This window comes from Drosophila erecta, unplaced genomic scaffold (assembly GCF_003286155.1).
Source record: "Drosophila erecta strain 14021-0224.00,06,07 unplaced genomic scaffold, DereRS2 tig00000092-arrow-pilon, whole genome shotgun sequence".
Taxonomy (NCBI): Eukaryota; Metazoa; Arthropoda; class Insecta; order Diptera; family Drosophilidae; genus Drosophila; species Drosophila erecta.
The window spans coordinates 18,776,238-19,019,733 of NW_020825207.1; the positions used below are offsets into that span (position 1 = coordinate 18,776,238).

The window sequence follows — 243,496 nt, forward strand, 5'->3', positions numbered from 1 at the left end:
ATTGTTGTGCTCCACATCTGCAGCGGCTGCAGCTTGACCGGCTATATCCTTCCCCTTTCGTCCTTCGCCAATGTTTCTGCACTAAATTCAGTTGTGCCTCAAAGCGTGTGTGCTCAAACCCTCCACGCCGAACTTTTTCTTAGTCATTTTCATAGTGGTAATTGTCCGAGTTACGCACATTAATGTCCTCGGCAAAGGATATGCCGTGACTTACGTTGGCACAGACGCAGTCAAGATAGTAGGAGAGATTCCCCCTCCGATGGCAATTAATAATTAATTATTAATTATATTATGTTATTTGACATAGCTCACAGCTTACCAACGCGTTTGCTGTTTACTTGAGCTCGGATCTGACATTAAAAGTAATCATCATCCGCCAATAATAACTTAGCCTCAGCTGTAGGGCGCGCCCCGCCCCAAGATATTGCTTCCCTGTTCCGGTGGCGCCTCGTTGTTGTCCTGGTTGTTCGGGGCGAGTCAGCAGTCAAGTGGTTGTCTGTCTCCGCTCAAGTGTCACCAGGACTCGGGCTGTCCTCTGCTCATCACACACACACACACACACACACACACACACTAACAACGCCAGGCTGGCCCACTCACACACACGCGGACACAAGCTGGCAGCGATCCAAGTGGCTGAAAAGGGAGACTTAGTTGGAGGACACTGCGTGTGCCATTTTCACTTCCACTTCCGCCGCACACACACAGGCGCACTACAGGATGTGCCTGCATATACCACATACATATGCATGAGTCCTTCACAATGTTGTCTGAATGCGAGTCCTGCGTCTAATCGTAAATATTCTTAGGCCCTGTTTTGCTGCTTGATCCCTGGCCTTAGCGCCCTCCCCTCCCCTCCCCACCCCGCCCTCTCCCCGACTAAGTTGTGTAATTTTCCGGCTTGAAAACTTATCTCGCTTTATACTTTCCCTCTGTTCCAGATTTCTTTGTTATTGGGTGTAGTTTTCGCTCCACTTTGCCCTGCCAGTTCAAGTTTAGGGGCTGGAGAGCGGAAATATATAGGAAAACGCATAATTCTTGTAAGTTATTGCTCGTGGCCTGGTCTTTCCAGCTATAAATACTAAGTAATTACTAATTACTGTTATAACATTTAAACGAAAGAAGCAGAAGGAATAGGCAAGCTAAATTTAATCCTATTATTCCTCAAAATGTGTCCATTTCGGATCGAGATAACCTTGTAAAAGATCATTTTCTTTTACTACACAATGAGAGAGTTTTTCTCTATATTCTCATATAAATAGATGGTTTAAAATATCATATCATCATATCATATATTCGCTATAGAGCCATCCCTACCATACTTTATGAACCCAACATTAATCTTATTTCCACGAAATCGCACACTCAAATGGAAATTTTCCTGGGAAGGAACTTTCCCACGAACACCTAGCTTTCCCCTTAAATCTTTAAGGCGAAACTCTCGCACGAAATTCGCTTAAAACTTGCACTCCAAACTTCATCTGCCGCACAAAGAGCAAACACATCACCGAAAAGAAGATCTGGCCCCAACATGCGGGGAAATGGGGGATGTGGGTGGAAGTGGGTGGAATTCGGGGAAACCTGGGGGGAGTGGGCGGTGGTGGGCTGTGGGTAGTGGGTGGTGGGTGGTGGGTGGCGGGTGAAACGGCCACTTGTAAGCAAACTCAAAGCGGGACAGGTCCCAGTTTCAAATATCAACGACGGCTTCGGTGAGTGCTTAAGCTCATCTATCAAAATATTTGTCGTAGCTTAAGTGACGAAAAGTATGTTAAAAGAAACTTGAAAAATATTGTCAAAGCAACAGCAAAAAAACCAACAAAGGAAATAAGAAAATGAACCCCAAAGTGTACTACCAAAGGCCGCGGGTGCAATTCTAAAAGGATATCAAATTATTCGGATCCACGGTGCAAAGGGTTAATTGAAGAGCTATGTCGTTAGGATTCATCTAGAGAAATTAAATTCGCAAATAAATGCACTTATAAATTCTGACGTTGATATGTTCATCTTCCTTAACTTAAGCTGTTGTAAATAGCTAACATTGAACATAAACTAAGGCCTGTGAAGTGTGAATACATTATTAAATAGTACTGTTACTAAAATCCTCTTAAATACTCCTGTTTTAGTCACTGGATTTATATCGCAAAATTTTGTTATCACTTCAGGGTTCTCGAGCACAGCAATATATATTTTTTTAGGAAGTACAAGCCTTGATTTCGGCACACAACAGTAACTTCTTCGTTAACAAATGAGGTTTTCAAATGTTCATTTCTGGGGCGCCACCCAATCAAGTCTTTTTGTGCGGCCATTCCTTGTACTAGGGTTGAATGCGAAGCAAAGACAGGAACCGCATATTTTCCCGGTTCGTGTCCGTGGTAACACAGATAAATTTCAAAAAGAGTTGAGCCGCGCAAACGGCAATTTAAATTTGCATTTGAGTTAAGTATTAGGTAATAATTTCACTACATACCTCTTTAAATGAAGTTTTTGACAATCTGGAGAGTTAATATACAACTATGCAGCCTTATACTTGCATTAGGACGTCGGACAGCATTGTTCATGCATTTTAAAATCTGCGATCGTACGCATATTTGAATAAATTGAAAGCATTCCAAATACTTCCACTAATCCGCGGGCACTCGCAGTTCATCGCACACTTTTTGTAATAATCCCATCCATCTTGACAATTGCCTACTCACGGAATTCCAAATTAAGATTTCATATTTTCCCTCAAGTGCTGTGTCTGCGAGTTGAATTGGAATCAGGCCTTCGGGCTCATATCTTTCATTAGCATTTTTAATGCCTGTTTAACCTTTGTGTTTGAACCTCATCTCTCGATTGTTTCCTGCTGAGTTTTTCTCCCATCTTCCAGTAGGCTGTGGGTCTTCCGTGTTTGGGCTGAATTGTCTTATAAATCTTTCTTTATATTATGTCATTTTCGTTTGATCCACACGGGCGTTAACATCTTCGGTCAGTTGAACAGCCTAGTTAATTTACACAAAAATATACATCCTTTGAAAATTGGTTTTACATTTCATAAACATTTTCATTTCAGAAAGCAACATGAGTATTTCTTTAGTGCGCAAGCATCTGCACGAGATGGGGATCCTTAAGCGCCTACCATCCACGGGTCGGAACTATATACCCATGGCCGGTCCTCCTCGATTTCCGATGAGTCCTGCCCAGCGTTTGATCATTGGCTGCGGTTCCTTGGTCGTCATGATGATCATTCCGTTCTACTGCCTCCTCAGTCTTCCTCGATGGTCGAGGATGCACTTGGGACTTCCGCCTGAGGAGGAGGAGCAGGTGGAGGAGCCTCCACCGCAAGAGGCCGGCGAGGAAAAGGACCAGGCGAAGAACAAGGACAAAAAGGAAGAGAAGAAGAAATAGATGCCTGACCTTATGACACGCTTTCTCTTAAACGGTGACTTCTGAATAACACTTTTCTGGGGCTTCCATAAGGAGAATTTATCAACAGCACAGCATATTAAAATCGCCAGATCGATCGGTTAAATAAACTAGTTCGTGTGATTATCACATTACTTTAATCACATGTGACACATCACATTATTTGAATGTCATATTTAGTGTCTGTGGGTAAAAGGCTATCGAAATCCCATTTTCCTTCCACTTGTGGCCATCACAAAACGTCGCCATCGTCGATAGTGAAAGTGGGGAGGCCATACTAAATCATACTAAATCAGCCGCCTTGATTTACTTTACACCCCACAAATAGATCCGTTTGAAGCCTACCCGCCAATTGGGGATCCACAGTAGCACCGCAGACAATAAACCATCCATTGTCCGCGTCCAATTAGTTGGCTCAAACACCTCTTGCTAGAGCCAAGCGAAGAGCTCCTGTGGAAATGCTCCTCGAAAGCCGCAGACCATTTTCCACGGCCGCCTGCCACAAATCAAATTGCTGGAAAACTAAACAAACCAAAATAAACTAAAAAACAAAGCGACGAGAAATCCTAAAAACCCAAACCAGCCGAGGAAACCCAAAAGCCAAGTGCCTACTTTCATTAAAAGTATTTTCGCGCTCATTGCCAATGCATTCGATTGTGGACTTTCTGGGTCTCTGGGAGTCGGGAGTCGGGAGTCGGGAGTCCCATGCCTAGTAAGGCCTCCGACTTGACTTTGACCACCTCCTGCTGGCTGTGGGCCTCGTATCGCATCCAATCCTCGTGATCTACAACACAGCGTGACCTTCTTCGCCTTGGCTACACAGCAAGAAATTACAGGACTTACTGTCCTTTGTACTTCAAATAGTAATCGAATCAAACTAGTAATAGAGGAATGAAGAGCATCTGCTTGTGGCGGGCAAATTAATAGCACAGGGCATCCTTACCATTATCGCTAAATTGTGAATATTATTTTCCGTGCAGAGATACTCGTCTCCAGTCGAACCGAAAGAAAATCCAGAAACGGCCAGCCAGCACTCGCACACGAAATTTGAAAAAGTAAAACCGTCGAAGGAAAGTGAATTTCTTTTTAAGCAAATCAACTTGCCACGCCCCCGGCCAGCCCCCGCCCCGCCCCTCCTTAGCTAGGCCTGGAGATTCACAGATTTTTGGTGAAATTTCAAGTGCCATTAAACTGGTTCTGTCAGCCGTTGCACTGTCGATCGGATTTTCGTTTGGCTTCGGCTTTTTGCTTTGGGCCACGTTTTGCGTGTTTGTTGGGTTCGCAACTGCAACACTCCTTGGGCAAAATGAGCCCTGCAAAATAATATCCAATCAACTACATTGAGTAGTTCAAATTAATTCAATTCAAAACAAATTATTCGCTTCACTATTCACTGTAGTAACATTGACCTGATAGGAATCTCTGATGCAGGGTATGATATAAGTTGGACTGCTTGTTAGGTGTTCGGTGTGAGAGTGATACCCAGCAAAAGGGTATTCCGGACATCTGCTCCGTGGGAAATTGGCATGTGCCCCCGGTTTCCCCCGCCAGCGCCCACACTGCGCGCTAAAAACTTGCTTAATTTTCGCTGTAATGCCGCGGCATTCAAGTGGCAGGGAGCTGGCTCCATGGACTTTTCGTGGGCGTTGCGAGTCGAGCTCTTTTGGGGCAGGTGTGGGGAGCGGGGCATCAGCACTTGCTGCACTTGCCACACGCTGCGTTGCCTGGCGTTGCGTTGCGTTGCGTTGCGTCAGTTTAGTGTGTCAGAAGCCGCAAGAAGAAAGTTGCTCCGGGTATGAAAAGCCAGGCGCTTTGATCCGGTTTGGTGGTCGCTACAGGTTCGATGTTCCTTCGATTGGGTACCGGGGTGCTATTTTACTTTCTGCCGCCACGAAAAACCGTCGTCCACTTTCGGTCGCAATTAATTATGCGGCGGGCAGCTGAAAATGAAAGTGCGCACTGGTTGCAAGTCCAGATCCAGATCCAGATCTTGGGTTCTCACTCTCTCTTTTCCGGCCTCTGTGGATCGGCGGCTGTGTGGTCGCCGTGTATTTCGAAATCACTGAAAATGCCACTTTTTTCCAGCCATTAAGCAGCAGGCGGCTTTCAGGACACAGGAAAAAAAGGAACTTGGTTGAGCGGACTTACGAACACAACACTGCAGCATTGCTAGATATAACCAGATATATAGTAAGTCCAGGACCCTGACCCCACTCACGACTCTTGCTTTTCTCTTAGTGCTCCTCGGAAAGTGAGACTATTCTGGCGGAGATCTTCATTATCATCAAACGAGCACGCCGGTCCGCAGCTCCCAGTGCCCCTCCACCGATGGCGATGTCGTTGTCATCGTCATCGTCGAACATAGCGGCCCATAAAGAGTTCGCTTTATGCCCGCCGACCAGCTCGCAGGTGGTCACTTAGTTTATGGCCGGGCAACCGCAAGATCGCACACCGATCGGAGCTGATTTGTTGTCGCCATTCCGCGACCAAGATTACCAGCTCCAGCCAAAGGGGTCCAAGTGTTCTCTGCCCGCTGCTGAAACCAATGGGACAAGTAGGGACTCGAGCTGCGATTACTCAGGCAGATACGGAATCTAGAAATGCCAACTGGAGACTCATGTTCGATTTGGGCACAAACAGCGAAGTTAAATGGTTTACTCGAGACTCTCCGGACAGAAGGTTATTGTGTCTTTGGCACGCCATCCACAATAGGCCTTAAACACAATTAACAGCGTTTATTACCCCAATTGTGTCCGCCCACGCCTTGGTGACCATTTCCGAGCATCCCACCCAGCAGACGCGGACGAACGCACTCCTAACTCAAGTTTATCGGACTGTCAACACGCCAGACCCTCCGGGACCACCGATCGATTTGTGCCCATGGAAATCTCATTTCGGTTGCGCGCAAATAAAAATAAAGCGCCGCCCATAAAAGTTGTGCGAAATTCTGTACAATAAACAAGGGGAAAGACAATCGATCGACGGCGGCAACGCGATCGGCGGTTTTATTTGATCTATTTGGGAGTATCAGCGTAGTACTAAAAGTAGGGAAAAGCTCAATGCGGCTTGGGAAAACTGTGGCATGTTTTCCCAACATCAACTCGCCCCGAGTTGGAGCTAATAATCGTTTAGGACGGAGCTCGAAATCAAAAGCGCGGACAGCGAAATATTCCTCTAACTCCAGACACCAATTATATTAATGGGCTTTTGTTGTGCTCCACTGGAGATCGGGTATTGGTGGATCGCCCAGATGGGGGAGTGCAGTGTGGAGCGTGGCACTTTGTCCCTGCACGAATCACGTTTTGGAAATTGCATTGCACATAGGAGGCAGCCGCATGGCGCAACTGCGAGCTCTGCCCCAGGTGGAGTTGAACTTAGGCACTGACAAAACAGAAACCAATTGAATGGAAGGACAACCTAGCATGTTCGGACATTTCAGAAGATCTACTTCAATTACTCGAGTCCCTTTTATGCATAGTTGTATATGAATATTTCCCTATTGTACCCCTATTTCTCGGCGTGTATATACATTAGCTTGACTTAGAGGCTTAGCGGGTTAGAGAGACAATCTGACGGGCTGTCAGGGGTTTTGCGCAAGTTCTGGATGGGTATTAAGTGGCACTTAGTTTTAATGCGCTGCCCTACCGTTTAAATGGGCCTCGCAGGCTCGCAGGCAAATCGGAGTTACCTGAAATAATTGCATGAACACAAATTGGAGCGCGCCGCGTAGGAATCGTTCTGTGATTTCGGTGATCTTGGTGATTCCGCTGATTGCGACTCTTCCGCCGATTCCCAGCTTTCTCCGAAGGTCTTCTGTCTTTTGTCACGTCTACTTGAGCACGGCCCCCGATTCCTCCGCGATCATGGTTCTCCGATAGTTTGCCCTAAGCCCCTGAAGAATGCTTTATAGCCGGCGAAAATAATGCGTATTGTGATCACTGGAGCTGGCCCAAAGAAAATAGAAAATACTTATTGCTGACTTCCCCGCGGAGGGAGACGTTCTTCTTGTCATTGGCGCTTTCTGGGTTAGCTGGTGTGGTATTTGGCACTTGGGTCAATGTGCCACATGTGGCACTAATGGGCGTAAGGGGCGGCAAGTTCCCAAGCTCTTAGTTGCCAGTGGTTGGGGAGTGGGAAGGGTGAAGTGGCCATATAACTAGCAGTCTACAGCCGATGGAAAGCTGGAAAATCACTTGATTTGCATTTGCAAATTAGCTCGCATCTGTGGCGGCAATTAAGAATGTGCAGGCCTAGAATGCCTGGACCCCCATGAACATGTACCCCATTTGAGCCCGCACAAAATTCCCACATTCGAAAACACAGATCGTAATGAAGACGTGAAAAAATTGATTACCTGAGAAGAACACGTACGATAATCATAGCTCCGCCGCCCTTTTCACAAAGTTTTCCCCTCTTCTTTCATATTTTCCTCCATTCTTCTTGGCCAACAGCAGCCTTTCAAAGGCCTAATTGCATCACGTTTTTAGAGCAACTCCACCACTGCAGGCCGGGGCTTGAACATGCCGACAGAATATTACACAATTGTTAAGGGCCAGGAGACATCGCAGCCAGCAGAGCCTCACAAAAGTAAGGCCCATTAGTTGCCCAGCCGAGATCCCCGCCCCAAGCCAAACCCCCCCTCCGACACTCTACGGCCACATGCATCCGTATCTGACGGGTTGACTGACTGGCAGGTTTTGTCAGTGACAATAATAACCATTTTCGAACAAGCCACCAAATAGCAGACGCTCCAGTTTCCTCACCTAGACGATCACTAATGAAAGTTGTTTACTATGACAATTTAGTGACAACGTAAGTTCTAATACTTAATTTTAAGAAATCCATTTAAAATCTTTTCGAGCTAATACAATGTTTTCACGGTGTTTGTGCTCCTAATTTATTAAGAATCCATTCCAAGCCTGACTTCCTTTTCAAAGGGCCCGAAGTCTGCCGAACTCTACCGAATTTATGCAATTTCTGAGCAAAGTGTCAAGCGCATCGGAGCGTTGCATCCTCTGCTGCAATGCAATGCTGCAACATGTGGCAACCAAAGTACGCAATAAGCAGCAACCAAGTTTGGCCAAAAGCGACTCTACTTACCTGCGTTTGACACACATTCAGAAACTCCCATTTTCGTTGGGCAGAATCAAACTAAAAGCTGGCCTTTAGCCGCTGGAGTGCATGCAGCTCTGCCCAAAACGGATGCACCTTTCCGGTTCGAAGGTTCGTGGCACGACAAACAATGCCCCTTCTCATACTCAGTCCACGCCCACCTACTGACCAGGCGAGTTGAAAGTCCAAAGCTATATATAGTCAGACATATAGCCAAAGCTGAGGCTGCAGCTTGCAGCTTGGCCAAGTGCCACCCGCGCGACAAACGTAATTGACCAAAAATGCAACGCTTGGCTGAACCTTCCCAATAGAACGGCAGTCGACGGAGGCAATGGAGTCAGTGGAAACATGTGTGTATGTACCGACTGAATGGTGCCCTGTAAGTTGCAAGTAACAAGTGTTACAGGTTACAAGTGGTTTATTCTGCCCTAGGTTGTACTTTAAATATATTTCGATATCATTTTTTCTCTTTATGGAGCGCTGTCTTTGCCTTTCAATAAAACGCTTTTGTGAAAAAAACAATTAGAGGTAATCAACACTTAAAGCTCATAAAAAACGAGGCAAGTAAAAGGGTACTTAAGAAATTTTTACATGCGCCTTCGATCTTTATATGCTAATAAGGCCCAAAGATGCTTTCTTTAACGAGGGAGATAAAGCCGAATTATCGTATTAATTTCATATCTCGGCACAAACACTTGTTATTTTCGGAAGGTTTTCAGCGCCGCCGGCACGAATATGCCCCAATTAGGCGGCACCATAACTACATAACTATTCACATTTGTTTCTGGCGCTGGCCGTTGAGTTCTTTGAGTTTTGTGAGTGATTCATATGAGTCAGGTTCGTTGCTGAATGGAGAACAAAGACCAATCCAGCTGCGTGCCCAAACTGTGCCTGTACTCGTACATTGCATTTGGAGTGGGTTGAAGTTCGCCGCCGGCTGTTGAACCCGCCATCTAAGCCAGCAGATCTGTGTGCCCAATTTGGCCAATAATTATCATTTTTATTGGGTGTAAGCCAACGCAGTTGGCTAATTAATTCATTAGCGATTGGCCCATAAAATTGTGGCAACTGCAGCGACGGGCTTCTGCGACTTTAATGACATTCTGCGCTCCGAGGTGTCGTCATTTTCCTGGCCAGCTGGTGACCATCGGCTTCCCTAGCGGAGGACACTCTTTTATGGCTGTTCGATGATTACGTGGGCAGGTTCCTCAGCCAATTAATAAGGCTGTTTTGTCTTTTACTTACACGTATTTACCTTTTGCTTTCATTTTCATTTCTGCCAGCGCACAAAAACACGTCGTTTAAGCCCGCCGCAGATGCCGATGCTGTAATAATACTGCATGTATGCAAATCTCTCCCACCAGCGAGTCGGCATTGATATAAAGTTTCAATTTACGGCTCATATATCATAACTTGGTCGGTGGGCGGGGCCGTACTTATGGGGCTTATTAACTCGTAAAATGCGCCTGTCGCTGATCTTTTAGTTGCAATTGTTGTCGGATGCACGCGGTTTTCCAGAGACCTTGAATCGGCGAACTGGCGAAATTCCATATAGATAGGAGGTATCTTCCTGCGGTGGCTTCGAGTTCGATATGGAAACTTTATAACTGATTAATGTTTGTTTAATTGAAAATGTGTGACTGTATAAACAAATATAAAAAGACATTTTTGTTTCGCCCTGCAACATGTTTTTCTCTGTTATTTTATTTTTGCCACTCAACTATACTCGTACATTAAAATTCCCTTACCTGGCAGCGTTTCTGCCCCTGATTACATCATTGATTAATCGCTGGGCTGTTGGACAAGATTAAGCCACATCGCAATGCGTGACCCCGCAAAATAACTCAAGTGCAATGAATAGCCTCAATTAAACTAATCTATAATTTGCTTTGTTAACCCTTTTACCTTTATTTTTAAGATCTAACCATTTCCGCCTGCACGAAGTACCACTTTGGCCTCCGCACAAATTGCAGTCCAAAATTAAAACAAATATAATAAAATATTCCAACCAGAGCCAAACCAAAAGCAAAACCAAAAGTTTTGTATCAACAGAAAAAGTCAAAGAGTGAATTAACACCTGTTACTTTTTTTTTTTTTTTTGTGGGAGGGGGTCACAAAATCGGCAATAATTCTAAACAGAATAAAAATACTGTTAAGCCTGCAAATTACCACGTGACATTAAAAGAGCCAAAACAATTTTAAACAACAATTTGTTGAAAAAATTTCTTATTCGAGGACTGCAACTCTCGAGTGACAACTCTTCTTTGCTACTACTTACTAGATACACCGGACCAGACCAGTTTTGATCTTGTACCCATTTGATACCCATATGATATCTATCTTCATCTGCCCCGCAATCGGACACCAGTGGTTCGCAAGGTTAGCCTTTACCTGCTATTTCAACAATTTATATTTCTTATTAAAATTCAAATTAAATGGTTATTAAATATTTAGCCACATAGTCAAAGAATTTGTAATTGTAGCTCTTCGCAACATCCGAATAGGGATTATTGCAGCTGGATCGATTGCATCAAGGACTTTTGAAGGATACAAAAAAAGGTGGGATAGAATGGTTTTTGGGGGGTCAAAGCCCCCACTTATAAAGGTAGTTCCTGACAAAAGCGAAATAATGACCGGAACTGAGATCATTTGTGCAGCGCAAGAATATTCCCGGGCGCCTTCTTCATCTCCGCCAGCGATTAAGATCTGCAAAGGTATAGTGTTTCGATAGACATCGTTCAAAGAAATAAAAACCAAGTGCAAATACTTCCTGTTTAATTTAAAGGAATCACTTTAAAGTCATCCCTTTAGAGGAGACCTTTTTCTCAATGTCGAATTGAAATCTTTTGAAAACCAGCACCAAGGCTTCCGGGTGCTGGCTGGACTCCACGATATTGTGGGTCAGCTGTCCTAGGCACAAAGGACAGTGCAGGAGACGCTCCCCAACAGCAATGGCGACCATCAAGTTCTGGACAGACAAAGACGGGCAAGTGGTCTTATCCTTCGGGTTCTTGAAGAAGAGTACCTCGCAAAGATGTCTTCATTTTGACAATTTAAGCTCCTCTTCTTCGTGGCCATTGATCATTTAAATGGCTTTCCGACAGGCTTGTGCTAGTATCTGAAGGTCCTCTCGAGGTCTGTCATCAAGCCGAGGAGAAATGCCAGGAATCCGGAGTCATCCTTCTGCGAGTCTGTCTCGAAAAGACCTCCAGCTCCCACTTTCAACTGGCCACTTCTCTGCCGTCACAGGCGTTCGTGAAAACTGAATTATAAAGATTATTCCCTGAAGATACCTGACCATGTCCTTGTCGTTGTCGCTGCTAGAAAAGGCATACGTCCCGGTTGTGACCCAGTCCTCGACTTCGACTGGTAATCACCGCCAGCTTCTCCTCCTTCACCAGCCGAACTTTTGTTGGGCACTTTGCGTGTGACCCACGCTGCGAAACTTGGATCCCCAGTCTTGCCACTGATGATTTGCCTCGGATCATTGTATTGAAGCATGTGCATGTTGGCCATGTTGATGGACCGAAGCGCCAAGTCGCACTTTTTACTCTGCTGCCTGCTGTTCCCAAACTCCCGCTGCTGGCGGACTGGTCGGCCTCTTGCCCGACGCTAACCAATTACCGAGAGGATGCTCGACGTCACCAGTGCCGCTGCATCGGTTTCAGGACCAGGACCAAGTCCAGGACCAAGCATCTTGGATTGTTGGTCGGTGTTTGGGGCACAGAATCCGGAATTTCGACCACGAACTTCTTGATCATTAGTATCATCTACCCGCTTTGGGAACGACTCTTCGAACTGACCAGCCTCTATCAATTCCGCTGAAATGCGTACATATATTAGGAACTATAGACACTGACATGTTGGACTTGCACTTCAATTCGCGGAAATATAAATTCCGAAAAAGCGAAAACAAATCTTTCGGACGAACTCTTGTTGTTGTTTTAATCTATATCTATATAGTTGTATTTTTATTGATATCATCTTTTTACATTTTGGATAATACTACATTATGGTACATTATTACAAATTTAATTAATTACCAGGAAGCTTAATGTGTAATTATGTGATTTTGTACAGAACACAACTAGAAGTACATTACAATACCCCTATTTTTTTAAGAATTTATTTATATTTAAAAAAAGTTTATTTTCATTTCCCATAATATTAAATTATGTGTCACAATTATAATATATGCTTGTAATCAAGGTTTAATGTACATGATGCCATTATTATGTATTTAGATAAAAAAAAATCATTAAGAGAATTAAATTAAATCAATTAAAAAAAATGTTCTTAATTTCAATTTGAATTCCAAAAATGCAAGGCAAATTCCGTTCCGTTCCGGCAACATTTTAGTCCGCAACATTTTAGTCGGCAACATTTTAGTCGGCAACATTTGGGAATGTTGCATCATCTTGTTGCTATTGCTATGAATGGTTGAGCTTCCAAGCAGAAGTAAAACTTAACTCGCGGCGAACGGACGTGTTTGAAAGATAGCCGGCGAAAAACAAAACGAAATAGTGCGATTGCCGAAGAATAAACGGATTGAATACAATAAATAAATGCAAATAAAACAGAAGAAAATGAAAATAATGAAGAGTGCGTGATTTCCAGATTCTCAGTGTTGTGAAATTCCCAGAAGAGTCTAACGGCGATTTGCGAAAGCCGACTTAAAAAGTGAGAAAACAAAAACGTGACGCAAGTTTTCAATATTCTCAAGCGTAAATCATGTGTTTTTTGTTATACCCCGTGCTTTGTGTTTAATGTAGCTGACGACAAACAAAATATTAATATTGTGTGCGGCGGAATCGCAGCCCGTGTGTTGTGTTATTATTGTATTAAAGTTTCCTTTGCGTTCACCACACACATCAACACAAAAAGAGAAAAGTGAGAAAAATAGGAAAATAGGAAGAACGCGAACGCAAACGCGAACGCGTCCACCAAAACTAAACCAAAAACAAACGGCGAAATTTGCAGGTTAGCCCACCGAGAGGCACAAAAATCAATTATATGTTGGCCAGTGCCGGATTTGCAGTGGAATCGGGTTGACAGCCATCGATAGCCACACACACAATGACGGAGCACCAGGCGGAGGAGCAGGCGGACACGCCGTCCACCAAGGTCAAGGCCGTGCCCACGCCCACACCCACGCCGAGTGGAAAGTTCAAGGACGCCAAGGAAGAGGCCTTCCTGTCCACCTCGCCGGACAGCGCCAACGGCGATGCCCAGCACAAGCTGCCAGCGGACCAGCTGGCCATGTCCTCCAGTGTGCATCCCGAGAAGCGGGGCCAAGCCCGCCCCCTCATCCTGCAGGCCTTCCACCGCTGCTCCTCGCCGGAACAGTGCGTCACGCTGCACGACATCCTGGACTCCTTCAAGGCCCCGCTGTCCGAGGACCAGGCCTGGGCCCTAATCCACCAGTTCGCCGGGCTCTACCACCAGGTGGCCGTCCAAGCGCACTCCTGTGCCTCGGACTACGAGGCCGCGCTGCCCACCGGATTCGAGCTGCACTTCCACCGCGACGGCAGCGTCCACTTCTCCGGCCCGGATCAGCTGCCCCCCAAGGAGCAGCTGCACCAGGAGCAGGAGCAGGATCAGCCGGACCACAGCGCCAGCAGCAGCGGCGACAGCAGCGTCATCAACAGAGGTAAGTTCCCAACCTACAGGAAAATCAATACACATATTTCACACGGCTACAGTTAGCGGAATTTAGTGCAATTTATTTTAATTTAATCGTCAGAAATTGTGCAAGTAACAAACTCCTATTCTTTGAATCAGTGGGTCCGATAATACATATTTTACTTCTTATCGACATTTTATTTTAGAAATAATGTTGGAAATATCTCAATTAAAACTGTTCTAAATTCATAGTTATAAATGGTGCAACTATTGGTTTTATACTGTAAAGCTGGTAATCTTTAGCATCTTATGGAAGTGGAAAAGTTTAATACAACATTGATCAACCAACAATTTGAAGTGATAAGCTAATGAACCTGGCAACCCCAAATGGCATTTTAATGTCGTTTTTCATACAGCTATAGTTACTTGTTTTAATAACAAATAATTTACACTGCGAGCAATTGCACTTTGTGTTAAGTTCTTTGTCTTTTGACCAGACCCACATATGTATGTATATGTAGTTCATTTCGTGTATTGTTTCAAAGGTCAGTTGGGTGTTGACTTCAGATGCGGAACTGTAACAGTGATGAAAACTGGGGCTGTGATTAGCTGGGCCGGAAAACCGGTTGAGCCGATGCCTCTCCGAGGTCTAAGGGGTCTTTGTCTTTTCGGCAAACGCTTTCATTTTCAGTTAATAAGCCACAGTTAACTTCTTTCTCTCAGTCTTTTATTGTCGGACATTTGCCGTGATGTGGGTTTCCGTGTGCCATCCATCTGAGTATTGGCATCGCCCGGCCATCGCCAGCGGAATCCCAGCGCTTTCCAAACAAACAACCCACACTATCCGCCATCCGATGATGACCTCTGCATTTAAGTTATGCAGCCAGCTTTGATTGGGGTTTTCCCCGCTTCTGCCTTCTGTCTGATTGCGTGCTGGCTTGGGAAAGTGTAAACGGCGACTCCCATGAAGAAGGTCCCATCCCAGTACACTATCAGCAGTGTTTTTCACTTTCTTTTGTAGAGAAATATCACTGGAAGAAATGCAGGTCATGTTCGGATGAACAGAAAACTGAAACCCTTTCCCTACAGAAATACAATCAGAGTACATACTACCAAAGTTTTTTCCCAGTGTAACGATCACAAGCTCTCCTTTCTCCCCCCGCATTCTCTGTAATTGATGAGGGATACCTTCTCGCCTCCCGATCTCTGAATCTACAGAACGTGTCTGAGTCTGTCTCGCAGCTAATTGTTTGATCATTCGTCTGCGGGGACTGTCAAAATACAGTTCGGTAATCTATCCGCTTTTAGATAAGCCACGTTAATTGGAAAATGCGTTTGTACGTGGGTAGAGATGAGAATCTTGGTGTTCGTTCTCCTAGGTGGCCCTTGATGTGACTCACACAGCTTTGGGCCTGCGGCATTAACTGCATTCCATTGCATCTTTCTTCGTATGGGCCGCTCTATTTGGCCAGGCCAAGTCTGCTTATAGCCGGCTTTTCTATCAGCGAGGCCAATTAGTTAGCTCTTACAAGCAATTAGCCAGGTACATGGGTAATCTTAAGGGCACGCAGATACAGGAAGTTACAGTATTAATTGAACTGTGTATCTCGGAGGTGAAGGAACTGTAGAAAAATGGCTGATAATGCTATAGGATGTTCTTAAATTCCCTATGGGATTTTAAAACCCGTTTCCATATACTATTTAAAATGCCGAAACTAAATTTTATAAACAACTTAAAAATGTTCTTGGCTCTTAAGACTCTGTAATTAAAGGTCTGAAATCCCAATTTCTTATCTAAGTTCACCTTGTAACACCTTAATTGCCGCTAATTCAGCCGCTAAAATCCCAGCCATTAGGTGAGATATTGAAAGGTTTTGGCCCGGGAACCTCGAGAACCGCCAGCGGGGGCAATTAGTCTGCTCAAACAAGTTATTACAGGTGGTAGACGGACGGGTGGATGCCATCAGATTCAGCACCTTCTAATGGCTTTCGGTCGGCTGCTTCTGTGTTATCCGAAGCAAATACATCAAATCGGTGGAACCTTTTCGCAGGTTACATTGCTTCGGTGGGGGCTTTGAACTTGCCGCATCGATTTCGATTTCGGTCTCGATTTCCGTTGTTCTCTGGCTGAAAATCGCGCTCCATCGCCTCCTGACAACCGCATCCACGGGCGCAGCGAATCATTGATTGTGTCGAATTCGGCTCCAGACCCTCGGAGACCATCGGAACCCTCGGGAGCACCCGCGACCATGGAAACCGGGGCGTGGGAGACGGAGCTTTTGATGGGAAAACGTCGGCGGCGCCGTCGGGTCGCCGCGCCCTCTGGCGCCTCGATTAGGCGCGCAGCAATTTGCACAGGGTTTTCCACATTTTCACGGGCGCACCGATAAAATTGGCGCTTGAATCTGTCAACACACAAACTCGCCATTACGCTTTTTAGCAGGTTCGCAGAAAATGGGAAACGGCTTGTGCTAGCAGGTGTTTGGCTATTGAGAATTTTCCACTGGAAAATTTTGTGAAGCCTTCTCCCCAAGGTCATAGGTCATGCGCAGTTCGGGAAAATCGGAAAACCGGAAAACAGGAAAATGAAAAGGCAACATTTGTTGCGGTAGGTCCTCTCTTTCCAAGCCAGCTGTTGATTGTGTTTTACTCTGTGTATTTTATTTTCGCTGAGTTTCATTTAATTCATCTCACTTAATTTGGTTCTTCCGTTTCCAAACACATTTCACCCGAAGTAATCAAAGAGATCTGAAAGAAAGCTAAAAAAGCTAAAAATCCCTTTTGGGCCTCGAATCATCCGCTTGGGTGATGATATGTTATTTTCACGTCTATGACTTTCTTGTTTTCACCGACAATACAAACAACTGGCCGCTCAACTGGTTTAATGTTTAAATAATTACACTAAAAATTACCCAAACAACGGGCAGCGAAAAATGGCCCGAAACTAAAAAAACCCAAACAAAATTATAACGAAACTCAGGCTCAGCAGCAAATTGGTGCACTTTTTGTTGTCTGTTGTTTGGAGGAAAATGAAAAAAGACTCTGGAAGTATCTTTAAATGGTCGAAGGGGAAATTGTGGCTAATCTTGGGCTTATCTTTTTATCTAGCTGAGCTTTGGGTGGAGTCGAAATGAAGAGTTACCAAATGATAATTGCAATGGGCTACCTATTTATTAGGCACTTCGATGGGCTTAATTGGTCATTAGAGTGGGGCATTTTCACATGGAGGAGTTTCGAAATGGCTTCAATTTAAGATAAGGTCAAAGATTTCTTCTCTCAATTTGGTGAGTAGTGGCAGGTAATTTATAACTTCATAGTTTCCAGAAAAGCCGTCATATTGACTTTAGGAAAATGTTTTAGCTAACCGTCATGAGTTATTTCACAACCACCAAACATTTCGATTTTGCAACCTCGTAACCCACTCAAAGTTTCTTGGAATTTATGTTTATTTCGGATTAGGTAGCTGTCTGAAATGCATTTATTATAAACCGGCAGTAATAGTTTATGTTTTTCAGGGGACCACACTACGTGCTTTTAGCTTTCCGCGTTGGCTTATATTTTTTTTGACACATCATAGACCCAAATTTAATTGCCAGCTATTGTTGACGCTCCAGTTTTGGGACACAATTAATATAATAATTTTTTCATAATGACAACAAATGACATAAGCACGACGACGAACCTGAACCAAATTTCAGAGACCCACATTTGTTGGGCCTCTCCTAAACTTGTCCACCTGTGCAGTTTGCATTCGAGTTACGAAATCCGCTGACCATTGGCTGCATTTTGAAATGGAAATACTTTGTGTCGCCTTTGGACACAGACAGAAAGACTCAATGGAACTCCCCCCGAGACCAAGACTTGGGTTTTGAAAGTGCGTCCCAGACCCAATAAATCAGACGATAATCCGAATTGTGGCTCGCTTTTCCCTCCGTTGTTTGGATGACACTTGTGGGGTCCATTGAGCAGACACATCTGGGGCCTAACCGATCCGCTTGACCCTGACTCGCTTGTTTACGCTCCAAATTATAAATAAATTTTGATGCAATTAAACGCAATCGAAAGCGGCAAAGTCGTTGAGTAAATGCTGCTCGATATAGCTATTGTTCGTGTTCCTATCTTATCGTTTTTGTAAGTAAATAAAACACATATATGTCGTCGCTTAATGTAGGTGCTAAAGTACATTATATTCCAAATGTGTGTCGAGTTGCAGCCACATAAACTGCTTTGAGTCGTAGGTAGACAAGAAAACTTGCTAAAAGGTTTGTTAACCCGTGTTGCCAGCGAATGTGAACTGTAGAAAGCTTCTCCATGGGAACCTGACTCTCGGATATGGGACAGAACAAGCCAACTGAAAGGAAAGTATTGCTATTTGATAAGCTATTTTGTGTATTGTGATGTATCTGATAAGGTTCTATTTATGGGAATTTATTTAAGCCAGGGTCCGTCTACGAAGGTATTTAATGGATTTGTAGTGATATTTTAGTGGAATTGCAACATTTGTGATAAGCATGGAAAATGAGAAGTTAGAAGCGAAATTCTCTCGATACTTGGTTACAGCAATGAGTCGCCATAGTACAGCAATAGTATTTCGAAGATTAGATTATTTTATTAGGACTAGAGTCATAGATTCAAACGACCTTGTAGGAACTAATCAACTTAACCTTAAAATAGGTGCCATGGCCTTGTTCAGTTCCGAAAAAAACTTTTTTGGAATTACGTTCTCAAACTGATTCCTGCTTCCATAACCTCCGTATCGCTTAAAGTTTTATCAAACACATACCGCCAAGGTCAGCATTTAATATCCCAGTCGATGGCAACTAAACAAAAATAATTTAGGTAAATCCTATTCGGTATTCGGAAACCCACATGCATCTCATTTTTTGCACCGTCTATCGCAATCGCCTAGCCATTTAATTTATTTATTCGTGAGATACATCCATCTTCAGCCGCCGATCCAATTTCGCTTGACACATTTACTGGGGGCGTGGGCGTCTCCGGTTGGGGTAATTCACCTTGATGGCGATTTTCCACGGGCCGCGATGACTGCGCAGGCGCAACTAAACTGTAATCGAGACTCTCGCTTTCTACGCGGCTTGATACCGCGCCTTGATGACTGTGAAATTAGACGGCGGACTGCAGATTGGCTCTGAAGACTAAAGACTGAAGACTGAAGACTGTAGACTGAAGAGACTGAAGGCTGTGGAGCGGGTGGTGCCGTATCGCTGTTATCATTGCCGACTAACCGACCGACTGATTGACTGACTCCGGCTCGGTGAAAAACTCGAATCTCTTTCACTTTGCATATCGCCGGCACTGAAATTACAATATAAATTTATGTACACGGCATACGTATGGAAGAAACAATCTTTAATCAGCATTTACGCTTTCATCTTTCACATTTCTCAAAGAGTGGAAGCAACACCAGCAACACTGCCATAAACAACAATTGTTGTTGGTCCGCAGCAGCAACCTGTTGACGAGTCTGAAACTTTTTTTTTTTTTTTTGAGATACAGATACACGGATAGCCGGCAATCTTCAGTGGGTATTTGGCCTGTCTTTGGCTTCAGCTGCAAATTATTTTAATTTGGTGGCGAATTTACATAGTCTGCATATCTTATGAATTTGTTCGTCTATTTGTCGACGTTAATTTGGTATCGGGGCCATAAATATTCACAATTTTGCTCTTTCTCCCGAGATCACAAAAGATGAAAGCAAGAGTGACATTTAAATCGATTCAGACCCAAAATTGGAAATCTTTTGTCCCCGCCCTTTGTAGGGAATTATATTCCAGGCCTTATGCAATATTGAATATACACACACGATAATTGAAGAATGGGGATCATGGATATTGTGGTTTTCGGGACTGAGTTCGGAATGCCATTCACTTGATTCGGAATATCTCTGGCAGGAATGGTTACTTCACAGCGGTTACAATGGGATTGTGTTAGGTTTTTGTGGGCAATGTGCGTTTGCATTGTCAATTTCCTTATGATGTAAAAAAGCTGCCATCAATGAACGTCCAAAAAATAGCCAAAGCCTGGGAATTTTGTTGGCAATATGGTTTTTGAGTTAATGATCTTTGGGGTAATCTTAATGCTTGTGTTATGGGAAAATCGGAAACTTCTTCTAAAGTGTAAGCTTTACTTAACGATGAAATTTGAAATAAAAACTTTACCCTTGAAGCTCTTTGGATTTATGAAATAGACCAAAACATATTAACTTATAAGAAAGCCCCATCTGATTCTGTTTAAAATTACAAAGTTTTGTTCCGCCCGATTATTGAGTAACCACTCCGAAAACCAATGCCCGTAATTACATTAATTGGCAACTATCTATCATTTCCTGATCCATTATTCATCCGCGCTTATTAATTAATTTATAATTTGAATGCAGAGACGCGGCAGGCACTTAGGTGTAACCAAAACAAAGCCGAAATGAATCAGAGGAGGAGGAAACTCATCAACAGCTAATTGCCCGCATTTGATTGATAAATACTTTAAATATGCCTATAGTTCATGTAAATAACCATCGCCACGTGAAACGCATGCCAAAAGCATTCGGCGTTTTTAAATTATGGGTTATAAACGAAGTTGAAAGGGCAGTGGCACATATGGTCTTTAAAATGCCGACGATTTTTGCGTTTCTAACGCCTCAACAAATTTCACTGCGTCTAATTAATTTTGCTCACAAATCTGCATAGATTTCGTAGTTTTTGCCCAGATTATTTGTCAATTTCTATAAGATATATTCAAACGAAAAAAACCCAGTCAGCGTGCGGTTGCCGTTGACTTGCACATGACTTTCCTGACATTAGAAAGTAAATTGCCATGAGGCCACTTGGTCAACCAACAGAGCCATGCACTCCACCATCACCTCCACCACAAAATCCTACAGCAACATTTATAAAACTTTATTATATAGTTTCCATTGAACCTGATGAAATGCAAGTGGGATGATGAGATTGCCGAGACTGTGGCTGCCAAACAATTGGGAGCCAGGCTAGCAAAGTGCTGGGCTTTATTATTATTAATTGGATTCGACGGGAGGAAAGTCCATTGTCTGACCCTGAGACTGGTCGCCGTGTACTTCGATGTTTTTTGCAATTTTCCAATCGGAAATGCAATTTTCCCATTCAATTTCGAATGTCCACGCTTTAGAGCGGTTCGCCAGCAATCTAATCTTATCGAAATGGGCTCGTTAATTTCTTTTTTTTCCAGCGAGCAAAGTGCACAACACCATGTGTATAGGAAAGTAGAATCCCACTCTCTTTGGCGACCAATATCGTATCGCCAATTAACCGACTCCAAATTGACGCATTGACCGACCGGTGATTCACTCCAAGATAAGGGTTTTATACATTTTGCCAACTGACAATATAAACGAATTGAGACTAATATTAACTATTAGCTTATATTTGGAAATGTAATCAACAGAAATAGTAATGACTAAAGATTGGAAAAGCAATTACCCTTTCTTTATACTTACCATTTACTTCTCAACATATTGTTGATATTTACGTAATTAAGGTAATGAATTAGATGGTAATGAACCAACTGATGATCGCGCATCTCAACATATGGCAAATAAAGTTCAGCACTTATATGTACATTTTAATTACTCACATGTGCTTCTGATCTGAAGGATTCTCTGTGAACTTTCAAATTGTAACGCTCGCCAGCTTATTCAATAACGCTCAATCAAATGCACATGTTGCCAGTGAAAAAGCGTTACGGCTGTCTCATAAATCAAGCATTAATAAAGCCCAAATTTGCGCAAATTTCGACAGCATTCGCAGATGGCAGGGCATTCTTTTCATTTGAAATTCTTTGCTAAATGTCAATTAATTATTAGCTGGAACCGACTGCCTGCCTCGAAGCTTTATTTTTGTTATTTAATTATTAAGTCGCGGCATGTCGTGTCTGCGTCGGAATTTTGGGATGAATTTGCCTAAAACCCCAACTCCTGTCCGTCTTCCCCCGAAAAGTTACCTCTTTTTGACTCATTTCCTGCGAAAGTGATGGACAACCCAGCTTGGTACCATAATGATATCATGCTGGGCACTCGAGCTCATCTCTTATTTTCGTGTTCAGCCTTTTTGTACTATTTTTTCGGTTTATTTCCGAAAACTGTGTTCTGGTTGTTTGACCCGCTAACTTCGTTAACCTGTAGTTAGGTCGGGAGTTTAATGCGGAACCAACACAATGGAGGGTCAACAGAGCTAAGATCAAATGGCCGTAATTCATGGGACGTATGAATCACTTCGGGATTGTATAACTTTTTATTGCGGTAGAAGTAAATCAGGTAGGAAACTCTAATTAAAAAGCTTAAGACCAGAAAATTAGTATTTTTTGTCATTTTGAAACACGTGTAAATTATATACATACATATATGATTTTCTTGCAAAAAAGGGAGTGCCATTATTTCGATAAACCAAAAATGCATAAAGCTGTACATTACTTACAATCCGTCAATACATTCATGAATATTCCATAAAATTAACATACTCCACTGGCTTATCTCAGCGAAAAATTAAGTTGATTGCAATAATATCTGCCTATGTGGGTATTTAAAGTTTGGGTGTACCAACCGGTTGGTCAGTCAGTCACGCTTAATAAACTGCAAAGTGGAATTGCTGGGCCATGATATGGGGGTACTGACTGGCCACCCCACCCCCTGTTAGACCCCTGTCCACTCCACCCCCTTCTCCATGGCTTTAATGTCGCAGCTTGTAATGAAAAGCCGGCCGGTCAGCCAATCAAACCGAAAAAAACCAACACGAGCACCTTGGAATGAGCGGCGAGTAGCGGCGCTGCTGAGTCAACTATTTTTAGTTGAAAATTGCATTTAATTGTTCAACAAAATGCCAGGCGCGTTATGTGGTTTATAGAGTTATGAGTTATAATACAATTGCTCGGCTTGTCCATTGACAATTTTCCGGACCGCACCGCCGCCCCACCCCACCCAGTCGCCAGTCACCAGTCAGCAGTCGCACCACCTGTCCCAGTCCCGCTCCCAGTACCGCTCCCGATACCGCCCCCTGTACCGCCGCTGCTCCCCGGTATCTGGCTGTCTGCACAACAAGTTTATGATTGCTGAACCCGTTTCCAAGCACTGGTATTTGTTATTTCTGTTACAATTTCTGCCCGCTTTTCCCCTTTTTTTATGCGCTGGGCTTGGCCATCAAGTGCGGAAGTTGCAGAGCTAAGAAAACAAAATTGAGACTCGAAATGTTTGCATATTTTTAAAATGCAATTGGAAAGGTGAACAATGTCTGGCGTTGTTTGGCTTTCTGCTTAATTGCAATTGACTCGTTTATGATTTCCCGCTAACTGTAACCAAATTTATTGATTGCACTCGCTCTGAGTCTTATTAATTTACAATATTTAATCTCCCATTTGTTTACTCAACAGCCTTCGACAACAGCAATCACCACCATCATCATCACCATCACACGCCGCTCGTCGTTTCGCATAGAAAGGTGAGTTGAACATCGATTGATTGGTCCACGAGTATTTCCCGGTATTCCAATCTTGTTCCCGGGGCTTTAATGGGTCGTAAAGCCTTTGGATATCGTTCACGTGTCGGCCAGTTGGCGACTATTAAGTGCCCTCAGATTACGGATTAGAACTACGGGGCCTGTAAACTGAGCTCGAATGAGTTCATTTGCTGTCTTGTTACGGTTCCGGTTTGGCCTTAAATTAAGCTCTAATGATTTATGATAAAAGAAATGGTTTCTTAACCCCGCAGCGCCGATTTCGAATCAAAGGGGCGGAAGAGTTGAAACAAGAACGGATAAATGACGGGTTGTAAGACGCGTTGAGTGTCGCTTAAATGGATTAGATTTTGACTGCACTGCACTAATTAACGCTTAGATCTTAATCATCTGGTTATATTAGGTGTTCTCATGGAATGATTGCTGTCATTTTACAAAGAGAGAGAGAACGCAATTAAAATCAAAATTTGAATCGGATTGGAAAGAATGCATTTGTTATTCCCCATAACGATGTACGGAGTGCATCATAGTTTTCCAATGGGTTCGAGATATGAAGGTGCTGAATCAAATGATTGCTTATCTGGGCTCCTCAATCAGCGCTTTTCCTCTTTTCAATCGGACCCCAAGAAGTCCCCCACACGAACTCCTCTCTCGAAAGGCCCAGAGCTGACATCAAATTGAACAGGCCATAAAACAAAATGAGCTACAACCAGTAAGACAAGCTCCCTAGCATAATGTGTGAAAGTGTTGGCGGCGCAACTGCACCATCAACGATTTTATGGCAATTTTAGCAGATGTTCAACACATAGCCACTCATGCGAAAGTGTTGCCCAAAGGAAAGGAGTACTTTGAAGAAGGCACTGTAAGGTTTCAGTTCCCATAGGCCAAAAACTCGAGAGCTACAGAAATCTCAAAACGAGCCAAAGAGCTGAGGAAATGCGCAGGCGCAACGCTGGAGAATTCACATAGTGATCGTTAGCAACCCTGTTTGGGGGCAGGCTCGGATCTCAGCGAGGTAATTAAATCAGTGAGCAACTGCAGCCACAACAGGGCCAACTGCATTTTGGGCTCTAGAAGATCGTAACATGGAAGCGGCAAGTTTCTCCACGCCTGGAAACTTTAATGTATCTTTTAGTTTGCCCCTCGTTGTTTTCTTTTCCCCGGCCACATGCTGCAAACCATATAGATGCCGTTTTCAATTAAGTGTGCTGGCCGTAATGGGTGTGTGTGAGAAATATGCATGTTTCGCCGCTCTATGGAGGTCGTTTCTTGGGTATACTCGCTATATATTCATTCTAGCCAACTCGCACAAGGCTGCTCCATTGTCTCCGGGGTTCATGAGAAATTTCCGAATGCATTCTTACCGCCGCGCTGGAGTTACCTTAAAATTCCTATATTTTACGGTCTTTGAAGACCCTATTTAAGTCGGATAGCGCACATTCCTTCATAAATATGAAAAGACGCGGGAATTGTTTTGTAAATATGATTCGGTTCCAGTTGCTTACAATTAACTTATAATAATTTGTATGCAATCTTGTGGCTTAAACAAAAGTGTAAGGAATATGTGGTCTGAACCACGAAAATTCGTATATTGCAGCTTTGAGGAAATAAAGTACTTTTTTCCAATCGATGGCGTTTAAGATATCTTATGTAAAAAGTACACTCGGGATCACAAAAATCGCAGTCAACGTAGGAAGTATATACCAATTAGCTTGGCCACCCCATCGTGAGCCCCCTAAATTGCGATCCACTAAATCAAGAGACCCGTCAGGGGCCGAAACAAGCTGAAATTGGACAATATTATACAACAATTGCAAAAATTACCCAGGGGATGGTTGTCGCTGGTAAGGTTAGCCCGCCCCCCTGAAAGCGAAAAGGGGCGTTAAAAGTGCGACTGCAATGCGCAAAAATGTTCATTTGTTTGTTTAAAGCCCCGACAACAATTGAAATTGAGTGGAAAAACAATTGCCGGAGACCAAAGACTTCAGCGTTAAGAGTGACAGCGCGTGCAGTGACATTTTCCGCTCGAAAATGCACTTTAGGCCTGTTTGACCTTTGTTTTGGGTCCCCCAGTCATTCCCATCGCCAAGTTGGGCTTATGCAATTGTCCAAAGGACAGACCGAAGCGATGAGATGCGATGCGATGCGGAACTTGTGGCGCCTATCATATGACAAGCCAGACATCCCCATCATCATCATTGCATATTATGCAAAGTACAAAAATCGATGATCACATACATGTGATCACAGCGCCCGAGAGATAGAAAAGAGATATGTTATGGGTGCAGATACAAATTGCAGCTGAAAGGCAGCCCACTAACCGCAGAAGACTGATCTCGAACTCGTGATCCGCAACTAGCTGCCTGGCTAGTTGGAACGACTAACAAGCGGACTAGCTGACAAAATGGCTGACTGACTAAATGACTGAATAGCTGAATGGCTAAATGGTTGAATGACAAGCCGCCTGCCTTTCGGGGATGCGGACTAGGAAGTCCATTGGCGAATTTCTGCGGTCTGCCCAGCCCACTAAGGTCGCCTGGAAATCTGTAATCCGTACCCCAGAAAGTGAGTCAATCGGTGATGCGCTTCGCCACACTCCACCGCTCACTGGGCAAACAGCCGAATAAAACCTTCGCAAGTACATAGTTGTACACCCCCAGACTATCCAATTTCTTCCATAAGTTTGAACAGGGCTTGGTCGGCTCCATTTGTTGCGCTTGCATTGCCATAAATAGCGTTTCGTAGAGTTGAACTTTGCAGTGCATAGGGGCACTTTTGTAATTGGTTTATGGATTTCCGATATTGTTTGGGTGCGCCACCTACCCGAGGGAATCGAAGTTGGAAATCGGTGACTTTGGCGGCTTTTCGGGGCCGCCAAATAGGATTACTTCGCTTGACAGGCGGCTTTAACAATTTCTGGGCTCTCCAATTGCCTTTTATTGGGCTATACGGGCGAATTGCCAAATATTCCAAATAGGGCAGGGCACAATTAAGCTGGGTGAGTTTAATGTGGCCGGAAGACGATTCCGGATTAAAGTGCTTACGTTTCGTAGAGGTCGTATTATGTAACTAGCAGCAATATTTTCCCAAACCCCCGATCTTTCTAAAATATGAACTCATATGCAACATGAAATTACCAAACTTAATTGACATCATTATACAACACAGTTCGAAACTATAATTCTTACCTTACGTGATACAATTAAAAGCAGTTCTGGTCAAATAACAAATTACTGTATTTCATTGTGCCACCCAAGGCTGTTGCTATCTGGCCACTAAGCATCCCACAATCTAAATCCCTTTAATGGCGCAAGGTTGAGTAATAACTTAATATGTATGTGCTTTAAAACCTTTGCTTTTCATCTACGTAACTCGTATTCTCCCGCCTCAAGTCTAAATTCATTACACCAAACAAACAATTATTTGGTTATGAAACCGCCTTCGGCTGTCAGGGCTAAGAGTCTCGTGCAAAGAGTTTTCGTATCTCCAAAATAGATAACCCACGATGTGCAGAAGCCGTGGCCCAAATATCATAGATATCGGGTGACACACCGTAGGCCAGTGTAATTTAATGCGCAGCTGACTTCAATTTCATTCTAAATTGGTCGGAAAGCGAGTTACCGCCTGGACATCGATTGGGATAAATATTTTCGCAGTGAAGTCAGCCGAACGGCGGTTAGCAATTACCAATGCAAACTGCGGCTCGAGATGAAGGTTTGATGATTACTCCGAGCTAATATTAACTCCCAAAAGCGTGCAAATTATTCACAGTAAATATTATGCATAAAATAAGGCTCTCGGGTTTCGTTCCTTTCCGCCTCGAAACTCTTTCTCGTATTGCTTTGAAAAATTAAACGAAATAAGTCATCGCTTTTTCAGAGCGTGAACAGCTGGCCTACCTGTTCCATTTAACTGGCCCGCCCGTACTTTTATGGGTTCAGTTCGTCCCGGTACATTCGTGTGCCTTATGCTCCAGTGGCAGCCACATTGGAGGCAACATAGCACCAGCCACACCAGCAACACCAGCGACGAGCAACAGTTGCTGCCACTTCCACTTGCAACTTTGGTTGCTGCTGCTGCTGCTGCTGCTGCTGCTGCTTCTGCTGCCGTTGGCCAGCTCCAAAAACAATGAGTCGCCTCTGGATGGCGACTTGGTTGAGTGCCTCGCCGTTTGCTTTATGCTTCGTCTGGTTCTCTGGTTTTTGCTCTGGTTCTCTGACTCCGTCTACCACTACGACTCTGGATATGACTAGCTGCTAAGGCTACGCATTTGTAATAGGCGAAACACGGCACGGTGGGGCGAGAGTGGCTGAAACCTTTTAGTGTTCAATGCTAATGGAAATACAGTTCATACAGGAAATGATTGTATCAATTCAACAAGCAATATTTTTGATATAGGTAGTACACCTTCACTTGTGCACTTGCAATCCATTTGCATACTTTGTTTCGCTTACATTTACACCTATTTTGAGTTCTCGCCAAATTTCGCCAGCAAACCGCTTGGTCCCACTGTGCCACTCGACTCCTGCTGCCTGTTCGCCTTGGTGACGGCGCAGACGCATCGCTCCATGGCCCATTGTTCTAGGGAATCAATCAATGGAGCAGGCACAGCACCAGAACTGCCAAGAGAACGGGTACGGGCATGGGTATGGGTATCGTATGGGATGGGATGATGACCATGTTGATGACGATGACAACGCGCGCACGACGTCAACATAAAAGTGTCGATCAACTAAACGTTCTCGGGCCTGCGGATGAAGATGATGGCCGAAAAGGGAGTGGGATTGGAAATGGTATATATGGGATATGGGGGATATGGGATACGGAGGAAAAGCTGGAGAGGCAGCCAAGAGGCAAAACTTCATGGCTCGGCGGAGCTGGGGCTACGGGATTGTCTTTGGAGCTGATTCTTTGGAGCAATTGTATTCACGACCGTCTGTAATTGCATGCACCGCCGTGCTTTTCCCCATACCTTTAACATAAATACACTGAGCTAAATTAGAAGTTCAAGTGTGATTAATTTTGGGATTTAAATTTGTTGGATATGAAAACATTTGTTTACTTACGCAGTTTTAATAATGAATATATACAGTATATTAGGTATTTTAAATTTAGCAGCGTTGATTTAACTTAAAAAAAGAGAATTTCTGCCAGTACAATTAATATTCCTTTGTATACGCATATTATTTCCTGATCCAGAGTATACCAGATTCGTTGTAAAGTGTGTATCAAAAATATATATATTCTGGATCAGGTTCACTATCTGAATCGATCTAGCCATGTTCGTTTCTCTGTCTGTCTTACTGTTGGCTATCCATCCCAATTTTATAACTTGGATTTACCTTATGTTGAAGAAAAACTGTTAGAATCCGTTGCTCCGTTCAAAATTTGTTTAAAAAATCAATCGTCAAATAGTTTTTCGTCACAAAAGTTGATATCGGAACTTTAGTTTGTTGTGATCGTCACTAGTATATTAGACCTCGTCAAGCGGCAGGTTCTTAAAGAATTAAAATTTTCAGAAATTTTATACCAGCACCTACAACATTTCAACGCTTGTATTACATTTTATTTCACAATATTTTTAAGACTGCATTTTCTACGGACTTCAACCTTTTGGGCGCCTAAATAAACACTAAGCATTTGAATTGAATGCATGTCAATATTTGACGCCTGAGGACGCTCCCCCTCCTCCTCCTCGATGACCGTTAGGCAAACAATGAACAACTCAAGAACCGAAAATCCACAAGGAGGCCCTCAAGAAGCGGCCACACTCGAAATTAGAATAAATGCAAACGACTTGGACTAGCACTTGGGATTTCTTTGTGGGAATGAAGCTATAATTCGTGGCTCTCGCTGGACGAAACCCAACCCATTGAAACCCATTTCTGGGGCTGCCAGTTCGTGGCACATGGACGTGATAAAGGACTCATTAAAACATCACTTCAATGGGCCGGCCCAGCAGCCTCCAAAGACGAGATGCAGTTGGTGTCCAGGCCACGGGCACAGATACACACCAATGCCAGGCACTCACTTGTTCAATTGCTCTGCCACTTTGAGACCCCCAAAACAACACTCCAAAAGCGAACCAGTCTTTATTTGATACCCTTTGTTTTTGGGTGTTTGGAATGGGTGGGCTACTTTAAACGTGAAGCGCTCTTAGCTTTCTTTAGTTTTCAATCCCAATCTCTTAGCGATATTTAAAGCTAAGTTGCCCGTTACGGTTTCTTTGATAGAAGTATAAAATATATTTGAGAAAATAAAGCAGATCATATTCATAGCAATGACAATGTACATGGTTACATAAATAACTCATAAGTTAAGACTAGGATCTGCTCTTCGATAGTCTTATTGATAGATACATTTCATCTTATTGATGAGTATCAGGAATTCGCCAACATCTTTTTCACTTTGTGCAAAGTGGAAAGAAGACGCCGAACAAGTTGCTGGTTCGCTTGGGAGAGTAACAGTTACTTTTCCAGCATATATACACGGATATGTACGTGGGGCCTATACGTATATATATGTATCTATCTAATTTTTTGGGACCTGCCTGCACATAGAGGACTGGCTGCTGGCGTCCAGTTTGGAGCCCGTCATGGGAAACCTCTGCAACTGGTTGCCAGTCACGAGTTGGTCCCGGCACTGGCCATTCTATTCTATTTGCCAGCCCGACTCCGAGTTCTCTTGGCCAGGCTCGATTCATAGGCACACTTGCAATTTAGTGGCATTAGGGGTGTAGTGGTTGCCGTAACCGCTACACTGGGAGAAATAAATGCAGCTTAAGAGCAGATGTGTTGTAAATATTGAAACTAAAATGCCTACCATTGATTGCACTTGATTTCACTTCGAAAATTTAATTGGAGTATTCATACCTACTTCTTTTCTATCCTAGCCCTATTCACCCTCAATCTGTATATATGTAAGTTTCTATAAGTTGCTTTTGTGGCTCGTGGCTTCGTTGTTACCATTTTTCATGTCTCATGTCGCAGATAATAGCAATATTATAAAGATGTTAGGCCCGTTTTCATGACCGATTGTGGCCGTAAATTTTTTGCGACGTGTTCGTGGTCTTTTGATATCGAGGGGCAGTTCAGTTCAGAGCGGTTCGGCTGAGTTCTGCAGTCATGTGCGAGTATTTCAATTTCTGTTTTGGTCCGGTGGCCGGTGGTAATACGTACGGTACTTGAGCCAATTACCCAATTAAACGCCAGCGTTTTGTGCTATCTCATCGTCGCCATCGGTACCAGTATGATCACCACCCCCTCCGAATTCCCCTACGGATCCTCATACCGACCCGATCCCGATCCGCAGATGCCCAAATATTGATATATGGCGTTTTGTAGGCTATGGCCCCTTGGCAGTTCTTTGATTCGAGTCATGTTCTAGAGGCGAGTACAATTAGCGTTTTGTTTCGCGTTCCGTTATAATGCTGTTAGGGATTACGCCCCACCTCGCTCCCCAAAATCCGAAAACTCGTTTATCGATTGTTATCGATGAGTTGTCTGTCGGTCTGTCGTTCTGTCGGTCTGTTGTGACGCTGGGATCTTGGGTCTCAGTTTTTGATATTGACGGCCGATCTGCTGGTTATTGCTGCTCATTGATTGCTGTAGGGCTTTGATCGCAATCTCCGATCTCTCCTTCTAAGCCTGTCTTCAAAAGGGGCTCTGTCTGCCTGTCTGTGTGCTCGAGAAGGCTTTTCTAGGTGGCCTGGTCCGATGTTGGGGCCAGAGAACTTACCGGAACTGCATTAAGCGTTTTGATTGAGGCCTTCGATATTGATGGATGGGTTGGTAAACTGGGGAATTGGCGAAATAGGTTCCCATGGATACATGAGCACTCGAAGGCGATGAGCAAATGTTTCTAATCTCCAAGATTGCCCTCAGACTTATGACTGCGACCGAATGAATATAACTAAATCCCACTGGTATTAATGTTGAGTAGAATTTATTCGTTCGCCTTCAATGAGTCATATATGCCAGTTGCTCTATGGGCTTCCCGGAATCTCTCGCTGTGCCCTACATTCTCAACTTCATAATTGCCTTATCAGTTCTCAACAGATCGCGGACTTGCCGCTTTCGTACGATTTTCAGGCCAAAAGCCAGTGGTATATGTATTTATGGTATCAACAGAGAAAGAAAATAATGCGAAATTATTGTTATTTACAATTTCAGACGTTGCGAATCGTGTGAATTGCCGTTTTCTACATGAACATAAACAATAATTGTAGCACCAGCATAGTTATATATTGTACATAGATTTGTATTTATGTATGTATGTATAGGTATATATAGAAAATTAACCCAGTTCGCACGTCTATGCCGAAACAAACAAAAGTTTGCGAGGCAAACGGCTCGCTGGCAACAAAAGACAAGAAAACGACAAAAGCAGACTCACCTGAAATCCACAAGGCAACATGCACCTCAAAAATGGGGCAGGCGAAAGGGGAAAGGTGAGTGGGTGGGGAACCACCTGCCTGATAATCATTTCCACTGCTAATTGCAGGCGGTCTTGGTAAAATGTGCAAATATTATTTCAAGACAGTTACAAATACCGAGCCGCACTCGGCTCGCACTTGCACTCGCACTTAAGTCCCCGCTCACATTCACATTCACATTCACGCTACACTCGCATTCACATTCATTCAGATTCAGATTCTCATTCCCATTCACTTTCCCCTGTTTTTTTAAGTGTGGGGACGACACCTTGCTGATAAGCTGAGAACGCAATTATTAGATGACATGCGGCTTGTGTGGTGCACTGTGAAAACTAGTATATTATCTATATTCAGTTAATGGAACCAAACGAATAGCAGAATATTGCTTTGCAAAATGAAATAAAGTCATATATGGCTATTACAATATGTTTCCAGTGACCAGAAACCACAACCTTTCCCCGCGTGTACCGCTCATATTCATAATTCTCTCTTGGCTGTGCGACTCTTGTCCTGAATTTGGGTCAAACATGCATACTCATTGGCCTCCCCTGCCATCTCCTTATCACAAATGATCCCCCATGCCCCGTGCCCACCTGTCGCCCCTGTCATCCATCTCGGATGCCTGGCAGAGAAACTGGAAAATCTAAAATTGTATAACCTGCTCCCAGCCGGCCGAGATGTGGTTTGGTTTCCTTCAACCCACTGGCCTGTGGGCCATAGTGGGTCTTGGTCGAGAGCGGGCAGTTGGTCCCGTGTATCTCAGTATCTGCGGCCATAAATTTTAGCCACTTTGATCTTGCCACATCGAATGTAAAGTGCTTAATGGGCCCGAAACAGTTGAGCGGGCTTAGCAAACAAAAATAGGAGAACGAGCAGCAAAAACCGAGCCTTTTGTGTGCGTGGCACAAAATTGCATTGTAATTTACAAAAATATTTCCAGTTCTCATTGTCTCCCTGCGCTTTTTTATTTATTTTACTTATTCTTGTTTTTGTGTGAGCTCTGTTCCCTAGAGATTTTAATCGTTGTCGCCAGCGTCGCCTTGTCAACGTTGTTCAGCCCCCTCCTATCCCATTCCCTCCTAGAAAAACGAAAAAAGAGTTCCGACCGTTTTATGCTGCTTTACATTGGCGTCGCATTTTTTGCCGCTGTTGCTGCTGCAATGTTGGAGTGGCTGCTGCAGTTGCTGCTGCCAACATTGATCACGACTGACCAGATAGCCTGGAGAAGTGGCCAAGTCGAGAGCTGCTTGTGCCCGGCTGCCGATTGTCGTTTGCCTATATATACTATATCCATATCCCTCTATATATATACGTATTTATACACGGCATTCTTTCTATGGAAACAATTGCATAAAATGTGAATCCTGATAGCGACAGAAAAAAGTCGAAGCCAGCCTCTCGGAAATGGCCAAGTCAAGTGGGTAGATCACAGAAAACAGTAGGAGATCGTAGACGCGAGACCGGAGAGAACTGGCCGCGAGCAAGGAGTGGGGGCAGATGGCCAGACAAGGAGTTTATGATGCCCCCAGATGCTTAGCAGACAATGGGTAGTCATAATGGAGGACTCGAAGCAAAAGTTTATTCTCTGAGAAAAGTGGTCATGGCTCCAGAAATGTTAGAACTATTAGAAAGCCAATAACTATTTCCCTGCTCAAAAAATAACTCAAAAATGTATCTATAAGAACGGCTGTTGTTGTTGTTGAGGTATTGGTTGTTGAGTTTTTGCACATTAATTTTAATGTCACTTGCAAAAGTGTCTACTCTTTTATAGACTTTGATGATTTGTTTCCCCTTTTCTTAATTAGTTTTCATGAGAAAAAGCTCGAGTATTTTGCACTTGAGTGGACAGTCGGCAACTACAGCTGCGCCCCAAAGTGCATTCAAATATTCACACCTCACCAGACAGCCCCACTTCCCCTCCTGCGATTTGTGTCGCCTGACTCAGCAGCTCCTGCTTACAAAACAGTGTCCAAACTGCCCCAAAAAAAGGAAATGCCAGGCAGTAGCCGATGAGAACCCACAGCCAGTATAGTAAATCCTCGGCGCGGAGGTCAGGCTAAAGGTTAAACTGACTAGATTGACAACGATGGGAGGTGGAGTGGGTGTTCGCCGAAAACCGAAATGGAACTTTGGCAACTGGCTTACTATATAATTGCCGCATTGCATGTCCGTGGTTTCAACTTTGATATTAGCCCGAGTTGGGGGAGCAGTTTCTTGTAGCTTTTGTTTTTCGCTGAGAATTGGCGGATTGGGAACAGGCGCACCCTCCACAAAGACAGTCTCGCTTATTTAGACTGGAAGTACAGGTATATGCAAAGTGGGGTAAAGAAATAGCCACGAAGGCAGTTGCCTTTGGCATATTACACTTTGCCTCACTACGGTTCACCATCCACAATGCACATTCCGAAGATACATATCCAAAGATATTCCCAGTTCTGTTCTCTCTGCTAATTGCATGGGAAAATTCACAAGCCCATGGTTCCTGCTTAAAAGTCGCCTGATTTGTAGCTATATAGGTTGTCATTACACTCTTAATTGCTGGGTATGATCATTAGTGAAGACCTCGCCTTTTGTCAGCCTGACAGGCTTTCTTTTCTAAGTAACTACTTTGAATATACACATTTTCCCATAGTCTTAAAGAACTCAGTAAAATGAGTCATTTATGTGATCAGCCGTTGGAGTTTATTGCATTTCACACATTTATGCCTTCCAATATTGATATGACAGTATAGCATTTGCTATTTTACATTCCGATTATTTGTTCAGTCTTTGGACGTGTTTTTCCACCACTGCACTTTATAGTATTACCATCTCCCACTTGCGCTCACTTGACTGCCACCTCTTCCATAATTTTCCCATTAATTATGTCTCTCAACCTTCAGCGCCTGCAACTGCAACTGCAACTGCGACTGCTGCGGTGCAACAACTGCAGATGCAATTCTTCGGCAAATGATGTAAGGGTCTCGTACTCCACGGAGGTGCAAAAACGCTGGAAGCGTTTAGCTGACATTTGTTGTCAACCTCTTCAGCGGTGCAGAGCCCCGGGAGGAAATGCCACTCGGCAATGCATCCACTGCACAGCTGTCACAATGTTTTATCATTTAATTTCCACGATAAAAACAAATTCATGTGAACGTGTCTCAGAAAATGTGTGCCATAATGTGCATAAAGTGTGTGGGCGGCGCCGGCAACCCACGTGCAGATTCGGATGCGGATCGAGATTGAGATTGAGATTGAGATTGGGCTGAAGATGAAGACGGGTTCACTGGCTGGGCCTAAAATAGCGCCACCGAATTATTATTTAACGGCTTTGGCTTCTTCGGTTCGGATGTTTGGATGCTTGGATGCTTGGATGTTTTAACACCTTGTCGCTTTTTCGGCAAGTGATTTCGCCAACGCCAAAGTGAAAGTGAAACAACAGCTGACACTGCACTTGGCTGTTTGAAGTTGGCGCTGCTTGTTGCTGCACCTGAACTCCACAACTTCCCGAACACCAATTACATATAAATATATATATGTATATATGTTTTCTGCTTTCCAACGAAGCGCCGTCAACTTCAAACTCCAATTAGAGTGCCAGTTTAATGAACTGCTGTCTGAACAAGGCACACGGAGTCCCCGACTTCAGTCGCAGACTTCAGGGCTTTGGGGGGTTAACTCATTACACGCTGCACAATTTTTTATGGCTCATCGGCCTTAACCTGCGGCCCCCACTTCAACTGCATGCCATTTTTTCACAGCCCTGTAATTATTATATTTAATATTTGTCCGTTTAATGTTATTGCAGATTATCAGCGAACTGGCGGAAATCGTCTACACCGCTTTGGATTACAATCTGCCGGAGGACGAAGAGTGCCAAGTGTCACAGGAGCTGGAGAATCTCTTCAACTTCATGACGGCTGATGGTGAGTATGGATTCTAAGGAAAGATAGGCTGGTCTTTAAAAACCTAGCTCCATGGCTAATCTGCCAAATGTGTTAAAGTCCAGCGTAAAGTACTTTGAGATAAACGAACGTGCAGTATTGAAATGATTATTTTCCTCAAATGGTGAAATCGCGCTGTGCTCGTTTCAAATAAAAACCATGTAGCTGGGCACAGTAATAGAATCTCGCATTAAAGTTCCCCAATCGGAGCTCAGTTAATCATATTTTAGCAGGGACCTTCTTCCACGAAAAGCCCCGTTTATCGGGCTCCACGAACGAAAACAAGATGAAGGTTGAGTGAGGCGGCGTGCCATGAATCACGTATTCTCTGTGATAAATTTAACGAAAATAATTATAATACAATAAACTTCGAGCCTCATAGAGCTGATTGGATCTTGTTCATTGCAGAGACAGACGATGATTGCATTGACGAGGGCATCGACGAGGGCGACAAGCGCTGGGACGACGAATCCGAGGAGGAGCGCAACGATACCAAAGAACTAGAGCACATAATCGAGGTGGGTTTCCAATTCGAGTCGATCGTATCTGACATTTGCAATCGGGTCGTGGCATGATGTGCCAAAACAAGCCACCCAATCCAAGTCAAACCAATGCAAATCGAACTCCGATCCAAGGGTGAGTCAGAGTCTTTTGGGGGTGCGCCAAGATCTGACCTTTTGACCAGGCGCTCAGTCGCTCTATTTTCCGGCTCTGGCATAAATATAAATAGGAGTATATATGGAGCCAATGCATCGATATTCGTTGGGGGGAAAACTCGTTTGGCTCACGTTACAGTTAGCCAAAGCTTAGCAAAATGCACAATCCAAACTCGGTTAACTATTGTGCCAAGTCTAGAAAATAATAAAATAAGTATATTATTATTTCTTAGGGATCCCTATACGTTTACATTTCCATCGGGCTATGTTTTATTTATATTTCCAATTCTCAATACCAATCCGACCATTTTTCTTTCTGTGCAGAAATCAAAGTAACTGGCAGATACTTGTTGTGCGCGTATCTGTATCGCGGCTAACCGCAAACATGCCGATTTAGTCCGGGTTCTAGTCAGATACCTAGCCTGCGATGCCCGGTCGAGCGACCGACTGGAAAACAATTTCAATTGCGGCTCGATTGCATCGATATTAAATAACCGAAATAACCATAAAACCAAACGCTTTCGTAATCGTAGGAAATCAGCCGCAGATCTGTAAATCAGAAATCTGAATCTGTATCTGAATCCGAATCTGAAACCGCCTACCTGCCGCAGTTGATTGCGCTTGGGGAATGCTTCCGCGTTCTCCGGCAGCCAGCAGCGCATCGTCGGCCGTCCCATTCGGTCCGCCGGAGATCCACTGGAGACCCACTCGCGGATGAGGATCCCCGATTTGGCAGTGGGGCGTGTGATGAACCTCACACCGCTGCTGATTGAGCCGGTGTCTTGGGTTCTTCGGGTCTTCGGTTCTGTTTGAGTGCTCTGCGAAGGGGCGGGGCTGGGCGGTTCTTCTCTAATGAGCCACTTTATGGAATTGACACATTGCTGTCAGGCAACGGTGAGCAGTGAGTGGATCCCTGATCTTTTTCCACCTGCCTGACTTTTCTAGCACACCATTGTAAAGTGGAAAAGTATCCGCAACTGATACAGATAAATTTGCATTCTCCAATGTCTGTGCTTCTCGTTTCAGATAAGATTTGTTTGGGGGAATAAATTGAGTTGGCCTATACTCGCGATATGATTATCGTAATAAGTGAAAGGAAATTGCCGAAGGCGTGAAACGTAATTTGGTACGCAGAACTTGTGTATGCGGGAAATTCGCAGATAATAGTATTCTTTCGGGTTATTCCCAGAATTTATTATTTAAATCAAATCAAAACACATATACTGCGGCAAAGTGACACATAGGCTATAGTCTTGGGGCGCGCGGATAAGTTGGAAAACCTGACTATCACCCAAAAAGGGGTTCTTGAATTGGTTTGATACTCCTCACCTCATTTAAAGTTGTTACCAGTGCCTTTAATTAATTAATTAATGTTTTTAACCCCTAATAGACTTGCAGAAATCACATAAAAACCACCCTGCCAGAGAACCACTACAGAGCTGTCTGCAGAGCCCTCGTGACGGAGACCATAGAGCTCCGAGTATTTCTGCAGCAGGTCCTGAACAATGGTAAGTGCTACTGCTGCCGGACTGCGAAAGCAAACTACTAACTAACTAATTAATAATCTTGAGAAGCAGGTGCCGAGAAGCTGATCAAGGCCTCGGAATCATCGGCCACCACGCAACAAGAACTGGCGAAGCTGGGCTTCAACGACTGGGTAAGATTCTTCAAGAGCCGTCACCTCAAACACAAGATTCCATAGCAGACCGTACCATAGCATACCATAGTTATGTAATGGTGCTCCACTAATGGCCTACAGTGGCCGACTGAGTATAGCGACTCACGATTTGTTTGGCGCACCTCTTCGAACGAAAACATATGCCATGAACCATCATCATCATAATCATTATCGCAGAGATCACGAGCATTTGTGGCGGGCTTTTCCGCTCTGGGCTGGAATAAAAAGTGAACTATTTCATGCATTGCCAAATGAAACTCACTTTTAATTTCAATAATTGGCCCGCGGTGGTCGCCTCCATTTTGGCCATCATCCTAATGAGTTCAACGCCGCTCCATTTGTGTATGTACTATGTGATTTCGTGCGCTATTTTAATGGACGCATATATCATCTATATATTTTGGCGCTCGGCGTGACCTTTGCTGAATATGTCGAGGCCGTCCCAGGAGTTTGCCATCATCACATCGGTCCGCTACCGCTATATCGCCGTCATCCAACCTCCGAAACTCATTGAGACACACACGCAAATTGGCCAGGCACGCAAGCCAAATTCGCTCTTGTTTTGTTTCTGCTTCTCGTTGACTTTTTGTGGCGTGAAAAGTTATACTATAGACGGCTTTACCGTTCGAGGTGTGTTTGATTTTTTCAATCAAATGGAAGCCCAAGCCTGTCAGACAAGAGTTGGCAAAGTTTGTCCCCGAAAGTTGATAAGGCGAGAAATGCTGAGTGTGGGGTTCTTTGGGTTCCAAATGTTGCAGCTGGTAAATGAAAAGCTGCGATCGGTCGGAAAATATCGCGAGTGACTAATTATTTCAGCTGCTAATTTGTTTGCACAAATTATTGGCACCAACAAATTCTGAAATGACTTTATTTATATGAACGGCTAATTGCTCAAATTTAAAAATTGTCTTTCTTTGTTCTGCGGCGTCAAGAAAGCCACATTAAAGCTAACATAAATACTTTATTGTATCAAAAAAACAACCATTTTGAGGCTCACCAAGAAAGTGAATTTAGGCTACATTCAATTTGCGAAATGTTGGGCTCGTCCGAGGAATAAAAAGCGCAAAAAAAGAAACCCTTGCGTGCGAAACAGACGACACATCATTATTTACCTTTACTGAAGTACAGAAGAAACACAACCAGATAGTGAAATAGACCATAAATATCTTTGCACCGTGAATTTGCATGTGCCGAAAGGCCGAAAGGCGGGATTAAAAAAGAGGGTGTAGCCGTGGAATTGGCCAATTAATTGGCCAGACATACTCCATATATCATATGCGCGATGAAGACCTGGCAACGAATTCAGTCGAGTGTGTTTACTTTGTGTCTTCTGTTTTGTTGGCATTGCGAAACGTAATTTGAGTCCATTGTAGAGCGTTGATTAAACGCCATCTTATCATTTTCTACTGCTCCGATAAGAGTTCTCCACCTGTGCCTGGTCTATTGTTTATAGGGGTGTTTTTCTTCTTTTTGCACTCATTTCAGCTACTGCCAAAAGAAGTGCAAGAAGTGTGTCTGTAGTCAGCGTTTTATCATGTTTTCTGGGAAGACAACAGCCTTCAGAATGTCACACAGTCAACCGATTGTTAAAACACTTTTTGACTGAATTTACATTGTTTTTGTTTGGCCATTATAATGCTGGAATTGCGGAAATTTCGCTGGTTCTGTTTTATTGCCATTTTTCTCGTTGGTTTTGAACGTGTTTCGCTGGCAGGGAAAAAAGGTTTTCCGAGGAAATCTCTCTTCTTTTGGCAGACATCGAGTCTGTGTCTCGCCTAGCTGCCTTCGATGATGATGATGATTTGGTATGCTAATTTTCGATCCAGACGATACCAATGTTGTACGCACATGGGCCAAAGTATTTCAAAAGCAACAGCAGATGCATCCCAACTTTTGCGGAAGCTGCTGCCACTCAAAGGTGGCCTGATGTTGCTGCTGCAAGTTTATGTTGCTGCAGCTGCTGCGTCTAATGCTGCTGCGGCGAGCGCAGTTGTAGCGTGGCGCGGCATCTTAAGCGTACATACATACATACATACAAGTATATGTATGTGCAACATGGTGTCAAAACATGTGCTGCCATTGATGCCTTCGGCTGAAATCGGACCCTAGATGCGCTCCACCTTCCTCGGCCGTTTTGCATGTTTAATGAGGTGTCTCAAGATGCATGGCCACCAATTGGCGGCGTACAGGAAGGCGATGGCGAATGGAAAGTGAAATTGCGGATCACTGTTACATATCAGGCCCCATTGTGTGCTAAATAGTCTTCCTGCCACCGCGCAGCGTTCAACGCTCATTACTCATACGCACAGTTAACTTGTCATGCCGATGGATTGGATCGGTCCCCTCGCAGCGGGAGTCTAAATTATTGGCTAATTAAATGAAAATAATTGCAAAAGTGAAATGCACCTCTCACCACTCGTCTGCTTGTTTTTCTTCCTGTCTCAAGCACGAACTGCAGCTGTGGAGGGCACTGCAAGTAGGTCCCTGGTTCCATTGCATGTTCTCCATTTTGTTTGTTTGTTTGTTTGCTGGTTTGTTGACTGCTTCTTTCTGTGTGTTTGCCGTGTGCCACATCTCCAGCGATCCGTCGCTGCTATCTAGTATCGGATCTCTATTGATTAACCACACCTTCCCGAATCCACAGGCACGCTTCTGGGTGCAGGTGATCGACGAACTGCGACGGGGAGTGCGGCTGAAGAAGAGCAACCACGAACGCACTCCCATCGAATACGAGCTGACGCCCTACGAAATACTCATGGGCGACATTCGAGCCAAGTGAGTACAAACTAGATTAACAGATACCTCTTAATTTAGTTCGTTATACCCGTTACTCGTAGAGTAGGGGGTTATACTGATTAGTTGAAATGTATAAGGAAACGTTTATATAAGGCATATCTAAAGTATATATATTCCTGATCAGGATTAGTAGCAGAGTCGGTCTGGCCATGTCCGTCTGTCCGTCCGTATGAACGTCCAGATCTCAGGAACTATAAAAGTTACAAACATACAGAACCCATAATTTTACATTATAATTTGCTTTCCATCTTCTATCGAAATGCAGAAAAATGTGAAATTACTATAGCGTTATCTCTTGTTTTACTTAATTATTATCAGAGTAAATCACAAGATATGAGGCCGTAACTCATTTCAATTGTGTGTCACTGCAATAATAAAATAATTAGCACCGCTCAGAGTGAAGAGAATATCCTAAAAACACTTTTTGTAGCCAACAAGAGAATGAAAGCAATACCCAATTTAGAAATCGCATCTAAGCCCGAATTTCTCTTTACAGAAAGTATCAGTTGCGCAAGGTGATGGTGAACGGCGATATACCGCCGCGCGTCAAGAAAGATGCCCACGCCATGATCTTGGAGTTCATCAGGTCACGGCCGCCGCTGAAGAAGGTGTGTAAAGCCCCCAGTCCCAGTGCCCCAACCCATTCCCAAATCATCCGCACGGCCAGTACCCAAATCAAAAGCAATTCCCCATCATCAAAATCCCCATTCGCCGCTTGCAGAGTGTGATGAAGTATTGATCTTGAGGCTTTCCCTTCCAACTTCATTTCATTGGCCTTGATTCCCCTCCCCACTGACATTTTTTGTAGCAAATGCATCAAATTGTTGTTCTCCTTTGAAATAAAAATTATTAGTTCACTGTCCGTTTTCATTTCTGTATTTCCCGGACCCACCAGGCCAGCGATCGCCAACTGGGCCCGCCGCGCATGTGCGAGCCTTCTCCGCGGGAGCAGCTCATGGAGTCCATACGGCGAGGAAAGGAGCTCAAGCAGATCACTCCGCCGGAAGCACCGACCCTCAGGGAAAGGGGTGAGTAATCAGTGTGCAACTTAACTAGTGAAACATCCGCTTCTTGCGAAAACCACATTCCTGCATGTGCAGGAAGAGTACTGTGGGGTCTTATTAGAAATCCGTAGGCCAACTAATGGATTCCACTCTCACTGACCTATCCTTCAAAGGCCAAGCCCATTGTCAAGGGGAAACCTGTGGATTTTGCACAGCGTCTGCCACAAATGGTTGCCGCCTCTAATCTTTTGCGGCATCCTGGCCTCAAGTTCGTTGCACGCGGACTCCAAAATTTTACCGCCAACGGCCCATAAATTGTTGTCGCCTATATAGACAACCGATGTCTCCTGCCGCCGAGAAATATAGGAGTGCTGAGGGATGGAGAAAACCAGTTACTGGCAAGACTTTTCCACTGCACTTGTTGCGGGGGGAGCCCCATAGTCCGTCCGTCCGTCCGTCCTCCTATTTCTCTGTCATGTTTGTTTGTTTGCTGTTTGCCGTTCGCCTGTTTGTGTGTGTTTGCCGGCCAAAGAGCGCATGCCAGCATAGATCAAAAACGGCAACATTTTCCAATCACAACACTGAAAGGAATTTTCGCTCAGCGACCAAACGAAAGTGTTCAATCGAGATCTGATAAAACTTATAAGTACTGTCATTACTTAGTTTGTTAAGAACATTGCAAACTATTTCTTGTCTGCAAAGTGTAGGTGGGCCTTGCAAATTTTTTCCCTCTGTAATCCCCACCTCGAATCCAACACTGAAATCCCCAATCCTCTCTGTTGGAGGAAGCGTGCAAAATTGTGACACACAAAGATAGCGACAACGCGACGACAAGACAACAACGGCAACTGCAACATTTCAGCCAAGAAAATCGAAGAAAACCAAGCACGACAACCTCACCTGAGTCGAAGTTGGCTATTGTTGGCTGTTGGGTTTTCTTTTCGGCTGGGAATCTTCTCCGACTTTTAAGTCGGCAGCTGACCGAATATAATTTGTATTACTATATAAAATCTCATCGACTCTCAAGTCATTCGAGAGGGATATTAAGCCGTTGAGGTAAATTTTTAGTTGTCAGTAGTTAAAAATTTTGTTGGCTCTAATTTTTTTTTTAAATTTTTATTAGGAATCAGCAAACATTAATGACTATAACCTAATATGAATCTTATGTTGGTGATTCTCCTAGACTATATTTACCTATACCTTATTATAGTTCTTATATCTATTAATCTGATGATTATAATAAGCTAAAACATATTTTTTACATGCACTATACATGGTTTAAATTGTTTAGCCTAACCTTTGGGGGAAAACTGAAGCTGGCTTTAAATTTCAAAGTATACTTATGGGAGCTCATAAGTTTATGGTTTCAGAGAGCTGTAGATACGCTCTTTGGGGAATAGCAGGTTTATAGTGTACACTAATTAGGGAATGGTAGGCATAGTAATTCAACTAAAAGTGCAAAAAGCTTGAGCTAGCTCTATTATCCTTCCTGCCACGTCCTCGCAGGACATTACGCGCTTACTCATCACATGTGGCGAGTCCTTGTTGCCGCTGTCTACGTCTACGTCATCACCTCAACGGTGACGTATAAATCACCCACGCAGCAACAACACCACCGACGGCCAAACCACTTTTAGGCCGTTAAATGTCAAAACAAAACATTGACGCTCTCGCCGCGAGCGACGCATGCGCAAACCGGGCTGAAAAGTGGGGAAACTCGAGTTGACAGCTGCCACATTTCTCAGTTCCGTGTTGAGCTTCGCTGAGGACGCCTCGTCGTTGTCGGCTCTTCAGCTTCCAATTATTCTGTGGGCTAAGTGAAAATGAAAACGAAAGCGGTGGCTATCTAGTGAATCAGGCAAAGTACAACAAAGTGGCGTATAGATGTCGGGAAAAGGGCAACCAAAGTGAATGGAGCTGCCGGATAAACCCCATTGATGCCCATCAACCCTCCCTGAAAAGAGAGAACAGCGCGGCCCAGAGGGTGGCTTCCCTTTTTCGGACTCGGATCGATAGCCTCCATGCAACCGTGTGAGAAAACCGAAAAGTGAAAAGCCATAGGGAAATGTGCCAGGCCTAACCCATGGAAGCTCGGCCAGCGAAACGCTCCACGGCGGCCTCCGTCTTCCGGTCGCACCACATGCCGCGGGAGTCGGACCTGGTGGACATCGGCAGCGATGCCTCCCTGTACTGCAGCTCCGACGGCGAGTCCAGTCAGGCCCCGTCCACTTCCAGTCCGAACCCGAAGGCGAGTTCTGGCCAGGATCTGGACCAGCCGCAACCAACACCTCGGGCGGCGCCGAGAGCATCGGCCTCCAATAATCCGCCAACACCCAAGCCACGACAGGCCCTCAGGTCATCAAAAGGTAGACATCAGCATCTCCAGACCCTCAAAAAACACAATAGCGTTTCCCCATTGTTGAATGTGCTCCGCTTTGACCTGGTTTCGATTTCAGGCCTGCCCCAAAGTGCAAGTGGGTGGGATGGGGGCAGGGATTCGGCGCTCGTACACTTCCCCGAGGCAGTGTTTTTTGCTTTTGTGCTCAAGGAGCTACTCCAAGGCAACTGCAGTGCTCCGGTAATTGCCTTCATATTATGACTTCGATTTTAAGCCCCAGTCATTAGGGGCGTAAAGAAATAGGCTCCAAAGCAGAGCTAGTGTTCATAAGCCGAAGGCCGAATACCCTTTGTTGCCAAATAACATTGAGAAATTGTTTGCTTTATTTGTTCATTGCTTTGGTCATTAGCGCCACGGAGAAATAACACCAAACATAAATAAACAGCAGTAGTACCAAATGGGCTGTGATGAATTGACTGAGATTTATTTTGCGTTTCAAAACGCTTGTCTTTCTATCCACAAATAAGCAGATCGATGAAAACGCTAGAGCTTGCCCCCAGCCAAAAGGTTAAAGCCAGTGGAGGTAAACCCTAGCCCCCGGTGGTCCGTGGTCAATGGTCAGTAGCGAGCCGGATCACGTAGCAGTTATTACAGAGCCCCGAACCCATAAAGTATCTTTGAGTTGCACACAGGCGAAGCGAACTCTTCCGCTGCAGATTCGAGTTCCCAGGCGTTGCACAAGCGGAGTGGGTTTCACAAGTAGAACCATTAAGTGCGAGGGGCTTAACGGCTTCTACGGAGTAGCTAACTAAAAATAAAAAAAAGAGAAACTATGACTACTTTTGATGTCGGCGAAGTGAGAACCTAGACATGTCACCTCTAATTGCGCAATGAGCGAGCAAAAAGGGCTGGAAAATCCAGTTTCATTGCGAGTTATCCAGAGATGTCTGCTCCATTGCCCAATGATATTCATTAGATAATCCAATCAAGCCTAAGACTTTCCCACCACTTTCGCCTGAGAAACGAGGACTTATTGTTACTCCGATCTGTTTTTCTTGCAGTGCTTCCAAGTGCAAACTCCACGCTGTCACGATCCAGACAGCGGCTCATCAAAGTGGACTTCTCCAAGTTTCAGGTGGGTTTCGTGGAATTCATTATGCCTGCAGGGGGTCTGACCTATTTCCTGATTTTCCAGGACGATGATCTCTTCTACGATGAGAACAGCATTAGCAGCTCCCACTCCACAGCGGCCACCCACCAGCATCATCCGCATCTCGCCGAGATGCACCGCTGCTCCCAGCCCAAGATGCCGCCGTATCCATTCGGTGGCTATATGGTGCCCAGTCAGGCACGACAAGATTGCCGGGAGACGGCGTCGCTGATGCGGCCCCGACGCACAAGTGAGTATCAGATTCTTCCACGGATTATGCAACGTATGTCCGTGTATCTATAACTTACTTGGGTGCTTTGGGAGCACATGCCCCTAGAGCACAAAGTGCAAGGGCGGTTTGGATTTGATTGGAATTCGAGATGAATTGCGCCGAAGAACTAACATTTCTTGGTTTCGAATTTAAGTTTACGGGCTTGGCTTGGTTATTTAGTAAGGCTTTTATGCAGAAAAGATGTTTCCAGACCAATGTTAAATATTTACAAATATATAAATGAACCAAATAATGTTTGGTTCTCGAAATCTTAACAATCTTAACTGTCGCAATATCTCAACATATTTTCTGAAGCTTTCTCCAACTTATGAAGTAAGAAACTCTAGCGCTTATTAATTGGCCACTTGCCACAACTGAATTCCATTGTATAAAACAAATAATTTTATATTTAAAAACCGGTTTACTTTATGCTCTAGCTTGAATTCCGTGGCCAAGCCATTGCTTTACGTATTTCACTATGTATTTTGTATGTATTATGGGTTTCAATTGCAGACGGAAAGTTACAAAACCGCAAGACAAATAGAATAACATATTAAAAATTGCTTTTTATTTGTTTTTTAATGGTAAAGCAACTGACTGTCTGTGATGTGGTTTATGTTTTTATAATTTTAATTTACACTATTTTTATTTTTACTTTTCTCCTTTCCTCACACAACAAACCAAAAAACAAACACAAACTTATTTTGCCCAGGTATTTGATCGTTTTTCTGTGAGCACACTGCTAACCCTTCGATTAAATCGATTAATTAATTTTTATGATTTTGTATGACGCAAGCAAAGGCCTAGCAAAATCGAGTGAAAACTTACCAAAAATCGCACTAAGATCAAAAAATGAAGTAGAAATTTTGGTGTGGTGTGGGCCGAAGTAGCAAATAACAATTCAAAATTGACGATCGGTTGAGGAGGCACTCAAGCACACAAAAAAAAACCACACAAATATACAACAAAAAATCTCGAAATATTTTGTAAAAACAAATGTGAATGTAGAAATAAAGAAAGTCTACTGCAATTCACCCTTAGTATTATTTATTTTGGCACCCAGTAGTGGCTTTTCTTTTGGTACTAACTTAACTGTCCCGGCTGCCAATAATCGTATCAAAATAACGTATTTTTAACTTGCCAAAAAATGACGCCTGCAAACTAAATACACATGTGAAAAACGAACAAAATTAACTGATGCCCAAAATGAAATGAAACCCGATCAGTGGAGCCAGCAAAGCAGGCGGCGCCTCCAGAAGAGCCATCCTTCACGAAGGACGAGTACCACAAGTTCTACGACACGGCCCTAGAATGTAAATATTTGCTAAGAAGCAGCACGTAAACCCGTAATGCATTGCCATCTTGCATGATTGTACCCCTATCGGATATCGAAATTGCATTTAGACGCTTCACAAGTATAGATCACGCTACTAAACAGACAGCTTGCCTTTGAAATACACATCTGACATTTAACATTTGTCGCTTTAGCCTCCTCCTTCACTGTCCTTCATGTATGAAAATAACTCAGACGCCCCGTTGACCCTGACTGAATGCGCCCTATTCTCTTTAATTGACAGCCTACGACCTGGCCACTCAGTGCGAGTCGAGGAGAGCTTCCCTGCGCCGCCACACCATCGTTGGATGCCAGAGCAACCTGGACGAGACGCACTCCATGCCGCCCACGCGGCCCGAGTCGCGTCAATCGGACGACGTCAGCAAGGAGGTGAGTCCGCCAGCACAGTGGCAATGAGGATAGCAAGGGTGTGTGTGCTCCCTACTTTTGTATTATCCTTTCGAGGACGTACAACCATCTGGGGTGGGACTTCCATATGCTAGATCTTTCCTTTCACTTGGAGCACATGAAACCAGTAAAGTTTGAAGCTCATTCAAACTGTATTTCAATAGCTGAGCTTTTTTAAGTAATTCGCTTACTAATCCTTTGCAGACGCCCAGAAGGAGTCCTGCGGAGCAGACCCAACCCTCAGACGAGGGCAGTTCAACATCCTCGCTTGGGCCATGGAACAAGTCCTTCATGGACAAACAGACGTGGATGGAACGGGGGGACGATCGCCTGTCCGTCACGCTGGCGGAGATCGTTCACATCCGTTCCGTCATGACCAAGGCGGAGCTGGAGGGCCTGCCGATGGACGTGCGCGTCAAGGAGGATGTTGAAAAGCGTCGCGTCTGCTTCCTGTGCCTGCGCACTCGGTTCTCCTTCTTCGGTCCCTGGGGCATCCAGTGCAAGCTGTGCCAGCGCACGGTCTGCGCCAAGTGCTATACCAAGGTGGGTTTTTGGGTAATGGTTAACCCTAGGCCTGCATATTTACAATTTGTCTTTTTCCCAGATGCGAATTCCCTCGGAGCATTTCCGCAACGTGCCCCTCGTGCTGATCTCGCCATCGCTGCTGTCCAGTCCGGCCAGCTCGAGCACCCCATCACCCTCCCATCATGCCCAGCAGGCGCACTCGTCCTCGACGGGGAACATCATGGACGACCAGTTCCCCAAGTCGCTGATAGAGCGTCTTTTGCGCTCCGAGTCCGAGCGAAAGGTAGGCTTCCCAACAGTCTGACTAGTAAACATGCAATTATTAATTTGGATTCCTTTCCTCCAGACTCGCAGCACCGTGGGCAGTGCCCCATCATCACCCAAGCACCAAAGATCAAACATGAGCACGCCGGGGATCAGCGTTGGACCCGGTGCATCTTCCTCATCAGCGGCCGCCACTGGTCAGGCCGTGGAGGCTCTGCACGACCAGGCGACCATGTCGTCCTCGTATTCCGCGGCCATGCGACCCTCGGGCGTCCATCAGCAGCAGAAGCAGCACTACAACAACGCCATGTCGAGGAGCATGGAGGGACCCCGAAGTCTGCCCGTGCACAGTCCAGCATATCGACCGCTGTCCAACAACAGCACCCTGGAGAGGAAGTGAGTTTTTCGTTTGGCTTGTGATGCAATGCGTATTTTAACCTTAATTTATTCTCAGATCCCGCTTCTCGAGGGGATTCAACCTGTTCTCATCGGGCAGCCATCTTGCCCAGACGCAGGAGCAAAAGGAGAACCTACGAGGCGAGCAGGTGACCGTGTGCAACGACTGCCAGGGACTGGTCAACGAGATCACCAGCTCCGTGAAGCAGAAGCGCAGCTCTGCCAGGAACCGCACCATTCAGAATCTCACCCTGGATCTAACGCCCGTCTGGAAGTAGGCGTGAATCAGATCAATAATAGGATAACTCCGCAATGCGTTTGAAGACCGTAGGATGGTGGCAATGGAGTTCTAACGACTGACTTGGCTATACATCGCAATACTACCATTGACTACAGACATTGATGATGACTCATTGACAGACAACAGACAACAGACACTATTTGATTACTGACCACATACCTTACCTGTGAGAATTTTCAGTTTCAGCGTTGCTGTTTTAGGGCCTTCAGAACGCACTTGCGTGTTTAGCTATTTACATACAAACATAGATATGAATTAGATCGACTGTTGTACACTTAAAGGATAGAGCCTCGAGGAGCCTCGTTTGTAAATCGTGTTAGTCTAGTGAATAAGCAGAGGAGAATACCGAGAATTCCTGGCTGAAGCTTTGTACATTTTCTGCCGGCTACAGAGAGATCTGCTTGAGCGCACCCCACCACTTACTATTTATAGAGGAGCTATCTTACACGTCGCTACACATTATATTATCGCAGATTGCAATACGATGTCGTTGTTTATAACTGTTTAAAGTATGCGTAAAAGTTGGTTAAGAACATGTAATCATAACTCTTGTATCCGCGTATAGCAAGTGCACATATATTCGACCTTACTTGTATCCCGGCTCCTGCTTTCGATTCAGCATGAGCGACAGATTAATCATTCAGAATACACCAATGTTCGCATACGATTCCCAGTTCAGAGAAAAAATTTCGTTTGTTGAAATAGTTATCCAAAAATGTTGTAAAACTTTTGTGCTTGCGCAGATCTTTGTTTACCTTGTGAAGTTATCGTTTTGTTCCCCTATTAACTACAATGTCAATGTATAACGCAAGAACTACTTGATAGCCTAATTTAATTTTAGTCGGCGTTGCTATGCAGCCCAAACTATTTAGTTAATTCGCTTAGTTTTAATTCTACCTAAGTGCGTCTAAGTTGTAAGCGACGTCTATATAATTGTACAAGCTGATGATGCAAAGCAAACCCCTAACAAACATTATATTACCTAATTGTAACTGCTATTATAATTTTTCTAACAGTTTTGAACAATTTTGTTTCATTTATCCATAATTGTAAATGCATTTAAGTACTTGTAATATTAAATTTTATGCTTTTAAGTTAAATTCATTTACCATAATTTAATACACACACGAACACACAAAGAGATCGAAAATACACAAAACAGCAATAATAAATGAAAATACAAACTAATGAAGAAGATTGGGGTTTTACACACTGGTCTTTATTTGTAACTTTCTGCTGAGGGAAACAAATGGATTCGTAGTCTTCTATGTAAAATAAATTAGAGTCCATATCGTTATTTATGTAACAGACTATACATACATTTTTGAAGAATATTCCGTACGTCCTACGATTACTTCGCAAGCTAAGAGAAAGCGTGTGGTTTATATGTAAGGCCTTAAAGCTAGGTCAACTAGATCTACCGAGTAACAATTAAGCTTGGTCTACTGCCGTCAAAAGACTCGGGTGGCGGAATATAAATGGATGAGTTAATCCCCACGCGCCTTCTTACCACCACCGTGTTTGTGGTCGTTTCCGCCGTGGCGCTTGCGGTTGAAGCGCTTGCCCTTGTTCCTGGTGAAATCGCGTCGCTTCTTCATGAACTCGATGGCCTTGTCGATGAACTCCTTCTCCTCCTCCTCGGTGGCCTTTCGCAGAGACAAAGATACCTCATCGTTGAACTTGAGCTGTGGATAGGCAAGTACGGTCACGGATCAGCTGATGAGGTAAAAGTTATAACTCCATTTCTGATTCTTACCTTGCCTTCCTCCACCTTGGCAATGTACTTTTCGGCTGCATCGGCCTCGGTCAGCCGCACAGAGCCCTTTGTATCGCCCTTGGCGAACTCAATGTACGCCACCTCGAAGTCCTTTATCTTCTCAAAGGCTTCACGGATCTCCTCGCGGCTAGAGGTCTCCGGAGCACCTTCGAAGACAACAATGGCGTTCTTGGGTAGCTCGAAGGCTGGCTCAGGCTTGGCCTCCTTCTTGTTTTTGCGCTTCTCGTTCTTCTGGGCATATTCCTCCTGCTTCTCCTTAAGATAGTCCACCTGCCACTTGCGCAGCAGTTCGCGCTCCTTATAAGCGATCTTCTCCTGTTCGAGGAAGGCCTTTGCCTGCTCTTTGGTCTCGAAGGTAAGGAAGATGCTGCCCTTAAACTTATACGACTTGGTGGGCTTGTCGTAGTGCTTGCGCATGGTCAGGTTGACCACTTTATCGTAGTTGGCGGCAAAGTCGAGCAGTTCGCTAATCTGCGAATCTAGTGGGAAGCCCTTCGCGTAGGCCGTTCGTTCCTGGATCTCCTTGCGCCGCTCTTCGTTGTGCTCCGGAATGGGACGCTCCGGATGGCGACGCAGACTGAGTTTGTCTTCGCTGATCTCCACGAGGCCCTCCTCGGATTTGTTCAGGGCAGCCACGATTTCGGTCAAGTCCGTGGACAGGGAGGCCAATCTCTTGAAGGTAACGAGCACCGACAGAGGCACCCAGCCGTCCTCGTTCTTGCCGATCTGCTCGCGCAGAAATTTGTCCCGATTCAGATTGGCATCGCCAAAGTAGTACTCTACCTGCCGGATTATGGCGCGCTCCTGTTTGGAGAAGTCGCCAGCGGATTCCTCTGCCGCGGGAGCCGGCCCCTCTTTGGCGTCCCCGTTCTTCGCATCCAGCACCTGCGCCTCAGCGGGCTGTGCCACCTCCTCCTGGGTCTCCACACTCGGGGTTTCAGCAACTTCAGCCATTTTTGCTGTGAGAATTTCGCGAAGAAATGAAAACTAAACGTGCGCTCACTAAAACACGTGTGAAATCGGTAAAATGAGTTACGGCGTTGTGCAACACTAATCGCGAAATGCCGTGATAGAGGTGCACAGGCCAAAAACCCGTGACTAGCGGCAACCAGCATTAACTTGAAAATGTGCGCGCATCTTGACTTTGCATTACTCAAAGGCAGTGAAAATATTATTCTATTATATTATTATATATTTTAATATTATATAAATTCCTTCATTTAAAATTTGTTCTAGTAATTCTCACATTCGTAATATATTAAGAAAAAAACACGTTTAGTTATTAAAATGCATCAATATGTTCAAAAATAAGGCTATAACAGTAAACTATAACTGCAACAGACTAGCGTACTTAAAGTAATAATAAAAAATATATAGGACGAAACACGGCCTATATTATTTTTGAATGCGCACACTTAATTCTAGTTAAGGAGGCTCGTTAACATAAATAGAACTACCATTTCAAGCTATTAAACTATCGATGCAAAGTCACGGAATGCTCCTCCATAGCACTATCGATGCCGAGGACCTGTTGGCACGCACACATCCCTAATTTAGCTGCGGGCGATTGCAGCCCTGGTTTTCTAGGTTTCTATTTTGGTCGTGCGCTGTGTTTTATTTATGTTTGCCATGGGAAAAGAGAGTTGCTAAAAGTGCCTAAATAAGTGCACCTGGTTCACGAAAGGGCACTCCACGCGGTTAACGCCAGCAACACGGAATCGGCACTAGAGTAAACAAGTATTTCGAAAAATAAGTGAGCGCAGTTCAGATCGCGTCCGCCTAGAAAAGAAACCAGAAAATCGGGCAATAAATAGTAAAAAGTGTGCTGCTTTTAACCTTAACTATATAACTAATTGTGTATATTATAATAAGGGCGAATAAGTCGTGCAACCAACGAAATTGGGAAAATTCCACTATTAGTCACTATTCTATTTTTGCTCAACGAACGACAGGCAGCAACAAATGTTTGTTAAAACGAAACGCAGCTGAAGGTGAGCTAAAATCTAGTGGTGAAGAAAACCCTTCAGACAGCTTGGCTGGAAAATGAGTCAGGTTTTCCAATAACTATTCGTCTGGCAAAGGTACAGTGACATCAGAAAATACACCCCACTATGCGTCATCCAAGTAGAGGCATCATAGACATCCCCACAACGGCAGACACAATCAAGCCTTCCTAAAAGGAACGCCATGGGTCTTTTATATTGCATATATAAGAATGGGTTTTCTGCCGTCTTTAAGAACCACATTTCTCCTAAAAAATTAAAAATATTGTTTCTGGAATCTTCCCTCCTCATCTCTTAAGAAATCTTTCATAAAATTAGTATTTGGTGGACTAATATGTTGTCTTTATTAAATTACTCTATAAACCCACCCTTCTTTTAGCCATCACATCAATATAAAAAATATGAAACAGCGTTTTTAAAAACCATTTAGTTGGGCTTATAACTCAAAAGAAAAGCATACTTTTTATAGAATGACTCCTGTACTGTCGGCACAATTGTTGTTCAACTTGCTGCTGCTCGTGTAATAGTAATTTGTTGCCGGTTTCTGGAGTTCAGAGGCCCGCCTGCATAATCCATTGGGTCAATAGCAGGGCTCCTCGTGGGACTTCCGTTCCTGCTCTTCCCGAAGAGCGTTTGTTTGCTAGCACTCGTTGCGAGAATAAAATGCACAGCCGGACGACGACGGAGGCACGTTTCGGTGCCTGCCACTTGCTCATTGGATCCCCAGAACCAAGAAGCATCATTACCCGAACAATTTTGAACCGCTGCCAAGAGAATTTGCTATGAAAGGCGGTGGCAAGCTGAATGCAAATTCATTTTTTTCTTTGCTCACAAATGGTCTTGGTTTCGGCTTAAAGAAAACCACCAGTTCAATACCACTTTAAAAATATGTATATATTTCATATAGTTACATCAGAAATAATCTTTGAATCAAAAATAATTACTTATTCAAACGAAAGAACACAATATATTACATTTTAAGGCTTGAAAAGTTACATTGTTGATATATTTTAGGCAACTTTGCATATGTCTAGGGTAAATCCCAGTCGAATCACTTTCGTCTTTACGCCTTATGGTTGTTATTATTACGCTTTAATGCAAGCATTTTGGGAAAATCTGTACGTGGGCCTGCGATTTCCCAAAACAAACCATTGGCCGTCAAATCATGCGCCTGATTTTCATTCATGGCTGCTGAAAAACAGCATTTCTTCATATTTCCGCTGGTGACCTCGTTATTGGTGTGTTGGCGTGTTGGTGTCGAGAACATTGGATCCCCACAAGTTATAGGAACTCCCACCTCTCGTTCACCTCTTCGGCGTGCCCACACCCACCAATGACTTCCTCCGCCAAGTATCTATAAATACGGCGAGAAAAGCAATCAAACCATATTACGTTCATATATCTGAGGAAATGCATCTCAAGTGGCTGCGGTGCAGCCTGTAAATCTCGGTATTGACACATTGAAGAGGCCTTATTGAGTGCAGTTCGGCTGAGGTAGTAGGGATGGCGATTCGGATCCGGTCCCGACAAGGCAGAACTGCATAAATTTGGTTTGTCTTTGGCTGACTTTGTTTGTCTTTGCCGCTGTCTTTGCCAAGCAAAACAAAGCAAGCAACGCGAAAAGTCCACTCGCTTTTCTTACATCTCTCGTCATTGTTGTTTACGTTCCCAGCGTCCCACGAAAATAAACATTCGGTGATTTGATTTGGGGTGCTCCCCTCGGATGGATGCGACGTTTTTCTCGCCAAATTGCGCATTTCCGGAAGCCGTAGGACATTCATTTGAATTTCGCGTTCAGCGACGGATCGTTAATAACCAAAAGAGTTGTCTCTTATACTCGGAGAGCGTGGGCCGGGTGTATCTGTATCTGAAACTTGCATCTGTATCTGCCTCTGGGGCTGCACTGCCGATCTGCGCGGCGCCATGTGCAAGTTTAATGAATTAATTAAAATTTGGTTCCGAGAGCTTCAATGGAATATGTATGTACATATGTGTGTGCCCACATATCTGCGTGTGTGCCACTCGGTAGCTGCATTTATGCATCTGCTCATCTGACCTCCGATGCATCGTTTGGAGCACCACCACCTACGGAAATTCGATTGTGCCCGGCCATGGACTTAAAGTGTTTTCAGGGTTGAACGAAGTGGAGGAAAGTGACATACATTTGGCTTGGGTTTGGCGTTGCATCTATAACGAATATTTTTGCCCACATCTGACCACGGCAGATTTGAAGATGAGACCTAAAATTGTAGCATTGCATCGAAAGAATATTGTCTGGCTGGGATATAAGCTTAAACATCTTTGTTCAATATAGTTTAACGTTCCAGCTTCCTTGTTTGTCCTGGAATGGAATTTGAAAAATGTATATCCTATAAGAAATTCTAAATTTAATGCGAATTTGACGTTTCCAGAGGCCATTATCCCACTAAAGCCACAATGTGTGTCGCGCGATTTAAAATTTTTAATTCTAAAAGACCTATGCATATTGTATAGCTATGTTCAAACCAACAGGAAACTGAGCGGAACAGGTGAAATTTTCTGAAATAATTCTAAATGTTTCCAACCCAGACCTGCTTGAAATGCAGAATTTTTCGATTGATGACTGAATCCGCAAACATGGAAGATCTCACATCGCATAGGCATGCCACATATATTTAAGCACAAATATTTTTATGGGTTTTTTCAAAACACAATGCGAAATCACATCGAGGAATGCCGCTGGTGTCGCTTGTTTCTCAATGAAATACATTAAGATACAGCACAATCCCCCGAACCCCCATTTTGGAAACGCAGATGAAAAGGTTGTCCCCGGATTTATATTTTTTGTCATATCTCTGTTGATTTTCCGTGAAAATATGCGATGTGTCCGGTCGAAAGCGCTCGCGTACATGTGAAAATATATTCGATTCGCCTACGATCCGATGGGACTCTCAGAAAATGGCTGGGAGAGTGGCACTTTCGGTTGCCGTGGAAAATTCGGCTGCCATATGTCGCCAGCTTTTCGGTATTTTCCGCTTTTCTCGGCAGTTTCGCTGAAGCAATGAACGCGTGCGGTGCAACGTCTGAGAGCAGCAAAAACGGCGAAAAACGGCAAATTTTCGTACCACAATTTATTGTCAAAAAAGTATATATCAACATCTATACAACAGACTAGCGGGTATACATATGTATTCGAGTGCCAAGTGGCGAAAAAGCGACATTTTAAGACACTTTCATGCGTGTGTGCATCCAAAACGTGACCTTGCCTTAGGGAAACGTTCTCGGTCAGAATTCCCATATCATCAGAATTCATCATATAAATCTTGACAATCTCTTAGAGCTGTAATAATACGCAAAAAACTAAACGTTTCAGTTGGCCATATAGGACTTGCGATCCGCCAATATGTACATTTTCCTCGGTTTTTTATTTTTAGCATTCAGAAAAAATATTTGGGCAAAATAAACCAAGTTATTCATATTTTTGCGTTTACTCATTGCGGCAATAGCGCAACAATGTGATACATCTATTTATATATACGGGGTCTAGAAACTAGATCAGTTCTTTTGACTTCTTCAGTCCAGAATTTAAAAACAAACTGAAATTCTTACAATAATAGTAGCGAAGTGTGCTGCCAATTTTAAATAATAGCAAATGTGGTTTTATATCCCATTTTTATAACATTCCATTTACAAGGAGTCACTCATACACAAGATTTGGATTTTGCTTTGGAATATTTAGGTTTGATTGTGGGTAGCAATGTCGCAATATAACTCTCGAGTTTTTCGAAAATATTTTTGCAATTTTGCTTTTTACGTGCAATGTTGGATCTAGTGCACTTGCTTTCAGAATCCAAAGTGCCCATCCCATTTCCGTCAACGAATGTGTTCAACAATTAAATCAAATGTTGACCTCTTAAAGAGTTGTTCGAACAAACCAAATAAAAACGGTCGTAAATATTTATAATCGCGACGTGGCCGTTGGTTATGATTTATATGTTCGCCTGTCCGGCTATTCAAATTGTTTTTATGGCCCGAAAAGTTTTTCTTTCACAATACGCGAGTGATTTTTCCCCAATTTTTTAATGGATCCTCGCAGCTTGTGTGACCTTGGCCATCGAGTAGCGCACGAGTTTTCCAGACACTTCAAGTAAACAAGGAAAGAAATCCGGAGGGGAGTCGCCGGAAAAGTGTCAAGAAACTTGCGCACGCGTTTCTCGACAGATGTTTTCAAAATGTTTTCTTCTTTGGGGCCATAATTATTGCTTGGCTAATGCCAAAAAGCTGAGGAATTCCGAGCGATCGACGATGATGTAGCTCATCGCTGCCATAATGCGTAGGTGCTGTATATAACGAGAGATATGCTCACATATGTTATTTCATTGAGCAAATTGCCTAGCTGGTGTTTCAAGTTCAATACTCATCGCCTCGTTTCAGTTAAATCACTCTAGTGCGGACTCGGATCAGCCCTGAACAATCCGACAATGGATCAGCCACTGGTTGTGCAGGCGGAGTACTCCTTCATGGGCAGCAACAACGACGAGTTGTGCTTCCAGAAGGGCGATGTCATCACGGTAACCCAGCGAGAGGATGGTGGCTGGTGGGAGGGAACGCTGAACGATAAGACTGGCTGGTTTCCCAGCAACTACGTCAATGAGTGCAAGGTGCAGCTGCCTCTGACGGAGACCATAAGGCCGCCGGAGGAGATCCAGGAGTATCGGTCTGTGGTGCTCAAGGATCTGCTTGACTCGGAGCGAGCCCATGTGGCCGAGCTGCAGGGTCTGCTCGAGAATTTCCTGGAGCCCATGCAACAGACGCAGATGTATGTTTCCTATTTTCTGATATAATTTTAAATATTTTAAAATTCCACCTCCAACAGACTCAGTCAGGATGAGTACGCCCAGCTGATGTGTAACTTCGTGGAAATTGTCCGAACGCATGAGGATTTGCTCATCCAGATCGAGGAGTGCAACGATCGAGTGGGAAAACTATTTCTCACCAGCGCCCCCTTGATGAAGAAAGTCCACCAGGCCTACTGTGCTGCCCATCCGAAGGCCATAGTCATACTGGATAAGTACAAGTATGCTTTCCCATCCCATATTGTGTTAATTTGTTATTAAATATGAATGGTATTTATTTTGAAAGGGACGATCTGGAAAAGTATATGGAACGACAGGGTGCAGCCACTCCTGGTTTACTTGTGCTCACGACAGGGCTATCAAAGCCCTTTCGGCGACTGGACAAATACTCGGCCATGCTGCAGGAGCTGGAGCGACATATGGAGAGCAGTCATCCGGACCGCGGCGACACCCAGCGCAGTGTGGCCGTGTACAAAGACATAGCTGCCACCTGCTCGGCCACCCGTCGCCAGAAAGAGCTGGAGCTGCAAGTGCTCACGGGGCCAGTGCGTGGATGGCAGGGCCAAGAGTTGAGCACCCTTGGAGACATCATCCACATGGGCAGTGTAGCAGTTGGAGCTGATCATCGCGACCGCTACTTTGTGCTCTTCCCACAAACATTGCTTTTCCTTAGCGTTAGTCAGCGGATGAGTGCATTCATATATGAGGTGGGAAAAATTAGCACAAAATGGTGAATCGGTTTGTAATCTGTTTTTACACGCAGGGCAAGCTACCCTTAACTGGGATCATAGTGAATCGACTGGAGGACACGGATGCCCTCAAGAACGCATTTGAGATAAACAGTCCCCTGATTGATCGCATTGTAGCAGTTTGCCAGGGTCCGAATGAGGCCAACAAGTGGGTGGAGCTGCTTAGTGCCAACAATCCCAGCTTGCCCATGGGCATCAAACGGCAATTGGGCAACTTGAGCAACTCTTCGCTAGGACACCTAAATGCCGCTCATGTAAGTAGAGTAATTTTTCTATATTCACCTTTATTATCGTTTCGTTTTGGTGACACTTTAAACCGTGAGCAGCTGAGTCAACATTTGGATTCACGGGGCTACTGCACGCGATTCTCGCTATGTGCCTATTACACCAGCCCCCCGTGCCATGTGCGACCCCTCCGTGTGACTCTCCCCCCAAGCAACTACCCAGCGACAGCTCCGTACGCCAATCTTAGTGCTCACTTTGCCAGGCTTGTCAAAGGCGGAGGACTGAGGAGTGCTATCGTAAAGATGCTTCTGTATCCGCAGGCTCGCCAGAGCATCGATCTCAAGAGGATTGCGTTGCGCAAAAAACGTTGTCATAAGGCATCTGCAAAGTTAAAAGATCTCAATGCCAACCAGGATTCGGGGCAGTCCGAGTTGGAACGACAGGATGCAATTGAACTCCCAACGGACTCGGAGAGCTATGACGATGACTTTGAAGATGATTTTTTGCATTCCTGCGACTCGGATCCGTTTGAATATGTGCAGTTTTACCAAAACAAGCGCAATGATTCCCTGTGCAATTCCACAGGCACTTTTGTAGACCACGGCACGGGTGCCAGGAGGCACTGTTCCTCTATTAACCTTATTAGATTGGATTCCGCAGACACGGACAAAGTTCTAGCGCTCAACGAGTTAAAAAAGGAGTCTCTTGTTATAGGATCCAGGGCATTAAGAGCTTTGGTTCGGAACTCCACGACTCGAAATTCCAGTGTGCACACATCCACGGCAACTTTGGAGCTAGGTGTCGGCGGCAGCATCACAAACTGTGTTGAGGAGGAGCCAATTCTAAAGGTCAAACCATCGTTCTCCCTGCAACAACAAAGTTCCGATGCCAGTTCCATTTTTGCAGCTAGATTGGGCGGTGCATTCACCGCCTGCGAGAATCTGGCCAGTATGCCTGATGATCTCAGCAGGGAGTCAAGAGTCCAAGAGCCACCCACTCCCCTGCCAGCTTCACCGACAGAACGGCACAGCATGCCAACCATATTTGTGGGCAATCGATTTAATCACAGCAAGAATACAGAGGTATATGTTCCAACGTGGCGAGATCGCCAGGAAATGCAGAATCAGAGTGTGGATGCGCAGCAGGATAAGGAGTTGCACTCCAGTTCCATTGACCTACCCGCCGCCTGTCTATCCGCTCCTGATAAACTGCAAGCAGAACTGCTTTACAACTACGACGAGATCTTGGAAAATCCTATGCAGCTCCATCGGGATCTTACGCCTTTTCCAGGCCACAATCTTAACTCGGATAAGCGGGTTTCCCACAAAAGCGACAGTCCATCGACAGGAAATCCAAGGACAGATCCAAATCTTGCCACAAGAAGTAGTTCCACCACCGAGCTCTGCATCGACACCTCCTCAAAAAAGCGCAACACCCCGCCCGAGAGAAGCAGGGATTCCATTAGACGCTGCATCAGCTATCAGTTCCTGCAGATGTCCAATCGACCGCCCCCTCCACCACCGCCACGCAGAGATCCGGATCTACACTTAGATACCAAATGCCGCTGCTGCGAAAACTCCCAGTGTCCCAGTCCACGATCGAGTGACAGCGGATTGGCTGGCAGTTGCACAATTACTTCACCGGATCCGCCCAACCCGGAATCATATTTTCCCATGGAGGCCGCAGGCCACGATATGTTGGATAATGTGGAGCCAGAGAGGTTCAATGTGTGCGGAATGTTCAGGGAGAAGTTTCTCACTCCGGAGGCTACTCAGGATGTCGTTGATCAATCAGAGGAGCAGCCTCAACTATCCGATGAGCCCACTACCCCTACCAACCGTAAAGAGGAACCTACTTGCATTAGCTCTGCTCAAGTGCAAGTGAACACGAGGAGTATTTTTCTGCCCTCCAGCTCGAGCATGGATGAGACTAACAGAAATATCCCACCCAACAATATCTTATTTAGTTCGAGTTCCGCGGATCAGTTGGAGCCGCAGGCCACCTTTCGCTCGGGCATGTATGCGCACTGGTGGAAGAAAGAGCGCCTGCCACCGGAGGTGGTGCGTGGCATAGCCCATGCCTACAATAAGAGCTTGCCCTCCAAGGACTCCAAAGATTCGGGATCAGTGTGCTCGAGCTGCTTCTGTTCCTTGGGAGCCAGCGGTTACAGCGAGGGCGCACTGTACTGCTCGGTATGCCAAAACTGTGCGGATTATTACAACGGCAGTGTCACCAGCACCACCAACACGACGACCACCACTTCATCCTCCAGTTGTCCACTGTGCAGTGAGGACGAGGGCATGATTGCCCCCACCCACGACTCTTCCTCGCTCGACTGTCCCATATGTACTGGCCACATTGCTTCCGGCGCCGAAGAAGGCAAGCAATCCGAAATGGATCGCCAGCCAGGTAATTTTCGGATGCCTGTCGAATGGTATCCGGTTTTCCTGGCTGGCGGCGTTTGTTTCGTGCACGTGTTCCGTTTGATTGTTTTGTAAATTCGTTTTGCTCTCAAGTTCACCAAATTCAAAAATCCCTAATGCTCTACCAGCAACCATTTGGCCAAATGCAGCACGTCCAAAAAAGTTATCACACATTGCTTCCTCATCAGCACATCCTTTGACTAACCCAGTGCGAGTTCTTTGTTTGCCCAAATTTCAAAAGACTTGGTAATAAACAACAAATTAGCTTTTAAGTATCTTTCTTTGGATACATGTTTCATTCTTAAGCATTGCTACTCGACTCAAATGTACATTTAAAAGGTTATTAGGTTCAAATCTACCTAATTATTGAGTATGGATAGAAAACAATACCAAAGCATAGGGTGTTTGATAGCAAGTAATAATTAATAATGATTTCTGAATTTGATCAAATGGCATTCAATGAACATTAGTTCTAGTTTCTCTAGTTCTCCCTTCACTCTGGGTTGAAATTTCATTCGTCGTAAAGCTAAACGAATTACAAAACATCTATCTAACGCTCGACAACACAAAAATTCGAAATGAGAATGAAAATCAAATCAAATCAAAAACCAATCAAACGCATTCGATTCGATTTGCTTGCTGCGCTTAGCTGGCTGCAGTATTTGCCTGAAGGATTCACCTGCTGTTGTACGTTTTCTTGTTGCTATTGCACCGCTGATCCTGTTGACGGCGGTTCCCATAGATACTCTTTGACTTAAACTAACTTACAATATTTGATGCGCTAAGATTAAACTAGAAATACATAAACACTGTTAACCAGGGCGCATCACCTCTTGCATTGCAGATGTCGCCGCCATCAAGCCACATCCTCCTACCAGCCGGCGGCCGTCCGCCAGCCACACCCAGCAGCATCCCGCCCGGCAGCAGCAGCGGAGGGAGCAACAGCCACCAGGGCTCGCCGGCCACCAACTCGATGTCGCATCACAAACGGAGCCAGTCGTTCAACCACCACCTCAGCTACAATCAGTACACGCCCACTCAGCCTCCACCACATCATCTGCATCCACCACAACCACCAAGTCTGCCAAGTCATCTGGGGGCAGCCGGCCCCAGATCAAGTTCAGCCCAGACACCAAACAGCAAGACAGTAGCTCCAATCCAGGCGTCATCCATGGACGCCAGTCCAGCAATTCAGGCAGCGGCAGCAGCAGCGGCGGCAGCGGTGGGAATGGGGGTGCCAAGCGCAAGGAAAGGAAGCACAAAGGGTGAGAAATTGAGAACTTACTCCTAGGACTTGTATGTTTTCTACTTGCCAAGTCCCTGCATGGTTTTCTTTCCTCCCTTTTAATATTCAAACTAAGCATCAATCTTTTGCATCCCCAGCTAACTGGACCATCAGCTGCCTGCGACCCACGCCGCCGTTGCGCCCCAGTTTGTTGAATGCCACCAGCGGATCGGGAAGTGGCAGCGGTGGCGGCGGCGGTGGAGGCGGCAGCAGCTCCAGCAATGCCCTGGCCAGCTACTGCAGCGGTAGGAAGAACCAGCCCACCTACGAGGAGGACGCTCTGGTGCTTCGGGTGTTCGAGGCCTACTGTGCCGCCTACCAGAACAATGCCAGGAACACCATCCACTCGGGTAAGTGGCGCAGGCCATCCCAGATGTGCTTCATCTAGCTGTAAGGACTTCCAAGTGCTCCCGAACCAAGTTTGTTTATCATTTGCTGAAGAACAAAAGTTACAACCTGTTAGTTAAGTTGCTTATTTACACACTCACACAAATCACAGCTGTAAAATCCTCACACAAAACACAGACTCACTTAAGAGTTCGGCAACCACTTATCATTTTGTTGGTTTGGTTGCTATATAATTTTATGGTTTTATTCACTTTTCACAAGGCGTTGCACTAAAGCAAGAAGAATTTTCCAAATTTAACCAAGAATATTGTAATAGGCTTAATTGAACCAGTAACTTTAAGCTACAAATTGTTAACCAGTTACCAAATTATGTGTAAGAGAAACGATTGATTTTTGGTTGTACCATTGGCAGCTGATTTCGTCTTAAGATCAACAAACTCTGCAATTGGTGCTAAGCAGCGAGCAAAGGCATCCAAAGTTTATTGCTTTAAAAGAAGTCAATTATTCTGTATCTCTTTAGCTATTATTTGTATTGACGACCATTGAATTCGAATTACTTTGTTTCTTACTTTAAATAAACATTGTTTTTGTTATCCCATTACCCATGTAAACCTTAGTTTAATTTATTCTTACCGCCGTCTGTTCCAACTCCCATTCCTAGGCTCGATTTATCCCATTTCATCCCAACTTGTTACCATTAACATTAAGCTGCACATTCTGTATATATGTTGGATTTTTGGTTTAGGTTTTGGCTAACCATTTTGCACCCTCATCCCACAGTCCTGAATTAACTGCAACTGGTATTATTGTGGTTCCCTGCTAATGGTACTGGTACTATTCGCTTTATCCTGTGGGCGCTTCTCCCCTTGGTGTCGTACTCATCCTTGTAGGAAAACTTTATCAGTCCCTCCATATTCCTGCTTGATTCACCCTCTTCACATTTGGTTATTGTGGTTGTTTCCTTTTGGCGGTGTGATCCTTCTGCTTTTTTGTTTGGGTTTTCGGTTCTTGGTCTCACCTGTTGTCGTTGTCATTATCGTTGTCGTTGTTGGTATTTCGTTTTTCCGTTTCTTCAAATCTCTTCATTTTCTCTCTCTCTTTATTCCAATCCGACCTGATCCAAACCGATCTGTAGCCTTGCAACCCTGGACTCCGTGTCTGCCCATCCGCGGTGGCAAGCTGAAAACGAGCAAAACCTTCTCGACCTCCAATCCACAGCTGCCTTTCATAGCCCATGTCGGCAACTCAGCCTACCTCAATCAGCAGCACCACCAGCAGCAGCAGCATCTGCAGCAGCAGCACCTGCAGCAGCAACATCATGCCCAGCAGCAACCAGGTCGTCAGCACTCCGCCGGCAGTTTGAACTCCTCCTTTATTTGGCGCGAGGCCAGTCCCAACAACTTTAACCTGTACTCCAGTTCGGTGTCTTCCTCGCTGAATGCGACACCTGCTCAACGATACTCCTTATCCGGAGCTGCAGGAGGATCGCCCTCCATCAAGGACTACCAGAGAGCCCTATCCGAGGAGAGGGCTACCAGGAAATCCCTGAATCGCCTTAAAAGTGGGTTTGGTTCTGGCTACGACAATGTGTGCACGTCACCGCTGCTGCCGAGGAAAAACAAGCCAGCACCCAAGCTGGTGGCCCAGCAGTCGTATCAGAGATCGCCGGGAAACGCCACAGCCACCACTATAGTGAAGCCGAATACGTCTGGACACCCAGGACTCTACGATCGCCGGCTGAACCGCTCCTTTGAGACCTCCACTTCGCACCGCTATGCCGGCTACGGAGCGGGCTATTTGATGAACTGCGGCGGAGCCTTGCGGACCAGCACGCTCCAGAGGAGCACTCCCCAACTGGCCGGTGGAGAAAGATCCGATGACAGCGATGTGGAGCGGGAACTGCTGCGGGGCAATGGAGCTGGGCCCACGGCGAACTTGGAACTTAATGTCGATGGCAGCAAACGGCAGTCGGGCAGCTGGTGTTGCGGTAATTTTGTGATGAAGCAGTGGCGCAAGATCAACCATGTTTGAGTCTGGGCTGGGGCATCCTCATGCCTTCATCAGTCATCCGCATCCGCACCGCATCCGCATATCGCATTCCGCGCTCCAACTCCAGATACAGATGCTTTGCTTTGAATGCGCTCCGTGTGCGAATCTTTATTGATTTTTAGTTCATTTACTGGCTGCGCAAAGCTTCCGATGCCACAAGCCTTAGATTCTAGACCAGCGAACTGTATGAAGCTGTAAGCGAATGACGATTAACTTGAGCTCGCTTTGATTGTCTTAGCCTTAAGCTGCGCCTTGATGTGTCTGCGGTGAAATTCGTCCAACTGCCTGAAGTGACATTCAATGGATTTCAGGCGGCCAAGCTAATTTCACGGCACCTAGACTGTAACTAGAGTTTGTGCTTAGCTTATATTGATTTACACCTAACTTAGCATATTATCAATGTGTAATCTGTGAAGAGACTTGGCGAAAAAGAGACTACTTTAGAAGATGATGCTTGCCACTGAGTGCCACTCCTGGTTCGTTTTGAATTTTTATAGAATTTAGTTCATCTTAAATTTAAGGCAGTCCTTAAATTTCCGTCCACGCCCTAACAAGCTATATTTTTACGTGGCCACAATTTTGCCATAGGAATTGCTAATTGCCATAGTCCAAACTATCTACTAGATATACTCGTACTTTCTAACGCATCCGTCTTCTCGGAGGACATTGCCCTAGTGAGTTTTGTATTAAATGTCCGTTACCTGCCTAGCAAGCAATTAAATCAAAGAGTGTGCAATGTGTAATCAAAGAGTGCGCTTTAAGTGTTAGTCATAGCTAGAATCGGCAACTAAATCAAGTAACCAACTGTTGTGCATTATTGATCGATGGATAAACGAACTTATTTTGTAAGTGTTTTGTGAAACAACCAAATTAACTAATATATACTCTACTATTAACCAGTTTATACGTTTGTACTGTAATTGAGTTGATATTTGTCGACGCGAAAGAGGGATAACTCAACGAATCCAATCGAACCATGAATAAAATTCTTTACAAGACGAATCCCCTTTGTTTGTCTATGTGGTTGTGAGCTTTTTTGTTAATGAACATAGCGATATCTTAAATATACCCACAAACTTGTAGATTAGTCCATAGATTGATGTCCCGTAGTTGGAGGACCTGTGTGATGGCTCCCTAGACATATGACGCTTAAGTTATGTACTTCATATATTATCCTAGCATTAGCTTATAGTTCTCACTTGCGCCTAAACATATTTCTACCCCCACACAGTCATATTTTCTACATTACCATTATCCCACACCCGAACTCTCGCACACAACACTAACATATTCTGTTCTCTGTTCGATTTTCTTTTCTCCACCGAAACACACACCGCAAAGCAGGCCTTGAAAACGAGGACATGACCCCCACCTTGCGCCAACTGTGGACCGCCATTCGCCAGATGCAGCAGGACATGTCCCAGATCAAGCTGCAGATCAACGAGGAGCGGGCCCTGCGAGCCGATCTCCAGCAGCTGCTCATGCAGCACTTGGAGACCAGCAGCGTGAGCAGCGGGGCCAACACCCCCAAGTGTTGACTATGCAAGTGACCGGGAGGGGGATTCCGTTCTGGAGAGGATCCCTGATCGATACATCGAAACAATACCCGCCGCTGCTTTTAGCTTTAATTCACTTTTAGACACTTTTACTTTGCATCTTCGGGGCCAGTGGGTCAGTTACCAAAAAATTAACTACATATGGACTTTGTAATCGTATATGGATTGTATTTACCGAGCACTATTTATGTGTATGTATATTTGTGAGTGGACAATATGCCAATTGTATGTAATATTACCAAGCATCTGCTTCTATCTTTTATCCATCTATCTACCCATCTATCTATCTATCGTGCGGTCTATCAAAGAGGTTTCGGTATGTCTGAAAAATGTAAAGCCCAAGTGTTGGTGGCAACAATCAAAATATGAATGAAAATTATTTTTTGATCCCCGCAAAAATACCTCACATATTTGATTGATCGCATGCGTAATTTCTTTAATTTCGCACAACTTCAGCGATCATCTGCTTATAACCCCTTATCTCGTTAAATGCCTAGATTTAACCTTCATTGTAAAAGCCTAGACAACATGCGTATTTTACTGGCATAGATTATACACACTTTAGTTTAAAACTTATTTAACGAGGTTGCCGCCGTGCAACTTTTCAGAGCTGCTTGTGTAAGTTATAGACCCAGTTTTGATCTTTGTTTGGATGAGGACTTCAAATGGATTATGCTAAATTTTTAAAAATGTGCCAATACTTTAGTAAGCTGCAACAAAGTACGAAAAACCGCTCAAAATGTTGTATTTACTGATTATACGTAGAACATTTATTGAATAATATACACGCTCAGAAAATGTAAACGAATTAGAGGCTTTCATTGAGTTGCTACATTCCCAAGTGGCTGCATCTGCAGATTGCCATCGGAACCCACATAAGCAGAACAGCACCACTCCGGATCCCAAGAATGCCTAACGATTTAACGAGTCCAAGAATCTAAAACAATGTATAACCGCTACCGCTTGTCTGACAATTTTTGCTGAATAATTCGGAGTGCCAGGCGCCTTTTCTGCTCTGCTTGCTGCGACTTGGGAAGAGGAAACCCGTGTCCGACTGCAGGGGAGCATAATGAGATTGCAATCAGTCAGCGGGAACATGCAAAGGCAGTGGCAGTGGCAGCGGCAGCGGCAGATGGCGACAAATGAGCAACAAACCACGTCAAGACCGAGCGACATTGTTGGCAAAACAATTTCAGTGTGTCAGTAAGGATTTGAGAACAATGCAGACTGGCTGGCTGGCTGGCTGGCTGGCAGACTTGGCCGGAATGTGTCACTTCCACTTCCTGGCCCCCATGGGGCCGTGGAACATGGGTGCGAAGCAGCTTTGGACTTGCGGATGCGAAGGCTTGCGGAAGTTTTCGTAGCAATCTGAGAGGTTGCTGCTCCCCCTGCTTGCTGGCCAAAATGTATTGCAGCTGCTTAACTAAACGGTTGGATGTTGTGGCACCTCGGCCCTGTGGCTGCACTCCAGCTTTAATGACAATCATTAGTGGCCGCTCTCTGGCTGGCTGCCTCTCTTATTTTCCAGCTATTAAATTATTAATAATTAGCAATTACCGCCTGGTTAGCAATTTATCAAGGCCTACACGTGGAGAAAGAAGCTCGCTGATTTGACGGGGGAAGTTGCATAAAATTAAAACCAGTAATGTTGGGAATATATTCCACCGCGCTGGTATTCAATTTTGTTAGTTAGAAGAAGTAAGCCTAATCTAACTAGGCTAGAAGTAATAGCTTGTACGCCAAATGAGTTACTTTACTTGCTTGAATATATTTAGATTTTTATGATAAACCACTGATAGACAACCAAAATGTACAGCATTACAATAAGCTAGGTCTCATTCACTGTGGAAAATCGTAATGCTCTGAGCTAGGAATTTCATTTTAAACAACATTTTTTCCAAGTTCTCTAGGCTGCGTCTCCGTCCGCAGTTGACTAACAAAATAATGGGTTTGATGGAACCGCCAGGTGGGGATAATGAAACTGGCGCTGCACTGGAATTAACTCTCTTAACTGGGCCTCCTAAAGTATAAATAATCCGCCTGGTGCGCGCAGAGCTAACCCATTTTCAACGCTAACCCATGGATGTCAGCATCCAGATTCATCTGCTGGCAACTCGGCCTGAAACTGAAATTACAATGTAAACCACAATATCTGCATTGCACATGTAGCAGTTGTGTTGTATGGCTTGTCTCATTTGGTTAACCATGGTTGTTGGTGGCTGAGTACATATTATTACATATTAATAGATCCACTGATATATTATATTAAGTGTGGAGAAATTCACAGTTTCCAGTTCTCATTTGCCTTTAGCTTTTACTTTTGTTTTACTTGTTTAGGGGAATGTGCTGTGGCTTTCCTCAGGCTTGTCCACGGAGGAGGTTAACTATTACAAATGGCTCTTAATTATGGTTTGCAGCCACTCCGATTTAAGCATACTTCCCTAACTGGACTAAGCCATTTACTTTGAGGCGGAGACTGTAACTGACAGCTAAATCATTTATCATGCTTAATTGCCCGATTGAAACAATTCTGTAATCAGGTATACCACTAATTATTTCCCATTGTAATCGGATCTTTCTTTCCTAAACCTGAGTTCTTAGAACTCAAATTAGACCGAAGCATGAAATATTGCTTTTAATTAATATTAGCAATGCATTACCCTTAACTAGTCTAGTACATAGACTTCTTTAATGATTTTGCCTAGGCTTAAACGATTTCCTCGACTATCAGATACCCGTTACTTAATGCGGGTGGAGTGCGAGGGCGAAATTTTGTAATTAACAAGTTCAATAAGTTTGAAATTGGAATTCAATAAAAATGGGCAAAAAAATAGTCGAATCACAAACCTTTTTTTTTTAATTGTGGACAATTGTAAAATTTGTATCCTGTTATTCAGCTTATAAGTTTATTGTGGAATGCCCTCTTATATTTAGAAATTTATTTTGAGTCTATCGTTTGACGCCTTCTGGTCGTAATTACTCTGTGCACGAGACTTGAGGCAGAAATTGAATTTGAGTATTTGAGTACACGCTCTCACAAGCTCATACTTCAAATGGTAAATCGCCAGATTTATTTGCTAAGAGCAGCCTAGAAACACTTTTCCATGGCCGAGCATCAAGCCAGGTGACCCACATTGGCCACCACATCCATCGTCAGCAGCTCATCATCCACGGCAATCGTGATTAGCGGCATAAGCCAGGAGAGGACAGAACGTCATCGATATGGATACTCTCGTTTGCATCGGCATACGTATACGCAGCGTTGGCTGGCATAGATTCGCGATGGCTCAATTCGATCGGTGTCAATGTAAGGCGATGCTTCTAACCCAATTCACGGTCCACGCTGAGTTTTCAAATTTCTTGATGGCTGAAGTACAAGCATACACGGGAAAAGAAATAAAGCTTTTCCTTAAGATTTTAAACAAAATTGTTGATTCACAATGCTTTCATTAAAGCTGCTCATTCATAAGGAGTTCTTCTTATGCGAGACACAATATTTCTCAGTATTTCTTTCAGTGTTCTGCTTTACATGGCAAAACTATTAGGAAAGGTTTTCCACTGTGCTCTGGCATTTGTCAGCAACCATTTGGCGTCGCTTTTTGGCCCAAAGTCGATCCACCAGAGTGGCGCGGTGGCTGAGCACTAATGGTTGGTGGCTCATCTCCGGCTCGATCTCCATCTCCATCACTTGTGACCCTAATTACATTCAAAGCGAGCGTGCCAGCTTCGGGACACCTCGAGTATATTTATTATTGACTGCTGTTATTAATGCCCAACGAAAGCGCGTCTGACACCGACTTTCAGCACTTTCCGCACACGAAAATTGACAAGTGTACACTATGCAGCGGAGAAATGTCTGGAATTTAAAATATTCAAAGGCTGTGTAGGAACGATAGTGGTTTTGTATCTAAATGCGTCTACGATATTGGGAAAAAGCAAAAACTGAAAAGCCGAAAAGCCGTTCGATTGAATTGTGCTTGGCAGCACAGTGCTGGCCATAAGTCAGCCTCCATGCGTCTACATGAAGGCCTTTCGATCCGCTAGATGAGCGATGAGCGATCCGATTCGCAGCGCCAGTAATAAGTGCACCTGTCTGCGCTCGCACGTCGGAGATTAAAAGCAAACAATGGGTACGTTGGAGGTGGCCATATCGCCCATATACCATACTACTGTACTACAAGATACATAGTAACGGAGCCCGCGGACCGGTGCGAAATCGAAAAGTGCAACGGAAAATTGCACTGCCATCTCTGCGGAGCAGTCCCCCCTGCACACATAGTTCTCCAACCATCCATCGACAGCACTTTCATTTTCACGCTCATCCAACCAACTCACGGCGCACAATGGGGCTTATTAATCATATAATTATGTCGGGTGGAGCTGGGGCCTGATTAATGCGAGCTGTAGAATTAAGTTAGTAAAACGTTGGCATTGTCTGCTGTCTCTGACGTCTCTGTTCCGTTCCCCCGCCCCTATATCACTCATTTTTATAGATCTCAGTGCTTTCTGGGGTCATAGCTCCCGAAAATCGGACGACGCGGGATACGGCTTAAAGATTTGATAGTGAAATGTGCCTTCTTTATGGAGCAATCGTAGTGGGAGATTTGGGTTGGGTATTCGGAAATGCAAAGTGAAAATTCTGGGAAGAGCTCGGCCTGGGAAAAGTTCGAATTAGTTTGCTCACATAGCAGTTGTAAATGGTGTTCTCAAGTTCGTGCTGGTGCTAAAAAGAGTACTTCCTTGGTGGGAAACACCAAATGGTCTTCGCTGGGAAGAGTCAGAATTGGAATAAATTATTTGATCGTTTAAAGAGCTTTAAACCGGTGGGGAGAATCATTAGCACGATTTAAGTGCCTTCAGAAGGCTTTTAAAAAGGTATGAGCGCATCCATATATAATATATATTAAAGTTTGAACATCTATAGCAATTAACTAAATAGATTATTTGGATACAGATTATTTAATCTTTAAGAACTCTGCTTAAGTAGATATTCGGTTGTCTGTTTAAATATCTGTCAAAAGTATCGCATTAATTTAGTTATTAAAATGTAGTTATGTTGGCAATTATGATAAAGATTATTTAATCTTTAAGAACTCTGCTTAAGTAGATATTTGGTTGTCTGTTTAAATATCTATCAAAAGTATCGCAATATTCAGTTATTAAAATGTAGTTATGTTGGCAATTATGATCTTCAGGCACTTAAGCCTTAAAAGAGAAATTCCTAAGTGGGGTTGGCGTAAGCGCTTTTTATTAGAAATTCACTCGAGTTGTAAGTGCTGAATTTCCTTCCCGTCACATCTTGGTAAATCGGAATCAGCCCTCTTGGATCTGATCTACCCAAGCCCAGGCAATGTTAATTGTGCAGCTTTCGGCGATTATCTGCGGATGGCTCTCACAGAGACCATTGGGCTATATGTATAGCCTGGCTTACAGAAATCCAACGAGTGAGGAAAGCAGCAAGGCGGCCCAAATGAGTTTCATCGGGCCGCAGATTTAATGGCCCGAACCCATTTAAGGTGGCTTACTACACTTTCGCCCTGCGCCCAATTCCGTTTATTTTCTTAGCAGCTTTTTCGCAATTATTTCGAGAAAGAGTTGGAAATTGCAAGCAAATAAAAATTAGCAAAGCCCGGCAAAATACATAAATCAGGGAGAGGAGTGCGCGGTAGAGGCCCAAGTGGCGGAGCAATTGTGTGCGAATCTGGAGCAGATTCAATGGGAAAATTACCTAACGCGGAGTGGAGTCTGCTGGGTTCAGGGAATACAGCCACGAAATGGCACGCAGATCTCCCACCATCTGCACAGCTCTCTTGTCCGGAGGCCCTGGATCCGCAGAACCTACATTACAGAGTGCGACTATAACATAATATGCCAAACTAACGGGTGTCGCATAAAAATCGCAATCAACCTAAGTCCCCCCGAAGATAACTTCTTGTTAGAGTCACTCGCTTAGTCACTGGCCGCCTCCACAGCACTGCCAAAAAAGTATCTGCATTGTGCGGCTCCGATTGATAAATATAATATATAAAATACCAGCAAAGAGGCACAAAGTCAGAATTAAAGCATGCTATATAAAGATAAATAGTACCATTCCATGGCTTATTCTGAATTTCCCCCAGTGCCCCACGTCTGCTCCTCTCCGCTCAGTGTATTGTTTTTGACTTTTGGCAACGGTAAATTGAAATACGCAGTTGATTAGCAGGGGGCGGGCGCAGGGGGCGTGGCTGGTTGGTTTCTGCTGGCCGTGACCGCCACCGTTGTCACTCAGAATGGGCCAAAACGCACGCTGGAATTGGCCAGGCCAGCTAATTTCAAAGGTAAGCGCGTCAAGAACAGTTATGAGCTCCGAGCCGAAATGGAATGGCCATTCTGGGGAACGGCAAATGGGTATTGGGATTGAGCTTGCTTGGCCATGGCGTGGCCGCGAATGGGCCAAGATGGGTTGTGGTGAACTGGGATGGCCCGCTGGACCGCCTTGGGATGCCGCCAGCCACTCGCGCCGGCCAAAACGAGACGAGCCGAAGGAAGAGACCTAAAAATGTGCTTAAAAATGCGCGATGGCCAAGGAGAAGAACACGACTTGAAACTGGTATTTAAACTAATGGCCTCAAGTGCACAATTGTAGCGGTGCGACTGTCGCATTTCAACATACTACTCTTAAATTATACAATTTGTGATACTGCTATGTTCAGCAGTTCAAAGTAGACAACTATATCTACAAGCTTCAAATCATTTTCAGTACTTTCTCATTCGGTAACAATCTGTAGGGTGCCTATGACGTCTATAAAAAGAGGCAAAGTTACGCGTGCAACGCATTGCGACACCGAGAATGTTATTCGGGCTGGGATTGGGCTGGGAATGGGCTGCTACGGTTGCAACAGTCGCTGCCAAAGTGGTTTCCGCATGTGGCACGTTGCAGGCTGCCGTTGCAGATGTACTTGTACTTGCACTTGCAGTTGCTGCGGCAACCGTTGCGCTTCAACTGCGTCCATGCATCAAGTTGGCTGCGAATTCTGCACGCCGCGGCGTCAGATACAAATACTAAACCTGATAGAGACATAACTTGCATGCAGCGGTGCAGCAAATCAGCGGAAGGCAAAAACAGCAGGTGCATATGTCCAAGTGCACGGGAAGATCTTGGCTAATATTCTACTAAAATTATGCTATGAACCTGCAACTTTTATAGAAATGTGGTCTATACTTTCCGCAATACGTGTTTCCTTGCCTATTTTTTTCGTATTATTACTCTTATTGTACATTGGACTTAATGCTCTTAATTCTCGCAGTGCAAGGCTATAACCAGGCTGTAGTCCAGGCCTTTGGATCTGGGCAAGGCACTTCCACTTGTCATTCTACTTCGGTTCTGCCGCGTGGTGCGTGAGGGGAATCCCGGCGGGAAATGGAAAAGAAAATTAACCAAACATCAGGTTTTTATTTACGCTAACTTGTGCTCGAAGCATCTGTAGTTACACTTTATATAGTCAATGAGTACTGTTTATGGCCATGACGATTCACTGCCACTTGGTCGGGTCCTGTCATTCTCGAATTAAAAGGGCATTTCGATGCTGATGTAATTAGGTATCACAGAGTTAAAGACCCGATTTGGTGGAGTAGTTTCCGCGCAATCCCATATCCATTCCGAGTTTATTCGCTTGAACTCGTTTGAACTTTTGGGAGAGGCACGATATTCCAGGATTGTAAATTCTCGTCATTCATTTATTTGTGGCCGCATAGATAAATCTTGAAATATTACTATATTATAAGATATTAGATTAATCATCATTATAATAATCATTGCTTCCTAACCTTATTTAACTTGTTGTGAGCCTTTTGCCTATGCTTAGAACAACTCTCTTTATCATTAATAACAGACCAACTAAAAAGGCGCCATTAAGGCATGTATATCCAGGTTATTAGTGGCTATAAAATCGATGTGCACGAAGGGAGTCTGGAGTTGCTCCCCCTTGGTGCCGAGTAACCTACTATATCCGGAAGATCAAAGAATCCCGGACACTCGCTGGGCGATTTTGATAGAGCGAAGATAACTCTGTGGCTGCTTGGGATTCGGGAGAACGCTCCGTATCTTGTTCCCTACATCCGGCTCGATGTGGATTCCCTGAACATTGGAACCCATCCTCAGTAGAATGGACCCCTGGGTAGCATTGCTAAGGAACTTCTCCAGGTTCTTAGGGAGGTTATTCAACTTTTCCTTGATCTGAATGCCTCCAATCTCAATGGCAGCTGGCACTCTAGGTCGAATGGGTCTCTCGTTTGCGGCGGTACAGAAGTGTATTCCGGCATGGTCATCCCCGAAAATCCCCCTGGAATGGAAATCATTGGGGCTCCAAACTATTATACTTACTTGTACCATTTGCGATTTCGGTCGATTTGGCACACAAATATTCCGTACAAGAGGCTGTCCGAATGTGGAGATGGAGAACTATCTACATCTACACTTTATCGTGGGGATTGCCAATCAGAGGGTTTAGCACCTGGCTGGGTGGACTGGGGGCAAGAACAACGACCGGAGCATTAACCTTTCTAGCGAATCAACCGACTACCAAGTTCATAGAATAGCTCGAAATCAAATCGAAATGATGGTCTTTGTTTAAATACAGCTCCTTTACTCGTTGGTCCATTTGACCTGACATATTAAAAATGCAAATCAACCGTTTGTATTCTTTTGTTGGGCTTTGGTTTATATTCTTATTTATTTATTTATTAAAAATTAATAAATTTATCTATTTATTTATTTATCTTGGCAACTGACATCGAAATGATCAGATGCGAGAAAGGAGACCTAGAATGTTTGCACCTTGAGCTCCGAAAATCAATGAAGCAACTTCGTTTCAAAACAACTAATTGTGTTCCCAAACATTTTGATCACCGATTTATATTTGACTGCCTGTGAAATCTATATATTACAAAATTTAAATGTCACTCAACTTGAGGAGAAGTTCTTTGTAATAAAATATTATCCATGGGAGTTCCTAAAACCTTTAATTATACATGTATTGATAGCACTTTCACTGCATTGTTAATCTTCGCCGCATTTAGAAGTACAAATAGAATTCTTATACCTAACTCAGCAACACAATTTAACAAACTTATCAAAAATATACGTAATTTATCAAAAGATTGCTGAGGTATCAATGAATGGCAATACGCATTTGATGTATAACTTGCCAAAGTTTTCCAAATGCCAGATGAAATTAAAATTAAATTAAAGCTGTCGACGAACTCCGGCCAAAACTGTATTTAACCTCATAACCGAAAAGTTGAATCTCACCCATTTTGAGCTGCCAACAATTCCCCAATTTGACACCAATTTCTACCCCCTCTTCAGCCAGATCCCCTCGGAAAACCACACATAATTCATAATAACAATCATTAAAAAGTGCGACTGTCATTAGCCCAGAATCTGGGTTCGGAAACAAAACAGAAACCCCAACACAAATGATGGCTAAAAACAATGAGCCGCTCGGCGACTGTTCCATTTTGTGGTTCTGCCAGATCACGATTGCCCAAAAGATAACCCAGATGCTGGCTAGTTGTTTTGGGCCAAAAAGGGGGGGCACTAGCATTTGGGTGCAATTTGCCGGCAGAATGCAGATCTGGGGATCTGACACGAATATCGGGTTCAGATCGCAGATAATTACACGTAAGCTGGAGAAGGAGGTGGCCCAGTAATTACCCCTAGAGAACAATCCCCTGCTGCGTTCGAACGTTAATAATCCCGGCCAGAAAAATAAAAGAAGAAAAATGATTTCTATATTTGGCGATAAATGGAAACTTTCTCGGGGCAGTTTTACTTTCGTCTTCGTCAGCTGCTCGCATTCTAATCCAAGACAGCGGCGACTCATTAACTGGTTCGGCTGGCTTCTTGGCCAAGATCGTTGGCCTCATTATGCACGGCTCCACAACTCCACAACTCCACTCGACTCCCCGGCGGCTCCTCAATTGGTGAATGCACCACCACGTCATGCTCGGCCGCCATCAGAGATCTCGAGATCTGGAGAGTGCGTTCGAAAAGGGAAACGGAAGCCCAATCCCACAGATTTATGTGTGCCACATGCTAATCAACGTCAAAACGCCAGGCCCCACTGTGGGTGAAATTTGAGCAGCCGCTGGTGGTTGCGGTGGTGCAGCTCCGGCACCACAGGCCCATTGAAATGGGTGAAGGTGAAGGCAAACGCTGGGACTTATCGCAGATTCTTTCAGCTTCAACCAGCACTTAAAAAAATTTATAACTTATAAATGTATACACAACATTGTGCCTACAGAGTACCTACACTATCAGATACCCCTTAGTCAATGGGTGTCAGTTTGGGCGTGGCGATCTTCTGAGCTTTCTAGCTTCTATAGTTCCCTAGTCAAGAATATAAATATTTTAGAGGCTACTAAAATCCACCATACTATACCCCACTCTACCCAGCTACCAAAACTAAATAACTTAAATAAATTAATTAATAAAGAACTATAAATACAAAAGAAGCTCCATTTACTCAGTAAAAATATGTACCTAAAGTGTGTAAGATTAGAATAGCTACTAAATAAAAACAAATAGATTTAATTTCCAGGTGTTTTTATAATCATTTTAGTCGCTTGAACTATTTTCCCAGTGCATTCTGGCTTGCAGATGAGAAAGTTTGTTTATCTAGTATTTTGTAGTTTTCCATTTTGTTGCTTCGGCTTTTGCGCGCTTTTGAGCGATCTTAACGCTCACTTGGTTTTGTGTTCTAATAATGCAAACAAAAGGCCAGACAAACCTTTTGTATCTGATGGCGATGATGATGAAAAGCCGAGCCTAATGGCTTTTCTATGCAAAATCCAGCGATCCCCAAGTCCAGGCACTTCAATCAGAAAGTTAGCAGAACGCCTTTCGCCGCAGTCTCTGCTTTCTGGACTCGGCTTCCACTTGGCATTGGTGGCACTGAGCTGGAGTCGCCCCTCCGAGTTGGGCAACCGGCAACAATAACGAGACGGGCTCACGACTGCAGTTAATGTCTTTTGTCGGCCGCCTCGTTACATGTTTTATATTTGCCGGCTTCCGTTTGAGCCGGGCAAGCCGATGAAGACCAAGTGGAGAACTAAGAACGTGCGGAGTTGACAACTTTGTGCGCCCCTTTCATGCAAATCGCCGACTGACGAGCCAACATCTTAACATAATTTCGTAATTTTGTTTTACGACCAGAAGCCCAGACACCACACACTCGTAACCCTTGATGAAATCGGTAAGAACGTACTTCCGAAACGACAGTCTGATGATGATGGCAGTGGGAACCTAGATTTCGGCAAGCTGCTTGGGCAGAAGTGGGCACTTCGTGGAGGAGTGCTACTTTATCGGGAGGCGACCTATTGACTGACTTTCAGTTCCGCAGACTCTGAATCCAATGCTTGGGAAAGATTCGTTAACGGAAATCATTGTGGGCTACATATTTTTATTTATTTCGCTTAACTGCAATTTTCTCTTAACTATCGGTCTGGTTGGATTCTGGTTTCTAGATCTAGTTGAAATTTTAGGCCAGGTTTCCCTTTTGAAGTAGCGGAGTACATGCATTGAGTTGGCTGCTAGTCCGGTACAAATATAATAAAATACTTTATTAAGTAGCTACAGTACATATATTCTCTCTGCGCATAAATAATTTACATAATCTTACGTCTACGCGTCTACAGACTAATCTCGCTCTATGAGAAGTGCCCTGCCCGCTTCCTCCTGTCCTTCCCGCAATCGCAGTTAAAGCTTGGCCAGAGTCGAAGTCGAGCTTACAACTATGTAAATCGGAGGATGCTTAACCCACTGGTGCCGATGGGGCTTGAGTTGGAAACCGTTTTCCCGGGTCGGGGCTGAGGGCGTGGCTATGCGCAGTCATCTTCAGCCAAATGTAGTTTCTTCCGCTCAAAACTTTGACATTCAGCAAGACAAGTGGGCATAGCTAAGCAGTTGCAAGTCGGGGCGGTGGGGCGGTGGGGCAGGGGCACCTACAAGGTGCACTGGTACTGCTGCTGCAGAGCACGCGGCAGCGTCTTGTGCGGCAGGTGGGCGGCCAGGCAGGGGGAGGGGCTGCGGGGCGGCGAGCGGATCCGCTGGCGCTGCAGCAGAACGATGCAAATGCTGATGATTATCACAGATAGCGAGACGGTTACCAGCACGCTGCTCAGATGGGAGCCAATATAACGCAGAACGGCTGCATAGGAAGAAAAAGGATGTGGAAATATTTACTTTACCTATGTGTTGGTAATATAAAATATATATCATTCCCATAGAAGAAACAATTCATTTGAACAAGAAATGTATTGAATCAAATCAAAAATATTTGTTGTATTTTTTCCTTAGCTTTTGGGAATCACGATTGTCGCTGGAACGGCCACTTACCTTCATTCTCGTCGCTGCCACCTGGTGGCGAACCCTCCTCCAACGGCATCCAGGAGCTGTGGGTCTGGTCGACAACCAGTTTGGCGTACTTGGTGCCCACCACAGGCTCCAAGTGCTGCTGCTCCGCCGGCTCATCCGCCAAGCCGTTGACCTCGTTGAGGTTCAGAGCTCTGCCCTGACCTCTGGCTTGAGCAGCCTGCTCTGTGGTGGGCGACGGGGACTGCTCCACCACGGCAGCCTGTTCCTCGGACTCCGAATCGGATTGGGACTCCCGCTGGGAGTCGGGCTCGCGCAGCACCAGCTCCGTCTTGTTGACGTAGCGCATCTGACGGAGTTCCCTGCCCAGGCGCTGATCCTCATCTGGCTCAAATGCGTCGTTCGGCTCGTAGGCGGCGGCCACGCCGTTCTTTCCGGGTACAGTGAAGCTTGCGCGGACCGTCTGCATGCCCGAGTGGTAGCTGCAGACCACTACAAAGCTAGGATTTGGAAGGGGGGTGTTGAAAATTGCGCTATAGTTATAAGTGGTCTATATGTGCTTTACCGTCTTGTGCTGTGGGTAAATATGCCAAGGTTTTCCTGCACCGTGATGAAGGTCTCCACCGTGCTGGTCTCCGGCTTCACCAAGCTCCCGCACTCCTTGTGATCGATCCTCATGGTGTACTTGTCCGCCGCATCACTGGCATCGCCCTTGATCCCACAGTTTCCTCCATCCACGACGATGCGTCCTCCGAAGTACGGACCCGTTTCAACCTCGATCTCCGAGGCGTGCGGCAAGCACTGGGTGGCATGTGCGGTGACTGGTAAGTTTCGGAAAGTATATTCAATTTAAATAAGTACTGAATTTTACCCGAACACAATTTGCGTCCCAGCGATGTGTTCAGTTCGTTCAGTAAGTTGGTCAATACTTAGATAATACTTGGAAACCACTTACAGCCCTTGGTGGGTATGACGATGCTCTGGCCCGCCAGATGTCCGGATCCACTCTCGATCTCGTTCTCATCGTGGAAGTCGGCCCGGGCATTGGAGCTGCGAGTTCCGCCCGCCTGGAGGCGCTTTTGAGCCGCCGGGCGAACGTGGAAACTGTATTTGGTGGCCATGCGCAAGTTGTCCACAGCCGCAGCAAAGTGGTGCACCTGGGAACTACGTAAGTATTGAGCAGATGGTATTAAACTGTTAAATATTACAGTGAATATTACTTGTGCATATAAGTTAGGAATATTGCTTGTATTTCATTAAGTTTATGCGAAAGTATTTGATTTTATTTCAAATATTTTCCTAAATGAAGTTAAAAAGTGGATAAATTTTCATTTCCTACTCTTAAAGGTAAATCCAATTAAATTTCCAATTCTGCATTCCCTAAATGGCAGAACCACTTACCCTGCGGGTTCGTGCTCCTCCTGCTGGTCCGTCGCCTTCTCAATCTCCTCCTGGGACACCTCGGCGGTGGTGCCATTCACCAATTTGACGCGACAGCGCTGTGGGCCGTAGTTCTGCATCTCGCAGTAGAATATCTGGAATGCCAGATCCCGGGGCGGTTCCACATCACCGCTCATATTTGTCGCGTTCACCTGGTCCGCTCTGGAGTTGGAGTTTGAATGGGAGTCGGGGCTCGAATCTGTGTCATGGGCCGACGGCACGAATTCAACTTCCCAGGTCAGATTCACCGATTTGTAATTTGGTTCACCGGCAACGCCGCGTATCTCTATCGAAGGTTACAAAAGCATGAGCATGGGCAGCAACGGGAAAACGGGGTTATAGCCAAGATTCGTGGCAGTGGCAGTGGCAGTGGCAATGGCAGTTGGTAGTTGGTAGTTGTTGGTCTTGCATGCAAATCAGCCACCATGGTTACTTTGCTGCAAGAGCATAGGTTTGGGGCAAGGAACTCGTTTTCCGCCGCCTGAGTTTCAGACACGCTTTTGGATTAGTTCTGTTTCATTCGGTTGGTTTTTTGTGGACCACTAAGTGCTTGTTCCCACTGGCAGATCTGCAGAAGAAGATCTGAAGTGTGCTGCCAGCTGGAGTTCTGCACTTCCACTTCAACTGCGAGTGATGGAGGATCTGGCCCGAAGTGTGACGTGAATTAGCCAAGGGGGGCAGGCAGTTAAGGCGGAATAAAAACTAGATCTGACTATGATGACGATGATGCTGGGCTAAAGGAATGGGGCAACATGGTACTTGGGCTGCAAATGGCAGTGAGGATTGCCTCCAAGAGCTTTGGTTAAGCAGGCTAGAATGTAGTATTAAATTCCTAATTGTATTGGTGCTGCACATTCTAATTCGAATGGAAATTTTACCCCAGCATAACAGCTGGGAAAATAATGCATTTTACGCATCTAGAAAACTGAGAGATTTATTTCGCTGTTACAAAGCGCTACCTCGAGATTTGTAGCAATAAGTCCCTGATCAATTATCCATTAATCACAACGTCGAGTCCTGGTAAATTTTCAATTCTCCGTGCCCACTTAGCCCCGATTTCCAGGCGATTTCCCAGCCCGCCAGCTTGGTGACTTCTTCTGAGCCAGAACCTTGCATAATCTGCAATTAGAAATGCCAGTTGCCGAAGCTAGCTTGTTTGTGTTTGCCATGTTGCTGTGTTGCCAATGTTGCAGTTGTTGCGTTGTTGCAGCTTGGGGTGGCTGGCTTTTCCATGCTTTTCCCATGTTGAAATCATTGACACCGATTTTGTGTGTGGCTGTGCATGGTAGCGGCAGCATTTTTAGGCGAATTTCGCACAGAGAACTTGGAAAAGTGAAAAGTCTTCGATGGCACAAATTCTGAAATCGGGGCTATGGCTAGATGCCATTGCTGAGCCAAAATCCAGCAGAGAATTAATAAAAATGCCACGAAGAAATGACAGACACTTCAATTGCAGCATCGCAATGATTAATGGTACTCTCCGATCTTGGGAATTCTATCTATGACGGTGCACAAATTTTCGGTTAGGCCATATTTTCGTAAGTTGTCGCTGCAGTGTTATGCAAGCCAGGAAGTGGAAGTGTCGAAGAGAACAGACCTCAGATTCATTAACTTGCCATTGGCCACAGCCAGCGGGAAGTTCTGTAATAAAAGATCGTCGGGCAAATTGCCTTCTATCATCTGGCCAGATCAATCTTGATCTGTCACCGTATGGTGGGGTAATTGCAGCGCTTTAGCTAATTCGATTAGAGACAGAACGGCCGAAACGTGTGTTTTGTGGCCAACAATTACTGGCATGTCCCAGCCTAATGACACTTTTGCTCTCCATTGAAAATCTCTTTGCAATTTCCGCTCTGCGGTTCTGGGCGTGCTGGCCGCCCTCATTTAGCGGCCAAAAGGAAATGTCGACACATTTCCCGCGTGCCCACATGATTGGCACACGGTGAAGAAAAAGCTGGCCGCCGGGCAAGTTCGTTGTCTGAGTCTTTCGTTCGCCACCAAGGGCAGGCGTAGGGAAAATACCACAAGGAACCTAACTAGGTTCAGGGAAAAAGCGCTTGATCGTGACCAAGTGCAATTAGCCAACATTCGACAAGAATAGGCAAACAGAAAATATGCACGCTAAACAATATTCGTTCCAGTTACAACTTAAAAGAGTACTTGGAAAAAGGTCTATGTTTCTATATATCTTTTCACCTCAGACGCAGTTCGCAAGCAATATTAGTGAGGGATTTGAGAAACCAACCAACCTTATTTGCCTGCGGCTACATATCCAAACTAGTATTTTACAAGAATGAAGAAGGGTTGCTTAGGTTTTTTTCTGTGTGCCTGACATGCCTGCAACCACTTTTAGAAGCTGCAACTTCAACTGGCCCTGCGATTGTCTGAATGTATTCCTCGGCTCATAGGACTCACCATATTTGCTACCAGCCTTGGCATTGGCATTGGCATTGCGGATTGCTGCAGTTGCTGCTGTTGCGGTTGATGCGGTTGCTGCTGTGGTTGCTGCTGTTGCATTGTTGCTGCTGCTTTTGGGCAAGCGGACGGGGGAGACGGACGGCAGCAGGAGCAGAAGACACAGCAGCAACATGTTGCAGCTGCCGTGGGCTGCCATTGATTTCGTTGACATTATTTTCGGTTGATTTTTCTAAGTTTGCTGTTTGTTCTCATCAAATGTGTGTCAGCCGGGAGTTATTGGGTGGTTGGTCGTGAGGGAAAATGCAAGTGTTGCCAGGGCACCCAAATGTTTGAGTTTAGATACTTTATTTATTTTTCTTTTTTATTTTTATCCCTCAGAACAATACCAGCTGATTTCAAGAAACCACTTTTGTCCGCAAATAAATCGCTTTTGTCACAGCACAAAAAATCATAAATAGTCCGATAGCCGCAGCGTTTGCAGTTGTGGTTTCCGAACGTTACGACACACGAACCGCTCGCTTGAACCTGTGCGGCACAACTGAATCAGCGGGCCAAGACAGCTTAGCATCTGGCCAACTCGGATCAGCTGTTGGCCGTAAACGAAGCCGAAGCGAACCAATGCCAAGGCCGAAAAGAAAAGCTTTCGCCAGAGCTTTTCGCTCAATGGCGCTCTCTCCTCTGAGAGATGGAAAATGTGGAAATGGCTTTTTCCTTATCAGCGGCCGCTTATCAGTTGACAAACAGCCAGTTTTGCTGCTGTGCTTTCCTTTGTTACCAAAAGGCTAAATCTAAAATCCATATATTGGGCCAAGCTTTTTCTATAATTAAGGCGGCCGGGTTCCATAAATTTCATTGAACCGAGATCATCACTTTCCCTTTTCTCCGACTTCCAAAGTGGCCCATTGTCTCGTGGCTTTAGTTTGGCATCGTTGTTGTTGCTTTGCCCAGCTGCCGACTTTGATTAATGCTTAATCAGCAATATTATTGTTATTAGGTTTCTATAGCGGACCAGGCAGCATTTTCATAAATAATTTGCCAGATACTTTGTGCCGAGCGCAGTCAATTATAAGCTTGAACAAAAAGTTTCTCTGCCACAAAAGATGCGACAAAATAAATGAAAACCGTGGTACGCAACGAGTGGCATAATGAAAATATATAATTAATTGTTGGCACTCGTTGCATAATTGAGGTCTTTTGTTGAATTGAACGGAGCACCAACCTTTAAAGCTCTCTATTTGGGACTATCTAGGTCGGTATTTAGTAAGGTTGAGATTGATTCTGTAAATAAATCTATATATGCCCTAAAAGCAGTAGTTTACTACTCAATAAAGTGGCTGAAACGCCATTCAAGTGTTACTGTTATGGTAACTTTTACGTAAAATTGAAGTATTGAAGTATTGAAGTATTTTATCTTACTTTCCTTTGTCCTCCGAATAAATCAACATCTTTATTAGAGGTAATTTGCTGCTTATCGCTTAAGCTCTAGCCCATGATAAGCTCAACCATTTTATATGGCATAATTTCCATCGGCTCCGCTTCGTAAAAGGTTCTAACCCCGTGACACGCATGATAATTTCCTGTAATATATGTAGGACCTTTGATCCCTGTCCACCCATTAGCATGATAATTATCATGAATTATAATTAGAGAGGTTAATATATGCGCTGTGACATAAAACCAGTACGTCTATTTTTGGGATGTCAAGGCCAGGGTTTCGAGTAGAGCTTGGTCCTATATAACGAGGTCCTAGGCACCTGTAACGTCATGCTTCCCTAGGGAACACGAAGAGGTATTCCAGGAGTATACTTACCGGACATTAATAATAAAACGGAACGCCCCAAAACCACAGGAATGCCTCGAGTCCATCTCAGGAGCCGGAGTCGGAATCTCTCGACATTCGTGCGCACTTGGCAACACACATTCCACTAATTCCGTTAATTAAAAATTTAATGAGGCTCTGCGATCTAAATATACCACCGACACGAAGCCCAGCAATTGGAACACCTGTTGGCCACGTTAAATCCCTTGACGTGTTTCCCATGGGCAAAGGGTTTCACAGAGGCACCAGAAAAGGGATTTTGGGGCCCAAATTGAAATGTGTTTCGCATAAAATAAGTTAATCTGCAGCCCCCTGGGGAAAATGGGTATCCGAAAATCGAAAGCGTTTTCCTCACACGTTTTTCGTCTTCCGTTTTTTATCGTGCGCCTGAAAGTAGGCAGCGAAAGTCGTTCCTGCGCGGCGCATAATTGAGTGGCGGCCATCATTGTCATTGTCGTCGCCGCAGTAAACTGATTTGCATACCGCCGCCGAGTCCAAGACCCGTTCTCAGATCCATTCTGGCTTTTGCTTGGCATGGGGCTCATGTCATTAGGAGTCTTCAGCTGGCAGGACGGGAAGCGCGCAGGCCGCTGAATTTTACATGCCAGCGCGTGACACACGCGGCGTATGCGCAACGCCATTCGGGCTGCCCTTTTGACCTTATTCGGGTATATTTGCACTTCCTGAAAGGCACATTTTATCCGGAAACCGTTTCTCGTGCTGCTTATCAGTTAATTCATAGCAATGTGCTACGAAAGCTGTTTGGTATATATACCTAAAAGTAAGGTAGTACTGACAGTTCTGGTTTTATTGGGGGAGTGCGTCGTAACGGGCACCTTTATACGCCTGTAAAGCCAATCTCAAATATATTTGGCATTTAAGTTGGCCACTCTTCTGATTTCCTCGCAATGTTGTGGACTGCCCTTTTTGGCAGCACTGGTGTCGCCCGATTTCCGATTTCTGTCCGACTTCGTTTGTTTGCCCCGCTGCCCGGATTACATGTCTGGGTCACATCAAACAAGCTTACTTACCAATGACCTCGTTAATGACGAGCACACACTGCCACACACGCACAAAAGGACTCGCACTCACACCATCGTCAGGAGCTAAAACGCAACTTTGTGTGCGCTCGCCATGCTGTTGAGTTTGCTTTGTAATTTCCGCTTATCAGATTTATTTTATTTGTACTTTTGATTTTTTGTCAGCTGTCGCGCAACCCAATTCGGGTCGTTTCCTTGGGTCGGATCGACTTCAGGCTGCCCTGTAACAGTAGTTATTAGGTACTCTAATTACATTTTAGCTGCTATTTATCCGAGACTATTCTGCCTTCCGCTCAGGCTGTGAATTCACCCCTTTCCATCGGTAACATTACGCCATTGCGCCTCTTTGCTGACGCGGTCTCCTAGTTTCTGGACCCCTACACAGTTCCAGTAATTGCCTAGCTACTGTCGCAATCGCAATAAAAAAGCGCCTGATTGCCGCCTCGATCCCAACCCACATCGGCGTTTTAATGAGCAGCTAGCTCATAACTCGGACAATATGTTTGCGCATGACGTTTGCCATTGACATCACTGCTCTGCGCCATCGCCAGGCCCTTTCGAGGCAGTAAAACAGGGCGCATATGTGGCATTTCGATACTGTATTTATCTCATCATCATCATATAACCATTAGCACATGCTCTAGGTAATTACAGTACACTAAGTTTAGTTAACTATTAATTAATTGGTCGAGCGCTGCTGCTTTGTGTGCGGCTTCCGGGAAACCCGTGTTCCGTTTTCCGTTTTCCTTTTTCCTTTTTCAGTTGGGGAGCTCTCTGCCCTTCTACGAAAGCAGCCGAAAAGTATGCTATTCAGCGTACACGTTAAATTTAAATAATACTTGTGTGTGTGTGTGGGTGTGGGTGGTGGGTGGAGGGCGTGTAACGCACATAGAGGTAACTACATATACATAACGAGGAGTATTTGTAAAAAAAACGTTACAAACTTGTGGAATAAGCGGAAATCAAATTAACATATCAAAGGAATTTTTTGTTACAGTTACACAACTTAACAGTGAACTACGAGCTAAAGGTGATCACTAGACTGGTGCTTTAAAGCGGTGAATATGTAGCATTGCATTCAAACTCACTTTGAGTATTTTAGATATGGTTGCAGAAGTCCCAAGAGGACTTTCAAACGAACAAGGGACTCGCAAGCCCCTCGCGGGCGAAAACATATTTCAGTAATTAAGAATTATTCATTTTACGTTGATTAATTTACTTTACTTTCGCAAACACAAATTAAAATGGAAAACCAACTGAATATCATAACATTTGAGTGTCCACCGAGTTCTACGTGAAGGTAATTGTGTTCATTTAACCGTATATATTCATAATTTTCCATACTTTTTCCGTGGGCTTCTAGCACCAGTCTAACGAGTTTGACTTGCTACATTTAATTCAGTGTGGGAGGAATTTCTTGTTGTCCTTTGAGAGCAGCGGGCTAATTTCCACCCCGCTGTGGGCCTCTTCTTTGTTTAAGGTGTAAACTGGAATTTGCTTTTTATCAACTAAAACATTGACTAAGTTTAATTGCACCTACTGCAGCCAAGTGGCTGCCCATTAAGTCCTAGCCCCTTCGCTTTTCTCCTAGCTGTGGCTCTTGCACAGCCGCAGGAGCAAAGGGTAGTGGAGGTCCTCGTCGTAGAGGGCGGAGTCGGCCTTCAGCTGGAGGTGCCGCTGCCAGATGGTCTCGTTATAGCGGGTGGCCAACTCCACGCGGAAGCCCCTGGCCACACACTCGTCCTGGAAAACGCTCAGAGTGCGCCCGCGACGAGGAGCCATGATCAGGGCCGATCCCTCGGGCGCCAGGTAGTACCAGATGGTGTCCACTAGGGCGGATCGGGCCTCGTCGAAGAACAGGCAGTCGGCGCAGAGGATGAAGTCGAACTTGGCCTGCTCTGCCTGGGAGCGGGCGCACTTCTCCTGCCACTTCAGAACCGAGCACTTGGTGTAGCAGCTCAGCTCATTGAGGCAAACGGTTTTCCTCACGTTCTCCACCGATATCTCATTGCCGTCGGTCAGGTGAACGGCATACGGAGTGGCATATTTGGCCAGCATGAGGCCAGCCAGCGAGGTGAATCCGCCGCCCAGTTCCAGGATCCACTTGCCTCGATATGAAGCCACCTCCGAGAGAACCAGCGCGGTCAAGGCCTCCTCCGAGGGCCAAACGCATATGTTGCCCGTGTTATTGAAGCCCATCAGATCAGTGGCGGTCAGCTGGCGCTCCATGTGGTGGATGTTCACCGAGTACTCCGACTCGTTCTCCAGCTGCATGCGGTACTTGTACCAGTTCTCCGTCTTGCCCAGGCACTTCAGACTCACGTGGTCCTCGAAGCTGTCCTGACGCAGCAGGTCGAAGCTCTTGAAGCGCCGCACGGATGCAGTTTGCTCCTCGGCGAACTCGTCGCTGGAGGAGGACACCGTCTCCTCGGAGTCCTTGCGCAGCACCTTGGCCAGGATCTTCCAGCGCTTCTGGGCAGTGCTCTGCAGGTTGGGCGTGGCCGGCGGAGTGGGAGGCATAAAGGCGGTCTCTCTGCCCTTCAGGCCCAGGTCCTCCTCCAGTTCGGTCTGCCCCGACAGATTCCGGTTGACATCCTTGTCCTGGTTATTGTTGACTGCGGCGGGCAGCTCGCCGCCCAATCGAGCGTCCAGCGTCATCTTCTTGTGCTCCTTGAGCGCATTCAGTGTGTTGTCTATGTCGTATTGCAGTAGCAGCGATATGGTTGCCAACTGTGCCACGCCCACTTCCGGCGGCTGATCGAGCTGAGTTTCCGTCGCCTTGTGTACTAACGCTGCTGACATCTTACTCCAGGCCCAGTTTGATTCACAATCGCTTCCACTTCTCAGTTTCCCATTTTCCGCCCGCCCTGCAATAGGCAAAGATAAAAGAGACAGAGTAACGAAATTAGTGCAAGTTTTCAAAAAGTTTTCCCCCACGTCTTTCGATTTTCCCCGCTCTTTGGCCCGGCCTCTTCAGGCCCATTATTTTCCAATTATGAGTTTTTAATGGCATTAAAAATGCAAATTATCCGACCATAAAAATAAAACAAATTATGCCCAGCGCAAAAATCCCAAGCAAAATCTTTGGCAAGAAGTCTGTCAGTATATGAACACTTTGCTGGCACATATATAGTTGATGAACAATATTTTTCGAAACAGCAAGGTTTCGACTTTGTTTCACTGTGTTATTATTGGATAATTTGCAGATATAGTCCAAGAGTATTTGAGCAGAAACGAGCTGCCGGTATTTGTATAAAATCCACCCGCAATTTGTTTCATTTAAATCAAGGTTGTTTGAACATTCAGATATTATTCGATTACCCAAAGTTTCGGAGAATACCCAGTAAATTTACGTATGGCTGTTCTGATTGCTGCACATTTTCCCTCTGTGTATTTGTAGCTCGCAATCTTACAGCCCGTAAAATATTGTTAATTATGCTGACGTGCAGTGCAGAAATGACCAGCTGGGTGTTTTTCCAGCAAAAGTGGCCAGCGCATAGCCCATTTTCCATTTTCCACTTCCCATTTCCCACTTCCCACTGGCATATGGTGTTTATCGGTGATAAGAGAGGGCGTTCAGCTCCTATTTTCCCACACCTGGCCATTTGGTTATGGGTGGGAGGTTCGCGCCTGACCAATGACACCTGCCCGGAATTTCTGGACCCCGTAATCTCTGGCTGAGCAATAAGAATTCAAAGAATCTTTGTGTTTGTCTATGCGATTTGAAAAAGTCTGGGGTTAAGATCCAGATATGCGTAAATAAACACAATTTATATGAGTAGGTCGTTCAGAGGAATGGATTGGTAAACAGCTTAAACACACACATGAGTATGACAGATTCCTCGCTGTTTGTGTTTTTACTTATGCATCCGATTGAATGGCTAATAATTATTAATACGCACTGTGCGCCGTGTCTGGCTTTGCTTTGAGCTGTTTCAGAGTTTCATTTATTCTGTTGCCACCGCAAAATGCGTTAATAATTGCGTATCCAAATATTGACAGCTTGACAAGTTGATGCGCCGCTTGCAGGTGGACAAATGCTCGGCGAAAATGTTGAAATTTTAATCAAAATGCTCTTGCAGCGGCTTATGCGTCTTTGTGTATGTAAATCTAATTTGGAAAATGTTTGCTTTATCAATATATATTAATGCCAGGTAATTGCTTTTTTCGCAAGGTTATGAATAAATGATTAAGTAATGTCGCAAACAAATATAATATGGTGTAATGCAAGCCCATAATGAGTGAAGCATTGTTTAAGTATTTGAGCAAAAATTATGCTCCGCAATGCATCAAATAATGCATAATAAAGAAATCGAGACAAACTGAAACTGCCATTGAAATTCCCCATTCCTTTCCATTTCACTCAGTGTTATTCATTAATTTCTTATCAAACCTTGCCAACTTGGAAGCAGCCGCCCTAAACTACTGAGAACCCTACCGCCACAGACCTGATTACTGGCCCAATAAAACTTTTCCGGGCTTAGGAAGTATTGATTTGCATTTGCCGAAAGCGCGGAACATGAATATTGAACAGCATCCATTACAGACGTAAGCCCGCATCCTCGCCTGCGGCCAAAGTTTTCCGCTAAAACTCCCAGCGAACTTTGAAGTCCGACAATGTTTACATAATGCCCTGGGAAGTCCTATTTCAATCTGTCTGGAAAACTTCACACAAGGCTCGCCCAGCGATTAGCTCCAGAAATGTTGGAAATGGGGAAAAATCACTTTTCCGTTCTTCATTTGCAAGTACAATGTCGACAACGGCGGTTTCTTCAATCGTTGTAAACTTAAAGTTTTTGCCCGGGCGCATTTATCCAATCCAATTCAATTCAATCACTTAAGAACTGGCAAAAAGTTGCGAACAACGAGAGAAGAAAAGGTTTTTCACCTACCACTCGCAGGGGGGAAAAACTCGGAACAACTCACAAGTAAGCGGCACGACTGACGTGCGTGCAACCAGCGAAGGAGCTGCCCCTTTTCACGACTGCTGTGCGCTTTTCCTCCGAATTTTCAACAATGTGGCGGATCACGCGAAACCTTATTGGACACACTTCCGTGGTATATAGCCACATCCATGTGATGAATACCCGTCGCCCGACGCCCGTCGCGCTCATTGCTCGCATTAACTCCTACAATTTATTATTTATTGCAATCTACTGTCACCGGAATTTGCTCAGCGTTTCCTTTTATGTTCTTGTGCGGGTATTTTTTATGATTATTATTTCGGCTCTGACCTTGGCAAGAAGTGTCAACAGACACATGACTTCTGGGCAAACGACAAAGAGCCCGGCTGTGAGAAAAGAGTTAACAGACAGCACAGTCAAATCTGATTATGACTGACACGCCGGGAATTCAGAACACCAATTAAGAAAGGATAAATATTTTGAGAGCAGGTGATAACGTATGCTTTGTTATTTATTAATACGGAACTGAGCATTTGTGTTGCACTAACCATTAAAAGGGGTTGTGCAACACATTGGCCTTTCTGGCCAACAAAAGTCACAAAGCAGAACTGCCTTCAGCGGCTAGTTCAACTATTAATCATCATCATTACTCCGCCCTGTACGCAGTAATTGCCCTCGGCGCACAGGGCGTATGCGTAATCTGCGAAAGATTTCAAACGCCTGCACGTATACATATTTCTCGAGCGTCTTAAACTTTTATTAGCGCACATAATCCCCACCGATTTACGAGCAACTAACTGTCTGAGCTATCTCTGCTGATATATATGCCCCGATTTGTTTACTGTTTACTGTTTACAAGCGTAAGTTGATTGCGCCTGAGCTTTTTTCGATATTTTCTCAGTTTTGACTGCAGGCCAATGCCAACGCATCCGTCTGAATGCATGTATGCATGTACGTACATATATGCGAAGAGGTTGGGATTTAATTTACGTTCGCATCTGGTTTTATTGTGCACTTCTTCCCCCATTCAATGCCTTTGCCCATTCAGAATCCCCGGCGGGTTCAAGTAAGTGCAAAAATGTAAATAAAAATCCAATTTTCTTCCGCCCGACCGGGTGTCCGAATAAAATATTAATTAAATTATTTGCATAGCACACGGCTTCGGCCTTCGGTCCACCCGACCACCACCCACTCACCACCCATTCGCCGCCCCCAAATCCCCCTCTCGGTGTCCAGAAACATTTCCGGCTCGGCCGGAAGTGGCCTGGCCGAGTGTCGCCTCCCATTTTTTATTGCCTGTCAGTCACTCGCTTGCCGCTTTCTGGGGTTTGGCTAAAATAATATTTGACGCGGGGGAATGGTTGTCACTGTTCAGTGGGTGGTAATGGCACTATGAGGGGCTTGGGAAACTGGGAATGGGGAAACTGGCTGTCGAGGTGAGCGAACCGCACCGCCAGCTCGTGACATTCACGAAAAGTTCAAGGGGAATTCCCCCAAAATGCTGCACTACACTGCACAAATAATGTGATTACGCTGGACAGTAATGACTGGCTAACACTATTGAGTGCTTTGGGCGGCAAATTCTATTCAAGTTTATTGATTGGATTTACTGGGGGAATTCATTTTACTTTCCCCAGTACCTAGCACAAAAACTGTCTCGATAAGCTAATTTATGCGACCTTAAAGCATGTATCCTTTTAGAGAGTTAGCCCTCTTTCCATCTTAGCATCTGGGATTGCCTTCCCGACATTTTTGGTGTTTTATTCTAACATTTGGCATTTAGCAAGTTATTCGGAAATTGTGATAAAAATTTAAGCCACGTACAACTGCAAAATTTACATATTATGCCAAGAACGTATGCTAGCTCCCCAAAACCCTTCCCTCCTTCGTATGACAACACAATTTTATTGTGTGCACATGCAAGAAGCGCAAATATGTAAAACATTTTGTAGAAGCAACCGAAAGGAAAGTCGCCAACTTGCCAAATGGGCAAAAGGAAGTTCGCAGGGTTCGACTTTCCCGGAGGAGGAAGCAGCCAGGCTGGGATCTGGTGAAAACTATATTATCTACTACAGAAATTGACCCCCATTGGAAGTCTTCTTAGGGGGGTCAAGTCGATATAATGTGCTTCTCCTTTGTTTTCGGAGGTTGGGCCATAGATGGCATATTTCCCAGTACCACGGCCTGGCTCTTAATCATCACAGTCGACGACAGACATTTTTGGCAGGCGCCACATTTAAAAGAAGAATCAACCAACGCCTTGACAACTATACCCAGAGAGGAACAACACTGTTATCAAGGACCAAGCAGCTAACATTAACATAACAAATCCCTGGAAAAACGGAAAAGAAAACTAACTGAAATTCCAGTTAACCCAGTTGGCCATCCTCCCCCAAAAAGGATATCCAGATGGAGAGCAATTAGGGAATGCCATTTAATAACGAAAGACAGCAAATCATATTTAGCAAAAGCCCAAAACTGAAAATTGAATTCCGCCAACGTCTTGTTTCATTCACAAACAAAAATAAATAGACGCATCAATAAATAAACAGACAAATAGTTTGCGCCATAAACATGCACACAAACATGGCTCACATAAGTTGGCCAACACACCGAGCACAAATAGACCGTGTGCTCCATATGTGTATGTTTGTAGGTCTGGCGATATCTGCATGTACAGTGTGCACACATGGATGTGGCAAACGTACACACATTGTCATGGAGACAACTCTCGCTTCAACTGGCAACTCAGTCACATGTCTGGAGTTCCCCTCCTGCCACAGGACGAGGCACGGAGATGGCTGTTTGGACTGCAGCTGGACTTAATAAGGATCAATGCATCATTAGGAAAATTGTATTTTTAACTGGAAACAACTCGGACTAAGAATTATAATTATTACGAATGCTGGATGGGTATATATGAACAATATTTGAATTTTCAAGGTGTCAATATTTCACATTTTGATATGACCACCACATTTAAATACTTTAAGCTTGGGTTTTCACTCATACATAATTAGATTGTTCTACTTTTCACGACATTAATGGTCGATGGTTGTTGAAACAAACTACCAAAGCAAAGAAAATTGTAGGTAACTGAACATTTCATCAAAGTTTCTCTGGCGAGCTTTAGCCTGGCTATAAATCAGCTAAACAAACAACTGCCACGAGGACGGGACATGGACGTGGCACATGCTAACATGGCCCAGGACACTCTGCCCGCTCTATAAATAGTGCCCAGAGGGGCGTGGCAAGGCCAGGGCGGTGTAAGTGGGAGTGGCAGGGTGTCCGCCAGGTATCTGCCTCAGGTGCATCATATGCCGGCAGCCAGCAAAAATGTGACGTGTGTCTATGCTCGACTGGGCTGGGATTCTGGTTAAAGTTCCGCACATATGGGGGCTGTTCCGAGGCACGGAGAGTGTGCTTGGTTCCTGCTGGAAGTGGTGTCTTCCCTTAATGGGTCAAAGGTAAATACTCCACTCATGGTGCACGGCAGTCCACATAATGGCGATTTGCTAGCAGTCGCAGACCAGCTCTTTGGGGGCTCAATGAATGAGAAATTTTGGCTTGACCAAAGGCCACAATGGCTAATAGTTGAAGGTCTTAGATTTACAACGAAATTTGCAGTTCAATTGTAAGCGAAATTTAGTAATGAGTGCACTTGAAGGAAACTTGCAAGCTGAATAATAAGAAAATATATGTGATTGATTCTGCATTTTTAACCACTGCTAGGTATCTGGCATTCGGTACCCCGATTCCTGAGCCCGCTTAATGCTATACTGTCGCACTTGGGGAGGCCAAAGCATGCCAATGCTGGAGCGGGTACTTCCTCTGCGTGCCTCATAAGTGGTCCTTTGCCGAATAAAGCTGTGTTTCGAGCACCAGGAGCGGCTGGAGCGGCAGGATGTGTCTGGCGGGGAACGGGAACATGGGCAGGGAGCAGTGGGTTAGCAAGGCAGCCGGAGTCGGAACCTAAATGCTTTCATCACTCAGCTGGAAAGGCACGCACGCTCCACTGGAACGCCACCGCACGCACAGCCTCCACAGTGGAGTGGATTGGAGTCCGGGGAATTGGCCCAAGTGAACGTGAGATGAGGGGTCGCATTCAGATACCAATTGACCACCGGAGTGGCATAAACTGTTACTTTAACTGAAAATATGTTTGCTAGGCCAACCTACCGCTGCTCCGGTTTATTGACAAATGATTGACTGCTCGGGCTTATCTTAACTGTGAGTGACAGTTCAGTTGGTTAACTCATATGTTATGGAAGAGTCTTCAACTCGGCTGATTCCGACTGCCGTGCTGACACTGTAATTCACTTGCTGGTGCAAATAAATATTCGAGAAATGGTCTATTAATAGAAAATCACTTCAGCGATAAGCGATAATTTGAAGGTAATCGGTTGGCTTAATCGTGATATTAACCATAAATTATTTCCTTCAGCTTCACACTTGCAGGCAGTAAATTCACCCAAAGCCCGCAAAAAGGCAACTGCTTTCATAGACTGGAATACAAGAATTTTGTATGGTGGTGCAAGGTGCTATCAAACATAAAAAGCATTTTAAATAGTTCCTTTTAAATTGTTCGATTTAAAGCAACTCTTTTAAAGAGAAAAACAAGAGCTTTAGTTTGTTGAATTTAGCCTTTTAATTAAAAGTGAGAGGCGAAATCAATCATGGTAGACAATCATCTTTGACATCCGTAATAGTTTAAATAGTCATCCATCTATGCAGCTACCTATTACGTATTCCATCAGACAAACAGCCAACATTGACCTCGTGGCCATAAATCTCTCAATTGGAAAAACATGTAGGTTTATGATATGTGCGGGTATGTATGTGCAGCTGAAAAACAAAAGTAAGTGCCTTTTTCATAAATCAAATCACAATTCAGAAATCTTTGCCCATTGAGCTTTGCCGCTGAGCCCTTTCATTGCGCAATTTCAATTCAATTTATATTCTGCCGCCTTGTTTTTTGTTGTGCAAAATCGAATGAAAAATATGAAAATGCATATAAGCGCAGGATGTTTTCTAATGAACTTTGACACATGAAAGTCGGCAGACCGTGCGAGCCCCTGAATCGCGTGTCCATGTCAAAAGTCGAGGGGAAGGCAGCTGGAAAACACAATGCCCCTAGCTGCAATGAATGAAAAATCAGCTTGACGCATGCAACTTTTTTTGAATTTGTTTTTCTCTGTTTTTGCCAAGTGCCCTGAGGGCAAAACTTAACTGACTGATGGGTTGACTAACTGAGGGACAAACTGAAGGACTGAAGGACTGATGGACTGTTGCATACCCCAGTCACTACAAAAGCTGACTTCGGACTGGATCGAAGCCTGAATGCCATCGAAATCGCTTTCATCTCAGCCTCTCGGGCACAAGAAATTATTTACTCTGCGATTTTCGCCAGATATGTTGATGGCACTCTCTTGAGTATGCAAACTCAAGTGGCTGCTCATCGAAAATTGAAAAATATGCATAAGTTCGAGTGGCGTGGCATCAGAGATTCTGTTTTCCCAAAATGGAGGAATATTTATCCTTGTTGAGCTCTTCACCTTCTTTGATACGTAAACACAAGCTTAATGTATTCATGAACAATCTACGCCCCTACAAATCACACAATATTAGCCAACAAGCAATATGGTTAGGTAAATTCCTAAAGTGAAACTAAAATTCCAAAATTTCACAATGAGACGAACAGTTTGCTGGGTTTGTGCCCAATATGCCCACTTCGGGGGAAGCAAAGGGTAGCCGCAGAACGGCGAGCTTATCGCCAAATCACGGCCAACTGCAGCGAAAATAGTTGGTTAGTTCGTTAGTTGATTATTACACGTACTGCCACCGTTGCCTCATATTTTTTGTTTTGCGGTCGCCACTGCAGTTGCAGTTGCAGCTGCAGCTGCAGTTGCTGTTGTGGCAGTTGCTTATCACAGCTTAATGGGTCACTGCATTGGGGAAAATTCGTGCTGACGCGGCGTGTGCGTAATTCCGCAGGATTACGTATCCACGAGATCCTCCGGACGTCGCAGCCCTCACGCAGAGAGGCTCACATTATGCAAACTTGGCAATAAAAATTCAATTAAGCTGCAAGGACGCGCTGTCAAGTGGGGCATGCGGAGGAGGCTTTTCCAACTTTGCCGATAAATCACAAAATTTTCTAAAAGCCCGGCGGCTGCAACAATAACACACTGTGACATGCTGTGCTGCCGCTCACGACTTTGATGCACGTTTTAATTATAATTTTGACGCCAACTGTTTAAACACAGTAACTCACACACGCAACGATAACAGAGCAACAACAATCCGCACTAATTGTTTGCCTTCAAATCGGTGGGAGGGGTTTTGGGGCTAGGAAAAGCCAGGGGTACGTAAAGCCCCACATGTGTGGTGCGGCACCAAGGAGGTGGGGGCAGCCACACAAAGGACTCGCAGGCAGGACCACCAGGACAATGGCCAGCTCACATGCACAGACGCTCTCACTCCGCTCAGAAGCGGAACATGGTCAGCCCGAGTCACGAAACCATCTGCCCCAGGCACTGAGCCAAGAAAATACACTGAGAAGTTCCGGGAGTTTCAAGGATTTCAGATTGTGTTCCAATAACGAGGGTCGAGTATGATCATAAGCATTGTGAGCTCACCATTTACTCTTGTAAGGTCTTATGAGTTAGTTACTGAAATATAGGTATCGAATATTTAATATATGCATATAGATAAATGTTTAATAGCTCAGCAATTATTCCAATGTTTTCATCATAAGTAATGGAAGCAATATAAACCATGTTTTGGAATACCTGACGCACCAAAATCATTGAATATCATCAAACGAAGATAACCATTTACACGAATACGATAAAGATTTCGGTTCAGCAAAAACAATAAAGCATTGCCCATGAGCCATGTAAAAACAAATATACAATCTCCTTAATCAGAAATGGCATGAGAATGACCGCATTGATGATAAACCCTTTTTGAATTGCTCACCTAACTGATTATGAGCAATTGAACACGTCAGGTCGATAATGCCTAATTAAAAAGGCGAACGATTTTAATGTAGATAAAATTATAAAGTCCACAAGAGTCCAAAGATAAATCGTATAAGTATGCCCCTGGAAATCAGGGAATGAAAATACGTTGAGGCAAAAGTAGTTTTATGTTGCGTGTGCTTGGTTCAAATAAATCCTTCTAGATACGGCTTTTCGCTCAGTGCACTTTGGCGAAAGGCGCAACTTTCGACATGTGACCGTGTGCCATCTGTGAATAAATGAGAGTGTTTTTGGCGACTGCGGCGCCTCCGCCATGTGCCTGAGTCCACGGATGGGAATGATGCAGGGGCATCGGGTGTGTGTTAGATTTATGGCCCGAGGCTATGGATACTGGCAACTGTGCCACAAGCTGGGTGTGTGAGTGTGTATAAGCGCTACTCAATTAATACTCATCAGCGTGACATTAGTGCCGTTTGCAGACGAGTGGCAGGATGCAGGAGGGCCCAGATACAAGGAGGAGGTATGAACACGTGCACGTGGATCGGGGCAATTGTTTGGGAATCTGGCAGGACCCTGTCCACGTCCACGTCCACGTCCTCCTCCCCATCAGTCGATTCGGCTCTCAATCACGGCTCATTTGCCAGACGTCTTATTCAGCTCATCAATAAATCGAGGCCATAAATCTACTTCAAGTGTGCGCCTCATCATCAACAGACATTTTTTATGGCGCTACCGAACTTTAAAGCGAATAAATATCAAACGCTGTCGCATCCTAGCTGCGTTTTTATGGCAGAAAGAAAATTTAATGCGACTTTGACTTTAATTAGGCCATAAAGTGGGGAACTACAGACGCAAAGCGTGGCCGAACTCAAGTTCAAGGAGTAAATAAAGCAAGTAACCCAGTAAGCAACGGAAAAGGGAAAAGCCGAGTTGTTCCAGGGGAAAACTTGACCAAATGGAAAATGCCTGCAAATCACTGGGCGTGAATTAAATGTAATTGAAAGCGATTGACAAATAGAACTGCGGATTGGCAGGGCGCGAGGGAATTGCAATTGGGATTGACCTAAGCTCAATTAAACGCTGAACCCTCTTCGAGATATTTTCGAGTACTGGAGACGAATAAGATACAAACGAAGCAGTTGAGCAGAAAAAATAAAAAGACAGTCTCGTCATTTTAATACACCTACAAGTGACGGATTTCAGCCGTTTACTCTTTTAATTTGTACTCTTTTAATTAAATAAGGGATTATATGAATTTAATAATATTTAGGGCTGCGATAGAACTATCGACCTTTATGCCTACGGCATTAAGGTATTGCAAAACTATCCCTTCCGCTCTGCTGCCTTTCAATAGCCCCAGAGATCCCTCTCGAAATTCATTTGCCTGACAAGCTCTGACAAAGCGAACTTTCGGATGCAACTTTTGGCAAGTATTAACCCTAGAGTTGACCTTTCCGAGGACTCGGCTAGCAGTCAGCAAAACAAAGGCGGTCTAGTTTCCACTTCCGGCAGCTGGAAACTTTGCAGAGAAATAATATTTACTTTTAGCACAGCGACCTTCTGTTCAGCTTAGTCAAAAATCAACGGGCGTTAGATAAGTTATACTATGTTTGGCTTGCGATTGATAGCAGAGCGGCATTTGTGCGATTGAGATAAGATCCAACTTATCTTTGGAAATATTCAAAAATCAAAATGTATTTTATTGGTTGCCAGGCAGGGCGATGTTTGCCCTTTTTGGTTGTGTACACGCATCAAGCCAAATCAACTTTCAGTTCGTACAATTTCTAAAGCCATATGAACAGCAAAGCGCACTGAAATTTACATTGGCGTTGAAAAATGTTTACAAAAATATTTCAAAAGTCATTTACCAGTCAAAACGCCCTTGGCGAGACAGTTAAGTCGACGAAAACTTCCAAGTGCCTCAGATATATGTTCTCTTGATAAATGTATTTAATACTCGTCACTTAACACATATTTAATCATTTTCTGTGTACCTTTTCATTCACAAATGCTTGGCATTTAAGCTATTTTCCTTTGATGACTTTTTCCAACAATATTAAAAACCACACACAAGTATTTTCCGGCAGCACTCGCGGCAAAAGTAGCACCGAACTCAACGAAATTTAATGAAAATCCGTGTTTTCCGCCCGGCCAACGTTGCGTATGAGCGACGACGACAAACTGAAGCCAAAGTCTATGGCCGAAGAGGCAAGAGCCCGGTTGCATCGAACATGTTGCAGTTGGATGGCATGACGAATCTCAGCGAACGTGTTGCGAGTGTGGGTGGTGGGAGGTGGGTGGTGGCCTTCAAGGGGAAGGGGCGGTTCCGCTGGCTTATCACTAAAAATTAAGGCACAGATGTAACGCACAATAAACGAAACAAAACAACAAAACAGCGGGGGGTTGCGAGGTTAAAGGGGCCGACGAGGTTACAGCGGTTGCACGCCATTTCAAAGGCTTATAAAACTATTTAGGCCATATTCGCGGTTGCGACCTGGACTCTGCATATTTTTCACCAAATTAAATAAATGTATTTTGGGGAGAAATAAACGAAAGCACTTGGCTTATAATTTCGAAAAAATGTAAGCTTTTGTGTTCTTAAGAACACTGTCGACTAATTTATGCAAAATCAGGGATGTGAACCCGTATCATCTTGACAATGGTTCGGTTCGGGGTTCGAACCGCAAGTAATAACAAGGTTCCGGCTTGCAAACCGGTTCATCAATATGCTGGAACGCGGCTGCGGTTCAAATCAGGGGGGCTTGTTGTTATAAATAAGAAAAACCAAATAAATTACAAATCCATATTTATTCTCATTCTTTATAACAAAAGATAACATTTAACATTAAGATAATGTTAAGATTTAACATTAATAAGATAATCATGCAGAAATGAACATGATAATCGCGTTATATGGAACGGTGAAATTAATCGCAGTATATTGGGAAGGCGAAATATTAAGTAAATTGCTGGTTATTGTATGATACATTTAAATGGACATCAGATGCTAAAAGTATATTTTCCTCAATGAGTGAAAATCGCTGCATTTAATGTATTTAATGCATTTAATGTAATGGACTTGATGACAACTTTAACATTATTTGGTTAAAATTTGTCTTTGCTTAAACAACATATTAGGGTATTTAGTTCTAAATGTTATAACAAACACACAGTACCCAAAATATAAAGGGTTTGCCAACAATTAGTAGTTACAATAATTTTGGTTCGGTTTTCGAACCACTCCGGTTAGAAGCGGTTCACCGCTCCGGGCTGCTTTGCGCTGGTTAATTATATATTTATTTCGAACATATCTTGAGCAACTAAAGCACTGCTCAACTTTTGAGAAACTGCTTTTCTTTAACCTTGTTCCCGCGAAATCCGCCGAATTGAGGCAGAGGCTGTAGTGATGCGCATCTTGTTACCAATTCCAGCTTATCTGTTAATGGCCGTGAGAAAAGGCGGCTCAAATTAGGGAAATGGAAAAGTGCAAGGGGTGGGAGTGGAAGTGGAAGTGGAAGTGGGAGCGGCGGGATTGCGTGGGCTTCCTCTGACGTGAAGATGTCTCTCGTTCTTGGCCAAATTGTAGCGCGTTACTTGGCTGTTGTTGCCTTTAAATGATTTTCCATTTGCACATTTCACGCGTCCAAACGGCTGGCTCGTTTTTTTCTTGCCGCTGGCTGGGAAATTCGCGTTCATTCATAAAAAAGAAGGTGAACACGCTTGTGGGCGTCGGAAGAGCGTCGGGAAAGCGTCGAACGATGAGCGTGGAAAACGGAAAACAATAAAACGCGAGGCAGCGACGCGACTTCGACGCCGGCAGACCAGACAACCAGGCGTGCTAAGTGAAAATCTGGGGGTGCGGAAAACGCGGGATGTGGGCGGGCGGAAAGCCTTGTGGGTGGCACGAGGCAGGGCGGAGGGAGGCACCCAAGTTTTTTGGTCGTTCGCAATTTTCGCTCTCATTGTTGTTGCGGGTCTTACTTTTCGCATTATTTATATTAATACACATCGCATTCGTATCAATGAGTGTGTTTTGGGCTGGGAAATCTTTGTGTCTGTGTGTGTCTTATTTTTATTTATTTTCCTTTTACCCAACGCGCCCGAAAACAAAACAAGAAAGCACGAAGCGAGCAAAAAATGAATGCCACATATTTGTTACTTTTTACTGCAAACACAAACGGAGGAACAAAAAGAAATTTTCAAACAACAGACCCGGAAAAAGGAACAAAACTTCGAACACTGCGGAAAACTGTTATCTGCACTGCGAAAAATTGTATTTTAATACCCCTTTTTCTATCGGGTAAGGGAGTTTAAAAACTGCATTTACTTGGGAAACGATTTAAAATGTGTTTATATACAAGCAAGCCGTAGAAACAAGCTCCTGAATGAAAATTAACAAAACTTTTTAATTGTTAAATTGATTTCCTTATTCTTAAACCCTGAGCTTATCGTTATTAATCGCCTACGAATTGAGTTTGCAAAGAGCTCAAAGTTTTCTTTTGTGTTGCCCTCCTTCGCATAAAGAAGGAAACCCCTTGTTCCATTGGATTTTTTCTGTTTCTGCCAGCAGGAAAAATAAAACAGAAATAAACGGAAAATGTCAACCCAAACAAGACAAAGAACGAGCTGCTCGTCGATAAGGTCGTCCAAATCAAAGCACACACAGAATCGGGTTAGGATTGTTGGACGCAGGACACGCAGGACAAGGACACGAAGGTAGTCCTTTCCCAAAGCCAGGATAAGCTCCAATTCCTGGTAGGATCTTCAGTTCCTTTCGCCGAAGTTCTGCATACCAATGCCATGATTTATTAGTCTCATTAGCGGCTTTCTGCGGCGCGGTTGCCCCCAAGGACCTGCAGCTCCATTGGATCACTATTGATAAGGGTCGGATTAGCGTCGACAAGGCTCAAATTTCAGGGGCACAGAACGAGCACTTTACATTAGAGAACTTGTGTCGTTCGCTTACGTAAGCCATTTTTCGCAATTTATTTCATGCCAAAAACCTGCGTTTATTTTTAAAAGCAAGCAGCGAAGAAACCCGCAATTACACTTATCTGTGTGCTGTGCAAATAACTCACGGCTCATTTGCAGCTGCACCTGAAGGCTTATTAAGACATGGCGCAGGAACCCTCAGTCGGAACCCAAAAACCATCCTATGTGCCATGCTACCCGTACCCGTACCCGTACCCGAGTTATGGGACCTGCCAGCCGAGTTAAAACACAAGGGGCGAAATGAAATAATGATACCGGGCGCACACAGTTGGCATTTTCGATTTGCGTCAACGTTGTCGGCCGCTGTCAGTGTCCGGAACATGGACGAACCCGGTCCGTAGAAGCCTCATTCCCCATGCCCATGCCCTCGCGGCAGAAGGGAGCTGCCCGCTCATGTAAAATTGATGTACAAGCGGTCCCGTCTGGTCTGCACTCGAAATAATTATTAATAAAAATAATGTGCCATGAAATGTTTTCGTTGTCGTCCTCGCCGTTGCACTTCCGCCTCCCCGATCGCCCCATTCCCGCTGGTGGATGGTAGGTTCTCGGGTAATTAACACTCAGCGGGAACACTCAGTCAGCTGAAAGACTGATCCGGGACCCATTTTGCCGGCCAAGAAGTGGCGCACTTCGCTGGTCTTATGAGTTTTATGGCTCCTAAGACGTCGCGGCGAACTTTGTAGATGGGTTACTTAAAAGTTGAAGTTGAGATAGTATCTCTGTTGAAAGTGAAAGTGCATTCGCATGGGTAATACTGGAAAGAGGCAGATGTAGAATTGTTTTCTGCACAAACGGAATATAAACAATATTTATTATTATCGTTAATTAGCTGGACAGCCTTCCCGGCCTATGCATTATTCACAGTACCAGCAAGGACTAATTAGCAATTGTCAAGCAGCCTTGGACAAAAGTGGGCCTCCTTCTGGTGGAAATCCAGGCTTACCCCTTGTTTGCCTTTTCTTTGTCGTATTGTGCCTGTTGCTAATTATGGCATTTTTCTTGCTAGCACTTACTGCCAAATGGCTGAGAGCACATCGGGCATTAAGTAGCTGATTAACGCCATCGGTGCGATTCTCATTCCGCTTTCAATTAGCCACGAATCCAATTTTGAATTTATTAAGTCGATTTTTTTAAACGGGCAGTATAATTACATTTTATTTTGCATTAATTGCTGCCGCCTTCTGCCGGTCGGTTAGGCAAACATTTCGTTTTCGCATATAACTTTTATTTATATTTGAAAACTTGGCACAAACTGTGCCACACAATGTGCAGTGGATGACGCAAGACGTATATTTTCTGCTTTTGGCAGACGACTGGTAAGCCAAACGCGAATTTAGCTGCATTGAGCATAGATATTCGCTCTTGTCTGGCATTTGCACTGGCATTGCAGTAACTCGCAGGCATTTTAATTACTTGCAAATTAATGGCACATATGTTAGGCGCAGTCAAAGTCCGCGTTGCGCATACGCCGCGTTGTCCGTCCGCAGTATTGACAGATTAAAGCAGAAAAGGCCGCAATTATGCGAGTAATAAATAAACAGCAATGGGCGCACAGCTGCTTGTAGTGTGTCCATTGAGGAATATCCAAAGATGCCGCGTATCTTTGCCGCGGACAGGCGATAAATAGATACATACGTGTAGATACTTGAATGAAGGCAGAGCAGCGCACTTGAAGTGCTTTCATTTAGCAGCATATTATTAAGCAATTCTCTAGTTAATTTAGTTGAATGAAAGGTTTGGTATAATATAGATTATTCCATTTAGCAAACCAGCTAGAAAATCAGAGGTACTTGATTGCTTCAAATTCGGCTGCCAATCATCGCATAAAGCTGCCTATTCACAATCTGGCCATTTCCGCACCTAGCCGCATGAAATAAATAATATAAGTCCGCGAAATGGGCGGCGAATCGGGAAATATGTAAAATGCGGAGCGCGACGAACGGCGGCGGAAAATTAGTGAGCCAGGGGCACCCAGCGATGCCGCATTTCGATGCCCAGAAAGTTGGCAACAAATTCGCGCGCCGTTTCTCAAGTGCCGTTCGCCGCCACGCCCACCGCCCATCGCCCACCGCCCATCGCCCAGCCACGCCCACAGTCGCCACCAGAAAAGTGAAGTGTTCGAGAGCGGGTCCCACTCCAAAACATTTTGTTGGCGCTGAGCGCCCCATTGAAACGTTTCATGCCATAAACTTTTGCAGCTCGAGTTCTCGCACACATTTTTTATTGGTGTGTTGTTGGTGGGCATGGAAATGTGCATTGTGAAATATTCAATAACCATAATGTTTGCCTTGACCACGACGCACATGCTGAGTGCCAAAATGAATTCCTTGGCTGGCTATCCTTGATGGATTCTCAAAGGACACGGCAGCTTGGTCCATGTGCAGGATACAAAGACAAATAAATGTTTGCCAAAATATGCGAAGTATAAATGGGGGCTAAGTAAACATTTGGCAATGTTCCCTGCTTTTCCACATAATTTTCCACATATTTGTGCTACGGTTTCTAGTGAGTTTTTATGTTTATCCTTAATCATATGTTCCTGGTTACTTGTTATGTTTCTGGTGTCAATGATCTTCATCGGAAATTAATTGCCAGAACTTAAAACATTAAATTACCCATCCAGCCAAGTTCATTGCCTCACTTCGGCAAAGTTTTGCCATAAAAATGCAAACACATTTTTGGCTTTTGTTGTCTGCTGAAATTGATTAATTCATTTTTATGTTTACAAGTTCGTGTGTGCCCCTTGTTATCCATTTATCCATTTGCCATTAGCGCCTTTGTCAGCGCACTCGAAATGCTTTTGTGATAGATTTTTTATATCAGCCAGACAGCATCTAGCCGCGGATTTATGTATCCCCATTTTCCCTATACTGTGTGCACATATGTATGTACATAAACATCTTTTCGAGATCTCTTGGCCAGCGGACAGTTGGCCATTAAATGGAAGACCTGCGCCCCTCGTCGCCCAGAGTTCATCATATTTCATTTCGCTCAGTTTACATTCAATTTGCTTTCGACATTCGCTCACAATGGTGTTTGAGCCAAAACATTTGGTTTCACTTTGCGCATAATTAACTTTTGCAGTTGCCGCCCTTGCGAGCAATTTGCTTATTTATGTACGGCTTCGATGATTATGAATTCAGGAACTTTGCTCGCAATTCGCCCATTTTCAGCTTTCAGATTAGAAAGCGCGAAAGAAAGGCCCGGATAATTATGCATAAATTACTGGCGTAATGTGTATACGCAAACTGAATTATTCGGCTTTGCTGAGTTACGCATGCAAATTCAGTGTGAATCAACTATAAATATGAATACCTAAAACTTACAAATTTCAAGAAGTACCAGTGATATCAGTGTGCTTTCATTTAATAGGGCACCGAGTTTAGTGCACATTTCCCACTATTGTGTTTCGATGGAAATTAAACTTTTGTACGGTTCCTTTCTGCGCTGTGCCACGTTGCGTATGAGTAATGAGCAGCAGCATTCGATTTCGCGCTCTTGGAGCGATGCCAAGCGTGCTCAGACAATGGACCATTGGACCACTGGACCATTGGACGGAAAAGTGGGCAGGAAAGTGTGGGAAACTGGGGAGCGTAGCAGACACAGACGCAGCGACGGCGAGGAATAAAAGCCATTGCCAAAATAGCGAAGTAATTGCAGATCGCCAAACTCGTGCAGTCAGTGCGAAGGAATGTGAGTACGTGTATAAATAATTCGGGACCTCCTGCCCGAGATGTACCAGTATTCCAAGTGCTATTTATACGCGCTATTTATACGCAGCTTGATTTGGCTTCGCTTCGCAGCCGCTTTTCGGCAAGCTTATGTTGTCTGACGCACAATGGTCTTTGCTCTTTGATTACGCATACGCCCCGTTCCCCAGGCAGCCTTAATTTGTGCACGCGTGTGCGCTTAATTGTCAGCAAAGTGCACTCCACCTTTCAGTTGCTTAAATGTAATTGCACACAAGTGCAATTAAACAGCTTGGCGCATGCGGCGCGAATTTCCACGCCTGGCAGGTCGCCTCGGAAAACTCCCAGCTCCCAACTCCAAGCTGTCAGCTGTGCGTTGCCAGGAGCAACTTAGCTGCCGATGGCATTGGGGAGCAGCTAGGTAATTAGCTTATGAGGTCTTTCTGAATTTCAACTTTTCGAAAGGCATTAAGCATCTCTGCTTAATAAGTTTAATAATTTTAAATGCTTGCGCCGACTTGGTTGTCAGGAATTAGATTTATATCTCGGCTAGGAAATTGTGCTATGCTAAATAAGTCTGCAAATAGTTATCTTCTGTATTGGAGCACTTAAACCCGGTCCCTTTCCTTTAACAATTGAATGGCATCACTGTCAGTGGCCGCGGAGCCACCTCCTCCTTGGCCATTTCTGCAGTTTGTCTTCATTCATCTCGGCAGCATCGCCTGCAAGTCGTAAATTTTAAATGCTTTTGTAGGTCATTGCTGCCGAATGGCCAAGTCCGGGGAATGAGCATTCAAACGAGGCGAGGACGAAAGTTTCAGCTGAACATTGGCCAAGCGAGTCTTTTGAACTGCAGCCGCTCGGCTTTCCTCCAGCTCACTTTTCCTCTCAGTCGCAAGACGAAGGAAAATTTATGCGCCTCGCTGCGCCGGTCAGCGAAATGGCGCCAAGGTTCAAAGCTCCAAGCAAAGGTTGAGCAAAGGGGGCGGGGCCACTAAGTGGGCCACTCCACTGGCCACTGCCACTGGCCACATGATTGAGTTTTGGCCACCGTTGTTTCTTTTCGCCGCCCGCCTTTGTGGGTCTCTGCATTCAGTTTTATGGCAAATTGTTTGCAACACTGTTTGAACGTTTATTCCAAGCCCTGTGCTCTTGTTTTTCGGCCATGCAAAACATGTCGCAACAGCCGTGGAAAAACTGAACCTGCACTGCAGCCTACCGAAGGGATACGCGTACACGGAAATGGGAAGGGTCGGAAAAGTGCTTGCACATCACGTATACGTAATGTGTTACGTTCAAGTAACAACAACGAGGGTTGAGCGAGAAGTACGTTTAAGAGCATTGCACTTTAGCTATAATAGCTAGTTAACAATGAATGAGATTATTATCATTATCAAAAACGTTAATACATTTTAAAAGACTGTCATTGCTGCAGACAATCCAATTATGAGTATTAAAACATCTTTCGGCATTATTTCTTCACGAATACATCAGCGGAACTCGAATTACTTTATAGCCAACGGGGAGCGGGCTAACAAACACACAGGCACTTATTGCGATTTCAGCCACTCACATATTGTATGTATATGCACGGAGCCATGGCAAAACTCACAAATTTACAGACAACTCAGAAGCTCGGTGCTCCAAAGTGCAAAGCGGCGCAAATGTTCAGTTTGGATTTATTGTTATGCGATTCTCTCTAGTCTATATATATAAATACATGCTATATGTACGTACATCGCAGCCCCGAGTGAGCGATGTGTGTGTGTGTGTGTGTGTGTGTGCGGGCACGGCAATGCGGCGAAATGTATTACAATTAATTTGGCACACACGGCGTATGCTGAATATTATTTGGTCTCTGCAATCGAGCAAATCCGCGCCAATTGCCAATTATACAAATTCTCTTCGCAGACAATCGCAACTGCAAAATATCCACCCACGGCCATGCTGATTGATGATTCGACCTCCGGTGATGTGACAAAGTGGCAGTTCTGTGCACGGGTGGGTGGCCCACGATGCCCACGATGCCCGAGGTGATTCGAGGTCGGGTCAAAGGTCTGCTGCTGATTTGAACTTTAAATGCTGCAGCGACATTTGCATTTGGGCTTCGAAAATATCACGCTTGTGAAGGGCGGGCCCACGTGCATTACTGTCAGCTTATAGTTCACTGGGTGAGATATTTACCCACGCTCTTCATCTTTTCGTCAACATAGCACTCTGAACTCTTGCGAGATCCTTGCCTTTTGCATGTATTTGAATTTAATTTGTCTAATAGTTTCTGTTCAAGTGTCCTAATGACTTTTAATGACAGACGAACCGACAGCCGGGCGGACAGACAAACGGACGGACAGACGAACGGACAAACGGACGGACAGACGAACGGGCAGGCGAACGGACAGGCGAACGGACGGACAGAAGGACAAGACCAGATCGACTCTAATGTCCAGTCATCCTGATCAAATATACATGTGCTCTATAGGGCTATACACCCTTCCTTCCTCCTGTTTATACCTTTCAAGGAGTCTAGCATACCCTTGAGCTCCTCGAGCACCGCGTATAGCCGATCCCAACTGCAACTATTCGCCTGGGTGCACCTACCTGAGTGTCAGCAAAGAATGCATCTAGTGGTGGGGCAGCCAAGAGGACCACCGGGGCGCCGCCTCCAATGCCGCTGATGGAGCTAATGGCCGCCAAGTCATGGAGCGGGGATATGGGGCTCGGCTACCGAGGAGGATGGCCTGCAGGTGTCACAGCAACGGGCGCACACTCTTCATCTATCCGCTTGGGCCGCACATTCCACGCGGGAATCCGGGTCCCGGCCAGAACTTCAAACGCTCGCCGGGCACTTCGTTTATTTACACAAGAAACAAGTTTATGCGCGAGAAGAACCATTCGCAGGCACTTAGCGTTTAGCAGGCGCTCGCGTTTATTATCTTAATAATTTTCAGAGTTCAGGCGGCGCTCTTTGACGCACAATTCCTGTGCGGGGGGATTCCTGTGCGGATTGGATCGGTATCTCTGGGTCCGACCAACTGCACCCTGCGAACCGGAGGCGGCAACTAAGCGAATAGAGATTTCTGTGGGCACTCGCACTTCCCAGCGGCCAAGTGCACGCCGAGCGATTTGTTTATCCATCTGCTGCGTACGCGCGAGTTTGTTCGTTATTAATTGCAACAAATGGTGCCGGCGTGGGCGCTTTTTATTTTTTGATATGGTCGTTTTGGTATGAAACGTTCGTTTTTTTGCTAATTTCGACTGCGTAACCGACCTATTTGAACAATCCGGCGCCCTCTGGCGGCGGGTAGCGCGTGAGAACGATAGTTCCGGTTAGATATTTCACTGCTCTTCAGCACTGGTGGTTTAATTATCTATTCGAATATTCCCACAATTTGTTGGGCTCTAAAATTATTTCAACATTCTTACATTAAAAAAAATTTATTTATTTACAGATATTTTCATGCTTACAATAAATACCCTTATTTGTAATACTTGTGCTGCTAGCCTACGTTTACAACTATATTTACAACTCTCTAGATAGCTGCCCTGGACCTTGTTTCAGTTAATGACCTGACAAGGAGCCACATCCTCGATTTCCTCGCCATCCAAAGCCTTGATCTGGCACTGGCACAGGAACTGCACGATCTTCCGCTCGGCACTGGCCCGTTCCAACGGACTCAGGCCGTCCAGCAGCATCTGAGCCTTGGCAAGCAGGCTGTTGGCAGGCGGTGCACATCGCTGTTCTCGCTCCTGCTCCTGCTCGTGGTGAATCTGGGCCTGGAGCTCCCGGTATTGCTGGAGCACGGTCTCCATGTTGGCGATCACGGTGGTCAATAGTTTCTCGGAGGTTGCGGCAGGCGGTATAGAGTGCTCAGTTAAGGAGGACTGCTCCTCTACAACAGCATTCGCCCTGTCGATTGTGTGAATTATTTCCTCACTGGTGGCGGGCGTGGTCGTGGTAACCTGGAGCTGTTGTGGTGGCTCCAAAACCTGCGGTGGCGTTGCTTCGCTAAGGATAAAGTCGTAGGGCGTTGCCTGCTCCGCCTCCGATAGGATCTCAATCTCTTCGTCGTAGGCCAACTCAAGATCATCCTCCAGCTCGTCGTTGTCCGTACTGTAGGGGTAGTCTGCGCCCCAGATTTGCTCCCCACTGGAGATCACCATACCCTCCGGCTGCTTGCTGGTCTTTCCCAAAGGATTTCCTGCTTTGGGAGGTCTTCCACGACGCTTGATGTTCTCCAAAACTAGCGGCACTCCTTTGCGAAAGTGGCGGCCCAGAAAGAGAAGCTCGTTAAAGTACCTCCACGTGATGGGTGTGGACTGGTTGATCTGATGACTGCGGTATTCCCGGGCAAAACGATCGCGTAGCTTCTTCCAGCGGTTGTAGCAAAGTTCCTCTGTTAAAATTATTGTCATTAGGGTCTGAAGATCAAGAAGGGAACCCGGAGCTCACCCGACACATTTAAGTTTTCAGAGATCTCTCGCCAGGCCTCGTTTTTCGCTGCTAGGTTCTTTGAGACTCTAATCTTGTGGCGATCATACAACACGGGATGGGACTTGACCAGCTCAATGAGCTGCTCGTTCAGCATGTCATCCTGAGAGTCCTCCTCCTCCTCGTCCTTCCTCCTCTTCTCCTGCTCCATGTCCACTTTTGTGCGCTTTTTCCGCTCTCTTGGCTCAAAACGCATCCCGTCGAGACTCTCGTTCCTTGCCAGTCCCTGTTTGTAGTGGTCCTTGAGAAAGAGCAGTCGCGGAAACATGTCCCAGTAGGTGGGCTCATCCGGACGCTCCTGGAAACGGCGAAACTCCTTCCCAAAACGATCGCGAATACTCTTCCAGCGAGTAATGCACGCCCGTTCCGAGGCTCCTAACTTTTGGGAGATGGCCTTCCAGGCCGCATCCTTTTGCGTCGCATTCTTCACGCTCCTCGCGCAGTCCTTGTCGTAGAGGATCGGGTGGGTCTCTATTAATTTTATCAGCTCACCGTCGTCCATTGATTTTCGCTATTATTTGTTATTATTTATTCCAGACGATCCGGCAGCCTGGCGGGAAATATTGATAGTCGATAGGCGATGTTCCCTCGCATAAAAAGAGTTGCCAGGTTATTCTGTTTAAAATATGTCCTACCTTGTTTCATAGCACTGATATGATATTTATTTATGTTTGTCGTCGTGTATATACGGCAAAAAATATCTTAAATATCAAATATATTAAACACATTAATATATCTGCAACGATGGTACATCCTTCATCTAAAATATATTTTGAGCAAAATATGTATCATTGGTATACAATTTATAAGATAATTGTTGCTTTTTCGTATTTTCGAAGGCGAATTTTCGTTAGTCGAAGGCATATCATATGAATATCTGTGTGACCTGATAACATCAATAATCGATAGTCCCATACTTCAATAGTTTCATCGATGAGTTTGCCTCATCTCTATTGTGTGACCTGGCAACGCTGTGAGCAAAAAAAAAGTACGGCAGCGTGCTCCTCGATTTCCACCCACGTTTTGTTATAATTTAATAAGTATTACGGTCTGAGACCAAAATTCCACTGCATCGGCATCGCTGCAAGTACTGGGCGATTGAAAATTGGAGGTGCAAAAAGAGGATAAGACGGAATTTCTTGCAACTGAGCCTGCGGCTGTGTGTGTAAGCATTGGAATTCGCCCGTGTGTGTGGCGAGATTTCGTCTGTGTGTGTGTGTGTGACGGACCAAAAAAGCCGACATCAGCGCCCATTTTTTGTTGTTGATTCATTAATACGCCCGTCATGCACCAGTATTGGTGAGTCTTACTCGCACTCAGCGGAGGCAGCCAAAGAATCAGTTGGCGCAAAAAGAGCGCAGGGAGCGGCAGAAGAAGAAGAAGCAGCACCATTAGCGGCAGTCAACGTCATAAATTTGTCATCGCAGTTGCACACAAAAAATAACAGTAAACTCTAACCGCCATGATCCTGCTGGAAATCAATAATCGGATTATCGAGGAGACGCTGCTGGTCAAATACCGTAATGCCCTGGCTGGGTAAGTCATGGCCTTCCAGTCCCGTTTCCCCAATTTCCATTCCACCATTTTGATTTCTATGCTGCATTCCCCACCGTTCTGTTATCACCAGTCGGCTTTGTTATCAGCTTCGTCGCCCCTTTCGCTCTCTCTCCTCGGGAATACATATGGGTGTAGTTCCAGCCTTTTAACACTCATCGCTGCAGCTCTCTCCCTCTTACACACGTACCCAAGTACAGTGCAGCTCCCTTTCCGCAGACAGAGCAATTAATTACGGCTCGTTTTTCGCATCATTGGTGCTGAATGTCTGTAAAACTGACTCATCTAATGACTTGTGATCATACCAAATATGAGTATTTGTTTGTCGTAATCCAGAAAATCGAAAGTTTAACTACACTACTAACACTACATATTTTTCATTCATTTTCTTCATAAATCAAACTTCATATTACTCAGCTAGTGAAAGTGCGAAAAGAAACTTAAACATTTTCTGGAATATCGGTAAAAATTTAAAATAAAATTTAAACATTTTACGTAATGTGTGTGATAGGTAGGTGTGATAGTTTTGGGCGTTTGGTCTGCAGTCTCAACTTTCAAGCTTTTATTTTTCCTGAGATCGAGGCGGAAAATTTATACGGTATCGTCCTTATACCTGTTACTCGAGGAGTACCGCGTATATTAACTACTTATATTAACAACAGAATGTGAATAGTATTATATGCAGTTCAATGCATGTACCAACTAACGCAAGAAATTCTGAAATGAGGGCGTTAAAAGTTCTAACACGTGGAGCAAAAGTGGCATACTTGGAAAACATTTCTTTTGTGTCTCAAATGTTCCAAAATAAACCAAAAAGACGAACGGCATCCTGAATAATCTATTATATTATAGCAGATGACTTATGTTTGTGTACAATTGCCCTACAAATCTTGTACTTTTTTGTAATTCCGGAGTCAAAGTGGCATATCTTACGATCTTCCTGTAACTTGTGTCTCAAATGCTCCAATATCAAATGTTAAGACGAACGGCATCCTGAATAATCTATTATATTATAGCAGATGACTTGTGTTTGTGTACAATTGCCCTACAAATCTTGTACTTTTTTGTAATTCCGGAGTTAAAGTGGCACATCTTGCGATCTTCCTGTAACTTGTGTCTCAAATGCTCCAATATCAAATGTTAAGACGAACGGCATCCTGGATAATCTATTATATTATAGCAGATGACTTATGTTTGTGTACAATTGCCCTACAAACTTGTACTTTTTTGTAATTCCGGAGTCAAAGTGGCACATTTTGCGATCTTCCTGTAACTTGTGTCTCAAATGCTCCAATATCAAATGTTAAGACGAACGGCATCCTGGATAAACAATAATTTTACTCCAGATGACTTTTGTTCGTGCACATAAGAATAATAGTCTCATTATTTACCCCTTATATATGTATGTATTCTGGGGAGACAAAGTTTACATGCTAAAGATTCTTCCTTTCCCGTGTCTACAAAGCTCCGATATAAATTGTAACGTTTAAATCATTTTAGAGAATTCTTTTTGTCTCTTAAGATAAATACTTTCGTGTACATTATTGCATATATCGTCATTGGAGTCAAAGTGGCATTCTTCAAAAATAATATTTGATCTGTGTCTCAAATGCTCCAACATAAACTAGAAGGTCGAACGGCATCCTGTATAATCCTCATATTATAGCAGATGACTTAAGTTGGACTACAATAGTATTAAATGATTCAGGTCACTAATTCCCTGGGAGACAAAGTTTACATGTAAAAGATTATGTGGCTTCTTTTTCGTGTCTACAATGCTCCAAAATAAACTGTTCGTTTAAATCGTCTTTTTCGATTTGTTTTATTGTCAAAGATGGTTGTCTACTGCACAATAGCTAATCAAATACTTGGGTGGAGTTAAAGTGGCATATTTTAAAACACACCATTGATCTGTGTCTCTATCGCTCCTATATCAACTTAAAATCCGAACGGCATCCTGTTTAATTACTTATATTAAGACAGATGACTTTTGTTCGTGTACAACTTGAATGATTCAAGGGTTATCCGGAGAAAAAGTTTACATGCTAAAGTAGTTTTCTTTTCCGTGTCTACAATGCTCCAATATTAAATGAACGCCAAAATCATCTTGGATATAATTATATGTCCACTGATAAATACACTCGTTAACATTTTTCATATGTAATTGGATTGGAGTCAAAGTGGCACACTTAAGCACTTTTTATTTGTGTCTCAAATGCTCCCATATCAAATGCTAAGACGAAAGGCATCCTGAATAATTGCGCATATTATTACAGATGACTTGTGTTCGTGTACAATAGATCCTTCATAGAATTCCCGTCTCCGGAGACAAAGTTTACATGCTAAGGTCCACATCTTTTTCGTGTCTACAATGCTCCAAGAAAAATGTTTCGTTTAAATTATCCTTTGCATTCTACATTTTGGCTTTGGATGCATTTAATTCGTGCACATATTTATATATGCATATGTCAGTGGCATTGGCAGGTGGCATTCTTTGGATATTTCAATATTATGTCAGGTGACTTCAATTCTAATGCTCCAATACTAACTTTACCGAATAACGGCATCTTGTTCGATCCTTCATATCACAACAGATGACATGAGTTCGTTTACATTATTCCGAAATTATTGGTGCATATTTTACTCAAAAACCTTTTCTCCATTGTGTAAGAAGCAAACCCTAGTTCATGTAATTAAATTCAATTCAAATATCGAGGTTGTGACATTCGGAAACAAGAATTTTTATTAATTGTTGCTGGTTTCTAAGGTATGCTAAGATAATAAGGTATAAACGAGTTTTTGTGATAAGATACAGTGGGGAGTGAGAAGCATGACTAATAAAAAGCCGATCTCATTTATTTACTTCTGAATTCTCTTTCCAGACTGAAGCCGGAATCGATAGACATACGAATAGCAGACTTTGACGGCGTGCTTTATCACATTTCCAATGTGAATGGCGATAAAACAAAAGTTCGGGTGAGTGTTCCTAATACAATTCGTTCAGAATAAAACCCACATTAACGATTTAAAACTTTTATTGTGCTGCGAAACAGATCAGTATATCGCTGAAGTTCTACAAACAGCTGCAAGAACATGGAGCTGACGAGTTGCTGAAGCGTGAATATGGCAGTCTGCTTACAGACACAGAAGAAGGTGTGTTCGTGCTGAGTTCGGCATTTAAAGAAGTTAATTACTCTTGTCTAACTGCAGGCTACAATGTTTCCGTACTTATCAACCTGGAGGAGATTCCCGAGGACTGCGAGCAAATCGCAAAGAGAATCGGTTTACTGAAGCGCAACTGTTTCGCCTCCGTTTTTGAAAAGTATTTCGACTATCAGGAGCAGGGCGAAGAGGGTCAAAAGCGTGCCGTTATTAACTACCGCAACGATGAGACTTTGTAAGTCTTTGTTAAGACTTTGATAGGGCTCGCACAAGTGCTGACATCTATATCCGATTCGCAGATATGTGGAAGCCAAGCCTGATCGTGTCACCGTCGTCTTTAGTACCATATTCCGGGACGAAGACGATGTCATTATCGGCAAAGTATTTATGCAGGAATTGAGGGAAGGTAGGCGTGCCTCGCACACTGCGCCGCAAGTGCTCTTTTCGCACAGAGAGCCGCCACTGGAATTGGCCAACACGGACGCCAGGGTGGGCGACAATATCGGCTATGTCACATTCGGTAGGTTGCGGCTCGAATAGTAAACCATGTGGTTTGGAGCCAAAGTTTACATGTTGAAGTGCCTTCATCGTTTTCGTGTCTACAATGCTCCTATATAAATAGTATCGTTAAATTCATCTTGGACATTCTTTATATATCTAATGATAAATACTTTCGGGCACATTATACATTTATGTCTTCTGTGGAGTCAAAGTGGCATGTTTCAAATTATTTGATTTGTGTCTCAAAAGCTCCAAAATCAACCAGATATGCGAACGGCATCCTGCATATCCATTATGTTATAGCAGATGACTTTTGTTTGTGTACAGTAAAACAATAACCAGACTGGCTTTTTAAATGGAGACAAAGTTTACATGTTAGCAGTATTTTCGTTTTCGTGTCTACAATGCTCCAAAATCAATGTATCCGATCCAATCATCCGAAGCAGTCTTATATTACCTTGGATGATTTCTTTGGTGCACAGCAAGGCATAAATTTTTCTTATGGAGTTAAAGTGGCATGTATTAGTACTTACCTTTAATCTGTGTCTCTAATGCTCCAATATTAAATAAGTAGGCAAACGGCATCCTGAGTAATCAATCATATTATAGCAGATGACTTTTGTTTGTGTACAATACTTCTTAAAGTTGAGCCGATGCTAAACCTAAAAATATCTAATAGAAACCCTGAATAGTAACGAGTAACAACTTATTTTTTGCAGTACTCTTCCCTCGACATACCAACAAAGAAACAAGGGATAATACCATTAACTTAATTCACATGTTCCGAGATTACTTGCACTACCACATTAAGGTAAGCTTTGTATGCAACCTCTGAAATATATTTTAAATACCCATTTTTGAGCAGTGTTCAAAGGCTTACATTCATTCGCGCATGCGGGCAAAAACCTCGGATTTCCTCAAGGTGCTAAATCGTGCAAGGCCGGAGCCGAAAAACACGGAGAAGAAAACTATAACGTGAGCATTGGACTTTGCCTAATGATTTCTGTTTACTAAGTCATACTCTTTTGCAGGGGGAGAACTTTCAAGCGCATCGAATGATGTGTGCAGTATATTTAGTTGTTTTTATATAAATACAAAAAATAAATTGTGTATTAAATGCGATATCCGAACAGAACTTTGTCCAAGCAATGGAAAATCCAACATAAACTAAACCAGATTACAAAACAAAGCCAAGTATTCCAAACAGAACTGTAAGGCTAACTGTAAGCTCAGCAAAATAATGAACAAAGAATTAATAATTACGCGTTAGTAAATGAATTGTGTGTTTTGTGTCGAGTCATCGTCAAATCCGTGTCTCCGCCAATTTGTTACAGTCAGGCCGAGTCAGCGCCGCAGCTGATCCGCATTTTAAAGAAATAAACGTATACTTAAGTGCAACATGAGAACTAAAACTACCATGTCAACGCGAGCCACACGACTAAGGGATGCCACCAACTTGTTATATAGTCGCAATGGAGGATTCATCCCTGCAATTAGCCTATATGTGTAGAGAACGCATTTAAAAACGTACTGCAAATATTAACAAACCTTTGATACAGCAATCGGAATTAATAAAATCGAGAAAATCAAACTGCAATGTAAAATATAAAGGCCACTCTTGTAATCTCTGGCTGGAGGCGCACGAAAACACTTTATTTTCTAGCTTATTAGTTTTTAATTGCATTAGTTAAGACATTATGTGACCAATATTTCGCTTAAGTATACCATCTCCGCTGCACACGAACTGTACACGAACTTAGATCTTAAACTTAACGTTCTGCTTCGCGTTCATGCTCTCCATGCTGGCCTGGAAACTCAGATAGTCGCTCTGGATGCGGGCACAAACTGAAAGCAATGGTTGGGTGAGCTGAGTTGGGGCCAAGGAGCGCTTCGACTGGTACTTTTGAGATGTGCTACTTACAGTGGCAGTGTTCTTTGCGATAGAGAGTTTTCTGCTTAAGTACTTCCGATAGTTTGTACAGGGTGCGGGTGAATTTACAGAGCCCCTAGGGATCATCGTACTGTTCCAATTTGATATAAGCAAGTGCTGTGATAGAGGCGAGATGGATAGAATAAGTGAGTAGCACGCTTAACACTGGGAAAAATCTTTCCAGAGCTAAGAACAGTTTTCGTCTGCAACAAGTCCCGAACTTCAGAAGAGAGTGACTTAAAAAACAATTGCTATACCAGTACTTTTTTAACTGAGAATTCGTTTGAACTGTTATTGCTATTTTGAAGAACTCTTATAATTTTGAAATTAATATCTGCCGTTTTGATTCCCCAACTTCTTATTCTGGGATTCGTATAAAGTATGTTTCTAATAATATTTCAAGTTTAAACCGTACCATTCGTAATTGGGATTATTTGTGCTCGGGTTTATCTTCTCATCGGATCTTTTATGAAATAGTTGTACTTCCGAAATATTGTTATTATTTTAAAAGGAAATTCCATTTTTACCACACAAATTGGTTTCCTCCCTTAGGTGCTACAATTTTAAAACTTCGTACACTTTTAAATATTCTGCTGAGTAGCACCCTCTATAAGAAATCCCCATACAGTCAAGATCTTTATTCCAGGCTTCAGAAAGGACTTTTCCTCAGTGTGCAGTAACTAGCGTGCGACAAGAGGAGTCAGCTGGAGGAGTCGTTTATCATTTTGTATATATACAAATGCGTGAGCTCGTGTGGAGGGAGGTGGGTGGTCGGGATGGGAGGAGGAGGAGGAGCTCCAGACAGGAAAAGGGCTTGGCTCGCATTAGGGTGACAGCGAAAGTGGGGCAGTGGGTACACGGGTCTTCTGCGCGGTGTGTATGTGTATGAACGGTGGTAATGAGATGGCGGAGTCACTTTCTCACCCTTCTGCAGGTCCATGTCGTCCATTTCGGAGTTCTTGATCTGCTGCAGCTTCTCGCGGAACTTCTTTGTGATCTGCTTGCGCTGGTAGTCGGCCTCGATTTCCTGCTTGGTGCGCGGAATCCGGAAGCGAATGCAGCAGCATACCATAATCACTGCGGCATGGGTTCGATTACATTGGGTCCAGACTGGGCTTCCAGAAGGAATCACTTGTGATGTACTCACTTATTAAGAGGAGGACGCCGAGCACAGCGGCGATAATGTGCCACACTCGGAAGCCCGCAATGACCACACTTTCCAGCCACATTTCATCGAAGATATCCGAATCGTCATCCATTTTCCGCTTGACTTGTGGGCTCTGCCAGGTGCTGGAACCGCTGGAACCGAGTTGCTCCCGAAATACGTCCGGCTGCCTAGCCAATCCAGCTCCGACTGCTGGCCCAGGAACTGGTCCGAACTGGCCTGGCCCACCAAGTAAGTTGGTAAGGGAGGCGCGGCCCCACACACTCCCTCTGAAAAAATAATTCGCGGGGTGTAGCCATGTGGCGGCAAAATGGCTAACTTGTAAAATAACAAACAAAGGAGCCGTCCCCTCCCGTGGACAAATGAAGCCTGAAACTAGAAAAGGCAATGATAGATATTTAGTAGACACAGGGAAGGATTGCTTCCGATGGAGGAGTCTGGAAAAGCTGTGTGTGCTCGTACATTAAATTCGAATCATTGGTTGATCCTGAATAACTTAAAATATCATGTTTTAAAGTAAATATATTTATGAAAACATTTCCCAATTTCCAAAGTAAATTTCATTTTAAAGTGGCAATATATTATAGTTTCTTCACATCTGTACAAAAGACTGTGAGAAGACTCAACCTCCTTTGAACAAATCCGTCCCTGATTCATTGTGGATATGAATGCGAAAATGACAACAAACTCGACTCGAGTCCAAGAAACTGGGTGCGGTGCCGCATGCCCCAGGATAAAGACCCACTCACTTTACATACCGAAAGGATCGGGGCGCCAACTGCGGGGAATCGGGGCCAGGACAGTCCTCCCCCAACAAAGGACAACATGCAAGTGGTTAGTTGGACGGGCATGGACACCTGCTGGTCACACCCAATTGGTTTGGTTACTTCCCCGCTCACTGAGATGGTAACTGCTAAAGTCTGGGCGGGATTATGGCCTAATGACTGTGAAAAGAGGGAATTGGCGTCCGGAGTTATGTGTGACTGCAATTACTCAATTAGACTGAGGTCCTTTTGGTCCTTTTATCTATTACTATACACTTCCAGATCGCCTTTGTTATGAAGCCACTGAGGAAAGTCTGCTAGCTTATCTGTAGTCAAATGATGTTTGGGAGCCCTAATAATATTATTTAATCCTACATTACTCATTTCCCATCAATTAAATAACAGTAACCCACAATTAACCGGCAAAAATGTTCAATTCTGATCGGATGGATGGATGGTGCCCCAGGACTTACTAGCAAAGTAGCCACCACCTATTCCTTTTCCTTACTAAATGAAGGTAGATATTTCAAAACATTTACTAAGAGCATAGGTGGCGTCAACTGAACCTAATAGATACGCTTGTAAACTATAAACACACTTTTGAAGAACCGCGTCGTGCCTATCGAACGGTGGCGCCACCTGGAAGGACGAATGGTGGCAGTGTCCAATCCGTTCACAATGGACCCAAAAGCGGCACTCGCCGCGAATGAGGCGCATGCGCAGGGGCACTCAGAGTCGCCCCAGCGAGTTGGGGCAGCACTCATTCACCTACTCATTCAACAAAATATGTGCTATGTGCTAGCCCGAATCAGTTTCAGTTCAGGCTCTCGTTCGGTGGCACATCGGTGGCGCTCGTCGCAGAAAAGGCATGCAGAGAAAATCTAGAAAGTAGTTGCTGAAAAAAGCAGAGCGCAGCCAACCCAAGCAGAGGAGCACTGGGGAAAATCGAAGCCGTGGGGCGATTATATTGCGAATCGGATGGAGCATATATCCCCGCTGTGGCATTATCCTTCGGATCGAATCGAGGCGAAATCGCATTGAATCGGGCTCGGGCCAGTGTGTGTGTGCTAGTGAGTGCCAGTTCCGAGTGTGTGTGAGTGTGAGTGTGCGGAGTACATATGTAATAGGGCCATGAAGTTTTATTGAAAAACGAGGCAGAGACAAGGCGAAAGGCCATAAGAATTGGGCCCGCAGCCCCCCGCAGCCCCGGAAAACCCCGACACGCCCCTTCGCAGGAGTCACCGTGTAGTCGCTGTGAAAAAAGCATGCCCCATGCAGCAAAACTGTGCCCATGTGGCTCCGAATGGGAGGAGTCGCCCATTTGGTAACGTCGTGCAGCTGAAAAATTCGGATTCCCAATCAGAAATCTGTTGAGCGAAAATCGAAGAGGGTCGAGTAAAAACCTACATCTGCATACATGTACATGCACCTCCGATAGTCGGGAATCAAGCAGAATCAAGCAAAGTAAAACAAATTGCTCAACTTGCTGTGTGCGAAAAATCGGGCCAAAATGTGCGAGCGTGAGCGTAAAGTGCGTGGGTGTGTGTGAAAGGTGTAAAAAATGTACATTCTGTGAATTGGCCACATAAAAAGAGAAAAGAAAAGGAAATCGGGAAAACGGGAAAACGGAAAGAGGAAAACGAGTAACGAGTGTAACGACAGACGTTATATTCAGAGCCGATTCGTAGTTCTTGTTTTTGTTGCCACTTCGTTGTTTGCCCGCAAGAGTAAGGCAAACGCTTAGGCCCCAAAATGCCCAGAGATCTCGACTCCGGCTCCAGTTCCAAGACCGATTCCATAACCGCTTCCGGCTCCAACTCCGGCGAATCCGGGGTTGGCCATAGCTATATTCCCGGGCAGCAGCAGCAGCATCAGCACCTCTACCAGCATACTCCGCGCCCACCCACGCTGTGAATCCCCCACATACTCGTATCTGACTCATTCAGATTCAGATTCAGATTCAGATACAGATTCTGATACAGATACAGATTCAGACAAGATCAAAGATCAAAGATCTCCAGCACCTGCAAGCGCCACTGCAATTAGACGCATATTATCCACAAATCAATACTAATCACCAAATCAGCAAAGTAAGCACCGCTTTTCGTTTGTTCGAGCTACACACGCCACACACGCCAAACATAAGCCAATCGAAATCCATAGAACGCACAGCCGAGCGCTTTTGTTTTGACCGCCAAACGCTGCACGCCTATCGCCGCCAAATTATCGATTTTCGATTGGCAGCGCTTGAACGGGGTGTAGCTAGCCATGCAATTGGACTTCCTCCTAGGGGGCTTGGATATAGAGTAATTACGTATATATCAGTTTTTGTGTTACCGCTTTTCTTGGATTCAGTGGGCAATTTAAAATTATCGCAAAGTCAGCGATAGTTTCGATAGGTTTCATTTCATCAGACTTTGGTTTTGCATCAGAACTCTCTTTTCGTTCGTGAATTTTATATTTGGGTTTATTTCTTTAGTAAATACTGTCCTTTAGAAGTAAATTATAGAGCAATTCATAATGATACCATTTGAGTCTTTGAATAAAGTAATAGCAGAATGTAGGCGTATGATAAAAACTTGAACTTTTTTCTGAGCATAGAAACCTAAGCTTCCCTAACATTACATTTTAAATTGTAATTTTTATTTCTTATAATTAAGATAACTAACCAAAGAAAAAAACTTTCATATTAAAGTCATATTCCATTCTGAAGTCGGTATTTCAATAATTCCACCTTTAATATAAGCGCCTTTCAACTATGGATTACTTAAAAATATGAAAGTATTTGGTCTCAACTCTTTTTATTTAAAGTATTTAGGGTTGTCACTTTTGATTTCTTATACAAGTTTGGTGACTTGTTGAGCCAAGTGGCCAAGTGAACTCTGGTGTGTATGATGTGTTTTTTAGGTGTTCATTTTGATTTCATCGTTTAATTCTGTTAAACAGTTGGAATACTATTGCAACTAAACCTTAAAATTAAAAATCAATCTTTAATTCCGCTGGTCAAACACTAGGTTTTTGCTTGAGCTTATACCTTAACTTAATAGCACGTAAGTTCACGACTAGTTTTGGATAGTATCCACTTTAATTTGGAATACATTTCTGTGGCAGTAACAAGTTTAAATAGGCGGCCGACTAGGGCAATTTTCTCGCTAGTTTCGACTTTTTGCAGACTGGCGTCGAACCCAAAGAGGGTGTTCGAATAAAGTTTGAATGAAAAACGTGAATGTACTTTTCGCTTGTGTTGGTGCCTACGGATTGGGAACGTGTATGTATGGGTTGACGTCGAACTACGAGGCGCGAGGTGACGTGACGTCACATCTTCCACGAGAGAAGTACTGCGAAAATAGTGTGAAGGCATAAAAACGAAATAAAACTAACAATACATGATCTTCATTTCTAATTACTATAATAAAAATGTCCATTGAGCTTTGAGCAATTTGTGGAAAAGAAATCATTTTCAAAAGCTACAGCACAAAAATTCCTTGTTGAAGCTAGATTGTGGTTTAGTTTAGTAACTAAACTTAAGTTAATTAAAAATACCGCCCGTCTTACGATGTTTAAATTAAATACCGAAAAGATTGTAAAAGCGCGCGAAGGTGAATTTCGTGCTTAGGGCCCTATATCTGCGCTCCTCTGCCGCAAGCGGCGCTTACGGGCGACCCAGCGGAGCAGCATAGTGCCGTTGCCTCGCACACCTCACCTCGGGATCCAATCAGATGTTCAGTGCCAACTCGAACGAACACGTCGAACCAAAGTGACAGCGCAGTGTGTTCGACGTCGAGAGTCGGGAGCTCCATAAAGTTTACTCTCTCCACAGTCAGTGGCTGCGGTTGAAATCAGTCGTAAAATAAAACACAGGCAGCGCAGCAGGCTCGGCAAATTAAATGTAATTAAGTGCATTTAAGTTTTAGCTTACGTGCTTCGATTTCCAATTTTCCGGGCAGCAGGGCGGCGAAAAGGCCGAGCTCCCCCAAATTCGCGGCGGTTTCCTTTGTTTTAGGGAATTTCGCGTGTGCTGTCATCGGAATATTCATTGTGCTTGCGCGTGTGTTTGTGAGGAGAGCGTGGTAGAAGCTCCACCACATTTGTTATGTCAATAATTAGCGGCGCAAAAAACGAAGCCAGAAATGCGTGGAGGTGTTGATCAAATGGGAAACCGCTCCAGCTTGCCCGCTCTTCCCGCTGTGTAAATCCCCAAAAGAACTGCACTTGGCCGTCACGTGGAGAATTGATTTTTTGCCAAAAACGCGAGCACTTCGTGTGCTCTTTCCTTTTGCTGCCAGTCCAATTGGATTATGCCCGGCCGGGCTTTGTCCAATTGCCAGATTCTTGTTGGCGCTGCTGTCTCCTCTTTTTGAATTACATTAAATATTTAAAGCATATGCAAATTTGAACAGTGGCCCCGTAAAAGGAATAAAGGACCTTTACCTGGCCGCGTCCTCCTCGCGCCTCCCCCTGTAGTTGTTGTTCTTCCTGGGCTCCTTCTGCAGTTGTTGTAGTTGCTGCTGTGAACCAGATGACACGCCTTCCGTCTCCCGGTTCTGTTGGGTCTGCCAGAGATGAGCACGAACTAATCGTTTTCAAAGTGCATGTGTATACTCCGGGAATACCTAAGACAGTTATCACTTGCTCGGTTCAGGTCCACTAAAACCCTTTTTATTTTAGATAGTAATAGTAGTTTCCACCATTCATTCGACTAATGTCTAGATGGCTGAAAATATCAAACACAGCTATTATAGTACCAAAAACCAGCTCTTTTAATAGAGAGAACTTGGAGATTGGATGGACTGATTTGCCCGAGGCTCATCTCTATTTGGCGGCTTTTCTTCGGGCTTCCAGCGCCTTTAGTGTCGTGCAATCGTTTTTTGTGGTGGGGTTACTCCTTCTTTTTCGGGGGTTTGGGGCATGTGGGTCTGTGGGCCTGAGCCGTTTCTTTTTGCATTTGCTCGTTTTTAGTGTTTTACTGCTTACCCAAATGCCGACACCCGAAATCACTCACACTCGTCGTGGTTTTCCTTTGCAGCAGCTGTGGCTTCCATCTCCGAGCTCCCGTTTTCCACGCCTTCCCCGTTTTCCCCGATCCAAATGCATTTCGATTGCTTCGTTATGTGAGTGCACTCAACTTGGGAGCTGCGTGTATATACATACATATACATATGTGTGTGTGTGTGTGGAGGAAGAGGGATCTTAAACAGCGTTTTCCTTGACGCCATGTGTCTGTAAGGCAACGGTTGTCTATCCTGCGCCGTCTCGTGTCTTTTCCTAGCTGCTGTTTCCATTTCGCACGAACGCTTTCCCGGCGAAACAGTCCCATGTCCTTGTCACCCCACAACAGCCGCCCAACCACCCAGCCCCTTGCTCCGCCCCCTTTTGGCCCACTTGGACGACACGTGCTCATTATGCCGCTTCAAATTTTACTCCACTTTTCGACTGCCGCTGCCGTGCTCCTCCGGCTCCTCCGACTCCTCCGACTCGTCCTGCGCAGGTTCCTTGAAACAACAGTTTGCTTAAACTACACGCTCCAAATCCAAATGGAGGAATTTAAAAGCAGGCAGTGCCTTCACTTTGTGTATTAATCCCGATGCTCTCCACAGTCGATTTGACCATGTCCATCTAGTGTCTCGCTTCTACATCAATCATCCCTAAAGTTTTCCGGATCGAACCACTATATCATTGGAAAAAGTCATAGGAAAAAGGAAAGGTGGATATTATGTGAAAATATTAGGAAACAAATCATTAGCTGATTATAAATGCTCGCTATTCTTGCACATTCCTCGCCAGAATATTTTGCGCTTAAATTCCGAGTGCTAACTCAAACTAGCACACATCTTAAGTTGTCAAGTAGAAATGTATACTAATCACTCACTAGTGATATTATAAAGTAACTCACATAAATTCAATCAAACCACTCCAGCAGATGTTTAAGGTCACCTCTACTACCTCTGCCACATTGATAACCATAACAATCTTGCTTGCTGTTTGCGCTTGCCAATTCAAAACTTGTTGATTGTGGGCGCTCCAGTACTCCCAGTGCCCCCGGTACCCCGGTGCCCCAGTGGCAAGTACATACTAGCTGGGATGATTCCACACAAGCAAACTGCAGCAGCCGCCCAAACACTAATATTTGATTTATGCGAGCTGGTCAGGGTCTGTGGAACCATAAAAGGTTGTTTAGGGAAAGATCGCACTTGGGGCTGACTGGTCGGTGGAGACCACTTCCATTTGGCTGCTCATTAACGCTTTCTGATTGGATGCTGGCTACTTATGATTACTAGAGCTTACCAAGATAATACATGTCCATGAAAGACTTCACCATTTATTACTCATCCTAAAACCACTTCATCACCTAGATAGTATATATTTTTGTGGACTGATGTGTGCCTTAGTATGCGTATTATCTGACACCTACAATAACTAACCGAAAGTTTTCCATATCTCTCTTGTTTTGCAGTTGCTGATAACGTGTACAAGTGGCAATAACAGAATAAATAAGCCGGAAAAAAGGTCGAAAGGCCAAAAGTGAAATCCAATCCGGAGTGCAAAAGTGCAATCCAGTGCAAAAGTCAACAACTTGTGGGAGTCGAGCGTTCGTCCTCGAGTCCTTGAATCCTGCCAGTGAGCTCAGTGCTTTAGGTGTGCCCAGTGTGCGTCTGTGACTGCGTCCGGGTAGCGGAGAAGCCACAACGTCGTCCACAAAACCATCGACGTCCACAGCCGCCGCCGCCGCCGCTGCTGCTGCCGCTGCAGGATCGGGATCGGGATCGGGACAAGGATCAGGAGCGGGTGCGGGTGCGGTACCAGGAACTGGTCCAGGCCACCAGAGGAGCGGCGGACGAAGCGGCCAGCGACGTCGCAGTAGCAGCAGTAATCCACACGCCGGCACAACGAAAGCGACCAGTGGCAGCGGTGGAGCTGGCAGCGCCGGCGGAGGAGGAGGCGGCGGCGGCGGCAGCGGTGGAGGCGGGGTCAAGCAGAGCGTCAGCCGCAACAGCAACATCCGGAGCAGCAGCTCCAACAGCACCATGGCCTCTGCCAACCATCGCGGCGGCGGCGGACGAGGTGGAGGTGGCGCTGTCGCCGGCGCCGGAGCGGATGGAAATGCGATCGTGGGGCTTCAGATCGGCTCCGCCTGGTTTCAGCGTAAGATCAACCTGAGGCCGCAGCACCGTGGCGTCCACCTGGTCACCGAGGAGATACTCCGACAGATGCCGGAGCTGGCGCACTTCTCAGTGGGATTGTGCCACATGCAAAGTGAGTCTCAATTACTTCACTTCTATACTCTTTTAAATCGAAATGTGGGGTACATTTCAAACAACCTGATAATCAAAATTTCAACACGTTCGAGCCAATCATATTGGGGCACTGCCCCGAAATTTCCTGCCAAAATCGTATCGGTTACCATTTGGCCATTTAGAACATCTTCGGCACCTTCCTGGCGGCCCTCCTAAGTGATTATCCGAAATCCAAGGCTCAAATGTCAGTTAATCGTGGGGCAGCTGGAAAATCGCTCCCCAATTTTTTCAGCCACCCCGTCATTTCCATCGCATCCATCTTATTCCGTTCCCTGTCGATTCATACACTTCGAAAAGCGATTCCCAACTAGGAAGCAGAGTTGGAGGGCTACATATTCGAGTATAGTACTTTAATCTCCCAGAAAAGCCACCCATTCAGGTCAGGTTTTCAGACTCTGGCACTGGAAAAGTTTCCTCACATTACATTTTCTTTGTGCGGATTGTACGAGTATTTCTCCGGGGGAATCTGGCTTTGGCCAAGGCGTTTGCATTTGGCTGAAAGTTCAGCTTGACAAACAGCGAAATGTAGAACTTGCATACCAAATCAGCACAAATTGTCGTTGAATTCAGCAGAGGAGCTGCCGAAACTTGCAGGATGGCAGCATTTGAATGGGCGGCTGCTCCTGCTAATTTGTACTAGTCAGTAACTGGGTTAAACTACCCAGATCAACTGACTGACTTGGCCCGGTCACTTTGTGTCTCTCGCTGCAGCCCGAAAATTGCGATTGACATTCGAAAATAGTCCGACTTTTGGGTGACCAGAACGTGTGGCTGTGGCGATGACCCCGTGCAGAAGGACTTGCCAAATTAATGTGCTTGGATCAATTTTAATTCTGCGGACGGGGATGTTTAGCACATCGAGAATATATACATGTAGAACAAATGAGTTATGAATGAATCACTTGAGACCGCTTACGGCAAGCGATGGTTAAGAGTGCGATTGCAATGTCCGTAAATCAACTGCATTCCTAAGCCTCGGACCTTAAGTGCAATGTGTCGCTCGCCAGGATGTCATCACACATCAGACGCCAAGCGATTTGAGTCCCTGCCCTGTTCGAGTTTTATATTCCACTCCTCGGAATGCACTCGCAATAATCTCCGGATTGCAGTTCTGCAAAGTATTGCTTTTCCTGCGCTGCCGTGGCTGCTCCTCGCACACTAATTCTCGCATGGAATCCCCGCCTTCGTCCTCTGCGGACAGCGGGTACACTGGCAAAAATTGTTTCGGCTTTGCGAAATGCTTGCTAGTGGAGTAGAGGGGTATCTCAGATTTGCTGAAATGGATGTAAAGCTGGAAGAAAACGTTTCCGACCCTATTAGATACACATATTATATTCGAATCAGTATTTGTATGCCAAAATCTCTTGGCCACGCCCATAATTGGGTCAGCCTATGATCCTCATCAAGCATTTCGCTTTCTTTTACCTGTTACCTATTTTGGCATTACAAGTATCGGGTTAGTTATGAGAAATTATGGTAACCGAAAGGTGTGCCGTCGCGCTCCCTTTAATTGAGTAGCGGGTATCTGGTAGTCGAGGCACTCGACAATACCGTTCTCCCCAGTTCTCATTTGAAGTAGAAATATCTTGTAATATACGAAATATCGTCCGCGTTTTGACCACATTGTCAATAACCTTTTAACTTTTTGGTCAATTTCAATGCACTTCACTAGTTCTTCGCTCAGTGTACGGCAGCATAGCACTAAGACGATGAGCAGGCAGTGCAAACAGAGAAACAACCTCCGTAGTTGGCTGCCTTGGAGGCAGCTTCTTGTTGACAGTTCGCATTACAATGCCAGGACGCGCTCCGTTCCTCCATCCTGTGGCTTTCTGTCTCCCCCTCCCTCTCCCTCCAGCCGTCTTGTTTCGGCCTGGGCAAATAAATAAAATCGTATCATAAAGGGGGTGGGTGAGGTTTTAGCCGGGAGTTGGCCTGACTAAAGTGAAAAGCAATCGTCGTCTTAGTCGCAGTCGTCGCTCATGTCTGCATGTCATGGTCTGTGGCTATGGCGTGTGAGTGCTCGAGGCGAACTTTTTTAGCCCCTCCTCTTAACGATTTTCTACCTCCATGTCAGCCTCCAGTTCCATGCCTGTGCACGGGAAAAAATCAAGATATGATTCCCTACAATATTTTGTTTAAAATGCTGTGCTAAATGCGCGTGGAGTACTACGATAAATGCAGTTCTTGATCAGGATCTGTCCGTTTGTCTGTCCGTAAAAACGCTGTGAGCGCCACCTATAGGCGGTTATGTGGTCCAAAGTTGTTAATCTGTTAATAGTCCGATTCGAAACTCTTTTAGCAATAGCAAAACCAAATCCCAATACTCTTTTTCTCATTGTTGTGCACACGTACTTTTAAGGATGTATTCTTAATTTGTACTTTATAATTTATTTAGTTAATTTATTAAAGCCACAAGTCATGTACTCAGCCCAAAAGTTTCTTTGTTCGAATTTAGTTATGAAACAAACAGTTGATAGTGCAATATAGTTGTGCTTATTATAAAAAAGTTGATTGAGATGATGATTGTCTATATATTTTAGCTGCCACATTTTTATTCTGTGTGGCTCGCACAAATCGTCTTAGCCAGCACATTGCAGGCAGGTTATTATTACGAACATTCGCTCTCGCTCGCTCGTGCTCTCTCCTTTTTTATTTCTTTTGCCAAATCAGAAGCACGTGTGTCCCTGCCCCTTGCCACTTGCCCCTTGCCCCAGCCAACCGGCTGTGTGCGTGTTTGTTGTCTGGGGTGCTCACTGTACGTGTATTGTTTTGTGAACTGTAAGCGGAATCTAATTGAGGTCAAGACATGTTTATTGATTTTCTTAAAAGGACTTCCTAATTAGACACACTTTACTGGGGAAAGCCTGAGAACCCCTCCCCCTCTGCGCCCCGATTTAATGCAAAAAGTGGGTAAATGCAGGCAAATGGGAGGCAGCTCCCCTTCTCTTCGGCAGCAAAAAAGTTAATTTCGAAGAAAAATGGAAAAGGAAAAATAATTTCAAAGCAACCTTGCCATATGTTGTTGTCTTTTACTATTGACCTCAATAGCCCCCATTTCCCGCCGCCCCACCCACTTTTGTTTCTATGGGGAAAAGCACAAACAGCAGACAAGATGACACACAAATCACAAATACACAAAAGTGTAAGCCAAATGTAAAGGTAACTTGTTAAACACAACAAAGAGTAATGGAATGCAGGGAAACGCTAAAAATGATATATCCACCCGGGCTCCGACTTTCCCACCTGAGCCAGGCAAATATTTCCCCTCTATAACTCGGTTCCTTTTCCCATTACCCATTTTATTAATATTCATATGTGCGGCAGGAAGGTCGTCCGCCCATAGAACCGACCCCTACTGACCGCAGAGTGCCCCAATGGGGCTTCCGTAACCCCAATGTAGAGGAGACCTCGGAGTCACCACGGCGGTATGTGTATTTATACTTCTGGCCTGAACAAAGCTAATTGCCTGGGGGCAGCTGATGATTTTTGGCGTTTCGCCTAGCCCACTGTTAGGAGCTGGATTCGCAGGAAGTCAAGTCGATTCAATACAATGAGGTACGCGGTTCAGTCTCTTCATTGCTTTAAAGAAATCGTATTCGTTATAACAAGTTAAAGCGTAAAGTCAAAGATCTCTACGCTGATTCCATGGGCGACTTGGTGGAGCCGCAGGACTGGTCGCTTTCGGCGGGGGAGAAGGACACTCTATAGCAATTTGCTGCATAATCGCAGGATCATATAAATGGCTCAACTTCAATTTATAACCCGAGCATATTTTTCAGCCAACCGAAAGAGCTGCAGGAACGCGACACAAGGGAAAGGACTCCGCCAGAGTGTCCTTTTGCGAGGGAGCAACACCAAATAAATCAACAGCCAGCGAAAGCGAAACCATGTGGGGTAGGGGGCTTTAGGGGGCTTCCCTTGGAGTTGGAGACGGGAGTTTTTGGTTTTGGAGCCTTCAGCACTGGGGATATGTTTTTGTGTGGGCGTGCTCGGTCATTTCTCTTTTCGCTTTCGTGACGACAGGGAAACTGCGAACGAGGGAAAACAGAACGTGGAAAACGGCGAAAATAGGAAAAGTGGAAAAGTGGAAGAGGACAACAAATCGTGCCATGTGTGTGTCATACTTTGGGCTTCCGCTTATTCTTTATTCTTTATTCTTACTCCTTTATTCTGCCATTTCGGCTCCTTTGGCATTAAAATGCCCGCTTATGAACCGCAAAATGCTGCGCTACCCAATAAATCAATATTATTTATGCAAAACGAGCACGCCAAAGGTTTTTCTTGCCGGTCCTGTGGCCCGCTTTTCCCATTTCCCATTTCCCAATCGAATCGCTATGTGCTTGAACTAGTTTCACTCGGTTTCTTTCCGGTTCTCCAGCACCTGGCATTGAAAGCAGCTCTGTACAGCGAACCAAGCCCCGATTTCTCTCTGTGATCGTTGATTTTTGGCCTGGAGTCCTGGCGATAAGCACAAAACTCAACGGCTACGTAAAAAGAAGGCTGATGAATTCAGGCATTTCCTTCAGCATTTCATTATGTAATACTATCACACACATTCACATTCCAAACGCTCACGTGACATTCGAAGGCCTACTGTGCACTATGGGACCAACGACCACTTTTGTGGGCAGATTGTCAACCAGCTCAGCTTGAAAGGCATCGAGATCAAGCTTATCCATCATTTTTTTTGGAATCAAGGGTATATATTTTCTGAAGATGTATCGCATCAAATGAATATATTATTTCCAGTTTGTTGGTTACTTGCGAAAAATAAACTATTAGAAGTAATTATTTATTTGTTCCGATGATCTCACCTATTGACCCATTTGAAATTCAGACTACTAACTTTCCCACTTAATTACTAGGACAATTCGATACATTTTAATTTACCACTTTAGGTGCATTCATATTTCAAAAATGTTTGAATGGTTTTTTAATTTTTTTTAGAACTGCAATGAAAACGTTGAAATCTGTACCTTAAATCTTAGCATAAGCGCCCTCTATCGGAATTCTGAAACGTTGACAACTTCTCGAAAGACATTTTTGATTGAACGAAGTTTAATGATGGGTTGGCCAATCATTTTCTTGCTTTTTATCAATTCATACTTAATCGTAGCTCATAATTTTACCGAGTCTCGTGTTTTTGTGGATATTTTCAAGGATATCGCTTCAAGGATGTTTAATAATGCTTATATTCAACACTGGAAATTCTTAATAAATAGCGATCCAATTCATGTGTAGAACGTATGAATAACTCGCCCTACTATACCGTCACATTTTGATCCATACTATCTGTTGAACCCGCCCGACTAAAGCTTCCAATCCCAGAATACGTACCATCTGGAAGTCCAATGAGGCGCTTCTCGCAGCAGTAGTCTTCTGGGACCTTTTTGATTATCTTCAGTGGCCAGGACGTCGTCCGCTGCTGTGCGGGTACGGGTGTTTGGTGTTTGGGTGTGGGTGCGTGTGTGCATGAATATATGAATGAACACAGCCAGCTGAGCTGAGTGGAGTCGAGTTGTGTTGAGTTGAGTCCATTGTTAAACAGTGGGGTACTCCGCGCTGGTGTGTGTTCGTTGCGGTGGTGTGTGTGCAGTGTGTGGGTGTGTGGGTGGGGGTGTGCCCCAGCTTGTGTGCGCCGCCAGAATGTTTGACTTTGTATAATAAAAAGGCCTCTTTAAAAACATTAACAACTTTTGTAGTGCCTAAACGCCTGCTGCATGTGCCCACCCGAAGACAGCCAATGCCACCCACTAGCACTCCCACACACTCCACACACAGGCTAAGCTCAACTAAACATCTAAACAGGCGGCCAAAACGATGCCACCTGCTACTTAAATATGCGTGCTGCACTGAGAGAAATGCAGTGGCAACAGGGCTATGATTATGATTGATATTTTCGTCATACATCTCATACAGTTCTCGCTTGTGACCCATTTAACTTGAAGTACTGATACTATTGCCTCACCTTTTTATCACGGGTGGTTTAACTTTGATAGTTGTCCGTATCAAAGTTTAAGTGTCTTATTTTTCGCAGCGCAGTAACGTTTATTAGCGCTCTGGGCTCGTTAGCAATGGGAGTCGTAGGCAAACCCTGGAAGCCAGCGCCTCCCATTCGTCCTGTTGGCGACCACAAAGCCCATGGCTAAATCATATTAGAGGCGTCCTCCGGTTGGCCACGGGCTTAACGCTCCGGAGGAGCCTTTTTAACGCCTCCTGCCCGCGTTCCATTGAATACTCGTGTATGGTGTGTGGTGTGGTGTGTGGTGTGTGTTGTGTGGTGCATGTGCTGTGTTTGGCGCAGTGGGAAAAGTGTCAGTCGAGTGTTCCAGGCGGATGCGCCAGTTGAGGTCGAGCGAGCGGGGAGGAAGGAGCTGGGACGCGGGCAAATGTCCACGGAATGCGGGCAAAGAAAGAGAGGGCCAGAGGGGCGATGACAGAGACAGGTAGAACTCCAAATGCCACTCAAAAGCTGCATTGCATTGCAGACATTCACAATTATGCTTGGATATGCCGGACCATTAGCATATTTAAAGCGGCGATAGTTAAGGACACTTGGAGAAACCCACGAACAATATAAATAAACATTTAATAGATATGTAATACCTTTGCTGATTTACCTTTCTTCCACATTCATATTCATATTTATATGTGTTCCTTGCCTTATTTGGAGAATATTTTCTATGTTCAGAATTAAACAAGTTATTAGATAAGTGAACTTTTTCTTCCTGCCGCCTCCTAATCGATGGATGTTTTCAGGCCAGCCAAGTGGGGCTGCCTAGACTCGCTCCTCGCCATCGCCATCGCCATGGCCATCGTGCTCGTCCTCGTCCCATTTGCATCCACATTCCCAATCAAATCCCATCCCGCAATCAATTTGCAAATTTGCTGTGCCCTCCCCGCGTCAAATGTCAGTTTGGTTTCATTTTCATTTGCATTGTCCGAAAGTCCCCGCCGCCCGGATTTGTTTGTGGGTAATGTTTAAATTCCTGATGCCATTTACACATGTTCAACATGACATAATCGCCTCGGAAATTATTTAGAAAGAAAGTGGGTTGGGCGGTGCGTATCCCCGTTCCGGCCACGTTGCCCTCGAAAATCGGAACTTGGACATGTGTGTCTATATCCACATTGTAAGTCTCTGCTCGGGGCCGGAAAATTACATCTCTGGGATTTGATAATAAACTAATTTTCTCCAGCTCCGGCTTCCCCAGCTGCCAGCAGCTTTCTCTTTTATTCATGAATACGCAATTAGTGTGCAAATTCGAGTGTTTCCCGTGTCGCCGGGCTGTTTGTATTTACATACACCTATCGATTATTGAAACTAAATTCATTTCGAGTTAAATATTCAATTTGAGTCGGCTTTCATTGCACCGCTTGATATTTTCGGCATTGGCAGCTGGCCAAATGTGAGTCGCCGAAAATGCAGGCAATTATTGTCCAATTTTCAACTCCAAACATGCTCGTGTTCTATACCGGGTCATATCGTAAATATTCTTCAACGGATTCCGTTTGAAATGGCCAAACAAATCTGTTTTCGGAGTGCGAAACTGTGATTGTGTAGTCTTTAATAGCTTGCCGCTCATCTATATCAAGAATGAAATTTTTACGCAATTTAATTCGCGATAACTAATAAATTATCAAATAAATAAATATAACACTAAATTCAAGGTGGCTATTAGGGGGGCCTGTTTTCGATTTTCCCAGATTCATTGACTTTTCCACTCCAGCTGAGGGAAAATTCTGCCCGGCTTAATTGGCCGCATCATATCATGTCTAGTCACATAACTTCAGGTGAATTTATGATGCCTTATCATAGGGGCACACCGAAACACGGCGGTGTGGTCCCTGGCTATACATTTTGACTAATTGGCGTTACAACTCAATCGAAAATGCATGGAGCGACGGAGCCAACGCCTCGTCGTGATGGTCTAATAACTGGGGCTAGTCATTACGAAGATTATTATTAATCCCACAGAAAACTAATTGCCTTTGTATCTGCGCTTGTTTGGCTTTCAGTTCTTCACACCTCGGCGAGTTTAGCGCTAAACGAAAGCTGGGATCCAGACGTCAGGTGAGTACGTGAGCATGGAGATGATGCATCCTATCTGAACTATTGTCTTGCAGAGACGACATGGAGATGATGTTGAATAAAATAGTTCCCGAAGGTTTGCCCTACAGGCATTCGTGCGAGGGACCCGACGACATGGTGAGTAATCTTGCCGAGACCTCAGGAACTCAGGCCAGGCTCTAGAACTAGACTCGTCGAGCTAGCCTTGTCCGTTTTGTCCGGATGCCTGTCCGTATGTCAGTCCGCATAAGCGTTGAAATCCTGGAAGCTGAGGTTAAGTAGTCTGTCCAGGTGAATGCGGATTGCTTATGATAAGCACTGATATGAGGTTTCAAGCAACTATTTAAACCATCGCTAGATTGAGCTACCGCTTGGAAGTAAGGCGTATCTGGTAGTCGAGGCACTCGTTCTCTGTTGTTTTGCTTTGAGCGCTCCAATAACCAATCCAATGTCCTTTCAGCCCGCGCACGTGAAGGCCTGCTTCCTGGGCAGCTCCCTGACAATCCCGATCACCGACGGCAAGCTGTCGCTGGGAACGTGGCAGGGCGTTTGGCTGTGCGAGCACCGCGACCAGGCCGGATCCCGGAAGCTGGTGATCACGCTGACCGGCTGTCCGCGCGAACAGGCCCGCAGTCCGCTGTCACCCGTCTCGCCGATCGCCAGCACGTCCAGTTAGGGGCGGCCTCGCTCCACCCGCGACAGCCGGTAATCGCGGGGGAGCGACAATAATGCCATCATTTCGTCGAGGCGGCTGATACTGCAGAAGAACTTGGCTAAGGCGAACCTGGCGCAGCAGCGGGCGGCGGCGGTGATTGCCGCCGGTCGGGGAGGCTTGGGTGGCGGTCACCAGGATGCCCTGGCGCCACCCAATATCCCCGGCATGGAGACTAAGACCGGTCGCCTTCTGCTCCGCCAGCAGCTGCACCTCAATCTCAATCTGAATGTGCAGGAAACGTTGCGCGATGGCGTCGATATCGATGATGTGGACGAGGATGTCGACGAGGACCTAGACCTAGAAACCGTCACAACAGTGCCTCTTAACAATGAACAACTTAATGCTAAGGTCACCACCACAACATCCAGTTCATCAGCAGCGAGCAGTGCATTAGCTAAATTCAATCGCATCATAGACTCCACATTGGAGCGACCACCAGTGGCCGTAGACTACTCCGGATTGCCCCAGCTGAGCAGTGCCACACTGCAGCAGCGCTTCAACCTGGCCTATCCGGAGTTGGTGATCCAACAGCAGCAGCAGCAGCAGCAGCAACATCACCACCAGCAACATGATGCGACCAAGCAGATCAGCAGCCTCCAGGGGAACCCCAGATTGGATCGTGGAACGGACGCCGTTGCCAGCACTCCATTAACACTTCAAGCACCCAGAACTCCAGCAACGGCGACGAAGGAGCAACTGGATTTGGGGCATCCCCACGACGACGCAGACGTCGTCGACCACGATGATCATCCCCACCACGACGAGGATAATCAAACGAAACGAAATGATGTGCATTATTTGTTGAAACAGTTAAATAGTTTTAGTGATATAGAAGAAATAGAAATTGTTGATATGAAGCAAAGAGGTCAGCGGCCGCCGATGGCGTCCAGTTCGTTGGCCACCATGATGCCGCCGCCCTCGCCAGCACCGCCGGCCTCCCCATCCACGCAGTCACATCGACTGGGTCCGCGGTTCGCCTCCTCCGGCGACAGTTCGCTGGTCCTGCCGCAGAACCAATTCGACGACTACCTGTTCGAGTCCTGCCACTACCTGGAGACAAACTACTTTGCCGCCACATACCGCACTGCCATGGTCGAGAGCAGCTCCCACGAGTTCCGGCCCTCGACCAACAGCAGCTCGAACAGCTTCGAGCTGCACGAGATGGAGCCGCCCAGTGTCATCTGCAAGGCGGGGGCGCCGCCTTCCCTGGTTGTCAGTCATCCTGGTCATCTGGGTCATCCTGGTCATCCGCCGCCGCGGTACCAATTCGAGTACCAGGCGGAGACCCGGCTGACCACCAGTGGGGTGCAGACGGAGCTCACCGTCGAATCGCTGGCCAAGATGAGCAACTGCAGCGGGAGCAGCTCCTCCTCCTCGACGGCGACGAGGGCTCCTCCCTTCTTCCGGTGCTGCTACACGCCCATCGATCGCTGGCGGGAGAGGAGGCAGCATCAGAAGAGCTCCTCCGCCTCCGCCTCCTCGTCCGCCGCACAACCGCCCAAGAACGTCTGACACTGGGCGTGGCAGTCCACTTGGAGACCCAACATGTGCCTGGCTAACTTAGATCAGGGATGCAAGCCAAAGGGAATTGGGATGGGTTCGGAATTCACAATCATGGTTCGGTTCAGCGGGTTATGTGAATGGTATCCACTTGAAATTAAGGAAGTTATCAGAAGCTTTCGGGGATCGGAATTCATATCCACAATGATTTCAAGTTCGAAATACTTTCGCCAAAACTAGTTTTTCTAAAATTCTGGTCTTTGATTAATACTAGATTTCCCGAACCACTAGCCTTACGAAATATGATACAATATGGATGGTTTGCATCCCTGTTATTTTGGTCGCTGTTCTCATTTGCGATATCAACAAGAGATTCCATTTCGATCGACAGTCGATACACGAATCACGAATCATGAATCACGAATCCCTAATCATTCGGTGGAAGTTGATTATGTACAATTTATATATTCTAAAACGTAAACAAGAAATGTTATTAAACAATTTTTATACACACACCAGCCACACAGACATCGCACATTTTTGCAATACACCAAAGTAAGTGATTTCGAAGTTTGTATAATAACCTAAGAGTTGTTACATGTTCAGCTGAAAACCTGGCTAGCCATTAGCTACCGATTCCCATTGAACTCCCATTCACCGGCTTTCCCTTCCAGCGTTTCCCCATTGAGCTAGCCAAGTTTTCCGCTGGGCATCTACCTGAGCTGAACTCAACTTAGGCCTAAAGTTGTATTCGAAAGCGTTTCAGCAGGGGAAGATTAGGAAGATATTGTTACAAATGATTGAGAAACGAGGGGACGCGAGAGCTTGTATAGTAAGTTGATAAATAAATAACATTATCATTATGGAGAATCATGTTGAAAGTGGCCAGATCAAACGGACGCCTTCGTCCGCACGCTGGCACTTTTGTTTTAAGCCTAGATTCTAGATTCTAGATTCCAGATGCTAGATTCAAGATTCTAGATTCCGATTCTCGCGGCTTAGCAAGTCCATTGGCCTTGGCCGTTTATATACATATAGCACTCAACTTGGGAAGATATCAGCGAGCGCCTGGGCTTAGTGATCCCCAGACGGGTTAAAAGCGAAATTGAAACGGACACAAAGCAATTGTTACATCAATTAGACACTATATTCTGTTGACTGTCATTTATCCCGATTATTGTTTCGGAAGAGAAGCTTTTAAGGAATTGTTGTTAGAGCACAAGAGATACTGGCTATGCAAGCAAACCAAATAGGACACAATTCAACTCTAAGCCAACCAAGAGCAATATTAGTTCTTAAATCAGTTCGGATTCGTCAATTCTGTTGATAGCATATGCAAGTAAATACATCAAATATATCACTACCTTTAATAAGCCTCGAGATCACGCTTCGGTTTTTCGGAAAATAAATATACATATATGCGCATTGGAACACCTCTAGTACTGAGTTTATTTCACCAATTTCCCGCTGCATCTCAATCGATCAAAGGAACTGAGACTCACTCTGGTTTCAGGATCTTCGGCTGAGTTCTTCCAACTGCAAATCCGCCAATCCGCCAATCCGCAAAACTGAGAAACCGGCTACACCTGCAATCCGGGGGAAACACCACGAGAAACGAAATGAAAACCAAACAAATGCCTTTAACCTGCCCACTCTTACACTAAAAAAAAAACAATACGAAAGTAGCCCAAGATGGTAACCAATGTTAGTCGATAGTGCGCTGAGCAAAACGCAAATCCCTGTAAATCACGAGCGAAGCGAACTAATTTACTTAAAATATATATATCAACACGTTGATTATGTTAATCATTACGAACGACATAACAAATAAGTTGTTATCAAACGAGAAAGTAATGGGGATAATGGGGCATATAACGTTAGAGTAACTACCTATTGTTGTATTGTTTGTTTTATTCGAAGCGCACGAAATGTAATAAACATTTAAGTAATTGCTAGAGCAAAACCAAAAATGGAAATGAAAGAGGGAAAGGGGCGGAAAAGTCGAGAAAAACCGTAGCTAAAGTGAAATTTTTGTAAACTTTTTGATATGTGATGATGATTTGGATAAATTAGAGCCACAGTGGAGAGAATTATTACCTTAACCTAGTCGTAGATATTAAATCTTATTAAAATGAGTAGCGCAAATGCCAGCGGGCAAAACGGAGGGGAACTAGCTGAATTCTAGGGAGGATTAGCATTTGGCCAGTTGTTATGCAATAATCGTAGTCTCGGCCAGCCGAAGCACCAATCAGGGCTCCTTCCGGCATTGGGATCATGTCGATCAGATCTACACATCTATGTAGATCCGATCTGATACGATCCAGAGGGAACTGTTATTAGCAATACTGAATATTCATGGCAATTCAAATGTATAATTGTATTAACGAGACATTGATAAATCTGAATAGGGAGCGCATTGTAGGAGCCTAGTTAATCGAACCGAAACCCAGATGAGATACGAACTCAAAACGATCCGATCAGATTGAAATGAATACTAAGTGTAACTAAGCGAGTAAGTAGAAAATATTCAATTGTAAATAGGACTTCATTTACAATCTCTTGGTTTGTTGATTGTTTTCGATTCAGACAATTATGCGTTAGCCATGAAGGGGAGATATGCGGATATATGGATATATTACCGACACGAGTAATCACACACGAAAAAGCTTTAATTAATTTAATTACCGGAAAGGAAACCAAGTGAACGTACTACAAGATATGTATTTACAATACTCATTTTTGATATCATTCCCATTGGTAACGTACGGATTCCATTGTAGATACCTATTGAGCAGCCAGTAATTAATTAACTAGTCCGCTAAGTCGTCAATGTCGCCTAATGTGAGTTCTATATATTGCATCAGATAATACAATAACAGAGCATTTTAGCTGTAAACCAATCCAGAGGCAACTAATTAAAAAACAAACAGACCTGGAACACCCGAAATCCACTTAAGACAAGTAGACAAACACCACACACACACACACACACACCCACACACTCACACACTCGACACACTAAGCTTTTATAAACTATTTAACAAAAATATATATATATATATACTATGGAAAATAATAATCCTGCCAAGTAACATTCGAATACCTGCTTGAAGAAGATACACCCGCTTTTGCTAAGAAACCAAAACGAAACAAAACGAAACGAAACAAAACCAAGATTTAAACCAAGATGACGAGAAATGTAATGAAACCAAAAATAGAGACAGATCTAGAGAGACACTATGGCTAAATACGATTTTTATACTTTCGATAAAATGATTTTTTATACTAAACGTAAAAACTGTTTGAAGCAAAACGCGCGGACGTGGCGATTTCAGAATCACTTTGATTTGGGTCAAGAAATAAAGGTCATATTATAGTTATATATATAGTATCCGTAAATAATATGTGTAAAGCCCTAACTGCAACTATGGAACGACAGCACAAATTTTCTTGAGCAAGGGGAAAACAGCCCGAAAAAGCTGACAGGTGGGGAGAACAAAAATCAAATACTGACTAAAGCAGAAAAAATCGTTTTTAAGTCCAGTTCTCAACACACCCACACCGACACCCACACACACACACTCTCTCACACCACACAGACACACACACCACACAGACACACACACCCACGTGCAGCAACATAAAATCAAATATATACTAAATATATAAACATTTATGTATATATTTAGCAAACGAGTAAATAAACCACACCCGCACAAATCGCTCACATAAACGAATTACGAATTAACTATGCTTTGTAAGCCCAAAAAGGCGAAAAACCGAATCCACGACCCGCGCCAGCAAAAATCTGAAGCGGAAGCGGAAATGTCCACAAACTTAGCCTGCGACAGCCATTTTTGTATGAGCAAACAACTAAAATTTGTAAATATATATTTCTTGATTTTATCGAAAAGCAAAAGCGATACACTGAGATCATTCGAGTCCTTAGTTTTATCCTAATTGCAACCGAAACTCTTTTTCTATATCTATCCAGATATCGAGGTACATAAGCGAGAGCATACTTTAAATGGAAAATTATACCAAGAGTAATGAACAATGTCAACTACAATAAATTAGCAAAATGGAGGCGGGAGGAGTGAATGAAATTAAATATTAGTGCAATAATTAACAAATTATTCGGTAAAATTAAAATGGAATACATCTAAGTAAACGCTTTGTAAAATACATATAAACAATTTATTAAATGGAAAAGGAAAATGGAAAACATTAAAAACGAATAAAACCCAGAGGAATGGAAAATGAAACACTATTGAGTAATAAAAGCATTGACATTGACATTGACATTGACACACGTGATTCGATATCTCATCTAATAAGCATAAATCAATAAGAAAATAATAAAGAGAAATTAAAGAAAATGCAAAACGAACCTCTTGTTCTTCAGTATTGTGCTACTTAGCGAGTTACATTTATTTAACAATAAATTGGCATTGGCTTTAGATATTACGGACATCCCAACGGGTCTGATAATCACTAAGCTCTTCAAGTACTTAAAGGCTACAATTGACATTACGGCTGCTTCATGACAGTGCGAATATACTTGAGGACGTCCGGATTGGACAGGATGTGCATGTGGTCCACGTTCTGAAGGGCCAGTGTGTTTATAGGGGCGCTGGAATAGCCCGTCCAATACTGGCAGGCTCTCAGCGAACGCTGGTTAACAGTGCCGTCGCCGAGACCCATTATCAACTTGGGCGTTTCCCCATTAATGTCCGATTTCTTGTACTGCAGTCTGTTGAGGGGTAGAGGTGAATTAGTTGAATTCTTGACCGCAGAAGTAGCTAAACTTACCGCTCAACCGTGTCAATGCCATCGCCATAGAGACAGTGCAGTTCCACATTCGGTGGGTTGAAGTTTCGGTTGTACCGAATCGTGTCCTTGCGCATTTCCCAGCCCGTCATGTAGTCGAGGTCGTTGAAGAACTCTTTGAGCTGTGCCATCGTATAGTTTCTGCTTGGGGTCGTGGCCAGCAGCTCGGATGGCTTCCAAAACAATGGCGATGGCAACAACCAAGCAGTGGATGGGTGTGTTATCTGCTCCGCCTTAAGAATCTTGGCACTCAGGGCGAACGAATCCAGATCATCGCCCATGGCAAACACCTTCACAGCCTTAAAGCTTCCCGCCCAAGCTCCCGCCAGGCTGATCATTCGCTTCACATATTTAGCCTTCCATTGAGCGGTTTGCTCCTGCAAGAAAAGCAGGGTCATGAGACTGCCCATGCTGTGCGAGATAAAGGTCACAGCCGACTGATTGTTGGCCTCATAGGAGTCCTCCACAAGCTGCTTGAGATCGATGAAGAATTGTTGGTTCTCATCTGGAATGGGAGTGAGATATGAAAATAGTTGGTAAGCCATTCCGAGCGGCTAAGCTCACTGGGCGCTTTTCGGAAGTCGTAGGGTGCTCCGTGAATATTTTGTTTGCGAATGTATCCTAGGGCCACCAGCTCATTGGCTATATCTTTGAAGTAGGCTCCGGCGCTGTTCTTAGTGGGGTCGATCCACTCGACCACCTCGGGATCGCCCCAGCCGGGTATCCTCGTCTCCACACCAGGAGTATTGTGGGTGGTCCTCGTGGCCTTGTCGTAGTACAGCTTGACATTGTCTATCCAACAGTAGACCATGGGGATGACCAACTGCTCCAGGTTCAGCCACAGATTGTACCAATCGTTGGTCTTTCGGCAAATTAAGTAAGGGGAGTTGGACTTATTCAGGCGAGCCTCCATTTGGGAGCCTCCGTCGCCAGGTACTGGAATACAATAGGGTGTAGCTTCAGAGTAGCTGGCCTTGAAAGGTAAAAGTGCTCCTTGTACTTACCGAAAATCACTGGCGACATCTTGGCTTCTGGCGGCGGAGCAGGAGGATCATTTGTTCCGTGCCATTTGCTAAATGGCCAAAAGCACTCGCCCAGGTCCAAAAAAGTGGTCAGCAGGAGCACCAAAAGTAGTCCCGATTTGAGCCCCATTGTGCGTTGTGTTGTAAACAAAGCAGGAGTGACGACTGACGGCTGATGACTGACTATTCGGCGAAGTATATAGAGGTTATCGGATCGCGCCACTCAATTGACGCCAGATAAAGGCCTCCTGCGCATAAACAAGTGAATCAGCCGGACAAACTTTCTTTTATGGTAATTGTCATGCATTTATGTGGATTTATGTGGTCTGCGCAGTTTCAGTCAGCTGAGATTTGACCTTTAAACTCTGTCTGTATGCATATATGTATGTATGTATGTGTATGCGGAACTTCGGGGGTCGCACTGCCCCTCCGGCAAGCGACGTCACAAGTGGCTGTTATTGTTTAAACAAAAGTATTGGCTTTGCAAATTTGTTGTTGTTTTTATTGCTTAATCTGTGTTGTTGTTGCGCAGTTTGTTATGGTCAGCGTTTATTCTCCCCTCCACACACGCCATCCTTCCAAGTGTGACCAGCTGTCACCCCGGCCACCGATGCCTTGTGAACTGGTCACGATTTTCATAATGTGATTCATATTTGTAAAAAGCCCAATAAAGGCACATTTACCACATTATAAAAACATGAGAATAAAGCTGACAGCTTTAATTTCTTATGAATTCGTTTTAGGATCTAATTGGAACTTAAATTTACTCAATTACTTACTTGCTAGCTACCCAGTGACTGATCACCTCGGGAACACCCCAAGCACTTATCGATACTCACCAATCAAAGTGCGATACTTTGCAAGCACACCACTAGGCGAAGCGCGCCGGCAAATAAAATTGTTTTCTTGGCGTTTGCAAACAAACCCGGAACAATGGCGATGCAGGAGTTCTTCAGCGTGCTGCTGCCGGATGTGAAGCGGGAGCTGCGCCGCGGGATCATCGAGTGCTCCAAGCGGGGCCTCCTACACAGCACCAAGTGGCTGGCGGAGATGCACCACGGATTGGCCGATGTGCACATAGACAATGAGGCGCCAGATGAGGATCGCACATTCAGCGAGTGCCAGCTGGAGGGGATTGCGCCGTCGGAGTACAGCGACTACTTCCTGGCAAAGAGCTACTACGATGTGAGGGAGTACGATAGGGCGGCGCATGCGGTTAGGAACTGCGAGTCCAGTGTGCCGCGCTTCCTGCACTTCTATTCCACTTACATGGCCAGGGAAAAGCGGCGACTGGACTCAACCACCGACCAGGCCAATCTGCACGAGCCGAATCAGATGCGCGATCTCGCCGATCTGCTGGCCACATTACGCATGGAGTACGGCAAGAGTCGGCTCGATGGCTACGGCATATATTTGTATGGAGTAGTGCTAAAAGCGCTGAATCTCAACCAGGCCGCCGAGCAAATGCTGGTTCAGGCCATAAGACTGGTGCCCATGCTGTGGAGCGCCTATCTGGAGCTCTCACCCCTCATCATGGAAAAAAAGAAACTGCTGAGCCTGCAGCTGGGTGGTCACTGGATGCGGCACTTCTTCATGGCGCACACCTACCTGGAGTTGTACCTCAACGACGACGGCCTGAAGATCTACGAGGATCTGCAGGCATCGGGCTTCAGCAATAGCATCTACTTGATTGCCCAGATGGCGCTTGTCTATCACAATAAGCGGGATGTGGACAAGGCGATTGAGCTGTACCAAGCACTTCTCGAGAGCGATCCCTACCGCCTGGACAATGTGGACACCTATTCCAATCTCCTGTTCGTCAAGGAGATGAAGACCGAAATGGCCCAGTTGGCCCACAAGGCTGTAAGCATCAACAAGTATCGTCCAGAGACGTGTTGTGTAATAGGTTAGGCTCTACTTTGCTCTGTAAGTAATGTTATAGCTTACTAAAATACGCGCTCTTCCATCAGGCAACTACTACAGCATCCGCTGTGATCACCAGGTGGCCATTTCCTACTTTCAACGCGCCCTGAAACTGAATCCCAAGTACCTGGCCGCCTGGACCTTGATGGGGCACGAGTTCATGGAGCTGAAAAACACAAATGCAGCCATACAGAGCTACCGAAAAGCAGTAGAGGTCAACAAGCGGGACTATCGCGCCTGGTATGGACTGGGCCAGGCCTACGAGATCATCAAAATGCACTACTACAGCCTGTACTACTTTAAAATCGCCCACCAACTACGTCCCTACGACTCTCGCATGCTCGTTGCCTTGGGCGAGACGTATGAGAAGCTGGACAAGTGCGAAAATGCTGTGAAGTGTTACTGGAAGGCCATCGATGTGGGTGATATAGAGGGCATAGCGATGTACAAACTGGCCAATCTGCACGAGAAGCTCGGCGACCACGAGACGGCGGTCCATTGCTACATAATGTACTGCGAGGATGAGCGGGCGGCCACCGATAAGCAGAGCCTCTATCAAGGGTTCATCACGCTGGCAAACTATTACGAGAAGAAGGGCGAGTACCAAAGAGCCGCCTATTACGCTTACAAATGTCTGGACTCTGATGATGTGGGTGCATTCCTATAAGAAAGCTGTAATGAAATTAACCAAAACACTCGAACTTTTCAGCGCAAAACAGAGGCAAAGGCGTTGCTGAAGACAATTGACTGGAAGCGCATTGCTGAGGTACAGAAGAAGGCCAAAACATCCACGGCCGTGGCAAATGCAGAGACCAGTTCCGAGGACGAGATGGAGTGGGAGCTCCAGGATGTGCGAGTCCGAGTTCCCATCACAACCACAGCAACCACGACGACCTCCACGACAGCAGCAGCTGCGGGGAGCACCTCGAATAGCTCCCTGATCAGCTTGCGCCCGGGTCGCAACTTGCTTGAGGGAATGCGTCGTTCCCAGGCCAGCAGGACTAGCTTAACCCCGGCTGCCAGCAGCACCACCACGCCATCCGCGACTGTGGTCACAACGTCCACTGAGGAAGCGCCTGGCACATCAGGTGGCACGACGAATCCAACCGAGCTGCCGCCTTCGGATGACAACAGCTCCATGGAAATATCCAGCGTTTCCATCGATTAGTCAAATGAGTTCCAACTGTATAAATTCCTATTTGTTCTTATGAATTATATTGGCAATCCAAGTAAATAATGAAAGCCTAAAAGCTGGCATTGCCAGGTCCAAAACGTCACCCTTCTGCAACGTAATTAATGAAAATACATCTCAAGAAACTATTAAATCCTCCTGAATATGGGCTCTTAATCAAAAGTTGAAAACAGGATCTTTCCATTCAAGTAATTTATTGAGGCTTTTTTTTAATTTCAAACTGATAATTGTTTGTTGGCTTAAAGTTTGTAATCGCAATCTTAAATATTTGATTAGTGTGGCCTTAAGCGGCTGTTATAAAATATGAATTCCATAGCAGATAAAAGTAAAGTAATCCCTCTTCAGAAATCTTGGATCCACCGTGCTATGATGGCTGCTTCTTTATCGCGGGCATCGCGCACAGAAGGTGGATCAGCCGGATCGGTGTGGCGCAAGTCCAGGTGATGAGCTCCCTCGGGCAGGATGATGACAAAGACCTTGTCGTTGGGAGTCTGCAGAACACCGCCACCGCTCCAGGGGTCCAAGAGACCGTTGCTGAAGATAATATTGCTCGTAGCCTCCAGGTTTCTGCCGCCGTAGCGCAAAATGATGTCATATGGCTTGGGGGTGAGACGGTAGTTCTTGTAGCATTTTTCCGCGTAGTCCTTGAAGTTCCAGCTGGATGTGCGGAACATGGTTTCGGAGCTATTGGAGCAGATGGGCATCACCATCTGGTTGCAGCTCTGAATATCCCACCCGGATTCATCGGCGTTGGAGTTGACGGATATATCCAGGCACTTGGCGGACTGTGTGTAGTTGGTGTACACAGCCAAGGCACTGGACATGGCGTGCAGCAAGCTGGCGTCGGTGGTTTGCAATTCCTTCAGGTAGTAGCACACCTGCCTCACGGGATAGGCGGGTAATGGGGCTAGGAAACTGCTGTTGTACGGGTAGTTCACCATGGCGAGATTGGTGTACACCTCTTCTACGTAGTTCAGGAACTTCTTCAGGTCCTCGTCGGTCTTCAGTGCATTGCACAGGTGGAAGGCGTCCGATATCTGCTTCTTGCCGGCCTCGCTCGCTCCCAGAGTCTCGAAGAGTTTCCACGACTTGGCAATGTTCGCGCTGCAGTTCTTGTTGTAGGCATTCTCGAATACCGATGTTACAATCTTGTAGAAGATGTCGCAATCGGTTATCCCGGAGAACTGCAGAATGGGCGCCGAGGCAGCTAGGGCTCCGGCGACCAAGTGCGGGTACTTCATCCGGAACCAGGCGGCCAGCATTCCGCCGTAGGAACCTCCGAAGGCCACCACGGGCAACTGGCGATCGTTCCTCAGGAACGTGATCAGCATGGCGTAGTCCTCGAGGGCCTGTTCCACTGTGAAGTAGGCCAAGTGCTCCGGCATGCTCGTGTTGAAGGTGGAGCTCCCGAAGGGCAGTGACTTTCCATAGTATCGATGCTCCGCAAAGATCACCAGAGCCCGCTGTCTTTCCGCCTGTTCCCACAGGAAACCGGTGTTCTGGGCGAAAAGTTCGATGTCCCCCTCGTTGCCCGTGTAAAAGAAGATCGGGGTGCGGTCATTGCTCTTGTCCACGAAAGAGTCGTTGTACAAGTACCGGATGTTGAAGGTTTCGTTGATCAGGAAACTGAAGTGGTCCAGCGGCACCTGGAATTCCTTGATCTCGTATGTGTACCTCTGGCTGCAGTCACATCCCGCGATCACCAGGATTCCCAAAACTGCTGACAGTGCAGCTCTCACTGTGGCTCCTCCCATACCGGACAAAATCATATGACCTATAGTAAGCACAATTTTTCAGTTCGTTATCTGCAAGCCGGGCTTTATATTACACTTGGTGCAGTGCTGCCAGATCGTGGCAGTGTTTTTTCTTGAGGGGTTCCAAAGTACTCAAATCAAATATAACTTGCATATGAAAATCGGACGCATATTATCAATTGAAGTACTCATTTTACATTTACAACATTTTACATTTAAAAAGGGTTTGGAAGAATAAAGTAATGAATTTTTAACAAGCATATTGTTTTCTTAAGAAATAAACACGTTTTACGCCTTAAAGCCGTTTTACATTTAAAATCATTTTTTAATAGCCTAAATTTAAAAAACAAGCCGATGCCCGGTAAGGTTCTTGAAATCAGGCACTTACCAACACTGCACACAGCTATCGATACTTTTCAGCAAGCAGCTTTCATTTCCCTCTATTTTGATTTAAGCAATGGGAAATAACGGATAACAATACTGATAATGATAGAAGAGACTATATTCATTATATTCATTCATATTCGTAATCATTATGTTTAGAATTTTATTTTATCTTCTTGAGAATAGAATACAAATTTAATGAATAATAAACAAACTCTAAAATTACTGTTGGATTTGAAAGATGAATAATTTGAAACGTTCATTCAAGCACATATCTATCTGCGAAGTCAACTAGACGTTCTTTTGAAAGTTAGGGGAAAATAATGAAACTCCTTTTCTAATATCTAAATAGTTTGCCTTACGTTTGCCTTGGCGACTTAAATGTTATGGCACTTTAATATGCTTATTAGTTAGCGCTTAGTGGAATGACACAACCCGACAACAAATAGTTTAAAAGTGTATAAATAACCTGTTAATAAATGTCACATTTTTTGTGTTAACATTTACTTAAAAGCGCAGGCAAACACATTTCTCAAAATAAATTCCCTAACTCTGTTTCCAAGTAACGCACTGGTTCTGTCAACTAACGCCAGATGGCGCCAAAAAGACTTGAACGGTGTTGAGAGTTAAATTCCGACAATGTAAAATGTAAAGTTCATGTGTCGTAACGATGTAAAAATACGCAAGTAGGCACTAACAAAGTTGAAGTTCTAATTGTAATACTAAATATAGCACAGTTAAGTCATTTTGAAGTAATGTTGTTAGTTGGAAATCGCTGAATTGGTGTTTAGCGTCGGCATCTATCATAACAATTTTGCGTCGTTCCGGCTGATCAGCCGCACATATTCAAACCTTTCTTTAGATGGGCTTTTTGCAGGGGGAGCTACTCAAGTGTGTCCGAAGGCATAATATTGGGGCAGCATAATTGGCATATGGTACGAGGTTACCTCGCCATTCTCGGCGCTTCAGTTCAGTTTCTGCGATCGGCTACCACGCAATGCAAATTACATTTCTTGTGACAAATTAGTGTAATGTATAGTGTAAATGTTTCTAATAGTATGCGCACACACAAATCAATTCGTTCGGTCCCGCGAGTCTTGCGCATAAATTAATAAGCCCTATAAATTATCATAAAAACGGCGGAAAACTGAATTTCGAGTGGGCGACAGTCGTGGGTGGTCCGTGCGCAGCTGTCAAAACGGGCCCGGCGGAAACGGAAGCAAAGCAGCATCAGAAATGTCAGCCGATGCAATGGGGTCACTCCGCCGGTTCACTGGTGTCACATGAAATATCCATCACAATAATCATCGGCGGCCTCATGGCCAGATTATTTCCATGCTGTGCGCTGGCTCGGCTAATTGATATCATTCTGCCCTTTTTGCGCGCGCGTGTTAATGTCAAAAGAAGAAATAATAATCATTGTGGCTCTGGTTGTCCGACTAATTAGCGTTCAGAAATAATTGAATAATTGTCCGCCGCGCCGCTCTTGAGCCTTTTCCTCTAAACAGGAACTGGCTGCAGTTGCAGCTTTGCCATTTGATTTACGGGCCCAGAAAAAGGGCAATAAAATGGGGCAAAATCAGGCCTGATTTGTGGGGGGATCAGCGTAAATCAATTTGATAGATTATGGAAATATTTGGCGTTCTGCGGCTTCTTTAAGGGGTCACATTTAGTTATAGAACACTTATTTATATTTTCACACCGCTTAGCTTCCTGAGTAGTTGCGTTAATATATTTAATTTTCGCCTTTAGCAAAGATACGCCAGTAAAATTGCAAAATTAATGCTCTTCGTGTAAATTGGGCGCTTGCATATTTCATGACCAAGAGCCAAAACTTCAAAAACAAGCAGAGGGAGTGAAAAAAGCGACCAGGAAAACAGGCATTTAAGTTAATGGGACGTCGGTTTATTTCTCGCTGTCTGCTGGCCATTGTATTTATGTATTATTTATGCTTGTTTTTACGAACTGGTTTATTTGTCCTCTTTATTTATGAAAAAATAGGGAATGTTAATTTGCAAAAATGTCGTACTCACATACGCAACGTAAACGGAAAAACGATGAAAAGGGCTTGATTGGCGCTTTATTGACATTTAAAGATCAAATAAATATGACCGTGGAATAGATCTACCTATGATTTAAACAACCTACATTTACCCATTACAAATTTTAGCTTATTTATGTTTTATTTCCGAATTAATCGTTCGATACATATACCCCGTAATCGTTTGCTTTCATGCCAACAGGTTTTTCCAGAGTTTTCATTTATGTCCTCTGTTTTCCACTTTTTTTCCGCCAATTGTCAAATGGGTGTGCCTATGACGCAGAAATGGTAAATCCGAAGCTCGCCGCCATTCGCCTTGCAATAAAATGTATTTATTTACCATTCATACTTTATGCTCTCGCCATTGCGGACACATCCTGTTTTTGTTTTCGATCCTGAAAGCGCTTTTATTTTGCTCGGGTCAATTCGATTGTTTGAAGTGCAATTTCATGAAGCGTTAACCGGGCATTACATTTATGCATGTAATCCCCGCCCCGAAAGATTAGTTGTTGTGGACTCGCAGATTTGACAATTTATTGAAGCACAAAAAATGCAATTTCATGGCAAATTTGTTTCACTAACACAGCGTTTACCAACACTGGACAGCAGACTTAATTGGAAACGTATCAAGAAGCCAAATACAGTGTTTCTTTCCTGGAACAATGCCCGAATGGGCCACGCCCCCACATTCTGTTCGCTCTGGCGATCTGATAATTTGCCCATTTAATAGTTAGCTGGATGCGAGCGTTTGGGGACATTCGGTTTAATTGCTTTTTTCCCCCTCGCTTTGCATAATTAGAATTTGATAAAATGTTTCAATGCTTCCAAAACGCATCGCACCACCGCCCTTGCCACGCCCATTGCATGTTGCATGTGCTGACTGGCTGTGCAAATTCGATTTTAATAATTGGAATTTATCTCTGATCAAATTTCGTGGTTGCTGAAAATGTGCTCCATGCACGGAAAATAGTCTCGTGCTTTTTGAGCTTTTCAGGAAGAAATAGATTTATTTGTGTTTTCAAATTGGAATTTGTTCATCAAAAAATTCATTTTTGATGGCATAAGCTAAACTTGACTAAATTGCTACTGTCTATATGGCGAAAGTGTGCTCTGTATAATAAATAAATACAAGTACAAGTACACTTTTCCAAGTGTATTCCCAAGCCCCGTTGCGCCCAGTAAATTAAATTGGTTTTTAATAGGCCAACGATGCGTTTTTGCCCATCGATATTGGCGCAGATTGATTTGGCAGCTAACAAGCATTTCTGGCCAAAAACATCAAAGTGCGCCTGGGAAATAATTTCAGCAATTGCCACATCCACATCCACATCCATATCCACATCCATATCCTTGTCAGCGCCTTGGCGAAATTGCCTGGCAAGTGGAGCTTAGCTGTCGGGCTGATCGCATTTTGAGCTGACAAGCCACCCGAGCCCGAGTCGTCTGCATTTCCCCGGCTGACTTTCCGCTTCGAATTGCCCTGGAAATTGTATTGACAGTCGTCTCTGGCTTTCCATACTTCCCAGTACCCAGTGTGCTCCTCCAACTCCTACTTTTCTGCCAGCCTCTTTATTTGCTGATGCGACAAATTGACAGCCGATGTGGGGTGGCATGCGAATTTGTTAATAATCTGCCTTTTCTCCATGGCATGCAGTCACTTCTAAGCGGGCTTGTGTTGGAGTTTTCCGATGAGCTATGAAAGCAATTAGACCCACATGTCGGGCACTTCAAAGAATTGCAATGGAAATTCACTTTTTCAGCTCACTTTTGCCCTGTGGAACTTAGGCCCATTTTGTGGCTTTAAGCTGGAAGCAAGATCATCCATTTTACCCCACGTCGCACGGCTTTGCGGCTGGAAAACCCATCAGGGGGAAATATTACTTCTAATGGCTTAGAACTAGGCTAATATAATACTTTAACTAAAAAAGTTCAATCAAATTTGTGTTTTTTTATTTCTCACCTCATTATATTCTCATTATATATAAAATCTACGCAATATGAGAAGCAAGCTATCCTCTTCAATTTTTAAAATTTTTTGCTTGTTACTTCGGACACGGTGTGTCCCAAAAATACCCTTATAATATATAACCTTATAAAATAGCTTTATATTTAAATCGCACAACATACAGCGCCATCTACTGAAAATTTGCAACAATAAAAAGATACATTCGTCCTCTTTCAAACGCACCTAACTTCAAGTAAGACGGATGACAGATGTAAAAGTGACAGCCATTTCATCTTGTGTGTCTGAATTAGTTGAAATGCATGTGACATGTAGAAGGAACCGTTTCCAACGCTATAAAATATATTCCTGATCAGGATCAAGATCCTTTCGTCCATCTGCTTGACCGCTGTGATCTCGTGACCTTTAGCATCTGAAAAGTTCCGATGTTCAGAATGTTCCTTTCCAAAAGTGTCCTCTCAAAAGTTGAGATTTCTGCCTCGCACGCCCACAAGCTCAGTAGCGGGTATCTGATAGTCGAGCAAATAAAGCTTTCTCTCTTGCTTTGAGTTAACAGCCGGTCGACCAGTATTTTGCAAGCCTGAAAGCCAAGAATGCGTTTGTGTTTCGCTCGGGGAGCATTTAATTATGATTCAATTAATAAATCCCTGTTGTAACTAATTTGAGACCCCCGTGAACGAAAATGTGCCTTTAAAACGAAAATGAAAACATTGTTTATGGGTTGAAAATCCGACAAAATCCACGAAGCCAACAGTAGAGGCTGGTGCCGAAACACTCCCATGCGGTTGTTAAAATTTCAGGCGTGCAGGCGTGCGTTAGAATTGCGGAAAATCTGGGAAAATCAGAGAGGGGAGAATGGAGTTGGAAAAGCCTGCTCCATCGGGGGCTGAGCTTTCATTTTTTATGTTTATTGTCGCTTATCGTTGCCAGCCAGGGGGCGTGGCTGCGGGGGCTTGGGGCTGTGGGCGTGTCATTAGGGGCTCGGCGCCAGATGAAAAAGAGTAAACACGGCTATGAAAAAACGTTAACAACTCTCCTGGGGGGAAGCGGGGGAATAGCCGAACGCATTACACACACAATCTTTCAGTCCGCATCGCCGTGTGTGAGTAACTTTATTAGCTGTCTCCCCTGCGGAGAGTCTGTGTGTGGTGTGTGTGAGGTGTGTGTGCGGTGCTGGTTACCTTGTCAACATTATGAAAATGACAGGGACGCTCTGCATCCTGCACCTGGTCGTGCTAGAGGGAAAATTAGTCTGCGGCTCAGATTGCCGCACACACAGATTGTATCCATTATTTTGGGATGGTCTTTCGCAATGAAAATTGCTGCATTTCCAAGCAAAATATTTAAGCCCGTCTGATTTTAAATACAAAACAAAAGAGTAAGCAGCAGCAAACTAGAATGCAAACTAATGAAACCCATTGGATTTATTAATAATACATATTAGATCACTCGACTTAGTACTCGTTACTGTATAGGAATATTTGTTTTTAACTTCAAAAACATTCCTGCAGTTGAAGGTTGGGATTGATGTCAGGACTGTAGATTCATCCTAATTCTTCATACCATCTACGCAGACTTTCAATTACCTGGAATATATGTTTTTAAAAAACATTCCTGCAGTTGAAGGTTGGGATTGATGTCAGGACTGTAGATTCAACCTAATTCTTCATACCATCTACGCAGACTTTCAATTACCTGGAATATATGTTTTTAAAAAACATTCCTGCAGTTGAAGGTTGGGATTGATGTCAGGACTGTAGATTCATCCTAATTCTTCAAACTATCTACGAAGACTTTCAATTACCTGGAATATATGTTTTTAAAAAACATTCCTGCAGTTGAAGGTTGGGATCGACGTAGGGACTGTAGATTCATCCTAATTCTTCATACCATCTACGCAGACTTTCAATTACCTGGAATATATGTTTTTAAAAAACATTCCTGCACTGGAAGGTTGGGATCGACGTAGGGACTGTAGATTCATCCTAATTCTTCATACTATCCACAAAGACTTTCAATTACCTGGCTCCGCAACTCATTTGCCGCGATAAACGCCACGAAAACGTGGTGGTGCATAATTCCCGGGTGCCCTGAAATATTCCATCGCGGGCTGCGAGTTTTCTTTAATATTTTGCAAATGATGCCGAGAAATCTCGGAGCGTTCTCGCACCTCGCCGGGTCATTTAAATGCAGATTGCAATGAGCAGTCTGTCCACTTGAAAGCCGACATTTGCATAATGGCGGGCGACACATTGCAGCGGAAGCGGAAACGGAAACCAGAACCAGAACCAGAACCAGACCAGAACCAGAGCCAGGGGAAAGTGGGGAGTCGTGGCAGTTGCAGGTGCTGGGATCGTGTTTATGACTGCTTGGGATTGCAGGGTTGTCGTCGGGGTTGTCGCTGCTGTCGTTACCAAGCGGATGCCAGGCGGCATTTGGGGCCAAGTTGGGAACACTTCTCATTTGAATGGAACTGCCATAAATAAGCTTGGATTTTGAGCAGCAGTAAATGCGAAAATGCCTCTCCAAAAGTGCAGTACAAGTGGGGCTTGCTTTTCATAGTGGGTCTACGAAAAATGAAGTGCCAAAGTATCAAAGCTCTGCTTTCAGGCGTGCAAATATTTCAATAATAATTTATATGTTTACTAACGTAATACCTAAGGACTTTGACTATTTATTTTCTTTTGGAATTTAGCGACAAAGCTAAAACATGAGCTATGTATTTCCTGTAAACGCTGGTGTTTCATTCCAAATGCACTATTTCTGGACTGAAATAAACTTTCCGAGTGGCGGAGTTCGAATTTGGAATTCCCAACAATATTTTCACCTTGCAATGGACCATGGCCGCGTGGCCCTCCTCTCGTTCTCGCCGCAGTGGGTGGGATGTTTATGTTGCCACATGGCACAGTGGCAAGGAACGCGGGGGAGGGGCACGCAGGAACCCTTGCCCCAGCCACCAAACACAACACACACACATGCGATGGTGGCGAAAGGTGCAGCTGTGACTTTGGGTGGGGTAGTGGGTGGTTGGTGGGTGGTGTCCACCAGAGTCGGTTGCTGTGGAGCGAGCAGCCTGACAACAGCTGGAGCACCCCCACCAGGCACTTGAACAAATTGGTGGCCCATTTGTGAATGTATAAAACGGGAATGTGCACCGCAATTTGATTTTCACACCTATCAGACAATCAATACATTTTGCAATTTCATTTAATTATTTTATTATTTTGTTTGGCATTTTGAGCGTGCCGTTTATCAAACTCGTTAACTTAGCGCTGTCCTACTTCTGCTGCCCCATTAAAATTAATAATGAAAAATTAGTGCTATATAGTAATTAATAAGCCAGAGATATGGAAAAAATATAGGGCAATCTAGATTGGGATGCCTTTTTTGTGAGTGTCGAACTCGGTGCCGGCTGAGCTTTTGTTGCTCGTGTGGCATAAATATCGTTGCGGTTGCACGTGAAAATTGCATTTGGCCAGCAGCATTTGGCCGCTCCGGAAAGTTCCTCTTGAAGTGGAGGGGCGGGGTCGAGGACATCGAAGAGCTGGAGTGGGTGGGCGTGAAGGTTGCGGCAGTGCGTCCTTACACGCTGCGCAAATTGTGGACTTAAATGTTTATAACGCACCCAACCCAGCCGCCCAACCGCCCAACCGCCCAACCACCCAACTCCAGACCATTTTCGGCGTTTGTTTATTAAGCTTTTCTGGTGGAGGAAATAGAAAAGGAAAAAAGGTGTTGAATGCCACTTGCTGGGGCTGCTTTTTATTGCCATCGCACATCTAAGTGCAGCAGCTGTAAAATAAATATATATTTTTATTTTATCCCCCAGCTCGCGGCAGTTTCATTGCTTTTATTTGTTGTAGTTGCGAGAGGATATAAATTAAACGCATTAGAGTAGGAAACCGCAGCGATTTTCCCTTGCCATTTTCCCCGGCATTAATTCGCCTTTGCAACCGACAAAGGCACTTAGCGTCTCACTCCCTCACTCGCGCCCTCTCTTTCCAATCGAAGTGTATACGAAATTTAAATAAGAAACAAATCGAAGTAATGGCCAGCCGCACTTCTCCTCGACTTCTAGGTAGCAAATACCAAATGCTAAAATGCTGTAAGCGGCAGTGACGAAAAAGCAGGGAAAGCTGGGCAAAGGGAAAATTCCTGTTGGGCTCTTCACGTAATGAAAAAATAAAAAAATAAAGGAAGCCGAAAATCCATTGAAGCAATGAGAAACGAAAAGGAACCGATGACACGATACTGTTGTTTATAAAACACACACTTTGCCTGTCAACAATTCAAGAGAAAGGCTACTGTTCAACTAAAAAGCAGGGAATACGTGAACATTAAACACAATGCAAATTAAAGGGCAATAAAACAACGCCTGCACCACAAACATTGGCGAATACAACATGTTTTTATCGCAGATATTAAACGCAATCCACAGCGGGTGTAAGTGCATCGAGGAAATAAACCGACATTCATTTTTTCCGAGCAACTACTCGATATCCTTGATAGCCCCTGGGAGTCCTTGCTTCCCTGCTCTCCGCCGCTTTAGTGGCGAAGAGCTTAGGGCAAGCTCTTAAACAGAATGACTAACCATCTTAATCACATCACAGACATCGGGGGATATTCGCAGCAGCTGGGGGACTAAACGCTCGCCGACATTTCGGCAGCTGTCGGTTGTTTGCCACTAAACGCTCACAAGCAGCGGAAAAATGCGGAAATCTTATATAATCAAATGGCAGCCGAAAAGCGCTTTCGTGGCCACGGGGTGGACGCCTCTCCCGACTTTTCCGACTTTTCCGATGGCTCCAGGGCTCCAGGGCTCCAGGACTCCACCGACTTTGCCCTTTTGCTTGCTTTAGTTCTGTCTTGCACTTTGCATACAAAGTGCCATTAACTACTGGCATCACTTTTTCACACAACAGCAGCTTCTGATGGGTGGGCGGTTTTCCACACAGATTTCCTTTGTTTGCGGGCCAAATAAGTGAAATAAGCGAAAGCCAGGCTGTCCAAGTGCCCAGTGCTCTGACCAGGAGTACTCCATTTGGATGGAAATGGCTGCGGTTCAGTGTGTATGCCGAACAATTATATCGAAAAGCACTCAATTGGTTTTATTGCCGCTCGCGAGTGAAACCAATGCCACAATATTTTTTATGTAATGAGTTTGCTTTATTTTCATAACATTTTTTACAATATTTTTGCTCAAAGCTAGCTTAAATTTACAGAGATTAGATTTTAAGGCATCTTTACAACTGAAATTTATTTAATATTACAATTTATTGATTCAACATTTTAAAGCAAGGAAAAAGTGGTACAAAAAACCTTGAGCAGATGAGCTTAGAACTATTATTTAACTAACTTATCAACTAAAGAGCCAAAACTTGGGCTAATAGATGTTAATTTGAAATGAAATTTATTTTTGCTTCGTTTGATGATAACATCAATCGGCTTTATATTTGCTTTATCGTGCGATTTACAAGTTGAAAAACAAAAGGGAAGATTGAGGATCATTTTTAAAATCTTATTTTGAGTTGCTTGCAATTTTATGAAATGCCACAGTATTACTAGGCAGTTATTAATTAGATTATATTCTAATCAGCTAAAAACTGCCTTTGGGGTTGCCATTAAATACATTTGTTATCTACTACTTCATAGTTGATTAGGAATCCTTATCGAATTCGCTCCAGCAGTTCTTGGATATACACGAATGCCCTGGCAAGCGAAGGGGCTTCAGTCGCATCCTGCAGGGATGTGATCATCTTAGGATCGGGAAGGGACTTTGTGGTAGTGTCCTCCGACTTGTTGTAGACGAAACAGAAGTACACGACCAAGGCAACTATGATTAAAACACCGAGCGTGGAGCAGGCGAAAATGCAGAGGCACTTGAGACCCAACTTGCAACAGCTGCAGGAAGCGGCGTTTTGAGGAGATTTCGGGGCCATGCAGGATACTTACCAACAGAGAGCAGATCCGACCAGACACATAATGGCTATCAGCAGGTTTTCCTTATACTTGTGTAGGTTTTTCGAAAGCAAGTGTGAAGGAAAACGCTGTGGGATACTTTGGCATATGCTCAGGGGCAAAATGACATCAATTTAGGCAAAACAATTCCAATACTTTGGCCATAAAAGAGATAGCCAGTCCCCTCCAGTGCGTGAGCATATTTTGGCTTTCAGCAAATTATATTTTATGCTATTTTCCAACAAAATTCGGCTTTTATTGCCGCGGTACGGGAACTTCGACGAGGGTTGTGGACCAGCTCCCGCAAATTGTCGTCGAGGGCAGGAAAATTTACAGAAATAAAATGAATCGAAAGGCAAAAGAAAGGAAAAGAAAGGAATCAAAACGAAACGAAACGAAACATTCGAAGAAAAGTTGAAAGGCAGGAGAAGTGTGCTTTCTTGCCGCATAATCGAAATGTATTCTGGCTTTTTATTGCATTGCCAAAGGTAAGTCCGGGCCACGAAACTGAGTTGGGCAATAAGGAGCTGGGTTTCCGTGTGGGCGATAACAACATTTTAACGCCTTATGGTCCATTTAGGCAAAAGTGCCGATTACGCTCGGCTTAACCAGAAATTATGACCTCTGAGCCGGCTGGTTTGCGTGGCGCCACTTTAAGCTGCGGCAGGTCCTTATTTACAAATGCGAGGTAGCAGTCCCGAGGGATGCGCTTCGATCAGGTGGCTGAATACCTTGGAATGTTCTGGCAGGCAGGAGCTTTCCGTACAGCATATTTACTTGCTTATATTACCTAGTTATTGCAAATCTTTTTCAATTCTTGGCCAAGCTTTGCTTTTTTGTTTTAATTTTTTAACTAAAATTGGAACTTTTTCACTTTTCAAGCAGATTTATCACAGTTAATTAACTAACTTATAAGATTAGGCCAGTTAAAAAGGGCTTAGAACCAGACAATGCTTCTAAATGCATATACTAAAATGCTTAAGCTGGGAAGCAGTGAATCAAATACGATTATTTTTAAATTAAATAATGTAAGCCTTCTTGAGCTTTAAATTACAGGGTGCAGCAGGAAAGGGCCCATTCTCACAACTAGCCACGATTTCCTCCAAGTGTGTATCTTTGCCGACTCACAAAATTCCCTGCCAATGAAACACCAAATCCCAAATATCAATACGCTAATATTATTATTATTATAATCGGCTTTTAAGGCAATGTTCGGTTTTACTTTAATTTAGGCATTTTTTGGCCGATCTATGCCTTTTTTGACTGACTGCTGGCAGCGCTGTTAGTGTGGTTCCATAAATCATGTGTTGTATCTTGTCAACAACGTCGCCTGACTCCATCTATATGTATTTTAAGCCGAGCGTTTAATGCATTTTAGATAAGTCCTCCAGCAAACATCAACACGCGGGCTGCCGAGCAAACTTGAGCATCAATTACCGAGCTGGTCACGGGTGCGCTTTATGTGGCAGCAACGGGGCGTATGCGCGATTTATTTGCATATGATGACCGGCATTGCGTAAAAATAAATGGAAGGCAATTAAGAGCATTCGGAGAGGCAATAACAAAATAACAAAATGTAGGCCAGAACAAATAAGGGCCGCTCTGGCAAAAGTCAGCCGCTTGCCTCTCAGCCGTCGACAGCAAATAAATATTGTTGGACATTTGCGAAATGCACAAAATATGGCCATTATAATCCAATGATTTCACTTGTGATACTTTTGCAGTTTAATGCCATTTGTTGTGGGCATTTAAGCCTACGAAAATCGCATTCGATTGCACATTGTTTTCGCTCTGCTCGTTACTTTCGATGTGTCTACTTTAGCTGAAAGTTAAATTGAATTTGTATTCGGGTGTTGTGGATTTCTTCGCTATCAATTGCCATGACAAATGCTCCTAGTGTTGTTGTCGCCTGTTGTGTGTCTCCTCTGCTGCAGCTTGGCTTGCATTTGTCAAGTGGAAATGCCCTATTTTGCTCTAGCTTTGCTAGTTCTCCAGTTCTGCCGGTTAGAAACTTGTAAGCTAGCAAAGGTCAGCTTTTGGCATTCCTAGTTTGTTACTAACTCATTTTTATTGTATTTTTTATTTGGAAGAACAGGTCTCCCGCAATATTTGAGCCCTGTCGAAAGCAGGGTATAGCCAGTTCGTGAGGAGTGAGCTGCACAACAGCAGTTGTTGCCGGCTTCAGTTTTTATTCCCGGAAAAGGGAAACGGTCTGTGGACAACTGCGCTACGCTGCGACTCTTGTGCATTATTGCGATTTTACACGCTGCTGCACTCGAAAATGAAACGGACAATAAGCTCCACTTGCCCACTGGGCGCTTGGGGGCAGAGGGGGCGTGGCGGCGGGAGGGCGGCAATGCAGCAGCAACCAGCCATCATTGCCACTGTCCGCCGCTAAAAGCTTTTTGATTATGAAAAATGTTCGAAACATATGCTCCAAATGACTGCGGAGCGTGCGAAGAAAGTCCTTTCCTCCTCCGCGGTCCTTTGATCCTTTTCGCAGTGCTTCGGGGAAGTACGACTACACGAATTACGTACCTAGCACATATGTGTTCTACACGTGGTGAATGCTGTGTAAGTAATCATGTTTTATTTGGCTGCAGCTTGCCGGCTCTTCTCGTCCTTGTTCTCGTCCTTGCCGTGAATTGTGTGTTGTTTATTGTGGCTTTGAAGTTTTTTAGTGTCCGTGCGAGTGGACTCTGCTGGGCGCATTGTTAATGGCCGTGCCATTTTATTTCAAAATTAATAAAGTGGCCTGGCCGAGCTGGAGGAAATGGCAAACAAACTCTCAAGTCTTTTTGATTTCTCTTTGCTGCTGCGAAAACTTTCAGCAACTGCTCAAGTTACAAATGCATTTTTAATAAATGCTCTGATTTATGGGGCTGCCGATGCACTGGGAATAATCGAAACAAAGTTGCAGACTATAAAATCGGAATAAATGTAAAATGGTAGTTTCAAATATTTAATACTTATTACTATAATTTTTAAGGGAGTAAAATTGTCATTTACATATATTTCTTGGGCACAGTTTAATGGTTAAAATAGGTTAAAAATTAAATGAAGGAGGAACACTTTAATACTCTAGTATAAAAGTGCACAATTGCATTATTAATTTGCTTATACTGTTGCTAGTTTTTGATTGATAACTAGTTTCACTGAATGTGTCATGACATTCTCCTTTAAATATTAGGAATTCATTGCTGGCCGATTTATTCGCCATTCTGAACGCAGGTAAAGTGGCATGTTCCTGTGTGTCCGCATTTTTCAGAGGCGTTTCTGCGGACCACCCACATGGTGGCCCCTAATAATTTCCAATTCCCAGTGATTTCCCCACATGCTGCGTTGCCGGTTGACAGCCTGTTCATCATCGAACACATTTGCCACTTAGTGAGCAATTAGAAGCCGAGCCGAGTGTGCTGGGCTCATTATAAATCAACCAAAATCTCTTCCCGATGCGTTGGCCATCGGATCAGCCCGCCTGAAAGTGCATTAGCCTTTTGTCTAGGCGGAAGACCAACTCTGAGGGATGGGATGGGACATCCCAGTCCAGGAGATCCAGGGGAGCCGTGGCGGGGCAGCCACGTAATCGTAGATGCACGCAGCACTCGAAGATACACACAGCCAGATACATTTGTTGCTATTTTTAGCTGCCAACGCAGCGATGTCGTGAGCGCAAACGACGGGCCACGCGGGTTAGACTTGGATATTTTTAAACGACCACATCGCTGCAGCGCGGAGTCAAGTGCAACGAGCTCCCCGAGCGCTCCGCGCTGCATGGGCATCAAGTGTCCGGGGGCAGTTGCAGTTGCAGTTGTTGTCGGACCAAATGAAGCCATTAGCCGGCGCGGAGTTGTGGCCCAAATATAGGCACACTCGCCGGGAGTTGTCTCTCGCGGCGGACTCCTCGCTCCGGATTCCCACTCCCGGTGATCTCGAGTTTCACGGATCTGCCAGAACAATGTCTCCCAACTCTTGGAGGAAACTGTTTCAGGCCATGTGGGATTCTACTGGTTTTGGGAACGTACCAGTAGAATTCCGGGCAGTACTTATGTTTTCAAATGTGATTTAGTTGAAGCAACCGCTTTGTTATGATAATATGTGCTCCATTATGTCTTCCCTGAAGAGCCAACTTTTGGGGGAAACTGTTTCAAACCATGTGGAATTCTACTGGTTTTAAAAAGCACGGCAGCAAACCACTATACCTTTGTTTTCAAATGTGATTTGGTTGAAGCAACCGCTTTGTTATGATAATATGTGCTCCATTATATATTAAATTATGTCTTATATAACCATAGGTTGTAAACACAATTTCCCCCATGAGTGGGAGTGTAATTATTGTTTTATTCTTCGGGCGCCACGCGAGGATATCTCAAGACTATTTCCCCCAACTTTACGTCGGGGAGGTCAATTATTGCCGTAGGCGCGGTCCATGTCCTCCTCCAAGAGCTGCCAAAGTAGCAAGTGTGGCTCTGCGGCTTGGGGATTCCCGTCACGATTTAGCATTTTTCATCAGCTCAGCGATTTTCATGTCACGTTCGCGCTGACAAAGTTTTCCCGCCCGTCCTGAGCCCTTCCACTTGCAACTTGGGCTTATCCTGGCGCGAAGTTTGCGCGTCTTCTGCGGCCATATAACTGCTGTTCCACATATACGTACTTGTGTAGGTATAATTCCAGTATTTGCTCCAGCTTGCATGTAGCTTGTTTGTTTGCTGTTGCAAAGTTTGTCAGCTTGATGTTTAATTGTTATTTTGTGTCCCTCAACTCAATGGGCGCTTGTGAGCGTTGGGGCAACTTAAGGATGTCTGATTTCATTTCCAAGTTGTTCGCCGAAAGTTGTCAGCTGTCTGAAGGGCGCAACTTTGTATCGGATTAAACCATTTAACGGCCTTAAAGTTGGTCTTCATTTCTGACTCAAAAGGTGTTACCAAGAAGATACTTTTTCGCAAGGCGAAAACCCCTATTTGTATCTATGCGTGTTGCCACATTTTTCATAGATTCCGTAATTGGTTTTGAATATAATTTCTAAAAGATATTCTGTGCTTTAAAGTGCTTCTATTTTTCAAAGATACATATATAGTGTCTGAATGCGGAAAGTCCGTGTGTGCGCGGTCATGTATCTGAACGTCCGTGCGAGTTACTTTGCATCTGTGTCTCTTGTTTAGTCATCGGCGCTTTGTTGCTCACTAGTTTCGTATTAAATCGTGCTTATGTGTGGGTGAGTGCCTAACTAGCAGCAGCCCAACAACACACACATTGCTGCGAATCCACTTGCGAGCGATTTGAAAGCGTTATTTATTTGTGGCACAAGCGACCATATTTCAAATGCACACCGCACCACCGAGCCACCGCACCACAAAACGGTGGTGCCGCGTCACCGGCACCACCATCGCATTCGCAATCGCCAAGTTGAAAAGTCGACAAAAATACACGCAGACTCGCGCGCACACAGAGGTTTTAAATTGAAGCTGCTCGAATTCCGAATGCCCTGCAAATAGTTTGGATTCAGTACTTCATAACTTATTATGGGTCCCAACTTTCTTTTTCTAAGAAGTGCACTTACCTATTATTCTTGGGATACTTAAGAGACCTGCTAATATTTTAAAGTATGCATTAGTTTTTATCTTCACTAGTGTTCCTTTTTAGTTTTCTGAAATAGTTATCAGTGCGATATTCTAAACATAAAGCTTGGTATTCGGGCAGATAAACTCGCAAGCTGACTGCATTTTTAGAGATGCCCCCCCTCCGGTGGAATTCCCCTCTCCCTTTTCGCACTTGCCGCTGTTTGTTGTCTTCCCATTGTTGCATTTGGGGTCCTGTTTTCCCTTTTTCTGTATTTTTCGGTCGTGTTTTTGTTTTTACAACTTAACGTGTGTCGCACAAAGGTGCACTAACTGCCAGTGTGTGTGTCTCCTATCACAAGCTTGCAACGCTGCTGCTGGCTCTTGATATTTGGCTCAGACTGAGCCACGCCCCTCTCCCCTGTGGCAGCCGCGCCGCCCTTTCCCTTGTTGTTGCACGAAATTTATGCGCTTTCATTTTATGAAAAACTTTTGCAATAATTTCTCAAAACGTTTTTGTGGTGAATTGAAATGCGAGAAAAACATTTTGCGGATGGCGACTAAAAACTTGAGAAAAACCTTGCACCCTCGCACACAGACACTCACACACACACACACACAGCACGCACATGTGAGAGGAAACCAATACACTTGCAGGCAAAAGCCATTCCTTAAACACACACTGTACACTGGGAGAAATAGCAGGGCAGCAGCAAAAGCAAATAAAAGATGTTTCACACAGTGTACTTAGAAGAAAGACTTCAGAAGTGAAATACTAAGTTCTGTCCAAAATGAAAATGAAACTGCAAGGAAAATGTCTTTCGAGCTGCGTGTTTCGCAGTGCAGACGAACCGGAAAATAATTTTTTGTGCATCCCCTGCCACGCCCCCGCACGCTAAACGCCTCCAGGCGAAATGACGTTTACTACGCCTGCCAGCGAAAAAGTTTTCGCATCTTTTGCCGCTGTCGCTCTTTTTGGCCCGGAGCTTGGGGTTTGGTCTCTGGGTCTTGGCCAAACTTTAATGAAAAGTTTTGTTAAAAACTTTTGCGCGCTGGAAATTTCAACGCTTGAATGGGTCGCTGTTGGGGCTTTTCCGCGGGGCGGGCAGGTCCAACTGACATTAGATTGTTTTTGGCCGCGGCTCCTGGCCAAAAGTCAGCAGCAAACAGTCGGGGCAAACGGTATCAATTCTGCTATTGCAGTTGCCGACGCTTTCGTCTTGCACTTCGGCATTATTTACCTGAATAAACATTTGGTATTTTAATTACGCATCTCTGGCTCTTTTCTGTTTGCTCTGTGGTGGTTCGACGTGGCGTGGTGGTTACGTGCCACATAATTGAATTAACACACAATTTACGCTACATTGCGCAAACTTCGTCTGTCAGTGGGTCCTTCTCCTGTCTCCTTCCTCCTTTCACACAGGGGGAGCAGCCCCTCCACATATTCCACGTCCTGGGGAAGGGATTCCAGGGGTTTTCCGGTGTGTCAGCTTGTTCAGCGTTAGTTAGCACTGGCCTCGTATTTCAGACTCCTGCTCCTTGGGCATTTTCTTGTAAATCATGCCTCAGCAAGTTTCGCAAATCTGGCAAGTTCTTCGGGAAATGTTATTCCGGAGTTTAACGGCAGTGTTTCCATTGAAACTTAATTGTTTAAACTGGAAGTTGGTTGGCTGCCGATTGGGGCGCGCTTAGTGGAGTGATATTGGTAAAAGTAGTAACTAAGCATATGTCTGTTTAATATTTGTAATCCAGTGTTTGAATCAGTTTGATGCGAAACACAAACAGTGTAACTTGATGCGGTCCAATTCGCTAATAGGTATTTCATATCACACATTTACGAAGCATAGTGAGGTGGGTCAAGGGTCAACAGATGCGAGTAACGACTGTATCTGCAAACTTGCCTGGCGTTTCAGTGGATTTCTTCGATTTCTTTCTTGGCGAAACGGCTCGTAAATACATCGAAAATGCCGCCACTTGAGTTCATTCATACCCAGGAAACCAGACATCGGCCCATGCAACAATACGAGCTATATGTGCCTATATGGTCGGAGTGCCAGTACAAGTGTGGGCATGTTGTACATGTGTCTGCTCGACGGGCCTGACTTCCACGTAATTGCGAGATGCCAGTCGGGGAGGGCAACGCCATCGGCATCGGCATCGGCGTCGGCATCACATGTGGCTCATCTCCAATCCTGTGGGTAGGTAGCCGGAGTCGAGCCCTCTGGGCCTTGTCCATTCCATTCCGTCAGCAAATGCCCTGGATGAGGAGTGTCCTACACATGTAAGTCGTTACAAGGAGCGGCAGGAGATGGAACAGCGCCTCTTCCGTGAGGAGAATGGCTTTAATTAATGTGCACTTGGCACCCAGTAACCAATTTAAATTGAAAACTAGAATAACTTAAGCACAGCCGGTTCCCTCGACTACCAGATACCCGTTACTGAGACAAAGCGACCTCTTGCACTGCAGCTCCACCTAGCGGGCGCAGCATGATACAAATGGAGCAGATACGAAACTATTTGGGTTAGTCAGGTATTTTGTCTATTGCAACTAGAAATGTCTACAAAAAGTGCTTCAGCTTCTAGGATTTGAAATAAAGCTATTCTAGTTCCTTGCCTATAAACTTCGAATTGTTCTACTTCACTTAAACTTTAAATCCTGAAGCTCACGAGTCTTAAAGTCGTAAATTCCTTGAAATCGCTTGTCACGTTTCGCACATAAAGGATTTCAATTTTCCAATGTGACAAAAAGGCATTTGCATACGGAAGAAACCGTAGCAAATAAAATCAAATTTTATGTTGGCCTCAAAAAGTGTGAATCCAAAACAAAATAAAAATCCAAGATTCTCCAGCTGTCATTTTGGCTTTCGGTTTTTGTTTCGCGCATTTTTATTAACCATAAAATTAAATCAATTCGTGAATTTAATTGCCCTCGTAAAAGGAAATAAGTTTCGAATACCGAGGGAAATGCGAAAGTTTCTTGGGGAGCAAAAGAAATATTTCGAATCGAATGAATATAAATGGGTTGACAATTCCTCGGGGAAATGAATATGGATAAGCGTAATAATCTTGAAATTCGCTTTAGTTAAATCATGATTGTTTTCTTTTTAGCGTTTGAACTTACTTCATTTGAATTTATTTCTTACGACATCAAGTACTAAATAAAGATTTAAAAAAATTGCTGAGGCAAAAGTCCGAAGAAGCTGTGGCTTTTGATTTGATTCCACAATATTTAATTCTCTGTCTATTTATGGCCATTTTTGCTGTTTATTTTACGACCAAGCAAATTAATGGCATTGATTTCAATCGCCAGCATCAAGTGATGTTTGCGTTCATAAAATTCCGGCTCGTGTGCGTTTTTATGGTCCATTCTCAGGGGACAAAATGTATCTAAATATGTATTTGTATCTGCATCTGCATAAGTGGCATGTTCTCTGCATGTACCGCACTTCTTAACGAGATTTATTTGTAGACAACAGTTGGTGGCTATGTTTTATGGCACAGCAGCTACGGAAATTCATCAGCCCAAACAAGATTCCATCCTGGGAGATGTCATATACTTGTATTATGCCGACCAGGCCAAAAATACATTTCATATACTGTATGTGCGAGGCAGACGTAACACCAAAGATGAGTAAAAAGTACGTACATTATCTACCAGAATCAGCATCACAATCAGCATCACAATCAAAAGCAGGGAACGAAAAAATTAAATTGCATTTGTGTGTTCCAGCTGAAGAGGCCATGTCCTTTGCCCCCTCCCCATCCCCCTTCCCCTTCCCCCAGCAGCCCCCAACGGAAGAATCCCATATCCATGGGATGCATCTATTATGCGTGTGCATCTGTGTGTCAGTTAAGCCCTACATTTGCACATTAAAAGGCGAACTGTGTTCGGGTGTTTTGTGCCGTGCAGTTTGCAGTTTTGAAATTGCAAAGTTCCTAAGCCCTTAAAAGGTCTGTTTAAGAAAGCTCAAATATATTTCCATGCGCCGTGGCGCTGAGGAGAACAAAAGCCATACGAACTTACTTAATATTTAGGGTTTCTATTTGGGGAAACAGAGGAACTTCAACTGCTCGGGCGTTTGGTTCTTTATTGGCATACAGAATTTTGTTTTTATCTCTGCGAAAAGTTATTATTAGGACTAGTATCGAGCTATGACTATACTTCAAAATTATTTTAGGAAATTAGTTCTTAGTTCAGCAGGATTTTATATTCAACATATGTACATTCACTTCAGGCTGCAGCTTTCTGTTTCAATGGCCCCTCAATCATGTTCCCTAAAAAAGCTTCTCAAGAGATCCAAGAACAAAATCATTAGCGATTACAGTCGGTACAGTGCCCCAACCCGTAGTATCCCCCACATTCTTGGCCATTACACAGATCTAACGAAAACGCCCCACTTTCGATTGATTTTATCCATGGTGAAATCGATCTTCGCCGATCGGCCAGTGTATTTTGCGACCCAAGCCCATTAGCAAAGACCAGAGACTCGCACTTGGCGGAGATGGACGATCTGTGGCCCATTCGATCCGATGGCTGGCCCATTGCCAAATGTGTGTGTATAGAAAGTAATTAAGCAATTTCAACTCGTTTTGACATTTCCAAAAATATGTCAACGAGTTGAGAGAGTGCGAAAAACATAAAAGTTGCCGAGGCAATGGCAAGCTGATGCCGATGGCATTTGCCGGGCTCCCTGCTCCAAGTCGCTGGTCGCCAATTGCCAGGTTCCTCCGCCAAGTACATAGGTTCGCTTGCCAAAAAGCCGAGCAGATAGTGTTATTTTTACGCCGGAGGAGATGGCAGATGGGAGATGGGAGGTGGGCTGGCCATCTAGCCAGCAGTTCGACGATCGGGCGGCCTTCCGCATATACTCGCACGTACAGCACATAGAGCACATAGGTCTAAGTATAGCCGTGTGGCCCGATCTCCGCCAGCTTCGTGCGCCTGCGCCTGCGCCTGCGGTCCACTTGGAATGGATCAGCGGAGCAGAGACAACGCACCGAGAGTATTTTCGGCCAGCCATGTACCCGGCTATATGGCCATATATACGGAGGCAAGGCAAGAAGACGAGACAAGGCTATAAATATGTACATAAGGAAAGTTCCTCAATCCGATCCGATCCGATCTCGATCTCGATCTCGGTCCGCGCCGGTACAGCCAACTCGAGCAGAATTGAGAAACAGAAGCACGAATAAAAATACAAATAAAACACAAATAAAAATACAGATGAAAAGCACGAAACGAGGCGTCAGCGGGCCGAGCAGCGCCAAGAATTAATTTGAGAATATTTTTTGCATCCTTTAGTGCATTACCGATTCTGTAGTCGACCCGTTCAGATCGGCACTAGTCCGGCCAATTGCTGGCGTATTGTTTACATATACACTGGCTCAATAACCCAGAAAGTCAGGAATATCCGTGTGGTGCTCCGGAAAAATCCTGGACAAAGTCTCCTTGAAAACGAATGGGAAAATGTACCAAAATTCCCCCAGTTTGTGTGCCGTCGTGATCCTGTCAAAATATCGACCAAAGTTTACTCCAGAGCAATCGAAAACTTTCAGTTTCTCCGAGCAGGCTTATTGCTATTTATGGAGAGCATCGGAAAAATCCTATAAATATATCCGATCCCGACGGAAAGCGAGCCGAAGATTTAAAATCGCTCCCTGGCCAAACGTGAGTGTGCTAGTGTATTTTGTATGGCGCGAATGAATAATACTCACTGCTCATCGCTATTTTCGTGTTTCGGAAGTCTGTATATAATCCCACTCCTATGTACTTCGCTTTACATAAGTACTTTTGCAGAGGCGGAGGAAACTGCTTGCAGAGGAGAGCTTTCGATTTTTTATTCCGATTTCCTAGGGCCGCAGTAAATTTTAAACATTTTCGCAGCATGTAACGCGTTTCAGTGGTGAATATCCCGACCTTTTCCCAAATTATATAATGATTCATTCAATTTGCCCAGCCACAGTGATGGTTCTGCAGAAAGATCGACAGTATTTCCGAATTCTTCGAGAATTGATCTACATAGGTATTTAAAAGTTGAATAAACCCACACTCTTCTTACATATTTAATAATATTTCCTTGATTTTTCAAGTTTTTAATGTGGCATGTCCTCCTCCAAGCCAAAAGCTAACAACAAAGGAAACCCTTTCAGTTCATTCCTAAACAAATTAATTAAAGACTTTAGTAAAGATTTCTGTAATTTTCTCTTTCCACTGCACATTAAAGCAATGCATTTGCATTTAATGGTAGAGGCTGAAAATATTTTTAAAGGATAATGATATCTGAGAAATAAATATTCTGCCAACAGCTTGTTAATTAATTTCAATTAAAATATGCAACATTAATGGCTATAATAGCATTAAAATAATTAGTTACACGACACAAGCAGACTTTGTGGGACACATTCGACCCACTGAAAAATTGATACAATTTAATGAAAGTGCATCAAAATGGTGGACAGTGCATTAAACTGAGAATTGAACACAAAGGCCGCTCGGCAAATTGCTAATTAAAATTCACGATTGCCATTTCACCTGACACGTTGACGATTTTCATTACAATTCGATTATGTTTCGCTGCAGCGAATTTTAAATGTTAATTGCCAAGAATGTTTCGACAAATTCATTTCTCATTAGTGTTTCTTTTTATTGATTTTATCCCGAGATTCACCAGCAATGAGTTGTACTCGAGTTGTGAGATTGCCAAAACCAAATTAGTAATTGTAATTGATTGAAAACAAAAATCATAGAAAAAATTGGCCAATATATATATTTGTATTTAGCAGATTCTAAAATTAGGCTCAACTGTCAACGCAGCCAGAAATAAGTAAACATATTCGGATATTCATAATTTAATGCGGATTTTGGCTGTTCCAAGCGAGAAGTGAATCCTTTTCAGCCACAGGCGCAAGCTTCAACGGAAAGTGTCAGGAAGCGCTCCTTGAATATTACCCTCCACCAGGAGTCCTCCATGTGGCTCTGAGCCAACATTTGACAAACTCATGCCCGCTATTTGTTGTAAAAACACTCGCACATGTGGCCGCATTGCGTCCGCTTCCAGAGAGCGGTACACTTAGGGCGTCCTGGGAAACGCCTGCAATCTGCTGGCCGCGAGCTGCAGATTGCATCCATGTGCCAGGCGACCATGTGCCACGTCCTCTCATCCGCTCATGCAGCCCATCGAGGGCCCAACTCAGCGTGGGTATTGCCGCTCCGGCTGCTTCAAGTAGGTAGAAAGCGAAGGGAAGGAGCGGGAAGTATGAGAAACACCCGGAGGAACATATGCTGCCGGGCTTGACCTGACCCTGCCTCATGTGTGGGTCTCCGATTTAATTTTAGGCACCTATATAAACGCGTGTTTACACTGCAGCCAGAACACAGTCGCCGTCTTCAGTTCGCGCAGTCAACTCCTCGATCGGATCGAGCTGGGCTTCTCCACGAGCAACTCCGTGCTTCGCGGGCGAGTCCGGATCTCCGCTCGATCTCTGAGGGATGAGCTGGGGTGCCAGGCTGGCCATGTGGCGCGAAGTGTGCGCATAAAAAGTCAAGCAAAAAGGCGCAATTTTATTACGGGCAACCCACATCCACATCCACATCCCCACTCAAACGAAACAAACAAAAGGCAGCCGAAAACCAGAAACAAAGCAGCAAAAAGTTTATGAATTTTTTGTGCAGGCGCGTGAAAGATGCAAAACGAGCAAAAACGTAAAAAACAAAAAATCCAAAACAGATACCGTCGAGTTGTATTCGAAAACGCGGGGAAAGCGGAAAGGGGCTTCCCAGTCACATATAAACACACTTCAGTGCGCTTAAAAATTGCTTTATTGCAGTTGGACTATAAAAACGCACGGCAGCGGACACCGCACAACAAAAAAAAAAGAGAGGACGAGCAAAAGTGGGGAATAAAAAATAAAACTCTTAAACGAAAAGCAGGAAAATTTGCATGCCACAAAAATAAGCATAAGGATTTGCCTCGCACAAAGTAAGAGCAAAAAGGAATTGCCCAAATGCAACCACAAAAGACTGTGGCAAATGTTTTGCAGCTTGCTCCTTTTTCCTTGCAATTACCGTCAGTCGTTGTCATTACTCAGCAGATTATATGGTTTTGCTTATTCCGGACCATCATCATCATCGTCATCATCATCCTCATCGGTAAGTTAGACAATCCCATAAAAACTGTCCCAGTGAGTGCCACCAAAACACCGAAACCTAGCCGAAACAAGGACCTCCAGCCTGTGAGAGTTCCATGCTTCCTTGCATTCAATAGTTATACTCAAGCATATGGAATGTAAAGAAGTATGGAGCGAAATCTGGCGAGACATCGGAAAATTAAAATGTAAAGTAACAATCGCCCACGGAAATGGCTCATCATAAGTTAGGCATTTCCCTGCAAAATCCACAAAATCCACAGCTTACTATCCACAAATATTGTGCCACAAATATCCTAAATGATATGAAATATGAAATTGATTAAATATCACTAAGCACACACACACGGCAAGTGGCAGATGAAAAAAGAAACAGGCAGCATAAATATCAAATATGAACATCCATTAAAATACTTTGCTGATGAAAAATGCAAGTGAGCCGTGCTAAAAATAGCAAGTACGTAAGCAATTCCATCGACAACAAACATTCGAGATATTTTCAAAAATATTCTCGTGTATTTGAAGAGCACACACATGTGGGCCCCGGTGTATAAATACACAAATGGGATTTTGTGTAATACGGATCGCATTTCGCCTTCTGTCCGCCGTTGTTTAAAAATAAATCCATTCGGACTTTGGGCGTTTAGTTTAGTTGCGCGGAGCACGGGAGCCGCCATTAAATAACACTCGGGTTTCAGACCACGCAGAGCCAGTTCGAATTGCAGTTAAGCACCCGGCTGGCCTGTGGCACAGTAAGCCCTCGGAGCAGGAACATGTGGATCCATGTGCGCCAAAGTGGATTTACCAACTTGAAATTATCGCCGAGCATGTGGCGCCATCCGGGGGCGGTGGGCGGCACCTCGGTGGCTATAACTTAATGCAATTAATATGCAAAATCGTGACACTACTGCTCCCGCCCCCTCTGCCTCCCCGAAGCGCCAGAAACTGCGGGATGGCAAGACGACGTGCACAGCATGTGCAGAACGGCGCATATGCCATCCCCTCGCAGCCCTTTCCCCCTTTCCCCCTTTTCCACTCTCCATTTTCCATTTTCCGGCCCGCTTTCCCTCAGCTCTGCGAGGCGCATTAAGAGCAAAGGCAAAGTGCGCTAAATTGATGAGCGTCACGTGCGTTTTGCTCACTCGCTGCCCCTCCCCGCCCGCCCCGCCCCTTTGCAGCGGTGTCATCCGACGAGTGTGGGCGTGGTCGGCGTCAGTGCTGATCGGGCCAATGGATCGGGAGTGGTTATATCTACAAAGCTCAGGGAAAATTTCCTCCCGGAAAAGGGAAAATATATTCCCGAGCTGGGCTCAAAACCAGTGCGATCGCATCGTGAGATCTGAAATAATATTTATTTCTAATTTAATTTACACGAATCAAATGATAGAGTAGAGTGGATTTTCCACATACATTTCCAATCGAGGCGTAAGAACTTTTCCATCCAAATTCGATGGTGATCGAATCTGGTGAATCGGGAGTTACAAAGAAAATCATCTTGTATTTGCATATTTTCTCTGGATTTTCTAAACTGGGCTAGAAATCGTAGTAATTTCGAGTATTTCTTTTGAATTACATCTATAGATACGAAACCATTATAGAAACGACATATAATGGCATATTATCCCAAGATCTGGCTGTAGTTCCATAATGTTATTTCATGAATATTTAAACAATTAAGGATTATAAGGATGGATTTTCCGCAGACTTGTTTAGCCACTTTATCTTTAGTACTCCGAATAGATATGGCAGGATTGGGATATTTTTGCATCCACTATTCTGTGTGGATTATTTACTTCTGAACATCACTAACTGGGCCGCCCAGCCGCCCATATCATCCCATCTGGCGGAAGAGGAGCTCGGGCTGCTCCGTTTATGCGCTCCCTGCGCGGCGGGGAAAGTCTTGAAAGTCGTAAAAGTAAACAGAGCATGTGGTGTACTCCATGGCAGTGTGCCGTAAAGCGCTTAATTTTTTGTTGCCCTTCGCTGGCTCCAATTTGGGGAAGGTGAGAAAAATGGCGCACTGGCTGCCACCGCACTCCATTTCCCGGCTCCTGGCACACAATTTGAGTGCGATGTGCTGAGGAATTGAGCGGCGGCTGTTGGGGCGTTGCTCGAAGATTTTGAAAAACTACCTCACAAGTACGCCAATAATGTGACCCACATTTTGGGGCAACCTAGCCGGCGGGCAGCCTGGACTGAGTGACGCAAAACGGCAAATTAGTTTCAATTAAATAATGTTGTTGCAGTTTAGTTGGGCGGGCGGGGGTCCATTGAAATGGCGGCCACGCAGCAAGTACACACTTGGCCCATTCATAACGCAAATGCTGGAGACGCCGCAAGGAGCCGCAGCGGCATCCTTGCCAGTTTCGTCCTCCGGAGGTCCCAGCATGACCACGCAATAACGATTGCGGGCATAATGCCCATAATGTCCTCATAATTACTGCCCACTCACCCCGCTCCTCCTCGGGGAGCTCGAACGTCCTGTCTGGACCGAGGAGCCACGTCGCAGGACGCAGGACGAAGGAGGCAGGACGCAGGACGCAGCACTAACGTGTTGACACTGCCTGGCCTGTGCAATTTGCATTTAATGTACGCATTGTTTTATTAATTTTGAGTGTTCTCATTAAAACCCATACAACGTTCCTGAAATTAATATTTGTGCTGGAAAAAGAGCACCTTCGGCTGGGGAAACCCTCACTAAGTGAGGAACGACGGGTCGCATGATGAATAAATTTTCATTTTACTTATTGGAGGAAAGGAGGTGTTGTGAAAATAATAAATCTAATTGGAAGGAAAAGCCAGGCGGGAACTACGAAAGGATCTGTCATTTAAATGCCTAAATAAAATAGCACCTGAGTAATGTACTCTAGTGCTTACTCTAAAAATATGTAGCTTAAAATTGCAAGTTCAGATCAAAGCAATCATTTCTATAAGCACATTCCGGATATAATCCATTATGGGTTCTGCAAAGTGTGGCGAGCGTTTCCTCTCCTATTTGAGCATGTATCAAAATTTCTATTACCCGAAATCGTTTATGTCCGAGTTCACATGCATAAATTAACAGATGCATTTGATGAAATTTAGCAAAGGGCGGAGGGCGGCAAAAAATTAAATTAATATTTATTACGCACATTTTGGTTGATTTGGTTTTGCACTTGGCTGCACCGCTCCCACGACCAGACATGGACATGGAGGTGGACATGGCAGTGGACATGGCAGTGGACATGGAAGTGGACATGCAGATGAACATGGACGTGGAACACGGCCAGCTGGCACAAATATTTAGTTGGGACAAATAGCTGTTACATCGTTACATCCAAACAAGTCGCACTGGAGTGTATTTGTTTATATGCATTTATTTACTTAATACTTGTTGGCCGGCTGACTCTTTTTAATATCGGAGAAATTTGCATTTGGTTTTGTGGTCCTGTAATTTGCATAAATCAATTCGAAATTATCCACTGCGACCGGTATCACATTTCTAATTATGTTGATGGCATTTTTAGTTTGTTTAATTTATGCAAATGGAACGAATGTGTGCGTGTTTGCTAGAGTCACTGATTAATTGTTTGTGGCGGGTTAATTATTTTTTACAATGGCAAAAACCCACAGGGAAACACGAACCCTACAGGTACGCAGTGCGCAGTAATTTCCTTTTGTAGTTCAAGTGCCAATTTAATTAAGCAATTCAAAGCCCCTAAATATTAGCAATTAATATTAATGCGACCGCATAAACGCTTGCGGCAGTTTACACGATTTAATTATAGATTATGGCATGCTAATAAATTATTTAGAGCCAGGCCTCGAAGGCTGCGGCATTTTTATACCTTTTACTCGCAGCGTAGAAGGGTATGCTAGATTCGACGAAAAGTATGTGCCAGCATATAGGGTGGATTCTTGATCAGGATCGGATCAAGATCGGATCAGAACTCGGGAACTTCAACACAACATGAACTTTGACTTCCAAGAATCCAAATTTGAAGGTGTGCATGTAAATCATTTTCTTCAGCTTATGTCCAAGTGAAATGTAAATAAAAGTAAGCCTTTTGTAGGCATTCTGAAATATATTATATATAAATATATGCAATTGGGCAAGGAACGTGGAAAGTCGGCTAAATTGACCTGATGCTTTATTATGATAATTTACTGAAAACACTTCCGGCATTCCATTTGTATTCCAGTTCAGTTTAAGCGCAATTCATTCATTTAATAATGCCAGCATTTCACGATTAATTTGATGACGTTAGCATCGAGTTAGTCAATGAAGTGGCTTTTTTCAATTCTAAATCAGACATAATTTGATATGTTTGCATGCGGCTCGTGCTGGCATCTTCCCATCGTGACAGCTCTCGTTTATTATGCCAATTAAAAGGACCTCAGAGCTAATGCGATTTGCGTCCAACAAGGCGATATTGTGCCGTGATTACGCAGCGCAGTGTTTCCTCCTAATTGGAATCATCTTTTAATTGCCATATTAAGCACGCTCGATAAGTATACGCAGTGTGGCCCACATGCACACTCTTCGCTCGCATCCTGCACACACACAAGCACAATGGCACGCAATTATGCATGAAGACGACATTTAGTTGAAATTGATTGCTCACAAAGCGGACACAGCTTCCTACCGAGCTTCCAGCCGAGCTCATTCGGTGCATCCTTTGAGGACTCCCAGGTGTTGAGATGTGTTTGCCTTTGTGCGTTTGCGTGTCTGTCTGCACTCAATTAAGCATCTTGGCCATCGCAGATGCACAGATACACAGATACTCAGATACACAGATACCGCCGGGCCACACGCATTTGCCCACTGCACTTGACAGCCGTTGGCTGGGCTAATTGATAAACTTGGTTCCGCAGACTTTGCTGCCGAATTGCGAGATTTCTGACATCGGACACTGGGATGTGCTGAAATTAAAAAACTGCTTAAAAACTGTGAGCAAGCACAAATATCAGAGCAGCCAGCGCAAACATGGATTTCGTTTCAAAAAGCTGTGCTATAAGTTCAAGGGTATATACTCGTACATTTCCCTGGAAAAACATGCCTAAAATAATGTGTAATTTTTGCATTTCCTTTAGATGATCCTAATGCAAAGTTAGGTTCTTGAAAGTCCTTAAATTTCGCACATTTCCTTACATACCACATACCGCCTTCAAATAAACTCCAATAATCCGCAACAAGCAATTTCTGCCTCATTTATTCATGCATGCCTGTAGAGCCAAGCAAACTTTACCCCTCAGTTCAAATTGGAAATAAATCGAAATGCTTGACCCGAAAATAGGAGAAACTCCATTTATTAATGCAAAATCGGAAATTTGTGCTGTGTTCCTGTTTGTGCGCACACGTGTGCCTTTGGCCGAAGGTCCTGCAGGATTCAATATCCTTCAACGGCTCAATTTATTGCGATGTTTATGTGGAGGGCGTAAATCAAGAGCACAAATGGCATGGAATTAATAAATGAGTCCACACGTGATGAAAATTTTGCTTCACATACTTTGATTATTCTTCTGATTGTTTCGTCTTTGAAAGGAAAATGAGGAAAATGGCCATGCTGCATATTTTGCCCTTCTTCCTGCTCGGCACTTCGAATTATTTGCTGGCTTGTTGTGCAGCCCTTTCATATTTTATGTTAATTAAATTTGTTGCCCTGTTTGGCTGCAACTTGAAACCAATTACGCAGGATGTGAGTGGGCGTTCCCATACTGACAGTCTGCTATGCTGCTTAATTCCTTCAACTCTAACTCCTGGCTGCAGCTCGTTACTTCGTTACTTAGTTTTGACATGCTGGGCGGGTGGAGCGCGGCGGAAAATCGTGGAAAAGCGTGGAAAAGCGTGGCGTTGGGGGCGGGCTCTCCAAGCCGTGAAATAACTTCCGTTGCAAATTTCATTTTCGTTGCACACATTTTTTATTCACACAAAATGCACAATGCAGACACATGAAATACAAGAGGGCACCTGGGTGCAAGCATGTGTGTATGGTGTGTATGGTGTGTGCATGTGTGCAGTTCGGTTTGAAAGTTTGTTACCCCTTTCGGTAATGAATGCGTTTTAATGAGGTTCAAGTTGTGACAGCAAATAAGCTGGCAATCGTAACATAAGCCCCGCTCTTTAAGCTTCTCAAGTAATAATTGAATTGGCTGTGCTTTCTAAACAAAACAAGGGCGAACGCTGTAGCCGACTATCAGGTACCCGTTACTTAGCTAGTGGAAGCGGGAACAACAAGTTTCAACATTTTAGAAAAGAGTCGTTTTAAAAAGCGTGCAAGTATTGACGGTTTAAGGGCGTTAGAGTGGGCGTGGTAACATGGTTTACCAAACTGTCGATGTCTTTCTATCTTATATAGCTCCTGAGATCTCGAGATATGATCTGAGATCATACGGACGGACAGACAGTCATACGGACATGGTCAGATCAGCTCGGCTAGTGATGCTGATAACGAATATATATTATATACACTTTATAGGGTTGGAAACGCTTACTCTACTAGTAAGGGTATAAAAACATAGCATAGGGATTTTCCCTTCTAACCTATACATTCATACTCGGTTTCCAAATAATGTGTGGGAGTAACATATATCTGTAAATATATATTTATGTTATATATTTATGCTAAATTATAAATATATTTCCGCTCTGTTCACAGGACAGCCAGAAATTTTATTTGCAGAGAGTTTGTTGAGCCTTAGGCTATGCTGAATTTGTTTGGGAAAGTGTTGAAATGTTGAACAACTTAAATTAAAATGACTTTCAAGTTTTCTTTATTTTTCCCTTTGCCTTCACAATTTCACCTTGTTTTCCAGTTGCCATCCGAATGCGACTTTTGTGCTGCCATGGAAAATGAAGTGGTGTAAATAATTTGAATTTAATACTATTTACTCTCGTTGCTGATGCCTCTCGCCAAAGTTTGTAATTATTTTCTTACTTCGTTTGCCACAAGTGTGAAAATCAGCACAACTTTTTCGTGTGAAGCCATTTTCCTTGCCTTTCTCTGCGTTTTTTGTACAGCTCTATTTTTATGCTGCCCCAGGACTGTCGCAAAAAGAGAAGCAAAGTTTTTATAGTTGCTTCGAGCTTGGGAAGAGTTGTTCCGCACGTCCATTAAAAATATATGGAAAATAATTTCGTTAAATTTTCGGTCAGTCCCCTGCACTTTTCCCACCTTCCTCCGTTTGAATAAGAGTGGAATTGAGGTTGGTTCGGAGCTCGGATAAGTTGGAGACTTTTCTCTCCACTCGATTGGTTTTCCACCAGCAAAACGATCAGGAGAGGAAGAGGCACCACCCAAAATTGAAATTATTGCATGTTTTTGGGAGAGAGACAAATAACAGAGAGAGAGAGAGAATTGCAGAGGGGAAAGCGCATTGATAAGAATGTTTGTCAGAAACCGGTTTTACAGTGAGCTCTAGATAAGAGTTCCCACTTAAATATTAATCAGTAGGGTAATATATTTAATTTTTTTTTTTATTTTTACTTAATATTTTATAAAACAATTAATAATAAATTCCATAAAAAAATAAATAATAATTCCAAAATAATAAATTCCACATATATTGTAAAAATAATATAATATACATATATCGGCCTTTGCAAGTTTAGCATTTGAAATAATAAAGGGCTACTTTCACCACATGGAGCGAGACCTGTACTGTGTTACCTTTTTGTTCATTGAGGGGCTGCTGTCTGCTTTCCGGATTTCCCAAGTTTAGACTGCACTGACCGATTGCAGAGTTCACACACGACTTATCACCACCGAATAGGAATATACATTTGTATAAATAGAACAATGGCTACAATGGATGATTATTTCCACAAGGTGCAGCGGAAACATCCGACCATTCTGGACGACTTGCGAGAAGTTTTCAAAAACTCGCAGAGCGATTCACCACAGCGTTCCATAACGCTATCCCAAATACGTGGTAAGAACCCCGAACTGTTGTTCCAGGTAAAAACCATTAACTTTCAATCGTCATTGCAGCTGCCTACAGTCAACGAACTGGCCAGGACTTTCCCATAAAGGGTGGCACGCGAACCCAAATGTGTTTCGTCCTGACCATCCCTTATGTTGCCTGTTTCACCAGTCAAATCGGCACATTGCGATTTTTCACCATCGACGTAAGCCAGGATTAAGGGGGAAATTAAAATGAAAGTCTAGTCCGACCCGTGCAATTTCTGTATACTTATGCAGTGTATAGCAATATTTAAAAATAATTAAAATTCCATGAATATAAATTAACAATAATGAACTAAAGGCAATAGGCTAGCTAACTATTTGGTAAGAGCTGATGTATTTACATGACCTCCCATATGTTTTTCGATGGCCTAATTCGCAGTGATCAAGTGAAAACCGGTACTCCCGACCTACCCATTATATAGCCAGTTATGCTGACTTCAGGGGAAAAACTCAATCAGTTCTCCACTAAATGATGACATCAGCTCTTTGTAGTTTAACTAATTAGCCCAGTGGAGTTTTACTTAATATTTGAAAGCAGTTACGACCAAATTAAACATAAATACTTCTTAGGGCTATCTACATACTGTAGAATATTTACTTACATGTACTTGAATGGTACTGAAACTTAATTCACATCAGGTATCTATATCCACTCTATAAGGATTCGAGTCAAATGAACCATTGCCATTAAAAAAAATGTTTGATAAAAGCCATACCCATATGTTTTAAAACTACAACAGCCAAGTAATTTGCCTATCAAAATATACTTTCGCTGGCCAGGGGCGACAACTTCCAATTCCAATTAAAATTGCCAATTGTAATTTGGGCCATGGCTGCAATCAAACGGCGACAGCAAACAGCGTCGGGAAAATCGTCGGGAAACTCGCTGGGAAAACCTCAGTGCCAACCGAGGGACGACTGACAGCGTGTTGTTGACCGCCCTGCGTTTGCACATCAAATCAAATGTATTTGCTGCGGCAGCTTTTTGAAACAAAACCCGGCAAAAAGCGGAGCAGCCAGGCAAACAACTAACAGACAGAGCTGAAAACAAACGAATTCCGAGGTTGCAGCTGCAGTTTGGGGAGCTGGAGGACTGGATAGCTGGAGAACTGGCGACTGGGGCCACGCAGTCGCAGAAGCGAGGGACCCACAGCCAAGCATAATGAAACTAAATGCCTGGGCGAAGGAGCAAAACCCCAAAACAAATTCATTACGGAACTACACCTCAGGGGGTGATAATTCGATTCAGAGAAACTTTGGTGATTATTTATTGCTTCATGCGGCGACTGCGACTTTTCCTCTGTGCTACCGGGTGGTTTTTTGTCAGTGGGTTTCCCTGGTTTCCCGTTTTCCCGTTTTCCCGGGCTTCCCGTCGCCTTGGCCCAGTTCCCCTGGTGTTTTGCTGTTAGTGTCATAAAATGTTTTGTGGCCCAAAACTCGGCGCTGAAACTCATTATTTTGTTCATTAACACTTTTTTGCGGATGCGTTTTGTCCTTTTTTTACTCCGTTTGCTTCTGGCTTTTTTACCTTTTGTTTTTGTGGCTAATGTAGGTATAAAAAGTTAGTATGGCCTGAAATAAGTTATCCAATAAAATGCACACATAAACAATAAAATCAGTGAAGCACTGCTTAAATACAGCCTTTTATAATTACTTTTGCTTTTTAAATGCTGTGCCGTATTTATTATTCTTGTCATATTTCTGGTGGCAGGGTACTCACAAGTCCATCAATCAAGTAACCGATCGACCACTTAGTTATGCCCCCATTTCAACTGTTCAGTCCCTTGATGAGGATTTCCTGCAGGACTATTAATTACATTTTCACATTTGCTTATTTGTGCTTTCCACTTTCCCTTATTTTGAATTTTTGCCAGACATTCTGCAAATGTTTTCAAGTTTATGAAGGATCCCTATCCGAATCGATCTGACCATTTCGTCCGCCTGCCTGTCTATAAATTTCTTTTAAATTTGTATAGATTTTTTAAGATTTTTCCCTCGCGCCTCCACCAGCTGGGTAAGGGGTATCTGATAGTCGAGGAAATTTACTATAGCGTCCGTGCCTGTTTTTCCATAAAGTTGTTGTTGCTCACTTTTAGTTTTCCATGGCCATAAACATTTTTTATGCTTCATTAGGGTTTGTTTTCGCTTTCCTTTCTGCTCCGTTTGTTGTTTGTTGTTTTGGATTTGTGTCTGTGCTCCTTTCGGGCCGACTTATCAGTGGCCAAGTTGAAATGTTGTTAACTTTTACTAGCTGCGGTTTTAATTCATCAGGAGGAGGCTGTTTCGACCACCAGACCCCTGTCCTTGTGGGTTATGGCACTTTGCTGAGTTATAAAATGCTATCGAGGGCGCAGGATTTTATGTCTCAGGGTCAGATAAATGTGTTTATAGCGTAATCTTTTATTTGGGCTCTCCTGGAAATGCGTTGGGTCCGCATCTCCATCTCCATCTCCATCCACTGCGACTGTCGTTTAATTTCTGCGGTCTTTGTTTCGGACTGAAAGAGGGACTGAATTGGCTTCTCGGCCGAAAGGGAATGTTTACGACACGCATACGCAGCGTGGGACGCACAAGTAGATGGAAGAGATTTGTCGTGGGATTAGACAGAACATTGGGGGCTGGTCATTAGGCAGACCAGCCAGCTCCACATATTATGCCGGGAATTAGAGAGCTGAGCGCCGAGATAGGGGCCACCATTAATTAACACAAGTAGATGAAGGCTAAGGGCTTTGCGATGGAAGAGGAATATTGTGCATGTTGAACAGAGAAGATAAATTATCATTGCGCAACAAGCGTTGTTTCGTTTTCTTTGCACAAGTTCTTTATGGTCGCAGCTTGAAAATTGTAAAGTATAATATCTATTTGGTGCATAAGAAAGCCCCCCACTCTTCCCCAATATTCGGCCTCCGAAAAGAAAAGTGGCGATGAAAAGTTTACGCTCACAGCAAATTTAGCCAGCTGCCAATTGCTGTGAAGTGTTTATGGTAGTCCAGCTCCCTGGTCCCCAGCATTCCGCTCTAATCGCTTCTAATAACGCACAAAATTGAAAAACTTATGCGATATCATTGGGGAGTCCTGCCGCACAACAAGTGCAGCCGCCCTGCGGGGGATTCCCCAAGAACTGGACCCGACAACTTGTGACAACTTTAAGCACATGAGGCAGGGCCCGCAAAGTAAACAGGACGAGGGAGTGAAAAAAGTGTGCGGAAGGCACTAGGCGCTCTGCTCGACTTCTGGATACCCTAGCAATTTAAGGCGTACCACAACTTTGGATGAATAATTCGAACTATGTGGATGGTAAGCCGGAGTAATCCTTAGCTGGGACAGTACCTCTACTGCCATGGGCATTTGGATGATTTGCAGTACAGACGTCTTCTATATCCCTGGGTTCCACAATCACCAGGTACTGCAGTCGGGCAGGAAAGAACAAGGAGCAGGAAGGAAACTGTCATGATACGCCCGTAAACACGGCCAGCTGGCCAGGATTGAACCATCGGATCGGGTCGGATGGGGTCGGATCGGTTCTGTTCGGTTGTGTTTGCTGGGTGTCCTGTTGTCCCGGTGTCCTGGTGTCCTGGTATTTGCTTTGCCCTGTGTGTCACTTTGGAAATTGTGCAGACTGTACAGTCGCAAGGCGAGCGGCGTCTGTTTGCTTTAATTTCTCTTATCGGCAGGCAGCTGCCTAGTGTCGCCCACCGCCCACCACCCAGCCACGATTCGTCCTGGAAAAGCTCCTTTTTCTTGCCATCTACTTGGGCGCCGAGCTGAGGCTGCTGCTCCCCGTCTCCCCAGTGGCATACAATTTTAATTGCACAATGGCAGGTCCTTTTGTTTTCCAGCTGCAATTTTTAAAATGAATTCATGGCCTGCTCGGGCGGGTCTACGGGTTATTCTGGCGCTCCTTTGTTTGACGTCTCTAAATCCGCAAGGGGTTCCTCGCCAGCTCGGGAATGGGAAGCGGCTAGCTGCCAACCAGCCAGCCAGCCAGCCGGCTATTTAATTGAAAGTTGCTTTGTGACTCCGCCGGGTGAGCTAATAAAATGTTTAACTTTGATTTAGTTGAGGGATTTCTGAAATGAATGCACTTAAAGTCGCCTTTGCCACTCGCTTGGGCTACACTTTTCTAAAAGATTATTATTATAAATAGAGATCATAGAACTTATCCCTTGGAAAGTGGTGTCTTTGGCACAGCTACCCAATCAATGCGCTGCCTTTAATAAAGTTCTCCAAACCCATCTGTTTATAACAAGCTTGTTTATAACAATATTTTAAACGGCTTGGGTGGTTTTTGAGTGATTTTTCGAGTCCTGAACTCGGCGCCTTCTTCCAACTAGGAATCAGCCATTTGAATTATGAGCTAGCCACAGGCCAAATGGGTTGCTGGGGGTGGGCAAAGGATTGGGTGGTGGGTGGTGGGCGGTGCTGCTGGCCAGGTGGGCGGGGTCATGTGTCAACAGGCGGGCTGCAGTGGATTGCGGTCAGCTGCATGTGTGTGTGGGTGTGTGGGTGTGTGGGTGCGTGTGTAATGGGGCTTAATTTGTTAAATTCCATGGCTTATAATTGGCATCGGGCGGGCAGACCGCAAGGCACGGCAAAGCAAATCGTGCAACTGGGGCAAGTGCAAAGTGTAATTATGTGGTCACTTGGTCAGCCGTAAATTCCGATTTGTTTGCCAGTGTGTGGGCATTTGGGTTCAGAGTTCAAGCGAGTTCCGGCAAATCTTCTTGGCTAAAACCGCAGCAGAGTGCGGGCATTTTTATGGCACTTTTATGACCGCCGGCTAGGAAATAAAAATAAAAATAATGGCAAGTGCCATTAAAGTTACACCTTGCTTGCACTCGAGCGGCAAAAGTGCCACAAAATGCATACAAAATTAGTTAGCAAGTATAAGATTTCACGAAAGAGCCCCGTGTAGTAGAATTCAAAATGCTCTTTGCACACTGCGTTATCCTTATAGCCTAGGATGCGCAAATAAATATAAATAAGAGCACTTACCTAAATTCCCGAGATAAACCCGGCCCAAAAGGATACATGCTCGCCCAAAATTATTCAAACAGAACCCCCGAGGCGGCCAACTTGCAACATGGCCAGTGTCATGAACAAGTTTTTAGTTTTGTGGCTCTTTCTTCTATAATTTTTTTATTTCACAACTTTATCCTTTTTCGGGACGAGCGCACATTGCACGCATTTTCCACGGAAAAAAGGAGGGAAATCTAAAAACTGAAACAAGTAACTTTTGAGCCATTGTTTTCTTGTAAATGGCAACTGGAACCAGCAGGCTGCGATGGCCAGAAAGGCACAGGGAAGGGTATGGACTAGTTTTGGCCATAATCCGCGCCGCTTTTGGTCGGCAGCTGTTTGGCTCGGCTGCATGCAAGTTTAAAGCTGCAACTTTTCGCCATTGCCGGCTTAGATGGCACTTTATATTCTATCGCCATCAACTTTTCCTGCGGTGGCGGGGACATTGAATTCGAAAATCAGTAATTGTGCGAATTATGCGTGTAATTGGCAGCACAATTTTCCTCCCAAGCTAAACTAATGAACGTTCGCAAGCGGAAAGCTTTGAAATAGATAATAGTTGTGGTGATGGCAGAAGATAGTCTTGCAATATTAGGAACGAAATATTATTGTTTACAGAAGGAAATGGAATATTTGAAATGCATTTGGCGCTCCATTTCGGTTGGAACGCCAAACTTAGTTTTAAAATGTAGTACCAGGCCCTTGCCACCAAAGCAAAATTGCTTTGTCATTAAAGCCAAATGCGCACTGTTGGCCAAAGGTCCGAAAGAGTTTGGTTTCCGCCTCGCAATCCCCTTTATTTTAGCCAAGTTTGTGTGCCAGCTCGTTAGCTTTGGGCCAGTTGAGAAGTTCAAGTTGTGCTGGCTTTAATAATCCGAGCATCAGCAGCCGGCAAAAACCAGGGGCTAAGACCAAACTTCCAGCCAAGTTGCAGGACACAGGGCAGGGGTGGCGCTAAGACCACAAGTAACATTTGTAAAATGCACATTTAAAACTCGCAAGCACACTCCGCACCAGCAAGCCGAAAAGGATAATAAGAAACGCCTTTCGCCTCCTGGCTTGACTTCAACGCCAGCAGTGGAAAGTTTTCAATTTATTGTTAAACTTTCGCACTGAGGCGCACAATTATAAAGTGTCATTTAGTGCCCAAGGACGAGGGGCTGCGGATCGGCATCCAGGACCGGTACTGACAGCGAATTATGAAGAGTGTTGGCCGCCCACCGACCGCTGACACTTGCGGCAGGCCACTTCCGGTGGCAGCGGGCAGCGGGCAGTGGCGTTGGGAAGGACGACATTGTCCTTGTTGTCATCATCATGGTCCTCGTTCTCGTCCTCGTCCTCCTCGTCTTCGTCGTCCTCGTCACCCTCGACGACCTCGTCGCCGTTGGACATTTTCGGCTGCCACCGGCTCGTTGCCTCCCTGCTAAACTTGCCACTCAAGTGCAAGCCAGTTTCATGCGGCGCATTCAAGTGCTGTTGTCGCTCCTTGTTGCCGGCAAAGTGTCACAAACACAAATAGAGAACGCTCCGCCGCACTTGCGGCTCCTGTTCCTGCTCCTGCTCCTACCTCATGGCGCCTGGCTCCCGACCAGATTCTTCCCGGGGGAACCTGCTGCCCTGCTCCTTTGCCAGCTGCTGTGTGATTTACAGCGTGCGACTTTCATTTGAAGTGGGACATTCATTTTACGCTAAAGTGAACCTAAATCAACAGCATTGCCGAAACACAAGCCAGCGGAATCCATGACAATGGTCGGGTTTTTAATTAGGATTGGGCCCATCGAGGAATTGGTAAGGAGATAGTTATATATGCTTTCCTTTCTGTGGAAACTGTCCTGTAACTTGACTTGCCAAAATATTGAAAAAACGTTTGTATAGAAAACTACAAAAACTATCAAATGAATTTTTCTTTCGCGGGCACCTGCGAGTTCAATTACTCGCCAACTGCACTCCCACTTTTTCTCTGTGTTGCTCGAGCAATCTGACTGCGTTTTCCAATTGCCCCGGAATTCGGCGGCCGGGAGGAGGCCGGGGGCGTCCCTTGTGGCGACGCTTGATTGAAATGCCTGGCAGGCCAGGCAGCGATCCGGCCACGCCCACTCGCAGCCCGGGGCAACTGGCAAGCTGGTCCGCACTTAAGTTGGCTTAATTAGTTTTTGAAAGTTATGCCAACGCCGGCGCCTGAGCCGCAGCCACGCCCACTTAATGCATTTGCCCTTCTGCGCTGCTTTCGGCCCGGTCGATTGCTTGGCAAGGAGGCGAGGGGGCTGAAGGGGCAACTTGCACTGGTGTCATGGGCTGGCAACCACAACAGAGGCATCCGGCCAAGAGTGCCGGCACTCCAGGGGAAGAAGGCCAAGTTATGCCAAGTTCCGCCAAGTTCCGCTTTGCTCAATCAGCAAGCTATCAAAAGTGGTCACAGGGTATCAGCAGCATAACCCGAAATTACACGACCACATTCAATATTCCAAGGCTTTAGTCGAGTTTGTTTTCAGCGGTCTTACATTATGTTTACAAACTGTGGTGAAACTCGATTTAAGGAGTTGTTCGTGACAGCAAAATCGATTTATAAGCTGAAAAACTACCATATCATAATCATATTCCCTTGATTATGAACTTGGCCGCCTCATTTAAAATTCATAGTGGCAATCAGCAGTTCGTCTCCTTTAGCGCCGACTCTCACTTGATTATATTTTGTTGTTTCCTCGGCATTTTCTTGGCCGCACATATTTTCCCAGCCACTGCAGTTTTCCTTGCAATTTTCACTTCTTATCCGAAAGTTCGCTTTTTGTTTTTCCATTTCACTGTTGGCCATATTTAATTATGGAAATTTCGGTGCTCGCGAATTTGCATAAATATTGAGTGGCAGCTCTGGGAGTTGACTTTATAATGAAGTTTGATTGCCCTGCGACTGCGGCAGAAAATTGCATTCGTCGCAGCGAAAAGGAGGAAGGCGTGGAAAAGTGTCAATCGAATTAAGGAGCGCATGTATAAATGCATGGAAATAAATATTGGGTCACGCCTAATGAAATAAATAAAAGATAGTAAGCGAAAACCGAATCGAAACCAAATGCGGACTTAGAAATATGAAGAAAGAACGATTCTTGCAGCCAATTAGCCACTTGCAATGCTTGTTTTTCGGCCATCCCTCGAAAAAGGAGCGAAACCGAAATGCTTTTATGCCCCATGTGGCAGCAACGAGAGCTGCACACATTCATTTCCAATGAGACTCATTTTGCGGTGACACACGACACACGACACACGACACTCGCACTGCCCAGCCCGCCCGTAAACCACCCGCAATCCAGGCTGATCCTGGCCAGAGTGGCTTTCCGGCTCTTTTACAGCTGAGCGGTTGCACACAGACACAGTGGGCGCCACAACCGCAGGGGGGAGGGTGCGGGACGGGACGGATGCTGCAGGGTGGACGGAATGCGAGAGGTCCGGACTAGAAGGCCAGAAATTAACTTTACTACCGACACCTTGACAATATTTTCAACGACAGCAGCTGCCAGACATTAAATAGGCAACCGCAGGACACCGAGCAGCACATGACATTTGACATTGCGTGCATTGCATGAGCTTAGGCGCTGGAGTAGACCGAATCCAGGGCCACTGGCAACTGCCTAACTGGCCCGAGGAGCAGGCTTCGGCTCGGTGTTGATTTTGGCAGACAGCGCGCTGAATTTTCAATTTTATTTGCAATTTCGGCCTGCAGCTCCGGCGCTTTTCTGCTGAGGCAGCAGGGACGTTGGCTCAGCAGTTGGAACAGCAGCTGGATCGGCAGGCCAAGTGTCAAAGGTGTCGACGTGGCCAGAACGCCGGAACGTGCCTATGTCAAATGCGGTCAGGGATTTATCAAGACTAGTTGGCGGCGCAACTCTATCAGTGACAGTGTCACCTTATTGCGACTGACTGGCATAAAATGTAACAAGCTATTTAAGTTATAATTGGGATTTTGGGACTTGTCGCAATGGAAACCCAAGAAAAACACATTTTCCTGCCGGAGATAAATTGTGCAGTTGCCCAACATTCGTTTTCCACCATCCATTTTCCACGCAGCAAATGACTTTAGCGATGATATCAAGTGAAAAATCATCTGCATATTCAGTTATCAATTTTTGCATTACATGCCATCCTCGGATGCGTTCATAAACGGATCGAGCTGCCAAATGCCACCGGATGAAGCGAATGCGAAGGCGGATGCGAGCCATGAATCAGGAGCGGGAAAGCCCTGGAAGCAGCTTCTGAGTGGCTGGCTCCTCCGACGGCTCATTCATTATGCCAACGGCAGACGCTGGCCGGGACTCTTAAAGTATTATGCAATAAGTTAGCTTTTCCAATATTGGGGGCCCCGCCTGTTGCTCGTCTGCTGCGTCAAAGATGCAGCATATTTATTTTGGCCAGGCTTTCACTTTGTTTCCATGCATTTCGGGTTGAGTCAACGCGCCAGCTGACGCAGGACTTAAACTTAGTTCCGCAGAGACACATGGAAAAGCAGATGGAACTTGTAAAGGCAGCTGCTTGTTTTAAGATCAATTACTATTGATGAGTTGGTCAATTTTTAAAATTACCATAGTAATGAGTGCATTTTTGTATTGCGTACTTGTGAGTAGAACTTAAAACTCACAGTGCACACTCAGTTTCTTCCAGTGTGCTCGCCTGCAGCCTCTCCGCACAAGTGATTGCCGGCAACGTGGCGTATGTGTAATTTGTCGTCGCTAGTGCACAGCTGCCATCAACTTTACACTGCGCACGGAGACGGGGCAAACTGCATTAAGTGCACATTTGTTACGCAGCCCAAATTCTCGGCTGGCTCCTTGTGTCTATCAGGATGTACTTGGCTGTGTCGCAGGAAACACCTGGACCGAAGGAGGTTCTGTGTCGCATTTCCCCGAAAATTCTTTACTCGTCTCCGCTTTGTAAATTGGCAATTTATTTCACCGCCTGCAACGTCAATGGTCTAAACATTTTGTGGCAAATTCCTCCTTTTATCGAGTGCGGCACAAAGCGACAGTTTTACACATGACGAGGCAGCTGTGAAAGACGATCAACTGGAGCATGTTTGCGAGCAAACTAATTTGAATTTTCGCTTGACGCTCTGTTTTAATTTAAGTTTATTTGCTGGCCGGCTGGCCAATTCAGTTTGATTGATTTGCGAGCGCACGAAATGTTAATTTAATGGCCATTAAAGCGGCGTAATTGATTTTGGGCACTTGTACTGATAGCTGCGCCCCAAATTCAATTTCAATCAAGCCGTGACCCACAACGCAAGCAACTAAATTGTGTCTTTAATAATAATATGACCGGATGTGTCTAAAAGTGGTAAGACCTCCGCGCAATATAAACATTGAGGCGGTGTTTTGCAGCAGCTGGTTCATTTGGGAAGCGGTGGCGCGGTCAAAGCGTTTTTCCGGTGAAGGAAAATAGCTGCTCGCTTCGCTATTCCATCCAACCCATCTATTCCATCTATTCCATCCGGTAGCCGCGGGCCCAGCTCATTATCCGCACGTACAGTGCGGGGGACGCACGGGCATAATGGGTATGCATTAGTCATATATCCGACACACGCATCGCGCGATGTGGCCGTGTGTGTGGATGCGGAGGTCCTTGGGGCGTCGGGCGAATGACGGGTATGATGTGGACTCTCACGCGTTAGAACAATAAGCTAAAAACGCGAGTCTAATTAGGAGACGCGCACACTGGCAAACTTTGCATACCCTGCAATCTTGCAGCCCGCGGCTGATGGGGATGGAACGCAGAACAAAAGCAATGGCGTTTTAATGGTCGAGAGATATGTACATGCAAAACACTTGGATGGATACATTTAATGGCTTATTCTTTGCTCAAAAGTTGCCTGGAGAAGTTTTAACGACTAATGGGGCAGGAAAGGTAATTGAGTGTGTTGCCTGAATACTTTAATTTAACAAAATTGGCTGCATTTCGTAATATACGCAATCCCCAAAGAGATTGGCCTGGCCAAAACAGATTTCGGCCGCGTTGACAATAATTCAGAGCAGCGCGAAGCAGTCGCTAAACTTCGAAAGCTCAACGCAACTTGTCTCGTAATTTTTATTAATTTTACACCATTGGAGGCTGAAAAGTTTACACATTAATTTTGGTTCTGCCGGACTCTCTGCCTCCTTTTGCCTCTTTTTTTCCTCACCAGGCTTAGCGGCTGCTTACAAGCGCTTTGGCGTGTCCTTTGGGCAGGATTCTTGGGACTTCGCGGGGCTGGGGTTGGCTGAAGAAATTATAATATAAAAGTTGGAACTTTTTTGTTGCAGAAGACTCATAAAAATTGTTTTTGTGCTCTTGTGCTCTACTTCAGCGGAAGTGGCGGGCTGGGGTCCATTGTGGATTTCCGTTTTAATTAGTCGGCGGGCACCGGAATCCCAATCTGAATCTGAGTCTGAGTCTGAGTCCGAATCCGAATCCGAGTCGGAATCCGAATCTGCAATGCAGACAAAGCCTCAGGAAGCGAAGGCAAAAGTTGCCCTTGCCATAAATGCGAAATGTGCGTTGACAAAAACTTAAGCAGGAGCAAGGAGTCCTGGGAAAGGACCTTGGCTTTTCTTCTGCTTGCAAGAGAGTGTCAGTGTGTGTGTGTGTGTGTGTGCGTGTGTGGAAGGGCGTGTGGCGACGGGTGGGCGAGGCTGTGAGGAAGTTCAAGTGATGTGCATAATTTAAATGAAAACGTCATCGCGGCTTTCGCCAGCCCATTGCACTCTACGCTACTTCTGCATTTTCACATCCTCTGAGTGCGGTGCACTCGTGTGTGTGTGCGGTGTGATGCGATGTGAGAGTGTATGTGTGAGAGCCGGAAGCAGGACTCGAAAAGGGACAGAGGAAAGCCCGAAAAGTGCACTGCGGTGGCCCCAAATTGAGTTAAATGGAGCGGGAGACACTGAATGGGGCGAGGAATGGGAGACACAAATGTCCTGGCGAAAGGGGATGCGATATTAACTTGATTAACTAACTGGGAGCAAGGAACATGAAATCAGGTTAAGCAGGTGAAAAGGGCGAGGGGTTAATGTGATTACCCTTCCTCAATAATAGAATTTATACAAATATACATAGAGAGCCTCACAGTTTTTTCAATTACATTTATTTAATCCAGGCAGTAAGTGTTGAAACTTTAGGTGTACTATTCATTGGCATAGTTTTTACTCATACGCTTAAGCCCTGTTTATTTAACATTATATTACAATGAGTTTGTTGTTTTTAAGCTTACGTGTCCAAAAAGAATTATACATAAAAACAAGACAATGAATTCTCAACATGAATTAACCAGCTCCGGAATTCTGCAAATCGTTCTGGACCACAACTACGCCGAACTGCAATCAAATGAATAAATTTGCAAATATAAATAAAGGACCTGGCGCTGGGCTGAATAAATGGAGAGATGAACTTTTTAAATTGCGTTAAATGTTGATCCATGGAAAACGAATTGACGGCCCAGTCAACGGGCCCAGCCAATATTTAACGCCATTTTTATTTATGACATAAATACGGCCCGAACATATTTCATGGTTCGCCCGAGCGCGAACAAACTGATAGATACAATGCATTTGCGAATGCGCCCCGTTCGATTGTCCTTTTCGTTTTGTTGCGACGCCTGCAATCAGGGCTCCCTGGGGCGGGCCTCTGGCGTGGGCGTGGCAGGACGAGCGGAATGCATTTGATGGTCGCCTGTCAATGCCAAACAACAAAAGTGCGGAGGAAAGGCGATTGAGGTGGCTGGAAGCCAAAGAAAAATGCTGAAAAATGTGCACGGCTTCGATGGCTGAGCAAAAACGTGCAGATAAATTTATATGCAACCACACACACACACAGACACACACACACACACACAGTGGCACACAAAGGCAATGCGTATGTATATACTACACCTACAAGCATAAGCCCACATAAAGCACTCAGGGAGCAGAACGGGCCTGCATTTAACAATTTATCTGCAGCTGTCAAAATTAAAACCCCATACGGCTCCACAGCTGGGCGAGCTTCAAAGCCATAACCATTGCGATGGACATGGGTGTGCGGGGTCTTGGGAGGGGATGCCGGTGCGGCGAACCACGACGAGTCAATACCCGTGGCAATCCGTGGCCAGCATTCGTCCAGGACACGGGGGCACTGGGAGAAATGGGTGTGCTTCCGGGCAATTCCGAGCACAACTTTCCAGGTGCATTGATTCATTCTCGGGCGAAATGAATAATAATAATAATCAAATCATTCTGATTTCATTCTGTGCCAAAATCAGCAGTTGAGTGCTTGCCTGAACTCTAATTCCATACTTCACAGCTTGCGAACCATTCTACTTGGCGGTTTGGGAGCTAAGAATTTACATAGCTTAATAAGGTATTTCCCGTCGAACACAAGCGCTTCGCTTCCGATTTTTCAAGTGCACTCAAAAGTCAGCTGCAGGCGGCTTTGGATTTGAAAAAGAGATGGGAAAATCGCAGAGCGGAAAAAGAAAGGCGCGGCGGCAAGAAAAGTGCAGCTCAGCCCTAGGGGGTCACACAATAATGCCGGTCACAGGATAACCAACCAGGAGCACCCACACACACAGAGGCGGTCACACAGACGCTTACACCCGCAAACACACACACACACACACACCAAACACAGACAGACAGACAGTCAATAGCACGGCGTGGACTGGAGCTGACTGTAAAAAACGGAAATGGGGCAATCATAAATTTACACAGATATGCAAGTGCCTCGGCCCGGTTTGTGTGTGTCCCTGTGTGAGTTACGGCGCCACCCGCCACCCGCCACCCACTCAGCCTGATTTTCAGCCCGCCCCCAACTTCAAGCAACTACAAACAAACAGAGTGGAGCAGCGAAACAACAACCACAGCGCAGGAAAGTGCCGGGTGGTCCTTCAAATGTCGATGAAGAGCAGCCTTGCCTGTAAAGAAAATATGCAGGAAATAATGGGTTTATTTTTAGAGACTCAAAACTGATTTCAAATGTTGATAATGCTATTTGAGTCTACGCTTATTTATTCCTTATTTCCTCAGTTTGTTTGGTTGTATTCATATGTCGAAAAAGTTGTTTTATTATTACACTTTCTTTAGGGGATCATAATAGGTTGCCAAATATCTCCCTTCCGCTTTTTTGCTCTTTATTCAATGCTTTATAAAAAGCGTTACAGTGATCGGATTTAGTTCAAATATGCGACGTTTTGTTCGATAATCTGTTTCCATCTAGATTAATATTAAAGATAATGTTAAAGCTAAGAGCCGCTGAATTCCGAGTTATGATTTGCACTGAATATTTTCCTGAATTCACCTGGCACGGAATTCGAGAATGAATTCGTGTCCATTACCCAGTTGGAAATCGCTATTATTCCACGAATTCATCACGAATGCCAAGTTTGGAGTTTCCTGAAATTCGGCTTGCAAATGTCTAAGCCTCGCTGTGTGTGTGTGTGTGGGGGGTGAGTGAAAGTGTGTGCCGGGTGCGGTCCTGCGGCTTCTGGTTCGTTGTTTGTGGGTGGGCCTCGGTGGCTTTGAGTGGGTGGTTCAGTCATGGGAACGACTTCGATTTAATGCGAATGCGATGCGTTGTCCGATGACTGCCCATGAATGGATTTGGCTTTGCCTTTCCCTGTGCATTTCCCTTGGCCTTTCCACCACTGCATTTTCCTGAACATCCAACTCCTGAACATCCCTCACCCACCCATCCATCCTTTTTTTGCGCTCTGCGCTCTGCGCTCGCTGAGCTGAGATTTGTGGTGCGGTGCAAATAGATTTCTAGCGCAGAACATAAATAATACTCACACAAACACACTGGGCTCGTCCGATTCAAAAGCGAGTGCGTTTGTGTGCAGTACTTGATCCTCTTCCTCTGAAACCGAAAAAAGAGGAAAAGCACAAAAAAGGACGAGCAAATTCTGAAACCAAAATCAAAGTGTTTGCATTTGTGAAAATCGCACACAAAGGGGAGAGGCAGAGCGTTTAGGGCGTAACCGGGAAAGGGCGTGGTTGTGCATGCAAATATCCCCAGAACGCTGGCAAAACGTTTGACATTTGCCATTTTGCCATTTTGCCATCCCATCCCCAGCGAGATAATGTAACCTCCATGGGCTGACTCCTTCTGTCTTTCTCAGGCGCAGATCTCTCGGCCTGTCGGATTTTCGTTTTTTTGGATTGCCTGGCATAATGATGGCCACACTGCTTGTTGTTGCCGCCTGCCAGCAGTGCGATTTGCATTTTCCTATCGCCTGGCCACATTCTTGTCTTGCCTTTCATACTTTCCTCGTTTGGGGCCCAGAAATTTATGCAACCCAGCATTTTGGCCACTTCCTTCTCCGTACTACATTTTGGGCTTCATTAGTGAATAGGGTTGGGTGTAATTAGTACCTGAGCCGGCAAACATTTCTTGGGCCTGAAACTCATTTCGTGTTGGGTTCCTTAAAGGTATCGGCACGAATCAGATTTTTCTGTTTCCAGCGATTCTCTGCACATGACGAGTCAGAATTGCAATCACTGATTACTTTTAAGTAATGCGAGCCTTGAGTGGAAAGAGTATGAGGTGCTACTGGAGTAATGAGGTAAATTATTTTGCCTTGCTCCATTATTAAAATTTAAGTGCTGAGCTTTAATTTTAATTAAATGCTGTGAATAAACCACAAATCAATAATTGAGATATTTTCAACAGTTCCCAGGAGTTTGTCCTCAGATTGCTTGGAAATCTTACAAAAAGTTTTCGGCTCAACTAAAGTTGACTTGAATGGCACAGGCTGCAGTCAGTTGGAAATTCCGAAAAGTGTTGAATTTTTTACCGAGGCAGACAGAAGTCCGGAGGGGACGAGCATTGGGACTGGGAGCCCTTGGAGGAGATGCTAGTCAGGGTCCTTTCCAATGTCTATCGAGCAGTCTCATCTACAGCTCTTGGTAATCCCCAAGTGCTGCTGAACATGAGAATAACACACGTAATGCATATTTAAACATTTGCTGATAGCAAATGACAAAGGTGGCAAAGGACCTCGGGAAACAGGCGCCGGTGGTCCACAGGATCAAACTCACCGATACACCGAGTCGAGCCGATGGAAAACAATGAAAGTGGTGGAGGCTAGTTTGCGGGGACTCCCCGAGTTGGGAAAATGTTTGGCCAACTTAAACCTTAATCAATGCAAAAGTTTCTGGCCTAATCGCTCTCAATTATTCAAGTGAAACGTGGCATTAAACAACTACGTGAGTGGAGGTGGCAAGTGGAGACCCTAACGAGGCATAACTTTCGCTCTCTCAGGTGGCAGGGGTTTTCGGGGCGGGCGGCCAGGTGGGCGTGGGTCTGGCATTACGTATAATTTACCTAACCAGCCTCTGCCGCCTCTCGGCGCAGGTCACCTGCGCTGAAGTGGTGACCCCAACCGCCACTCACTCGGTCTCCGTTCGTGCACTGAAAACAAATTATTTTGGTATCCCACACTTTATTTACTAAATACTTATATCACCTATATAATCATCTATATAATGATGTGCATTAGAATACATAGCAGTTATTATTTATATATTATTTCTACTGTGATTAAATATATTTTGTAAACACACGTTTAATCATATATTAACTTCAAATAGACGAAAAATAATAAAAAAAAATTTTAAATAAATAAATACAATTTCTTCAAAATATGTGTGTAATTGCTAGATTGGGATGTATTTTATATTGTTTTTTGTGTTGAAGAAACCATGTTTCCAATGACCTAAAATTTGAACTCAAACATTTTCAGTGCAATCCAGCCGGGTTAATAATAATGATATTTAAGTGGAGTGGTGGCGATGCACACGGTCCACAGAATCGCAATGAAAGGACAAAGTTGCCAACGGAAACGGAAGCAACTACACAGAGTCGCTCATTCCGGCCATTCGTGAGTGTGTGAGAATAAGCCCTTTGTAACCAAAGTCATATAGCCGGTTTAGCTTGGCAGAACCAAAACTATAACTGGAATTACACAAAAAAGTATTCACACACGAAAATATCGTGTGCCGTAGGAAAGAGAGCTAAAAATTGAAAATGTTCTCAACTTTACAGCTGAAACTGTGGAGGAGGGACATATCTGCAGTACATATGTATCTGTGCTTATACCTTCGCCAGGTGGAATGGTCCGGTGTGATGAAAAGTCAGGAAGTAAAGTTTTACGGTTCACGTAAAAGCTGAAATGTTCATACAATCAGCATGAATTATAACTCGGATGTGGATTAATACTGGCTCGAAGTGGGCGACTGAGCGAGTGAGTGTGTGTGTGGCTTACTGACAAGCCTTCTAGCCTGATTTTGCGGCTGAATCGGATTCCGCATCCCGACACCCGACCCTTTACCTGTGAAAAGTTGGGATTTGCAGCGTTATGCGCTTTTGATTTTCCTGTAATTAAAAACTAAGCTGCGCACTGCTGCGAGTTGCATTATTGAAGTTATAGAAATATACAAAAAATGATGTGGCAATTTAAGTAGTTTATTTTACGAAGGAAATGGCAGGGGAAGTTACATCGTAAATTTCGATTTTAGTCGATTTTTGAGGTGTGAAAATCTAAAAACCAAACACAGTAAAGCATGTATCATAATTCTGGATGGCGTGGCACGGTGCCAATATTAAATCCAAATTTAAGACAAGCTGATTAGAATCACGCCTGAAACCCGTATATTTTATGACCATCTTGGAGCAAAAGCTCATAAATTAGAAAAAATGCGTTGACATGACACTCGAGCGGAATGGAAATGGAAAAGAATTTGGCATCAGCAAATATTTGCAGCACGTTTTCGTTTACATATCAACTTGACAACTTTCGCATTACGATTAAGATGTACAGCCGGAGAGCAGGACGGATCCGGAATATACGGAAAACAACGTTATCAACACCTTCGGGACGCACACAAGATGGGGGCGTGGCAGGGCTCGGGGAGGCGGACGACAGCCCAGCACCCAAGTCCAAGTCATGGGCGAGATTTATGTGTTTTGCTCGACTGTGCGACTGTGCGACAATAAAACAAAACAAAACGCAAGCGGAACACAAGTTGCGATTAGAGATGGCAGCGCATAGTTATGATCCGAGGGAAATCCAAGGGCCTGCGATTCCCGATTCGTACGCTCCACTCGGACATAAATATTAGAAGTGGCATTTCAGCGCACGTTGAGCGGGGTGAGCGTCGCATCGAATGCCAAATATTTTGACGTATTTCAGTGGCTGCTGCCAAGGAGTTCCCTCAGCCCCCGTCCCCTGTCCCCCAGACGCAAACAATGGCCATTATGGTCGCAAATGGTGGAATAACAAGATGGCCCAAGCCGAAGGGGTAGAAGCTTTGATGCCCTCTAATAGAGAGTCTCTTCACAAATTTGTCAGTTTGGTAATTTGTTTGTTCCCGATGTATTCGAACGCTGTATTCGAATGGTTGCTCTACGTAATGGATATCTGATAACCGAATACCGAGATTTCACACGTGCGCCACCTGGCGTCACTGCTTAATTGCACAATGCTTCATTATGAATGTCCTGTTCAAAGTCCTTTGCTAAGGTCGCCAGACAATCACAATGAAATGTTATGCGTAGCCTGGAATCAGCATGCCCAATCTCACCCTACAGCTTCATTAGTTTCCGGGATCAAATGGACAGTCAGATGGACGGATGGACAGACATAGCTAAGTCCTTTTCAACTACTTTAGAATATCCTCGAAAAACGCTACTGAGAATGAAAAGATTTTTAGGCGACAGCTCGGTAAGTCTGGCATACCCGAGTCCATGTCCTGTAGAATAAGTCACCTTCAACAGCTCCACCTCCAATTTGGTGGTCTCGATGGCCATTGGAACTTATATTTATGAGCGGCATTCGCGAGCGAGTTCCTGCTGAGAGATGCGTAGGAATTTTGCTTTTGGTTCGTTAAGATTTACGAGACAGCCAAACACACACACACACACACACCCACACCCACGGTGGACAAGGGATGGAGGACCCCAGCACGTCCTGACTTTAGAAATTAATTGGCCCAACTAAGAAATTCGAGAGCGAGCGCCGTGCTCATAAGTCCTGGCATCGTCCTGAGATGCGGTTTTTTCCTTGGCCGTCGCCCCAGACAAAATTAATTTGTTATCCTCGCTTGTTTAACGCAGCTATAAATTATGATGCCAAAGTTTTTGGCCACTCAACGAGCGGCAAAGCACGGGCGACTTTTCACCGTGGCCGGCCACGTCGCCTTGGCAATTATTAGCTTTTGTTACGCACACTTTATCACTGGCCACGTCGATATGGGTGCCCTTCTTTCCTACACTGCGAGAAATCATTGCCCTTATGCTCAATTCGTTTCGCTAACTCATTCGAGGGGTGCACTAACCAACTTGGTTCAACACAACATCCTCTCAAACTGAAATAAACAGGTGATGTTTTCAGTGCAGCTGTACGATATATATGGGCCGCGTAATTGGTGGGCACGTTAATCAAGGAGGGAGTGGGCCCGGAGAAGGGCTCTCGTCCATGGCCAATTAGAGACCCGTGACCGGCGACGCCTCGAAGATGGATGCTGATCAGCACGAGATGCTGCGATGCTGAGATGCCACGCCCCCTTAGAGCCTCCATTACTCCATTCGCCCCTCCCCGGCCGGCCGAACATAAATCCTTTCCGGAAGCCTCTATTAGCACGGTGTTTAGTGGGCCCCAGCTTGATGGACCTTGATTAGCTCCGATATGCCAGCTATAAATTAGCAGGGATGTTAGATTTAGAGGCAGGAAAGGATAAACAGCACATAGATCAGGAAACATTGGAAAAGTGCCGGAATTCTCACCGCTGAGTCAATGCAACCAATTACCTATTATTTATAATAATAATAAAATAGGGCTTTAACGCTTGAATCATTATTGAAGGTCCTTTTGAGGAAAATACGTGTTTCAGTTGGCAAGAAGCTTCCTGCTTGAAGCGTTGTATCTCTTCCAGATCTCTAACACGATTTAATCCCATTTCCCGACGTGGAGTACATTTCCCAGCGAATTTCCACCGATCAAGTGGCGTTGGCATTTGGCGCGTTACTGCTGATTTTCCGCTTGATTGCCTCAACTTATCCAGCTTGTTTTAAAAAACAGATTAAATTCCCTTGCTGTCTCGCACCACCCACCCATCGAACCACCCCCTGCACCACCCACTGCACCACTCTCTGCCCCACCCATTAACCGTTGGCATCGTTGTCGCCTTGTTAATTAAACGTGGCACACACCGCTAGCAGAAAGCAGCATGCGATGCGGCATTGTGCCTCGATTGCGATTGACACAATAAATTGTCAATTACAGTGCAATTACGTATGGAAATCGGTGGCGTCTCTGTGCACCCACTTTTTTTAGTAGGTATTCCGCGGTGTACACTCGCGTCAGGGGCGTGGCGCCTCCCAGTTTCGCAGGCAGCAGTAGCCGCTTGATTAAATCGATAAAAATCGAGTCTCCTTTCCAACGCAGTTGGAAGTCGAGGGCACACAATAGAAACGCGCAAATATTGAGTTGGGGTGGAGTTGGGTGTGCAAAGGACATTTATGCTGGGTCGAGGCTACCAACACACAGCCGTGAAAAATACGGTCCACATGGCGAGATTCGGGGCCTACAAAATAAGCTACCATCTTTGCTCAACTTCTGCATTTTAAACAGAGGATCTTTATCGCTTTTAATCGATTCAATTTAACGATTTAAGGCTCAAAGATTTACCTTTTGAACACCAACAAAAAGAAAATCTGGCAGTAGTTCAAATTTTATACAAGCAAGCGTTTTATTCTAATGTTCGATGCAAGTTTTGCATGTTTCGCTACCAATGAAAATATTTGAAAAACTGGTTAAGCCAACTCCATCGACACGAAATCCACAACATGTGTCCCCAGGCCACGCAATGTGTCATTCTGGCCCCATTACCACTACCAGCACTCCTTCTGTGTGGACGCGTGTATTTCCGTTTCCGGTTCGTTAATAGAGTTAGTTGCACATACCGCTAACTGCGCATACAATGGCTGTGGAAAATTCCCCAGCCAGCCAGCGCCAAAAATTGGCATCTGTGTTTGCGGGAGTGGAAGGGGCACAGGTGCAGCAATGGAACAGGAGTATACCCATACCAGCACTTCCCACGGCACCCACTGGTGGCCACTGTCAGCATGGTCGCATCCTCCTGCCCTCCAGGAACCCTCTTCAGCCATTGCTGCCACTGCTTTGCTGCAGTTTTCCAGCAGGACTGGCTGTTATTGTTGCTGCTTCGTCCTGTGGACATTTAACTATTTTTGCAATGGCGTTAATTGGAAATGGCAATTTCATACGCCCCCAGACAGTGTCGGTCTCCTTCGCTCCTGCACAGGGAAAAAGGGAGTCATAAATTAGCCATAGGACTTCGTGGCTCCTCGCGGACTTTGGGATACGAAATTACATACATTTTAGGTCAAACATTAGCTTCTGAGGAGCTCAAATTAAATCGGAAAGTTGTGTTAACGTAAGAAGTTAAGTGCTGAATATGTCAACACTTTCGTTGTCCCTTCTCTCAGCCGAGTTTTCTTGCCGTGTAGGCTCTTTTCATTCTTCTCCTTTCCATGCCCTTCCTTAGCCCTCATTCCTAGTCCACTTTTGTCTGCATTTCGCAGTTTCCCTCGCCCCTCGCCTAGTTTTTTGACTTTTTATTTTATGGCATTTTGCAACTGCGGCACACAATCAGTGGCACACATTTTCAAGGGGAGCGCATTCGATCGGTTGCGAATGAATATAAGCCATTCTAAACATTTTTAGTTGATTGAAAAATTGTGCAGTTGGCTGGCGATTCGAGGGCACAGTGTGTGGGGTCCTGGGGTTTTCCCGTATTGAAGGGGAAAATTTAAGCTGCATTTAATTGGGTAGAAATGTGTGGGATTGAGTGCGCCGAAGTGCTCGATGTTTCGGCAATTATGAGGGGGACGCAACGTGCACAAAAGATGGATGAATGAATTCCGGGATTATCGTGCATCAATGGTCAAATATCTTGGCATTTGAAAAAATGGGCTTCGAATGGAAATAACTTTTTTAGTAATAACCACGTGAAAGCAATTATTTGACAGTTTCTGCTGCAGAAATGATGTCAAACGAAAACATCGGAAAATGCTCTGGGCACAACTTAGGTATCGAAAACTAATTAGCAAATAATCCGCAACGAGATTTACACACAAATGCGCCTGCAGATGCCATCTATGTTGGAATATATATTTCATATGTTGCAAACATTCGGGCAACCAACTAATTAAAAAACTACGCCAGCAAAAATATTTTCGTGTTTTTGTCAGTGGGAAAAGCGAGCCAGAAACGAAATTAGAAACGCAAAGAGAATTCAGCACACGTTGCGAAATAGCAAAGTGAAAAATGAATAATGACTTTGACAGCAGGAGGAGCAGGAGGAGCAGGAGGAGCAGGAGGAGCGGAGGAGCCGGCGCATCCTGAGGATCCGGAGGATAACACGTGTAGGTGTGATGCTTAATGCAGTTAAGCAGTGCGAATGCAACAAAAAGCCGGCAAATCCAGAGGATGCCACCCATGTGGGGGAGCCGAGGTCCTGGACGCCCGAAAGGAAATGCAATTTGGAAATTGAAAACGTTTCAAGGGGCGCAGGAGGAGCCACTCGGCGCCCACTTTTTGCTGTTTAACTTTTGCAGGCCCCAAACTCATTTGCATGCGATTTGCTGTAATTGAATTTCGCCAAAGGCGGCAGCAAAACCTCGCCCTATCTGTCTATCTGGCTGCCTTCCGCTGTAGTTCTAGTTCTGGCCAGCCTTCAAAAAGTTTTTCCGCTTTCCGCTTTTCCTCCGCAAACACAAGACAAATGTGCGTAAACAGCCGCCCGGCAGGCGAAAGCCTTTGAAATGAGCCAGGACTGTGTCACTGGCTGATAACGTTTAATGGATTGCTGGGGCCTCTCAACCGGCGACAGAGCCATTTGCTTTTTGTTTATTTTTTGCTATGCTAGGCCCGGCAATGAAGACATTAAAATATTAATGTGCGGCATGAATCAGCCCGGAGGCATGGAAATGGAGATGGAAAGGCAATCTTCAGGGCGGGAATACGTTCCGCAAAATTGCGGATGAGCTCTGAAAGAAAGGAGGTTTGGTGACTGGTTCTAGTCGGTTCGAGTATTACTAAATATATCCAAAATATTAGCTTGGCTTTTAAATCCTATATCATATTATAGATTTCCATGAGATAGTGCAAAGAGTGTACCAGGATAACCATTTCGTGGGCTATGTTCGTTTCGATGGTGTGTTTCCTCTTCCTGAAACGCCGAAGCTCCGAAGAAGCATTGTATCTCAGCGCTCGCAGACAAAAGTATAAAAGCATCAAAAACTAAGCCAACACTTTTCGGTCTCTGACAGCTGTGAGATATGCAAAGAAAGTTGACGAGCAGCCGCAAATTACTCACACACGCACACTCGAGTGCGACACGCCCACATCCTGCTCCTTCAGCCCAGCTGGGTTGCCAAGTCAACAAACAAATTAATTACAGGCTGTCTCAATAGTTCGCCACATGTATCTGCGTGCCACACTCCACTCATACTCACACTCGCCTTTCTGCTGTCAGCAGAGCTTAGCACGGTTTGACAAAATTAAATGCAAAACTCATTATGAAATGTTAATAGCAGGCTGCTGCCGCTGGAAAGTAGTGGCTGTTGCTATTGCCGCTGCTTTTGTGGTTTTACAAAACATATTAATTAGCATTAAATAATTAAAATATGCCCGCCGCTTAACGTCATTCATTTTAATCAGTTTTAAGCCCTCCTCGGTTTTTGCGGCTACTGTAAGTTTAATGGGTGTTCCCAGAGTGGTGCGGCGCTCATTAAATGTTAGTTATTTAAAAACATAAACAAATAAGTGATTAAATAGCCTGAATTTATTTGCATATTTAGCGGCGCGGCTCACGAAGCGATTGGCTTTGATTTAAGAGCTTGCCGCTGAGTCGGCAAACAACGCGGCGTATACTTAATTAAAAGACCCTTGTTCAATGGTTTTGAGGAGATTTAACGTTCCTTTGTTCGCAGAAAAAGCTGGAGGGGCATTCGACATACAAACAGCGGAATTAATTAGCCAGGTGTGGCGGAAGGAAATAACAATGGCAAATTATCAGCTGACCCTACATTTACAACACTTACACCTTTTGAATGAGTTCTAAGCGAATATCCCTTTGTTCAATGGTTTTGCGTCCTTTTGGATGGAACTCATTGGGAATAGCCTGTCGTTGGAATGAAAATTCGAATTGTTTATTTGTAATTAAAAGGCATAACAACATGCTTCGGGTTAGACTCCTTGAGCTTCATGAACGACATCGAGATCAAGTAATTGAGAAACATTCGGGCAATATTATTGCTTTGATGCCGTATGGACAATGCATTTATTTGTATTAATTGCATTTTTTGTTGGCCAAATTTCGATTCACAACAGCCCCCGCAGCGGCTTTGTTGATGTCCGAATGGAAAATCGTTGTTTACCGACAGTGCCGGGCATAAATATAAATCCGCCTCCGACTGCGACTGCGGGAAGTGATTGCCTCCCGGGCACTTAGCCGTATTGGTTTGGATTGCTCCGGTTGCCTGGCAGCCACAGCCACAGCCATAGCCGCCAACTGTTCCGGGCTCCGGGTGGATCCTCATCCGATTTGGTTTCTGCTTCTGCAATTTGCCTAAAAGTCTAAAAGTGGCATGAAAACGCGCAGCTATTGTTGCACAGCACAGTGGTAAACAAATATGCGTGCCAAAAATGTGGCTTTAAGTAAATGGATCGGCTAGATGGCTGCAGGAATGCGCTCTACAAAGAACTAACTTATAAATCTTCCTTTTATTATTAGGTTATTTGAAGTGAGCCCTTAGAAAATGACTACTTTGCAACAGCACTCGCGTTCTGTGCAAAAAGTTCGAGAGCAGCTCAGTCCCAATTCGTTGCAATCGGATTGGAGGAAATATCGTTTGTCACGTCCCACTTTATTTAGAATTTGTTTTCTGCCGATGCCAATGGGAAAAACAATTTAAATTTTGTCTCTCCCGGCAGCGCGCAAATGAAAATAAAATAAAAACGCCGATGTCGTTGGCGATGCCAGAGCAAATCAAAATCAAATCGAAATGTAATCGCGCGCACCAAAGCCAAAGCCGAAAGCAATCGCATTATCGCCACATTGGCGTGAAAGTGCCACGCCCACGGCCCCCGACCCCGGCACCCGCCCCCTTGCCACGGTTAACCCTCACGCACGTTGCACACATATTTAACCCTCCACAGCCAGCCGCCCGATGTTTATAGTGAGCTCATATTTATGGTTACAATATTTGCCTTTAACCGGAAATCGATGAAATTTTTATGCCTTCGGCTTGGCGTCCCTTTATTTCATTTTATTTATGTGGTCCGGAGTGTGTGTTTGGCTGAAATATACGTTGCGATGTTGGGGCTTACCAATTCCAACCGCAGGCCCAAGTATTTGCACTCGGCTTGATTTTCCAATTTTTCCCGCTCTTTTCTCCGCTCGCTCATCGAATTCAGGCAATTTAGCGGATTAACTAAATCGCTTTCGGCTCTCATGAATTTATACGTTTTGTTTGTGCAGCGCATGCAAAAATTCTGACATATTAATATGCGTACGAATCGCCTCCTACCTTACTTCCTTCCCTGCTTTGTATGTACATATGAATTCCACTTGCTTTCCAAATGGCGTGGCCATAAAACTCCATCTTGCTCCAGAAATTGGCTGTGAAAGTGTGGATATATACAAGTATTGTTGGTTTGTCATTTTCGTGGGCTCACGACGCTCAGTTTGCGGTTTGATATGAAGTCAAACTTGTGGCCAAGTGACCAAGCTTAGCATCCAACTTATACCAAATGCACTGAATGGTAGAGATTTCCGTGCTTAGAAGGATGTATAGAGCAATACATTTGGTAATTACGAAATCGTTTGGTATTCAATCATGTTCAAATAACCTGCTTATAATTAACCCCTTTCCAAGCTCTAGCTGAAATGAAACTACTTAGCTAATGCCTATATTGTTCATAATGTGCTCAACGCTTTTCCGGCGCCTGCCACTAACAATTGAAACCATTCAGAGCACTTCGCAGAGCACAATTTCCTTGGCATTGTTAGTAAACGCTTTCCAGCCATTCGCTCTTTTCAGTTATGGCTGCCTCACAATTATGTGACAATTTCATTGATTACTGGGAACGCTGAAATCGCCGATCCCCTGGCACACAAAATAATGACAACCAAATTGCCGTCACGTATTGCAGCCATGTTATGGGTTGGCAGTCGCGAACAATGGTGATGTATTTCAAGCGTGAATTTTAGCTCCCAAATGCAATTGCAGAAAGCTGCAGAAAGTGTCCAGATTTGTGGGCTATCTAGCTGCCAGCTAATGGCTCTCCTTTCGATGAGGATGATCACGCCCAAAGCCCGAAGCCCGAAGCCCGAAGATGACGATGATGATGATGGATGGTTCGTTTGCTGGTGTGGGGCCAAATCCTGGACCTGGCACGTGCCCAGCTCCTCCTTGCATTGTTCTTGGCGTCCGCTTCCGAACTTACAGCAGTTATATTTCATAATTCACACACTTGAAGAAATAGTATAGCGGAATGGCTTTTATATGCGGCGTATAGTAGTTTTATCGGCGCAGTGTTGCCGAAGCGGCGTAAGAGTTTTAGTGTGACCATGCAGGAGAAAAAAGGCTTATTATTAGTATGTTTTCAACTAGATTAGGTTACTGTTTGGTGGATATTTACATTTAACTCAAATTCACGTTGGTGGATTTCTCATCCCGCTTTTGTGTTTTTAGTGAGCTCGCCGCTGCCACAGCTCAATTCATTGCAACTTCGGTGCCCCTCTTGCAGTAATCTGAATTGCTTTCCCACTTTTTCATGGCTTTGGCATCGTGCTCCGGCTTTTTGCTGCAATCTTCAGCGCCAGAATTTTTACCTGCACGGAATTGGAAATCATGTGGGAACCCTGGTCGGGCTGCCGGAAGACTGTGTTCCCGGGTCCTGGGTCACGTAAGCGGACTTACTTTGTCACTGGCCGGGGCGGGCCAGTTCAATCATTTACTGTCATTTACTGCCTTAGTTACCTGTCCTGCGGCGTCTCCAATATTGCAAAAAATAAGGGACTGAACTACCGGCAACTTTAAGCACGAGTGCGCTTATTTCATGTGTTCTAGGGAAATACCCCTTCCTACTACCTGACTGGCATGGCCAAGTAAACGTCACGAGTCTTATAAATAAATTGATTTTAATTGCAAATAAATATGCGGATGTTGTGGGACGGATATATTTGTGGCAAGGCGTATGATCACTTTTCGACTTAAGAAATGTGTGCACTGACCAAAATATAACAAGACATTTATTTCTTAAGTACCAACAAATTCTTGTAGCTCCTCTTATTTTTAAAGCAAATTCGGTAACTAAAACTTAACTTAACTTTCTTATTATTTACATGTAAAGTTTATTTTTACCCGGAGGTCGTGTACTAATGTTGAAAATAAAATAAATATTTGGCTGGGTGTTCCAGACTGCCCCGCTTTCCTCCCTTCCTGTTATGGATGACATGAGTAAATTTAGTCCACGACAACTCTCTGCACTCCGAGGACAACTCTTGCCTTCGCTAGACTTACTGATAGCAGTGCATCCGCTGGCCAGGACATTCAACCATCTGCTGCCACGCCCCGGACCTCCGCACGCCTTGTTTGCTGTGGAAATGAATTTCTAATACAAAAATTGCGCTGAAAAGTGCTGCAACGCCTGCTGGTCGCTTTTGGCTCGAGCGTCAAGGGCTAACAATTGTTTTGGCCAACGTTGCCAACACTTGCGGGGTCAGAAGTGGAATGGGGCTCCAAACGGACAGGGAGATGGTGGCACGCATATGGCCCAGAGGCCGGAAGTGGTTCGCGTGTGTGCCCCCGCGGAGAAAGGAGCCGAAAACAGAGCAGCGCAGCAGATCTTGCGTCCTTCGCCTGGCTTTGGGCTCCTCCGAGTCCCTTTGCACCGAGGACCCCACCGCCGACTTCTCGCACGGCACACACTTCACGCTGGGCATGCAAAATGCACGTCTAATACAATGCAAAATGCAAAACGCCGGGAAACCAACACACAACAAGGAGACTGACGGGGCATCAGTGCACTCGCAAAAAAGTCGAGTGGCTTACCTGTTAGGCAGGCTTATATTAGGGCGCCACCTGTTGGCTGTTGCTTCCAGTGCTCCGAAGGATATGGTAGGATTTACTCATCTTTGGCATTTGAATAGATTATGAAAAATACAATTATATTAGGAGCCAGGATACTTACATTTCATTTCCTACCTTTACAGAAAATAAATAACAGGAGTTCCTCGACTATCAGATACCCCGTACTCAGCTAGTTTCCTTTTTCCTGTCACAAACCTTTCCACGAATCTATTATGTAATTTAGCAAGGCCAAATTTGGCGAGCGCTCTTATTTTTGTTTCGTATTTTTTCAAAGTGTATCGACGGAAAGGGATTCTCGAAAAAATGGGTTTGCTCACATACAAACACGAAAAACAGGAAATTGAATTTTCGACTTTGGCAAGTGTGCGTGCCAGGAAAGAGGAACCAGAGCAAGAAGCAGCAGCCCAGGAACAACTTATGCCCGCCACTTCTGTGCAATGCGGATAGCTCCTGCTCCTGCTCCTCCTTCTGCTCCTGCTCCTGCTGCTGTGCAGTTCTTCTTGGGCTGCGGCAACTATTGCCAACGCAGGACGAGGTCCTGAAGTCCTGACACTGGCAGCGCCTCGTTTTGCATACCAAGCGAGCGAACGGAGCTCGACTTGTGCCGGCGGAAACGAAATATTTAACAACAAAGCAAACACTAAGGCACACACACCCATACTCATACACCCGTACACCCGTACACACGCACACTCGCAGATAAACGGGTATTTGTGTGCGCTGCATAATTGAGTGGGCGTGGCGGGCGTCGCAAGTTTAACTTTAATTTGCCAGCTTTCATCTGACTTTGTTGTCGAGCGCCGCAGAACTAAGCTCAAATTAATAGCCAGCGATCTGGGCGGAACCCCTCAAGCGCCCCTCGCTAAGGCGGCAGCTCAATGACTTATCATATACAAATTACAAGGGTCTTGCTTCCACTCGCCGCCACGCCCACCGCCCCCTGCGAGGAGCAATTAGCGATGGGAGCCAGCTCACAGTCAAGCGAAGAAAATGTTATAAAATAAATGTATTTTGCTTGTTTCTAAGCGAATTGAAGATAGGGGAAATATATTAATGTGTGTTACAGTAGCAAATAAAGTCGTTCTAATACATTCAAATGTATGAATTGAAAGTTGAATTCATAGTAATGGTAAAATTCATTTTAGCCCATATAAATCACGCTTCCATCTCTGGGACTTTCCACATTCCCAAACTCAGACAAAAGTCAAAAGTTACAATTTACGCTTGTAGATTGCTTTAAAAACTTCTCTCCGGTTGCTATCTGCTGCTACAATTTTGCTAATTAACTCAGCGCTCAAGTTTTGGGGACAAATCCACCCCCAGAATCCCATCTCCGACCAGAAAGCCCCACAAACTTCCCTCGCGACTGTCGCTAATTTCGCTAATCAAAGCGCGGGGCTTCCCTTTTGGGAAGGGGAAACCCCACTTCGATTTTATTAAACGGGATGCCGGCAAGGGGACATTTTGAAAGGCCCAACAATAACTGGCCAAAAATGAAAACAGCAGCAATAAATGTATAACTTGTGTTAATGGCAAAGCGAACCGAAGAGCTGCCGAGAAAATGGGTTTTTTCTTCGCTCCTCCTGGCCGATAATTAGTTGCGTTGTTTAGGGGCAGAGCAAAAAAAGGAGCGAAAAGCTAGCCAGCATGGTTATTGCCCCGACACGTGCCACCCTTCGGCAACCCGGCTCCCAAAAATATCACACACAAATGAAGTGCTCGCGGCTCTAAGTCCCCAAGAGTCGATAATGTCGCGGCATGGCCGCAGAGCAAACGCCACCAGGAGGGGGAGCATTGCAGCCTCCACTGAGAGAAAAGCCCCCTGCGCAGCATCAATGCAAAAAAGAGCGAGTTCCGTGGGACTAGTATGTCCTTGAAATAGGTAGCTTGTCACACACACGCGTAATATTACTTCTACGACTTTGCATCCCTTTAACGAAACACTCCTTTTCTCCCAGTGAACCAAGAACCAACAACCAACAATTGGGTAGGAAGCGGAATCGGACGGGGGAGTCCGGGGATTGGAGAACTGGAAGCTGGCGACGAGCGCCAAAACTCATAAAATTCAAGCCATTGAGTTCTCGAAATCGCTTCGGGCTTCATTTCGACTGCCCCGCACCCGGGAGGTCCTTTTGGCCTCTTGACTTCTGTCGCCCTGCTCCTCGCCGCTCGGCCATTTAAATTCGTTACGTTTCGATTGCCGTGAATATGCAGTCAACTTTATAAAATTTATAGTTTAATCTGATAGATAGGAAATTGCTTTGTTTTGCCAGGCTCGCAATCGGATGGGCCACGGAAGGAGCAGAGCCCCGAAAAGTTGGCAAAATATTAATGGGGATTTCGGATGGAAACGGGGGACTTTGCCTTTGCCAAGGCAGCACTTTAAAGCCTCGACTCAGTCGATAAAAAGATATGGTGCAGCTCGGAAACAGCACTTTGGTGCTAGTCGAACACCCAGATCTCCTCTATTTCAGTAAATTATGCCAGTTACACAAGGCAAGGGGATTGCCTAAAATACTTTCAATTAACTGTAACTGCATTAATAAATGTTTATTTCGTTCAGATATTTTCAAGGATTAACGTGTGCATTTATGTTTTTCCAACTCAATATCCTTCATGCAGGCTTGACATATTCCGGTGGCAGTCTGCTTGTCTGCCGCATAAAATAAAGATATTTCAGTTAACCCAACTTATAGCGCCATGAAGGATGCTGAGTTTTGGCTTGTCGCTCTGTGTGCGATATCCTTTTCGAGCAGGACATCCACCCGTGTGCTGTCAGGCAATTGCCTAATTAAATTTTACACCGAAAGTCGTAAAACGAGATCTCAATAAACACGAGACAGCAAAAGGTGGCGAAGCCATTTGCATCCCTTTGCGGGTCCTAATACCACTTCGCTGCTCAGGAGCTAATAAGACGGCCAAATATTCCGACCAGGTCAGCACTAAAATCACGCGGTTCACTGACCCGCGGCCAAATCTCCAAAATCTCAGCCTCGCTTCAATATCGACAGTGGAAGTGGAAGTGCTGGTTAAACAGAGTGCAGCTGGAGGGCAGGACGTCAACATCTCGGGCTGTTTACTCACTGGAGGACTTTCCCTCATACGGGGGCACTCGGAAAATGTGTGGAACTAATACTTGTACATCGAAATGGGCCTTTCGCTTTTGACATTAATGCAGGTTATCGGCTGTAAACTGTGCTTAATGTGGCCAACAGGCTCCTTGTTTCGCGCAGTGTCGAAGAACTGGAATCCTGAAGCGGTCAGTTGGACAAGTGGCTCCGATGTTTGCTTAGCCCATCACAACCGAACAGGTCGAGCCATCGAAAACTGAATCGGACTCAGCTGAGCTCGACTTTTGACAACCCGACTCCTCGTCATCATTGCCATCAGAATGGAATTGACCACCGCCCCAGTTATATTCAGATATACTCTACCATACGAGTATGTGTGTCAGTGGCGCTGCAAGCGCAGCTTGTTTGTTCTTATCCTTCGGCACTCATATAAAGTTTGTTTGCGGATTTGTGCAGCGCAATATGTCATTGCTGCCTCTTTGGGCATCGACTTGGATGTGGACGTGGATGTGGATAAGGATATGCATGTGGAAATGGCGGGGCAGCGGCGACCACGCTTAATGGCAATGTACGTTCAAGTAAACACACACACACGCACACACACTCAGCATCCTGGCGCACTTGTGTGTTAGCGAGGGTCGCTCGGACACTTTGCCTGCCATCCATTCCAATGGATTTCTTCAAGTATATCTAAATCCAAATCTGAGTTTGAGTTGGGTATTTCATTGTGGATTTTCGCAAGCAAGCTCATTTATGCATATTATATACTCTATATATTCCATATGTTTATGAGCTTCCATATGCTTCCTATTATTTTTATTAAATTAAAAAAAATTCTTAAAACCGCCCTCGCATGTGCCCACATGCAGCTCGGTGTGCAGCGTCGACGTCGGCTAACAAATCCTTTTGGCATTATAAACATTATTAAAATTTCATGTTTCCTGCTACGAGCGACATCCCCACCGACCTGCCCCTCCCACTTTTCCGCCGCCCATTCGCTCTATCTCCCTCGCTCGCCGCCCACTCAAAACGCAAACGTAACGAAACATGAAACTCGAAACTTGGAAGGCCCAGAAGTGGACGAGAGCGAGGCTGGAGGCCCTATAAAGCTCACGGAGTATCCTGACCAGGAGGCCCGCCACCCTAAGAGGTTCTCGCCCCAGCACCACCCACCACCCACCAACCACCCGCCACCCACCACATCCCTGGCCATAAGACTGTCTAGCCTTGCTTATTTGCAGCATGCTTCATGCTTTATGGTTACTTGGTCAAGGGCCTTTCATGCTCTCTAACACACACACACACGCACACACTTGCACTCACACAGATACACACACACACACGCGCGCGTGTGGGCTTAAGCTACACACACTCATAAAGACCGGGACACGAAATGCATGAAATTTTGCGCCGTAAATCGTTAAAATGGTTTTATTTAAGTAAATATGCAAAAATCCCTTTGTTAGACTCGCAGCATTATGTCCGGGGTCAGCACTTGATACGTTAATATCCGGAATTTAATTTGAAAATTTAACAATCTGCATAAAGCGAGATACGAATGGAGAGAAGGTAAGCAGAATGTGCTTTATTTTACGACTTTTTTGGTTAGGGCTCCATATGTCGCATGCGAAATCTTAGATGTGCACTTGTATAGACTGAGGTGGGAATGCATAAAGTGCCGTGAATTATGTCTTATTTATGCAAATTATTGCCATTATTTGAGGGAGCAGACGGGAAAACCATATATCAAACCTCAGGTAAATATAGTTGGATGAAATTGTTACCCAGCAAATGGCAGTCAAACTACTAGAATAATTACTCTAAATGAAAAACACAATCAAGTTGAATTAGCTTATGAGCCGTAACATACCTAATAATATATAGTCATACCTAATAATATATAGTATTTGCAATAATGAATAGGGGAAGTTAAGGTAGTAATGCCTCTAAATACCTGAGCCTTAATACCAATTTTTCATTGGCGTTTTCAAGCAGAAGTTCGCGAAAGCGGCTTGACCTTTGCCCTCGGGTCGGCTGAATCGCGGGGTCCAAACCTTTTAAACAGTTGCGAAACTCCTTCAGGTCATTGTTATGGCAACTTCTTCCATCCAATAGCTTTGCAATTTTCTTGCCAACTCAGAAACTTCAGCTGCGGCAAAGCTTTCCTGCTAACTAGCTGTTCTGCGGGTTGTGGGTGGCAAGGGCCACGGAAAATTCTGGAGGGGAAGGGCTCGGCAACTAGAACTGAGACGTCTCTCCTGGCTGGCTAAGCCCAAACGCACTTAACACTTGCCACTGAGTTTTGCGTAACTTTTGCGCCCGCAATCCGGCGAACTACTTTCATACCTGAGCAGGGGGTATAAAATCTACTTCAGTGCGTCACGTAGGCGCTTCAAAGTTTTCATTTTTGCAAAATTTACGATTTAACGTTAAAGTGGAGCAAAACAAAAAAACCCTGTATACTCGGTGGCGTATATACGTACGTACTATGTGTACTACTTAAAAGAATGGAAACTTTGAACACGACCAAAATCCCACTAAGTAAGTGTACGCCCAGTTCAGTTCGGTTCGGGATCCGGGATCCGGGAATATCCTCCGAGCAGCCAGGTTAGCTCTCCATGTTCTCCGGGCTCTCCGACCGGGTTCAGCTGCACGTACTTTGGATTTTGTTGCGTCTCCTTCTTTATTGCACTTAAGATTTACTCATCAGCAGGTGTGCCCGTGCCCGGGTGGCTTCCACCTTTCGTTTTCCAGCCCGAAACCGGAATCTACGATTGAATTTCAGACAGTTCAGTATGCCGCATGGCGCCCAACCACCCAACCACCCAACCACCCAACCACCTAAACCACCATCCGGCGGCCATGGAAAACGCAAAGGCTTTTGCAATTTTTATGTGCAATTTTTTACATGGGAACCAAAGGCGCTACGAAGTGTCGCTTGTGGCTCGTTAAGGTTAAGGGGCGGAGGTGCCTTTTTTCAGTATTTGGAGTGGTTGGGCTGCCACTGATAACCGAGGAGTGGATTAGTCTCTGGACATAGCACCCATTTAGCAAAGATACTCAAAACCGCATTTTTCTTTAAGGAATTTCGCAGAATAATTAAAAATACTCTCTCTATTTGGAGTGGTTAAATTTAAACGCGCTAACCACACATGTGAAACGTAAAATGGGTCTAGGCCCCAGGTTGGGCGCCACAAATGGTGCAACAAGGCTATAAGCTGCAGATTCCCGCATGCGTTGCACCTAATGGCTTGCTAGAGGGTATTAAGCACCGGATCCCTCAAATTTTTTGCTATGATTTAGTGTGCACCACCTGCCGAATCATCGCCACCCAGCGCCCGCAAATACAATTTAAATTTTTAAGCGGCATCTACTTTGGACACGCCTTGGCCTGGGATTCGAGTCACGCAGCCTGACGGGTGGCAGCGTCATCAGCAGCCCACCCCCTTTCCTTTCCACCACCCCACCACCCCACATCAGCATTGAAGCATCAGCATGTCGTCCTTTGGCTCCGTTATCCCATTTTTTGCCGGGAAGCTTTTTGTTGAATGTTGCAATTTCAACCCGTTGATGGATTTTATGTTTTTTTCCCTGCACTCTTGTCGCGGGCACTGCAAAATATATGTATTTCAAACGGATAAGCAGTCATTTAATTATATATTTAAATCTATCGAAAAATATCTATCTACTCGATTTTATGTATTGGAAGTCTGTGTTGTTCTGCATTATCTGATTATCTTCAACTAATGGAACGACATTTCCAAATCTTTTTCGCAGTGCATTTTTGTGTCCTGGCAGCGGCTGCAAAATCAGCGCAAATCAGCGGCAAAAGGGGCCGAGGACGTCAGAGGGGCGAAACAAACGCAAATTGATGACACCCGCAGCGTCCTGTCTGTCATTGATACTTGCAAAAATGCTTCTTTACATGTCGCACGCACACGCTGCGCTGAAATGACACTAAATTTGGTTGATTAGATGCCCGCCGAACAACAAATCGGATTGGTATCCTGCCGTCCGAAAAATCCGCGACTCTCGCTCTCCTTTACCCTGTAAATATATTGTATTGTCGGCGCAATCAGTGGCATCCGCACTGAGATTAGGGGTTTTTTAAAGGGTAGTTTTCGTTTTACTGGGACCGAACTTACTACACAACAAATTCCTGTTGAATCTAGAATGTTTTAAACTTTTGCAAACCTAATGAAATGGATTTGAACCCATGAACTATGATGAGCGTCCTCTTTTGTTGGCATCCAATTTTCCAAAACCATTTCCCTTCAATGCCCGTGATAATTCAACTTGATGGGTAACCAAATTCGGGATCAGACAGGTTTCTTTTTTCACCGTTTTCAGTGGCCCATCAAAAGTTCCGCTCCCGCGTCGTTTTAGCCCGTTAACGTCAGCCTAATTGACAAATCTGCGCTTAACAAGCAAACGCAATCTGCTGCAACGCTCCATAGATATAGAACCTCATATATAGACTCCGGGATCGGGGCAAGCGGGTGGCCATATAAATTATCACAAGTATTTTAACCTGAACCACGCCCGCCGTGCAGAATGCATGCTAACAACCACTTAGCCCACTCGCCCACTTCCCGCCCACTTTGCCCCACTTTCCCGCCTTTGAGTCCCCACTACTGGGGAAGAACTATTAAAGAAATTACGAGCTGATTCACCGGCTGGGTGTCAGGGGAATTGGGATAAATTTGGGACCGGGGCTCTGGGAAGCGGGAATTGGAAGCCATTGGGGCTGCGTTTTATTTGCAACAATTTGACGCAAGCTGAAATGCATGCGGGTGCGTTAAAAGTTGCGGGGTCTCCAATTTGATGTGTGTTGTAAGGCACTGTGAAAAAACATGATGTATGATGTTTATATGCTTTTCAGACACATGATTCGCAGATTTTTAAGCCGCAAAAATAGTTTTACTGCCTGCAAAGGGAGTTTTTGGTGTGGATAGTTCGTCAAATGAAAGTCCGAGTTCTCAGGTCAATCATTACCTCGAGGATGCATATTCTCGCAGTGTACTTTCCGTTTCCCCAAAACTCGGATCTCCCGCATGCGGGAAACTTTGCTGCGCGACAGCCTGTGTAAATAGTCGTCTATCGAGGGGCTAGATGCGGATGCCACAGGATCCATAGGATCCACGGGTTCCGCGGAGTCGGAGTGCTCGAAGCGGAGTCGGGATTGGCATAATATGCCCCCAGTGAGGCGGCCAGACTGACAACGCAGGCCCGAATGGAGCGGCGGCCTCAATCAAAGTTGGGCGTATAATGATGGTGCCCACAAAAGCCAGCAGGATAAAGTTTTTCGCACAAGCGGTTGCATCTTCGCGTCTCCATCCGTATCTCCAAGTCAGCCCAAACCAGCAGTTTTAATTTCGCCACGAGCAGCGCTGCATCTTCAACGAAATCTTAAACAAATAAAATGGCTTCGACTGCGCCATCGTCCTCGACCTAATGATGTGGCTGCCTCCCGCCGCTGGCCTCGCACTTAAATTAGTTTCTGCCAAAAAGCCGGGGAGGCAGCAATTTCGGCTTAGACTCTCTGGGCCAGGATAATGCCAGATGGAATCGCAATCATGCGCTCTTAAGGAGCATGCATGCGGCATCGTTTGTGATGTCAGCATTCCTGGAACTTTACACTCCCCAGCTCCACATTATGCCTATTAAAATATTGAGCCCGTTTTTGTTTGCTTAGATACTGAGCTGCATGTATTTGGTTGCAAGTTGTAGCTAAATCCTATTACTGTAAGCTGCTAAGGCTATCGAGGCTTGCAGGGTTTTCACTTAAAGATATTTACTGCATTCTATCTATGGTATCACTCGAAAGTGATTTCTTTGGCTGGCACAAGCATCTGAAATATCAACAGCATTAGCAGTCTTTAAGCTTGCCGAAGGCTGAGTCAGCCTAATGAATGCAGCCCACTGGCGTTTTGCACCACGGCCCAGACCCATTCGATATTTCAGCCCGATTCCAGCCGAGCCCCTGGCTGCAACTTAAATTGGAACTGCTTCCGGCGGCTTTAAATACCGCTAGTCACGCACCAAGCTCGTTCGGGTCGAGCTGGGGTCGGAGGTCGGAGGTCGGGAGTCGGGTCGAAGGTGTCCTCAACGATTCCGTCCGCTTACATTGTCTCGGAGCCAGCTGGAGCTGGAGCTGGAGCCCCGACTATCATGCAATTGGCAGCGACCGTTCCGAAACTGTTGGCTTATCTGACCCCTCCTCCGCGGCTCGATCCAATATGTCTGACTAACTGACTCAGCGCTTTGATTGCCGGCGGAGCGGGCAGGGCGACTTTCTTTCCGCTGCCTTGGCGCTGGCTTCCGATTTAGCCACCCGCCACCCGCCACCCACCGCCCCATTCGCGCCCCAAAAACTTTAGCTTTGGCTTAATTTCGCGCACGAAGTAATACAAAAAGTGGAACTGGCGGGCAGGCGGTAGCACGTGCGGCATCCTTAACACATTCCAACAACTGAAACTACATAATAAAACACTCGGCGCTACGGCTAAATTCCTTTTTGCCAGCTCGTGCAGAGACAGAAAATATTTTGACTTGCAAATACAAATACCAGTTCCAATAAACAGTTTACAAATGCCTTGATAGATATTTAATTAGGAATTTACCACAAGTAACTGCATGCTACTTATTAGTAGTTTCATTTGCAGGGCATCACTAACTGCTAAAGATCTTAGAACATTGTTGTAGTGTGATCCATTCCACGCCCACAGAATTGCAACGCCCAAGGATTTTCGCTCTGTTTTCCCTTTGTCGAGCTCGCGAAGTCGGAGGTCGCAGGTCGGAGGTCGCAGGTCGCAGGGCGGAGGGCTCGTCAATTATGGAGGAGCAGGTGGGCGACTGCAAAAGGTGTGCTTTTAATTGTCCTAGTCGCGTCACCGTGGCCGTTCCCGTTGTTGCCAATACATATTTAGCGCATTTAGCACCACGAGCCAACGAGATACTCTTGGCACAAATTGCGCTGATGGCTGCCGGTGGCGTTGATGTTGCCTGCGTTGTAAGTTTGACTGCTTGTTCTGCAATAATTTAGAAACTTTCGCTGAATATGTGCTGCTGCTCCTGTGGCATGTCCGCAGTGCACGGCGGCGGGTGTCGAAAGTGGGCGTCAGTTGCAGCGAGGCCATTTGTAGATACAAGATACTTACTATATATTTATCCGGTTGGACCTTGTGGTACTTCAAGGTTTATTTATTATTTAGGTGCTTTATTTTAATGCAAAACTCCTAAGCTCCCTTCGCAGAAACAGCATTTTAATTACAGATATTTGAGGCACCCTTGCAGCATTTCCCACTCCAAAGCGCTTCCCTCATCAAACCAACTTCACCTCGCTGCCATCATCGAAGGCATTTCCCTTGCTAAACTTATGGCGCCCACTGTCTCGCACTCACACAAACTCACCCACGCCCACATTGTCTGCCTCCCCCCTTCCACCCCCCGCCGCGCCCCCATTCAAGCCCCACTTCGCCCATCAGCCGCTTAATTCAAAGCCTTTTCCTTTTCCTTTGCCTTCGCCTTTGAGATTTGCGTGTTTCGCCTAATGAAGAAGACAAATAATCGTGCAATTAAAGCCTTTTAGCTTTAAGCGCGAGTAAATAATTGCTGTGAGTGCAGAAGCCAACACACGCACACGCACACACACACACGCCCACGGCTCACAGATACACAGACACACAGGATTACTAAGCACACAGACACACACACACACAGAGGCACTGGGCGTCCTGGGCGCTGCACTAACAAATGGTAAATGTATTCAAACAACAAATCTTAATGGCACGCTACAATGAATAGTAAACGAGCAAAGGAGTGGAGCGCAGCAATCGCGAGGTGGCAAGATAGCGATGAATACCTGAGAGTTTGCACTTCAAACAAACTCGGGCTTACTTCATAAATTATTGGCAAGTCGAGTGCTCGACAGATCTAGAAATCATTTTTCAAATACTGCAACAATCAGTATGAATTAATATATGTTATACAATATAAATATAATTAATTTAACAACTAATGCGGGCTTAGTTATGCCGAGGTAAGACCTTAGGAGAGCTATTTTCAGCCACATTTGCATGAATTTAGTTGCAGTGTAGGAAGCCTAGCTGAAATCCCCGCTGCCACCCCTTCCCTCCCAGCATGTTGACTTGACTTGGCTTCCGTGCAAAATTCTTAATTGCACCTGGTGTACGGCGCCATCCGCTGACTGGAATATCTGGATAGCTGGATGGCTGGATGGCTGGATGGCTGGATGGCTCGTGATGGGTTAGATTAACTGCCTGACAAGTAAACCCACTTGCCAGTGGGCGACTGGCGCACAGGGCGTACTTTGTAGCTGCTTCCGGCTGACAGTCAGTCGGACGAGCCCGTCCGTCCGTCAGTCCGTCAGTCCGTCGGAGATTCAGAGCCTTCTTCGGTGGTGTAATTTTTTCACGGCTTATCCGGGCTCCGTACTCACATCCACTCCACTCCGGCAATTGTGCCCAAACCGCTCAAGTGCCCTCGACTCACGTGCTCGGCACTCGTAATTATTTTCCCTATTGTTCGAATTAAATGCTCCAGGATTTATAGCGCTCTGCTCGAGATTTGTGCCAAACACACACAAAACGTTATTAATTGTGCTGGATGGCTGGGTGGCTGGGAAACTCCCCCATCTGCGGGCCCAGACCTGGAAGGATAGTTTTTCTTTCCCTTCAGTGCCTTCCGTTCTTGCGGTCTTCCCTTGCCTTTTGCATTGACACTTGGCATAATTATTGCTTTCGGAAATTGCACGGCTGGAGGGGAAATTGATTCTATAACCAAAACACCACTTATCACTGTATTCCGACTGCCGCAGTACTCATAAGTGCACAGCATTCGATATCCTAGAGGTTTTGGAGGCGAAAGGTGGAACCACTCAGTCAAATGTTGTGTTTTTCGTTTCATTTTAAAGAGCCAAGCCAAAGCTGGCCAGGAACTCCAGTGGATCCGAGTGCAGCCCTTGGCCCAGTTGGTCATAATTTTTGGTGGCAAGACGGCCGCATCTCGTCCTTTGTGCTAAATGTAAATTTATTTGTTGCTCCTGAAACTGATAACACAACTTTCCTCAGGTTTCCACATCGTTAGCTCGCTATGCAGCGGAAAGTTTTATATTTCAACAATTTTACAATTTTCCCACACAGCCACCGCATTCTTGGCCACTTCTTGAGCCGTCCCGCCGCTCCCTCGCCCCACATTTCTATCTCTCGCGAAAATTGTTCCGAAAATTGTCATTGGTTATAGTGGGGTGGTGCTGGTGGTGCTGGTGGTGCTGGTGGTGCTCTAGCTTCTGGTTTTGCGGTTGCTCCAGCGGCAAGTCATAAATTACAGAGCGAGTCATTGGAAAAGCAGAAAGGCGGTGGAAAGCGCTGGGGGCGGGGGAGTTTTCAGCTACTTGCCTGGCTACTTGTGGAAATTGTTGAATTTATGCATGCATTACTTGATTTGTTGTTCCTAGATGCTGGCGACGTAATTTATTTGCTCGCCCCAGCCCAGCTGCCCCAGAAGCATGCAGCACTTTAGCCAAAGTCATATAAATGTTTATTAAAGCTAACAAACGCCCCACCCACCGCTCCACCCAACACACATACGTGAAAGTTTGGGAGAGCACTTGTACACTCAATTTGAAAATATGACAGTGTCGTCTCCCCAGATATTCAATGCTTTTAACCCCAAGTGGAAGTCTAACAAAGGGGGCGAACAATGGGGACTTTCGCCCGATTCGCTGGCTGTTTAGCCAGTAAGTGACTTTTGACCAACTCGCAACTCGAGCACTGAGAAAAGGTACAAGGCTAGCACTTTTCCCCCCTCGACTGGCGAATAAAGGACATCTCGTAAAAAGCACACGGCGACTTCTGACTCGGGTTTCCATATGTGCGTGAATATAAACACGTCACTAAACTACAGGGCTCCACCCCTCCAATCTCCAATCCTCAATCCGCCCACCGGCCCCACTTGTCCATTTCAATTGAACGAAAGCGAAAAGAGGGAAAAGTTGAGGGGAGGAGCTTTTGGAAAGTAGTGGGAAATCGGATACTCTTCTGACAAGTATGGTAATAACTTGGATTAGGTAGAAATTCATGGATATTGTAATATTTTGTGTGCAATCTGGTCAGCTTTTCCAAGACAAAGTTTTTTTTTTTTTTTTTTTTTTTTTTTAAATCTTTATTGAGGCTTCATGGATATTGTAATATTATGTGTGCAATCTGGTCAGCTAAGTTTTTTTTTTTTTTTTTTTTTTTTTTAAAGCTTTATTGAGGCGTACGGGGAAATCTGGGAACCCCTTTATTTCCTTTTTCCAAAACAATCACAGATAAGAAATAATTTATGATATGGGTCATAAGGCACTGCTATGCTCGGCTATACCCGCTCGGAAAGGGTATGTGAAATAACAATGCGAGGCACCCCTCATTTGACTGCCACAACTAATTCGCACACCATCGCAGATCGGAACATGTGCTCTGTGTGTGTGTGCGCTCCTGTTGGTGCGCCTGTGTGTGTGCGTAAACATGGGGTAAACAGGATAATAGCAATAAAATATAAGCGCCATCCGCGATCCAGCTTTCGGTGGCTCTGTCCCAGCATAAGTTTGAATGCTTTTGGCCTCAGCTATTTTTATGGCTCGCTGGCGGGTTTCCCCGCGCTTTCCCACCCCATTTCCCTTTCCCAGCCCTTAACTGCTGTTTGTTTATTTGTCCTTTTGGTGCTTGTTGTTTATGGCAGGCAGCTCGCCTCCTTGCCTTGCCATCATTGGATGTTGTCCTCTGTGACAAGCCACTGTGACGTAATATGGGAAATATGTTTACAGCTGCCTTGCTGGCTTTCTTTTTGTTTTGGTGGCGGAAAGCGAGTGGAAATGCCGGGTAGTTGTCTAACTTTGGTTATGGAAATTTATTAAAAATCTATGCCTGGCGGAAGCGCCCCTTATTGCTTTTTCTGTTTTGACATTTTCTATTTGGGTCAATGATTTAAGCATTTTGGGGCTGGAATATTTGTCATTCCAACGGCAGAGGGAAGAAGCGGAATCAATCTACCTTGATAACCAATAACAGCCTGATCCTTATCTAAGCCCTCCTTAGCAAAATTTTCCACTTCTCCATAAATATATGCATTTGGCAATTCAATTACATTTTTCAAGACCAACAATGTGCGCACAAAACAGTTTAATTTCGTTGATCAAATACAAGTTTATTGGCACAAACAACGCCATGCCGGCCCATTTAGCACAAACTATAATTAATTGCCAATTAATTCAAATGTTGGTGTGGTTGCCGCCATGTCCTTGCTGAAAGCTTATGCTACAATGCACGGCATTAAAGCTATACGAGAATTTATGACCAATAGTAAATATTTAATCAAAATACAAAAACCAAAAAATTAAAAAAGGCATACTTCTAGTAATGAGATTAAAAGCTGTTGTTGGATTTTTGTATTTCCAGGGAAGGGAAAAAATAGATGCGTACAAGTTGTATAACCATATTTCAGCGGAAGTGGAAAAAACATAGATCTATAATTAATAGGCAAATGGAGAATGGAAATTGATTAAATTCTTCGAAACGCCCATACGCGTCTAATTAAATTTGAAGGCAAATAAGGCCGATCACAAAAAGCAGTAATAATAATGGCGGCCATAATTTAAATGGAATGTACAATCCCACATATTTTATAATGCCAGCGCACGTAAAAAACGCACCTCTGTTTAATTAAATCAACAGAAGTATGTGTTTTTCCAGCGCATTCATAATGCGACAGCATATTTGAACCAATAAATATCTAGGGGGCAATGGGGTCATGTAAATGTTAACAAAAGGCGCATGAATTATGCTCCGCAGTCAGAGCCATAAAAAATAACTCAGCCAGGGAAACTCCATGCCGCTCCATCTCGACTGCAATATTTACTTTGGCTACATTTGCAAATGGAGCATTACGAAAATAAACAAATTTTCATAAATGACAAGTACAAAGGGAGCGGAGCACAAAAGGATGTCCCATCCGCACATACGTGTGTCCTGCGAGTGAGTGTGTCTGTGGGTTTTTATGGAAAAATTTCAATTTGAACGACGTGGCAGGGCAATTGGTAGAATGGAAAAGCCATCGGCGCGGGGAAGGGTGAAAGCGGGAAAAGCGGGAAACTGCAATTGGGCCATGTAAATTGTCACAGCAGCCAGGACTCGGAGTGGAGTTGGGGCATCAGGAGGCATCAGGAGCAGAGGAAGCGGCATGGGAATCCTTGATAGTCGATATTATTTTTCTTACGGCGCTCCATTTGTTCCTTGCCTGCCATTTGTCAACTTTGGCTCGAATCGATTTCCATTTTATTGCCAAATAATGTTTTTGCCATAGATTGTGTCACGTTATTTATGGGGGCGCACAAAAGGTATGAATCGCACGTCACAAATGCTTTATTGGCCAACCATTCTTTACGCAGTTCTATAATCAGAGCCAACCCGCGACAAATCCCATTCCAATTCCCATTCCCTTTCCATCCCACTGGAAGCCGTAAGCCTTTCGCTGTGACTTATCACACGACTTTGACTAATAGCCCTTGTAGCTTGAGACCTTTTCCTTTCGGCCATTTGCCTCGCAAACACCTGGGTCAAACTAATTAAGCCTCTCGGACGGCACACACCCACCAGCCCCGCTGCGGCCCCAAACAATGGGCTTAGGAACATAAATCAATCAGGCGAAACAGTAGCAACAACCAGGCCAACATGACGAGTTCCTTCGGCGACCCTCAAAACAATCCAAAGGACAATGATTAATCGCATTACAGCGAGATGCGCCGCGCGAAGCCAAATGTGCTATTAAATACCCTTTGTGCAGGCTGGTCACTTCGCACTCTGGCCATTAAAGCCACGTCCTCTGATTTAGTGCAAAATGGTAACTTGATACTTAAGCAGTGAATTAAAATCATCGAGTTATACTTTTAATCACCTGCAGTAAGCTCTCCTCTATTATTGAGGACATGGGAAACAAAATTTGGGATATGCTGGAATAAGGTCGAAATAATCTGTTACCCTGGCAGACTGGACGACAACAGCCATTTGGAACAAGAGTTTGTTGGCCAGATGCGCCACATTGGCTCCAAGCCATTCGCCTAAATCACCAGGCCAATGGAGCCTCCAATCTGGCGGGTGTTCCTCCAGCGAAAACCTTTAAACTGGAGAGGATCAAGTCGTTTTCCGCTAATTGGAACCCGATTCGGAAGCAATAAGATGGAAAAACTTGAACAAAAACCAGCCAACTGTCTGTGGATGAGCATTAGATGTTCCGTGGTCCAACTTTTCCGAGCATCCACTTCTATCAGCTGACCCCTGCAAATGTCACTGCTTTTTTGGCGCAGTCACGCTAATTAGCCCCAGACAAGGACGAGCCATCAGGACACCATTCCCACGCCCACGCCCACGTCATTTCAACCCGTTCGGAAGCTCGGAGTTCCTGGCTCACAAAACGAGACCAAGCCGAGCTCCGGCCGTAAACATTTTAAAAATACATTTTGCGAATTGTAAATAGCTTTAGTGCGCATAATTTTGTGGATTATGCTCACGCCCATGCGGCTGCTCCTCGGGAAGCCAGCAACGCCCTGGACTTGTTTACTCCTTTCGAGCCATGATAAATGCCTTGACATAAATCTCGGCCAGAGTTTGCTCCGGCGGAGGATGGGGGATGGTGGATGGTGGATGGGGGATGGGCGGAACTCAACTCGGCTGGCTGGCAAAAGTTAATCAACATTTCATTAATTAATTTCTTTAAAGATGTCGTTGGGTGGCGACTTGGAGCTGGCCCAGAGAAAAATGGCTCGCCAGACGATTCGGACTGAGCTGAGGGTAATTTATGTAAATTGGCTAAAAGCTTTTCCGGTTTTGAATTAGCAGCCTCATCAGCGACTGGATATTCTGGCTTCACTTATTATGCCGCACCATTCAAAAAAGCGTTGAGTTATACTCCTCATTTAAGTTTGGTCCGCAACTAATTAAATTGCAAGTTGTGAGTTCGAGGAAAAACTAAAATCGATGGTGACGAAGAAGTGGCGAGTTTTTGTTTCCTTTAATCACCTAAAAATAAAGAGTATTTTATTGTGACTTATGCAAAAGGGCGCAAAAGAGGGTGGATAGAATAATCAAACATGTAGACAGGCTAAAAAAGTGAATAAACTGTATGAAGTTAAAAATTATAATTATCCTTTCGCAGGGAGCTATCAAAATTTCTTGCAGTGTCTCTAAAGAAAATGCTTTGGATAATGTGATAAAGGTGATTATTGTTTTGCCAGCCTTTGCCCCTTTTGTAGGCTCTAATATGAGCTGGATTTCATGCCTAAAGAGGGGATACTTACCATTCCCTCCCTGAATTTATTCGAGCCTGATCCTCCGCCTGTCTGTTTCCTCTGCGGCAATAGTGCAGTGGGGGATTTCATTAAATTTCATTAGAGAATGTGATTAGAGAGAACACGACGCAAAATGCCTACGGGCAAGTGCAGACAGGACATTCAAAGTGCATTTAATTAAGCAGCAGGGGGCATTGGGGAGGCGGGTGGGTGTCCTCCCCCGAAATGAATCAAAACAATTGTAAATACTGCAACACAAAAGCAATTAGTGACACACAAAGCGGAAGTGCAAAACGTGAAGCTGTTGAAAATAACTCTGCAAAACACAAAGACCAGCCGAAAAAGGCCAAGATGACAAGTGGGCGGGGAATGGAGCTGTGGGGGCCAAATGGCAGCTGCAGGAGGCGCCAAAATAAACAAAGCGCATTGCTAGTTAGGCCAGACTTGATGAAAGGCCGGGGAAAACTCCTGCCGGCCGGGGGAAAATTTGGCGGCGGCCGAGACTGGATGCGCAACTGAAAAGTGGCCAATGTAAATCTAATTAAAAGCAAAACAAAAGCCACTCTCAACATGCCACTCAAATTATAATGCATATAGCGTGGGCCTCCGTCCGGAGATAGTTCAGAGAAATGGAGATGCGGAGAAAGGCGGACAGGGAGACAGGGAGACAGGGAGGCGTGCCCAGAGAAATGGAGAATGGGCAGCGCCGGGGTTTGAGCGATGTCAAGTGGAAAGTCGCTGCTCTTCGTTAACCGAAATGCATCGTGGTTTTACTGCGCTCTCAGTGGAAAGTGCAGGGAAATGAAAATAACAATGCCTCACAATAGAAATGGGAAATGGAAAGATCCCGGAATATATTTACTTTACTTACTACATTAACTTTCTAATGGGATAGTAGGTTTTCTTGCAAGGTACTTTGGTCCACCTAAAGAGTTATTGATATTGCTGCTTTCTCCAAGTACCCATTTTCAACTGGTCCCGAACCACTGTGCCACTCACCCGCCGAGTTCACACAATGAACCAGCGACAAATGCCAACACGGAAATGCATAGAATTTCACGGAGTCGTGTGGGGAGGTTCTAATTTGGTGGGCCAGCCCACCAGGAGGAGCGAGCAGGAGGAGGAGCAGGCCTAGAGATGTGTCCGACTGTCCTCGGGGCCCAGAAGTTGGCACATGGAGCCACGTTGTCGCATCGCTTGCCAAAATGCGCATTAAATTTATGCACTTTTGTTGTTACGGGCGAACGTAGCCGGAATGCCGGTTTACGGATACGGGATACGGGATACGGGCTGGGCATGCGAGCCTGGGCACGGGCACGGCACGGGTGATTTGCCCAGTTCCGCAGCAAGCCGGTGCCAAGATGGGGGCCTTGGAGCGGGAGTGGGCCAGATGATGATTGCATTGACGATGACGCTGGCAGCGCCGCTGGCCGCTCATCCGGCTCAGGTTTCTGGCACGGATCCGGCTTTTCGGGCCGGATCCGCAGCCAAGAAGCGAGTCGGAATCGGCGGAGAAAAACAATCCCACACTCAGCCAAACGGCCAAGCGCCGCTGCCCATTTTGGCTGTGATTTTGCAATTAAATAGATTTGAACCTCTCTGCTGACTGCACCCTTCCATCCGCGAAAGGCTTCCTTGCTCCGCCGACTCCGGCGACTCCGGCGACTTCGAGTTCAATGACAAAAGCCTTGGACCCATCCGGATTGGGCCACAGACAGTCAGACAGCCATATTTCCACGTAGGGCCGATGTCTTTCGCAGCAGTTCATTTGGCTGGTCCTGCGCAGCTGCCATTACTTGACGATTTATTTATAAACAGATACTATAAATATTCATATGTGCTCCTAATGGCTTTGAACTCCTCTGCCGTGCAGCATTTTTATGCATTTATTTGCCATTTAGTGCGACTTTTGAGTTTTGGCACAGGCAAGAGCTCACAGTGGCATTTGATTTCCAGCTTGAACATCCCGAAAGAAAGATGGCTTTCCCAACGCTTTTCCTGCTTTTCCAGATTCTAAAGTCTTTGGTTTGACAATCGCTTCGTGGGCTGAGCACTGAATGGGACCCCAAGTCAATTTAGCTGGGCCACAGCAGTAAAACACAGAGTCCCATGAATAAAGGGGTCTCCCCAATTGCTTGTGCGTGCCATGATGGGTTTGTATCCGATCAACAGCACTACAATTGACAGCGGGATGTGCTGGTAATTTAAGATTCATTTGGAAGGCACAGGGCGGCGGGGGACGAGTCTCCGCCAACTGATTTAATATTTCACTTCCCAGATACACTCGAGAAATTCGTTGTGCATAAACACTTTATGCCCTCTAATAATCAAAATAATTAATATATATAATTATAAGAAATTATAAGATTACCTTGAATCATCAGAAATCTGTTCAAGCCAGCTTTTGATGACAGCTCCCTCATGACCATCTTATAACTAAAACTCGATAGCTCCAATTGGAGTTCCAGGAGCTGCCTTTTTCTCCGTGCCCAGGCGAGGTCCTTCGCCTTCCTTTGGGAATCCACCCGGCTGTCTGCTTATGTCGCCATAGATTCGCAGTTTGTCAGTGTCGCGCTGAAATGGGAAGTGCGAGGGATCCTTTTATTATGCTGGCAGGCGTGCGAGTATTGAAACATTTGAGGGAATTTATTAGCGACACATATATGACATTTGACACATTGTGCAACTTCCCCCTGCCCGCTGCTCATCGGTGTGTGTTTGTTCCTGTGTGTGTCTGTGTTTGGTCCTGCGTGTAGGTGTCTTTCAGTCGCATTAGATGGCGCGGAGCACGTGTTAGCCCCTGTTGTTTGCATTTACCCGCTTTTCCCGCTTTTCCCGCCTTTTCCGGCTACCCACAACTCCGCGACTGCTGTCAGCATAGCTCACATAAATCGCAAATTATACACGCAGCCACGCCCACGAAGGGGCGGGGGGCTTGGCTTTTGTGCGTTTTCTTTGTTTTGGTCGCTGTGTGTGCAGCCGTGCATTGGAAAATGGAAATGCATTCGGAAACTCGAACGCTCAACTTCACACATTGTCTGTGTTTTATTGCATTAGTCAAGCGCTCCGAAACTGTCCATATGTGACTCGTGGCCATTGTTGCTCCATCATTGTTTTGTCCCAAAGAAACAATTAAAGTGGCGAACTGCCCTTGCTGGCTGCAAAATTAGATGGCAAGTATCGTATCAAGTAGCCAAGCTGTTTATTAGTCGGAAATTACTTAAAGATTAAAGGAAAAGGCTTGGTGGCCAAATGCCGAATGCTTTAGCCTCAGTTTCTTTACGCCTTTATGCAGAAGACAAAAATCTAAGCCACGCCAGTCGAGCATAAAGCATGCCATAGTGATATTCCTCGGCAGGCAGTGCGTATGCGCAATATGGAATTGGCCTTATTGAAATTCGCATGGAAAAACAATTTGCCCAGCGCCATCGCTGGCTTACACAGCTCAAAGCCATAAAAAAGGAAGACGGAGCTGCGATGGGAGCTGGGTGCAAAAGTGAGTACTTGAAATGCGTTGCAGCAGCGATTTGCTATCAATTTTAATATCACATAAAACTAAGGGCAATCCCGAAAGGCAACGCGAGCGTAAAACAACAAGATGTGCACAATCGGAGGGGGGAGGGTGCGGGGTGAGGGCTGTATTCAACTATTGAAATTTTATCAAGTGCACATAAAACTCAAAAAGCCATGATGATGTAGCCGGGTCGCGTTGGCGGGTTAACAAGGGGCAAAGCAACTCGGGGCTGGCGCTGCGCAACTATTGTAAAACATTGACAATTTCCGTCACATCTCTGGGGTAGTGCAAAATGGCAAATCAATAAAAACAAATTGAACTCGAATTCAATAAAAAGCCAGACACCCAAAGTGAACGGCTCCCGAATACCTCTTGGCCCGAAATTGGCAAAGGAAGTTTGGCAATACCCATTTGTTTGGGAACGAATTTAGAGCGGCGTCTTTGGGAAATGCTGAAATCATTTTTCTTTTATCAATTTCGCATTGCTCTGTGCTTCCCCATTAATGATAAATACTCTGTTGTAGTAATGTAACTGGGCAAAACTGGGCTGGAACAGATATGCCCGCCTTCGAGTACAGCAAACCAACGAAAAGCTCCGGTTGAAGGGTTGCCAATCAGCAGCAGACGAAGCTGCAGAGGGGACTATCTAAAAGCGGGGGGTAAACTTTAACAATGTTTTAAAAAGATATACTCCCGGCAAGCGCCGCTGGACGTGATCCCCGCCAAGCCGGCATGCCGGCACTCCGGCACTCCGCCACTCCGGCAATGGATTACGGCAATTGCAGTCGAAGCTCGTCCCGGAAAACGCCCGCTGGAAAGGGGCGATGAAGCCAAGTGCCACGCCTCCTCCCCCCGGCCTTCGCCGCCTCGTTGTGAGCAGCTAATAAAAGCCAAAATCAATGCCATGTGCCAATATATGTGGGTGTGTGTCAAATGCGATAAAATTTGGTCAGCATAAGGTTGAAATACTTTCGTAAGGTGCTGCTGAAATGTATTTGTTGATTGCCTGGGTTTGCTTTTTATTTGCTCCCATTCGTGCTTTGTATTTGGCTTTGGCTCAGCTTTTTGCGGTCAACTCGTTCGTAGCCAGGAAATTGGCAAACACATGGCCAGCTCCCAGCTCACATAACTAGCCCCCAAAAAAAAGGTCAAGTTAAGCGAAGTGTGATACGAAAGAAATTTAACTGAAGCCCGAATGGGGATTCCCAGCATGTAACAGCTGGTGGGTGGAAAAATAACTAAACCACTGCCGCTCACAAAAGGGCCAAAATCAAAATGGGCAAAGGGGCCACATGTACATATATAAACCACATCAATAAAGCACAATTTTTAATATAAATAACTAAAGTTTAATTTGGTCCATGGCGGCCCACACAATTTCCCCTTGCAGCCGGCCAAATTGGTTTCGGCCAGTGAAGTTCGCATGAATTGTTGATGGAATTCTGTGGCCCGCTCGAAATAACAATTATTATTCTAATTATTTCATTCGAATTCAGGCGGGCTGAGCGGCGCATTACATTGGAAAGCATTGCAAAATATGCAAATTGTGGGCGAGCCATCAAATGTATTAATTATTATCTTGAATGCATTACAATACAAACAATTTAAGCAATACGTACTTGATTTATAAAGCTAGGTTTTACGTTGCAAATAGTCATATGCACTGCAATAGGAGCAGCATTTAATTTTTTGAAGAGCAGCTGTATTTTCCACTCATTCGTAGTCAAACTAAGGCAAAAGCATAAAGTGTCTAACATTTTCCAGGCATTTCCCTTGTTGAAACTCGCAAAAACCAAATGACATAAGCAGCTTGATTTCCCTGCACAGCTTTGTGGCCTCTATGTACACGGATTACCAACAGCAGCTGAACTGCTGATTTATGCCCATAGTTTGGACAGCTCTTTAAGGGAACATCCCTGTCCGCATCTCATCCCGACTTCACCTACATATTCCAGCCGATTTAATGGCACACACCCCTAAAAACTCTGCGGGAAATGTCTTTTAAGTTTCATCTCCTCGCCCATCTGCACTTTTTCTGGCTCAGCTCCGCAGACACATAAATAAAGTTGTCGCACGCATACCTAAGAGATAAAAAGCCAAGAACTTGCTTAGCTTCTCGGCGTGTGTGTGTTTGTGTGACTGGCTGTCTCTTTCTGCAGCCTCTCGCGCTCTCTTTCTCTTTCCACTAGCGCCCCCTCATTAAGTGCAGAAAAACGCCTTTTCACTGTCATTGATGTCATTCACGTGCTGCTGGCAAGCAAAAAATGAATGTGCGGAAAAATAAGAAAATGTCGTATGCACGACAGAGACGGGTAGTGAGGGGCGAAAGAGATCGGTGTATGGGCGGCGTACCGCGGTAGAGAGAGAAAGTCGCGGCAGACATTCGAGTTTCTCGCTCATTAACCGCGTGCGTTGCTGACACGCTTGAGTTATTTTCAATTAAATGTCGATGAAAAACTCGCGAGACAGTCGCTCACACACACTCACCCACTCACACGCACACACCACACACACTCAGGCACACTTATCGAGGACATGGCATGCGAATGCGCATAAATTAAAACTCAACATCGTTCGCACCGTGTCCTCGATGGCGGCACTCATAACGCACCCACTCCAAGCCCGCCCGAAGAACCCACCGCAACCGCCGGCTATTGAAGCATGCATCCACTTCCCATCACACAGATCCAGATCCAGATCCATCCGAAGTGCTGGAATGGCGAGCGCGCCAAACCCAATTTAAAGGCGCATGGGACGCGGAAACCAATCTAGAAGAAGGCTGCCGAAGGATGGCTCAGATCTGGCGTGTATGGTGCATCTATTATTTTTATTTTTTTTTTTCAAATATATAATATATTTATTAATCTTCTCTTTTTATTTACAATCTGTCTAAAGCAAATATGACAATAAGTACATTTTATAATTAATCTTAAATTCACAGAGGCAGTAGTTATCCATTAAGCCCTACTACATACTCTATGCATAACATGTTTTAATACGAATTGCCTGACAGGGAGATCTAGAAATCTTTTAAGTCTTCTGACGTTATTATTATTAATTGCCAAACTTAAGGCTAAGTTATTTTCCTGGGTTCTTAGTGTGTCTATATATTTTTTACTGTGTTTTGCTATTTCTTCTTTAACATAAGGGATTCCTAAGTCTTTATGGATATTTGCATTTGAGGTATAAAATGGAGCATTAATGGATTAATTATAAATGGAGCATCTTACTATTTTTGATTGGTAGCGTTGTAGAATCTCAGTATTTGAGTTTACCCCAGAGCTGTATGCCATAAGTCCACACGGACTTTAGTATAGCTTTGTATAGACGGACTTTATTTTCCAGAGTGGTTGCAGATTTTCGGCCAAGCAACCAAGTGGAGCATTTGTACATCATAATATTGTATCTTAACAACACAGGGTGGGGAAATATTCTTAAGAATTACCAAGCACTATATCAAAATAAGTGAAGTATTTTTATTTATTATTAACTGTAATTACCAGTTTTGAACTCATAAATTTTTAAAGCGAAAAGCTATCGAAATGAGCTTAAATGGTTGTTATAGCTAGTTTTACATAATTTTGCAAGCCTCGAATACAAAACCGCTAGTAATGAGCTGGCAGCTGGACAGTTTTTTAATTATCTCCCACTGGCTTTTCATAAGCGCAGTTTAGTTAGTCAGCCGTCCCAACTAGCTGCCAATTACAACAATTAGCCATAACGCCCGGATGTGAGAAGAAAAACACAACGGAAGTCCAAGGGAGGCATTCAAAAACATCATGAACTGTGTCCGCCTTTTGCATGCGCGTAATTTATTTGTAAATTTCACGTAATTTATGCAACGCACACGGGCAAGTGTGTGTGTGTGAGTATAGAACAAAACCCGAGGGGTTGGCATGTACATAAGCCAATTAAATGGCCGTCGACGTGTTTTTGTTTGCTTTACGAGTTTTGATTTTTCCCACGCAATGTTTAAGATCATTTTGCTTGACATTCTTGAATAATTTCTGCGCTTAAATACCCCGCATGGCATTTAAAAAAAGCATTGCCTACTTATTGGGGCAAATCACTTTTACGATGAATTGATGAATATACAGGTCAAAAATGTTGTTCGAGTCTTGCAGTTTTGTAAAGAACGTATTTCGGTCCAGTATGCCTTCCACTTGTGCGATTCCAGGGTATGAAAACACGTTCAATTTAACGCTTGAGTTCGGTTTTTGGAAAATATATTTCTGGCGCTTTCCGTTCATTTTCTGTTTTTTGCTACGTTGATTTATGCAAAGCTTGGGCGAAGATAACGCGTTGCGGCTCAGAGCTCACGGATTCGTCCGCTCCTGTAAATGGCAGATGGCTTTTTGCGGGTGGAGGGCTGAGATCCGTGGGTGGTGGCTGGTGGGTGGTTGTTGTGGTTCGCGGGTGACGGGCCTTAAAGCCCCGAGCCTCCTGTTTGTTTGACCATGTTGTTAGGCCGCTGTTTGCAGTGTTTGGCTTTGTTTCTCCTGCCAGAGGAGTCTTGATTCTTATCACGCCCCTTCTGTGGGAAATACGCGTTTTGTTTGCCTCTGCTGTGTGCGTGTGTGTGGCACGAGTGTGTGCGAGCTTCAGGTACTTGTGTTACCTTGTAAACACTGCTCGTACCCTCATCATCGTCATCCGCATCCTCATCCTCATCCTCATCTTCATCGTCATCAACATCTCCGCAGTGGGCATTGTTTAACCTCATGCCAGCCGTAAAATGATCTCTGCCATTTTCGTTGTAGTAATGGGAGCTTCTCCAGTGCATCTAATCTGAGCTAAACAACGCAGAGCTCAGTTTCCAGCGGCATTAACATTTAATTCGTTGGCCGAAAGCGGAATTCGGCCATCCAAATGCAGAATAAGAATACTTATGATGCAAGAACCAAACTCAAACTTTTGTTGTATAAATAAAGAAATCAGCGACTAGTAATATGCCTGGCAACTTTTCCTCCAAAGGACTTGCTTACATCTCGGAATGAATGTGTTAAGTGCACTTAAGGGCGAGAAAAAGGAGCAGGATGGGGGTAATTAAAACTGCAGCAAATGAAACAATTTATGGGCATTAAATCAATGCCAGCGTGTAATTATCTAGCACGCACTCAACGCGGCCCAGGGAGGAACCGAAATAAAGCTCCAAATACAAAGCATTTTGTTATTTTAAGCAGTGGGCTGGCCACGCCCATGGAATTAAATTCCTAAATAAAATATAGTAGCTGGAGCTACTATACACCCCTTTCCCCTTCCCTTCTAAGAACAGAGAACAGAGAACAGAGCCGGAATAGAAAGTAAGGAGAAAGTAGTAAAGGAAGCATGTCGGTCGGTAGATGGCGCTGCTGGTGCTTCGTGCACATTCTGTGTAAGTAATTTGCATACCGGATCAATCTTGAAAAATTAATGGCTTCCCAGACAGATAATGGTAGACCGCACAAACACACACACACACACACACGTCCTCATGCGAGAAAGGAGCAGTGGAAGAAGAAGAAGAGGAACGAGCGGCAGCGAAGCGTGAGCCAAATGCTGAAATATTACGTATACGCAACGTGGCCATGCGGTTTTCAGCAATATTACGTGGCGGCCACAACCGACTCGTCGCCGTTGTCTAGGCAGTTCGTCGCAAGCGCCACATGCCACTCGAAATAATGAAGAAGACCTTTGTGATATTTACGCTTATGTTTTCAAGCAAACTATTTGTGAACACAACGCCTCTTATAAGCGTAATTTAAAAAATATATAGGTTATAGGCTTCAATATATCGTGTACTGTTTTTCTTTTCTATTTAAGCCAAACTCATGATGCGACTTATTTTTTAGAGTGCGGCAGTGTCTTGTTCCCCCACTTAGCTACTTCGCTTGCTCCATCACAAAGACGGTGTTCCACCTCCTTTGCCAAATTTGCGAGTGCGTGTTCGGGGTGCTTTGCATTCGGTGGAATCGTCGGAAATGAGGCACCCATGTGTCACAGTTGGTTCACTGCCAGTTCCCCTGCGCCAGTGCCCCCACAATCGCATTCCTTCCTTCCTTCGGCACAACACTGCGTAAATCTTAATCCTTACACGCCTGGCAACACGCTGCCATCGCGATAATAGCCACGGCAAGCGGTGGATGAGCAACAAAATTAAGCGATACTGGGCGAAGAACAACTTAATTTTACATGCAATTTTGAGTAATGATAAGCAAATGCTGCGTGGCAATTACCCATACAAAGGGAGGAGATACAGCGAGGCCTAAGACTCATGCACATTAATTAACGCAGGGATGTGAAATTTACTTAATGGTGCGAGCAAACGAGGCGTAGCTAAGCGGGATTTAAAATAAAATACTTTGATAACCAAAAGGGCGTTCATAAGAATGGCAAATACTCCGAATAATCAAAGAACAACTTTATTTTGTTGAAGGAAATACTATGTATAATATATAAAAAAGCCATACCAACTCCAACTGTGACAGCAGCCCACTTGAATGGTGCTCCAGGTACTTCACCTAATTTGATCAAGCAACTTCAAAGAACTTGTGCATATGCAACTTTGATTTTCCCTCGCCGAAAATCGGAATTGCCAAATTTTCCGGTCTCCCGGGAGCAACTGACTCTGCCACCTAGTTTGGGCACTTTTTCCCGGAACTTTGGAGTTCGCAGATGAGATGGCCTCCGTGCAACTGGAATTCTCCGTGGCACTCAACTTTGACGTCGCTGGTGAAACTTGGGGCTGCCGAAAGCAAAGGAATCTGAAAAGCAGTGCCCAGCGCTCAATTAACATTGCAACCATAAATTCTGCAACTGCCTAGGATGCTGCTACCTATTCCTGCTGCATTTACGCAGATAACTCATCAGACTAAGCCAAACAGATTCATCTAAAACTCCGCTAGCCACTTTCCTTTTAGAGGCGAAACTTTCCACATAAATTCTGCGCAATTTATTCATGAAAAAATACGGGAGACGGGAGAAAAGGCGGTGTGGAAAGTGGGAGAAAGTTGCAAAGGTGCTCTCAAACTTTTTGCCCCAAGACGCAGACATCGACTACCAAGACGAAGACGAGGACGAGGACTTGGACGACGACGAGCAAGGACGAAAAAAGGGACATCCGGCATGGGGCAGAGATTGATATAAGGCTTTTTATATTCCGACATTTCAAAGCTCATTTCACGGATAAAAGTTAAATATGCTAATGTGTGGAGGCCGGCTGCTGTCTGCTTTGTCTGCTGCCCCGGCGATAAGGATAACTGGGAGCCAGGATGCTGGCTGGATAACAGGCAGTGACAGCTGATGACCCAATGGACACTGGACGCGGGTCGTTAGTAAGCCGCTTAGCCAGGGATTCGACTTTAAGTCGCTACTGGCAATTAGTAGCCACCGGTCGTAACTCGGAACTCCTTTTGCCGTAAAACAGTCCAAGGATTTCAATTTGCAAAGCCAGCGAGAGCTGCACGCAGCGAAGCGAGCAACCACTTCACCTACTTCACGCTTGTTGGATTTAATTTTATTGTGGCATAACCTTTTGCTGACAAAACCCCTTCCCGGGGTGCGGGGGGTGTGGTTTATATGGGGCATATATATAGTGGCTGGATCGAGCCCGGCCCGCCTCCGCACCGCCCCCGCCTCCGCCCCCGCAGCTGTTGCGCTTCCTTGGGTTTTGTGTTGTCGCCTTCTTCCCGCCTGCAGTAAAACTTATTTTATTGCGCTCTTATCATTAATTTTATGGCAATGCCGCAACTGTGCGACATTAGCGGTAATTGGCAACAACGATTTGCAAGACAGGCAACAAAACGCCCCACCCACAGCCATCCTCCCCCTCACGTAACGCGAGCCCAAGGGGTATTACCCCGTCTACCGCGCTCCCCAAAGTCGACAACTTAATTGAAATTAATGCTCGAAATATGAGAACTGATACGTTCTTCAAGTACTTTCCGCTGGGTGAAGACTGGATATCTAGGTGAAATTTATTTTGACAGAACGCTTAAATATGAGCGTTAGAGTAAGCCTGGAACCTCTGTCTCTGGAATCTGCATTCCTAATCTCAACTGTCTAGCTCTTATAGTTCCTGAGATACCGACGTTCAAGCGGAAGGACAGATCAAGAATCCTGATCAAGAATATACATACTTTATAGGGTCGAAAACACTTCATTGTTACCTACTTTTCAACGAATCTAGTGTACCATTTGACAATACGAGCAACGGGTATAAGCATACATTTTCCTTTCTGCCCACCGTTTATTTTTTCCTAGGCCAACATGGCATGTCGGCTTTAATTGAATTGCCTGCAAATTACCCCGAGCTGCTCGTATCACACCAGCCTGCGGAAATTGCATTTCACTTGACTGGCATGTATAGCGGAGCGAGGTCACCACGGGTCATTTGGAGTGATGCTCATTAAGGAATTTCAATAAACGGCCGGCGGGTGGCATAGATCACTCAGCCGGGATTGTGGCCCGATGGCAAATGCAACCTCATCTCCGCACCGAAGCTCGTGGTAATGCCACTGGTATTGAGTCTTGTTACAGATGCAGAGGCTACACAGGAAAATTTGGGAGTGTTCAGAATTAGCAATTATCGGTGACTGGTTTTAAAATGTACTAGTGAAGTACGCTTATATTTTCAGATATTCAATCCCAGTTGAGAACGAGTAGCTATTTCCCATCAACATCTATTATCAGACCCAAATACGACGAGTTTTGCCGGCGACAAGTACTCCTGAACTGGCTCGCACTTTCATCGGGCACAGGACAGGCTATATAATGTTGGTGATTTGTTTAGGCTTAGGCACTGACACTTTTTCGCCCAGTGTAACGCTGCAGTTGGCCAGCTGGAATGTTGACGTTGATTGGCGTGTGTGCTCGGCGCGTTGTGGTTGCGGTATCGGCGGTGATGGTGGTGTTCGTGTCGGCTTCCATTCCGAATTTCGTGGCGTTTTTCGTTAGTTTATGACAAATGCGTTAGACTGCCACGCTGACCTCTCCCTCTCCCTCTGCCTCGTCCTTCTCCTACACCACCCACACCGCCCACCATCGGCACTGTTTCGGTTTTGAAGCTAATGACATCACGTGCTTCTGGGGGATATGACGTCGTATAGATTCCCTGTCAGGACGGGCTGCCTGTCATCAATGGCGTACGCACATAAACAAAATACGTCAACTGTATCCAATGGTCCACTTCTGGGATCTGGCAGAGCCCCAGCATCCCCTCCAAACAGGAGAAGCTGCCCCGGGTGTGCGAAATGTCCAGACATCCTGCTGTTGACAAGAGCCGTCCAAAATGTTAGCTTACCCCGCGCCCCACAAATCGGACAGCTCCCGCCTGGTATTGCGATTTTTTCATTAGTAAGTATCAGTCGCGTGTCTATATCATATCCTTCAAGTATCGGGCGGGCAATATAAACACTGTTGTTAGCGAACTGTTGAAGCAGCTCAAAGGACTCACGAGGATTGACGTCTTCCATGATTCCCAATTGAGTGTTTGTTTTCTCTGCATTTCTTAGGGAACAACTTGATGGCCCGTTTTATATGCAGTCGATGTCCCCTTCAAATATTTAACGTAACATAGTTAAATGAAAACTCAAAAATAAGTATGTAGGAATTATTATCGGTTTCATCTATAATTTGTCAATTGGCATTTTAGATTGAGCAAGGCAAAGGCAAAGAAAAGCGGTTAGAGCTGAAAAGGCTTTCCTTACAATAGTTTTTACTAGATGAAGTTGGATTTTCAACGGAAATACCCCTCATGTAGGTAAATAAGATGGAAATGATGGACTCTTTTCAATGAACTTTTAGTAGTCTGAATGCAGTTTGCCAACAAACAAATATTTAAGACCAGGAGTGAAAATATATTCACATTTAGCAATCCGTTTTAGTTTTAGTTAGATGGCTATTGCTCTCATAATTGCGATAGAAATTTCATTGGGGGAGTCTTCCATTATTAAACAGTAATACTTTTGGACACCTGGGCATTGCAGAAATTCCTTCACTTTAACACAAATCAAACCATTCCACATGAAAACAACACTTTAAGGACAAATGCCAATCGTGATTATTCAAAATTGATGGCTGGAGTAAATTCCACCCCAGTGAACTCCATTCCCAACCTTTCCCCCTCAATAAAGCAATTTTCTATAAAAAGCTGTGGGCAAAGAAGCCGCCGAGATGGTTGCCGTTGAAAGGCAGAAATCAATTTCTTATCGGCCAGAACTAATATGTCAAATGTATAATTCGAATAAAGGCCAATGCCTAGGCTGTCCACCGCACAAAGAGAGTCGAGGGAAAAATCCCTTTGGTCAACAAATTCTTTTTATCAGCTGATTGATTGGCACAGATCCTCGGGGCCGAGAGTTATCCCTAACATTAATTTGGAGGGTTTTTCTTTTTGGTGAGATGGCCGTATTCATTAGTGGCGCTTTTGGCACAAATTCATGTTTAATGACAGCCGCTTTTTACAACTCGGCAAATTTTAGCAGACTTCTGCATATTTTTCTGCGCCTCAGGTTCTTTAATGTATTTTTCATGAGTTCTGTAAAGTGAAAAACTTTCGGATGCGTGCGAATAACTCATATTCATTGATATTCTGGCGTGCCTGAGGTTTTCTTCGGTTCGCCTCTTGCAGATGGTTGCCTTGGGAAACACTTGAAAAAATCTCAAGCTGACTCACAATATTTCAAGTTTAAGGTTGAATTTAAATTGAGAATATTGACCCACAAATGAAATTCTAGTTAATGTCTAAAAAAGCGTCAAGCGTTGTGGCTGATGATTACTGACTGAACCCGCTGAATAGGCAACCAATATTTTTCCCGTGCATCAGCCAGCTCTAGCTGGTATTATATAATTCATAAACGGCCTGGACCAAAGTCAATGACTTTGGCAATATTTCCAGGAGCGCGGCTCGCGTAATTGCCAGCGCAATGGGCCCGGAATCCGCCCAGAAGCGTCGTCCTGTCGTGTCCTTAAAAGTGGCCGCCAGCAGAGGAGCACATAAATAAATTTGTGGATGGGCGAAAAAATGGCCGGGCAGAAATCAAAGGAAATAGGAGAGAAAAGACCTAAATTTTGTGTCCTGAGGAAGGAGGCGTGGCCGATTTGTGCTCACTCATTCCCAGGCAAACGAGTCCTGTAAGTTATTTATGAAAGTCCTGGCCCCGCAACGCCAATGATCGTTAATCATAATCGACGCATAATATTTCGCAGGAGGGCGCCGGAAATCGGAACTAATTTATGTGGAAATGAGTTAATTTCCTTTGCCTGAATTGTGTGATTTTCTAGCGATTTCACCGCTGCCATGCCAAAAGTAATTACCAAGCACTTTCCTGCCAGCTCACGGAGGGCAGAGTGTCCAAATTAGGCTCAAGTTGATGTTGGGTGGCAGTTTTCAAGCTAAATTAATTATGATTTTTGTGAGCAGGTAGGTGGCACCCGATTTGAGCCACGATTTAGGTTGTATTTTTACCACTGAAATGTACAACATTTCACTGCTGGTAGCCGAAAACAACCAGCAGGGCGAAGATTATCCGATCTTAAAACAAATGACAGGTTTTATAATACTCCCGCAGAATATTTAACTGGCGTAATCCGCTTACAATTTTTGACAATATTTACTGTGTACGTGCAGCATTTATTCCACTCAAATAAAAGATTACACACCGTTGAAACAAATGCATAAAAGAGCAAACAGGTGAACCAAATATTTAGGCCAGGCAGTTGATTTTAATTGATTTTAATATTAAAGACCCCAAAATCGATATGCATAAAGCTCTTCAAAACGAAACCATCAACAAGGATGCTTCATTTCAAAACTTTTCAAAGGTCTTCAAAGACATTGGAAAAAGTGAAGCCTCGTCAGCTTCCTTCGTCCTGTGTTCGTGTGACAAGTCCTGGTGTCCGAGGCCAAAAGCTGTCAAAATAAAGTTAAACAATTCACGCGCATTACGGACTACAAACACTCACTCAGCCACCCACCCACCAACCACCCGCCGGGTGGTGCGGCTAATTTGAGCGGTGTTTGTTTGACATTTCAGGCGGAACAGCCGCAACACGGGGCAACACGCGTTCCTGTCACTCGGGTCACTCGAAAATGATGCCAAGTACATGAAAAATGTATGAGCGTAAATTCGGAGAAGCTTCCGGCCGGCTTCCACCTAATGGAATGTAATTGTCGATTGTAGAGCGAGCAAAACATTTTACTGCGCTCTTAATTTTATCAAATATTTAGGCTCAAAATGTATACTTATTTTTTACAAACTAAGGCCGATGACTCAACTTTCACAAAAATAAATTCAGCTACTGCTGGTAAAAGTATAGAATATGGCAAAAAAAATCCCTATTAAATGAAAATAAACGCGCATTTTGGGGTCAGTTTTCTGGGATTGAAGAAAATCCTTTCGGGGCCTTGTAATATAAAAGTTTCCATAAACACCTGAGACAGGCGCACCACCCAAAAACTCGATGGCCAATTTCCAATTGATTTTCTTGACTGGCTCGGCTGCCTCTTTGCCATTCCTGCTTAACATTGACAGATTGTATGCCATTTTTTGCGTGGTACTTGCAACAATATCGAGGGAAAACTTTGCCGGTGAAAAGCAGCTGAAACAAGCAGCTGAAAAACTGCTGAAAAACTTTGACAACTTGCACAAAACTTTTACCAGCCGTGTGACATTAGGTGAGAGTTGGCAGAGTCCTGCGAGCCTCCCGCTGCTCAACCCTTGGATATTTTGAGCGGCAGCAGCTGAAGCCTTTATTCGTTATAAATCACAATGTAATCATAAATCGCTGCCTGCACATAAATTACAATAAGAAACAAATGACAAGTCGGAGTGGAGTGTTCTCTTTTGGGGCTGTGCTCGCGCTGCAGGACATTCCCACTGCAGTTTGCCCGGTGTCCTGTGGCGAGAGAAGTGTCCTGTCCTCGCCTCTGCCCCTTTTAGGCACACATCAATTTGTGGGCCTCATGTGAAGTCTTCGGGGGTCCCAATGCCCCAATGCTTATTAGTGTACATTTGCTTACACTTAGGAAAGAAAGTACTGGACTTCTTATTAAACAAAACATTCCCAAGGATTCGAACACAGCGTTCTCCCAGCCAAGCATCTGCAGTAATTTGAAACACTTTTTAATGGCCCGAAGGAGTCTCCGAACAGCCAAAACACTTATTTTATTTTGCATAAGCTGGGCCACAGCCACACCCCATAATTTAGCCACTAGTCAACGCCTCCGGCTTTTTGGGGAGGCGGGAATGATTTGGCCTCCTCCTCGAAGTTGCGAGTGGCACTTTTGCTTTGTAATTTATGCAGCCAAAATGAAAAGCGTTTTCCAACAACATTTAATTAAGTTCGGGGTGCGGGGCAGCCAAGGTGGAAAATGTTCAAAGTTAAGCATGAGAATTAAAATGCCAGGGCCCCAAAGTGGAATGATTTCTTTTTTGTTGCCTGGCCGATGTTCATTTAAATCGTTTTCGTGTTTGGAGAGTTGTTTAAAAAGCTTTTATTCGCAGGCACACAGTTTGGTCCACTGAGCGAAATAATTTGGTGTGTATGTAGTCGGCAAAGTTTTTCAATACATTACCTACAACATTCTAAATCTTAACTATGTGTCCGTGTCCTGAGCAGCTTCTTACCGTGCACCAAACTAGTTTACCGTGGTGGAAAACCAATCAAAATACCTGCCACCCGACTTGACCCCTGGGAATTGGCAAGTGGGGCCAATGACTAGCGCCGGGATCATCATTATCCCCGTCATTATCAGCAGGACCGACGGTGGCGGCAAAGGAATTGGGTCGTTGTTGCTTTTAATGCGACTCGCTTGCCACTTTTGCTGTTATCAGCTGCGCCAATGTTTGCTGATAACAGCCAGCGGCATCGCAGCTGCGGCGCAGCAGCGCCGTTCTAGGCAACAACAAAGCCCATCCTGCGCAGCGACTGCGACCCGGCAGCGCAGCATCGGCTAATGGCCAAAAGCAGCGCTGTAATCCTGGCGTGCGTGTGTGTGTGCTGGCGTGTGTGAGTGTGAGTGAGTGCGGTCGCAAATGGCGTATGTGTGTAAGTAGGGCTACAATATGTGGAGCAAGTTGCGCTTTGTTCGTGGCCAGGAACTCGTGGACTCCAAGTGGCCACGAGCGGAATTCCGAAGGACAGCATCGCCATTCGGCTGCCACTCGGCTTCGTCCTGGCGACGCAGGCGCAGTATCGGGAGAGCCTCGGGAAGGCAACGGAGAGCAACGCGAGAGAGCGGCAGAAACTGTTTCACTTCCGCTTCGGTGATGCTGCTGCCCAGCTGCTGTTAAGTCCTTACAGAGCTGCGCCCACTGTTCCGCTGAGGGAAAGGTCCTTAAACTCCGAAACTGAACCTTGGTTCTAAGCAAATAAGTACCAAAACAAGCTTTTGTGGACAGGCATAACTACACTGGTTTCGTGGATGTGCCTTTGATTTAAAATGCTTACATGGAAATGTAAGGACATTCCGCACATTCGGAATGCCCGTAGCGCACCGAAATTCCTTTACATCGCATTACAGCACTGGTTGTT

General features: G+C 44.7%; 17 protein-coding genes and 1 long non-coding RNA gene across 25 annotated transcripts; 9 read left to right on the forward strand and 9 right to left on the reverse strand.

Annotated features, from left to right (window-relative positions):
* Nucleotides 1-2,878: 2,878 nt before the first annotated feature.
* Nucleotides 2,879-3,557, forward strand: LOC6549062. Its single transcript, XM_026980658.1, has 2 exons — nucleotides 2,879-2,967; nucleotides 3,053-3,557. Exon 2 carries the CDS (start codon nucleotides 3,061-3,063, stop codon nucleotides 3,385-3,387), a length of 327 nt encoding a protein of 108 aa, XP_026836459.1. The 5' UTR covers nucleotides 2,879-2,967; nucleotides 3,053-3,060; the 3' UTR covers nucleotides 3,388-3,557.
* A 9,363-nt stretch (nucleotides 3,558-12,920) lies between these two features.
* On the forward strand, nucleotides 12,921-50,213 carry LOC6549041 (protein spire). Of its 5 annotated transcripts, none has more exons than XM_026979840.1 (17): nucleotides 12,921-14,167; nucleotides 23,554-23,621; nucleotides 35,858-35,975; nucleotides 36,402-36,511; nucleotides 38,040-38,157; nucleotides 38,224-38,306; nucleotides 40,972-41,102; nucleotides 41,620-41,731; nucleotides 42,019-42,151; nucleotides 45,527-45,600; nucleotides 45,661-45,865; nucleotides 47,113-47,199; nucleotides 47,464-47,609; nucleotides 47,832-48,170; nucleotides 48,232-48,435; nucleotides 48,499-48,812; nucleotides 48,871-50,213. In XM_026979840.1, exons 1-17 carry the CDS (start codon nucleotides 13,594-13,596, stop codon nucleotides 49,088-49,090), a joined length of 3,036 nt encoding a protein of 1,011 aa, XP_026835641.1. In that variant the 5' UTR covers nucleotides 12,921-13,593; the 3' UTR covers nucleotides 49,091-50,213. The 5 variants fall into 5 exon arrangements, with proteins under 5 accessions (XP_026835641.1, XP_001974160.2, XP_026835643.1 ...); XM_001974124.3 differs by having other exon boundaries at nucleotides 38,227-38,306; XM_026979842.1 differs by lacking the exon at nucleotides 47,113-47,199.
* Nucleotides 50,214-50,301: 88 nt separating this feature from the next.
* Nucleotides 50,302-51,961, reverse strand: LOC6549040 (la protein homolog). The gene is made up of 2 exons (XM_001974123.3): nucleotides 50,870-51,961; nucleotides 50,302-50,798 (listed from the first exon to the last, which is right to left on the reverse strand). The coding sequence occupies exons 1-2, from the start codon at nucleotides 51,842-51,844 to the stop codon at nucleotides 50,601-50,603; spliced, it is 1,173 nt and encodes a 390-aa protein (XP_001974159.1). The 5' UTR covers nucleotides 51,845-51,961; the 3' UTR covers nucleotides 50,302-50,600.
* Nucleotides 51,962-52,406: 445 nt separating this feature from the next.
* On the forward strand, nucleotides 52,407-67,171 carry LOC6549038 (rho guanine nucleotide exchange factor 7). 2 transcript variants are annotated; one of them, XM_015156493.2, is made up of 9 exons: nucleotides 52,407-52,881; nucleotides 57,307-57,691; nucleotides 57,749-57,949; nucleotides 58,015-58,435; nucleotides 58,492-58,731; nucleotides 61,970-62,390; nucleotides 62,509-62,760; nucleotides 63,894-64,745; nucleotides 66,152-67,171. In XM_015156493.2, the coding sequence occupies exons 2-9, from the start codon at nucleotides 57,354-57,356 to the stop codon at nucleotides 66,343-66,345; spliced, it is 2,919 nt and encodes a 972-aa protein (XP_015011979.1). In that variant the 5' UTR covers nucleotides 52,407-52,881; nucleotides 57,307-57,353; the 3' UTR covers nucleotides 66,346-67,171. The 2 variants fall into 2 exon arrangements, with proteins under 2 accessions (XP_015011979.1, XP_001974158.1); XM_001974122.3 differs by lacking the exon at nucleotides 63,894-64,745.
* Nucleotides 67,172-74,359: 7,188 nt separating this feature from the next.
* LOC113564268 lies at nucleotides 74,360-75,002 on the reverse strand. Its single transcript, XM_026980266.1, is given in 3 exon segments — nucleotides 74,360-74,684; nucleotides 74,726-74,816; nucleotides 74,819-75,002. Coding segments are annotated over 3 exon segments (600 nt in total).
* A 2,785-nt stretch (nucleotides 75,003-77,787) lies between these two features.
* On the reverse strand, nucleotides 77,788-83,175 carry LOC6549036. The gene is made up of 6 exons (XM_001974120.3): nucleotides 82,571-83,175; nucleotides 80,117-80,441; nucleotides 79,671-79,879; nucleotides 79,281-79,536; nucleotides 78,740-79,215; nucleotides 77,788-78,551 (listed from the first exon to the last, which is right to left on the reverse strand). The coding sequence occupies exons 1-6, from the start codon at nucleotides 82,782-82,784 to the stop codon at nucleotides 78,346-78,348; spliced, it is 1,686 nt and encodes a 561-aa protein (XP_001974156.1). The 5' UTR covers nucleotides 82,785-83,175; the 3' UTR covers nucleotides 77,788-78,345.
* A 3,106-nt stretch (nucleotides 83,176-86,281) lies between these two features.
* On the reverse strand, nucleotides 86,282-99,498 carry LOC6549035 (calmodulin-lysine N-methyltransferase). Its single transcript, XM_001974119.3, has 2 exons — nucleotides 99,188-99,498; nucleotides 86,282-88,299 (listed from the first exon to the last, which is right to left on the reverse strand). Exon 2 carries the CDS (start codon nucleotides 88,232-88,234, stop codon nucleotides 87,020-87,022), a length of 1,215 nt encoding a protein of 404 aa, XP_001974155.1. The 5' UTR covers nucleotides 88,235-88,299; nucleotides 99,188-99,498; the 3' UTR covers nucleotides 86,282-87,019.
* Nucleotides 99,499-109,431: 9,933 nt separating this feature from the next.
* Nucleotides 109,432-111,149, reverse strand: LOC6549025. Its single transcript, XM_001974118.3, has 2 exons — nucleotides 110,451-111,149; nucleotides 109,432-110,394 (listed from the first exon to the last, which is right to left on the reverse strand). The coding sequence occupies exons 1-2, from the start codon at nucleotides 110,989-110,991 to the stop codon at nucleotides 109,556-109,558; spliced, it is 1,380 nt and encodes a 459-aa protein (XP_001974154.1). The 5' UTR covers nucleotides 110,992-111,149; the 3' UTR covers nucleotides 109,432-109,555.
* Nucleotides 111,150-111,402: 253 nt separating this feature from the next.
* Nucleotides 111,403-116,984, forward strand: LOC6549128 (actin-related protein 2/3 complex subunit 2). Of its 2 annotated transcripts, XM_026980365.1 has the most exons (9): nucleotides 111,409-111,654; nucleotides 111,784-112,025; nucleotides 114,926-115,019; nucleotides 115,097-115,196; nucleotides 115,254-115,440; nucleotides 115,505-115,725; nucleotides 116,426-116,517; nucleotides 116,572-116,681; nucleotides 116,738-116,984. In XM_026980365.1, exons 2-9 carry the CDS (start codon nucleotides 111,952-111,954, stop codon nucleotides 116,763-116,765), a joined length of 906 nt encoding a protein of 301 aa, XP_026836166.1. In that variant the 5' UTR covers nucleotides 111,409-111,654; nucleotides 111,784-111,951; the 3' UTR covers nucleotides 116,766-116,984. The 2 variants fall into 2 exon arrangements, with proteins under 2 accessions (XP_001974153.1, XP_026836166.1); XM_001974117.3 differs by having other exon boundaries at nucleotides 111,403-112,025.
* Nucleotides 116,985-117,324: 340 nt separating this feature from the next.
* LOC6549127 (transmembrane inner ear expressed protein) lies at nucleotides 117,325-119,024 on the reverse strand. 2 transcript variants are annotated; one of them, XR_003407866.1, is made up of 4 exons: nucleotides 118,784-119,024; nucleotides 118,561-118,713; nucleotides 117,628-117,753; nucleotides 117,325-117,551 (listed from the first exon to the last, which is right to left on the reverse strand). XR_003407866.1 is itself a non-coding variant. In XM_026980366.1 (3 exons), exons 1-3 carry the CDS (start codon nucleotides 118,893-118,895, stop codon nucleotides 117,713-117,715), a joined length of 306 nt encoding a protein of 101 aa, XP_026836167.1. In that variant the 5' UTR covers nucleotides 118,896-119,024; the 3' UTR covers nucleotides 117,325-117,712. The 2 variants fall into 2 exon arrangements, 1 of the variants encoding a protein (XP_026836167.1); XM_026980366.1 differs by having other exon boundaries at nucleotides 117,325-117,753.
* Nucleotides 119,025-120,325: 1,301 nt separating this feature from the next.
* Nucleotides 120,326-137,189, forward strand: LOC6549125. The gene is given in 5 exon segments (XM_026980319.1): nucleotides 120,326-120,635; nucleotides 126,020-126,819; nucleotides 134,880-134,934; nucleotides 134,988-135,069; nucleotides 135,392-137,189. Coding segments are annotated over 4 exon segments (2,133 nt in total). The 5' UTR covers nucleotides 120,326-120,635; nucleotides 126,020-126,590; the 3' UTR covers nucleotides 137,159-137,189.
* Nucleotides 137,190-141,538: 4,349 nt separating this feature from the next.
* On the reverse strand, nucleotides 141,539-143,628 carry LOC6549124 (group XV phospholipase A2). The gene is made up of 4 exons (XM_001974113.3): nucleotides 142,981-143,628; nucleotides 142,541-142,912; nucleotides 141,959-142,481; nucleotides 141,539-141,899 (listed from the first exon to the last, which is right to left on the reverse strand). The coding sequence occupies exons 1-4, from the start codon at nucleotides 143,126-143,128 to the stop codon at nucleotides 141,677-141,679; spliced, it is 1,266 nt and encodes a 421-aa protein (XP_001974149.1). The 5' UTR covers nucleotides 143,129-143,628; the 3' UTR covers nucleotides 141,539-141,676.
* Nucleotides 143,629-143,829: 201 nt separating this feature from the next.
* Nucleotides 143,830-146,245, forward strand: LOC6549123 (cell division cycle protein 23 homolog). The gene is made up of 3 exons (XM_001974112.3): nucleotides 143,830-144,904; nucleotides 144,969-145,570; nucleotides 145,631-146,245. The coding sequence occupies exons 1-3, from the start codon at nucleotides 143,932-143,934 to the stop codon at nucleotides 146,087-146,089; spliced, it is 2,034 nt and encodes a 677-aa protein (XP_001974148.1). The 5' UTR covers nucleotides 143,830-143,931; the 3' UTR covers nucleotides 146,090-146,245.
* Nucleotides 146,246-146,290: 45 nt separating this feature from the next.
* On the reverse strand, nucleotides 146,291-148,002 carry LOC6549122 (lysosomal Pro-X carboxypeptidase). Its single transcript, XM_001974111.3, has one exon. The coding sequence runs from the start codon at nucleotides 147,880-147,882 to the stop codon at nucleotides 146,455-146,457; it is 1,428 nt and encodes a 475-aa protein (XP_001974147.2). The 5' UTR covers nucleotides 147,883-148,002; the 3' UTR covers nucleotides 146,291-146,454.
* A 9,423-nt stretch (nucleotides 148,003-157,425) lies between these two features.
* On the reverse strand, nucleotides 157,426-158,298 carry LOC26526327 (protein midgut expression 1). The gene is made up of 2 exons (XM_015157295.2): nucleotides 158,208-158,298; nucleotides 157,426-158,156 (listed from the first exon to the last, which is right to left on the reverse strand). The coding sequence occupies exons 1-2, from the start codon at nucleotides 158,234-158,236 to the stop codon at nucleotides 157,922-157,924; spliced, it is 264 nt and encodes an 87-aa protein (XP_015012781.1). The 5' UTR covers nucleotides 158,237-158,298; the 3' UTR covers nucleotides 157,426-157,921.
* Nucleotides 158,299-168,851: 10,553 nt separating this feature from the next.
* LOC113564276 lies at nucleotides 168,852-170,077 on the forward strand. The gene is made up of 2 exons (XR_003407867.1): nucleotides 168,852-169,674; nucleotides 169,729-170,077. It is a non-coding gene; the product is annotated as an uncharacterized LOC113564276 (long non-coding RNA).
* A 9,509-nt stretch (nucleotides 170,078-179,586) lies between these two features.
* On the forward strand, nucleotides 179,587-180,160 carry LOC6549120. Its single transcript, XM_001974110.3, has 2 exons — nucleotides 179,587-179,827; nucleotides 179,887-180,160. The coding sequence occupies exons 1-2, from the start codon at nucleotides 179,695-179,697 to the stop codon at nucleotides 180,036-180,038; spliced, it is 285 nt and encodes a 94-aa protein (XP_001974146.1). The 5' UTR covers nucleotides 179,587-179,694; the 3' UTR covers nucleotides 180,039-180,160.
* Nucleotides 180,161-213,517: 33,357 nt separating this feature from the next.
* Nucleotides 213,518-214,188, forward strand: LOC113564312. Its single transcript, XM_026980808.1, is given in 4 exon segments — nucleotides 213,518-213,694; nucleotides 213,696-213,778; nucleotides 213,835-213,875; nucleotides 213,878-214,188. Coding segments are annotated over 4 exon segments (474 nt in total). The 5' UTR covers nucleotides 213,518-213,631; the 3' UTR covers nucleotides 214,165-214,188.
* The last annotated feature ends 29,308 nt before the right edge of the window (nucleotides 214,189-243,496 follow it).

What these genes read in the sequence shown, in the direction of transcription:
- LOC6549062 (XM_026980658.1), top strand. Translation starts at nt 3,061, where the DNA reads ATGAGTATTTCTTTAGTGCGCAAGCATCTGCACGAGATGGGGATCCTT.
- LOC6549041 (XM_026979840.1), top strand. Translation starts at nt 13,594, where the DNA reads ATGACGGAGCACCAGGCGGAGGAGCAGGCGGACACGCCGTCCACCAAG. An exon ending in TCGTCGTTTCGCATAGAAAG is followed by an intron (nt 23,622 to 35,857) that starts GTGAGTTGAACA and finishes ATGTTATTGCAG; the next exon opens with ATTATCAGCGAACTGGCGGA. An exon ending in AACAGCACCCTGGAGAGGAA is followed by an intron (nt 48,813 to 48,870) that starts GTGAGTTTTTCG and finishes ATTTATTCTCAG; the next exon opens with ATCCCGCTTCTCGAGGGGAT.
- LOC6549040 (XM_001974123.3), bottom strand. Translation starts at nt 51,844, where the DNA reads ATGGCTGAAGTTGCTGAAACCCCGAGTGTGGAGACCCAGGAGGAGGTG. An exon ending in CCAAGGTGGAGGAAGGCAAG is followed by an intron (nt 50,799 to 50,869) that starts GTAAGAATCAGA and finishes GCCTATCCACAG; the next exon opens with CTCAAGTTCAACGATGAGGT.
- LOC6549038 (XM_015156493.2), top strand. Translation starts at nt 57,354, where the DNA reads ATGGATCAGCCACTGGTTGTGCAGGCGGAGTACTCCTTCATGGGCAGC. An exon ending in GTCATACTGGATAAGTACAA is followed by an intron (nt 57,950 to 58,014) that starts GTATGCTTTCCC and finishes TTATTTTGAAAG; the next exon opens with GGACGATCTGGAAAAGTATA. An exon ending in AAGGAAAGGAAGCACAAAGG is followed by an intron (nt 62,391 to 62,508) that starts GTGAGAAATTGA and finishes TTGCATCCCCAG; the next exon opens with CTAACTGGACCATCAGCTGC.
- LOC6549036 (XM_001974120.3), bottom strand. Translation starts at nt 82,784, where the DNA reads ATGTCAACGAAATCAATGGCAGCCCACGGCAGCTGCAACATGTTGCTG. An exon ending in CAAGGCTGGTAGCAAATATG is followed by an intron (nt 80,442 to 82,570) that starts GTGAGTCCTATG and finishes AACCTTCGATAG; the next exon opens with AGATACGCGGCGTTGCCGGT. An exon ending in CGTCATACCCACCAAGGGCT is followed by an intron (nt 79,537 to 79,670) that starts GTAAGTGGTTTC and finishes GAAACTTACCAG; the next exon opens with TCACCGCACATGCCACCCAG.
- LOC6549035 (XM_001974119.3), bottom strand. Translation starts at nt 88,234, where the DNA reads ATGTCAGCAGCGTTAGTACACAAGGCGACGGAAACTCAGCTCGATCAG.
- LOC6549025 (XM_001974118.3), bottom strand. Translation starts at nt 110,991, where the DNA reads ATGGACGACGGTGAGCTGATAAAATTAATAGAGACCCACCCGATCCTC. An exon ending in TGAAAACTTAAATGTGTCGG is followed by an intron (nt 110,395 to 110,450) that starts GTGAGCTCCGGG and finishes TAATTTTAACAG; the next exon opens with AGGAACTTTGCTACAACCGC.
- LOC6549128 (XM_001974117.3), top strand. Translation starts at nt 111,952, where the DNA reads ATGATCCTGCTGGAAATCAATAATCGGATTATCGAGGAGACGCTGCTG. An exon ending in GCGATAAAACAAAAGTTCGG is followed by an intron (nt 115,020 to 115,096) that starts GTGAGTGTTCCT and finishes GCTGCGAAACAG; the next exon opens with ATCAGTATATCGCTGAAGTT. An exon ending in ACTTGCACTACCACATTAAG is followed by an intron (nt 116,518 to 116,571) that starts GTAAGCTTTGTA and finishes ATTTTTGAGCAG; the next exon opens with TGTTCAAAGGCTTACATTCA.
- LOC6549127 (XM_026980366.1), bottom strand. Translation starts at nt 118,895, where the DNA reads ATGGATGACGATTCGGATATCTTCGATGAAATGTGGCTGGAAAGTGTG. An exon ending in CGGCGTCCTCCTCTTAATAA is followed by an intron (nt 118,714 to 118,783) that starts GTGAGTACATCA and finishes CCCATGCCGCAG; the next exon opens with TGATTATGGTATGCTGCTGC. An exon ending in CGACATGGACCTGCAGAAGG is followed by an intron (nt 117,754 to 118,560) that starts GTGAGAAAGTGA and finishes CCTCTATCACAG; the next exon opens with CACTTGCTTATATCAAATTG.
- LOC6549124 (XM_001974113.3), bottom strand. Translation starts at nt 143,128, where the DNA reads ATGGGGCTCAAATCGGGACTACTTTTGGTGCTCCTGCTGACCACTTTT. An exon ending in GATGTCGCCAGTGATTTTCG is followed by an intron (nt 142,913 to 142,980) that starts GTAAGTACAAGG and finishes ATTGTATTCCAG; the next exon opens with TACCTGGCGACGGAGGCTCC. An exon ending in GGCATTGACACGGTTGAGCG is followed by an intron (nt 141,900 to 141,958) that starts GTAAGTTTAGCT and finishes ACCCCTCAACAG; the next exon opens with ACTGCAGTACAAGAAATCGG.
- LOC6549123 (XM_001974112.3), top strand. Translation starts at nt 143,932, where the DNA reads ATGGCGATGCAGGAGTTCTTCAGCGTGCTGCTGCCGGATGTGAAGCGG. An exon ending in AGAGACGTGTTGTGTAATAG is followed by an intron (nt 144,905 to 144,968) that starts GTTAGGCTCTAC and finishes CTCTTCCATCAG; the next exon opens with GCAACTACTACAGCATCCGC. An exon ending in AATGTCTGGACTCTGATGAT is followed by an intron (nt 145,571 to 145,630) that starts GTGGGTGCATTC and finishes CGAACTTTTCAG; the next exon opens with CGCAAAACAGAGGCAAAGGC.
- LOC6549122 (XM_001974111.3), bottom strand. Translation starts at nt 147,882, where the DNA reads ATGATTTTGTCCGGTATGGGAGGAGCCACAGTGAGAGCTGCACTGTCA.
- LOC26526327 (XM_015157295.2), bottom strand. Translation starts at nt 158,236, where the DNA reads ATGTGTCTGGTCGGATCTGCTCTCTGTTG. An exon ending in GTCGGATCTGCTCTCTGTTG is followed by an intron (nt 158,157 to 158,207) that starts GTAAGTATCCTG and finishes CGCTTCCTGCAG; the next exon opens with CTGTTGCAAGTTGGGTCTCA.
- LOC6549120 (XM_001974110.3), top strand. Translation starts at nt 179,695, where the DNA reads ATGGCTACAATGGATGATTATTTCCACAAGGTGCAGCGGAAACATCCG. An exon ending in AACGCTATCCCAAATACGTG is followed by an intron (nt 179,828 to 179,886) that starts GTAAGAACCCCG and finishes TCGTCATTGCAG; the next exon opens with CTGCCTACAGTCAACGAACT.